At 47.0% G+C, this 288358-nt stretch overlaps 1 protein-coding gene across 4 annotated transcripts; it reads left to right on the top strand.

The window, feature by feature from the left end:
• Positions 1-4634: 4634 nt before the first annotated feature.
• On the top strand, positions 4635-197136 carry TRIM54 (tripartite motif containing 54). 4 transcript variants are annotated; one of them, XM_069233587.1, is made up of 10 exons: positions 4635-5538; positions 80736-80908; positions 83028-83199; positions 87230-87325; positions 89712-89945; positions 92384-92406; positions 110626-110750; positions 161832-161918; positions 169816-169854; positions 195822-197136. In XM_069233587.1, exons 1-10 carry the CDS (start codon positions 5371-5373, stop codon positions 195836-195838), a joined length of 1134 nt encoding a protein of 377 aa, XP_069089688.1. In that variant the 5' UTR covers positions 4635-5370; the 3' UTR covers positions 195839-197136. The 4 variants fall into 4 exon arrangements, with proteins under 4 accessions (XP_069089688.1, XP_069089691.1, XP_069089689.1 ...); XM_069233589.1 differs by lacking the exon at positions 4635-5538 and adding an exon at positions 66264-66380; XM_069233590.1 differs by lacking the exon at positions 89712-89945.
• The last annotated feature ends 91222 nt before the right edge of the window (positions 197137-288358 follow it).

Below are 288358 nucleotides of genomic sequence, written 5' to 3' on the forward strand. Positions count from 1 at the left end.
GGCTAGCCCTCCTCAAGCGCATCGACCAAGTACAGAAAACATGCGAGGCTCGCTGTTTTCTGTCCGGCTCGTGGACTACTTTTTCTCTAATTTACTAGCGCGATTTCGCTTGGCAGAAGTCGAGCGATTTACATAGTTAATTGCACTTTTTTGGGTTACGTGCATAAATGCACTTTTGCCGATAGGTGAAAAGTCGGGTTATGAGTTTACAACACTATCAGCTCTAACATGAGCAAATGCGTGACCCGTTGCATTGCAAATGCTTGTTTGTTTTTTGCTTTCACTCAGCCCTCCTCCACCCCTACACGCAAAATAATTTTAAGTTGGGCCCCCTCTGAAACTTTATGGAAAAGATTGAGGAAGTGGAGGGGTGGGGGGAGTGCATGACTGATCACAGGGTGTGGGGATTCGGCGATTATTTCAGAGAGGAGAAAACCAGGACTGTATTTGTCACGCCAAAGTGCCCTGAGGCACGACACTAGCAACTACTGGCGAGTCCTTTTTTTGTATTCATGCTGTTCATACAGATTTGGTGCAAATTGAAAACTATGCAATACCCACTCCCATTGGTTTTGATCTAAACTGAGGCTTAAAACATCAAATATCATTTTCGTATCAAAAACATAGAAGCAGATTTGACCCACAGTAATGACAAAGAAGTACAATTGCAGTAAAGTTACAATGTCATATTGAATCAGTTTAATCATAAATGGATACTCCTCTGAATACAGCGTACACACGCAGGCAGGTCAAATTCAAATGTAAAGTCAAGTTATTAATGGGAGTCTGCCCATTTTAGCAGATTCTGTTCCTCTAAAAAAACTCCATCATACCTACCTCATACAACTTTGTTGTGGGCAAAATCTGATATGTCATAAGCAGCAGGTATCAGCAGATATGGTATCGCCAATGAGAATTAAACGAAGGATCTGATCAAGAAAGCGAGAAATGTGCTTACTCTAGAACGTAACTCTCAGACCGGAAAGTAAAGGAGCTTTGGGTCTCGACAGAGGGTAAGGGAACGTCGACTTGCAAAAGTGAACAGGAGCAAGTATACACACAATTAAAACATGAAATTACATCTAAGAGGTACATAGTACTGGTTGTCACAGAGTAAGAACCAATCAAATTTAAACATTAACTCCGCCATGGCTGGTCCCAAGCCCAGCTGCGAAAGGAGGAGGGTTTGTGTGGGGCTTTCTGCACACCATGTAAAAAAAAAAAAAACAATAGCTACCGAAACGTCAACCAAAAAACTTCCCAGCCTTGGGTAGAGAGGGATCTCCTACACTGAGTTTTATGACGTCCTGTGGTGGAAGCCAGAGATCCCTAGAAGCCACAAACCCAATCCATCTTCTTTCCACTGAGACCATCACCAGCAGGACATGGAATGTAAGGACCACGTACAAGACAGCCCAAGTGGCAGTGGAGATAAAAAAAAATACAATCTTGCCCTGCTTGACATCTGCAAGACCAGATGCACACAGTCCGGACAGGAAAGAATGGCTCCAGGAGGAATGCTGATGTAATCTGGACATGAGGAGGAAAAGGCCCCCTACTCTAAGGAAGTGTTTTCCTTGTGTTTCAAGATTGCACAGATCTCTGTGCCTTGTACAGTCTGGTAATAGTCGGCAGTGTATTCTCACACAAAAGAATACGCAAGGCAATGTGGGTATCACCAAACCATTCAAAAGAGAATCAGACTGCCCATGTCTGCATTGCCAAGAAGGCCTGGAGGTCCCTGCAGGATATGAGTGATGAGAGTAGCAGATGTGGCGTCAGACCATCACCCTGTCCTGGCCAGGCAGAAGCTAAGGCTGAAGAAAGCTTGAATGGAACTGACGTCAGCGATATAACACCATTCTCCTCAAAGATGTACAGAAATGGAGTAAATACTCAGTCACCCTCAGCAACAAGTTTCCAGTCCTGCAAGAACTAGAGAATGACAGAGAGCCAGCAGAAAGTCAGTGGAAGAAGATAAAAGAAACAGTGGCATCAGCCTGCCAAGGGGTACTGGGTCCCAAGAAGCACTAACATAAAGAACGGAACTCCACAAGTCTCTCTGTATATTCCAAGAGAGAAAGAAAACGAAAGCTGCAGTCAACATCAGCCAAACAAGAGCAAAGAAAGGGAAAGCTCATTGAGAGTACACCGAAACTAACGAGGAAGCAAAGAGACGTTTTAGCGCAGACAACTGTAGATTCATCAAAGGTCTTGCCACAGAAGCCCAGAAAGCAGCAAGCCATGGAAACTTGAAAGAACTCTAACATAATGAGGAAACTCTCTGTCAGAATCAGCAAGCCAGAAAGACCTGTTAAAGGCACGGCTTGGAAGATATTCATGGGTAACGAAGACCAACAGCAAAGATGGGTGAAGCACTTTGAAGAACTTGTGAACCAGCCCGTGCTGCAGTCTCCACCAAACCTACAGCCAGCCAACAAGGACAGCAGCAGGCCAACCAAGGAAGAAATACGGCAAGCCATCAAACATCTGAGAAATGGGAAAGCAGCAGGACCTGACAACATTCTTGCAGAGGCACTGAATGCAGGTGTTGAAGCGTCAGTAGGCTTGCTCTGCCCCATATTTGGAAGAATCTGAGAAGACCAATGGTCTCATCTCCCTGGAAAGAGTGATATCTCATAAAGATCCCCAAGAAAGGGGACCTGAGTAACTGCACAAACTACAGAGGGATAATTCTTATATCAACTCCAGGCAAAGTGTTCAACAGAGTCCCCGTGAACAGAATCAAGGAACAACTAGATGCTCAGTTGCGAGATCAGCAAGGGGGCTTCCCAAAGATAGATCCGCCACAGACCAGATTGCAACACTGTGCATCATCGAGCAGTTGATGGAATGGAGCTCCCCCCTCTTGTCAATTTCATCACTATGAGAAACCATTGGACAGCGTGGACAGAGTGACCATTTGGAAACTCCTTTGCCACCTAAGAATCATCAGGCGCACTTTCAAGGGAGTGACCTGCAAGGTAGTCCATGGAGGAAAACTCACTGAAGCCTTCCGAGTGAGGACTGGAGTCTGCCAGGGTTATTTCCTCTCGCCTGTTCTCTTCCTGCTGACAATAGACTGGATCATGAAGATATCCACAGCAGGGAGAAGAAATGGGATACAGTGGACTTCTTGGATGCTACTCGAAGACCTGCACTTTGCAGGCGATACAATCCTACTGTCCCATACCCATCTGCCGATGCAAGAAAGACAGAACATTGTGGGAGCCACATCACCACAAGTGGGCCTCAGCATCCACAGGGGAGAACCAAGATCCTGAAGGCTCGCACGGCCAGCACAGTTGCAGGCGATGCACTGGAACAGGCTGAGGCCTTCATCCGCCTGGTCAGTGTCACAGATAAAAGGGCAGCACAGATGCTGATATCCAGGCATGAATGGCAAATCAAGGGCTGCCTTCATTCAGCGAAAGAAGATCTGCAGCTCCAAGGACCTGACGCTGAAAACTAATATCAGGCTTTTTAACACCAATTGTAATTGTAATAGTATTTATATAGCGCTTACTACCACTGACGAGGCGTTGAAGCGCTTTTCGACGAGTAGCACGCTACTCCGGAACACAAAAGGATTTAGTGGTGGATTAGTATAGGGAAATATGCGTACAGTTTAGTATTATTATGAGTTAATTTGAGTCGCGGATATGCGAGTTTGTTGGTTGGATTGACTGGAGTAATGGAGGGGTGGAGGAGGGAAGAATCCGGAAGTGTTCATTGGGAGTCCGATGTAAAGCTGGGCGACGGGGGGCTGTGGGGGCAGTGGGTTTGACGGTCGTGCTGATGGTTGATGGGAAGTGGGGGGAGCGTTATCATATGCTGTCATGTGTAGTGCTTGGAAGCCTGTACATAGAAGTGATGTGGGATGGGGTGGTGGGCGCGGGCAGGTGACTGTGATGGACTGGGGGCAGGTGTGGTGCTGCTGCAGCCGGAAACTGCAACAGACATTAGTATAAGCATCAAAAGGCGAGCTCAAGGTTTGTGTTTAGCAAATAAGAATTGAACTTTAACTATAAATCAACATTATACTTTTTGGAAATTTAGTGGGAATAATGACCCCATTACCCGCTAATTTAATTAATAGAACTCAGAGAGGAACACCTCTATTCGCTTCGAGTTCCTAAATACAAAAGCCTTCGCCTCGAGCCCGTGGTCTGCATTTGGGAGGGTGTTGGATGCCCTCCACGTGTGTGCACGTCTTTGTGGATGCAGTGTGTGTCTCGCACCCTCCGAGGACCTCAGATAAGCGCATCCGAACGGCCTATCATGCAGTCTCATCGTTAGTAGCAACAGTGCTGCGAATGCCTGTGTTTCACCTTTCCTTTCTATAATGTGAGACTACATATCCCAGCATGCACAGTTCTGTTGGCTAGAAAGCCAGGCCTGGATGCTCCAGGTGACGTGGGGCCGCTGCCATCGCTACGGAACGCCGTCAGGTCCCCACATCCTGGACCCCAAACGCGCCAGTGACTCAGGGTCACACAATGCGGCCGCTGACAGCTGGTCCTGCTATGTCTGGCTATCGCCTTACCGAGGACAAAAATGGACCCTGGAATGTGCCATCCCCCTCCTCTGTCCCTTCAGCTTCCAAACACTGAGCCATGTGGTTATCAGTCACAGGAGTTGTTGCTAAAATTAAGCTGAGCCCTTGCTGCTGTTGAGCCACAGCCCCAGTAAAGGCGCATCCCTTGGAGTGCGCTGTGGGCCATCGCGCCACTCGACGACTGTAGTGGGACTACAGCGGGCCACAGTTCACTGGGCACAGGGATAGCACCCTCATGCCGGCCACTGGCTGCAGTGGGAGTCCAGTGATCCACCGTCAAGCCATCCTTCCACCACAGTGGTAGCTGCTCACCGCCACCACACCGGACACTGACCGCAGTGGGAGTCCAGAGATCCACTGTCAAGCCTTCCTTCCACCACAGAGGCAGCAGCTCACCACTACCACACAGGACACTGACCGCAGTGGGAGTCGAGTGCTCCACCATCAAGCCATCCTTCCACCACAGTTGTAGCTGCTCACCGATACCACACCGGACACTGACCGCAGTGGGAGTCCAGAGATCCACCGTCAAGCCTTCCTTCCACCACAGTGGCAGCAGCTCACCGCCACCTCACCGGACACTGGCTGTCGTGGGAGCCCAGTGATCCACCGCCAAGCCATCCTTCCACCTCACCGGACACTGGCTGTAGTGGGAGCCCAGTGATCCACCGTCAAGCCATCCTTCCACCACAGTGGTAGCTGCTCACCGCCACCACACTGGACACTGACCGCAGTGGGAGCCCAGTGATCCACCGCCAAGCCTTCCTTCCACCACAGAGGTCGCAGCCTGTGCCATCGTCGTCTTGGCGGATATGAACTTTGCTGTGGGGTTCAAGCCGGCGATGGGGGATACCCAGACCATGGACAACCTGGAGAAGCAGCTGATATGCCCCATCTGCCTGGAGATGTTCACCAAGCCAGTGGTCATCCTGCCCTGCCAGCACAACCTGTGCCGCAAGTGCGCCAATGACATCTTCCAGGTAGGGTGGCATTGGATGAGGGGACGGGCAGATCTGATAGAAGGGGTCGAGCTATAGGAGGCAGAGGGTGGCTGTGGGCCCAAATAAAACCATCTCTTAGAAGATGCTTTCAAGTCCTTCGAAGGGCTTTCATTTTACAACCTAGTGCAGTCTGGGAATTGTAGGCTTTCTGGTATGATTTGTTACATTCACAGCAAACTATGGCAAACAAGGAACTGACTACACTTTAATTCAGTGGTTCCCAACCTTTTGACTTCTGTGGACCCCCACTTTATCATTACTGGAATCCGGGGACCCCCACTGAATCATTATTGGAATCTGGGAACCCCCCAATGAGTCATTACTGAAAGGTGGGGACCTAATCTGGTAATATTATTTAATTTTCTAAGCAGTTGCGGACCCCTTGAAGAGGCTTCGCGGACCCCCAGGGGTCCCCGGACCACAGGTTGGGAACCACTGCTTTAATTGAAGCCAGCGTGGATAAAAAATGCAAATTCTAATACTTTAGAAAACAAACCCGAAGCTAGAAACATGACATCACGAGTGAGAGCGCTAACACCACCCTGTTAGGAATCCTACTGCAGGGTGTAGGTTCAGATTTGTTAGCCCATAGGACGTCACACATCTTAGCAAGTTATCTCAATGGGTTGAGTTCCTGCAGCGGGGTTGGCACCTGGTTGGAATCTCAGCCACAACACCAGCAGTACTGAGATGGCTGTCAGTGATGACACCCATTGCTGAAGCACTAGTGAACATTTAAGGGGGTGCCACGGTTCAGTACTACGCAGTAGATTGTGCCCGTTTTACATTGCCCACCCCCTCGCTGCCACCTGCGCACAGGTGGGTGCCTTCCTGAACTGCTCTTGGCACACGAGTGAGCCATTTGCGGAGCTGTGGCCAATGAGAGAGGCTTTCTTGTGCAGATCGGCTTGGCTCACCACTGGGGGCCTCTCGGGGGGGGGGGGGGAGGCGAACTCTTCCGAGCTTCAGGGTATGAAGGAAGCTGGCAGTCTGCGAGAGCCCACCCTGGCACCCCGAAGTGCACGAGAGAGGGACGGCCATGGTGCCAGTGGTAAGCGGTGGGGCCAGGAGACCTTGGCTGTAAATCTTGTTTCATACTGTGTGATCCTGGGCAAATCGATATATCTTCCTGAAAGAAACACTTGTTCCAAACCGAGGGCTTGTGAACCGCCCAGTGCTATTCTTAAATGCTACGCTTCAAACACTGCATTTTAATAAAGACAGGTGATGCCCTTACAACTTGCAGAGAATTTAAAATGTATGTGAACCCGAAAGGAAAGTGTCACGTTGATTAAATGAACCAGCCTCTTAATCGTATTGAGAGCACCGGTGTGTGTTCTGTTCAGCTCTCTTCTTTCCCTCAGTTTACCCCTGATTTTAAGGTTTCCGTCTCATGCATTTTGACCAAATATTCGGGCGGTAACACATCTGAAAACGGCGGCCTTTTTTTTTTTATTGCATATTGGATTAACAAGATGTCGTGATAGTGATGACGACAGTGAGACTCGTACACGAAAACCTGGAATCTTTGTAAACCCGACTCGGCGGCGGTGTCAGTGCTCATTGACGCCACGGAATGCAGCTTCGGCGCTATGGAATGCGGAGGCGGCAGGGGGTCCGGGTATGACGCATTAATCCTGAGGGGGGGTGGGGGGGGCTGGGGGAGGAGGGAGGAGAGAAGGGGCGCTTTTTTTTTTTTTTTTCTTTCTGGGGGCTGGTTTGGTAGCAGTGCGGCAGTTTCGAAAGCACTGCAGTGTCCCTTGTATATCCAACAGTTTTCAGGCAACAATAAAAGCTCCACGATAACTCTGGTGATTAATGTGGTTGAGAGAGAGAGGAGTTTTGTTAAGTGGCAGTTTTGACTCATCTAAGGTACAGCAGAGGGTTAATGTGCCTGCTGCAAAGAACTTGTGCTATGCAGATCATAGAACAGCATTTTATGTGCATAGCTCAGTGGCATACTGCTTTTGTCACAAAGACCCTTTAGTTACTGTGCAGTTTATAAATTACAATTATATTCTAACACGGTGAGCGATGAGCTGTCATCGAAGAGCTGCATAAAAACTGCATGGTGCAGGCCAGAGAGTAGTTTTTTCCCCAATCTTTGATTAGCCTAATATTGCTAAAAAGGGTCCGTTTGGGTAGAAATAACTTATTAGTAAACTCAACCCTAACTGATTTAGGTTCTGAATCCTGAGTTTATGCTTCCTCAGATGAAGCACTGCCTACCAGTATGGATGACATATGAAGCCTACACCTTGTAGTAACCTTTGCCAACATTTTCTATGCACTGATTTACACATGTATCATTCATTGTGTATGACATAAAGTTGTCCAATATCTTTCGCTGGTAAGAGGGGCACTATCAAACCAGAGGCGTAACAGAACTTGAGAGCCCCCTCCTCCAAAGTCTGTGGAAGGGCCCCCTCTCCGGACTCACTCAGAAACTCCCAGGCCATGGTACTGTGCTGAGAGGGTCCCCTGGAGCTTGGGCCACCCCACGCCACGGGGATCTTTGTTACACCACTGTTACGCTAATGTATAAAACAAATGAAATACATGTGCCAGAGGGGCTATGGGGAGATGAGAGGCACTGTTAGAGGGTGATGGTAAGGGGATCACTTAAGAGCCCCAATAAAGATCGCCATATTCTGGAACTCTGTAAGGTCATACTTTACTGCGCTTTAAAAACCTAGCACAATTGTTCACAGATGGCAAGAGAGGCCCATCCAGCCTGCCCACTCCCGGCGTCCACTTGGCACAACTCCCATGCAGCCCTGAGCTTTACCCCTGCGTGTGCCAGGGCCGTCATCAGAAGGTCACTGCAGCTTGCCCTACCCGTTGTGCTTGCCACCACTGCCAAGGCTAGTACCAGCCAACCACTCACTGTCACACTCCTGCAAGTATTACAACTCAGACTATTCCTGGGCCCCAAAGCTATAAGAATGGCTTGGATGGCAGGTAATAATCGTTAGAGAGAAGCACAACAGCAGTTGTTTATTGATTCTAACTTAGACAAACAGCACCACCATGTGGCAGACTGTTATAGGTGTCGGTGTTGACAATTAGGTACTGGTGTTGAGCACAGAAACCACTGGCTCAAATTAAGCTCTGCCGTCTGTTCTTTTGCAAGACATCTGTCTCGGATCTGTTGTCTGTTAATTTCTCTTTGTGTTGCCACTCTCAGCCCTGCCAAGCTTCCCAGGTCATGCGTGATGTGCTGCGCCGGTCTAGATTTTTCTTTGAATTCTGGGACTTGATTCTTGTTTAATCTATTATAAAACAGGACTACAAGTCCCAGAATTCAAAGAAAAAACCTGGACTGGAGCAGCACATCATGCATAGATCTGGGGAACTTGACAGCTATGCCCCCTGGCTCCACACACCCCCTCTTCACCTGCGAGCTCTTCCCTTCACACTGTCTCATGTAAAATTCACATTCAGATGACAAAAACATGGAGAAAGAGAATACTGCATGTCTGGGGTCCTAAACTGTGGAACGCCTCACACCCCAGTCTGAGAGGAGAGTCCTGTTCAGAAAACTCTCAAAAATGAACTCTTTAGACAGGCATTCATCAGATCTCCGGCACTGACAAGAGTGTTAGAGTAATATTGAATAGGAATATATACCCCCGTGTTTTGTTCGACTCCACGCCTCCTACCTACTGGGCTAAACACAATCTCTTCCCTTCCGGGGTTTGCAGCATCCACAAGAATATGTGCCCAGTGCTCTACAAACTCTCAAATAAATAAGCAGGAATACAAAATTGTGTGCTTAGGTCCCTGCACCTCTACCCACTGCTTAATTTGTGCTTGTTATCTCCGGTGCTGAGCACTGGCACTTATTTTTTAGGGCCGGGGCTTATTCTTCTGCCTCAAGCATTTGCTGCGAGCAAAAGACATATATGGGAATGACGGAGGAAGAGAAAAACAAAAAAGTGTCATAAAGGGAGAAAGTAGAAAGCTGCAATAGTGAGCTGGAGGGGCAGGGAGTGGCTGTAAATGGATTAAAGTGGCCCGAGATTGCTTCAGGATTACGCTGCCTCAGTATTCTGTGTTCACACGTTTAATTGCAGCAGCCACGGTTTAAGAGGAGGGCTTTGGGCACCGGCACCTTTCTCTTTACAAATTAAGCACTGCCTCTACCTGTTTCCATACCCCGGGTTCACAATGTGTCCTGTAGTTCTGAGAGAGCATTGCTGCTTCATGAATATTTGTTTCTTGTGTATTATTGATTTGTACACGCTGGGCATATAGTAACATGCGTGAGCAAAGCTGTCACTATGAGAGGAGGGCAGAGTGGCCATGTGGTGTCTCGAACCGAGACATACTGTATCTACATTGTGGGCTTCAGCCCGCCCACAGGCTTGCCATTGTCCGGCACAATTGTTGCTCTATTTTGCGTTCTCATCATTTGGCAAGGGCATGCATACATTATGCCTCTTCTGGGGTTTAGCCCTCCCCAAGCACACCGCCCAACTGCTGCTAAACATATGCAGTGGGCATCTTCTTCCATTATTTTGGGACTACTCTTTTTGTTTTCAAATGGGTGACAGACCCACCACACTTTAGGAGCGCTGGTTATGTCTTGCTGCCCCTTTTAATCACATTGCTACACGGGGTTAGTCTACACCACACACTGATTTTCAGCTTGGGAACGGAGGTATGCGCTTCTGTTTTCAGCATGTCGGAGCCACAATGTGCCCTGTTAGTTTCAGTGCTTTATATATTTACCAGTTACTTTAAATTACATTTTTTTGGGGGGACAAGTATCCGGAGTTCTGTAATTGTTTTGGATATATTGCTTTTGCTCTCTCACTTTGTGATGCTTTTTTTGTTTTTCTCTTTCCCCATCTTTCTTATATATTTATTTTGATCACAGTAAATGACTGATGCAGAAAACTAAGTGCTGAATACTGAGGCACCGAAACCCTAAAGGCATCTCAGGCCTCTTTAATCCATTTACAGCCACTCCCTGCCTCTTCAGCTCAAGCTTTCTGCTTTCTCAATTTGTGATGCTTTTTTGATTTTCTCTTACCCTGCCTTTCCCATGTGTGTCCTTTGCTCGCAGTAAATGCCTGATGCTGAAAATCAGTGTCGTCCCTCAAAAAAATAGTACCGGTCCCCCCGTGCCTGAATGCCCTCGCTTAAATTAAACACTGCTTACAAGAACACCGGCTTAAATTAAGCACTGCTTACAAGTAAACCAGAAGTGTGCCTTTTCCAGGCCCAGCGGTAAGTCCACGCTGATTTTTAGCTTTGGAGCGAAGGCATGTGCTTCTGTTTTCAGCTTGTCAGAGCCACAGTGAGCCCTGTTAGTTTCAGTGCTTTACATATTTACTAGTTACTTTAAATTAAATATTTTTTGGGGGGACACACGTATACGGAGTTCTATAATTGTTTTGGATATACTGCTTTTGCTTTCTCATTTTGTGACGCTTTTTTGTTTTTCTCTTTCCCCATCTTATATGTTTATTTTGATCACTGTAAATGCCTGATGCAGAAAACTAAGAATTGAATGCTGAGGCACTGTAACCCTAAAGGCATCTCGGGCCTCTTTAATCCATTTACAGCCACTACTTCCTTCTTCAGCTCACTCTTGCAGCTTTCTGCTTTCTCACTTTGTGACGCTTTTTCGTTTTTCTCTGTACCTGGGCCTTTAAACTTTAAAAACAGTGACATTCAGATGGCACTTTGATACTAGCTTCACTTGCAAGGTAGACAATATTCCTTCTTCCTTTTCCCGCCTCCTCCCTGCCTCTTTCTGAGTAACACACCTTTTTCTGATCCCTGACACCCTCACTTGTGCTGTGTGTACTCCCACTGCCACTCCCTCTGGCTCACTTCCACCATTCCTACTGCTAGGTAACTTCCCCACCCTTCCTGCATTCCATCATCAACTTTCACCTTACTTCCAGGGTCTGGTATCACTTCGGTCACTGAAACATGCTGACTGCTTGGTTCTCCCTCACCGGTCACTCACTCCAAAGGTCACACATACAGTGGTTAATTTGTCAATAAAAAGGTGCCGGTGCCGAAGCTCTCCTCTGAAACATGCGGCAGCTGCAATTAAATGTGCAGCACAGAATACTGAGGCAGCCTAATCCTGAAGCCATCTCGGGCCTCTTTAATCCATTTACAGCCACTCCCTGCCCCTTCAGCTCACTCTTGCAGCTTCCTGCTTTCTCCCTTTGAGACGCTTTTCCGTGTTTGTTTGCTTCGTTTTTCCCATATGTGTCTTTTGCTCGCAGTAATTGCCTGATGCAGAAAAATAATATAATCCCATCGGTGGAAAAGTTTGTGTCATCAACTCCAGTGTGGTGATTGCGGAAACCTTTAGGACATGATGTTAAACATTTTATTGAGAGCAGCAGTTACCTAAAAGGGTTTATATATTTTTTTTTTTACATATTGCTTATGTTTGTGAAACATAAATAAAACAAGCATTGGCAAAGCCAATGGGTTTCCGCAGTCCGAGAGCTATAGGCGTAGGCAATGTTAATGCATTTGTGTATATTAGTACATTTACATTGCCAACGCGTATAGCTCTTGGATTGCTGAGACCTTTTGATATTGCCAATGCTTGTTTATACTTAGGAGCAAGGACATCAAATCACCGAAATGCCACGTGTAGCGGAAGTGACATCACACACCCTTTGACATCCATTTTCACGCAGACACACATATTTACACATTCACACACATTCTCACTTACATATACTCCCTCACATACACTCCCTCACATGAACACACTCTCACCCGCAGGAACGTACACAACATGCACTTGAAAGCATTTTTTTTTTTTTTTTTACTAACCCCAGCTGCCATTCATTTTTATTACACTGATAGTGAATAATAAAATATTATCCACTGTTGGTGTAATAAAAGATTAACGGAAAACGAGTGAAGCCCCAGCTTCCGTTGGGATGAGCTGCCCCTGTGTTCCTGGTACTGATGTTGCGAACTCTGAGGCCAGGGGTCGCAAAGGCAGTGCCAGGGTTAGCAAAGGGCAAGCCAGGGGTCTCAGACCCTGACGACCCCTAAATGAGCTCCTGCTTAGGAGGTGTGCGACCCCTCAATGCCCTCCGTGCTTTAATGGTACACTTGCAGGCCCATCCCTCATTGACATGGGCTGGGGCAGGGATGCGTCCTCACCCTGCTTCTTCGAAGTCTTTATTTCTGATCTCTGGAGCAAATTATCTGCAACAAATTCTTTTTTTCCCCAAAAATCTGAGGCCAGCACGTTCCATTCTTAATGTACAACTCCCTTCACACCAAAACTTTCACATGGAAGCCTGCGATGCGTCAGTGCGCTCTGCAAGTCAACTCTGGACAAACAGAACTCGGCTTCTCATATCTTCCAAATGTCAGCAAACTAAGCGCTGCTAAATTAAGAGAAAAAAAAAGCTATTTGTTCATGCAGGAAAAAGCAAACTGCGGAATTTCACACCTTAGTGAAGCAAGATATTAGCAACTGTTGAGAAGAGAGTGGGACCAAAACACCCCCTTGCCCTCAAAGCCTTTGAAGTGCGCGGTTGCCTGTAAATCAGAGACAGCAGTGATGGCGCTCCAAGCTTGTCATGGTGAGAGGCGCTGAGCGCGCGCGCAGAGAGGCAGCGCTAGTTACAGGGATTAAAGAACCGTGCTCCTTTCTGGTCCCGGGCACGATGCATGGAAACACATAGCCGTGTGCATGATTTCTCACTCGGGCACCGAGGCGCTAGGTTCAGAGGGGCACATTGAAAGGACAATTATTTTTATTTCAGCCCACTGGCACCTGTTCGGTCTGTCTAATCCGGTAGTCTTCAAACTTTTTAGTGACGCGCCCCTCCCAGTGAAAAAAATATATATCTGCCCCCCTCTGAATTTTTCACAATTATTCTACAGCGGCGGCCGGGAAGCACGCTCACACTTATTCATTCACACATGCACGCACACACATCCATTCACAACACTCATCAACATTCAAATATACACACACGCACCAAACATTCATTTAAAAAACACACACACACACACACCTACTTTCAGCCTCGAGGTCCCAGGAGGGTTGGGACTGCTGCCTTCTCAGCCAATGAGGGAAGGCAGCAGTCCCAGCCTCGTCACAGAGTGGGATGGGGTCAGTGAGACTGGTGACCCCACCCCACTCTGTGACGAAGTGTCACTGATTGACACTCGCCCTGGGCGCCTCAGGGCTTATACGTGAAGCGCCCAGGGCGAGTATCAATGGGTGACGCTTTCCTCGTCACCCAGGGGAGGGCCTCGAGGCACCCTTGCTGAGCTGAGGTCACGCCCATAAGACCTGTGACCTCCTCAGCCCAGCAAAGTTCAGCTCAGGCGGCCAGGAGTCTGCGCGAATCGCCCATGTCTGCTCTGGCTGACTGAGCTCAACATGAAGAGTGTCAGGTCTGACCTTTGCTCAGCCTGACAGACACTCGTCAAGAGGGGCAAAAGGTTGGGGGGCGTGGCCCCACCGCCCTAAAGAACGGGCCACGGCTGTTATTTTATTAACTTGACAATGCTTAAATGTGTCTAGATTTCTTTAAACATTGCAGTTAAGCTCTGTTACTGTTTTAAAAATACACTCAAATACATGATGCCAAACATACTCTTCTGGCCAGCAAGGCTTTACTAAGGTGTAAAGGTATTCACAGTGTGACTATTGGAAGTGGGCGTTTGAAGAGTATTTGGAGCCCCTTTCCTTTTGACGCACCCCCAGTTTGAATGTAAACCACAAAACATGTTAGTGATGGCTCATTACTGAGCGCTCTTCTGCTGATCATTTTTTAAGCTTAAAACAAAGCCCTGTTATCAGCATAATGGTTCTTTTGGGCAGAGCCGGATGCCCCCCTGGGATTCCTTGAGGCCCCCAGTTTGAAGACCCCTGGTCTAGGCCATGGGTACTCGCAACCATTTTCCCAGGAGTCAAAAAGTTTGGTCTGTGTTGTGACCAATGTCCACATTGATGCCAGCAGGACTGCAGTCAGGGGTTTAGGGGTGGGGTGGGTTTGGGGGGTGTTGGTAAGGTGGGTGTTGGGGGAGCAAAGCATATACATCTAGTGGCTAAACTGCACAATGTGAAACCAGAAAACCTTGGATTCATCTCGGCTTCCCCACTTAAGCAAATTGTTTGATCCTAGGCAATTGCTTTATTTCACTTTTTCTAAACTTTCGTAAACACGAGGACTTCAAAATACATGACTTCAGAATGTGCTCTGTACAAAACCTTCACATGTGTTTGATTTAGTAATTTACAATGCTGTTAATGTATAAGAAGAACCCGGCCTCCGGAAGAGTGCACATATCACCTGACCGGCCTCTTAGTTCACTATTGGCATTGTTGTCAGGGTGGGGGGTAACAGTGAATGTTTATACATTCATGTTTAAAAACTATCACTTTAAAAAAAAGACTTCTTAGTGCATAATCTCATGTAATAAAGTGAAACGGTTCTGCGTGTTAATGAAATACACTTTTTGAATTCTGAAAAGACTTTATCATATTTTTACACTTTTGCTGCAAGATGTCTTTAAAAATGAAGGTGCTTCTAAATTTAGGTGGTTCAGGACACCCTAGTTCCTTCCTTCTTTATCTTCAACTAACTTTAAAATAAATATTTGACTCTTTAACATTTTTTTGATGTTAGTGCTGAGTTGAGTAAACAGCTTCCCGGCGCTGCTGTTGACCAGGGGCCACATGTAAAGGTCAGGAGGGACGCATGCGGCCCCCGGGCCATACTTTGAGTATCACCAATCCAGGCGCTGCATACATGAAATTGTCGTTCCATCCCTTCATTTAATCTTCCTTTCTCTCCGTTCCTGCTTCCTTTTTGCCTCCACTCATGGACCTTCATCTCTAAATTAGCACCTGAATAGGTGATTCAGGTGAGGGGAGGAGGGGGCCTGACCTGTGTACCTCCCCCCCACCACTAAATTCACCCGAGCCGCAGTTTTAGCAAGGGCCATCACTACATGTGCTCTCCCTGCACTCATAGGGCCTCAGCTGTCCTTGTAGGGCAGGAGTCACCTGGAGGCGCGACCCCCAGGGGGGCACAGACACTATGTGATTTCAGTATCTAAAGCCTGACCCCCAAAGGCCTAGAAGCGAGAGTACATGTTGAAGACGTTTTGAATTTAAACTTGGTTGAAGCAACTAAAGAACCTCACTATTTTCACTTTTTCTGAAACGTATCTTGCATCTGTCGGTGGGAACAGATATGAGATCAATTTCAGACAAAAGGAAAAACAATGTGCAAACACTACCATTGTGCTGCTGTTGTAATGTTACAACCCAACACACTTTGTTGCATAGAGAAGCCATAGTTGGTGACACCAGGGGATGAAGTGTAACTGCGGGAAGGGCCGGACTTGACTTATTTTGGTCTTGAGGGTCCAAAAGGATCCCGAGCTGAGGCAGTGCTGGGCACCCGGCTCAAGCTTGCAAAGTCTCACCTACCACTGCATAAAAACCCCAACATTCAGTTTTCCCTCCGTAGCCGGACTGGCCAGGCGGGCAAGCGGGCGATCCCCCAGGAGGGTGGAGCCCTGGGAGGCCGGCCTCCAAGAAGGTGGTGCATGTCAAGCGATCCCGGTGGCAACTTGAAAGCGTTGCTCTATTTCTAGTGCACATGAGTGCGTTTGCACATGGGGGTTGAATTAGCATTTTTGCCAAGGCTGTGTTCAGTTCCCATTCTGGCCCTATTTCCTTCCCAAACTTCTTGCCTCATTGGGATTTATCTGGTAAAACCCCTCTGGTTTGGCGACTATCAAGACCTCTTACGTTGCTCAGCACATGCAATGGTGCTCCCTGCCACACTGCGCAGGACGTCTCACCCTGCAGTGTATCTGTATCGAGTCTAGGTGCCTACCACCCGGAGTGACCCTGGCAAACTACACCCCATTAAACACACAGCGCTTAGTCTATTTCTGTGGTAGGGATGTTGGTGTGGTGCTAGGCCTTAGATTATGTATTGGTGTTAGTCCTTTGTCTATGTCTCAGGGCTTTAGGAGCTGATGTTTGTCCACTTCTCCTGTTTTGCGCTATACAAGCTGTTGTTAGTCTTTTTTCTATGTCTTAGAGCATTAAAAGCTGGTGTTTGTCTAACTTTTATGTGGCCACCTACAAGCGCTGTTGTTTGTCCTGTTTGTCTCTCAGGGCTGGAGCTGCTTGTGTTTACCCAACTTTTATGTCTCTGTCTATAAGAGCTGTTGGTCCGATTTCTTATGTCTCAGGCTTATAAGAGCTGGTGTTGACCTAACTTTTATGTCTCGGGCTGTAAGACCTGTTAGTCTTTCTTCTATGTATCAGGGCTATAGGTTCTTATTTTAGCCCTACATTTATGATGCAGTGCCACGTATATTTCTTCTATCTCTCTCTCCGGGCTATAAGGTCTGTGTTAGCGCTAAATGTTGTGTTATGCTATTGGCATTTGCGTAGCGTGCAGCCTGTCCGTGTGGCGTTACAGAGGCAGTACATGGTTGTGCGTTTCTGAGGTTTCGAGTGCAGATTTGGCCGGTGACGATGTCCCATCAGAACTGTGGAATGGGATGTCCCTCTGGTAGATGCATGTGTCATTCCGGGTGAGATGGATGAATGTTCTTGGTGTCTGACGGGCGAGACCAGAGGGTTGGACTGAATAGTTTGAACATCACGGTGGTAAACATGCCTTTTGTAGATGTGTGTGTGAGGCAGCAGTGAAGGTTGTTGACTGCTGTAACAGCCAAATAATGCATTATTTATATATGTGCTATTTCTAAGCATAAACCAAGCCGAATGGAAGCAGAAATGCAATGACTCAGAGGAGAGGAGAGGTAGCTGGTTTTTGGACTGTTAGAGCATTGTGATGTAGTGTTATTTACTGAGGTGAGCCGTCAACACTTTCATATATTGGGGCAGAGTTGGGGTGGTCCTGATAGATATGGGGCTCTTGCTCCATGCCTTGGTGCGTTGATGGAAAAGGCCTTGTGCACTGTTGTTTTCTTTTCTTTGTTGCACTTCTGGGTTTGCAGTCTGATGGTGCCCTGGCTGCACATGTGCAGAGAACGTTCAGAGAAGGTGAGCTTGTCTGCAAAATAGCCCGTGTGCTGTTCGTGATGGTTTTGCAAATAATTCAATGGGTTTTGAAGATGGTGTGGGCCTGCAAGGGGAGCTAGTGGATGCCCATCAGGACGAAGGTGATGTGATCATATTTCTTCAAGCCCTGGATGAGGCGAGTTGTGGCTTGTAGATGTCTTTAAAGGGCTCCATTGGGTACCTTGGGAGGTACTGAAGAAGAACATTACCAACATCCAGATGTGAGAGTGCAAGGGTTTGAACAGCAGGTCTGAAGTTGCTTTCTGGAAACACTACCTTCACTTTCTTTGGATGAGAAAACTGGTACAAGACTATATTTGTTTCTTGGACAACTGTTCTTCGGGAGTGAGGTTGGTGTCCAGGGTGAATCCAAGTGTCTTGGCATTCAGTGGTAATTGGGGTTCTAAGCCTTTAAGGTTCAAGTAATATAGTCAGGTTTGTACTGGTTCTTGTTGGTTGAGTTGGCAAGTAACAGGAATTCTGTCTTGGCTGGGATGAGCTTCAGGTAGGCTCAGGACATCAGGTCTGATGAGGAGCGGGCAGTGTTTGAGACATTAGATGTCAAAAGCAGAGGGGACATTGAGGGAGGATGTGTATCACTGGCATGCTGGTAAATGTTGATGGCTTTGCTGGATGCATGTTAGGCATTCTGTCATATTGTGTCCTGTTTTATGATAGGATATGGTGTGTTGCGGTGCAGAGTTTTGTTGTGAGCATGGCAATGCCCATCAACATTGTATAACCAAGCTGAGGTCAATGTGTGTGCAATATTATGTTTATAATGTGTTTTTTGTTGGATATTGTGAATGTGGTTAGAGGTATGTACTGTTGTGAGCATCTTGTAATAGGCAGTTTTAGGCTGTAATTGACTTGCCTGTGAAAGACCATGAAGTTGAAAGTGGTGTAGAACTTTAAATTTGAAAATGGTGGCAACCTTATCCTCATCTAAGCCTACACATGGTAATGTTTCACTCTACAGGCTGGCACTCCATTAGTCCTCAGCGCCATGTCTGTGTGCATGAGGCATTCAGTAGGTGCCAGGTCTGTCTCAGGAGTGATCACAACCTGTGCCAGACAAACGCCTGTCCGCGAGCACGAGATCCAAGGAAGGATTGTCAATAGAAGAACTTCTGGCTAAGAACAGAGTCACGGGCTGATGGCACATCACCCCCACCCTGGTGGTGTGAGGCACTGAATGAGAGTCACAGGCTGAGGTGATGAAGCCATGTGGGATACTCAATACACCAGTGGCCGTTGACTAACAAGACACAGAAAACAGGGGTACATGGGGGCAACTACAGCTGTCAAAAAGGAACCATGGACAGCGTGCCTTTAACTTGGGATGGGGTGGTGAGGGGACGTACGGTAGGTCAAAGAGCATTTATTAAAACACCGACAACAGGACTCCAACCTGAAGGTTATGAGACATACTAGTAGACATAAAACAATAAACATGGAAAAGAGACTTAAAACCCAGGGGCAGCGCAACACTTGGCAATATTCAACATGTGGTGCCTACAGCAGACGGTTCATGTTTGACTCTGTACCCACCCCCAGGCCATCTGCCTAAAGCAACAATCCCTGCTGTGAGCCACTGCCCACTTCCAACCCTCTCCCTTCCCACCATGCACCTGCCTCATCTACGCTGGTGGGTGAAGGGCGCCCCGTGCGCCCACGTACCCACCGCTGCCATTGACCCGGTCAAACAGGTGTTGAAAAACAAGTATTGCAGACACCATATGTCTGGCACGTTTTGGCTTTGCCAATGCTTTTTGTCAATGCTGTTCAACATTTGGAAAAAAAATCTTCATGGCAGGGTCACAGCATCATTGTTGAAAGGAAAATAATAAAGTAGTTCCCTGAAAGAGAGCAGTGGATGAATACAAATTATCCAAGCAAAAGGATTGAATGGAAGCTAAGAAGGAACGCCATCAAATGGGAAGCAAGCTAACGAGATTGGCAGGAAAGCCAGCCAATTATGAGCAGCGGTCTCGCCCAAAGACCCCAATGAGTATCGCTGTTGTATACAAGCTGTCTGTAGGCGAGACCTGACAAGGTTTTCTAAGATAGGCGATGCCCAAAACATAGATAACCAGGGTTACCGAGATAATCAGTGTTACCCATGGGCATAACAAAGGCTGGTTATCCCATAAATCCTCCCCCAGGCTCTCACGCAGGCTGAAGTGATTGCTTCCAAGAGGCCATAACACTGAAAAGGTTTTTTTTTTTTCCTCTAACGCCCAATGTAGCTTTTAAATTCTCCTGCCATGTTGTTCCAGGTCGCTCGCATCTTCCTGTGTTTGTGTTTCTTGAGATCACATGGTAAAGGAAGCCTAGAGGGACCTGGAGATGTCTGGGCACAGCCTCCGTGCTCTGAGCATCATGTTCCCAGTGTAAGGTGGCACTGCAGAGAGACTTCAGTTTCAAAAATATAGTTTTTAATTACTTTTTTCATAGAGCGGAAATGTGCCCTCTATCAAATTCTTCATAGCTCCTCGAGCCACTGTAAATACATCACAAGCCACTTGTTAAGCGCACAGCTGCCTCTGAGGAGGTGTCCGGCACTGGCGGTAATTTCATGAAAAGAAAAGTCTAAAAGCTTAAAGATACATAAACCGGTAGCAAGCGAGATGCAGACAGCTATGGTAAACACCGCCTGCCCTAGGTGGCTGTAGGGTTTTAGTCTTTCTTTCCTTTCAAACAAAGGAGAGTTGCGAAATGATCTCGGGCCTTGGTGGCCACCTTTATCCAGACCTGGCTTTTCAGACACCAGCACCTTACGTACTGGAATTTGTAGGCCCTAAATTTACATTAGGAAGCTAGGAACAACTCTTGCCGTGCAAACAGCTCCTGGCTAAGAAGTTTGAACTCAATAAAAGTGGCCCTGATGAAATGGCTGCGGTCGGTAACTTTGGGGCGATACTTTCCGTAGCTTGAGAGCAGCCTTTGTGAAGTGTCACGCATTGTGGGGTAGACTAACGCATTTGAGTTATTTATCTGCATTTTGACTTTGGCCACAGATTGTTACTTGGTGTGTGATACTTGACTGAGGAAACTGAAGGTGAGCATGCGCTGTGCCACCCATCAGAGAGCTGTTCAGCCCTCATGATTACAATTCGTTTTACGGGCTGGGCTGTCACTTCCTCCAGTCCCCTGGCAGGCACTGTGATTGGTCACATTTCGTTACTGGCCCACGTGCGCTTCCCAGTCTGCGCACCCACGACAGAACTTATGATGGGGAAAGAAGAGTTTAGGAGGGGCACAGAGTGCCCCCACCCCGACCTACCACCAACTGTGACCAATTGTGTGTGGGAAGACCTGATCGAAAATAAATCCGGGGATGCAGAGGACCTGCGTCATGCACCCGCTTCAGAGCGAGACCAGCTGCTGTGGCAGGCCGCCGAAATGCCAAACCAGAGGTATGCAGGCAGCTTAAATCTTCTGTGGCTGGCAAGTGCACTCACCACCACCAACTGACCCCCCCCCCCAAGTATGGAGGGAAGAGATGGCACTGCTGTCAATTTATACAGCCCTGACCGCTGAGGGGGGGGGGCTCACATGCGGTTGAGACAGTGAGAAAGTGGCCTCTTTCCTAAGACTCAAGTTCATTCTCTTGGGACATCATAATGCACATTACTGCCTGGGACCATTGAGGCACAGTACTGCCTGGGACCATTGATGCATATTAAAGCCCAGCTTGGAGCCAATGATGCTCTCACTATCTCCTGCCCTAAGTGCTAGTACTAGCTGGGACCACTGATGCCCCTCACTGCCTGGTACCACTGATGCACCTCACTGCCTGGGACCACTGATGCACCTCACTGCCTGGGACCACTGATGCACCTCATGATGCACATCACTGCCTGGGACCACTGATGCACATCACTGCCTGGGACCACTGATGCACATCACTGCCTGGGACCACTGATGCACATCACTGCCTGGGACCACTGATGCACATCACTGCCTGGGACCACTGATGCACATCACTGCTTGGGACCATTGATGCACATTACTGTCTAGGACCATTGATGCATACTAAAAGCCAGCTCAGAGCCACTGATGCTCTTAATGTCTCCTGCAGTAGCAGCCAGTGCTGGCTAGGACCACTGATGCACATCACCGCTTGGGACCATTGATGCATATTAAAACCCAGCTTGGAGCCACTGATGCTCTTACTGTCTCCTGCCCTAGGTGCAGTACTGGCTAGGACCATGAATGCACATTACAGCCTGCATCCGTTGAGGCCTAGACATTTCTGGGGAAAGGAGGCACAGAATATCCAAGGCAAATGATGCATATGCCGTTGGATTCATTGATGCATGCTACTGTCTGAGCTTATAACTCTGGAGGGGCACTGCTACATATTACTCTCTGGGACCACTGAGGGGCCTTGCTCTCAAAGGTGAAGGAAGCATGTAGTGCCTTGGGCCATTGCTGCATATTGCTGTCTGCAGCAGTCAATACTAACTACTGTCTTCGGCCATTGATGCATATACTGCCTGGGTCGACTGAGGCATATAATATACAGAGTCACTCATCAATGTCCTGTCTTAGATGACTGATGCATATAAGGGCTGTGGCCACTAATGTATACATTGTCTGTGCCATTAATGCAAATACTGTTAGAGGCCATTGATGCACATATTCTCTGAAACAGTGATTCCTAACCTGTGGTCTGGAGACCCCTGGGGGGTCTGCGAAGCCTACTCAGGGATTCCCCAACTGTTTAGAAAATGAAATAATAGTAACAGATTAATAAAGTGTATACAAATAGAAAAGCAAAATGTAAAATTAAAAATGTAAAAACATTCTGAAGGCTTACATGGGACAACTCATATCTCTGGTTCTGTGAGAATAGTTAATCTAACCTTTAGTTTTACCTTTTGTAGGACAAACACAGATCTTGAAGTACACAGAACCACAAAACTGTAGATTTCTGCTTTTCACCCTTTTTCCGTGTAGCTTCGACGCGGGGTGTTTAGAGTGTAACACCCCAATAATAAATGAATTTGTTGATAAATAGTTGGCTATGAGTGCTTTCGTTCAGGTATCGTGAAGTGTCTATCAGATTTCACCAGGGTTTTGTACAGGTACACCGGCAAAAACACACACTCTCACTCTGTTATGAAAGTCTTCAAAAATGTTTTTTTTTGTTCACAAATACCCCTACGAATCCACATTTGTCTCCCTTTCCACTGCTCCTTTAGCCCCTCTCATGCACCTGCTTGTCGTATAATGTATTTAAGCATTATATGTCAGCCCGTTTTTTGGAAATTCTGGAGCGCACCCTCCCCCCCCAAATCTTACTGACCAAGCTACACCCTGAGTCTTTGTTTTTCAATTGCTCAGGAGGTGACACTCAGTGTCACAGATTCAGCATATACAAGTCACACATAGCTGACACACTTCAGTGACAGAAATGACTCACATGGGTGTACTTAGGAGCCATGACTGAAGACCCTGTTGGCCTTGGTAAGACAATTCCTGGCATTTGACACTTCTGTCGCCTCTGACGGTCACTCAGGGAGACAACGCCTTTCACTATGAGTCAGAGAGGACCCAGGTCTGAAGCACTTCGTCAATTTAAAGGCACATTGTCACCCCATGAGAAAGAGCCTGAAGGTGGAACGGTATGGGTGAAAGTCCTAGACTAGTCCTGAATAAGCTGATGTCGGTGATGGGGTATGTGCATTCATGTCCTGACAAGGAGCGGTCGGATTCTCCCTACACTAAGGGTCTGATTATGACCTTAGCAGATGGGATACTTCGTCACAAACGTGACAGATATCCCACCTGCCGTTTTACAAGTTCCATAGGATTTAATGGGACTTCTAATATGGCGGACGGGGTATCCGTCAGCTTTGTGACAGAGTGTCCCATCTGCTAAGGTCATAATCAGGTCCTTAGTTTTTTGCCGCTTGTGGACAATTACCATGTCTACTTTACCTACCTACCAGAACAAAAGGTTGATTTTTATTTAACATTTTATACTGCACATCTGTCGTTCTTAAGTGCTGTAAACAAAATGTGTTGATATTACCAAATGTAATGGCACTCAGGGATGAAAGGCTGGTTTGATAGAATGATTCCAACCTTTGACCTGTAGAGCCCAGAGGTGGGTGGGGCATCTTCAGATCACATCTTACTAGCTAGTTTTGTCATGACAATCAGAATATGTATTTTATTTTGTACTGATTTTAGCTAGGATTTTCCATCGTTTTTCTAAGTCTGGTGTTAGCCACTACCTTTAAATTTTACAACAAATATATGTATAATAATACACCTACATATATTAGGCTTTCAGCCAGTCTTTTTGTCCATTGGTCTGTTGTTGTGTCAATCAAAATTATCTTCCACCCCCTGCAAACATGGGTCAATCCACTTCAACTATTGGATTACTTTGCTGTGAATGGTGGCATTTTGTCCTTTCGCACCGAGAAAAAACACACAAAACATAGTCCTCTTGCCAGGGTTACTATTTCAATGTATGCCTTTTGAGACCAAAATATATTTTTGCCTTTAGCCAATAGTTTTTTTAGCGTGATGAGAGACTGACAGCTTTCCTAGTAGTAACATTTTGCAAAAGCCATGGCAAAGCATAGATTGACAAAGCCAGAAGTCAGCGGCAAACGCCAGATCTATTGTGTTTGCCAGTGCTTGTTTTTCAATTGCTCTTTGTAGAAATAGGAGTCAGTAGAAGAGAGCAAGACAGCGTTGATAATCACAGACTGGTCACACTGACTTCCTCTTCCCTCCCCCCACAGCCCCACCCCCAGGTCTCCTGATTCAGGGGAGGGCTGTTTTAGTTTCCCTCTTTTTCTGTTTCTCTTTGCACAGTGCTGGTGTTGGCTGCTTTGGTACGTAGGGACCAGAGGTACAAACAGGCCTCACTCAGTGTTCTCAGAACACTGTTTCTTTTACTTGACATTTCTTTTAAAACATTGTTATCAAGTGTGTTGGGCACATAGGCCCAGTGGAGGCAAGCCAAAATTACATCTCCCAGACTGCATCAGATCATCACAGCAAAGTGCAGGACTGGAAACATTGTTCTCTGATGGCATGGACTCATGTAGAAAAAGTTGTTACAGTCAGAATGAGATCAAATTAATTAGGTAACAGGTCCTACTACATGGAGTAGATAATGCAGTGTGTAGACCTGCCTAAGTGGTTGGAAGAATTGTTGGCTTTGGGGGAGAAAGAAAGAAACAAAAAACACACAGAACACCATGAACCCACTCACCCACCTTTACCACTCTACCCTCCACTCCCCAGGGGTCCAGGGGTGGGCTTCAGTTTCCTGTAGCATCTATGGGCTGTAGCCCCAATCATGGGGTCTAGATTATTTTCCTGCAGTCCAGGAAAGGCTGGGAAGCCTGCTCAATGCACAGCACAATAATCCATGCACAACTGGAACGTTTCGGCTCCAATCCATGGCGACCGGGTGACGCCCTTCTGCAGGACAGAACGCTGGATGGGGGTAGTATTGTCCATGTATAGGGTCTTGATAAGTAACCTTATGATGTAACAGAACAGTGAGAGGGCATCTTTTGGGAGCATCTGTTTGTAGCTGAATGGTGGATGGATATCTCTGTGGCAGGGATGCTTATGAAATAAAACCTGTTTCAACACATTTAGCATCCTGTGCACAGATCAGTGTAAGAGTGGGCTCCACCTCAGTGAACAGCACTCACTTCGTGGCAGGCCCAGGAACTGCCAGCCTTCACCCGGAGCTGTGCACAGAGGGTAAGTACTGACTGCTTTCCACTGCAGGTCCTCAGCCTTGTCTGGGTAGTAATAGGCGGTGATACTGATGACATCACTGTGGCATCACGTGACCTCTGGCCAGTCTTGCCAAGGGAAGTGATATGATATATGCTTTAAAAATACTTGCATTACAGGAGGCGGCGTCACGGGAAGTGGTATTACTGAAACATATTAAAAATGCACAAACTACATATTCAATTATTTAAATAACATTAGCAATGTCAATAAACTAGATACTTTGCTTTAAATCTTAGTACATGACAAACATAAGCCCATCTTTTAACCCATCTTCCATCATTAATTTGATGGGCGGTGTCAATCCCTGGCCCTGCATCAGTGCTCCTCGAGCACAACATTGAAGCACTTCCCACATAAGATCAGAACAACTGCCCCCTTCCAGCCAGACTCGGTACAGCATCCTACCCATCTAGACAAGTGCTAGAGTACCTCATGTAGGGGTAGTACGTGCTATAGAACTGATACAGTTAGGGTGACCAGAATTTTAAAGCCAAAAACCGGGACATTTCACAAAAATAGAAAAAGGACTACAATGTCACTTCAACCACTCGCATGGAATGAGAGCGCTTATCAGCATGGAATTACAGGAGGCACTAAGAACGTAAATAAAATGCAATTTTTAAAGCCAAGATTATGGTTGTTAATTACATTGCTTTCTTATAACAGCTGCTAGCAATCTCTGCCTTGAAAAACAAAAAAACCCACCTCCCACCGTTTTCAGTCCACCCTCTCTAAAAACTGGGATATGAGCGATATTTCCCTAAATCTGCCAGGACAGCTGGTGAAAAAACGGGATTGTCCCAGCAAATCCGGGACACCTGGTCACCCTAATTACAGCTATTATTTTTCTCAAACACCAGCTTAAGCTGCCAGCTCCCAGTCTCTCCATCCCAGCCATCCCTGGCGCCCACAGTCTTCTATGCAGGCGCCCTTCAGCACTTTGTTTACGCCTCATTGTCCTCCATGTCTTCTCCACCTCATCCCCTTTGACACACATACACCCTTCAGCCTCCACCGTCCAACAGCCCTTATCCCTCTTCTTTTCCTCAGCCGTTCCTCTTCATCTCCCGCTGCTCCTTTCCCACCACTGGGCCATATTCCTCCCTGTTGTTTGTAGTCTTTCTTCGCTATCTTTTTCTTCTCCTCACAGTCCTCTCTCTTTGTCTTTCTGTCCTCAGCCGTTCCTGTTCACAGTACCGCCACCTGAGACATTCTTCTCATCCTCCTCCCGTCCCTTCCTCCCAGCCGCGGGTGGTACTCTTTGAAAGTGATGGGACAAGTGAAGTGCATCACCACTTCCCAAAAAAATACTCCCTCCTTCCAAAATCTAAAATAAACGACCCTTCCCTCCAAAGCCCAAACCATAACACTAAGTACAAACCAACACTACACTTACATGCATTACACACACATGCACTACACATTTTAAATTTTTAAATAACTGCACTTACCCATGGGCTGTGCGTCCTCCTTCCAGCCAGAAGAGCTGCCCTAACCAATCCAGGTGCAGCTCTCATGCTGTTAACCAGCATGAGAGAAGCGCCTGGATTGGGTAGAGCGTCCTCAGTGGACGCTCCTTCAGGCCCTAGAAGCCTCTGCTGGGTCTCCACCCAGCTGTCTGAAGACAGCTGAGTGGAGAGCTTCAAAGTGTGCATGTCAATTTGCCCTGTGCAAAACAGCTGTCTAAAGTGACATGCGCACTTTGGAGCATCTTGTCAGCCCTCCTCCTGTTTTCTGCTGCCAATCACCACCAGAAGACACACCCAGCATGTCTCTGGACTTGTGCGTGCTGCACCAGTAAAAATAAAATGGCAATGAAATCTTTTCATTGCCATTTTATTTTTGCTTATGTGACTAATAAGCGGGCAATGCTTCCTCGCTCTCGAGAAGAAACCACTGCTGGTTTTTCTACCTTCCTGCGCTTAATTTCCTGCTCTTCCTGCTCCTCTGAACACATTCCCTCCCATGGTGGTGACACATCATCCATCTCTTTCCATCTTCCACATCAGCCTTATGGAGCTTTCCTCTCCCACTCATCACCATCCCTCATCCCTACTTTTTCCTTCATTGTCTCCCTCAGCTATTTTGGTCCCTTCTCCCCTCACCCTTCAGTCCCTCATTCACCTCTCCCTCTTTCTACTGCAGCTACATTTTCTATGCTCACGGTTTTGCCGGTCAGCCTGTGCTTCTTTCTCCTTCCATCTTTTATAGCTAACTGTCTTCTTTCTTCTCCCATCTACCTCCTCCTTTCCTCAGCCAATCTCTTCATCTCTCTCCTTTTCCTCAGCTCAGCCCTTCATTCTACTGATTGTCCTCTCAGCTCTTCTCAGTTAACTCCTGAAGCTCCCCCACCCCCTTCTCTGTGAGAGCCTGAGGTTCAGCTGCCAGCTTTGGTAGACCACATGCAGATCTTTCCTCATCGTTTTTGCCATGCCATAGCTACACCCGTGGACTCACCTATCACTGCACCTGCTGCACCAATGATAGCCACGCCCCTGGATCCACCTGTCACTGCACCTACTGCACCAATGATAGCCACGCCCCTGGATCCACCTGTCACTGCACCTGTTGCACCAATGATAGACACGCCCCTGGACCCACCTGCTGTCACTGTACCTGCTGCACCAGTGATAACTGCGCCCCTGGACCCTCCTGCTGCCTTTGCACCTGCTGCACTAATGATAGCCACGCCCCTGGGCCCTCCTGCTGCCTCTGAAGCTGCTGTATTAATGATACCCACACCTCTGGACCCTCCTGCTGCCACTGCACCTGCTGCACTAATGATAACCACGCCCCTGGACCCACCTGCTGCACCAGTGATAACTGCGCCCCTGGACCCTCCTGCTGCCACTGCACCTGCTGCACCAGTGATAGCCATGCCTCTGGTTCCTCCTGCTGGTACTGAAGCTGCTGCACTAATGGTACCCTCACCACTGGACCCTCCAGCTGCCACTGCACCTGCTGTTCTATTGATAGCCACGCCCCTGGACCACCTGCTGTCACTGTACCTGCTGCACCAGTGATAGCTGCGCCCCTGGACCCTCCTGCTGCCTTTGCACCTGCTGCACTAATGATAGCCACGCCACTGGGCCGTCCTGCTGCCACTGAAGCTGCTGTATTAATGATACCCACAACTCTGGACCCTCCTGCTGCCACTGCACCTGCTGTTCTATTGATAGCCACGCCCCTGGACCACCTGCTGCCACTGCACCTGCTGCACTACTGATAGCTGCACCCATGGTCTGACGGGAACAGACTATAAGCGGACGCCAAAGTAAAGGTGGCCCTCATTAGTGACATAGCTGCCAAGTTTGCAGAACGCTTATATGACATTTTACTGTCAAATGAATGACACTCTTGAGTTATACTTTCTTGCAGATAAATTAAAGCAGTAATTAACTGTAGGAGGCTGGTCTGGTTTATAGTGAGTACCTGATGGTACTTACACCTTGTGCCAGGTCCAGTTATCCCTTATTAGTAGATTAGAGGTGTTCAAGCAGCTTAGGCTGATAGAGGTAGCTATAGCAGAGCAGCTTAGGCTGAACTAGGAGACATGCAAAGCTCCTACTATCCCACTTATATCATATAGCACTATATCATAAGAATCACAATACTCAGAGTTACAAAAAATAAAGGTACTTTATTTTAGTGATGATGTGTCAGAAATATCTCAGAGGATATACTCCCTTAGGGGGTAAGTAAAATACACAAAATACACACAAACCAAAATCAGGTAAGTAAACAGTTAGAAAAGTAGTGAAAGTGCAAACACTGTAGAATACAATAGGATGCAATATGCCTAAGGGCAACACAAACCATATACTAAGAAAGTGGAATGCGAACCACTTAGGGACCCCAGGCCTAGTGTAGTGTGTAGTGTGTAGAGGGTCGCTGGAAGTGTAAGAAAACACTAAGGGTGTCCAAGAGACCCCACCCCAAGACCCTGAAAAGTAGGAGTCAAGTTACCCTACTTCCCCAGAAACACACTAAAGTCGTGACAACTGACTGCAAAGCACTGAAGATGAATTCCTGGACCTGAGGACCTGTAAAGGAAGGGGACCAAGTCCAAGAGTCACGCAAGTGTCCGGGGGGGGGGGGGAGGCAGGAGCCCACTAAACCCTGGATGAAGGTGCAAAATAGCTGCCTCTGGATGGAAGAAGCTGAAGATTCTGCAACAACAGAAGATGCCAGGAACTTCTCCTTTGCACAGAAGATGTCCCACGGCGTGCTGGAGGATGCAAAGTTATTTCCATGCAGAAAGACAGCAAACAAGCCTTGCTAGCTGCAAAGGTCGCGGTTTGAAGAAAATGGGTGCTGCCCAGGCCCAGGAAGGACCAGGAGGTCGCCCCTTGGAGGAGGAGACAGAGGGGGCGCTCAGCAGCACAGAGAGCCCATGCAGAAGCAGGCAGCACCTGCAGAAGCACTTGAACAGGCATTCAAGAAATCTGGGCATGGCGGTCATCTCAACACTACAAAGGAGGGTCCCACGAAGTCGGTGGTCAACTAAGCAAGTTGAGCAATGCAGGATGGAGTGCTGGGGACCTGGGCTATGCGGTGCACGAAGGATTCCTTGCAAAAGTGCACAGAAGCCCTAGCAGCTGCAGTTCACGCAGTACACAGGATTAGTGTCTGGCGTGGGGAGGCAAGGACTTACCTCCCCCAAATTTGGACAGAAGGACCACTGGATTGTCGGGGTCACTTGGATCCAGCTCCTGTATTCCAGGGACCATGCTCGTCGAGATGAGAGGGGACCCAGAGGACCGGTGAAGCAGAAGTTTGGTGCCTGCGTTAGCAGGGGGAAGATTCCGTCGACCCACGGGAGATTTCTTCTTGGCTTCCAGTGCAGGGTGAAGGCAGACAGCCCTCAAAGCATGCACCACCAGGAAACAGTCGAGAAAGCTGGCAGGATTAGGCGCTACAATGTTGCTGGTAGTTGTCTTGCTACTTCGTTGCGGTTTTGCAGGCGTCCTGGAGCAGTCAGCAGTCGATCCTTGGCAGCAGTCGAAGAGGGAAGTGCAGAAGAACTCTGGTGAGCTCTTGCATTCATTATCTGAAGAGAAACCCACAGCAGAGACCCTAAATAGCCCTCAGAGGAGGATTGGCCACCAAACCAGGTAAGCACCTATCAGGAGAGGTCTCAGACGTCACCTGCTGGCACTGGCCGCTCAGAGGTCTCCATGGTGCCCTCACACCTCTGCATTCAAGATGGCAGAGGTCTGGGACACACTGGAGGAGCTCTGGGCACCATCGCTGGGGTGGTGATGGACAGGGGAGTGGTCACTCCCCTTTCCTTTGTCTAGGTTCGTGCCAGAGCAGGGCCTGGGGGATCCCTGAACCAGTGTAGACTGGCTTATGCAAGGAGGGCACCATCTGTGCCCTTCAAAGCATTTCCAGAGGCTGGGGAAGGCTACTCCTCCCCAGCCCTTAACACCTATTTCCAAAGGTAGAGGGTGTAACACCCTCTCTCAGAGGAAATCCTTTGTTCTGCCTTCCTGGGACTGGTCTGCCCAGGCCCCAGGAGGGCAGAAGCCTGTCTGTCGGTTGGCAGCAGCGGTAGCTGCAGTGAAAACCCCAGAGAGCTAGTTTGGCAGTACCCGGGGTCCATGCTGGAGCCCCGGGGATGCATGGGATTGGCACCCCAATACCAGATTTTGCATGGGTGGGACAATTCCATGATCTTAGACATGTTACATGGCCATATTCGGAGTTACCATTGTGAAGCTACATATAGGTATTGACCTATATGTAGTGCACGCGTGTAATGGTGTCCCTGCACTCACAATCTCCGGGGATATTGCCCTGAACTATGTGGGGTCACCTTGGCTAGTGCCAGGGTGCCCTCACACTTAGTAACTTTGCACCTAACCTTCACTAGGTGAGGGTTAGACATATCGGTGACTTATAAGTTACTTAAGTGCAGTGTAAAATGGCTGTGAAATAATGTGGACGTTATTTCACTCAGGCTGCAGTGGCAGTCCTGTGTAGGAATTGTCTGAGCTCCCTGTGGGTGGCAAAAGAAATGCAGCAGCCCATAGAGATCTCCTGGAGCCCCAATACCCTGGGTACCTAGGTACCATATACTAGGGAATTATAAGGGTGTACCAGTATGCCAATGTGAATTGGTAAAAATGGTCACTAGTCTGCAGTGACAATTTTAAAAGCAGAGAGAGCATAAGCACTGAGGTTCTGGTTAGCAGAGCCTCAGTGACACAGTTAGGCACCACACAGGGAACACATTCTGGCCACAAACTATGAGCACTGGGTTCCTGGCTAGCAGGGTCCCAGTGAGACAGTAAAACCACCCTGACATATACTCACAAACAGGCCAAAAGTGGGGGTAACAAGGCTAGAAAGAGGCTACCTTCCTACATTAACCATTGCTAAGATCTGTGAAAAGGATACTGGTCTTTGGAGTTTCTCTATCTGATCACTCCTGTTCGCTTTCATCTGCAGTCATTCACTGTTGGCCACTTGCTCCCTCTTTTTCTCTGCCTCGCTCTAAAGTCCTTCATCTGCATATCTTATATGACATCTCTTTTCTCATCCTCTCTGGGTTTTCACTGCGTCCTGCATGCACTACTTGTATGGCCCCTTCACCACACACCCACCCACCCTCTCGTCACCTGTAAACACAATTTTCTTTTCATGCAATCAATATTTTGACATCTGTGCATTACTCCTTCACACACTTCCATAAAATAGAAATTACAATTGGCACATATGTGAACATCGTTCTGCAGGGATGCCGGGTAGGATAGTCTGAACACCTTTATTTGACCCACTGACAGGCACTGCAGGAAGCTCTCTATGCCTCCAGACTCAGCCATGTAGCTTTCTAACATGCCCCAGAATAAGCACCCACCCATGAGCTTTAACTAACCCAGGCACTCATAACCAACTAACAAGAGTCATATCTGTGTCATGCAGTCACTACAGAGACGGCATCATATGGAAAATGCAAATACTTTTAGGGAATGCAATATAAAGTCAAATGTCTTTTTAAAGGTTTGGATTTCCTGATAATGCCTTGCTCTAGGGTATGGTACATATAGATCAGACAAAGTTGCCAATTGCAGCGATGCACGTTCACGCCTCTGTCACACCATCCCCAGTACTGTGCGGTGAGAGCAGCCTGGGCCTGTCTCAAACATTGGAGTGGCTCTGTTAGCTCGAGTCAGCCCACGATAACAGCTTTGCATTGCAGCTTCAGCACAGGGTGGCAGAGGCGATCTGTCTGAGTGTCCCAGATAGGCCCGCTACACACATACAGGATCGCGCAGGTGATGTGAGCACCAGCGGCATGCAAAAAAATTACAGAATGTAAACAATGTCTTCTAACAAATGCAAATATGGAGCGCAACATTAAGTAAAATGTAGCATTATTGCTGAAGTAGGTTACCTAGAAGCAGGTTGCTGCAGGTGCATTCAATTTCGCTTGATATTAGTTTATTTTTTACGAAGACCCCTCTGTCGCAATAAACCCACCTGCAGGCGGTTAAAAGATATAGTGGCATACGTGTGTCTCGTGGTGGGGGCACCACAACAAAATTTGTTTTTGTCACACAACGCCGAAACAATGTTTCTGACTGAAGCGTAGGACTTTGCAGGGGTCACCATGGCATAGAGTGAGTGCCTCACGTTGCAGGATATTAAGCTGTAAGTAGTGCAGGAATTGCCCACACAGACTGCTTTTATTCAGCCAGGGAGCACCTCTCATGATCCCCCAATATGTTGGGGAGCTGTGTAAAGGCATGACTAATGTGCTTTAGTGCAGTGATGCAGCCTCCAGAACTAAAATGTGTTAGTCTAACCCCTGATGCGTGGTACGTGGCAGGGATGTAGTGATTTACAAAGCTAAAAAGTGGCCCATGTTTGCAAACTGGGGCAGTTTTGAACTTGAGAGGACGTGCTTTGTAGGTGTTTTGCAAGGGATGGATGACTGCACTGATTTTTTCGGCAGTGTTTGTTTTAATATTGGAGAAATCTACAGTAAAAACCAGCACTGCAGACCATAAATCTGGCCCACAAATAGCCACAAAAAATGCCCACACAAACCTGCGGGCACTGCGTGATTGTCCTACCCGCCGGTCAGACCCTGGCCGCACCACTGCACCCCCTGCTGCCACTGCACCTGCTGCACTGATGGCTGCAACCCTGGACCTTCAGTCTCGCCTGCCTCGTTCACCCTGCTGCATCAGTTACACCTGCAGAAATGACATAGGCCCTGGGTGACACGGTGGCCATAGGTTGGCCGTGTGTAAATCAGCGTATAGGAAATGTTGCATAAGACAAAGGGGACTACAAGGTGTAGGATTCATATGTCATCCATACTACAAGGCATTTTAAGAGAATTTGGTCTGGAGAAGCACAAGTGCAGGATTCAGAACGTAACACCAGTTGGCTCTATTAATAACAATTTATTTCTGCCAAAACAAACGCTTTTAAGCAACATTAGGATACTGAAAAACTCAGAAAAAAGCATGGAGTTCTATGATGGCCATTCATAGCTTTCGTGCTAGAGGATGATTGTGATTGATGAACTGCACAGTAACAAAATGATCTCTGTGACAGAAGCAGTACCCACTGAGCTCTGCACATGAAATGCTGTTCTATGATATGCACGGTACAAGTCCTTTGGCCTATTAACCCTCTGAGCTACCTTAGATGAGTTAAAACTGCCACTAGGATAAAGTCTGTCTGTGGCAGGTACATTTATCACCAGTGATCCTGACACTTTTATTGTTGCCTGAAAAGTACTGGGTATACAAGGGACTCTGCAGCAAGTGCTTTCAAAACTGCTGCAATTTTACAAAACCGGCCCCAGTAACAAAACCGGCCCCTATCCTTCCATCCTCCCGGCGAAATGCCCGCTCCTGGCTGCAGGAGGTGAGGCCAGTGCTTTAAATGGGCAGGTACCGTCTAGTACTGAGTACCTGCGCTGCTTTAATTTAGAGGGGAGAGTACCTGCACTTCTCAGTACTGCTGCAATACATTTAATGGGAGAGGACTGACACTACTCCAGAGGAAACAGGTACTTGGAAGAGTGAGTACCTGCACTTCTCAGTACTGCTGCAATACATTTAATGGGAGAGGACTGACACTACTCCAGAGGAAACAGGTACTTGGAAGAGTGAGTACCTGCACTTCTCAGTACTGCTGCAATACATTTAATGGGAGAGGACTGACACTACTCCAGAGGAAACAGGTACTTGGAAGAGTGAGTACCTGCACTTCTCAAGAGCAAAGCGGTTCTTAGAAGAGTGGGAAATTGCACTTCTACATTTCCCTTTAAAGCACTGGTTGAGGTGCCCAGCTGAGAGGTGGGTTGTGCACACGCCCCCAGATGGGCAGTGCCCAGCCCCCCCTCGGTGAGGGGGGGGGTGTAACTTGTCTGCGCAGCTCCTTCTCTTGCATCAAACCAACGCACATTAAAGGACATTTTCCAGGGGCTGTATTGGGTTTTCTTATTTTCTTTGTATTTTGTTAAGGACATGAGCCCTCCAGGATGGCCTGCCTGCCCTGCTTCACTCGCTTCTCAGACATCCGGGGCCTTCCCGACGCGCTTGAACGTGCGCGCCCACGCGCGCCCACAGCAGACGCGCGCCGGGGACAAGCGCGCGCACGTGGCCTTTGCCGCCTCCCCCAACCCTTCTCTGTGTGACCTTGTGCAACGGAGCGCTCGCGGCCGAGAGAGCCGATTACAACGCTGCAGGCGCCGGGGGGCGGCCTATTTATAGCCCTGGACACCCCTCCTTATCCACAGCTGCTTCTCTGAGGCCTGTCTAGCACGAGGACCTGTAACCCCATCTCTGCCTGGCTTTTTGTTCTCTCACTCTGTCTGTCTCATGCCAGTCAGTCCTTTAAAGCAGTGACTCGAAATGTACCAAGAGCCCTTTGAAAACAAGCATTGGCAAATCGAATAGTTGCGGCTTCTAAATGGTGTAACCCGACCTTTTGGTGTTGCCAATACTCAGAGCACAAGTCCTAAAAAAAAAAAAAAACTAAGTGGAGGGCACTAGCCAAATTAGACAGTAAACAAGTGTCATCATGGTATGTGCTATCACAGCATCTGACATCGTAGTGCGTGACACCACAATTGGCATCACAGGAAGTGGCATTAGGACCCATAACCTCACAGGAAGCGACATCACAAGAAATGGCATCTGATCTTAAGACCTCACACATGTTTAGCAGGTGTACAAGGAGTACATTTAAGCAAATTACTAGATTTAATAAATGAGATTCTGCGTTTGGGTTGTGCCAAAAAAGTGACACAAACCCGACGCAAAATATGGGCCTCAAATTCAACATTTATTTTTTTAATTCTCTGCCACAAAGAAACTTACACAAGGAGAAACTTGGAAAAAAATCAGTTTTGCTTAATAGGTTGCAAAGACTGCATTTTTAAAAAATCTAATGGGGTTAAGGCACCTGCTGCAGAAACCTTCGTACGCCCTGTAAATGTGAGGGGATAATAATTATGGTAATGTAACTCTGGTGGGTAACACATTTGCTGGACAGACGTGTGTCATGTCTAGTCCCAGTTTTGAATCAAAGTACAAAGAGGGATAACGTGTCTCCTGCAAAGCACATCATGACGGATTTGTTTTTTATGTAGATAGGTAAGTGGGCTACTGCTTTTAACACGGAGATGCTATTGTAACTTGCAGTTCATACATTGTAATCCTTCTAATATAGCACAGTGAGCTATGAAGGCCATGTGACTCCTACACCTTGTAACCCTCACTATCCTATGTAACACATAATGTACATAGACGTGCACTTATATGATTTATTGTCACTGTATAACATGTACATGTGATTTAAAGCACTGTGAAGCCCTGCACTGGCACTGAACAAAGGGAAAATCATGCCTCTCTTAAGTACTTTAAAAGTGACAACAAGCTGTGTGCCTTTGTTTCCCCTCCATTGCATTTGCAGGTAGGTGTGACGCTCCAGATAGTCCCAGCGATAACACGCGGAGGCCCGATGGCCACATAACTTTGGCCTTGGTTTTGGCCCCAGCTTAAATTTAAAATAAAAAGCCCCCTCACTGCCGCCTGCACGCTCAGAAGGAAAGCAAACAACTTGTAGTCGCTGCTGAATTTGTGCAGTGTTTAAACATTACACCGGGACAAGTTCAACATAACTGCTTTGCAGGTTGGACGGCGTCCACTTTGTGAAAATAGTGGGTGGACGCTGTGTACCCCCGACTTGGGCCCTGCCAATACTGGTCCTTTCTTTAAATTTAAATAACGCCTGAGTGGGATAGGGTTTGCCAAAAGCAATGTATGAACTGTGAGGGAGCAACAGGGAGAGCTCACGGCAGGGCTGCAAGGACAAAGCTGCACGGGTGGGACAGTAAAAACACACACAGAGACCCCCATGGAATGTGGAAAAAGAAACAAGCAATGGCAAAGCCAGTAGGTCTCACCTATGCAAGAGCTATTGGCTTTGACAATTTGTTTTAGCCATGTTGGTCACCACCGTGACTGCTGTTCACCATGGCTGAAAGTTAGAGGTGTAGAGGAGAGTGGCATTGAGTGTCGTAGAGTGGAGTAGAATGCAGTGCCAGAGAGTGTTGTGTACTGGAGTTAAGTGGAGTGGAGTTGCGTGCAGTGATGCAGAGTAGAGTGGCATAGTGTGCATTGGCATAGCATAGAATAGCATAGAGTTCAGTGGTGGAGGCTGCAGTGTTGCAGAGTAGTGCTGTAGAGTGCAGTGGTGTAGAGTGGAGAAGAGTCCATTGGTGTAGAGCGCAGTGGCATAGAGTATAGCCTTGTAGAAAGCTGTAACGTGTAGAGTGCTGTGGCATAGAGTATAGCCTTGTAGAAACTGTGACGTAGAGTGCAGAGGTGTAGATTGGAGTGGCATAGAGTGAAGTATAGTGGTGTAGAGTGCAGATGCCTAGAGTAAATTGTTTCAGAGTAGAGTGAAATGGAGTAGAGTGGAGAGGTGCAGGGTAGAGTGTAGTTGCATGGAGTATAAATGCATAGAATAAAGTGTAGAGTGCAGTAGCATAGAGTGCAGTGGTGCAGAGTAGATTAGCGTGGCATACAGTGGATTGGGTTAGAGTGCAGGGGCATAGAGTGGAGTGGTACAGAGTAGAGTGCATTGGCACAGCATGTAGTGGCTTAGAGTGCAGTGTTGCAGAGTGGCGTAAAGTGGAGTTGGACAGATTGGAGTGGCGTAGACTGGAGCAGTATAGAGTGCAGTAGCATAGAGCAGAGAGGCATAGAGTAGAGTGGTGTGGCGTTGAGCAGCGTGGAGTAGAGTACAGTGGTGCAGATGGCAGTGGCAGAGAGCAGTGTAAAGTGGAGTGGTGCGAAGTGGAGTGGTACAGAGTGCAGTGGCGTAGAGTGGATTACGCATGGTGTAGGAGCGTACTCTATCTCTATGTGCGCAGACACAGTTTTACTGATAAAACTATACAGCACACAAACAATAATGTATGCAAAGGGCATCGTTCAGTGTGTTGCTTTGTTTATATATTATAGTATTTGTTTCTAACACACTGCAGAATTAACAAAAAAAGTACTTCATGTGAGGTACACAAACCACAAAGTCAGTGGTAAGCAACGGATGCCATGCATTCCCAGGGAAACCTTCTGAATATCCCCAAGATGTCTTTAGTGGAGGCTTCAACCTAAAAAGATTGCGCCCTGGTGTGGGGCTGTGTAAGGATACAAGCCATCCAGTGAAAAGGATGGGAAATAGGTTTTGCTCCGGGGAGGGATAAACACAAGAAGAGGAGTGAAAACCGTGTAATAATGTACAAATGAGACTGACAAAAATACATCCAATGGTAAACAATGTGCTGACCCAAAGCCCACTTCAAGCCCTGGTACTGTCCACAGCAGGTCTTTGACAACAGACACCCAAAAGCTGTCTCTAAGTGAGAGCTAAAAATGAAACTAAATAGTGCATTTTGCACACAGTTTTAAAATAAATTAGCTACAAGTTTTAAAGGGAGATGTGAAGGGGGGCTCTTCAAATATTATTAATTGAGTGAGTGAGAATGTGCTTCTGTGGCTTCTTAAAAAAGCACGCGAAAATACCGTATCCCACTTTAACAGCCTGGAGAGTGGCTCATTGTATGAAATCTTTTACAGTAATTTTAACTAAAGCACTTTAAATTGAAAGCTTTGTATCTGCACGTTATTACTCATTAAAGGTAGACATTTCTCAGCGGTGATAGACACTTTTATGTATGTCTTGATATCAGAGGCTCTTGTGTGGCTTTACCTGTGATTATTTGCCCTTCGACCTTCTTGTAGACTTTATCTTCCTGGTTACTTCTTACTTATTTTTTAAAAATGTAACCATATCAGATTTTTTAAATTTTTTTTGTTGTTTTCAAAGTACCAAATGCGAACAGAATTCTGTTTCAAGCGCTTCAGTAGGATGAGGAAGAGTGCAGAAGACATAAGTTAGGGTGTAATGCGTCAGCCGGTGGAGATCGCTTGGTGGCGCACATTAGCTAAGGTAAGTATAACTCACCCCCGCCATGCACTGCTAATTACCCCACATATTACCGCACCCATGACAACTTCTATAACATCATCATTATTATTATAAATATGAATGAAATCTTAGCAGTCTAATTATTAAAGAAAAAATCTGTGCCTGGCGGGGGCGTGACTTATAGTTACCTTAGGGCGCGGGTTATAATTACTTGAAATAACTCTAACTATAACTGCTGAATTTCTAAGGTTTTGTGCGAATGAATTCAGAACATAACTCTAATGTCCCTGTAACATTTGGGTTTTTTTCAGTGATTTTTTATGCTTTTTAGACAGCATAGACATAAGCCGCCCGCGAAGGGTGTTGGCCGCAGGGCCTGGCCTATGGCAAGGCATGGCATCCAACCCTCCTGCATGCACCAAACCCAGCCTGTACATGGCCAAAGGCTGAGCGCAGCATTAGTTTGGACACAGTGTTTTTTTTTTTTTTTTTTTTTTTTTTTAAATTCTCTGGATTCATGGACCCACCGATTCACGAATCTGGGTTCCATGGATCCGCGGATCCATGGATAGGATGAAAAAAAATAATTGGACAATTTTTTGACCATGTGGGTCAAAGGGACCCATGTGTCCTATGGGGTCAGGATCCCCCCTATCCTGACCCCAAATGTGTTTTTTCACTCATCTTCTCCAATGCCGAGCCAATGCAACAAACAAAATGGTGGCCACAACTTTTGTGTCAGGTTGTGGCCAGCCAATCAGGGCCTTGCTTTCCCCCCAAATCCGTGAATCTGGATCCGCGAATCCGAGGCACTAGATATCTATAATTTTTAAACTCCACTATCTCAGAAACTACTAAACAGATTTACAACAAATCACAAAAAACACAATCTGCAGACTACGATCTAGCTTCCGGCCAAATTTGGTGTAATTCCTTTCAGCGGTTCGGGCTGTAGGCATGTCTAAAGGTCCTATGGAAAAATGAATGGGGAAAATGCATTTTGGGACCCTGTTTTTCTCAGCCCTCACTTGATGGATCACCCCAAAACTTTCATGACAGCAGCTGAACTGACCAAAGTATACATTTTGAAAATTTCGTGAAGATTCATCAAGCGGTGCTAAAGTTATAGGCAAAACAAAAAACACTCTGTCTATGGAAACTAGGTCCTAACTATCACCACCTAGTGGCGACTGCTTCTTGTGATTTGAAATACGACTTGAAACATGGTAATTGAAGTGCCTCAACTGCTGTTAACTGGCGTAAGGCGCTTTTTCTTCTTGCTTTCAGCGGAGAAACTTTGGTGGTGATTTATTGTATAAGCCGGATCCGCCCGTTTTCACTGCAAAGAAATACAAAGGTACGGGGAGACCGACCGTGATAAGAATTCTATTATTGCATTATTTAAGTTGAAATCGGGAAAGGATGTGAATGTGATATGGATTGAATCCCATTCACTGGTTAACAGCGTTTGAGAGGCACTGAAAGGCCACCCACAAACACATTAACAAGGCTTTAAAAGAAGAAATGGCTGTAGTGCACTTTCAAGGAGGAAATACAAAGACACTTTGAAAAAGTATGAAATGCTATTGCTGCGCACACTGAAATAGAATAATGATATTGCGAAGGAAACTGAGCAACACAATTTTGAGAAAGGAAGTGTGGCAATAGCAGGATGAAGATTAAATTTATAGTGTACTTTGATCCAAAAGAAAAAAGTATGACACTACGCAAGTGAAGTTTATTAATAGCACTCAAAGGTTAAATGTGATGTTAAAGAAAAGACTGCAAAGTGATCCTGTGACTTTAAGGACACAGGATATATGGGTGGTCGGTTTATCACATGGTCATTTTTCAAATTGGTGAATGCTGTACCTATGAGTAAGGCTGATGGAGACAGCCGAAACGCGTCAGAAACAACATTTGCTTCTTGTGATTTGAAATACGACTTGAAACTTGGTAATTAAAGTGCCTCAACTGCTGTTAACTGGCGTACAGCGCTTTTTCTTCTTGTGGAGAAATTTGAAGGCAGATTCAGCGTGGGTGCTCCGTCCCCGCAGCGCCGTGGCCGCCCTGTTTGCGATCTGAGCTTTTAGCGGAGAAACTTTGGTGGTGATATTTATATATATATATTCCTTTGACGACACAATCGAAACTACTGCTATAAATTTTACATTATAAACCAGTAAAGCATTTTACTTATGTAAATAAGTACCTAAATGGTGCAAAATCATGTAAAGCATAAATGACATGGACATATATGTATATATAAAATTATTAGAGTGAAGCCCACTCCTTCAAGACACCGTAGACCACTTATGTGAAGAGGTCACTTCCACACAAGGCCTTCGCCCTGGAAACAACTGTTCACAGAACCGGCACTTGCTCCAGACACCCCAGCCTCAGGAGGTGGCCAAGCTGCTAGTACACACAGCCGTTGCGCTGTGCACAACACTTTACGGAGGCCACACTCCTGCATATACCCAAGCACCCTTAGGTGGCCAAGCTCTTACTATGCACAGCCATTGTCATGTGCACAGCTCTTCCAGGGAGCTTACTCCTTCCAGACACACAAGCTCCCTTGGGCAGTCAGTCTCCTACTCCACAGCCATCTGTTACTCTCTCCAGACACCCAACCCTCATTAGGTGCTCAAGCCCCTACTACGCACAGCCTTTGCATTGTGGTGACTTCGCACTGTGCCTTCGCACAGCACTGCACAGAGAGTCCACTCCTTTCAGACATACAAGCCACATTTGGAGGCCAAGCATGTTTGACTTTAGTTCCAAGTAGGACTAATTAGACTAATGACATGGTTACAATGAAGGTAAGACCAGATCTGCAACTGTGGTGCAGCAGAAACTCTCACAAGATAGCAGGGACGACTCCTCCATGAGGGTGGAGGTGTGTTGCCAACCCGCCAGCAGCGGCAGCTGCAAAACGTTTTCCCAAAAACTATAATAAACTATGTTTATTATAGTTTTTGGTGAAAAGTGGCAGGGCCACAGGGGCGACGAGGCCACAGGGGTCTCGGGCCAGCCAAAGACACATGCGCAGAAGGGTCTCTCCAGCCCGAGAGCCTGCACAGGCTCCCAGTCAGCAGCGTCCGGATTGGCCGCAGGGCAGGCTGGGAGCCTGTGCAGAAGCGAGACGTAAGAGGAATGGAACAGTGCAGCGCGTCGAGGGAACGGAGGTACGTTTGATTTTTTCATATTTTTTTTTTATGTTGTGTTTCTCCCCTGCGCCCCACCCTGCCCTGCCCCCTAGGAGACCGCGAGCCGTGACTGCAAGATAGGCGCCTGCAAGCTGGGCCATTGATAGAGTTACTGTATGTCTGTGTTATCTAAACATGGAGGCCCAGATTTATTATACTTTCACGCAATGCAACGCAGCAAAACACCTTGCTACATTGCGTGAAAGAAAGAGGGCAGCAATGCACCATATTTCAAATGATATGGCGCATCCTGCTCTCTTACTGCACTGGGGCACCTTTGGCTGCCTGGCGCCACCGCGGGCACACTGTCGCCGTGGTGTCTGTGCTGTAGGCAGGAATGCTTGTGTGTAGGAAAGGTGCCTTCCTGCACAAAAACAGTCCTCAGAGGCAGTTCCTCGTTCCTCTCTCTGTGCGCTGCAGAAATCAGCAGACATACAGAGAGGGAAAAACAGGAAGAAATAAGCATATTCTTTCTCAGTACGCCTCCCATGGGAAGGCGCAGCGTTTTGACACATTCCCAGGTTTACCTGTCTTGGTAAATCTGCAAATGCGCCAAAAGCCCATGGGTGGATGCGTGGGACCACCCAAGCTCCACCCATGAAACGCCTTCCCAGGGCAGAGTAACACAAAGCCCGACATGCGCTGCCTTGCGTTACTCCAGATCTACCAAGCGCCGCAGGGCCATGCAAGGTGACTTTGCGTTGCTTGGTAAATCTGACTTGGGGATTGCGTCGGCACAGTAATGCAGCTCATACTACCGAGCCATGCAGGGCCGGCTTTAGGGTGCGACAGTCTGTTTTGGCCCCCCCCCCCCCACCACATCATGACCACCTCCTCAGATCCTTCACTACCCTCCAGCAAATGTGCCCCGCATCTCTCCTTAGCCCCCCTTTCACATACTTTCATGTGTTTTAAAGCGCTGGTAAGGGCTGACGTTACTAATCCACTCAGCTAGCCACATAAAGTACAGATCTGTTCTTTGCAGCAGGCACATTAACCCTCTGCGCTACTCTATGGCCAGTTAAAGCTGCCGCTGGACAAAACTCCCTTCTCTCTCCCTAGCAGGGACATTAATCACAAGCGGTATCTTGACATTTTAAATGCTTCCCGGAGGCTGAATGCAAACAGGAACTTTTCAGCAGGTGGTTTCAAAGCACTAGTTATTGCTAAACACAGGGCCCCCCCAATTCAAGTCAGCACCCGGTGCGGCCACACCGCTCGCACCGCCCTAAAGCCGGCCCGGGATCCATGGCAAGTCGTTGATGTGCACATTGTGTATCAGCCCACTGAGTCGCAGGTGATGTGGCGGCTTTTCTGCTCAGCTAGATTTTGCATGATTTGGAGCTATGGCGCCTCCATGTGTCTATCGCATGCATTGCAGGTATTTGCAGTGCGTGTGCTCAGCTGGTCCCTGGTGACCCCTTCAGCCAGCTCAGACAATGTAGGCAACAGTCACAGTCCCTATCATACGCTTAGACCTGCAGGTCCCGTATGCTGTGTAATAGCAGGAGGTGCACAAGGTCACACGTGTGACACGCGGCCGGCTGACAGCGCTGTATGTGAAGGGGAGAGCCTCATGGCACACACGCCTTCACAGCTCACAGTATAGGAAGGCACCTGCTTACATCTGGTATTTGTGGACTGGAGGGGGAGGGGCTTATCCACTGGCTGCAACTACAGGGCTACGTCACAGCAAGTACTCCCTGGAGTAAACCTGCTCTCAACTGGACAGGGTTGGGCGTGGGGCAGGCCGGGTTCTCCACGGCCTGTGATTCAGAAGGTTTGGCAGGGCTGGGGCAGAGTCACTCTCATGCTATATAGATGGCTCAAGGTGCTTGACTTATAATACTGGGCCTGGCTGGGTCTCTGAAAGCTTTAAGGCTTCTGCAGCTGAGTCAAGGTTTGTTAGACTAAGATTTATAAAGTCTAGTAGGACGCAGGTGGAGTCCGCTAGGACAAGGCCTCAGACGCTCAAAGGTTCAAAGGTCCGGCAGTAGGCTGACCAGACTTTCAAAACCAAAAACTTCAAAACTGGGATGGGCACAGACGTAGAAACAGGACTAAATGTTGACACACACACACACACACACACACACACACACATATACACATGTACTCCTGATCGCCAGCTATAGCGCGACACACACACACACACATATACACATAAAAAATATTTATTATTAATTAATGTGCACGTTCACCTCACCCTCTCTCAAAAACCAGGTCATGTATTCCTTTTGGCAGAAAGTGTTGGGACACCATGGCAGTCATTAAAAAACCAGGACTGTCCGGGCAAAACTGGGACGTCCGGCCACCCTTTGTGGCAGGGCAGAGACGGTGTCATCCTCATGTTAGATAGGATCCCACAGACCCATCGGTGGCAGAGCTCTCAAGTTTCCCAGTCCAGTGTCTGAGTAGGTCATCCATGTGGAAGTGCCTACACAGCCCTCTGGTTAAGAAGTCCAGCACTAGGCGCTGTAAGGCGCCATGACACACTGCCTCGGACTGCATAGGCCTTCAAGACCCAGGAACAATTTGGAATGGGGTAAGACGGACAGAAGTTGCCCAAGAAACATATGAGCGGTGGAAAAAGGCCAACCCACGAAGCATGTGGGAGCTGCTGAATCCGCTGGCGGCCTGGGGAACCAAGGTGGCAGATCTAGAAAAATCCCTCGAGCAAACAAGTGGCAACGCCTGCTCTACAAACACTCGGCCAAAGTAGGTGGTATAAACAATGCTTAATTTGTGCATGTTGTTTCCGGTGCGGAGCACCGGCACTTATTTTTGAGGGCTGGGGCTTAATTTTTTTCTCACAAGCATTTATTGCGAGCAAAAGACACATTTGAGAAAGACGGAGGAAAAGAAAAACGAAAAAGTGTCATATAGGAGAGAGCAGAAAGCTGCAAGAGTGAGCTGAAGGGGCAGGGAGTGCCTGTAAATGGATTAAGAGGCCCAGGATGGCTTTAGGATTACACTGCCTCAGTATTCCGTGTTCGCACATTTAATTGAGGCAGCCGCGTCTTTAAGAGGAGGGCTTTGGGCACTGGCACGTTTTTATTTACAAATTAAGCACTGGGTATAACAGGACTCTCAAACATCAGAAACAGGCACTAAAAGCAGTGAAGAGAGAGCAACACTCACAAGCACCAGGATGTCATTTGCCTACATTCACAGAGCTTAAGAAAGAATATAAGAAATCAATTTGGGAGGCAAATGGTGCGAGGAACGAAGAATATTGGATTGAAATTCTACAAGCCTGTAAATCAAAGAACAACAAAACCCTGTGGGCTCTGATCAATCAGTTAGAGCATGGCCCCATCAGCCCTGATGGCAGCAACGCTCTACAACAAGCCTGGCTGGCTCATATTGGCTCTTTATATTACAGTGGCGACCACACACCGCCGCACTCAGCGAATAACAGCGACAATCCAACTCTGTCCATCCCCCAGTCCATTATTGAAGTGCAAATCAAGAAAATTAGGGGAATCTGGGTGCCAGGCCCAAATGGTGTGTTGGCTTAAATTTACAAGCATGACACAGACTTGTGGACTGAACTACTCTGCCAACTATAAAAACTTTTACCTCCAAGAAAATTCCATACCAAAGTGTTGGCGAGGGTCAGTCTTTCACCCAATTTACTAAAAAGGCCTCTACTTGGCCCCAGACAGTTATGGCATGATTGCGCTCCTAGATACTGACTCAAGGATGTTTACTGGCATCCTACCGCTGGAGCTGGAAAACTGGGCAGAAAAAAGGGGCCGGCTTCCAGGCAACCAGGGAGGCTTTCAACTCAAGTAAAGTGTGATGGACAATCTTGTTGCCCTATGCCTGTTAATAGGGAAACACCCAGAAAAGGCAACTTCTCTACACATGCTCTATTGACCAGGTCAACAGAAATTGGCACCATGGAATATCCCGGCTAATTTCCTGCACGCAATATAGCTCTTGTTCTGCGAAAGCTGGGCAACGATCAGCCTGGGTCCATCGAGGGCCTAACACCCCCAGTTTCAATAGCACGAGGCCTGAAACAAGGTTGTGTATTTTTCCCAACGTTGTTCAACCTCTTCATTTCAGATCCTAGTAAAGCATGGAATGAGACACATTCACACCACCCAATAATGGGACAACATCCGCTGACGTCACCCCAATACGCAGAGCAGCAAAACCTACTGAACACACTGTGCAACAAACCGGAGGACAATTAGTCTAGACCATGGGTACTCGCAAACATTTTCCCAGGGGCCACAAAGTTTGGTTTGTGATGTGACCGAGGGCCGCATTGATGCTAGCAGGGTGGCAGGCGGCGGCAGGGAGGGTGGGGGGGGGGGTTTGTGGCGGTGGGGGGGGTGCAGTATGGTGGTGTAGGAGAAGCGAAGCATATATATCTAGTGGCTGAAATGCATAATGTGAAACCAGAACCCCTTGCTATGAATCCTGGCTTCCCCCCTTTACCAAAATGTGTGATCCTAGACAATTCTTTTATTTCACTTTCCCTCCTTTTTCTTCATTAGTGCATATAAGGGAATCTCAAAATACATGACTTCAGGATGTGCGCTGTACAAAACCTTCTCCTGTGTTTGATTTAATAAACTATAATAATGTTCATGTGTAATAGGAACCCAGGCCACCCAAAGAGTAAATATGAAAACCAACTTGCCTCTTAGTTCAGTGTTGGCATTGTTTTCAAGGGGGGGGGTGGGATGAATGTTTCTGGATTTATGTTTGAAAACCAGCACTTAAAAAAAAAATGCTTCTCCATGCACTGATATAATCTGATGTACTATGTTGAAACGACTCTGCATGTTAATGATAAACAGTTTTTGATTCTTGAAGAGCCCTTATTATATTTTTACAATTTTCGTGTAGCATGTCTTTAAAAATGAAGGTGTTCCTACAGTGCTGGACAACGCAGTTACTTACTTTCTTTGCCTCCGATTAACATTTAAATAAAGGCTTGCCTTTTATTTAACACATGTTTTATCAGTGTGCAGAGATGAGTAAACAGCAGCCCAGTCCTGCTGTTGAGCAGGGGGCTGCGTGTGGCCCCCGGGCTGTACTTTGAGTATCACTGGTCTAGACAAAACTAAAATTGACTTTTTTGGAAACGGTAATACAAAGAAGGGAAAATCGTACCTGGGAGGTAATCCAGTAGAAAAGAGTTCCAGCTCCATGAGCGCCGTTCGCGCAGGCTCCACCTAAATACACGAAAGCCTCGCCTTGCTGCACTCATTGCCGCCTTTGAAAAACTGCACAGTAAATTCCCCACAGCAACTTGGAAACCAATCCTGGCAGCAATCAAAGCAAAACTGATCCCAATGTTGTCCTATGGGTCAGTAGACTTCCCGGGAAAGCTAAGTCTATTTCCGAACAACGCTCAGAGCAGACTCTTCGCCTCATATTCCACCTCCCACAGAATAGTCACTTGCACAATTTGGCATAAAATTTGTGCCACAAGGGCAAGAGTTAGTAGAACAAAGTGTCCTTCTCAAGGACCTGTCATCCCTAAGAACGGGCCCTCACTTGGAAAGAGATTCAGGATAATAGTCAATGAACTGTTGGGCCCACGCTAAAAGCGAGGCTTTAAAAGCGCCGGGCTCGCAATATCTTGAGGGAAGCACGCTTACCTCCTAATGCTTTCAAACTTGCAATGAACAAACAAACAAAGCTTTTATCATGAGCACGAGACAGGGGATGCTTTCAAAAGTGCAGTCACTCACGGCTATGCATCAATACATACAAGTTGCCCACTCAGCAGAGCTCTCTATTTAGATCTATCAAAGGTTTCTACAAATCCAGGTTTTAGGCTCTAAGATTCGTCCGAACACCAAGGAAGGATGAGCTGCCGCCCTGGGCCCCAGAACCCAGCTCACAGTTATGCATGGTGTGCCAGGGGTAAAAAGAAATCTTTTTGCATATATTATGCATATGTCACACTTTGCAATATACATGCGGAAAGCTTTTACGTAATATTTTTAATGGTTACGGAGTACGACCATGATCTTAAGCCCTGCGATTCTACTTGCAAGGCTCGCGCGCCCAAGTAATGGCCGGCCTGGTAAAATTTACCATCATTGCTGAGAAGCTGTTTGAAGCTGGTGCACACCCTCGTATCATGTAGACACATACCATATGATTAATAGCTGGGGTAGGTGTACCAGAGGACGTCGTTCCTGAAACAAATTAATATATTTGTTGAACAACACGAGCCCAGTGTTATTCTCATTGGGCCCATCCTTCTGATTCGAGGAGGGTTCCTGCTTAGATTACCGTATCATCTAGTAATCATATGTTAGGTGTCTACATGATAGTGAGCATTAGGTTGTTGATTCATAGGTCCTGACGAATCATGAATAGATCCTTATGACTACTACAGTGAGAAACACGTTCACCAGTTTTAGGTAGGCAGTGTAGAGATTACCAACACTTGACCTCTTGAGTCAGTCACTAGAGTTAGGGGCGCATGACACACAACTAGTCATACTTGGACGGGATTAGGTCATTGTACTTAGCTTCCCCCCCCCCCCCCTTTTTATTTGTTTTCGACCTCAACAGGGGCTCCATCTTCATAATAAAGGTCGGTCCTCTGGATCCCCCTAGTCAATTTCAACAGCTTTCTCGCCGATCCCACATTCTTGCACTCACCATCGCAATAATTTCCAAAAAGATCTCCGGCAAAGAGCCCCCTTGAGGGGTCCGTCAGGCATTGCAGTGCTGGCCTGACGAGGAGCATAGCCCGATGATGAAGCATGTCACCAAAAGGTGATGAGGGCTCTTGTTCCGAGTACATCTTCCTTGTAGGGACCAACTGACTTCTCCCCTAATTGGTAGTGAGGATCCTCACTTCCCGTGGAACTGTGCATTCTTTTTTGTTTTGTGTATGACGGAACCAGATAAATCTCATACGATTCCCCCCCCCCTTTTTTTCCTTGTTGCATATCTGCGCAGGTGGTCATCTGGGCATTGAAGTTGGAGATTATTGTTGTTTCAAGGCCAGTGGTGTAGGAGTTCAGAAGACCAGGATGCCTCGCAGATCTTGTTTCAGTCCCGCTGTGAAGTTTTGGTGGTGGTATTTCTGCAGTGGTGTGGGATGAGTATGCTGAAGTTGACAAGGGCGTGGTTGGACCAGTGATGGGTGTGGGCTTGTCTACTGTGGTGTCGCTGAAGATGGGGTCCACAGGGTATCTGGCGCCACATGGGGGTCCTTCTACTCGCGGGGTGAGTCCGAGTTTGAACAGCTCCTTGAGGATATTGCTCGTGTTTGGATCGGTGAAGTCCTGCTCTTGGGGTTTGCTTCTGGAATATTTAGGATTGGAGTCTGGTACTTAGGACTAGGTGGTATTTTTCACCAGAGGATCTAGGTGGCATGAAACAGACACAGAAGGGAAAGGCAGCTGCTTATACTCTCAGCCGAGCTCCAAGGTGGAAGACACTCCCTTTACTCACAGCTACTCATCTACAATGTTATGTTGTTAATGGTTCCCAACCCATGGACTATTGTGTCTTGTAATTTCCAATTGTGGGTTTTTAAATAGAGATACAGGGGCTAAATGAGGCAGCTCCGTGACTGAGCAGGGGAGACACGCTTTGCAGAAGTTGGAAAAGCCTGTTTAGGATAGAGGACTGGTGTGGGGTCTATATATGTGTTATGTTAAGGAACAGGAAAAGGGCAAGGCACGTCAGACCAAGACCTTAATAGCTGCTAGGGTTGGGGCAGAGTCAGCAATGTTTCTGTAGGGTATTGGGCTGGGGCCTGGCCGGGTTGTGGCAGGGTCACTCACATGTCAGGCCAGGATCTTTAACTCCTGAGGCACGGACTGGGCTCTGTCCCTCAGATGTCAGGCGGGGTTGGGGCTGTGAGTAGGGTGTCGGGCTGATATATCTCAGTCGTGGTAAGTAAGGTCAGAGACATCACTTGGCACGCTTGTCAGCAGCTAGTAGGGCATGGGCAGAGCAGTGCTTAATTTGAGCAGGTGGTTTTCGATGCAAGGCACCAGCACTTATTTTTGGGGGCTGGCACTTATTTTCTGCCTCAAGCAGTTACTGCGAGCAAAAGACACATATGAGAAAGTTGGAGGAAGAGAAAGACGGAGAAGCGTCACAAAGGGAGAAAGCAGAAAGCTGCAAGAGTGAGCTGGAGGGGCAGGAAGTGGCAGTAAATTGATTAAAGAGGCCCGAGATCGCTTCAGGATTATTCTTCCTCAGCACATTTAATTGCATCAGCCGTGTGTTTCAGGAGAGGGCTTTCGGAACCAGCACTTTTTTATTTACAAATTAGGCATTGGGGCAGAGTCAATCACGTGTCAAGCTAGGGCCATGGACTGCCTGGGCCACAGACAGCCAAGCACTAGGCAGGTGTTTAGGCACTCAGCTAGCTATCAGGCCGGGGTGTCTAGCGCCTAGTATAGTCCTTCCAGCTTCAGGCCGCTATCGAGGCTTGGCAGGTCGGGGCAGAGTCAGTGAGCTACGACTCGGGTGAAGGATGGTAGGGCTGGGACAGTCAGTCGACAGGACACACATGCCTGGTGGAGCTTTCTGTATTTTTCAAAGATGCCAGACACATTCCTGACTCTGTGTTTCATTGGGTTGCTTTAAATGCACATACTAAATTAGATTTTAAAGTTTATTTTAGCCTACACAGACCAGCAGTGAAGTCCTCTGATCTGCCCCTACAAGGCCACTGCCAACCATCATTATTAAAACTGAGAACTGGGGGCGGGGTGTTTGATCAGGCTATGTGGGACCATTTTCGGGGGATAGGCCAGGGAGGGAGCCCTAGATGATGATGTAGTGAACCACGTCACTGACATTAATTATTTAAATAAATATTTTCTCTGACATGTTTGGATATGATTCAATTACACTGTACGTGTTCCCCTGCACCATGCTGGGGGTGCCGCCAAGGGAGAGGTGCTTGGTGTTGCTAGGAGAAACCCACTTGTTTTCTGTACACCAACTAGAGAAGATTCGAGTTTAGACATGCTTACAATATCCGGATTACGTCACTTCCACGAGAAAAATAAGTCAATAGGCAAGTGTGAGACCGTGCGCAATCTCCTGACTGGCGTTTTTGAGTCTGTTGGCTCAGCAGCCAATCAGATAAACAAGAGGACCAGTCTGGACCCGAGGAGGGCGGGACTTAGGGAGACCTTACAGCTGCCCACCCACCAGAGTATTGATGCTTACAAGTCTCCAGGAGTGCAGAGCCGGAAGTGAGATTTTAAACACATGTTAGTCTATGGGTTGTTTAGCTTTTTCTCTACTTAAAACGAACTAAAGATACTTAACTGTATCACTGTGTAGAGCGGAGGCCTGACAGAAACATCAGGACAAGGACAAGTAAAGCAGAGCTCTTGCGATTGCCAACACCTGGGTGTTTTCTGTGCATTCAGGGAGTCCTCACCTTTGCGGGCACGTCCTGCCTTATATTTGTTTTGATATTTTATTTATAAGTGGACACGTAAGAGTAGACAACCATTTACCCTCTTGAGGGTGGATGAACCTTTGGACTCCAGATGGGTGGGAGTGTTTTGCTCTGAACATAATAAAGTCAACAATAAACAAAACTAAATAATACCCTCATGAATCAACATTAGAATCAGTAATTTAAACACACCATGACCTATTTGGCCATGAATCACCACACCAGTTTAGTAAAGTCCAAACATTTATTGCCCTTTAGATTAACAATGCTAAGATCACGTAAACCAAGTACAAAACCAAATTACAAAGATACATGAATAACACAGGTTGACCAAACCTTCTAGAGAATCTCAGCTTTGGCAGAAGATGAATCATTAGGCGCCCAAGAATCACCATGCAGAATAACAGTGATATCAGATGCACAGTTCAGATTAAATACATTGAGTTAACACAGATGTACTATTCACAATCAATTATTTTGTGCAGCCAAATTCAGAATGCGACATTCTAACTATTACCCTAATTAGATTAAGCATGTTGGACTTCATGCAAAAAGAAAAAGAAGACACAAAATCATTTGGAAAACATCTATCCATGGCGCTGGCAAAAATAGCGGTTAGGTTTCCAGAAGAGAAAAAAATGTAAACCTGCAAGAAAGACAAATGCGCACCCTATGTTATACCGCTCGTTCATGGGTTCAGCAGGCAGCAGAGGCCTCTTCAGTGGAGCATCTTCATGGTCAGCGTCAGTGGACAGTGACATATGTGGGGACAGTTCACTAATATTTGGCCTTAATGCATCTGAACTGTCAGTGGCACATAGCACATTATTTCAATAGCAGAAATAAAAGCACATCTGAACACAGCAAAGGACAAAGCAGAATCTCCCCCAAGTATGAGCTTACATCATGGTATTAAAGCCCCCCAAAAAATAACTAGATACTCTACCATTGGTTTAGACAATAAGGTGTTTTTGGACAGAACCAATTAAAGCTGAAGCACATTTCTTCATGTTGCAATTCTTGTGTACTTTTCTCCCTCATTGGTTCATCTCCTTTCACTGCCATCACCAGTTTCCGTTTGCAGAAATAAAATGTACATAAAACTACTGAAAGCCATTGTTTTCAGTGGAACACTATCTAGCAGGAACTAATAAAATGTTATAAAAGTTACAACACAAGAACATTTCTCTCAGACATTAGATCATCACACAGGATGTTTCAGAAAGAATAGAAAACTTTCCGCTGCCACCAGCATTTTCTAAACATCACATTATTGCATCTGAATTAGCTGAACATAGGCCTTTTCAAAAATGCAGAAAAATGTGCAGTGTACAACATTTTATAAAACTCAAACTATTTTTTTCTGAACATGTCATTTTTCATTACTTTCAGTTAGTAAAACATTAAATACATTTAATTAGACAATTATTTTTTTTAATTTTCAAAATATCTGTGTCAATTATCAGTGTAGGCCTCATTTTCGTTTCAGCCTTTCACTTTTAAATGCACAGTTTCCTTTCAGTTAATCACACAATTTTATTAGTGATGTTCACACTCTTAACACCTTAAAATGGGGTCATAATAGCTACACATCAAAGAGTGCAATGAAGAAATCTGCCCTGCTTGAGCTTCTAACAGTACATACCACCTGTTAAATTTAGAGAACAGTAACGTCTGCTTTGAGCCCAGGGGCATAGCTATCAATATTGCATCAGGTGCAGTGGCACCGGGGCCCCAGAGCCGCGAAGGGCTTTCTGCACTTAAGTTCTGGCTGTAATTTTATAATTCGGTGAAGGAAGGAGATCCCTTGGTTGCATTAGGGGCCACTGAACCATTGCTGCACCCCACTTTAAGCCTCACACTGATGAACGTCTACTTTCCTTGGCTGCCCCCTTCCGGACCATGCCCCACACATGACCTTTCCAAACTATAGTAACCTGACAGAGGTACCTATAAGGGTTGGTCCCTAAACCTCTTGCAGTAAAGGCCTCCACTCTTTCCAGAAGTCACATTACCAGTACTAATCCCAGCATGGGGTACAGGAGGATGCCCCCGGGCAGTAGTGCCAAACAGCAGCCGGAAGGCACAAGCCTCAGAGATATAACCACACCCTGGCACCTGCAGCTGCTTGTGGCAGGACCAGTTCCTGACACAAGTCAGTGGCTGGGCTGGCACCTGAAGAACAAGAGACCTTAAGAACGAGGAGTACAGGAAAACAAACAATGGCAATGCCAATAGGTTTGGCTTTAATGTTGTTTGGAGGTGTTTGAAGCATTACAAGCAGATGGCATAGGAATGGATGCGTGGTTGTGTTGAATCAAACGACTGCAGAATAATATTGTTGTAGAAGAAAAGGTCAGGTGACGGTTATACTGTCAAGCCAGACCTAAGATCCTTGTAGTTTAATGACTGCCCTTCTGATGTTGTGCTGCTGCCAGAGAAAACACAATACATTATCTAGGATACTTTAATAACATTCCAGTGTCATATGTGTGCCTCTGAAAGTTCAAGCAATAGGTCTGGCTTAGGAATACACTGTCAAGCCAGACCTAAAAATCCATGTATGTTAATGACTGCCCTCCCCCTATCTGTGCTGCTGCCCAATAGAAACACCATAAATTAACTAGTTATTTATGAGACTTTTATAGCATTACAGTGTCATGTGTGTGCCCCTAAAAGTTCAGGCAGCTGGATAAATTAACAAATTGATCACTGTAGTGTGGAGGGCAAGCACTTTTTTTGTGGACGCACACAACGTCTTCCCAATCAAACCATGTACTCCCGACTCCCAACATGTGGGCAGAGCCAAAGTCCCTCTCTAGTAATGTGCTGTCAAGCCAGACCATAAATAACTGATCCAATGTAAACAACTTCCGGTGGATTTGTGAGGGCTGTGCTCCTTCGGCTCACCAGTGAGGGGTGATTGTGCCCCTAATATGTGCAGTCTTACCTTGAAGGGGGCTCTTCCAGCAGGGTTGGCGCTCAAGGTCTTAGGATCATGAAGCCGGCAGGGCCAGAGTCTTTCCTAAGACATCAACCTGAAGAAGAGAATATTTGCTGTCCGTGGTGCTGAACCACAGTAGAACCCAAAAGTGATGTTGAATTATGTCTCATTGGACAGTGCACCAAGAGACCCCTGGGGACGGGGTACTAAGAGACCCCGGGGAAGGAATCGCCAAGAGACCCCTGGGGAGGGGGTACTAAGAGACCCCTGGGAAGGGCTTGCCAAAAGACCCCTGTGAAGGAAGTGCCAAGAGACCCCTGGGATGGGAGCGTCAAGAGACCCCTGAGAAGGGAGCACCAAAAGACTCCAGGGAAAGGAGTACGAAGAGACCGCTGGGAAGGGAGCACCAAGAGACCCCTGGGAGGGGCTCACCAAGAGACTGCCGGGAAGGGATCGCAAAGTGACCCCTGAGAAGGGAGGTGGGAAAGGAGCACCAAGAGACCCCGGGGAAGGAATCGCCAGGAGACCCCTGGGAAGGGAGTACTAAGATACCCCCCGGAAGGGAGCACTAAGAGACCCCCAGGAAGGGAGTGCCAAGAGACCCTTGGAAAAGGATCTCCAAGAGACCCCTGGGAAGAGATCACCAAGAGATCCCTGGGAAGGGAGTATCATGAGACCCTGGGATGGGCGCACCAAGAAACCCCTGGGAAGGGAGCACCAGGAGACCCCTGGGAAGGGAGCACCAGGAGACCCCTGAGAAGGGAGCACCAAGAGACCCCTGGGAAGGGAACACCAAGAGACCCCGGTAAGGGAGCACCAGGAGACCCCTGAGAAGGGAGCACCAAGAGACCCCTGGGAAGGGAGCACCAAGAGATCCCTGGGAAGGGAGCACCAGGAGATGCCTGAGAAGGGAGCAACAAGAGACCCCTGGGATGGGCGCACCAAGAGACCCCTGGGAAGGGAGCACCAGGAGACCCCTGAGAAGGGAGCACCAAGAGACCCCTGGGAAGGGAACACCAAGAGACCCCTGGGAAGGGAGCCCCAAGAGACCCCTGGGAAGGGAACACCAAGAGACCCTGGTATGGGAGCACCAAGAGACCCCTGGGAAGGGAGCCCCAAGAGACCCCTGGGAAGGGAGCCCCAAGAGACCCCTGGGAAGGGAGCACCAAGAGACCCCGGTAAGGGAGCACCAAGAGACTCCGGTAAGGGAGCACCAAGAGACTCCTGGGAAGGGAGCACCAAGAGACCCCGGTAAGGGAGCACCAAGAGACTCCTGGGAAGGGAGCACCAAGAGACCCCGGTAAGGGAGCACCAAGAGACCCTGGTAAGGGAGCACCAAGAGACCCCTGAAAGAGAGTGCCAAGAGATCCGTGTGAAGTAACCACCTAGACATCCATGTGAAGTGAGCACCTAGACATCTGCTTGAAGTGTGTGCCAAGAGACCCCAGGGAACAGAGCGCCTAGATATCCCTTGGAAGTGAGCATGTTACATGTGAAATGACCAGTCAAGCTGGAGTGTGAAACATCAGCAATTTCGTTTCCTGTGGAGAAGATCAGACTTTCCATGAGTTAAGGGGAGAACCTTCTGGTGTTCTTCTAAGTGTCTAATTTCGACTGCAGTTTTCTGTGTGTTAGGAGTGATATTTCCATTTTAAAGTAACTCTGGCTAGACAATAACACCTATTAACCTTAACACAATCTGTCACGTTGTGTCTGGTACCAACCTTCAAACCATGTACTGTAAAGCCTGGGCCTTGAGCACTATGTAGAGCTACCAGATCGCACCATGCCTTGAGAAGGCCATGTTTCCACCCTCTGCTTTCATTCAACGGCCTTCTGGGAGATGTAGTCTTGGTTCGCTTCTATTGAACCAAAAGGACCAGTGCATCTAATAGCAATGCCGGCTCAGGACACACAGCAGGCTTGAACCAAGGTGATGACCCACACGAGCTGCTGTCCATCAGCCAAGGGAGACAAGGGCCTGATTTAGAGTTTGGTGGATGGGTACCCGTCCCAAACGTGATTAATATCCCGTCTGCTGCGCTATGATTCAGTTCTGTCCTATGGGGATTGTAATACAGCGGACAGAATATCCGTCACTTTTGTGAGGACGTAACCCATCCGCCAGACCCTGACAACACCCTCGGCTGGCTATCTATCTGTCTGTCTTTCTATCTATCTATCTATCTATCTATCTATCTATCTATCTATCTATCTGTCTGTCTGTCTGTCTGTCTGTCTGTCTGTCTGTCTGTCTGTCTGTCTGTCTGTCTGTCTGTCTATCTATCTATCTATCTATCTATCTATCTATCTATGTGTCTGTTTGTCTATCTATCTATCTATCTATCTATCTATCTATCTATCTATCTATCTATCTATCTATCTATCTATCTATCTATCTATCTATCTATCTATCTATCTATCTATCTTTCTATCTTTCTATCTTTCTATCCATCTATCTGCCTATCTATCTATCTATCTATCTAGCTATCTATCTATCTATCTATCTATCTATCTATCTATCTATCTATCTATCTGTCTGTCTGTCTGTCTGTCTGTCTGTCTGTCTGTCTGTCTGTCTGTCTATCTATCTATCTGTCTGTCTGTCTGTCTGTCTGTCTGTCTGTCTGTCTGTCTGTCTGTCTGTCTATCTATCTATCTAGCTATCTATCTGGCTATCTATCTATCTAGCTATCTATCTGGCTATCTGTCTGTCTGTCTGTCTGTCTGTCTGTCTGTCTGTCTGTCTGTCTATCTATCTATCTATCTATCTATCTATCTATCTATCTATCTATCTATCTATCTATCTGTCTGTCTATCTGTCTGTTTATCTATCTATCTATCTATCTATCTATCTATCTATCTATCTATCTATCTATCTGTCTGTCTGTCTGTCTGTCTATCTATCTATCTGGCTATATCTATCTATCTATCTATCTATCTATCTATCTATCTATCTATCTATCTATCTATCTATCTATCTATCTATCAAGCGGAGTGACTGTGCATCTGTCGATCTGTCTGTCTATGAAGTACATTAAAGGGTATGGGACCTGTGCTGTCAGTTGCAATGCGAGAGCACCAGGGATGTGCTCTATGGTGAGGGAGTCAGAGAAGCAGCTAACTGCAAACTATCCTGTAAACATCTCGTTGACCTTATACCTTTAGGGAGCTGAACATTAAATATTTGGGAACAGATACATACTTTACTAATAAACATAGTTTCATTGACTTCTGAACCTGCGATTGTTGATATTTTAAGCTCATATTGGAAATGTGGGAAGCCTGAAACTTGTATTCAGTGGTCACAAGTTTTTCTGCAGTCAGTAGCTAGCAGGGACACAGTTACTCAGTAGGATTTAAAACTGCAACATGCAAGTTACATGCAGTAGGTGCATAAACCCACTGATCTGTCACTATTATTAGAACATGTGAACACGATCTTAATTAGAAATCTCTCCAATCAACGCATTTACCTACTGAACATTCTCCACTGGAATTAGAGTCTCTGGTTTGCAGCCCCTGTAGTAGGTAGGTACAGGGTCCAGTATGTGTTCTGACCAGGTTTAGGCTCTGACCCAGAGGCTACACATAATTGTCTGATGTCCATCCAACCATCACTGAATTATCGCAAAATGATTGTTACCTCTGATTGCTTGAATCAAGACTGCCTTTAAAAAGAGCCTTCCTGTGTGGGGCACACTGGGGGGAGAGGTGGTAATGCAAGAGCGTTTGCAATCACTAGTAAAATATGTGCACCAGCCCTAAGCAGGTCTCCTAACACAAGACACATGTGGCTCAGAAATACACGGAAAGCCAAGTGAGGATCCCTGCACGAGGGCAGAGAGAGAGACATGTAAATGTGCTGTCACCAGGACAGGTTGGTGCCTTGTCCTCAGTGACATAGCTTCAGGGGAGGGGGGATTGGTAGTTGTGTCTGGGGCACTGAGTCGCGTCTGCTACATCTGTCAGTTTTTCTCCCCGTCCGCATTTCACTAAGAGGTTTTAACGTGTTCATCTTTTTGGAACAGGAACTTAAATATATATAGGGAGAGTGGCTGTCTCTTAAATATATATAGGGACAATGCTACCTCTAAAAAGGTTGTAAATCTGCACCCATGGAAGTGTTCATTGAATGGATGCACATTAATTAGTTTTTAGAATTTGAAACATTGGCAGTAGAGGGCTTGGAAAGCTGTGCCAGTTTCAAGGTTCTGTTGGCATCAAACAGCCAAAGGGTGAATGGGCAAATACTTGCGAATACTCTGCCCCTTGCCTGTCCTCAGGGTGGCATTCTGAACCAGTGTTTTTTCCCCACTGTTCCACTCTGAACAGAGGGCTTGATTTAGGATTTGGGAGATGGAGTAAAGGCAGACAGGGTGGCAGAGGTCTTTTCGGCTGCCACCCGACCTTTACTCCACCTGCCAGACTTAGAGATGTACCCTGGCCCACGGACATCTCTGTACTTTGGCAACAACCACCGTCTTCGGGGTTCCTGGCAACATAGGAAAACTTTAACAAACCGCTCTGTCAAACACAACAGCTAGTCAACAAACTTTCCCCAAGCAGGAGTTTAGTGTTGGGGTTAATTTCCTTTTTTAGGTCGAGTGTAAGCGTACGAGCTCTTGTATACTTTTAAGTATACTTCTTCTGTGGGCTTCCAGCTATTTCATTTGTTATTTTCAGTGTCATTTAAAAATCCTTGCTTGCTAGTGGTCAGTCATGCCTCTTTGGCCCTCCTTCTTTTGTATGGGAACAGAGACAAACTACTGTATAAATACGCTTTGTCCTGTTTATCTGATCTGTAGGGGACTTTTGTTTTACTTTGTTTCCTGTTCCTGTTCAGGGAAGCTTCCATTTTCATTTGCAGAACATGCTTGCTCTGAGCTTAGCTGTAAACAAGGGTATAAATCAGGCTGTTATCTTGGTCACCTTTGGTCTTTGTGGGCTCTCTGCGCCCTCTCTTCTGTCTGGCTCCCTCCCTTGCTTTGCTTGGATTTTCTTTACCAATTGTACCTGCCTGTGTGCTGAGAGCATGGGCAGATGGTCGGTTGTAATTGCTTATAGCCCAGGTACCCAGCTCTACCAGGGCTCAGCAATCCTTAGAGACAGTGCCCACTTCTTCTCCATACTGAGAACCCACTCACAGCTCCATCAGTGCACCTCAGTTCACACACTGCAAACCCTCACCCGTGCCAGTGCCAGGAACACCACACACGCTGTCTGCCAGAGCACCTCAGTTCTTGCAGTCAGTACACTCTGCTGCTCCAGTACTGGGACCTCGGGTGCAGCTCCATCAGTGCACCTCAGTTCACACACTCCAAGCCCTCAGCTCTACCAGTGCCAGGAACCCCAAACACGCTGTCTGCCAGAGCACCTCTGTCCTCCCAGTCAGTACACTCTGCTGATCCAGTACTGGGACCTTGGGCGCAGCTCCATCAGTGCACCTCAGTTCACACACTCCAAGCCCCTCAGCCATGCCCATGTGGGAACCCCACACACGCTGTCTGCCAGAGCACCTCAGTTCTTGCAGTCAGTACACTCAGCCTTCCCCAGTACTGGGACCTTGGGCGCAGCTCCCTCAGTGCACCTCCGTTCACGCACTCCAAGCCCTCACCCGTGCCAGTGCCAGGAACACCACACACGCTGTCTGCCAGAGCACCTCTGTCCTCCCAGTCAGTACACTCTGCTGCTCCATTACTGGGACCTCGGGCGCAGCTCCATCAGTGCACCTCAGTTCACACACTCAAAGCCATCAGCCATGCCCATGTGGGAACCCCACACACGCTGTCTGCCAGAGCACCTCAGTTCTTGCAGTCAGTACACTCTGCTGCTCCAGTACTGGGAACTTGGGCGCAGCTCCATCAGGTAGGAGGCTGGCCTGGCTTATAGTGGGTACCTGATGGTACTTATACCCTGTGCCAGGTCCAGTTATCCCTTATTAGTAGATTAGTAGTGTTTTAGCAGCTGAGGCTGATAGAGGTAGCTATAGCAGAGCAGCTTAGGCTGAACTAGGCGACATGCAAAGCTCCTACTATACCACTTATATCATATAGCACTATATCATAAGAAACACAATACTCAGAGTTACTAAAAATAAAGGTACTTTATTTTAGTGACAATGTGCCAAAAGTATCTCAGAGGATATACTCCTTTAGGAGGTAAGTAATATACACAAAATATACACACAAACAAAATCAGGTAAGTAAACAGTTAGAAAAGTAGTGCAAACACTGGAGAATACAATAGGATGCAATAGGAGACAATAGGCCTAGGGGCAACACATACCATGTACTCCAAAAGTGGAATGCGAACCACGAATGGACCCCAGGCCTAGTGTAGTGTGTAGAGGGTCGCTGGGAGTGTAAAAAAACACTAAGGGTGTCCAAGATACCCCACCCCAAGACCCTGAAAAGTAGGAGTAAAGTTACCCTACTACCCCAGAAAGACAGTAAAGTCGAGATAGGGGATTTTGCAAAGACAACAACTGACTGCAAAGCACTAAAGACAGATTCCTGGACTTGAGGACCTGCAAAGGAAGGGGACCAAGTCCAAGAGTCACACAAGTGTCCAGGGGGGGCAGGAGCGTCACTAAACCCCGGATGAAAGTGCAAAATGGCTGTCTCTGGGTGGAAGAAGCTGAAGATTCTGCAACAACGGAAGGTGCCGGGAACTTCTCCTTTGGTCAGAAGATGTCCCACAGCGTGCTGGAGGATGCAGAGTTGTTTCCATGCAGAAAGACTGCAAACAAGCCTTGCTAGCTGCAAGAGTTGCGGTTGAAGGTTTTGGGTGCTGCCAGGGCCCAGGAAGGACCAGGAGGTCGCCCCTTGGAGGAGGAGATAGAGGGGGCACTCAGCAACAGAGAGCCCACACAGAAGCAGGCAGCACCCGCAGAAACACCTGAACAGGCGTTCAGAAGATCTGAGCATGACGGTCGTCTCAACACAACAAAAGAGGGTTCCACGTAGTCGGAGTCCAACTCAGCGAGTTGGGCAATGCAGGACCGAGTGCTGGGGACCTGGGCTGTGCTGTGCACAAAGGAAGTCTTGCAAAAGTGCACAGAAGCCCTAGCAGCTGCAGTTCAAGCAGTACACAGAATTACTGTCTGGCGTGGAGAGGCAAGGACTTACCTCCACCAAATTTAGACAGAAGGGCCACTGGACTGTCGGGTACACTTTGATCCAGCTCCTGTATTCCAGGGACCATGCTCGTCAAGATGAGAGGGGACCCAGTGGACCGGTGATGCAGAAGTTTGGTGCCTGCCTTAGCAGGGGGAAGATTCCGTCGACCCACAGGAGATTCCTTCTTGGCTTCCAGTGCAGGATGAAGGCAGACAGCCCTCAGAGCATGCACCACCAGGAAACAGTCGAGAAAGCCGGCAGGATGAGGCGCTACAATGTTGCTGGTAGTCTTCTTGCTACTTTGTTGCAGTTTTGCAGGCGTCCTGGAGCAGTCAGCAGTCGATCCTTGGCAGAGGTCGAAGAGAGAAGTGCAGAGGAACTCTGGTGAGCTCTTGCATTTGTTATCTGACAAGAAACCCACAGGAGAGACCCTAAATAGCCCTCAGAGGAGGATTGGCTACCTAACCAGATAAGAGGGGTCTCTGACGTCACCTGCTGGCACTGGCCACTCACAGCTCCATCAGTGCACCTCAGTTCACACACTCCAAGCCCTCACCCGTGCCAGTGCCAGGAACTCCACACACGCTGTCTGCCAGAGCACCTTAGTTCTTGCAGTCAGTACACACTGCTGCTCCAGTACTGGGACCTCGGGCACAGCTCCATCAGTGCACCGCAGTTCACACACTCCAAGCCCCTCAGCCGTGCCAGGAACCCCACACACGCTGTCTGCCAGAGCACCTCAGTTCTTACAGTCAGTACACTGCTGTTCCAGTACTGGGACCTCGGGCGCAGCTCCATCAGTGAACCTCAGTTCTACCCCAGCTAGGTCACTTCCTTTCCTGTACTGTGACCCGCTCACATACAGTTCCATTATAGCACCTCAATTCTAATATTTAGTCCCACTGCCAAGACAATACTGGACCCAGAAGAGCAAAACACAGCTCAGCCAGTGCACCTCAAGTCTTACATCTAATGCCACTGTTTATGGGAACCACCACAGCTCTGCCAGAATCGATCAATTCTTACATTCAGTGCACATTTCTTCAGAGGCAATGCCACTCCCATGCTGGATCCCACTCGCAACTTCACCAGGATACCTCCAGGTTAACACTCGGCAACACTGTCACGCCCATAATAGGGTCCACACATAGCTCCATTAACATACCTCACTTCTGACCTTGTGTGCCCGTTACTGTTCCAATACTGCACCCCACATACAGCTCTGTCAGTGCACCTCAACCCTAACATGCAGCGCCCCATTATTCCAGAAGCAGGAATTACAAGGTGCTCCGTTTCTCATTCATCACCGGCTTCCTTTCTGTTACCAACACTGTCTTTCTGTTATTCCAGCACGGAGCCGGGTCACAGCTCTGTCTATACCCCCAATCTTGATCTGAAGCGCCCCAATGTTGCTGTATTGGGATTCACATGCCTCTCTGCTAATGCTCCTCCTGCTGTTCTGCAGTGCCCCCTGCTGTTCCACACTCTGACTTCTGTTTGAGGACGTGGGGGAGCCAATTAAATCTATTCTTAGCTGCCATCTTTATATGGGAGGGACTGTTTCACGATCTCACTCCGTTCTTTCCTTTACTCTGTTTACTCTCAATGTTTTCTTTCTCCTCCACTTTTCTCTTTCCAGCTCTTAAAATCCAATCGTTAACAGTTTCGCTCTTTCAACTGTTTATTTCTACTTCTCTCCCTTTTTTAAATTACCCCCTTCCTCTTGCTACCTCCTCTTTCAAACTTGCAAAAACTTGATTATTTCTTTCCTTGTTTCGTTCCTCTCCTTTTTCTTCATGAGGTGTTCATTCTTTCACTATTTTTTTCTCTTCCCTTCATTCTTTCTTAATCTTTTTTATTTGCTCTTTCACTTTTTTTTTTTTTTTAGATCTTTCTTCCTTCCTTTCTCTGGTGTTTTTCTTATCTTTATCTGTCAATTCACGTTTTACTACAAATCCTTCTTTTTCCCGTCTGCATGTGGAAGCCCGAAGTTACTTGTCAGGACCCGAAGTGTCAAAGTGGTTTTCTGATTTTGTGTCTGTGGGAAATGTGTCAGTACATACAAGCCCTGGCTCTTTCGCTCCTTGTTTCTCTCACCATCTTTTTTCTCTAATGTTCATTTTTCTCTTTCTTTTCACACTTCTTTCATTGTTTTTTCCTCTTTATCTTTTGTTCGCTATCTTCTTTCCCTTTTTTCTTTTGTCTCACACATCTGCTCTATTTCTTCTTAGTTGTGTTTTCATTTTCACGTTCTTTCTTTCCCTTCTTTCTATTATTTCTTTGCAACCCCTTCTCTTTCTTCCTTTTGTATTCCTTTCACTTCTCTTTTTCTGCCCTATCCGCTTTCTCTCCAATAGCCTAGCTATCAATGGAGCAGCAGGTGCAGTGGCACCAGGGCCCAGAGACCTATGAACTTCACTCAACTCTAATTGCTGCTGTATTTTTCTACTGAAATTTAGGTCAACCATTTTCCTTTCTTACTCAAGGGCCCATGACACCGTTACTACGCCACGTGTCCTCTCCATCTTTACTCCCCACTCCCTCTTTCCTTTCCCCCTCCAATCCGTCCCAAATGATATTTTTGCTATGGCGTTTTGAGCATTACACTCTAATGCCAAAAGTTTATTTCTGATAAAGGTTTATATGATAATTGTATATGTTTTAAGATAGAGGAAGAAGGTAAATGGAAGCGCTTTAGTAAAACGCTGGGCCACTAGAATTATATGGCAGGAAAAGATGAAATTATGAGGCAGGGTTGACCAATTTATGTGGCAAGAAAAGTCCAGTTATGAATTTACAATGCCAATGGCTCTAACTCAAGAAAATGCGAGACCTATTGCATTGCAAATGCTTGTGTTTTTTTTACTGTTCCTCACTGCCAGAATATACCTCTCGGTGACGAACAGTAGAAAAGGTCCATACCACCTTCCACTATAAATAGGGCAGATGATCGGGTGGCTTACCTCCAACACCACGTACTCTGGGAGTAGGAAATAGTTTTGCACCAATGGAATAAAACATTTTACGTTCGCAGCATAAAACTTGCAGTGCCTCTGACTCTGTATTGGATGGATCGACATTGACTTTGGCGGACAGGGTACTCCGTCACCGCCACAACAGAGTGAGTGTCCACCCAACTCGAAATCAGCGCCAGAGGCCCCCCTAACGCGAATCAGCACTGATCTTGCTCCTCATGGGAACAGCCCATCCCGACCCTTGGTCATCTCAGCCCTTCACCCTGTGGCCCACAGCTTTAGGTGAGAAATTGGGGATTCACACCCCTCCCCGAATCCCACTCACTAAGCTATGCCCCTGGATACAGGTGATAGCAGTTCACAGTGTGACGTGCACGTCTGGTCCTCTGATTCTCGTGCACAGTATGCTGTGGGTGTCTGGTCTGTGATAGTTCACAGTGTGACGTGCACGGCTGGTCCTCTGATTCTCGTGCACAGTATGCTGTGGGTGTCTGGTCTGTGATAGCAGTTCACAGTTTCACGTGCACCTCTGGTCCTCTCATTCTCGTGCACAGTATGCTGTGGGTCACAAACAGTTAGGAGCGCACCTGCCTAACATCCCAGCAAATAATCTGCCCCGTTGCATCATGATAAATGTAGTTTCCTCAAAAAACGAACTCAGTTACTTTTAAATATTTCACCTCTAAGTAGGTGCAGCCTTTGCTGTGCATCTCTGGACACATGTGTTTCTGGGTTAATCCCTTCTTCAGCAGAGAACAAATTTGCGGGGTGCTGGAAATGCTGCCATTAATCATCCGGTTTCAATACCTCTTCACTGGCATGCAGTGCCTGCTCCAGAGCTCGTCAGCCCAGTGGCTCAAGGGAGCCTTTTTAAAGTCACAAACAGTTAGGAGCGCACCTGCCTAACATCCCAGCAAATAATCTGCCCCGTTGCATCATGATAAATGATAAATGATGCAACGGGGCAGATTATTTGCTGGGATGTTAGGCAGGTGCGCTCCTAACTGTTTGTGACTTTAAAAAGGCTCCCTTGAGCCACTGGGCTGACGAGCTCTGGAGCAGGCACTGCATGCCAGTGAAGAGGTATTGAAACCGGATGATTAATGGCAGCATTTCCAGCACCCAGCAAATTTGTTCTCTGCTGAAGAAGGGATTAACCCAGAAACACATGTGTCCAGAGATGCACAGCAAAGGCTGCACCTACTTAGAGGTGAAATATTTAAAAGTAACTGAGTTCGTTTTTTGAGGAAACTACATTTATCATGATGCAACGGGGCAGATTATTTGCTGGGATGTTAGGCAGGTGCGCTCCTAACTGTTTGTGACTTTAAAAAGGCTCCCTTGAGCCACTGGGCTGACGAGCTCTGGAGCAGGCACTGCATGCCAGTGAAGAGGTATTGAAACCGGATGATTAATGGCAGCATTTCCAGCACCCCGCAAATTTGTTCTCTGCTGAAGAAGGGATTAACCCAGAAACACATGTGTCCAGAGATGCACAGCAAAGGCTGCACCTACTTAGAGGTGAAATATTTAAAAGTAACTGAGTTCGTTTTTTGAGGAAACTACATTTATCATGATGCAACGGGGCAGATTATTTGCTGGGATGTTAGGCAGGTGCGCTCCTAACTGTTTGTGACTTTAAAAAGGCTCCCTTGAGCCACTGGGCTGACGAGCTCTGGAGCAGGCACTGCATGCCAGTGAAGAGGTATTGAAACCGGATGATTAATGGCAGCATTTCCAGCACCCCGCAAATTTGTTCTCTGCTGAAGAAGGGATTAACCCAGAAACACATGTGTCCAGAGATGCACAGCAAAGGCTGCACCTACTTAGAGGTGAAATATTTAAAAGTAACTGAGTTCGTTTTTTGAGGAAACTACATTTATCATGATGCAACGGGGCAGATTATTTGCTGGGATGTTAGGCAGGTGCGCTCCTAACTGTTTGTGACAGTATGCTGTGAATGTCTGGTCTGTGATAGTTCAGTGTGGCGTGCACCTCTGGTCCTCTGATTCTCGTGCACAGTATGCTGTGGGAGTCTGATCTGTGATAGCAGTTCACAGTATGACACGCCCCTCTGGTCCTCTGATTCTCGTGCACAGTATGCTGTGGGTGTCTGGTCTGTGATAGTTCACAGTATGACACGCCCCTCTGGTCCTCTGATTCTCGTGCACAGTATGCTGTGGGTGTCTGGTCTGTGATAGTTCAGTGTGGCGTGTACCTCTGGTCCTCTGATTCTCGTGCACAGTATGCTGTGGGTGTCTGGTCTGTGATAGTTCACAGTGTGACGTGCACGTCTGGTCCTCTGATTCTCGTGCACAGTATGCTGTGGGTGTCTGGTCTGTGATAGTTCACAGTGTGACGTGCACCTTTGGCCCTCTGATTCTCGTGCACAGTATGCTGTGGGTGTCTGGTCTGTGATAGTTCACAGTGTGACGTGCACGTCTGGTCCTCTGATTCTCGTGCACAGTATGCTGTGGGTGTCTGGTCTGTGATAGTTCACAGTGTGACGTGCACCTCTGGCCCTCTGATTCTCGTGCACAGTATGCTGTGGGTGTCTGGTCTGTGATAGTTCACAGTGTGACGTGCACGTCTGGTCCTCTGATTCTCGTGCACAGTATGCTGTGGGTGTCTGGTCTGTGATAGTTCACAGTGTGACGTGCACCTCTGGTCCTGGGATTCTCGTGCACAGTATGAGGAGACTGCAGGTCTGTGGCACTGCCAGCTCGCCCCCTCCCCCTGTTTCTCCGCTTCTATTCCTGGACGGATGGAAGTGATAGCGCCGCACTGTACATGCCGTTCCATCAGAGACAAACAGCGCTCGCCGGCCGTCGTAGCGCTTGAATGTCTCCTCAGCCAGTTACTGGCATGCCCTCCCGGGGTGACCACCAGCAGTCCCAGCACATTAGCCCCCCTGCGCCCTGTCACATAATGTTCAGCACGGGGTCTTCTTGAGACGCCACCCCCGGCCGCTGCGGGGCATCCTTCACGCTGCATTATAGGCGCTAATCTCCCTGGCGCGTGCATTAGCTGGCTGTCAGTGCAGTACATCGTCCGCACCGGAGAGCCTCGATAGGCCGTAACCCCCTGACACCATCTATTTGTTGTCCGATGCACTGATATATGGCTTACCCCCCTGTGCATCACCATAGCGCTACCTCTCACAAAGCGCCTAGAAGCAATTACTTTCAGAAGTGAACACCACACAAGATAAACACACACGGCCTAGCCTGGCGGCGATGTAAGGGGTGTGCATTTCTTATTAAATGGACCCAAAGAGGGAGGCTTTGTGTACCCCAGAATGTTCTGTCAGCATAGTGAGTCACAGCCGAAGGTGTTTAATGCAAAACAGCCGCAGCAGCAAAGGAATTATGGACAATTGCCATTTCAACATCCAGAAAAAGGTGCATTGGAGCAGAATGCTAAAATTCTTCGATTTTAGACCTCATTACTTTCTGCAAAAACGTATCTAATGAGCAGGTGGCAGGACTTTGTCCCCTCGGAGGTGCAAGGTGTTCTTGAGGAGGAGATCTCGTTTATAAATACAGTATTGGGCCAATTATGCCTCTAAAATCTCATTTCCACTTGCCAGGTTTGGAAGAAAGGTTATGCTTCTTGGAAATGTGCAAATTTAAAACCATGAATAGCATTGATTCCTGGACTACGTGGACCATGAAAATTAGCAAGTCTACTCAGAGCTACCGAATGTTTCAAACCGATGCAAAATGACACCCATGTTTAATTACTAAATTCCAAAACATTCATGGTCATACATGTACACATAACAAACCTCTAATGCATAGGAATATGAGAGTGACACAATTAGAAATGTATAATTGGGTTTCCACATCCTGAATCCTTCCTGAAGATTTCCTCTATTAAATGTTCTGAGCAGGACACTGAACCCACAATCCTTCCATAACTTGGTCTCAGTTTTCTCATGATGCAAAGGTTTGGAATCCATCGTTCCCAAGTTACAAAGCATGGGTTCAGATCATAGGCGCCACCACAGAGACTACCCCGCCACCTTTTGCACAACTGGGCAGAGCTGTCCACAGAGAGGGCAGATCAATTCTTCTGTGGAAGGCAGCGAACCAGAAATCTGGTTTTCTGGAGCAAACAAACTGCTATTGGGAGCACCAGATGGGTCTTCCAACTTCAGCCTCAACCACTGACATCCCTTCTTGGGATCCCAGAAGGCTGAGAGTTTCCAAGGCTCCTGTCTGAGATGAGAATCCGGAGTATCCTTATATCTAGCAGTGTGCTCAGGATCACAGGGCTGCGCCGAGAGAAGGAGGTTGGCAGCATGGCCGATGTGGCACAGCTGAGGGGTGAGGAACATTATAAGAGCACATGAGACATGGGATGTTGGATGGCACCGGCTTGTCTCACCCAGCTAGCGTAGAGGCCCATATGTCATCTTAGAATACTTCTGTAAAGCGCCCTTACACCTGTAGCCGGTTTCGTGGCACAAACAGGATGCTAGTCCATAAGAGAACCTCAGACACCAGCCAGTCGACCTGCTCTCTGGAGGTACACAGTCAGGGCCGGCTTTTGGGCGGTGCGACTGGTGCGACTGCACCGGGTGCTGACCTCAGGGGTGCTGTATTTAGCAATAACTTAGAAGCTTGCAGTTTAAAAGCACCTCCTGAAAAGTTTCTTGTGCGTCCAGCCTTCAGGAAGTACCTCTTGTGACTAATTTTCCTGCTAGGCAGACAGATGGGAGTTTTGTCTGTTGGAAGGTTTGACTCGCCATAAAGTAGCGCAGAGGGTTAATGTGCCTGCTGCAAAGAACAGATCTGTATTTTATGTGATAGCTGATGGGTTAGTAAAGCCAGCCTTTACACAAGCGCTTTTAAAACAAATGAATGTATGTGAAAGGGGGGCTATGTAGAGATGAGGGGCACATTTGCAGGGTGGGAGTGAGGGAATCCGAGGAGATGGTCATTGGGTGGGGCACCAAAAAAGGCTGTCGCACCGTGTGCCATCAGTGCTAAAGCCGGCCCTGTACACAGTTGATGGTAGGCGCATGAGTGAAGAAGTCTAAGCAGTAGGCACAGTACAGACACATTCCTCGGATTCATCGCACCCTAAAATGGGAACCATCATAAGATGCTGGTCAGAAGAGCCAAGGGTTGGCAATGAACATCTAATTAAACCATCTCTAAGAAACTGTGGTGGTCTTCTAAGAAGTGATTTGGGTTCCATGCACACTTGTTAGGGTTGGTCCCGGCGCCTTGAGACCCTCACGGGTGAGTAGCGTGCTCTATAAATTTTTTTGATTGATTGATTGATTGATTGGTACTGGTTCGCTGACTGCTGAGATTCCCGTGGGTCCGTGTGCGGGAATGCCTGGGTGCCTGGTTGGACAGCTCAATCCTCGGAGATCTGCCTCCTGGACTTAGGGCAGCCGGTATTGGCATCCTGCCATGATTCAGTGGTGTTGGATTCCTTGGAGCCTCAGGCCTCGGAAGTGTGCGGACTCCTAATCCTGAGAAATTGTCCGCTCCACACTGGGCTCCAGAGTTTTCTTTGGAGAAACATCTTTGTCTTTCAGATTCCACAATGGAGGTTTCCCGAGTCAAGATGGCGGAATCGTTTCCGGGTCACTCTGCTAGCCTTTGCTTTTGCAATGAGCGAGAGGTGGTATTTGATATCTTGTGTCTTTGATTTCTTGTTGTTCCTCGCTCGGATCCATGGTTTGGCACATTTTTTTACTGCTCACTCTGTTCCAGTTTGCCTGCCTGTCACCTGCTCGGAGATTTTTTTAGGGTTCAGCCTGCGAGTGCATGCACTTGCGCATGCGTCTCGGATGCGAGACACTGTTGCGTCCAGTAGAGGGCTTGGAAGCCCGCCGATCGCTCACCATTTGTTTGCGTGGGACTCTTCTTTACAGCCTCGTAATTCATCAAGGGACGCCTGGCATCATTTACATTCCTCTGTGTGGAGCAGGGATCAAGTACTAATTGATTCAACTTAATTGGTGCCCGTCCGCTGCTCCGATGTGACTGAGGTACTATTTGTTCTTTTTAACTTCTAGCGCCCGCAAACAGAAGGTTTGTGACTGGCTAAAACATGCCCAGCAGGACAAACAAAAATTTATATTTTTAAATTTTTTAAAGCTAACTTTTTTATTTAGCCAAGTCATCTTTTCTCAGTTTCCATGCATGTTTTCTTTTGTTTTTGCTCAGGGTGCTGTCGTCAAAAGATGGGAACTTGTTCTAAATATGCGAGACCTATTGCATTGCAAATGCTTGTTTTCAATGCAAACCAGTTTTTTGCTTTTGAGCACTAAGGGCCTCATTCCGAGTGACGTGACGGATATACCGCCCGCCGTATTACATGTTTATGCTATGGAACTTGTAAAACGGCGGACGGGATATCTGTCATGTTTCGGATGGATAATCCTCTCTGCCAAACTTGTAATGAGGCCCTAAGTTTCTAGCAATCTGTTTGTGACTACCCTTTGACTCCAGTTTCCCCAGTTTGACACCCTGGATCCCAGTGAGGCAAGAGTCAGCTAGAGAAAGGCCATACCTGTTAAGGTAGACGAGCTACATCCTCTATGGCACGTCCATGGTCCAGGGCGCAACAGAAGGAGACATCAACTCTGTCCAGGTCCTGTTGTCCAATGGATCGAGTCCAAGATCTGCTAAACAACTTGAGTTCCCAGGTACAAGCTATAACTACAGAAAATTCTACACTGCCTGCTTCTTTAACCCTAGTTCAACAAGGCACTTTGGAACCTGTCTAGCCAAGGTTATAGTGGCAGGAATGTGCTCTCAAGAAGACTACTTCTCACTATCATTGCACTGTTACTGGAGGCGTCCAAGGGAACCACAGCTCCTGGCTCCAAAGTGTTTCTTGTCCTCCTTTCCAGGACTTCACCCCAGGGTTGGATTGGTAAGGTGGGCAGTCGGGCATTGCACGATGGGCCGGTGCCTAAGGGTGACCTGTGGCAGTTTTTTTAGGACCTCTATCACTCTGCCCACAGCATGCCATTTTCACTCTTCAGGATATGATGGGCGAGGGAGGGGTTGAGTCTGAGATGCGGCCTCCCTGTGGGCTAGGTGTTCTCACCTTGGCCCCCTGCGGGACCGGCCATGCCCAGAAGCTGTCTCTTTTCTCTGACTCCCCGCCGCCATTACATTCAGGAGTCATTTTCACCTCAGCCCCGTAGAGAAGCAGCAATGTGTTTTTCTTAACCCTTCCCCTCCCAGGCGATCGCCCTGAGGCTACGGTGAGCTGGAAGAAGGTGACTCAGGGCCAGGTGATTTTGTGGCCTTTGGCCCCACCTTCCTGTTGCTGGAGCAATAGCAGCCGTGTGCTTCACCTGACCCCCTCCCCATCACAATTCCCTAAAAATTAGTCCAATGAGACGAAGCAAATAGTATTTAATTAAAGGGTGCTGTCCAAGAATCTGGTCCACTTTTTTGTGACTGGCCACGCCTTATTATGACCCCACTCTGACCCTGCTTCACCCCTCTCCTAAAAGTGTGTGCCGCCCCCTGCGGCTGGCAGAGTGAATGACCTGTTACAATAATACCCTTCAAGCTGGCACAGGTAGATGCCACCCCTTATTTACGCTGCGGTACCCCAGGCCCAGGCATTGCTTCGTTACTTCTTGTCTCAATGGAGAAAACAGACAGCGCCACGGAAGGGAGTAAGTCAGACCTCTAGGAGCCCTGCTTTCTTTCTGCGATTCCCAAAACTTAAAAGGCGTCAGAGCCGTGGGCTGGGGAGGCGCAGCCGGACCAGTGAGGTGCCCATGTTGTACGCCTCCTGAGGGCAGGAACCCTGGAGGTGGGTAGGCCATCAAGCCTGCCAAAGGCGAATGCTGAGATTGGCTGGCGTTGTTCAAATGGCCCAATCTCAAGGAGGGCCTTTGTGTGAATGTAAGTTAAAGGGGTGAGAGGTCCTGGAATGTGCCGTGTGCCCTCAGAACTGGCCCACCCACCCACACCAGATGCGCGGGAGACGCATCCGCGGTTCAGGGGGGGCACAGGTGGAGGCTGCACAGAAGAACAGCTAGGGGATGAGCGCAGTAGTCTAAAAAGAGGAGCCGCTCAAGATTGTGCCCTTGGGATGCCTCACGGCGGGGCAGTGGGGAGCAGGTGAATGGTCAGTACAGGGGATCAGCACAGGGCGGACACAGCACTTGCAGCCCGGCCAGGCACAAGGGCCGCCCACAGAAGTCTCAGCAGCCAGGTGGAGCCCAGGGGCCGCATAGGTGCTAGATGCCCAAAAGAAGGGGAGGCTATCGCTCAGGTGCTGCCAGAGGGTGTTGTCATGGCAAAGAACTAGAAGAAAACCTAGTGTTAAACAATGTCAGCTATGCATGAGGTTTGTGGTGATCTTGGATTTGTTGTTGATGATACTTGATTTGAGAAAGCCAGGAAGCATGTTGGGAGCCGCCTGAGGTCAGAAAACCACAGGCAGCGAGGCAGGGACAGCACAGAAGAACCGCTAGGATGAGCGCAATAGCCTAGAGGAGCCGCTCAAGTTTGTGTCCTTGGGATGCCTCACGGCGGGGCAGTGGGGAGCAGGCGAATGGTCAGTAAAGAAGGGGAGCACTGGGCGGACCCAGCACCTGCAGCCTTGGCCAGCCACCAGGGCCGCCCGCACAAATCTCAGCAGCAAGGTGGAGCACAGGGGCCGCTTAGGTGCTAGATGCCTACAAGAAAGGGAGGGTATCTCTCAAGGCGCTGCCAGGGGGTGCAGTCATGGCAAAATGGTCTAAACCAGAGCCTAGTGTTACCAATATCGGATAAATCTGAACTATGCATGAAGTTTGTGTTTACCAAGGATTGTTGTTTATGACACTTGGTATATATGAATAAACTGCGGCCGTTATGCACCAAGTGTCTCTTGTGTATAAAGAAAAAGGTAAAGATGGAACTGTCAATGGCCTGGGAGCCCCCAGGGGTACTCGCTAGTCTGGGAGGGGTTATGCTATGATGTCATCAGGGTGAACGGGTGCTCGCTGTCACTTCCGGTAAAATACTCATAGGGTGAAAGGATGATCGCTGTCACTTCCTGGACAACATGTATAGGGAGAAAGGGTGCTTAATGTCACTTCCGGTACAACTGACATCAGGTGAAAGGGTGCTTGATGTCACTTCCGGTACAACAGGCACAGGTTGAAAGGGTGCTTGTTGTCATTTCCTCTACAACTGACATCAGGTGAAAGGGTGCTTGATGTCACTTCCGGTACAACAGGCACAGGTTGAAAGGGTGCTTGATGTCACTTCCTCTACAACTGACATCAGGTGAAAGGGTGCTTGATGTCACTTCCGGTACAACAGGCACAGGTTGAAAGGGTGCTTGATGTCACTTCCTCTACAACTGGCATCGGGTGAAAGGGTGCTTGATGTCACTTCCGGTACAACAGGCACAGGTTGAAAGGGTGCTTGATATCACTTCCTCTACAACAGGCATTGGGTGAGAAGGTGCTTGATATCACTTCTTCTACAACTGGCATCGGGTGAAAAGGTGATTGATGTCACTTCCGGTACAACAGGCATAGGGTGAAAGGGTGCTTGATGTCACTTCCACTGCAGCTGGCACTTTGCAGCATCAACGTCGTTGCAAAATGTGGGGGTAGTGGTGCGGGGGTGGGCTCCTCAAGCGTTGGGGTTCAAGCCTCACAAGTTGCTGCAGCTGTCACGCGCCCCTTCCTCCCCTGCCAGAGCCAGTGTCTGCCCCTGGAGTGGGGACCCTCACTGCTATTACAACGTCTATCATCTTATGAAGGCACTCTGCGCCCCCTCAGGCTGTGCCCTCCTGTGCCAGGACACTTCCTGGAGGTTGCACAAGATAGCCGCCCCCAGAGGGAGCGGCAGGGTGGGGGCCAGACAGGGGGGGCAGGTGGATATGGAAGTGGGAGCATCATAGGGAACATAAGGTAATGCCTACACTTGGGGGTAAACTGAGGTTACAAATATGCTCCATGTGAAAGAACCACAGACAGAAACAAGCATTGGCAAAGTCAACAGGTCTGGCGTATCCTGTGTTGGCATATCAAAGTCAGAGGTATTGGCTGTGTCAAAGCTGGCATATCAGTATATACTGAGTGCTCCAGCGTGCCCTGGTTAAAACTTTAAAAAAGCATGCTGCGGTGAAAAATTCAAAGCGAAACAGTTTGTTTTCTGCAAACAAATGTATGCCATGAAGGTGGTTACTTACAAGGGTAAGGATACACATGTATGCGTACTCACATGTATATTTACTATTGCACCTAGGTGTAACTCTACACTTTTGTGCTGGTTGCCATATCCAAGTCTACACTTACACTTAATTGTAGATGTAAATGTTTGGACCCCCTGTGGAGCATCCAACATCAGGATTTATCAGACTAAGGACCTGATTTAAGCCAAAATGGTGCAGTACGGAGCTGCACCTAAAAATGCTCCACTTTTGAAATGCAGGGATGCACCGTATTTACAGAATACGACACAGCCCTGCATTTCTCACTGCTCCGGTGCTAAATTAAGCTGCCTTCGCCAACACAGGCATCCTTGCACCGTAGTGCAAGGGTGTCTGCATTGAGGGGATAGATTGTTTCTGTGCAGGAAGTTGTCCTGCACATTAACAATCTTAAACCTTTATTTCATATTATCTTACATATAAACAGACCCCACGGGGTCAGTGAGCCACTACCCTGACCCCTTTCTTTTATTTCCAGCCCCCATTTCAGCCCTGTGGACCGTTTTCCAATGAAACAAAATGGTGGCCGCAACTTTCCTGACACATTGCGCCCAGCCAATCAGGATCTTTCTTTAGCTCATGAGTCTGCAGATCGATATGCGGAGGATCCACAGATTATCCACGTGCCCAGATATCTATATTATTTTCCCTTCAAATTCTCTAAAACCACAAAATGGATTTACACCAAATCACACAAAGTGTGCTTTCTGGACCAACATTTCTTTCTGGCAAATTTGGTGTAAATTCGTTCACTAGTTCGGGCTGTAGTCATGTTCAAAATCCCTATGCAAAAATGAATGAGAAAAACACATTTTGGGACACTCCCCCTTTTTTCGCAGCCACCTCTTGACAGATTACCTCTACATTTTCCAGCAAGCAGCTGACTGACCAAAGTATAATTTTTGAAAATTTCGTGAAGATTCACTTTGGCTCTTTCATGGAAAGTTTTGTGCTGATCTGTCAAGCAGGGGCCAAGAAAAAAGAAGGAATCCCATAACATCAGTTTCCTAATTTAAATTCCTACTGCAAACGTTGCATTACACAAAAAAGGTTGAATGGAATTATACCAAATTTGGCAGAAAGTTAAAACTTTAATCAGAAAGCATGCTGTGCATTATTCATTATTTGGTGTAAATATATTAATTCGTTTTTGAGAAAGGAAGCTTTCACAGTGACATTGTACCATGGTGGTGAAGCTTGTGGTGTGGATACTGCAGGAGTACCGGGGTACCTGGAAAAAAAAGAGAAAAAAGAAAAGAAAATGTGTGTTGGGGGCCGTTGGGATTTAGGTGCCTGTGCCCAACCTCCCTTTGAGCATGACCATAGGCTGTGCACAGCAGGTGGTTTGGTGACTGTGGCGGGTTAAACAATAGTTTTTATCACAATGCAACACCAAACTTTACTGTCTCTTTAACCTTTCTTTTTTCAGTGCATTTGTGAGGTTTTTAATGTCAGGTAAGGTTGTATTACCATAGCGAACCGTAGGATCGTTTTAATCTTTGTATTTTCCTCTGAATTGCAATTGATTATCAATGTACAGTAAGATTTTATTACCACAGCATTCTATAGCAACACTTTAACCTCTGGTTTTCAAGTGCAATTCTTAGTTAAAAAAAATATATATATAATAATCTATTTTCCCTGGTTGAGGGAATTGTCTATGTGTGAGGGAAGCTAGCACTGCTTCTACTTAAGCTGTGCCCATTGGCTATGTGTGAGGGAAGCTTGGACTGCTTCTACGTAAGCTGTGCCTGTTCTCTGTATGTACAGGATGCTTGCATAGCTCCTGCCTATCCTGTGCCTATTGGCTATGTGTGAGGGAAGCTTGCACTGCTTCTACTTAAGCTGTGCCAGTTGCCTTGTGTGAGGGAAGCTTGCCCTGCTTCTACTTAAGCTGTGCCTGTTGCTTTGTGAGGGGCAAGCTTGCACTGCTTCTACGTAAGCTGTGCCTGTTGGTTCTGTGTGAGGGAAGCTTGCACTGCTTCTACTTATGCTGTGACTGTTGCCTTGTGTGAGGAAAGCTTGCCCTGCTTCTGCTGTGCCTGTTGGTTCTGTGTGAGGGAAGCTTGCACTGCTTCTCTTATGCTGTGCCTATTGCCTTCTGTGAGAAAAGCTTGCCCTGCTTCTACTTAAGCTGTCCCTGTTGCCTTGTGAGAGGGAAGCTTGCACTGCTTCTACTTAAGCTGTTCCTGTTGCATGGTGTGAGGCAAGCTTGCACTGCTTCTACTTATGATGTCCCTGTTGCCTTGTGAGAGGGAAGCTTGCACTGCTTCTACTTAAGCTGTTCCTGTTGCATGGTGTGAGGCAAGCTTGCACTGCTTCTACTTATGATGTGCCTGTTGCCTTGTGAGAGGGAAGCGTGTACTGCTTCTGCTGTGCCTGTTGCCTTGTGAGAGGGGAGCTTGCCCTGCTTCTACTTATGCTGTGCCTGTTGCCTTGTGAGAGGGGAGCTTGCACTGCTTCTACTTAAGCTGTACCTGTTGCCTGTGTGTGAAGAAAGCTTGCCCTGCTTCTACTTATATTGTGCCTGTTGTCTTGTGAGAGGGAAGCCTGCACTGCTTTTGCGCATGCTGTGCCTGTTGGCTGTGTGTGAGGAAAGCTTGCACTGCTTCTACTTATGTTGTGCCTGTTGCCTTGTGAGAGGGAAGCTTGCACTGCTTCTGCGTAAGCTGTGCATGTTCTCTGTGTGTGAGGGAAGCCTGCTTCTACTCATGCTGTGCTTGTTCTCTGTGTGTGAGGGAAGCTTGCATTGCTTCTGCGTATGCTGTGCGTGTTGCCTTGTGAGAGAGAGACTTGCACTGCTTCTGTGTGTGCTGTGCCTCTTCTCTGTGTGCGAGGGAAGCTTGCACGGCTTCTGCTTATACTATGTCTCTTCTCTGTGTGAAGGAAGCATGCACTGCTTCTGCTGTGTCTGTTCTCTTTGTGTGAGGAAAGTGGGCACTGCTTCTACTTATGCTGTGCCTGTTGCCTTGTGAGAGGGAAGCCTGCACTGCTTCTGCGTATGCTGTCCCTCTTAGTGCGTGAGGGAAGCTTGCACTGTTTCTGCTATGCCAGTTTTCTGTGTGTGAGGGAAGCTTGCACTGTTTCTACTCATGTTGTGCTTGTTTTCTGTGTGTGAAGGAAATACACACTGCTTCTGCTATGCCAGTTTTCTGTGTGTGAGGGAAGCTTGCACTGTTTCTACTCATGTTGTGCTTGTTCTCTGTGTGTGAAGGAAATACACACTGCTTCTGCTCTGCCAGTTTTCTGTGTGTGAGGGAAGCTTGCACAGCTTCTGCTGTACCTGTTTTCTGTGTGTGAAAGAAGTACAGACTGCTTCCGCTGTGCCTCTTCTCTGTGTGTGAGGGAAGCTTGCAGTGTGTCTGCATATGCTATACATCCTCTCTGTGTGTGAGGGAAGCTTGCACTGCTTATACTCATGCTGTACTTGTTCTCTGTGTGTGAAGGAAGTATGCACTGCTTCTACTCTGCCAGTGTTTTGATTGTGAGGGAAGCTTGCACAGCTCCTGCTGTGCCTGTTGTCTTCTGAGAGGGAAGCTTGCACTCCTTCTGCATATGCTGTGCCTGTTCTCTGTGGGTGAGAGAAGTATCCACTCCTTCTGCCTATGCTGGGTGCTTGTTGTCTGTCTGTGAAGGAAATTCACACTGCTTCTGCTGTGTTTGTTGTTTGTGTGAAGAAAGCTTGCACTGCTTCTGCTGTGCCAGTTCTACGCGTGTAAGGGATGGTTGCACTGCTTCTACTTGTGCTGTGCCCGTTCTGTGTGTGAAGGAAGTACGCACTGCTTCTGCTCTGCCAGTTCTCTGTGTGTAAGGGAAGCTTGCACAGCTCCTGCTTATGTTGTGCCTGTTGTCTATGTGAGTGGGATGCTTGCACATCTCCTGCTTATGCTGTGCCTGTTGTCTGTGTGTGTAGAAGGTTTGCACTGCTTCTACGTATGCTGTGCCTCTGCTCTGTGCGTGAGGGAAGCTTGCATTGCTCCTGCGTATGCTTTGCCTCTTCTCTGTATGTGAAGGAACATTGCAATGTTTATGTGTATGCTTTGCCTCTTCTCTGTGTGTGAAGGAAGCTTGCATTGCCTCAGCTGTGCCTGTTCTCTGTGTGTGAACGAAGCTTGCACTGCCTTTGTTGTGCCTCTTCTCTGTGTGTGAAGGAATCTTGCACTGCTTCTCCTGCGCCTGCTCTGTGTGTGTGAGCTCCTGCTTATGTTGTGCTTGTTGTCTGTTTGTGAGTAAAAATAATACTGCTTGTACGTCTGCTGTGCCAGTTCTGTGTATATGAAGGAAGTATGCACTGCTTCTGCTGTGACAGTTCTCTGTGTGTGAGTGAAGCTTGCACTGCTTCTACTTGTGCTGTGCCTGTTCTCCCGGTGTGAAGGACGTATGCACTACTGTATATGCTGTGCCCCTTCTTTGTGTCTGAAGGAAGCTTGCACTGCTTCTGGTTATGTTGTGCTTGTTGATTTTTAGTGAGGGAAGCTTGCTCTGCTTCTGCTGTGACAGTTCTGTGTGTGTGAAGGAAGTATGCACTGCTTCTGCTGTGACAGTTCTTTCTGTGTGAGGGAAGCTTGCACTGCTTCTACTTGTGCTGTGTCTCTGTGTGTGAAGTAAGTACGCAATGCTTCAGTGTATGCTGTGCCTCTTCTCTGTGTCTGAAGGAAGCTTGCACTGCTTCTGGTTATGTTGTGCTTGTTGATTTTTAGTGAGGGAAGCTTGCTCTGCTTCTGCTGTGACAGTTCTGTGTGTGTGAAGGAAGTATGCACTGCTTCTGCTGTGACAGTTCTTTCTGTGTGAGGGAAGCTTGCACTGCTTATGCTGTGACAGTTCTTTCTGTGTGAGGGAAGCTTGCACTGCTTCTACTTGTGCTGTGTCTCTGTGTGTGAAGTAAGTACGCAATGCTTCAGTGTATGCTGTGCCTCTTCTTTGTGTCTGAAGGAAGCTTGCACAGATTCTGGTTATGTTGTGATTGTTGATTTTTAGTGAGGGAAGCTTGCACTGCTTCTGCTGTGACAGTTCTGTGTGTGTGAAGGAAGTATGCACTGCTTCTGCTGTGACAGTTCTTTCGGTGTGAGGGAAGCTTGCACTGCTTCTGCTGTGACAGTTCTTTCTGTGTGAGGGAAGCGTGCACCGCTTCTACTTGTGCTGTGTCTCTGTGTGTGAAGTAAGTACGCAATGCTTCAGTGTATGCTGTGCCTCTTCTCTGTGTCTGAAGGAAGCTTGCACTGCTTCTGGTTATGTTGTGCTTGTTGATTTTTAGTGAGGGAAGCTTGCACTGCTTTTGCTGTGACAGTTGTGTGTGTGTGAAGGAAGTATGCACTGCTTCTGCTGTGAAAGTTCTTTCTGTGTGAGGGAAGCTTGCACTGCTTCTACTTGTGCTGTGTCTCTGTGTGTGAAGTAAGTACGCAATGCTTCTGTGTATGCTGTGCCTCTTGTCTGTGTCCGAGGGAAGCTTGAACTGCTTCTGGTTATGTTGTGCTTGTTGTTTGTTGGTGAGTGAAGCTTGCACTGCTTCTACTTGTGCTGTGCCTGTATACTGTGTGTGAAGGAAGTATGCACTGCTTCTGCTGTGCTAGTTCTCTGTGTGTGAGGGATGCTTGCACTGCGTCTACTTGTGCGGTGCCTGTTTATTGTGTGTGAAGGAAGTACGCACTGCTTCTGCTGTGCCAGTTCTCTGTGTGTGAGGGAAGCTTGCACCTGTATTGAACATCTAGGAGTAAAGGACGTTTGCATTGCTGCTGCCTGAGCCGTACAATATGTGTGTGAATAGACATACACCACGCGTGGCCTTGCTGTATCTTATGCGTGTATTGGAAACTTACATTTATGTTGTGACATGTACAATTTTTGTGGGCATGTAGAAAACTCAGGTTATATTGATGGGAATTCATGAATGTTTAAGGTTGCTCCATTGTGTGCGCTTGTGGTTCTTGGAAGGGCCATGTTGTTCACAGAGGTGACATTCATGCCTGATCTCTTCACCCTTACAGGCCTCCAACCCACTGTGGCAGTCACGAGGTTCGACTACGGTGTCCTCAGGGGGCCGCTTCCGGTGCCCATCCTGTCGCCACGAGGTGGTCCTGGACCGGCATGGGGTCTACGGGCTGCAGCGGAACCTCCTGGTGGAGAACATCATCGATATCTACAAGCAGGAATCCTCCAGGTGAGATCCACCACCTGCGCGGAGCCTGTGGCCATGTCTGTGTCAATCAGTCTATAAGACTGCCTGTTTATTATTATATATTTTTTGTAATTCTTTTTTATTGTTTTATGAGAACAAAACCATGGTACCGGTACAGTACACATTTGCATTACACTTTGCTGGATGGTGAATTTAGGGCGTGATTTAGAATTCGGTAGACGGGTTACTCCGTCATATCCCGTCCGCCGAAATCGAAATCCGATTATATCCTATGGGATTTAGATTTCGGGGGAAGGGATATCCGTCCCTGTTGTGACAGAGTAACCCATCCGCAGAGTTCTAAATTAGGCCCCTAGTCTGTTTCCGGGAGATGTCAGGTGACCATTTTTTAAACCCTCTGCCTGTCGATTCTTGAAATTAATCAAACTGTGTCAGGGACCCAAGTCTCCAGAGCTAGAGTCGCAAATAATATACAACAGATACGAGGTGGTCCTCACCCTCTGCTCCCGTTCAGCACTGTGGAACGTACCATCCTTCAGATCCACTTCAATGACCCAAGATTAAGTTCCCTGTGCCACAGATTCCTGCTGATTCCTAGCTTTTATTGATAAAAGCTCTTGCATCCATACACATAGCACATATGTACGTCCTCTAACATCCACAATAAAAAGAAAAGCACATTTAAAATTTTGACATTAACTCTGGTGCGTCCTGTGGCAGTCTGCTGGGATCCATCTGAAGATGTTCCTAAGTTTGCGGAGTGTGTGCCAGCAGGAGGAGGTGACTGAGTTTACCTGGCGGGTCATGGATAGGGAGGAGTCCAGGATGATGCCTAGGTTGCAGGCGTACTCAGTCAGTGCAGGGGGGCACTGAGGGATGTGGGCCACCAGGAGTCGTCCCAAGCTGAGGTGGCACTTCCGAAGGCGATGAGCTCAGTCTTGTTGGAGTTAAGCTTCAGGCAACTTTCTCTCATCCAGGTGGCGATGGCTTCCATTCATGAGTGGAAGTTCCTTTTGGCCGTGTCTGGGCCTTTAGTGAGGGAAATGATGAGTTGTGTGTCATCAGCATATGACGTGATGTTCATTCTGTGGCATCTCACGATGGCTGCGAGAGGGGCCATGTATATGTTGAACAGTGTGGGACTCAGTGACGATCCTTGGAGGACTCCGCAGTTGACTCCTGTGGATCTAGATGTGTAGGGTGGGAGTCTGACACTGTGAGTCCTCCTGGAGAGGAGCAGTTCATCGTGTTTCAGAGCTCAGGCAATGGATGTGCTGACACTGATGTATATGTGATGTGGGCAGGGGTCTGTGGGGGCTCTGGAGAGGATGCTGACTGTTTTCTCCGTGGTGAGCGTGGACCAGCTGTGGATGGTCTGGGTGGATTCTGGGGAGGGGGGGGGTCGGTCACAGGTCCTGGTGCCAGGTTTTTCCAGGAGGAAGCTGTCGGCTTGAAAGCATGAAGTAAATTGGTGCTTGTGAGCTCAAACCTTGTTTGTTTCCCAGCAGCAGTGTGTAAAATAAATTAATGCCTGGTATGATGCTCATAGACAGTGCCTAGGGTTCTGATTTCCAACTCCCCTCACTTCTAGCTGGCGGGGGCGATGCTCGTCCACCATAGCAGAGGAGCTGCTGCTGTTGCGCCTGGTGTACCCGAATACAGCGCGCTACAGCACAGCTAGTGACAGTGCCTTGAGTTTGTAATATGGCTCCATAAGGTACAATTCTGGCTTTCCTACTTACTCACATCGTGTACTTACTGGCAAATCTCTTTGAGCCCCATACACAAAGATTATCCTGTGAGTAGGCATCACTTACAAAAACATTGTTGGACTTCCGTGAGTCACATCTATTCATGGTAGAAAGCTTTAAGAAATGGACCCTTAACTTCTGTACTTTTCTAATAGCCTTAAATAAACTAGGAGTGTTTCGGAGCCAGCAAGCCACAGTGGAAGCACTATATGGACCTGTACAGGAATATCTCCCAACAATTCAAATGTACCCTTCATCCCCAAGAGTGTTGATGCATTATTCTCTGTAGCACTGCAGACGTTTTGCTCGTCTGCCACCTTGACTAGTTGGGTGTGGTCAACTTTTCTGACATTTTTCACTGTATTGACCTCTGACCTCTTTCCCTATAGGCCAATCCATACCAAGGCGGAGCAACAAATCATGTGTGAGGAGCACGAAGACGAGAAGATTAACATTTACTGCCTGAGCTGCGAGACTCCTACCTGCTCCATGTGCAAGGTCTTCGGAGCGCACAAGAACTGTGAGGTGGCACCTCTCGCCAATGTCTACAAGCGCCAGAAGGTACTGTCCCCCTCCCGCCAGATGTCTGAAATGGAGTCTGAAATTCCTGGCACAGGGCCTCAGATATGACTCTCCCAGCAAGCAGCTGACATGGGGGTAACAAAAGAACCATCATCTTCACTATGTAGGCCTGCCAAAGTCAGCAGGGCCCCTCCCTCCATGTCTCCACTCATGAGTTTCTTGTTAAGTTAGGTAAAGAGATTCTAAAATCAAAGTTTCACAATACATTTAGTTGTCAAATAAAAGTCCTTGGCTGGTTTTCAGCTAAAACTGATGTTAAATGAGAAAACACAGCCAAAAAGAACAACTGCATTTTAGTAAAACAAATAAATATTTCATATTAATTTAAAATCATTGAACCCAACGAAACCTCATTTTGTGACCAGGTTTTCCTATGCAATCATGTGACTAAAGTATGAAGAACAGCTTTTTGTGTATCAGTAGCATATATGTGTATTTATGTTGCAGTTCCATGTAATCCTGAATATTGTTAACTCCCCTGGGCCCATTTTACCCAGTAACTCTCACTTTTCATCTTATCCTCCTCTTCTATATGTAATGTCAAATTCAGTTCAGTGCCTCAGATTTACACCGAGGAGCTTTAAAATCTAGGGCGAAAGGAGAGGCGGGTTACAGCATTTTAATTCTTTATCAGAAAATCATCCCCAAACAAGAACACTTTGTTCCTTTAGATCTCAAACTTTACCCACTGTCTATTCTCTGGGTAAGAGGTCTCATATGCCATTGAAAATAGTAACCGCTAAATCTATATTATTATAATAATAGCTAAATTTGTCACTTCCTGCCAGAAGTCTCAATACCACTTGGTCAGTTGCCTTTTCGCCTTACAGTGCCTCTTGGTTTGAGGAGTTTTCTCTCTTTCGCATCATAATTGCACGCTAGAATATCAAATGCCGAAAAATCATATTGCAGAAGTTGATATCTTGAATTTGATGTTCTCGCAGGTCACTATTTAAAAGGTGATATTGTGGTATATCACACCCTCACCACGTCGGTGCTCTGCAAAGAGTTGCGTACATCACCAGGTCGTGACTGCTCATAAGGAATCAGGCTTGGTATCCATCATAACTAAGGCTTCCAGTTTTCAGTTCTTACTGATTTTTACAGATAAATACAGAAAACAATCTATTTCCTGTCTGTATTTATTTTTAAAAGGAGAGAAATACAGAAAATTGCGCTACTTGTGGGTCCCTCTCCTTGTTCTCATGAGTTCCAGACAACTGCTAAGCAGATAGACAGCAGGGGGATTTAAAAAACCAGATGTAATTCCCTTAAATACAAGCATAAGTTAACATATGTTTCTATATAATGCTAATATTTAGCTGTCGGTGTAGTGTTTTGTTATATTTGGCTGCTTAATTTGGTCAAAATGTGAAAGGCATCCAAGTAAGAGTGCATGTTTATCAGTTAAATAAATGTGGAAATATATCATTTTAAGAATCCATTTATTCTCAAAACATAAAATAAATATGGATAAACACCAATAAGATGGCCACAAAAATAAATATGGATAAATAATAATAGGATATCCAAAAAATAAATATGGATAAATACCAATAAAATGCCCAAAAATAAATATGGATAAATACAGACGGAAATGTTAAAAAACCAAATGCCACAAAACGCGGAGCCCGAATCATAAATGATTGGCTGATATCTTAAAGTTGATCTTTACATCCTTGTTGCTAGGTTATGAAGGGACCACTTTTATTTTAATTTATTTGTTTAAGGTTTTTATATTGCTACATGTCACCTAGTCCACTTCACGGCATTTGAGCTAGATAAATTCAATTCTCAATCCAGGGGAGTTATTCACCCATAAGTTGTGTAGGGTGGGTTTAGATCTTGCATTCTTTGGATGCTCCATCCTGGAAGTGAATTAGATAAAGGTGTGTTTGAAAAGTTTGGTTCTCAGGTGTTTCCTGAAATATGAGTAAACAGCTTTTGTTCAGAGTCAACGGCTGAGACTGTTCCATAGTTTCTGTCCCTGGGCTCCAAGGATCTTTCACCATCCATTCTTTTGTCTGTTGAAGTTATTGAAGGTAACCATAACCTTTGCCCCAGCTGTCAAGGGTCATAGGCAGTGATGCAATATCCATGCACTGGGTACAAATACAAAAGCTGGTCCCTTTTCAGAAGTTCTGTGTTGGGGAGAAATACTTATAATTCTCCCAGATACTGAATATCAAGCTGATCATTCCTAATTAAAGGCAGATGAAAGAAAATGCCCTCTACCCACAAATACACTCAGCGAGCAGAGAGTATTAACAAAAATCAATCTGTTAGAGGCATCAGTCAAACCCAGGGGGTGTTCCACAATAGGAGACCCTGATGATTACGGCTCATATCCTCATCCTGGACAGCTGTTTCAGCAAGAAGGCTAAGTCGGTCATTTAGAGTTTGGCGAGTGGGAGCGCTGCTGCAAGGCGGTGGGGCCCCCACCCCACTAACTCACACACTCCGCACTCTACCTAGAGTCGAGGAAGATGTTGGCTTACACCGGCAGAACCACAGCTGGTTCCACATGTACAAACCTTTGACCTGATGGCCACCCACCACTGGGCCAACAGATCAAAGGTGGGGGTGTCAGTTGTCACTGATTTTCACTGCCCACGTAGAGGAAATGACAATGATACTAATGTGCAAGGAGAAAACTCTCTACACCCTACAACAATTGTTCTTTTTTGTTTTTTAAGCAACAAACTCGTGCTTTAGGATTTTTTTCTTGAAAACAAACTTTGAGAGGATGTGGCATAAGAGCTTGAACTGCCGACTTTGGAGCTGGGGTAACCAGGTTCGAGCCTCAGCATCCTGTTATTCTGGGCAAATCAGTTAATTTTCCAGGGCCTACAATTCAGCACCTTAAAACCCTCACTGGTGATTTGCTGTGCTTTACAAATCCTGGGTTTATTTGGCTAGCAGATCCATCTAACATGATGGGCCCTCTGCAAAGTTCATTGCTTCTTGGCTCTGCTCAAGGCGCGGCGATCTATGCCTACCTGGTGGGCATCTATAACTACCAGGGGTGGTTCTCTGCCAGGTCCGAGCCGAGGACAAACTCTCCCACTGCGTGGTGCCCTCCCAACTCTACCTGAGCCTGAAAAGTTTGACCAATGCTCATTACCACAATATACTTTTCCTCATTGGGGACACAGAGAATTAATTGTTGAGAGTAATTCCATATGGATCATCTCTTCTATCACATGTACAGAGTTGCTTCTGGTGCTGTCCTAGGGGCTTTAAAACTCCAATCTTCATATTAGGGAGTTTAACATGGAATTCAAGGCCATGTGTTTAATCTTTCCAAATTTTAAGTAGCATATTGACCTATCAGTTGAGTTTTACTCTCTTTTATAGCACATGTTTGCCTTTCTGTAGAGTTGGTCTCCTCCGCCAAGATCTTTGCTTGTCCTTATCCCTTGCACTGTCCTATAACACAAACCATACAAAGATAATATCTTATGTTTAATTATATTAAAGTTCATTGAATAAAATGTAAACCAGAAACATTGGAGCAAATGGACAATGCACACAACTTTCAACGTGGAATGCACCCAATACCGAGGAGTCCCAGTGATGAGAGTGGAATACCTGCAGCTTGGCAGCCAATGGTGACCTTCCCTGGTGAACGGTCCTGGCTCCTTTGTTTGTCCTGGATCTTACCTCTCCTTCTCGAACACAAGCAACTCCAGATGTTTGGATGTTGTCAGCCTCACCGAGTCCCATGCGGGTGGTGCAGTTAGAGAACTATGGCAATGTATGCTTCAGGTCCTACATCTGGGCACATCCGTCACACCTGAGGTTACTCCGGGTTTAAATTACACACATACAAATCTCAAAGGCTCATTTCCCTGAGATAATGTTTTTTTTTTAGATAATTCATCTCCATGCTTGAATTGAGTTGTTTTCCTGTTGACCCTGGGGCTCATTCTTAGTTCTGGGTGATGTTCTGGTGTGGACTTGGTCTCGTTTCCTGCTGAACTGACCCATTTTGTCCCCCCTCCCGCAGAGCGAGCTGAGCGATGGCATCGCCATGATGGTGGCCGGCAACGACAGGATCCAGGCGATCGTCTCACAGATGGAGGAGATCTGCAAGACCATCGAGGTAAGCCAAGCTGACGGGCGTGTGGGCAGCCAGAGAAGGGGCCTAGACTGTGGCAGGAGTTACATTCATAGACCACAAGAGCCCACACATGTGCTGCCCTTTGGAAAAGATGTATAGTCTCTCACAGGGTCAACCGCACACGACAACTCTGACTGCCTGGTGTGAAAAATTGCAAGGATTTCTTCCTAGGGAATTTTTGGGAAGTTTGTTTTAAACTTTGCAGTCTTTATGAATCTGATAAAGTGTTTGAAGTTCTAAAAAAAATCAATAGAGCGAGAAACCTTCAGTTAAAATCGGGTTTGCGGGAAATGCACTGCAAACCCTCAGTTTTTACCAGAATTATCTTGTTAAAAAACATTTTGTGTAAAGATTCTCCCACAATATTGTCTTCTTCCTATTGTGTGATCCATAAACTGCACAAAGTAGAAAGTTTTTCAGTGATGCCTCCAACAAAGACCGCATTTAAACCATATCACCTTTAAAAGATACATTACAAAGCGAACCTAAGGGCCCATCTGCTCATCCTTTCCCCGGGTAACCGGACCTCCTTTCAACAACTACCATTTCTTCATCAGAAGACTTTTAAAACCGAGGTTGTTTTGAACTGAAACACTCTGATCATTCCTCCTTCCAAAAAGACAACGCCTTTATGGTGATTCTGAGGTGTGACTTATTGACTGATCCAAGGATGGGGTTTCCCTTGCTGAATTTCTGACATCCCCCAAACATTGTAGTACCCTGCATATGTGGGCCTTGAGGGCGATAGCAGCCAACTTTGTCTATGATGAATGGGGTCGATTTAGGGGTAATTCACAAAACTTTCCAAAAACGTTCTAATCCCAGAAACCCTTGGGCCACTGTCAGGGAAGTGATGTGTCAGCAGATCATAGACAATCCCTCCCCATTTTCTTCTGCCACGTCATTCTCTCATTAGGACAGAAAATAATATCCGATGGAAGGAGATCACGAAAAGTTTTAGCTGTTCAACCTGTCCCTAAGAGAGATCTAGCCTCGTCAAGGCGGTTCATTGGGTTATGATGACTTTTTAATTGACATTTTTTATTGACATTTTGGATCGTTACTTACAGGATCCTGGACAGCACAAAGCATACACTCTCGAACACTGACATCCATGAAAAATTAAACTCCACATATCTGAATTATACGACAGTCAGTATGTCCAGCCAACAGGTCCAGCAACACAGAAGGATGATGGACCCACTGCTGAAACTTTTCAAACACCCCCCGTCACAGATCTGGTTTAATCCATGGTCCAGCCAAGGGGTCTGGCATAACTCGGTCCTGTTACCACCCAGTCCCACCCCATTAGCTTCCATGGAAATGACAATACACAACATGTGGGTGGTCTTTTTCACACCCAGTTATGATGACTTAAGTCAATACTCCGGGGCTCTGTTTTGGGACATTGTGAGCCTAATTTTAAACCTGATTCTATCCCAAAGACAAAGTAATTGAATTAAGGACATGACCATCAGAGCCTCCAAGGTAGGAGAGACAACTTATTGTTTAAAGGACGGAGATTTCTAACATGCTCGTTCTGTTGAGGCCATGAAAACAAGAAAGTGAGCGGTTTTGTGTGCCCTGATCTATCGGCGGTACTTTCACAATATGTTTAGTGGAAACACCCAGACAAGGAGAGGCACAAAAGTCACACAAACATTCAAGGGTCTGGAGAAAACCGCAATAATACAACAAAAAAATCGTAGAAATAGGAGATAAAACTTCAGGATCTTTTTATTTTCCCTCAAGGGTCTCCCTGGCACATCCCTGGGTTATGGGATTTACATTCTGTGTCTTCCAAGTATTTCCTCTCTGATGAGAAGGGGCCCCGGGCCCTGGCCCAAGTGACAGAATCTACCACCGAGGTACAGTGTCGCCCGGTCTCAGCGCTGATCCACAGTGGGGTTACCTATGGTTACTGCTGATGAAAACTAATCATGAATCAGGCTTCAATGTTAGTTTTGTCTCAATTTTATACATCTGCAGTATTTAAAAGGAGTGACTCTGTTAACCCAATACACGAGGGATGAGTGTTCATGCATCTCAGCCGTACCCCAAACATGCATAACCCCCCTATATTCCATGCAGAATTTATTATAACCAAACCCTAGAACTTCCTAAAACATGGCCCCTTACCCAGCTTAGCAGTGTGAAGTACATTCAGGGGGTAGGTGAGGGGGGGGTTAAATGCATTTATGGGTTGGTATTCGGGTCTAGGGGTTCGGGTCTGCTACTCCTGTGTTGCCCCCCCCGCCCCCCCACTTCTTTTAGTTGGGAAATGTCAGACCCCCCCTGAATCTCCCAGACTAGGCCACGCCCCGGAGTGCATCCTTTTAATCTGTGCCCCCTCTGGATCCACCCGCAGGAGAACAGCCGGCGCCAGAAGCAGCACCTGAGCCAGCGCTTCGACTCCCTCTACGCCATCCTCGAGGAGCGCAAGAAGGAGCTGCTGCAGCTGATCGCGCGCGAGCAGGAGGAGAAGCTGCTGCGCGTGCGCGCCCTGATCCGCCAGCATGGCGACCACCTGGAGGTCACCTCCAAGCTGGTGGAGACCGCCATCCAGTCCATGGAGGAGCCGCAGATGGCCACCTTCCTGCAGGTGCGCCTTGGGACCCAGGCGGGGTGAAAGGGGGTGAGGAGGTCACAGCACTGATGGTGCTTCACTGACCCTGGCCTGAGACCAGTGGGGAAGGCAGGAATCTCATTCAGTGCACGTGTCAGGGGTGGTCCAGGGGCGCAGCTGTCCCAGTGTACAAAGATCCACTGCACCCCAATGAAGGATGCTTTTACCACCAATCCAGAGCGCGGGGGTATTTGCTCTATCGCTACACCCCAAAGGGGTCAGTGTTCCGCAGCCTCCCTGAGGCAGCTTTGCCTCAACCACCTCAGAACCAGCTCTGCTGTGGCACCAAACGCCACAGCAGCAGAGGGAATGGGTGTGAAAGAACCACAGTGTGATCGGGGGCCTGGCTTGCTGGGTGAGATTGGGGGGGTTGGGGTGAGCTTCAGACTTTCCAACAATCAGGCGGGCACATAATGTTAAAATAGACCGTAGGACAAGCAGGGTGCATGGGAGGGGCCTGGGGGCAGTGGGGAGGGAGGTGCCTGCGGGTCGGTGGGGCAGTGGGTGACAGACGTGTAAAATAGCCAACATTTTCGAAAGCTTTCAAACCCAGAAGGGAGAGAGTGTGTGGACGTTTTTGTCCGTGTGTGTGTAAAAAACACAATCCTAGTGAAATCCGGCAGGCCCCTCCCCATTCCCGAATGGACGCATCCGTGCCCAACTATTTATCAGAAAGTCTAACACCCCAAACACCCCTGAATCTACGCCCCTGGGGGGCTCCCCTGCGTAGCGTGGGGGCATGCTCACCTACTGGCATGGCTGGCAACTGCCCCCCCCCCCCGGCTATCGTGGGCACTCGCAAGTGTCTGTTCTAAAATTATTTGCATTTCTTTTTAAGAGTCACATCAGATTTACACAGACCTCTTCAACGTGGGGGGCGAGGTGTCGTCTTCCCACATATTCCACAATATGAACAGAATGGTCCTGTCAGGAAAGATAAAATCTCCCATCTGGAAGCTTCCCTACCCCCCTCATTTACCCACGCTCGCCTGTTACCCCAAACCATGCAGCCACCTGTAGCCAAGAATCACAGGGAGGGAATAAAATACCCCAATCAGTCTTCTCCGCAGAGTAAGGATTACATCCGCGCTCTGGGCCCTGGTGTTGGCGGCAGGTTATCGGGTTATTTGTGCCTTAGTCTCAGCGCCACATGTGAACACCTGGAGCATGTGTGGTCCTCACGGTCCGTGATCGCTAATGTCACAACCACCGGCAGCCGCAGCACCGGTTCCCGCCTTTGAGAGTGTATGCTTCCGCATCCGTAGTGTCAAGCCCAAGTAGTCCATGCCTGGATGTTCAGAAACTGTTTTTATGGAGCAAGAATCTCTTTATCCCGCCTTCCTCCTTTTTCTGCTGGACCAAGAGGTCAAAGGTTAAGGTGCACACACGGCACACCTGATTGGATTTCACACAGAATTCACAGCAGCTAAGGTTAACTTGAAAAGTGGCAATAATGGCGTCTCTTGGTTTAAACCGCAAAGGAAAACCTCCACCTGAATGTGTTTTATTAGTTTTTTAAGGAATTTAAACTGAAATCCCAGTTTTTTTTTTATGGATTCAAACTGAAATCCCAGTTTTTATGGATTTCAACTGAAATCCCGTAACACAGCTGGCTGAAAACATTTCCCAGCAGCACTTGGTAGGCTGGCGGTGAGAGCCGGGGTAACACGAGGGTCCCGGGGGACCGTGGGTTCCGTGGAATCGGCTGCCGAGGGGATGGTTTGGATCACAGGAGATATCCCTTCTAGTCCTGGCCCGTTGATGTACAGTCCGCGAGACAGGGAGGGTTGTGGGGTCCTAGGAGGCAAAGCCCCCATCTGCTTACATCCCAGGAGCATTTCTAAAGCACTTCTCAGTTAGCATGGCTCGATGCTGCAGCAAGGAGTGCTGGATTCATGTTATGGGGTTATTAATACAATTACACCTGGAAAACGTCAGCTTAGTGGCTAGACTGTTGACTTGGGAAAGAGAACACTTGAATTTTAATACTGGATTTTCCATTTGGCGAAATGACTGTGATCCTGGCCAAATCACTTTTCCAGTCAGCCGCGGTATCGCCATCTGCTCAAGATGAAACTATGTGTAAAAAAACTACCCCCAGATTTAAATGCTATTTATAAAAAACTGGAACAGTTGACGTTGTGTGTCTTGATTGGGGGGGGGGGGGGGAGTTGGAAGGCCAGTGAATGAATGAATGAATGAACGAATGATGAGATTTGCAATGCGCACGGCTGCTACCAGAGTGTCCCGGCGCTAGGCGTGAAGCTAAAGGGATGGGACGGCCGGCTTAGTCTTTGAACAGGTGGGTTTTCAGTAGTTTGCGCAAAACCTTTTTGTCTGATACTGACAAAAATATTGAATTCAGAATAATAAACTGTGATTGCTTAATGGATGTTTTTCTTGTCTCGTTGCAGCACGCCAAAGAGCTCAACAAGAAGTAAGTGCCCCCTTCCGTGTTTTACTTACATGATCAATGTATGACCCCCCCCCCCCCCAAAAGCTATTAATCCTCTTGTGTAAGAAAAAAAAACGCGCAGTCTTAGCTTGTTCAACTATTTTAATATTCTAACGCGTAAATGCAGGACCTCTGACCCCTGTGGCAGCTGTTGACCCCGCCGGCACGCATTGCAACCTTTAATGGCTAAACCTGATCTTTGATGTCTGTTGCCGCGTTGTGCGGCTGCTGGCGGTGCTCCGTTTGCAGCACTTGGACTGTTGCAGGCGCTCCTTTCCGTCCGCATGCTGTCACCAGCCCTCTCCCGCCGCCGTGTTCCCTGTTTTGAAGTAATGACTCTTTGGTGACACTAGAGGGAGCCCGTTGCCTTGGAATTGCAGCAGAATACCTTCAGCATGGGAACATAGGATGCTTTAAATGTTCCTCAGGCGTCACTTGCAGAGTGTGCGCGTAAAAGCCGGGTGAACTTTACGAGCTGATGGGGCCTCAGTCTGAGTGGCTGCTTTACCGCCCCGTTGTAACGCGCTGCTCGAAGAGGTGGGCATTAAAGACGTTTTATTATTCCACATTAGGACTCAACTTCCAAACCCACCTGCCAGTCAGCTTCACGGTTCTTCGCAATCTTACTGAGTAGACAGAGCATTAGACCAGCAGCGTTGTAAACCACGGATATTCTAAGTAAGAACCAGCAGCATTGTAAACCAGGGATATTCTAAGTAAGAACCAACAGCATGAGAACCAGCAGCATTGTAAACCAGGGATATTCTAAGTGAGAACCAGCAGCATTGCAAACCAGGGATATTCTAAGTGAGAACCAGCAGATTGTAAATCAGGGATATTCTAAGCGAGGACCAGCAGCATTGCAAACCAGGGATATTCTAAGTGAGAACCAGCAGATTGTAAATAAGGGATATTCTAAGTGAGGACCAGCAGCATTGTAAACCAGGGATAGTCTAAGTGAGAACCAGCAGCGCTGTTAACCAGGGATACTCTAAATGAGAACCAGCAGCATTGTAAACCAGGGTATTCTAAGTGAGAACCAGCAGCATGAGAACCAGCAGCATTGTAAACCAGGGATATTCTAAGTGAGAACCAGCACCATGATAACCAGCAGCGTTGTAAACCAGGGATACTCTAAATGACAACCAGCAGCATTGTAAACCAGGGTATTCTAAGTGAGAACCAGCAGCATGAGAACCAGCAGCATTGTAAACCATGGATATTCTAAGTGAGAACCAGCAGCATTGCAAACCAGGGATATTCTAAGTGAGAACCAGCAGATTGTAAATCAGGGATATTCTAAGTGAGGACCAGCAGCATTGTAAACCAGGGATAGTCTAAGTGAGAACCAGCAGCGTTGTTAACCAGGGATACTCTAAATGAGAACCAGCAGCATTGTAAACCAGGGTATTCTAAGTGAGAACCAGCAGCATGAGAACCAGCAGCATTGTAAACCAGGGTATTCTAAGTGAGAACCAGCAGCATGAGAACCAGCAGCATTGTAAACCAGGGATATTCTAAGTGAGAACCAGCAGCATGAGAACCAGCAGCATTGTAAACCAGGAATATTCTAAGTGAGAACCAGAAGCGTTGTAAACCAGGACATTCTAAGTGAGAACAGGGGGCAGGGGCTGTGAGGGTAGTGTAAGTGAGGGAAAACCCATATACTATATGTAAACAATTATAACACATCTCCCTCAGGAGGGGCTGAAGCTAATATATGTATATGTTAAAACTTGCAAATTACAAAATATATGCAGAGGCAGGGGCGGTTCCTTCTTAGAGTCAAAAGGGCATCGACCTGATGCTGTGAGCCACCTCTTCCTACAATTCGAAGGTAAACTGCATTTAATGAACTGCCTTTTGCCTGCTAGCAGTATCCCCTCACTTGTGTTGCAGGTGGGCTGCTGTACTGCCTGGGGGCGGAGTGGGGCTTGATTGGCAGTCGGAAGCAGAATGTCCTTCGAGGGCTTGAAATGAAGTGCGCATGTCAGGTTGGACATTTGTCCTACTGTGTCCACCCCGACATGTGCACTTGAGGTTTCTTATATCTTTTCAATGTCAGGAATCCAGGGGAATACAGGCACCTGGACTCCTGAGGAATGCTTGGTTTGCCTGCTCCATCCAGTCCTTGCGCTGGTCTCATGCTGTTTACTAAGCTAAACACAATGAGAGAAGCATTTGGATTGGTTCAGGTGACGGGGGCAGCAAGCCTAGTCACATGCACACGGAGCAGCGCAGGAGTGGCGGTTCACAGAACATGGCCAATCACTTTGTGACTTTACTTGATTGGCCATGTTCTGTTCCCTTGCACTTGATGTAATGCTCTTTCCTTCATGCCGAGCCTCAATGACGGCATTCTGCGTGGGGGACTTGGAGAGAGCTGCTTTTTTCCTTTGGGTGATGCAGGCCCTGCTTCCATAGTGATGGACTCCATCCATAGCAGGAGTCATGTAAGGCCTGAATTCTGCCATTGTGAACTCTTGAGGCAATCTCCGGAAGGAGAGGAAAAATGCTGAAATGTGAGTGCACTGAATTGTAATTTTGGATGAATTATAATGAAACACTATATAAAACGCAGCGTGCGCCGTAGAAATGAGGCTTTAACGCTGTGCATCGAGCTCATCAGTGAGAGTGCTGATTTTTTTGTTTACTGATTTCTGATGTTTCCAGTGATTGAAAATGCACACTGTTGGGGCACAAAAATATTGGCTTAAAAAAAATCTAAGGAAAAAAGTTTACAGAAAAAGTAATTTTGAACACTATTGCCACTGAAATGAAGCTACAAGGGGGATGAGCAATTGCACACTTGCTATTTACATTCTTAGGGCCAGATGTAGCAAGCATTTTGCATGGGGCAAACTGCGAAAATCGCAGTTTGCGCCATGCAAAATGCCGTTTGCGATGCTCATTCACAATTTGCGAGTCGGTACAGACTTGCAAATTGTGAATGTGACTCGCAAATAGGGAGGGGTGTCCCCTTCCTCTTTGCGACTCGCATCGCTATGCTAAATTGCTTTGTGATCGCAAATGCGGTCGCAAAGCAATTCGCAGTTACCACCAGTGTCCCATGGGACCCCTTCCCCTTTGTGAATGTTGCCAAAAAGGTTTTTTCATAGCAGGCAGTGGTCCAATGGACCACTGCCTGCTCTGAAAAACCGAAACCAAATGGTTTCGTTATTTTTTTTTATTTTGCAACTCGTTTTCCTTTAAGGAAAACAGGCTGCAAAATAAAAAAAAAACTGCTTTATTTAAAAAGCAGTCACAGACATGGTCTGCTGTCTTCAGCAGGCCACCATCCCTGTGAGTGCAGGGACTCGCTATGGGGTCGAAAAATGCGACCCACCTCATTAATATTAATGAGGTGGGTCTTTGCGACCCCATAGCGACTCGCAGATGGTGTCTGAGATACCGTTCTGCATCCGATTTTGCGAATCGGAAAATGCTACATCTGACCCTTATTTCCTAAATATGTCTTGTGCGCAAACATTTGACAGGAAAATAAAAGCGGCGCTGTCAGCACCCTTCGATTAATTTGCCAATTTTCCCCAAAAAATACCTTGGCAGATGAAATGTTCCAATACCTCCCAAGAGGTTAGAGTTTGCACACTTGGGCAGTTTGGTGTGGCGATTTACGCCCCACTGCTGTGCAAGTCCAGTAACGGCCACTGTGCAGAGCAACTACATAAACTATAATTTTAACAAAATGTTTGCATAGCAGGTGGCTAATTGGCTCTCGTAGATTTCTTGGCCAAAATAGATGTATCTTCAGTAATTTTTGGATTAGTGATATTACTGGTCTGTGCAGTATGTGAAGTGGCTTTAATCAATCTATCCATACTCCACAGCAGTTCTTTTTTCCAATTTGACAACTTTATATCTGACTTCCACGATCTCTATGAGATAGGAAAGAGACATTTGTTTTTTCTTAAACCCTGGTTGTTTCACCTCACAAATTCTCCCACTGTTCAATTATGGTGTTTTGCGCAATACATTGTCATATCTGTTCCTGTATTTCCTTTGCCAACTCTTTATATTTTCCATGACCCCTTCTCGTTCGATATGAACACTCATTGCCACACTCTCGTATAACCACGAAGGAACCATTTCAGTACAAGGCAGTCTACTCTTTAAGAACACAATAGGACTTAACCCTATTAGGTGTGATGCACCAAGACCACACAATATCCTTTATAGCTGCATCTATATATTTACCCAAAATACAGGCCAATTGAATACATTCTTTGATCATTTTATTGACTCTTTCAACTAACCCACTAGGTCTTGGACGATATAGAGCTCTTCTGAGATGTTCTGCCAACGATTATTGGAGGAAATTTTGCTAAAGGCCTTAAGTAAATTGTACTGCATTGCAAGTTATCAATCTTTTAGGTGCCCCTTCCCTCTGGAAAATAGTTCTAAGGAAATTTATGAGGGCATCCATGGTGATGTGAAAAACAGGTAAGGCTTCTATCTGTTTGGAATGGTTGTCTACCAGTAGTAATATTGTGTCTACCCCTAAACTTGGGTTGTTGAATGGGGCCAATGATATCTGCAGCTAATTTGATACAAGGCTTCTTGGATACCTCCACTGGTGACAAGAGAGTATTTCTGGTACATTTAGATTTGTTGCTAACGGTACATTGTATGCACTCTCTAACCTTCTGTTCTATCATGTCATCCATGAGTGGCAACTACAATTGTGAATTTACTTTGTTTTTGGATTCATTTCTAGCCTAATGTTCCTCATGAGCTGAGTTAACTATTTTATTTCACACAGAACTAGGGGGACTGTTTTCTTGCCTCGCAGTACCTTTTCTCCCACTAGGCATAGCTCACTTCTGACTTCCTAAAATCATTTACCTGGTCAGACACTTCCTTATGACTTATTGGTGACCCTTCTTATGTATGTTTCTAACATATTAAGTTCCTCAAAGTCTTCCGAGCTTCCATTCCAATCTTCTTTGTTGAGCTCTTCCATTGTTATTGACACATAGTTGTTAAACTGCTCATCAACACTATCCCAACCTTCAATAAGTAGCCGGGATAGACAGTCAACCACGTTATTATGTGAACCAGGAAGATAGTCCATCTTAAAATTGTAATCTTCTAATTATAATAACCATTATTAAATTCTGAGCGTTTGTGTTCTACACCCTTCAGAGAAAAGACAAAAATTGAAGGTTTGCGATCTGTTCTTAAAATGAAAGGAAACCCCATAAAAAACTTGACATGTTAAATTGCTGAAGAACACACCAGAGCATCCTTTTCCACTGTAAAGTAATTTGTCTCGGATCCCTTAAGTGTGCGGGAAGCAAAAGTTATGACCTTTTCCTTACCTTGGTCATACTGAGCTAACATGGCACCTAAACCTTTGGTGCCGACATCTGTGGTTATAACAGGACAGAGACGTGTATCAAAATAAGCTAAAGACGAGGCTTCTCAGTGGCTTATCTTGTGGTTAAAAAAGCCTCATTGGTTTCTGTTGTCCATCTAATAAGAGCTCCTTTATACAGTAAGATCCTTGTCTGCAAAACCTTCCACAAATTTACAGTAGTATTCAGCTAGGCCCAGTGAAGACCTTGCATCATCTTTGGTTTGGTGGCATAGGTGCTGTGCCAACATCTTCTACCAGGTCTATCTTGGGCCTTATACTGTCTTTAGGCAATGTGTTACCTAAATATGAAACCAGTTCTACCTATTTCACATTTTCTTTTTATGTGCAGATCTGCTTTTATAATACTCACATTAAAACCTTATAGTGACTTGTTTCATCCTTGCCTTATACTAATATGCTATCTTGACCTTTCAGGATAGCCTACAGTACCTTACGCATTATGCATTGCAAGGCGATAGCAGCAGAGGCAAACCCAAAGGGCATATAACAAACCGTAAAGCCCCAGAAGATGTTGTGAAGGAAGTGGGGGCACAGGAATCTGGGTGTAACACCACTTGATAGTATTCTTCTGATAAATCCAACACTGAAAAGCGGCATTCATCTCCTACAACACTCAGCATTTAATTTATGCAGGGAAGGCAATGGAAACCCATTCATATATTGGCATTTATATCCCTTACATCAGCATAGATGCATATCTTTCCCGCTCTCCTTGGCAGTGACAAATCCAGGAGCCAACCAAAACAAACTTTCTGTGGATTTGATAACTTCAAATTTCAGGAGACTGCAAAGCTCTTTTTTCAAAGGCTTTTTAATCATGTGCCGGATGGATTGAACCCTACTCAATACAGGTCTGGCAGAAGTTTTAAGTTTACATTTTATATTGTAAGTTAGTTAGAAGTCCGAATTCATCTGTAAATACTTCAGGGAATTCCCTGCATACCTCTCCTACTGCAAAAGAGCGATTTACCTTAAGAACAGGTTCCTCTGTATTGGGATTTAAAATAATTCCAAGTTCTTTCTTGTCTCTCCATCTCAGGAGGTTGAATCTAATTTTTTGCAATATATCTTTCCTATTGTCCCTTTGCCTTTAAATGTAATTTGCACTTGAACTACCCATTCCAGTTGAATAGGGACCTTATTTTGTCCACCCAGTTTGATAGCTGTTTTTTCAGTGATATATTTATGTTTGCCAAATGTGGTGCAGAACACTTCCCTATCAACCAGAGTGAAAGTGGAAGAGGAATCTGCAAAGACGTCTACTGCCTCAGCATCTAATAAGATCTCACGAGGTGGTGGCTGTCTCATGGATTGTACCGCATTCATTCAAACACGGTACTTTTGTTATCGTCTTCCACAGGGTCAACCTCACCCACACACACCTTCTTAACTTTTGAGTCTTTGCATACTCTTATGAAATGTCAGCAGCTTTAAGAGACTCCTTAGGGTGAACCTCTGGCACACAAAGCAGAGAGCGCGGGCAGTGTTTCTGCAGCAATGCACATAGTTAGGTCCCCGTTCCAAAACAGCAAAGGTTGGCTGGTGAGACCACCAAGGCACCAAAATTGAGGGTCAGTCAATACTGGGATAGAGGAGCTCAGGGTACAGGGCAGTTAAATTGAAAAAAAGGCAGCCTGAGGTGTGCATTTGCTCCTTGGAAACACACTGGCAGTTTGACAGTCTCAATCACTATCATTCCTCTTATGAATGAATGAATCTTTATTGCCTGATTAATTAAAATCGTTACAACATAATAAAATAATAAAAGTGAAAAATGTAAAATGTAAAATAAACAGCAAGAAATACCCTTTAGATGCCAAAACTGATGTCTAATCATAGCACCTTCTATCTATGTACAGTAAATTGCTATAAGGCCCAGAAAATCGCCACACCCTGGGGTCCCCAGAGGCTAAACGTAAGCTGTTACACAAGTAAGTACCCGTAATACAACCTTCTGCGAGCACCAACTAATTGTTCGCCTGTTGACCCAGACGCGTTTCCAACATTCCCCAGGACCTGCGTAAGGAAATACACACTAGCCAGGGAACTGGTGTGTATAAGGAGCCTCTCTCAGCTCATCATCCAGGGCCGTTAGGTGACAGGGAGGGATGACTTGGGTGGCAGGAGCCGTCTCGTCAAAGCCGTTTCTTTAAGGGCCCCCCTCCATCCACAGATACCAATGCGCCATTCCTCTTATCTTCTAATGCACTGTCCTTCCTCCATCCCCCTGCTCTCAGTCACTGGTTCTCACTCAACCCTCTGCTCACTTCCTCAGATAAATCCAGTATTTGTTAAGTGCAGCAAATCACTCGCTAGGGTCTCAAGGCGCTGAATTGTAGGCACGGGGAAATTAGGTGATTTGCCCAGAATCACAGGATGTTGAGCCCACACCGAGACTCGAACCTGGTTCCTCCAGCTCCAAAGTCAGCCGCTCAGGCCATTAGGCCACATCCGCTCCCACTCATAACTCTTGGTGACGTCTCTCAGCCTTGATATTAGGACGTAGCGTTTTGCCGTCAGTATGGCTCATTCAGTTATACACGAGGCGGATGCAGGTCACATGTTTTCCATCAGCTCTCACTGTGTCCTTCCTCCATCTGCTCTCACTCTGTCCTTTCTTCACCCATCAGCTCTAACTCTCTTCCACACGACATTCCTCAAAGTATCCCCTCCAGAGAACCCGTGATTAACAATACATGTCTTCCTTCCATGCCATGTGGATGGCCTTCACTCAGCTTTGCCCCCTTATTATAAATATGCTTTTTGGGATTTTAGGGGTGCTACAAACATCCCTTTTAACAAGTGTTGCACTGGGGAGCATCCACTGCTCACTCCTCACGCTGTATTATTCAAGGCTGGACCAAGTTGTTTTCTCATCAGGCATTTCTTTGGGCTGCTGCAGCCATTAGAGGCTGGAAAGGACCACGTCTCCATCGGCCACTTTCTTACTTACTCTCTCCGGCTCCAGAGGAGTTACTGTAGCAGGCACACTAGGGGCATACGCAGAGATAGATGGGAGGGAAGCAGGGATAGAGGTGAGGGAAAAAAACACAAGCATTGGCAAAGCCAAGGTCTCAACTATGCATCAGCTATTGGCTTTGCCAATATGAGTTAGCCATTTGGTACACCAGTTTGGCAGCTGTTCAGCATGGCTAAAAGTGGCATAAATGAGAGTGCTGTGGATTGGAGTGTCTTAAAATGGAGTGTCATGGAATAGAGTGGGGTGTTATGGAGCAGCGTAGAGAGTCGTGGAGTGTGAGAAAGTAGCCTCTTTCTAGCCTTGTTACCCCCACTTTTGGCCTGTTAGTGAGTGTATGTCAGGGTGTTTGTCACTGTTTTCACTGTCTCACTGGGATCCTGATGGCTAGGCCTCAGTGCTCATAGTGAAAACCCTATGTTTTCAGTATGTTTGTTATGTGTCACTGGGACCCTGCTGGTCAGGACCCCAGTGCTCATAAGTTTGTGGCCTATATGTATGTGTCACTGGGACCCTGTCACACAGGGCCCCAGTGCTCATAGGTGTGCATGTATATGTTCCCTGTGTGGTGCCTAACTGTCTCACTGAGGCTCTGCTAATCAGAACCTCAGTGGTTATGCTCTCTCATTACTTTCAAATTGTCACTAACAGGCTAGTGACCAATTGTACCAATTCACATTGGCTTACTGGAACACCCTTATAATTCCCTAGTATATGGTACTAAGGTACCCAGGGTATTGGGGTTCCAGGAGATCCCTATGGGCTGCAGCATTTCTTTTGCCACCCATAGGGAGCTCTGACAATTCTTACACAGGCCTGCCACTGCAGCCTGAGTGAAATAATGCCCACATTATTTCACAGCCATTTTCACTGCACTTAAGTAACTTATGAGTCACCTATATGTCTAACCTTTACCTGGTAAAGGTTAGGTGCAAAGTTACTTAGTGTGTGGGCACCCTGGCACTAGCCAAGGTGCCCCCACATTGTTCAGGGCAAATTCCCCGACTTTGTGAGTGCTGGAGACACCATTATATGCGTGCACTACACATAGGTCACTACCTATGTGTAGCTTCACAATGGTAACTCCGAATATGGCCATGTAACATGTCTAAGATCATGGAATTGCCCCCTCTATACCATCCTGGCATAGTTGGCACAATTCCATGCTCCCAGTGGTCTGTAGCACAGACCCTGGTACTGCCAAACTGCCTTTTCTGAGGTTACACTGCAGCTGCTGCTGCTGCCAACCCCACAGACAGGCTTCTGCCCTCCTGGGGTCCAGCCAGGCCTGGCCCAGGATGGCAGAACAAAGGACTTCCTCAGAGAGGGGGTGTTACACCCTCTCCCTTTGGAAAATGGTGTGAAGGCAGGGGAGGAGTAGCCTCCCCCCAGCCTCTGGAAATGCTTTGTTGGGCACAGAGGTGCCCAATTCTGCATAAGCCAGTTTACACCGGTTCAGGGACCCCTCAGCCCTTGCCTGGGCGTGAAACTGGACAAAGGAAAGGGGGGTGACCACTCCCCTGACCTGCACCTCCCCTGGGAGGTGCCCAGAGCTCCTCCAGTGTGCTCCAGCCCTCTGCCATCTTGGAAACAGAGGTGCTGCTGGCACACTGGACTGCTCTGAGTGGCCAGTGCCCTCTGCTGACGTCAGAGACTCCTTCTGATAGGCTCCTTCATGTGTTAGTAGCCTATCCTCTCTCCTAAGTAGCCAAACCCTCTTTTCTGGCTATTTAGGGTCTCTTTCTGTGGGGATTCCTCAGATAACGAATGCAAGAGCTCATCCGAGTTCCTCTGCATCTCCCTCTTCACCTTCTGATAAGGAATCGACTGCTGACCGCGCTGGAAGCCTGCAAACCTGCAACATAGTAGCAAAGACGACTACTGCAACTCTGTAACGCTGATCCTGCCGCCTTCTCGACTGTTTTCCTGCTTGTGCATGCTGTGGGGGTAGCCTGCCTCCTCTCTGCACCAGAAGCTCCGAAGAAATCTCCGGTGGGTCGACGGAATCTTCCCCCTGCAACCGCAGGCACCAAAAAGCTGCATCACCGGTCCCTTGCGTTTCCTCTCAGCACGACGAGCGAGGTCCCTCGAATCCAGCGACTCTGTCCAAGTGACCCCCACAGTCCAGTGACTCTTCAGCCCAAGTTTGGTGGAGGTAAGTCCTTGCCTCACCTCGCTGGGCTGCATTGCTGGGAACCGCGACTTTGCAAGCTACTCCGGCCCCTGTGCACTTCCGGCGGAAATCCTTTGTGCACAGCCAAGCCTGGGTCCACGGCACTCTAACCTGCATTGCACGACTTTCTAAGTTGGTCTCCGGCGACGTGGGACTCCTTTGTGCAACTTCGGCGAGCACCGTTTCACGCATCCTCGTAGTGCCTATTTCTGGCACTTCTCTGGGTGCTACCTGCTTCAGCGAGGGCTCTTTGTCTTGCTCGACGTCCCCTCTCTCTTCAGGTCCAATTTGCGACCTCCTGGTCCCTCCTGGGCCCCAGCAGTGTCCAAAAACGCCAAACGCACGATTTGCATCTAGCAAGGCTTGTTGGCGTTCTTTCGGCGGGAAAACACTTCTGCACGACTCTCCAAGGCGAGAGGGATCCGTCCACCAAAGGGGAAGTCTCTAGCCCTTTTCGTTCCTGCAGAAACCTCAGCTTCTTCTGTCCAGTCGAAGCTTCTTTGCACCCGCAGCTGGCATTTCCTGGGCATCTGCCCATCTCCGACTTGCTTGTGACTTTTGGACTTGGTCCCCTTGTTCCACAGGTACCCTAGATTGGAAATCCACAGTTGTTGCATTGCTGGTTTGTGTCTTTCCTGCATTATTCCTCTAACACGACTACTTTGTCCTTAGGGGAACTTTAGTGCACTTTGCACTCACTTTTCAGGGTCTTGGGGAGGGTTATTTTTCTAACTCTCACTATTTTCTAATAGTCCCAGCGACCCTCTACAAGGTCACATAGGTTTGGGGTCCATTCGTGGTTCGCATTCCACTTTTGGAGTATATGGTTTGTGTTGCCCCTATCCCTATGTTTCCCCATTGCATCCTATTGTAACTATACATTGTTTGCACTGTTTTCTAAGACCATACTGCATATTTTTGCTATTGTGTATATATATCTTGTGTATATTTCCTATCCTCTCACTGAGGGTACACTCTAAGATACTTTGGCATATTGTCATAAAAATAAAGTACCTTTATTTTTAGTATAACTGTGTATTGTGTTTTCTTATGATATGACACTAAGTGGCACTGTAGTAGCTTCACACGTCTCCTAGTTCAGCCTAAGCTGCTCTGCTAAGTTACCATTATCTATCAGCCTAAGCTGCTAGACACCCTATACACTAATAAGGGATAACTGGGCCTGGTGCAAGGTGCAAGTACCCCTTGGTACTCACTACAAGCCAGTCCAGCCTCCTACATGGAGTGGTGTAGAGTTCAGTTGAGTAGCTTGCAGTAGAGTGGCAGGAGTGGAGTGGCATAGTTTTATGGAGTGTTGTGGAAGACATAGAGTGTTGTAGAGTGGACGGGCATAGAGTGTTATACAGTTGAGTGGTGTAGAGTGTCATAGAGTGGAGTGGCATAGAGTGGAGTATAGTGTCGAGTGGGATAGAGTGGAGTACAGTGTTGTAGAATGGAGTGGTATAGAGTGGAGTACAGTGTTTTAGAATGGAGTGGCATAGAGTGGAGTACAGTGTTGTGGAGTGGTATAGAGTGGAGTACAGTGTTTTAGAATGGAGTGGCATAGAGTGGAGTACAGTGTTGTGGAGTGGCATATAGTGGAGTACAGTGTTGTAGAATGGAGTGGCATAGAGTGGAGTACAGTGTCATGGAGTGGCATAGTGGCATGAAGTTGAGTGGCGTAGAGCGGAGTGCTGGATTGGCATGGAGTAGTGGAGTAGAGTAGACTGCAGTAGTGTGTCGTAGAATTGATTGGAATAAAGTAGCATAGAGAGAGTTGCGTAGAACATTGTAGAGTGGAGTAGTGTTATAGCGTGTCATAGAGTGAAGTAGAGTTTAATGGAGTAGAGTGGAGTAGTGGTGTTGGGTGGATTAGAGCAGAGTAGAGTGGCATAGAGTGGAGTAGAGTAGAGTGGCATAGAGTGGAGTAGAGTGGTGTTGGGTCGATTAGAGCTGAGTAGAGTGGAGTAGTGTCGTAGAGTGCCATAGAGTGGAGTAGAGTAGAGTGAAGTAGAGTGGAGTAGAGTGAAGTAGAGTGGAGTAGAGTGGTGTCAGGTAGATTAGAGTGGAGTAGTGCCGTAGAGTGCCATAGAGTGAAGTAGAGTAGAGTGGCACAGAGTGGAGTGGAGTGGTGTCGGGTGGATTGGAGCAGAGTAGAGTGAAGTGGAGTAGAGTGGAGTAGTGTCGTAGAGTAGAGTGCCATAGAGTGGAGTAGAGTGGAGTAGAGTGGTGTTGGGTGGATTAGAGCGGAGTAGAGTGGAGTAGTGCCGTAGAGTGCCATAGAGTGAAGTAGAGTAGAGTGCCATAGAGTGAAGTAGAGTGGAGTAGAGTGGTGTCGGGTGGATTAGAGCGGAGTAGAGTGGAGTAGTGTCGTAGAGTGCCATAGAGTGAAGTAGAGTAGAGTGGCATAGAGTGGAGTAGAGTAGAGTGGAGTAGTGTCGTAGAGTGGCACAGAGTGGAGTAGAGTGGCACAGAGTGGAGTAGAGTGGTGTCGGGTGGATTAGAGCGGAGTAGAGTGGATTAGAGTGGAGTAGTGTCATAGAGTGGCATAGAGTGGAGTAGAGTGGCACAGAATGGAGTAGAGTGGTGTCAGTGGATTACAGTGGAGTAGAGTGGAGTAGTGTTGAAGAGTGGCACAGAGTGGAGTAGAGTGGTGTTAGCTGGATTAGAGCGGAGTAGAGTGAAGTAGTGTGGAGTAGAGTGGAGTAGTGTCGTAGAGTGCCATAGAGTGGAGTAGAGTGGCCCAGAGTGGTGTGGGGTGGATTAGAGAAGAGTAGAGTGGAGTAGATTGGAGTAGAGTGGTGTCAGGTGGTTTAGAGTGGAGTAGTGCTGTAGAGTGCCATAGAGTGAAGTAGAGTAGAGTGGCATAGAGTGGTGTGGGGTGGATTAGAGTAGAGTGGAGTAGTGTTGTAGAATGCCATAGAGTGAAGTAGAGTAGAGTGGAGTAGAGTGTTGTCGGGTGGATTAGAGCGGAGTAGAGTGGGGTGGAGTAGAGTGGAGTAGAGTGGAGTAGTGTCGTAGCGTGCCATAGAGTGAAGTAGAGTAGAGTGGCACAGAGTGGAGTAGAGTCGTAGAGTGCCATAGAGTGAAGTAGAGTAGAGTGGCACAGAGTGGAGTAGAGTGGTGTCGGGCGGAGTAGAGCGGAGTAGAGTGGAGTAGAGTGGAGTAGTGTCGTAGCGTGCCATAGAGTGAAGTAGAGTAGAGTAGCACAGAGTGGAGTAGAGTGGTGTCGGTGGATTAGAGCAGAGTAGAGTGAAGTAGAGTGAAGTAGTGTCGTAGAGTGCCATAGAGTGAAGTAGAGTAGAGTGGCACAGAGTGGAGTAGAGTGGTGTTGGGCGGAGTAGAGCGGAGTAGAGTGGAATAGTGTCGGAGAGTGCCATAGAGTGAAGTAGAGTGGTGTCGGGTGGATTAGAGCGGAGTACAGTGAAGTTGAGGGGAGTAGTGTCGTAGAGTGGCACAGAGTGGAGTAGAGTGGTGTGGGGTGGATTAGAGTGGAGTAGTGCCGTAGAGTGCCATAGGGTGAAGTAGGGTAGAGTGGCACAGAGTGGAGTAGAGTGGTGTCGGGTGGATTAGAGTGGAGTAGTGCCGTAGAGTGAAGTAGAGTAGAGTGGCAGAGTGGAGTAGAGTGGTGTCGGGTGGATTATAGCGGAGTACAGTGAAGTTGAGGGGAGTAGTGTCGTAGAGTGGCACAGAGTGGAGTAGAGTGTCATAGTGTGAAGTAGGGTTTAGTGGAGTAGTGTGTCATAGAGTGGAGTGCTGCAGAGTGACCTACAGTGAAGTGGAGTAAAGTACGGTGGTTCAGAGTAGATTGGCATGGAGGGCAGTGGCTTAGAAGGCATTGCTTTTGAGTAAAGTGGTGTAGAGTGCAATGGCGTGGTGTAGAGTGGAGTGGTGCAGGTGAAATGGCGCAGGGTGAAGTATCGCAGGGCGGAGTAGAGTGGAGTGGCAGAGAGTAGGTTGTTTCAGAGTAGAGTGAAGTTGCTGGGTTAAGTGGAGTGGTGCAGGACAGAGTGCAGAGGTGTAGCATAGAGTTGTGTAGAGTGCAGTGGTGCAGAGTAAATTTCAGTGCTGTAGATTGTAGTGGCGTAGATTGCATTGGTATAGAAATGAGTGGTGCAGAGTAGAGTCAATGGCATAGAGTGCAGAGCTGCGGAGTAGCAAAGAGTTCCGTGCCAGAGAGTGCAGTCTTGAAGAGTAGAGTGTCTTATAGTGCAGTGGTGCAGAGTGCATTGACGTTGACTGCAGTGGCATAGATTGTTGCAGGGTAGAGTGCTGTAGAGAGCAGTGGCATTCAGTGCAGCGATGTAGAGTGCAGTGACGTACAGCGCACTAGTGTAGAGTGGCATAGCATGGAGTGTTGTAGAGTGCAGTGGCATAAATTGTTGCAGAGTATAGTGGCTTTGAGTGCAGTGGTACAGAGTAGTTGGCATAGAGTGCAGTGGCGTAGAGTGCATTGGTTTTGAGTAAAGTGGTGTAGAGTACATTGAAAGAGTGCAGTGGTATAGAGAAGATTGGTGTAGAGTGCAGCAGCATAGAGTGGAGTGGTGTAGAGTGGTGCAGCATAGAGTGGCAGAGAGTGCAGTGGTGTAGAGTAGATTGTTTCAGAGTAGAGTGAAGTGGCTTAGAGTGAATTGTTGCAGGGTAGAGTGGAGTGGCATAGAGTAGTGGTGTAGAGTGGAGGGACCTAGACTGGAGTGGTGTAGAGTGCAGTGGTGCGTGGTAAAGTAAGTGCATCGGCTTAGAGTACAGTGGTACAGAGTAGAGTACAGAAGTGTAGAGTAAAGTGGCATATAAATACAGCGGCGTAGAGTGCAGCGGTGCACAGTAGATTAGAGCGGTGTAGAGTGCAGTGGAATAGAGTGTTGTAGAGTGGTGCAGTGGCATAGAGTGCAGTGTTGCAGAGTAGAGTGTTGTAGTGACATAGTGTAAAGTGGCACAGAGATCAGTGGCATAGAGTACAGTAGCATAGAGATAGAGGAACCCATTTCCTTGTGTCCTGTAAAAAGAATTGAAACGGAAGCAGTATTTTGCTTTCTGTATGTCCTTGATGCCAGATTGTCCATGTGTGACTGCACCTGTTGCACAAATAGAAAGAGGGACATATAAGTGTGTGTCCATAAGGTAGGGATGGGAGAAGGAGACACCTGGTAAAGTGTTATGAAATATTACTGATGAGGAATTGTTGTTTTGAAAGAACACACTGGTGTAGGTTAGAGGTGATAACACAAGTAGGTCAGATCTAATTTAATGAAGAAGTGCTCCGTGGCAGAGTTAGTGTGTCCTGAGTTGTAGCGGTATTAATTAAATATGCAGCTGTATTTTATTGCAGAACAACAAAGTATTATTGTGTATTGATCTTACTTTTGGCAAAAGGTATTACTGCACGTAGCACATGTATTTAAGGCGCACTAAGTAACGCCTGGAAAAGTAATAAAAGTGAGAGGCCTGTTTTTGTTGCTTATGTGATTTAATCAGTGAAAGATGGGGCGTGAAAGCGCATATATTTGTACTGTTGTCCTTGGTGAAAGGGCCTGAAGGATGCAGTGTAGCTGTTGGTAGAGTGTGAGGTGTAAGTAGACACAGTGTCGGGCAAAGTGTTAAAAGAACCTAAAGGCAGATTGTGAAGCTTTAAGGCTGGAAAGGCAGAGAAGCTTGGCGGTGCTTAGACCTGTGGATAGGCGGAGGAGGGATCGTCAGAGTGGCTGTAAGATTGTGGTGTGAGTTTGTTTACGGGTAGTAGGAATGTTAATGTTACAACTTACACATTTGTGCATAAAAGCACAAAGGAGTGAAATTACCATCCTGAAGCCAGTAGGCTTGCTGCCTGAATCAATCAATCAATCAATCAATCAGGGAATGGAAGTCAGGAGTTTGTAAAAGCATGGGGGAGTGTGGCGGGGTGAGGTGAGTCTAGGGACAGAAGAGGAATATGTAGGTGGGCGAAATGAAGTTGTGCTGCTCCAATGTAATGTCCGGTCTGGTAAGTGTTTGTCAGAATGACCGATAGAGAGGTGTGTTGTTGGTGTGTGTGCCCCGAAGCAGGGTGGTAAGTTGTGGTGTTAGTAAACAATAGCTGCACTTTGTATTTTACCAGGAAGCTAGGGCCAAATGTATATTCTGGTGTAGGCAGTGCATGGTATCTCCTAGTGCAAGTAAACAAATTGTGTTCTTTTTGTCTGTTTAGAAATGTAAACTGAAGCATAAGCATATGTTTAATGTTTCCATGAGTTCTTATTGTCCTGGTGTCACTGCACTTGCGGTTTGAACACACACTTCCAGGAGCTTGCTTCATTTTCAAAGGATAGGGAAGGAAGAGGGGTTTGAGGTGCTTAGAAGAACAGTGAGGGGGGTATTGTCTGTGAAGAACGGCTTTGCCTACGCTGAACTTGTCCCGATGTAATTTTCAAACACTGGGAAACATTTAGCAGCAACTGCACTGTTGTCTGCTTTCACTCTAAGAAGCAACATTGAGGTGGAGAGGGGGCTTTAACATTTATATTCACCTCTAGCTGGTCCAAAGATAAAGGGCGAAGTTAAGGGGCCGTCAGGCCTCCTCTTGTTCCAATCTGATCCTGGCTGGGTGCGGTCTGGAGGCTCACACTTTGGTGCAGATGGAAGGGAGGGGGAACAAAGGCTCACAGCTTGCTGCAAGTGCAGGTGCTTAAGAAAGGCTGCTTTTGACTTTGTTCAGTCCCTGTTTATAGGAGAAATGCATGCACTGTAAGAAAGTCAGATGTCTTGGTCTGTCCCAGTACCTGCACTAATAACAATGTAAAAATCACATTATTTTATTTCTTTTATACCGCTACCTATCCCAGTGCAGGGTGTCAGGGCGCTTTAAATAACATACATATTACACATTGACAGTACTTCATGTGAGTACGTAAATCAATGTACAAGATGTTTGTTGCCTAAAACAGTGAGGGTTACAAGAAGGTGCAGGAGTCACATGGCCTTCATAGCTCACTGCGCTATATTAGAAGGATCACGTTTTATTATCTGCAAGTAACAAAAGGATCTCTCTGTTAAAAGAAGTAACCTGCTTACTTATTTAGCTAAAATAAAAATCTGTCATCTGCATGTTACGTGATGTGCATGAGCGGGCTCCATGGGGAGAGTAATCTGCATGCCTCCTTCCTGTAAACACTCCCACTTTGAAGTCACCAGAAAGCTAAGCAAACACCAAGCTTCCTGGAAGACACAGCTTGACATTTGACCTCTGTCTTTGAATGCACAGCAAATGTGGCAAGATAAGAACAATATTTAAAGGCCTGTGTGCAGAAAGCAAGCAAGAAAATGTGAGTTACAAATCAAAAACCCAATGGTAATCAACAGGTGGAATGGATTCATAGGTCATCTTTCTGAATGTCACCAAGATATCTTTAGCAAACCAGACAGTTCTGCTGTCTGGTACCCTGTGACCTAAAAAGGAGAGGAAGGGGAGAGTGATAGTGGAGAGAAAGAGAGAAAGAGAGAGAGAAGGCCTCTAGGGCTGCCTGTGTTTCTCAGTCCAACCCTGGTCTTATTCACAATTTTCCTGTGTTCTGACTGAATTTGGACGATGTGTTTGACATACCGTCACTGTAAACTGATTGTTAATTGGGTGAAAGTTTGAGAAGCAGCCCACTTACTGACACCCCTTCATCTTTGTAGGATCACGGATACATCCAAGGAGCCCCCCATCGAGCGCCCGGAGCCCGGCTATGAGACCATGGACCACTTCAGCGTGAATGTGGATTACGTGTCTGAGATGCTGAGAACCATTGAGTTCCATTCAGGTACGTGGAGGTGAAGCGTGCACACCACCAAGAGGTAAGAAGGGTTACGTGGCACCTGTAGGTGTATTAAGCACCCACGTCTGACATCCATGCGTTACCTTCAGGCCATAGGTTTGAATCCAGTCAGAGATAACTCAGCCATTTATCCTTCTGAGGTTGATAAACTGAGTGTTTGTCTATTTTCATTCAGCTGAAAGCCTTTACAACGTAAAAGGTAAAATAGTGAAATAGATATTCACACTGTAAAATCTAGGCAGGAAAAACGAGATAGATAGATAGATAGATAGATAGATAGATAGATAGATAGATAGACAGAAAGGTCGATCTCAAGGGTACATCTGGATTACGAAACCCAATGTCCCCCTGACTGGCGCCCTTCTACTACCGGGCCCTGCCATAGGTCTCATCACCCATGGTAAGTGGCACTCAGAGCGTAAACCATGATATCCTTATATGACCTGACCCCTGAGCTTCCCTACCTAGGTTTCTATAGCTATTACCTTCATAAATATCTTTGGTCTCAACCATGAACAAGTGTGGCAGGTCGCCCGCCGCTCTGAGACCACACTCACAAATCAATGATTACCTTTTTCCTTTTGGCCAGATTATCCGGAGTCCCCAGACAGTTCATTTGGGCCACAAAAGTGTAATTCCATGACCTCTATTGCTGGAATCAGGACAAATACACTCCTAATGCTGATCTTCACAAGGGGAGATTTCTTTCCAGGGAACTTCAGCAAGTTCTGGATTGCCAGAGGCTTTAATCCAAGTCCCTCCTCTCCCTCACAGACCCAAACAGGTGGCACTTTTACCTGTCTGTCCCAGCAGGAGACATCCTTGTTTCCGTCTGCCCAGTGCTGGAGATGCCTGGTAGAAGGGCACCATGGGGAGTTGACTGAAATAGGGCAGAAGGGCAAGACATGTCTGTAGTGTTTTAGGGAATGCAATGAGGTCACTTCCTCTTGAGGTGGATAGGTGCAAATGAGCTCCACTGGGTTGGCTTCCTTTTTTGAAAGATAGTATTGGTGGTAACCCAGTGATGCCACTTCCTGTAGAGATGGAAGTTGGGGTATGTGGTGATGTCACTTCTTGTTCAGATGGCTGCTGGGAAATGTGGTACGCTTGTCTGATTTGTTATTTTTTTAAAGGTGAATTTAGCAAGAAGCCACTTCTGATAGAGGTGATGCTGACAAATGGGTCCACCAATCAGTGGTCAATTGCTTTCTAGATAAATTTGCACTATGCAAATACTTTTTGATGCATGCATACATATGGGGGGCTGCTGGAAGGTCTTTCCATTTTCCAGTAGCTAAAAACAGACATCCTGGGGGTGTTGAGTGCCTGTGTCTGATGCAGGAACACACACTACTAAATGCTAGACACACAAAATGACCCAAACAAAACGCTCAACTATGATTCATGCAATCACGCAAGCATAGTGCGTTTCAGGAAACATGACACAAGACTTACATAGGCCAACAAAAGATGGGCAACCCACAATCCTAAACCAGTGTAAGGCGTCTCACGAAATGAACTCTTAGGAGCGTAGCTTCAGGGGGGTGTTTGCGGTGTTAAGCCCCCCCAATACATGTGTTTTCTTACAAATAGGTGGGCACAGGTGCTTTCAGTCTGGTATCGGAGGTTCTGTCGGGTTTCACTAGGATGTTTTACATACACACAGACACAAGGGCATGCACACTTTCTTCCTCTGTTTTCAAAGTCGTCCAAAATATTATTTATTTTACAAAGTCATTGTGTTTTCCCTCGTTTAGGGCCTGATTTAGAGTTTGGCGGGCGGGTTACCACCATCACAGCCACTGTTTTATGATTCCCATAGAATATAATAGGATTGTGATTAACCCCCATCCGCCATGCTCTAAATCAGGCCCTTCGTATCAGGCCCTTAGTGCCCTACCAACCTGCATTCCTCTCCCTTTCCACTGCCCCTTCGGCCCCTCATGAGCCCGGCTTGTGTATAGTGTATTTTAACGTTATTAGCCAGGATGAATGTTGGAAAATCGGAGGCCTCCCCTCCAACTTACTGACCAAGTTACATGGTGAACTCTTCCCTCCTGGGCCTCTATAAACACTCCGGAAATCATTTACCAGGGCCTAGCGGCACACTGTGCCCCCGGAGCATCATTTTATTTTACGCTCCGGTGTCGCAGTGTGCCAGCCCGTATTTCCAAGGCCACACAAAGCCACCTGGCGTGGCTTTTCATGGACTTGTAAATATGGGCCCCTTTCACGCATAACACTGTGTGAAAAGGGCGTTCCATGGCTGCTGCTTGGGTAGTTCCTACGCAACACCCAAGGAACCCGGGATAATCTGACGCATTCCCAGATTTATAAGTCTGGGAATTCGTCAGATTCCTACGCTACCGCAGGGTGGCGTAAAAGTGATGCAACAGGGAGAAATATCTTTATTTCTCCCTGTTTTTTCCTCTTTCTTTGTATGCTGCATTCTGCAGCACACATAGAAAGAGGAAAAACTTCTTGTGATTGTTTTTGTGCAGGAAGGTGTCCCTTTCTGCACAAAAACAATCATCACCACAACGAAGGCACCCTTGCACCAAGGTGCAAGGGTGCCTGCATTGGTGCATGGCAGATATTTGTGCACCAGGGCAGGGGGAGAGGAGAGAAATGTGCTGTATCTTGTAGATAAGGTGCATTTATGCCCTTTCCTGGTGGCGCAAGGCCCATTCTGTGCCGCCCTGCTTCACAGGCCTTGTAAATGAGGCCCTGTGCATGCAAACCCCGCCAGGAGCTGGTGGTAATGCAAGCTCAGCCGCTGCCCTGATTACTAGGTTCCCCAACTAACTCCCTCTGCTTCCCATCTGCCCCATCTGGCTTCTCGTTCAGAGCTAGGGGCTTATGCATCAGAACCATGCATTAGTGGTGGAGACCACCTTCAGTGCAAGGCTTGAACCCATGTTACTTTGGGGTCACCAAGACAGTGTTAAGGATAAATGTAGATCGCTCCAAATGCCGGGATCTGGTTATGAAAAAAGATGAACGGAATGCTGAACAATGCAAACATTCACCCCCAGTCACAAAAATCTGGGTTTAATCCATTTAATCCATCGTTCTTTTGCTCACCAAGCCACCCCAGTTTGGACCCAGCCATACGCAAATCAGTCTTGACCCTGTGCCTCATGGGAACAGTCCAGCCCGAACTGCCAAGCCAGGTACTCCCTGGACCGGAAATAGGCATCCTAGGACCAGTTTCAGGGCACCCTTCATCAGCTAGGCTAGCTTGAATCCAGTGGCGCAGTGAGTATGGGACCCACGTCTGGGCATACCCTTCCCACTTGGGGTGACAAATGCAAAAAGAACAGATGATGGACGGAATGCTGAACAATGCAAACATTCACCCCCAGTCACAAAGATCTGGGTTTAATCCATCATTTTTTTGCTCACCACGCCACCCCAGTTTGGACCCAGCCTTATGCAAATCTGTCTTGACCCTGTGCCTCATGGGAACAGTCCAGCCCAAACTGCCAAGCCAGGTCTTCTGTGGACTGCCGGGTCAGAGATGCTCATCTCTGGTCCAGCAGGTCCAACCGCCCTGGCGGTATGAGTAGGGATGTGGCGGGTTGGCAGAGGCCAACCCACCACACTCATAATATGGTGGTCTTCACCCCCAGCCTGTTGGCTGTGAAACCGCCACCGTGGCCACCAGGGTCATAATGAGGGCCATTGTGCTTGCTGCACAAAGATGAAAATATTGATTTGTCCCTGCTCTTCTGCTCAAAAAGTGGTTTTGACAAGGTAATGTCATCCACAATACACCCCCCCCCCCCCACCAATCTCTCAATCTTGTTCCCCTGTTTTAGTTGCTTCAGTTTTCTGCCTCTGCTGTTCCGGTTACCTCCCCATCTTATTCTGGGCCAGAAAGTGTCAGTTCACAGGGTACACACAGTGCTGTGCAGCAGGTGCATTAACGGTACCAGATGTTTTGTGACACCACAACACCGGACCACACAGCCACAAATCAGACCCACACACAGCCCATTCTAGCACTGCCGGAGTGCCCCGTGGACCAGTCACTCCCTGTCATCAATGCCCAGTCTCTAGAAACGAGTGCAGCACTTTCGGCCTCACAGAAGTTTGGTTTATAGACAATTCACTTCCTACAATTCACAAGAGGACCCAATCAGGTTTCAAATTCATTTTAGCTGATAGGGGTGGTTGAGTGACAACTGTGCACCTGGAAGAGCCGGCACAACAAGAAACCACAGTGTCAGTGTCAGTTGCTGCTGCTGCCGATTGTGTGTGCCTGAAAGAGCCTGCGGCTCTGTGTTCAAGACCTGCCTTCACCCGCAGGGACCCACCTGCGCCTCATCCCTGGTGGCCTAGAGACCGTATGCGTCTGTCTGTTTTGCTGTCTTTCCTCTTTTTTCCTGTTTTTACACCTTTTTACTGTATATCTCTCTTTGTGCACTTTTTCACTTGTTTCTGCTTTTGGTGCTCTGCCCCTTTGGCGCTCCTGTGCTTCCCTTCCTGCCGCTGCTGCCCCTGTGGCCCCACCCTCGATGCACTTTCCCGCCCTCCCACCTTCCAGCTGACCAATCCCTCCCCTTCTTAAGGGGGGGCGCTGAGTGGCCGCCGGCAGTTGGCGCACTGCTGGTGCGCCAAAGGCAAGCCTGTCTGCACCCGTCCACGCCTGGACCGTGCCCAGTGCCAGAGACTCTGGTTCTCGCACAATCCACTGATATGACGCTGAAACCCTTCGCGCACTAAACCCAGGACTCTCGACCTACTACCACCTCACTTCCCCAAGAGGTACCCATGGACCTTTTGCCTGCCTTGACTTCATAGCCCCCACGCACTCACCTCCAATAACTACATACTCCTTGAAGGCCTCAGCTTCCACATTGATGATCACAACAACCACAACACCTCCTTGCTACACCAGAACCTTGATGTAATTGGTCTCAAGCAATTGGTCACCTCACCAATGTATATCGCAGGAAGAGTGCTGGGTGAACCAGCTGGCTTTCTTGGTGGTGTGCTTTCATGTGTTCGTTCGGAGTGGAGCTACGGTGTTGGTGCAATCGGCAATCCATTGGAAGATGTTGCATGCTGAGGTGTTGGCATCTGCTGTGTCAGGGTGGCGAGTTGCTGAGGGTGTTGATGATTTGCTCCTCTGTAGTCTGGTACCATTTCTTGTAGGGGGGGGATGGGCTGTGTTATATGAGCTGCACGTGTGGTGATGCAGAAATGGATGCAGTGGTGGTCAGACCAGTGTAGTGTTGTTGAGTCGTCGATGGTGAAGTTGCTGCTGGCGGAAAAGACGGGGGCAAGTGTTTGTCCTGCAGGAAACTGGGGAAAAGATGGAGGAGCAGCAAATCCCAGGAGGACCTTGCAGCCTTTAAATCTGCCACAAGATCCCACCATGGCCTCATCATAGTCACCAAAAAAAATGCCCTGCAGGGCCATATCAAATCCACCACTCACAACACAGAATAACTTTTTGCCGTCATCAAGGAATTTGTCAAACCACACGCTAAGGCCACTAACATCCCTCCTTCCCAGGGCCTCTGCGACAGACTAGCCACCTTCTTCCATCAGAAAGGCAATGATGTGTATGACCGCTTCGGGCCCCAAGACTCTCCGAACTCACCAACAATGCCCCAGCTCGGATCCACTGAACCTCCACAGTTCCTGCACACCTGGACCCCCTTCACAACAGACAAGACTCGCTCCATCATGAGCAGCATCCACTCCCGAACACCCACTGATTTTTGCCCCCACTACATCTTCAACAAAGCCAGTGCCTCGATCGCACCTGAGCTCCGCAAGACCATCAACTGCTCTCTAGAGTCAGCCACCTTCCTCGAGGAACGTGCCTAGATCCACCCGCTCCTGAAGAAACCCACAGCCGACCCCAGGGATCTCAAGAATTACCACCGCATCGCGCTGCTGCCTTTCCCAGCCAAGGTCGCCGAAAAAGCATTCAACGCTCAGCTCTGCCAACACATCAAGGACAAAAACATCCTGGACATATCCCAATCAACATTCAGAACTAATCAGATCATTGAGATCGCCCTGCTCGCCACCACAGATGACATCCACTCTCTCCTCGACCACGGCCAAACAGCTGCCCTCATCCAAATGGACCTTCCACACAGTGTCCCACCGCACCTTATGCACCCGACTCCCCACAGCAGGCATACACAGCTAGGCCCTTTGGTGGATACACTCCTTTCTTACAGGCAGAACGTAGAAAGTCAGACTCCCGCCACACCTGTCATAACCTATAGAAATCAGCTGTGGAGTACCCCAAGGATCCTCGTTGAGTCCCACACTGTTCAACATCTACATGGCCCGCTCTCCCTAGTCATCAGAAACTACAGATTGAATATCATCTCCTACGTCGATGACACCCAGCTGATCATCTCCCTGACCAAAAACCCCACAACTACCAAGAAGAACTTCCAAGACGGGATGGAAGCAGTCGTTGTCTGAATGAAGGAGCGCTGCCTTAAGCTAAACTCCGACAAGATCGAGATCCTCATCCTCGGACCCTCCTCCTCAGCCTGGGATGACTCCTGGTGGTTCTCCACATTTGGTAGTCCCCAACCCCTACAAACCACGCACGCAACCTCATAGTTGTCCTCGACTCAGCCCTCACCATGACAAGACAGGTCAACTCCATCATCTCCACCTGTTTCCGCTCCCTCCAACTCCTGCGGAAGATCTTAAGATGGATCCCAAGTGACTACTGCAAAACGGTCCCACACGCCTTGATCACGAGCAGACTTGGCTACAGCAATGCCCTCTATGCGGAACCACCAAGAAGAACCTAAGCAAGCTACAACATATCCAGAACGCCACCGCCAGACTAGGCCTGACCATCCCTGCCGAGAACACATCACAAGACCCCTGGGAGACCTCTACTGGCTCCTTGTCGAGAATAGGATCAACTTCAAGCTCCTAGTACATGCTTACAAGGCCCTCCACAACCTTGGACTCAGCTACCGCATCACCTTTTACTCCCCTGCCAGACCTCTCCGCTACTCCCAGTAGTCACTCACCACCGTACCCTGCATAAGGAAGTCCTCTGTTGGAGGGAGATCTTTCACCTACCCAGCGGAAAAATGCTGGAACACCCTGCCTCTCCACCTCATACAGTCACCATCGCTACCTCAATTCAGGAAGGACCTTAAGTCCTGGCTTTTCGGGCTGAACCTTGAGGACCCAATCCACAGCGCTTTGAGACCCTATGGGTGAGTAGTGCACTTTAAAAATGCAAATCGATTGAATTGATTGAGTGCGCATGTTTGTGGCATGCACAGCCCAGGATGTGTACACTCAACCTATACACAAACGTGCACTGTGGGAGTGATCCACGGAAGGTGAAAAGAGCATCAGTGCTTAATTTGTAAATGAAAGAGTGCCGGTCCCGGAAGTTGTACTCAGAGGTCTGCGGCCAGGGCAATTAAGCTTCGGAGTTCTGAATTCCCAGGCTGTGCAGCTCGACTCTTTAATTCACTACCAGACACCCCCGTCCCCTTTATCTCACTCCTGCAGGTTCCTGCTTTCTCCCCTGGGACGGTTTTTCCATCTTTTTTATTTAGTGTTTCAGTCTCTTCTTCTCTATAAATGTTTAATGCAGAAAAATAAGTGCCGGTCCCCAAAAATAAGTGCCGGAGCCCCCCAATGGCAACCACCGGCTCAAATTAAACACTGCTGAGCATGGTTGTCATGTAGTGCCAGTGCAAGCTTCTGTGGTACGCAATATCTTTGTATGGTGTCTAATGGCATGAAATGCCATGTTACGTTGGTGTGGTTATGTCATTGTTTGGTCTGTTAATGTACGGGCGCTGCATCATTATTGGCACCTCTAAAGGTACAAGCAGCATCGCATTAAATACAACGATCAACCAATCACATATGTCCAGTGGCGGCCGGGAATGTGAGCGGGTCCACATATGCACACACATACCTACACTCACCCATTTACATGCACACACACACCCACGCACTCACAAACCTGCACACATCGATACACCCACCATTCACAAGTGCATACACTCTCACACACCCATGCACTGCACACATGCATACATACATGCACATTCAAACAAACAACACAAAACGTTAAAACAAAAACTTACTGGGCTGCAGTAGTGATTTCAGGTGGTGGGGGAGAAGTCAGGGTCAGACTGCTACAAACAGTAGGCCCAGGCACCAAAATTAAAGTGACCCCTATTAGCTAACCAGAATGCTAAAATATATGCCCATATCTGCAAATCAGGGTAGTTTTGAACTTGTAAAGACATGGGTGGTCATTCTAACCCTGGCAGTAAAAACCGCCAGGGCGAATGACCGCGGTAGCACCGCCAACAGGCTGGCGGTGCACCGCTGGGCATTCTGACCGCGGCGGTTCAGCCGCGGCCAGAAACGGAAAGTCGGCGGTGTACCGCCGACTTTCCGCTGCCCTTGAGAATCCTCCATGGCGGCGGAGCGCGCTCCGCCACCATGGGGATTCTGACACCCCCTACCGCCATCCTGTTCCTGGCGGGTCTCCCGCCAGGAACCGGATGGCGGTAGGGGGTGCCGCGGGGCCCCTGGGGGCCCCTGCAGTGCCCATGCCAATTGCATGGGCACTGCAGGGGCCCCCGTAAGAGGGCCCCAAAAAGAATTTCAGTGTCTGCCTAGCAGACACTGAAATTCGCGACGGGTGCTACTGCACCCGTCGCACTCCAGCAACTTCGCCGGCTCCATTCGGAGCCGGCTTCATCGTTGCTGGGTCTTTCCCGCTGTGCTGGCGGGCGGCCTTTTGGCGGTCGCCCGCCAGCACAGCGGGAAAGCCAGAATGGCCGCCGCGGTCATTTGGCGGTAACCGCATGGCGGGCGGCGACCGCCGCCCGCCGCGGTTAGAATCACCGCCATGGTGTATGGGCATTTGGCAAGATATGGGAGTCTGCATGAATTTGTGTTTGTTGCAGGTAATGTTTGTGGGAATATCAGTGAAATCAACAGTAAAAACCCGCCCCTCATGCTACAAAACAGGCCCACAAACTGCTTAAAAATGGTCCACACACTGATCTGTCAGACCAGCCCATCGGGCACTAGCTAATTGCTCAATAGCCTAATCCGACCATGAAAGAAGCCTCAGTGGTTGCTGGATGATTGGGACTGCTGCCTTTTCTCACTGGCTGATCTTGTTATGGGTCAGCCAATGAGAGGGGTGGCTGAACCTCACTCATCACAGAGTGGGTGGGGCCAATTAGACTGCTGACCCCAGCCCACTCTGTGATGAGCGTCACTGATGTACATGTAGCCTTGGGCACTTCAGGGATTAAAACTGTAGAGGCCAAGTATGAGTCTACCTGTGACACACCCCTTTGTCATGAGGGTGAGGACCTCAAAGCACTATGCCGGGCTGAGGAGGCCACACCCACAGGGCTGTGAAATCTTCAGCCCAGCAAAGTTCAGCTCAGGCAGCCAAGTACCTGCACATTTAGTGCATGTACAGCGTCTGGCTACCTGACCTGAACATGAAGAGTGTCTGTCAGGCTGATGTTTGCTCAGCCTGACAGACGCTCCTCATGTTTGTAAAAGGTGGGGGCAGGGGGTGGGGCATCTGCCCTAAAGGATGGGCCACACCACATATATCTTTCAAAGATATTCAACAAGCACAATCGTTTTTTGTCCTGTGTGCGGCTCATCCGAGTGATATGGCTGGCATGTTTTGAGTGTCATGAAGCTGAAGCAAAAGCAAGCAGTCTCAATAGTGTGATGAGTACAAACATTTTGAAAACAAGCCTTGGCAAAATCAATAGTTCTGGTCTTGGGTAGCCTGCAAGTCTTTAATTTTATGGACATATGCAATATACATTAAAAGTCTAAAAGCAATAAAGTGTATAATGACACCATATAAAGGTGGTGTGTATATGTTTGCAAAAAAAACTAAAAACTGTCCATTGGAAAAATTAAAAGTAATGACAGTACAAATGAAAGGAGATATTGCCTATTAGCTCTGGCACTGAAGTGGTCTACTTTTAAGTGGCGGTGTCAATATGCAAGAGCAAAATTCTATCACTCATAGTGAAGCCAGCCAAAAGCTGGCAAGGTAAGGCGGTGCCCTATAACCGCATACTGTATAGGGTGGTTGGTGGAAACAAAACATGAATGACACTGAAGTAGACCAATGGGTGAAAAAAACTGACCCAAACCCCTCTATGGTCATATATTTGCATATATTTTATCATGCATTTTTAACATTAAAAATATCCACGGTACTGTGCAGAAATGAACAGTCACAGCGAAGACCCGTCAGATCACGACGGGCAGCCCCTGTCCATGCATGATGAAGAGCTGAGCAGGGGTGAATTAATATCCGGCTGTGCATTTGCTGTCACGTGCTGGTAAATGGTACATCATTATCGCACTAGATGAAAAGTCAGTGGTACCCGCCCCCCTGTGGGAAGCGTTCAGCAGCGGCGGGAATCGTTGAAGGTGTCGGCTCTGTACAAAATGTCATCAATCTGCCGCTTCCGGACGGCAGCCTTCATCAGTCACTGGGAGTGATTATCAATATTGGGCGACCTTCTCACGCAACCCCCCTCTCCTCCACCCGGCTGCTAGTTACCCACCAAATACATGCCAACATTTTATAAGTGAAAAGTGGGAGATTTTAAAAAAAGTAAGCAGGAGAATGGATTTCTCCCATTGACTTCTATTGAGGCCTGAATCGGGTAATTGCCATGAATGGGACTTTCAAGCAGGTTGCAACAGGATTGGATATTAGAAATGCAAATATCGTTTTTTTCCCTACGGAGCACAGAGAAAGCACTATGGCAGGCAGACCGTGATGCCAGTGCTGTGTGCTGGCCTGCAGGAGCAGGTTACTGGCAGTACATACTCCAAGTTACACAAGACCAGGCCCTGTCAGCTGACCCCTGCAGAGGAATCAGGTTTTTACATGCAGGAATCGGGAGGCGGGAGACTAGCCTTGAAATCGGTGTTCTCCCGCCTGAATCGGGAGGGTTGGCATGTATGCCACCAGCAACTGAGCACCTTCAAGAGTGACGCATACGTAGGCCGCAGTGCTGCTGACGGCGCGTGAGGCTGGACGGTGGTACATGGGTGCCTTGCTTGCTGGACGGCACAGGGGGTCTCTGGTGTTTCTGGGCTCAGTAACGCCTGCAGCGACAGGGATCACCTGTCAGGTGTACACCCTAGAGCCCTACCAGGGGCTGTCACACTGCCAGGAGCTCAGCCCAGGGCTCTCCGGTGTGTCTGGGCTCAGTAACGCCCGCAGTGACAGGGATCACCTGTCAGGTGTACACCCTAGAGCCCTACCAGGGGCTGTCACACTGCAAGGAGCTCAGTCCAGGGCTCTCTGGTGTGTCTGGGCTCAGTAACGCCCGCAGTGACAGGGATCACCTGTCAGGTGTACACCATAGAGCCCTACCAGGGGCTGTCACACTGCCAGGGGCTCAGCCCAGGGCTCTCCGGTGTGTCTGGGCTCAGTAACGCCCGCAGCAACAGGGATCACCTGTCAGGTGTACACCCTAGAGCCCTACCAGGGGCTGTCACACTGCAAGGAGCTCAGTCCAGGGCTCTCTGGTGTGTCTGGGCTCAGTAACGCCCGCGGTGACAGGGATCACCTGTCAGGTGTAACTAGAGCCCTACCAGGGGCTGTCACACTGCCAGGAGCTCTTCCCAGGGCTCTCCGGTGTGTCTGTGCTCAGTAACGCCCGCAGCGACAGGGATCACCTGTCAGGTGTACACCGTAAAGCCCTACCAGGGACTGTCACACTGCCAGGGGCTCAGTTCAGGGCTCTCCGGTGTGTCTGGGCTCAGTAACGCCCGCAGTGACAGGGATCACCTGTCAGGTGTAACTAGAGTCCTACCAGGGACTGTCACACTGCCAGGAGCTCAGCCAAGAGCTCTCCGGTGTGTCTGGGCTCAGTAACGCCCGCAGCAACAGGGATCACCTGTCAGGTGTACTCCCTAGAGTCCTACCAGGGGCTGTCACACTGCCAGGAGCTCAGCCAAGAGCTCTCCGGTGTGTCTGGGCTCAGTAACGCCCGCGGTGACAGGGATCATCTGTCAGGTGTACACCCTAGAGCCCTACCAGGGGCTGTCACACTGCCAGGGGCTCAGCCCAGGGCTCTCCGGTGTGTCTGGGCTCAGTAACGCCCGCAGCAACAGGGATCACCTGTCAGGTGTAACTAGAGCCCTACCGGGGGCTGTCACGCTGCCAGGGGCTCAGCCCAGGGCTCTCCGGTGTGTCTGGGCTCAGTAACACCCACGGTGACAGTGATCACCTGTCAGGTGTACACCCTAGAGCCCTACCGGGGGCTGTCACACTGCCAGGAGCTCAGCCAAGAGCTCTCCGGTGTGTCTGGGCTCAGTAACGCCCGCGGCGAGAGGGATCACCTGTCAGGTGTACGCACCCAGAGCCCTGCCAGGGGCTGTCACACTGCCAGGAGCTCAGCCCAGGGCTCCCTGGACCTGGCACAGGGCTAGTACTCGGTGACATCACCGGACGGAATAGCCAGGGAGGAGAAGAAGGCGCAGGTGTGGGACCGTGACGTGCTACACACCTTTTGTGAAGGAGCATAGAAGAGAAGGCTGGAAGGCATCTCAGACAGCGAGCCACAGCACTGCGCCCTAACCCGGGGGTCAGAGGGCATGTGACATGTGACACAGCAGAACACCAGACTCCTCCAGTCCTACATGTGACACAAGACATTGCAACAAACATGACACGCTGCAGTCCAAACACTCCTCCCCAACTGCAAGACACCACAACACATTGCTGCACAACACAGCAGCCACACATGACGTGCCACACAGCAGAATACCACACTCAAGAACACAAGACAACGCAGGAAGACACAACTGCAAGATCTGACATGACACCACCACAATAAGTCAATTCTCCATTCCTGTAACAGGCGCACAACATGTTTCCATTGATACAAGCGAAGATAAGATAATGTAACAAGACACAAAGCAGGATGCAACAATATTCTTTCCCTAAATGAGATCACCAGCCAGCAAGGTATGACGTGACAAGCCTTAGAGAGAACTCAGCAAAGACACAAAGCACCGAAGGACCAGCATCAACCGCAAGCACTGGAAAGGTACCAGACAGGGACCAGCATCCAAGAGCAAACCAACAAACGCCCCCACACATAAGCCATGCATACCACACTGGATCCTGCACACCAGCAGGTAAGGCCACAGGGGTCTGACCTTCCTGCAGCTGCCCACGAGGAATGCCCCCGGAAGCTGCAATGTGACCAAAGCAGAACCACTCATAAAGGCACCAGGGCACCGGGGCACATGCCATCCCAGATGTATGCCCTGCAGTGCTGGACTGCTGACTCCTGCTTGTCGGTGAGTCTTGGGGTGGGGGGGGGGGGTGCTATTCACACACATGGAGCTGCTGTACATGCATGTGGGGTGCTGTGCAGGTCCCTGGAGGGTGAGCAGTGCTGTAGGACCAAGCAAGGAGCTTTGCAGGTGGAAAGAGCTACCTGGCAGATTCATGTGTAAACAGCATTTCCTGCCCCACGTTCGATGCAGAAGTGTGGGGTGCTTTCTGAAGCCTGCTCTTGCACGAGGGGTGAAAGCACTTGGCAGCTAAAACATGAAAGATGCAGGGGTAAGCTTTGGGAAGCAGGCAGAGGACAGACAGGGCGAGGCCCACACCGCTGACGCCCAGACACAGATCTCCCAAGGCTTGCACCAGTCTTAACACGGTGCAGTGTTGCATGATCTGTACTATCCGCCGCAAAATGTGTTTGTCGTTGGAAAGATGCACTTTTCAAGCGCCCTTTCCACAGTACGAAAAGCGCTTTGTGCTGCTTTGCATCAAATGGGCATTGCCATGGCACATCAGTGCGAACACCCAGAGGCCTTGCGCTAATCCCGATCTACTCAAATAGCCAGACTTTTGGTCAATAACGAACTCCTATATAGATATTTCCTTGTTCTTGGCCTGGGATTCCTCTTCCAGGACCCAGGTGAATACCAGCCCCCCACACTCCCCCCAAACGATCCCTCTACCCGGATCACGAGTGACCCTTCTATAGTATTCCCCTGTCGCCGAGTTATGTTGCAAAAATCTATCTGCGTTCAGCAAACCTCGAATCCTACCATTGGCAAGATAATTCAGGTACAAAGACATGCGTTTGATTTTCGGCCACAGGCCTGAAAGTAAAAAAAAAAACACATAGCCTGGAAGGTTAAATTACTTCTTGCATTTGTTCCATTCTCTGCAAGAGCAAAGCTCATAGGGGCTGAAAGAGTTCACAGCAAAGGTCTCCTGCAGCATGGAGCCCAGAAGCTCCAAGCCCTCCTCAGGGTGAAAGGTCAGCTCCCGCTCCCCACTAGTCCTCTCTGGTCAGTTCTGTGATGCTGTCTCTCGGTTGAGGGGTAAGAGAGAGGTCACAGGAGGTCCTGCCTGTCTCCTGTTATCCTTTGATGACCAGAGGCTAGCTGCACCTGAATGGATGTGCTAGAGGAGGTGAAAGAAACGAGAACAAGGGCTGGAATGTCTCCTAAAGCAGAGCTACAGACCAGATGGCACAACTCAGCGGCCATCTTTGCTGCACAGGCCAGCCTGAGAAGGTAAGAAGGGAGAAGGCGATTGGCAAACAAAAACGCAGCCTCTGATTTGAGGTCAGGCCTGAAGGATCCCACAGAGGTCAGGATGAGGTGGAAAGATGTTCTCACGACTGAGGAGACTATGGAGAACACCAGAGGTGGCAAACCTCCCGAGACCATGTCCAAAGGACGAGGAAGGATATTATGAGGCTACCACCCACAGCTCAGAGACCCAGCCATGAGGGCCGCGATGAAGCATGGGTGTGCTTAAAAGATGCACGAAAGAGCAGGCAAAAAACAGCAAGGAGTTTAGGGAGGATCAACAGTTTTAGGCACTGACAACATATGGCCAGTTTTGACGTGCCTCAGAAGTTACAAGCACATGTAGATTCACCGAAAAAAAAGTACAGCTAAGCCACCCGTTTACCTGTTTACTTGTAACTTAAGAGACTTAGGCCCTCATTATGACCCTGGTGGTCGGCGGTAATATGGTGGAAAGTACTGCCAACAGGCTGGCAGTACTTTCCACCATATTATGACATTGACAGTTTGGCTGAAGCCAAACCGCCAATGTACCACACCGACCGCCACAGCGGTAATGGCTGCCGGGCTGGAGAGCCCGGCTGGAGATATCAATCTCCAGCCCGGCGGCTGCACTGTACTGCCTGCGGGATTTTGACCCCGCCTACCGCCATGGCTTTCGTGGCTCCCTTACCGCCACAAAAACCATGGAGGTAGGCACTATCAGTGAAAGGGAATCCCTTCCCTGTCACTGATAGAGGTCTTTCCCACCCCCACCCCCTCCCTAGAGTCCCCCTCACCCACCTTCCTCTCCAAACCCCCTACATGCACTCCCGTCATTCATACACGCACACACGCATACACACACCCATTCCCACATTCATCCACGCATGCATACATCCATTCACACACACATCCACACACACTTTCATACATACACGCAGACACGCATTCACAGAACACAACATACATGCACTCACACCTCCATACATGCACACACATTCAACACGCAACACAAACCTACATCCATGCATGCACAAACATTAACACCCCACCACACACACAAACCCCCCGTCAGAGCACCCACTTACCTGTGTTTAGGGGGTCCTCCGGCAGGAGACGGGATGGGGCGCTGCTACCAGCAGCAGCGTCCGCCAGCAGAACACCGCCAGGCCATATCATGGGTCATAATACGGCTGGCAGCGGTCTGCTGGCGTGACACTGCTGGTGGCAGCAGCGCCACCTTACCGTCATACGCCGGCATAGCCACAGCCGGATTTCCACCATCCTTCTGGCGCAAATCCGGCTGTGGTCATAATACATCAGAAGGCTGGTAGCCGCGGCTACAGTCTTTTGGCGTCCGTCGCCACAGCGGTAGGCCGTTTTAACCGCCAATGACATAATGAGGGCCTTAATCTTAATAAATCTACATCATTTGGCTACGTGGCTGGCTACCTGATGTCCTGCCTACGAGCTAGGTATCTTCACTTACAACACTGGTGGTATAAATGAAGATACTTCCCTCATAGGCAGGAAGTCAGGTAGCCAGTCACATAGTTAAAGGATTTATATTTAGTAAGCTAAAGTCGCTTAAGTTACAAGTAAATGCCCCACGAGGAGCACCATCCTACTGCTCAGCCCACTCCCACCAACTGACCTCTCCCCACTCAAGCACTCCTCAGCATTCCATTACACATAAACACTCAATGAGCAGCAGGGACTCGGTAACCATGGAGAGGATGCATCACAACAACTTCGGGTTACAACACATCTCCTCCCCTTAGAAAAAAAAAATACTATAGAACTAAAGATGGATATCAACGAAGAAAATACGATTACACTCTCAGATTAACATGACAGATAAATGCATGACAGGATAGGGGACAAGCGCGCTTTAGTGCATCTACTGATCATTAACCCATAAGGAAACACTAATATTACATCAGGGTGCAAACCACAACACCCACATTACACTGCTAAGACATGCAGGATCAATGCAACAATAGGGTGCAACACGCAACCCCCTTTTGCTAATGGGAAATAACCACTACACACTTTGCTGCACACTCATACCAACACACAGGGCATCTTGTGAGAATTAAACAATGGGTGTCTTTCACCCCTCACACCTCGCCACACACAGGGCATCTGTGCAAACGGTATCTTCCAACCGTCACACATCTCCACACAATGCATCTTTGCAATGCGTATCTTCCAACCCTCACACATCCCCTCACAAAGAGCATCTTCACAATGGGTGTCTTCCAACCGTCACACATCCCCACACACAGGGCATCTTCACAATGGGTATCTTCCAACCCTTACACATCCCCACACACAAGGAATCTTCGCAAAGGGTATCTTTCAACTCACACATTGCCACACACAGGGCATATTGGCAGTGGGTATCCTCCAACCCTCACACATCCCCACACGCAAGGAATCTTTCACAAACAGTATTTTTCAACCCTCACACATTGCCACACACAGGGAATATTTGAAATATGTATCTTCCAGCCTACACTCATCCAAACTTCTACACACATACTGAGGTACTGGGTTTTTCAGAACCGGTACTGATCCGGTAACCCAGTGGTGCCAGGGTACACCCAAAGACCTCGGGTACTTTCCTGATTCAGACCACAGAAACTCAGAGTCTTCTAGGTGAAGTCAAAGATCGAATTTATTGGCTGCAACCAAGTGACAAGCGTCCTAGAAGTACAACAGCACGGTTTGTATGTTCTCAGGAGACTGTGTTTCAATGCAAAGTCAGGTTTCCTTATATACAGTTTTTTAAGCTTCAGGCAAACATTCTTGACATTTTGGTTGGTCATTCACATGTTTTCACTACAAAGGAAAAAACAGTGTCATGATGAAACCTCATATTTCATGTCATCCAACCCATAATAAATTACCCGGCAAGGCCTAGTATTTTACATCAGATAAGTGTGGACCCCCAATAAAAACGGGCACCTCCCCCTCGTAAAGTAAGAAGAAGAAAAGAGCAGGTGCAGGTGTGAGCAAGATTAGGCAGGGTGTGTGAGCGATAATAAGGGTTTTATGGCATGGTGTGCCTTGATGCTATCTGATTCGGCCACTGGGAGAGGGACTGACCAAACAGGTTTGGCCTGAGGCAATGGTTCCAGCTTGCCCAGGTCAGAGAAAAGTCAATCAAGGTGTACGTGTCCTTGGAATCAAATCTGACTGTATTATAAGCCTATGTGAGGGCAACTTTTAAAAATGGCTACCGTGTATAAAATGGGAGCCACGAGTGCAGGACGAAAATGGCGATTTCGAGGTGAAAACGCTGCTGGAATTGAGCGAAAATGCTCATGCTTAGTGTACTAGTCATTATCGGTCTTTTGATACTAAAATCGTACTGCTGTGGCAAAGTAAATTACATGGGTCCAGAATCTTTAGAACCATAAACCCTCCTTTTGCCCTTACATAGGCAATAAACCTATTCTCATGCTAATCTGAGTCCAGGTCTATGTTTCTAAAGTCGTTGAGATGTTGCTGTAACATCATCCTAGTATTTAGCTCGTCTCTTGGTGCATGATTCCTTATGCATGATGTAACACAGAGGCCACATATGGCAGGACAAAGTAAGGAATACCTCTATCTGCAGTAGGTGGCATAAGATCACACACCAAACAATTACACTACTAACTAGTGTTGATGCAGAAGCTGTACAAAAGAATTGCTTACAAATTCTGATCTTCTAACCTGCTCATGTTCAGGAAAAGGGTGAAAAGAGTGCAAAGAAACAATAGTAGGAAAAGACATAGGTTGGGAAGTGGGTGCAGAAGTCAATTGAGTAGAGAAAAACAATCCCACCCATAAATGACAACGTCATGTTTAAAATACACTAGAAAACACGTTATTAAGAACATATAGACAACGGGAGAAAGTAGTGACCACTATTACAAATGAAATAATAATTTTTCACAACCCTAACCAAAAAGCAAATCCTAAAATTATCTAGTAACATTTTTAGGGCTCCTCTGCATTTCAATAATTTTGGTATGTTCAGGTGGAACAGTGGTGACTCATCAATGCTCTAAGGTGAAAAGGGGGTACTCTTTCCACAGAAAATGGACTTTATTCTGCTTTTACTAAACAGAATAGTACTTTAAAACAATGCCAGCAAAACAATCAGTCTCCTAACACCTAGTCTATACAATCACACGGAAACCTCTTGTGAAACCAACTATGCCCAGAGTCCGTTCAAAAAGCCTCTCTGGCAGGCTTCTATTGTCCATCAAATTTTCTTTTGTTGTTTTCTTTCACATGGGCCTCTCAATTCAGGCCTCTTCGTGAGAAAAGTACTGCTTAGTTGGAGTGCCCTCCTGGCAAACACCCACAGCTCACTCGAAAGTCTCAATGTCTTAAAGCAATGCACCAGTGTCTCTCCTCTGTGGCAGACACTACAAACAATGTGCTCTTCATTGATCAAGGGCACAAATCATCTCGTGCAGACCCAAGCACCATTAATTGGGAAATAGCTCAAGCTCAGCAGCACTTTCAGACTCCAACACTCATTATTTAGTGTCAGAGGACGCTCAAGCTGCTCTTTCATGGGCAACACAATATAGTGCCTTTTTCCAAACTTGAAATCTCCGGTGCACTGCCCTTCTTCCGTTGGAGCAAAGAAAAGGGGGTGTGTGGCCAAAACTCAGGCCAAGGGGCTCAAGGGATTGCACACTGTCAGAGGTTACCAGCACATGACAGGTAGAGAAATGAAACCTCAAAACAGCTCTGCCATCAACAACAGGAATCCTTCTCTTTAGACTGAAACTTTGGTTTTGTGATGTCCAACGCCGTCTGATGGAGCAAGTACGATACCATGCGCTGGCGATCGCTGTCCAGCTTTGCTACTTTCTGGGTGCTGAGACTGTAGGGCCAAAACGTCCGTCTTTCATCTGTAGCTGTCACTGATGGGAATTAGGCTTGAATCAATGTCCTGCAGGTTATTATGACTTGATACCCGCAGAATCTAGTGACGTAGGAAATGTGCCACAGTTGTTAGTTCCATTCAATTTAGTACAAAAACAGTTCATGGTTTTTAACAAGGGGACTGCAAGCAGGTGGTCTGCAATCTTCAAAGGAGTAGCCATACACCATGGGCATAAAATACAAAGACAAAGGCAGAAGGGCAAAACAGGGTCTCTAGCATCTTTAATTGGGTTCTCTCCATTATTCTCTGCCATCTATAGCTACATGAGAATTCTATCTGAATGGATTTCCTCACACAGTGGCATTGTCTAATGGGGTAAACACATATTTTCCTCAATGATTAAGTCTAGGTGTTCCTCCTTATCTTAGAACATCTCAATAGAGAAATCACATGATACCGATTATCAGGGACATGTAGAAACCTTCCTTTAAAAACTGTGCATCAGGTGCACTATGCAATACACAGGCTAATAGTCAAATGTGCAAACAAAAAGACAAGAACTAGAGGGTCCTGATATTTGCATGATTAGGACACATCTGATCCCACCAAAAATTAAAGTAGCAGGAACAGAAGGGAACCGAAAACCAAATTAAAATAGACATTGAAAATTCGTCATGTTCAAAAAGGTAAACATAAGATATCTCCTATTGAGATGGAAAACTTGTCTTACTATAATATTGAGTCAGTTAACCAGTCTATCGCTACCCTGACAGTCAGGCTGGAAAACATTGAAGCAGGCCTAAGGCAAATTCTTGAAAACCAGTCTGGTCATACCAAAGGGAATTATACATAACATGGGGGTCCTGGTACATCACTGCAGTCTGGAAATGTGAACCTGAACAATACATCAATAATAATAAAAGGTCTGACTGGTGAAAGGAATTTGAAAAAGAGAAATGGGACTAGGACATAGCTAAGATCTCAATAACTAAGCATGATGCGACATTGGTCAGGGGAAGTAACAAAAGAAAAAATCTATAGGAAGAACAAAAAAATGATTTGGGTGATAGTCAGGCATGTGACACAACACCGAGAGTACGGGTGATACACAAAGGCCAAAGTTACACAAATTTTAACTCTACAGTTGGTGACTACACCATATACGGTACTCCTAGTTAATGTTTCAGTTCCTTCTTCAGGAAAAAATGAAAACCTGTTTTTCTTTTAAGGAACAAAAGCCATATGCTACTTAGGAAAACAGAACATCATTAACTAATGTAATATAGAAATTAGGCCACCTTGAGTCACAGATCTATAATTTCATTCTTAGGTCCAATCAAGGCTACATAAATGTAGGGCTGCCTGTTCCTTTAAGGGAAGGGGCAGTAACGTGACTAACTGCAGGTGACACACTTTGATCCTGTATATCTCTTTTTATTTTCCTTCAATACCATTATAGCCAAATAGACATGCACTGGTGAAGTGTTGTCTCTTATGTTCACAGCATGAAATATCATTATCTGTGGAATTTAGTAACCAGATCAAGTTCAACCAACTGTTGCGTAGCGATGGGCATCGTCATGACCATCCCCTCACAACACAGGGGAGCTTGTAATAGTATCAAAAGCAGCAACAAACATGCAAAAAAAACAAATAAAAAATAATAAAAACGCACAAAACGTCAAGCTATCAGATATACTTGCTGTGTATCAAGCACAAAAAGCATAGACAAAACAATAGCATGTGTGAATAAGCGGTGACACACAACACCATGTCATGTACTTTATGCACTGTAAACCTGCAGCCCAAAACCCAATATTTGGGCCTGTTTAATTTGTCAGTTTTAAAATCCTTACCCTCCTTTTGACAGTAGATCACCAGGCAATGGAAATCTGCTGTCAAATATAACTTTACTGTTTCTCTTCTAACATACAGGACCAGCAAGAACAATTCATGATAGGACCAAATACACGAAAATAAATTTCCATTACTTAACTGTTACCCTCTTGTCAGTTACTTCGCAACATCAAGCCACCTTAGTTTTACCTTTCTAAAAGTAAAAATTGTTACACTGACACTCCATATTAATTTGGCACCTACAATTTCCACTGTGAAAAATAAGTCTTAATTGGCAAATCGTTCTCATTAAGGCATGTAGCCTTCAAAATTTTAGAAAAGGGCTGCATCTTATTTTCTGTCTAAGACTTAATGCAACACTTCGTTTTCTGTCAAATAAAAGCAACTAGCAGGCATCATTTTATTTTTTTAGAGCGGAGACACAAATGTATCAGTTCTGCAGAGCATTTAACATGATGTTGGGACTTTCGAAGAAACCCCTTTTTTTTATATTTTCCCTTTGGAATTAAGTTCTTTAATTGTATTGATGTTCTTCTGGAGAAACCAGAAATCCCACTTTTAGAGGCCCGTAGGGTCATTCTGCATTTCACAGAGACAAGGCCCTAATTTAAAAGGTCACAAGTGTCAACATGACAGCCTCCTCCATTGTTTATGGGAAAACTAAAGATAGCATCTCAGCAGCGTGACTTGAGCCAGCCTCTGTAGCTCTCCTAGCTTCTGCCACTCTGAATCTGTCAAAGACAGTAGGCCTTCCTGTTTTCCTTCTAACCTGCAATAATTCACTCTATTTAAAAAAAAAAAAAAAATTCCTTTTTAGGCGCTAAAAAAAATTCTCTATTTCCAGATTATTAAACTACATTTACTGTGAATAATTCACAAACCTTAATAACACACATACCAGTTGTTAGAATAAATGCTTGTTGCAATCCCATGGAATGGTACATATTTCATCAACCTCGAATGAATGAACGTCTCAGTAGGCCCAGCTGAAGTTAGAACCTTCAACCTCGATATTAAAACAAGCCTTTGTACTGGCACATTGACTCATTGAATCATAAGAAGGCACAACCTGCAAATATATATCAAACCTAAATGTATGCATTTACTGAAGCCTGAGACACTTTAAAAAGTACTCTGAATGAAAGAAAATGCAGTTTAAACAGTGCGTTTGCCCAAAATCGACTTTGATATTTTAGGCATTAAAAATCAATATCCTACAATTTTCTTGCATAATATGCATTACCAGAATGTCTATTACACAATCCATGAGTCAGCCATTGAAAATATTAACTTATACTTTATAGAAATGAGCTTGTTTGCTCCTGCGCCAAGGGAAAATTGCACATACAAATGTCATTTTAGCGGTGCAACATAACTTAAATTAAATTTTAATGCTAGGAGGTCATAGTATAGGTATTAAGCTTTATAAATATTAAAAAACGATTTTGAAAGGCACTTATTTTTTAAATAATTTTTCCATAATTAATAATTTTCTTTAAAAAAAAAAAAAAACAATTATTCTTTTTTTTGTGATAATTCCACATATAAAAGCAAGCTGCATCCCTTGCCTATTATTTGGGATACATTAACTCACAAGCCTAAGCGCATAAGCCTAACTTGAAATGCGTCACATTTTTGCACCACTTTCATTTAAAAGGAAGGTTATGCAAAATTCCACCCGTGTTTAACTGGGAAAGTGCTGGCTGAATTGAAAATAGATAATTTCGTTTTTTTTGGGGGGGGCCCTATTTATATCTATTGAATGTGTTTTCTAATTTATTAAGCATTTAACGGCAGTTTTGTATATGTGCACAATTGCTCATTCTATAAATTAAAGAGCAACATATAGCTATGTTAGCACATCACATGGTTCATTTCTGGATTTTTTCTAAGTTTCTACTTAATATTAATTAACCAACATTTTACTTAACAAACTGAAAACATCAAGAAGACCCACAAACACACATTGAGCTCATTTCAGATATAAACAGAAAACACTCAGGACACACAATACAGCGCGCTTTAGCCATTTTTCATAAATAGCGCCGTCGCAATTTACTTACAGAACCGTTTGCAGATCCTAGTTGTAAGTCATATTTACAAGAGAAAAGAAAACTTTTCTCAATAGTGTTCCAAAAAACTGCAAAAACAGCCTCACAGACATTTATTTCCAAGAATAGCGGACCCATACTTTATTAAACGTGATGGGGCCCACTCCGTGCTTCACATATAGTTCATAGGTTGGAGTTCCAATCGGCGGAACCGGACATGAGTCCTCCAACCGGGAGTCCCTTTTACAACCAAGACAAAACAAATTTCCAAGTCTGCTAAGACCAGGCATCTTCGCTCACTAGTCTAGCTTCAAACTTCAAAGGATTATCGTTTACGATAGTCTCGTGAATACACGAGTCCTTCGGCTTTGGTACTTGCAAGTTCCAAATCAAAGTGATCCCGAAGGGATACCAAACCAAATGTCCAACTAAGGACCAAACCAAGTGTCCAACTAAGGACTGGGAGACGCTCCACTTATACTTAACTGAAAATATCGATGACGTCACCAGAAGACTCGTCTTATCGTTTCGCTCTACCAAACATCAAGGGTCCAAATCAGGGCGATAGCCAGGGCAGCAGTCCTTCGTAGCCGTCGGGAAGCGGGGAACCTCGCAGCAAAGACTTTCGGACCACGTCGACATGCAGGGGTCGATGAAGTGGCGGCCTTCCTCCAGAATTTTCACACGAAGCTCCCCACGGACCTCAGGCTTGGACCGGTACCGCTGGTATCGCCCCACGTTGGGCGCCAACTGAGGTACTGGGTTTTTCAGAACCGGTACTGATCCGGTAACCCAGTGGTGCCAGGGTACACCCAAAGACCTCGGGTACTTTCCTGATTCAGACCACAGAAACTCAGAGTCTTCTAGGTGAAGTCAAAGATCGAATTTATTGGCTGGAACCAAGTGACAAGCGTCCTAGAAGTACAACAGCACGGTTTGTATGTTCTCAGGAGACTGTGTTTCAATGCAAAGTCAGGTTTCCTTATATACAGTTTTTTAAGCTTCAGGCAAACATTCTTGACATTTTGGTTGGTCATTCACATGTTTTCACTACAAAGGAAAAAACAGTGTCATGATGAAACCTCATATTTCATGTCATCCAACCCATAATAAATTACCCTGTAAGGCCTAGTATTTTACATCAGATAGGTGTGGACCCCCAATAAAAACGGGCACCTCCCCCTCGTAAAGTAAGAAGAAGAAAAGAGCAGGTGCAGGTGTGAGCAAGATTAGGCAGGGTGTGTGAGCGATAATAAGGGTTTTATGGCATGGTGTGCCTTGATGCTATCTGATTCGGCTACTGGGAGAGAGGGACTGACCAAACAGGTTTGGCCTGAGGCAATGGTTCCAGCTTGCCCAGGTCAGAGAAAAGTCAATCAAGGTGTACGTGTCCTTGGAATCAAATCTGACTGCATTATAAGCCTATGTGAGGGCAACTTTTAAAAATGGCTGCCGTGTATAAAATGGGAGCCACGAGTGCAGGACGAAAATGGCGATTTCGAGGTGAAAACGCTGCTGGAATTGAGCGAAAATGCTCATGCTTAGTGTACTAGTCATTATCGGTCTTTTGATACTAAAATCGTACTGCTGTGGCAAAGTAAATTACATGGGTCCAGAATTTTTAGAACCACAATACAAAAGTGCACACGCAAGCTACACATAATGCTCTTGCATGCCCTACAAGAGCAATTACAGTAAACATTCAAGATAGAAAGAATTAAAATACATTTGACAGTATATATAAAGAAAACAGCATAAAGAGTTATTCACTGGACGAAGAAGACTTCCACCCCGGTGAGGGACTTCTCACCCGAACACACAACCCAGGACACAGACTGTAGATCCAATTAACACAACGCGAGGCTAGGCTGTTGCAAAAATCAAGAAATAGTTTTCTAGAACGCTGGCAAAGCCCAAACACTGTGCGCGCGAATTTCAATTCGTTTAGTTGGAGACACAAGCTGCATTACATCCAAAAACAGCTCCAAGAAGCGCCGCTCTTGCATGTGTATATAGTCTTGGTTGAAATTGTCCCCTCTTTTCCTTTGAATATGTTACACCATGCTCTACCACCTTGAGTGCTTGCTGGTTAAACCCTACTTTAGTGTTTACAGCTAAAGTGTAATATTATTGCACTGTAGTCCTACCTCACCCCAGTAACTTCCTGCACAGTGCGACTGTCCTCAAGCAGAACAACCGTTCTCAGGGAACCTTCCCCACTAAAGTCAGGCCTGCCGACACGTGGGTTTCCCAGGTGAGCACACGTCAACACGTGCTGCCTTATCTGATTAAACGTACTGCTACACGCGGCTATAATCCTTGATGCCGCTCCCGCTACCTTATCTAATGAGACTTGCTGCTAAGTGTGGCTATATTCCTTGAAGCCGCTCGTGTTCTAGTTCTTTTTGCCTTTTTTTATGATGTCGGATGATACGCGGAGATGGGGTCACCTCAAGCACAACGCTCGGCATCTGAATGCGGGTTATCAGAATGCACGCGCCTCCGACCATTTAGCATGGCCTGCTCTGCGCGCACTGAACCTCTCCTTTTCCTCACGCACACCATTAATAATGGCAAGGCTTTTGCAGCACAGTTGCTGCTTGGATTGCCATCTGCGAGCCGTCACGTTTACTTAAAAAAAAACAGTAGGCACCTTAGACATCAAAGCGCCCTCCCGGGTTACAGTTGTTTCCACACTACAGTCATCATAGTTGTAGCACGTCGTGTGGGCCACCCATGGCCCGAGGGAAATAAAACACACACACTCTCTGTTGCTGGTCTAAGGGGGAACTGCGTCAGCGCAGCCCCAGATTTATTACATGAACTTGGTTCTGAACTAGATACAAAGAAAAGGAGAGTCTGGGGGGCTCTCTACATCCCTCCCATGTTTTACTTCACACAGAAGAGAGGAGAAACAGACCAGAAAACAAAGAATGCAAAGATAAGATATACGCACACAAAATACCAGAATAGGATAAAAGGATACAACGTCCCAGGGATGAAACCCCGCTAGATGACCCAATGTTGTTTCTTAGGGACCCATGGTACAGACAAAGTCTCTGAGCTGACTGTTCGGCACCGGGTTGGGTCGTAGATGATAACGTCCACCCCTAGGAAGGGATCCTTCTTGGCCGGCGTTTTCAACCAGCGGGGGCCGGGCACTTGGCGTCGCTACCGGAGCATCCCCTCTCCATACCTCTTCAGCAGTGGGCTCAAACATCGAGTGGTCGACCTCTCCGTCCTCCCTAGACCTGATCGGAACTCCTGCGCTCTTGAAGTGTGATGCGTTCCTGGTGACCCTCTGACTGCCTCGTGCGGCTGTCACCATAGCACCCCTCACACTAACGACCTGCCAGGGTTCGGGCTCAAATGGAGTTTGGAATTTCCCTCCTGGCCGACGATTCTTCACTACCACCTCGTCTCCTTCCTGAAAGCCCCTGTATAGACCTCGACGTCGCTCAGTGGCTTTTCGATTAGTATGTTCTCTGCGCTGCTGAGTGGCTTCAACATCCAGCTCTGGCGATGTCCACTGAGGACCCGGCGGGATGCAATCCAGAAGCGGAACTTTAAACATCAGTGCGGCTGGGGCACACCCTGTAGTACTGTGAGGGGTCTGGCGATAAGCACTCAGAAATTCTTGTAGACATTTTTCACTGTCTTCTCTTTGTTCAACACCTATTCTGAGGGCTCAGTTTAGAGTTCGCATAAACCTTTCGACATCCCCATTAGCCTGCGGCCAATAGGGCATAACCTTACGATGATGTATAGCTAACCCTTCGAGGTAAGACCGAAACTCCTGTCCATGGAACGGTGGGCCATTGTCTGTTCTGACTTCGTCAGGGAGGCCAAACATTGCAAAAGTTTTTTGAAGTACCGGCCTCACATTCTCGAACGCTGTGGAAGACACAACATCAACAACGGGGAACTTTGTGCAAGAGTCAACGAGAACGACAGTCAGCCGCCCATCCGGGAAGCTCCCGAAGTCCATACTCACTTTTGTCCATGGCTTCAAACTAGCTGGCTCAGTGACCACTGGACAGCAGGGTGGTTCTCCTGATGTGATTACACAGGAATGGCATTTTCCCACCAACTCGTCCACCTGACTGTCCATGCCAGGGAACCACACCTTTGCCCTCAATCTTGCCTTGGTCTTTGCAGCGCCTTGATGGCCTTGATGTGCTAGCTCCACTACTTTGGTCCACAAACTCTGAGGCAGCACAATTCTCCTTCCTCGCAGGACCAGTCCTTGCCCATCTGTGGACAACTCATCTTGCATCCTCCACATCCCTTGCATTGCTGCTTTACATTCATGATTGGCCACTTTAGTCTTTTCCAGGAAAAGCTTCCATTTCCTGTGATCCAGTGCTTCTTTGACCTGATTGAGTGCCGTATCCACCTTGGTGGCGTCCACAATGTCTCTTACACTCAGGGCATTGGGACATGCCGACTGCACCACCATATTGACAAATACCTCGGTGCTCTCCTCATCTTTCTCTTGAGAGTCATCGGTCGTGATCGGTGATGGGTGGCGAGACAAGTAATCGGCCGGGTTGTTCACTCCCGGTCGATAGATGACGGTAAACTGGTAAGGTTGCAACAGAACAGTCCACCGCTCTATTCGCGGGGGTGCCAAACGAGGGCATCCGGCAAACAGCGTGACTAGAGGCTTGTGATCAGTCACCACCTGGAATTCTTGGCCATACAGATACAGGTGAAAGTGTTTGCACGCCCACCGAATCGCCAAAGCCTCTCGTTCTATCTGGGCATATCGTGTTTCAACCGAAGACAATGCTCTGCTGGCGTATGCAACCGGAACCCACTCCTGTGGGTTTTGTTCCTGGAGAAGAACAACACCCAGCCCTACTGGACTTGCATCGACTACCACCTCAGTACGTCGGTTAGGGTTAAAATAAGACATCGTTGACTTATCTAGCAGCGCTGTCTTGATGTCAGCAAACGCCTTGTCCGCCATTGGGCTCCATTCCCACCGATGCCCAGTTTTTGTGAGCTGTCTGAGGGGTTCCGCCATGGTCGCAAGTTGCGGACTAAACCTTCCACAATAGGTTGCCATTCCCAGGAAGCTTCTAACTTCTGTAGTGTTTTTCGGAATCGGCGCTTGACGGATGGCATCCGCTTTACGAGGATCCACTTGCAGCCCATCTTTTGAAAAAACATAGCCAAAAAACTCCACTGACGTCTGATAGAACGCACATTTCTTCTTGTGAAGTGTTAACCCTGCCTCTGATAACCTCTGCAGTGTAGCCCTGAGGTGTCGATGATATTCTTCTCGGGTCTTGGAGTAGATGAGGATGTCGTCACTCAAGTTGATCACCCCTTGCAGTCCTGAGAGCGTCTCCCTAATTGGAATACTTCATGGGCGGACGATACCCCAAAGCTCAGTCTCTTGTATCGCCGAAGTCCCACGTGCGTAGAAAAAGTAATGATATTCCTACTGTCAGGTTCCAGCTCCAGCTGATGATACCCAGCATTGAGGTCCAATTTTGAGAACCACTGTGCACCATTCAGATCCGCTACGATATCATCCATCGTAGGCGTTATGTGCCGCTCTCTTTTGATGGCCTTATCGGGAAGGCACATATCGACACAGACGGATGGCGCCAGGTTGCTTGGGTTTTGGCGCTATTACCAATGGCGACACACATGGTGTGGGCCCTTCTACCTTCTCGATCACTCCTTGGTCCTCAGGCAGCTGTAGTTCCTTTTGCACGGCTGGTCGCAGATGAAATGGAACGCGTCGGTGTCTGAGGGCAACGCGTGTAACTCTGTAATCTATGTGGAACTTGACACTTTTACCTTTGAGTCGCCCCAGTCCTTCAAAGAGCTGCGGAAATTCGTTAACCAAGCGTTCAGCCTGGGAGTCATACACTTGTCGCGCAAAAAATACTAGTTCTAGCTCTTCCGCGGTGTGGCACCCCAACAGAGTGCCTCGGTCACCAGCCACCATGTAGAACCTTGCCAGTGTTGACACCTGCCCGCTGGACACTGCCACCTCCACTGTGCCCTTTAGAGGAAGCGGCTCTCTGCCTCCATAGTTGTAAATTTTAGTGGTAGTTGTGGCAAGCAATGGTGCTAGGGTCAACTGCCTGAACAGGGTCTCATCCATCACATTCACGGATGCTCCTGTATCTATGAGCACCGTTGCCGTTAATCTGGACGTTGCTCATGGGCGGCGGTCGACTTTTCTGTTGCCTCCCACTGGTGAACGAGATCACAAAAATATCTTCGTCTTCATCCTCTTCGAAGACTGGAGTTCTTTGAGCCGTGGTCTCCCCAGACTCATCAGTCTCCTTGGTCACGCTTCTAACCTTGGTGTCCCTTCCTTTCTGGTTTCCTTGCCAGACTTTTCCTGACCTGCACACTCTCGCAAAGTGGTTATCTTTGCCGCTCTTGTCACATGTTTTTTCTTTCGCTGGGCACAGCGTTGGTGGTTTGTGATCATACCCGCAGCTTCGGCAGGTGCATGTGCTCTGTCTGACAAAGTTCGCCTTTCGTCCTGAGGGTTGTCGGGTTTGTATGGCATCTACCTTCTCTTCTTTCACCTGGACTGGATGTGCGGTTGACGCAGCTGCCAGTGATTGTCCCCTTACTGCCGCCATGGCATCCGCCCTCACCGCTGATAGCTCGTGTGAACGCGCCAACACCAAGGTGTCATCGAGGGGCATACCTTGCTGGCGTAGGATGAGTTTCCTTAGAGCATTTGATCGGCATCCTTGAATAATCTGTGCTCTGATCTCCTCTTGTTGATTAAGGCCTACACACGAGCTTGCTAGTTTCCTTAGTCGTGCATAGAACATGTCCATTGACTCGACATCAGTTTGCTGAGCCTGCCGTAGTTTGAAACGTTCAAAGTCTGAATTTAGCTGTGGGTCAAAATGCTTGTTCAAGGCCTCCACTGCCGCATTGAAGTCCGACTTATCACCAGTGTTTGGGAGTGCGTCAAACAATTCTTGCAGCTCATCTCCTCCCATTAGCAGCATGAGAGATCTGTGCACGGCTCCATCTGTCTCTCTTGTGGCGCAGAAGTAATTTTCTAATGGGTTTAACCATAGGCGCCACCTTGGCGAGGCTGTGGCCTGGTCAATCAGTTGGCTAAATGGTGGCAGCGCCGTTACTGAGGACTGAGCAGTGGTGCCTGCTTGCACGGGCAACTGGGGGTTTTCCTGCGGTGGGGCCCTCATGATGTTTTTATTCTTAATATGGTGATACCTCCTTTTTTTCTTTCCCAAATGCTCTTTCCTCTCTGGAGTGTTCTGTGTCTTTTATGTGTTGTACCACCTCCTCTATCCTTTTGTTAATATGTATGTGTTTTTGTTTTTTTTTCTCTCTGGGCTGCACTTGATTATCAATGTTTTTTTTTTTTTTGGTTGTTGCCCTTTTTTATATTTATATATTTATTGATTTTTTTTCTTCTTCTTTTCTCTCTCTCTTTTTTTTTTCTTCAGGGCTTTCTGCCCTCCTTTCTGTCTTGACTGGGGCTCCTGCCCCTCTGGCTCTTGTGCTGCGTTCCCCTCCTTGGGGAGCACAGCCTGAGCGGCGCGCTGCCTGGAGGTGGGGTGTGCGCGTGTGCTGAGCCGCGCACAGCCCCCACGTGGTGCAGCAGGGCCTCCGGGTGCGAGCGCTGTCTTCGTGCAAAGGCGAGGCCGCTTGCAATTTTTTTTTTTTTCTTAGCCGCGCGCCTTCCAGGCCGCGGCAACCTTCACAGGGCTCCGGGGCTCAGTCAGAGATTCTTCGCACAAGGAGGCGGGGTGCTCCTCATAACCCGGTCACGGCGCGCTTCTTTGTGTGTTCGCCGAGCGCCCGCCTGACCACACACTTCCGCAACACCTCTATCAGTGGGGCGCAAAGCCGTTGCCCCAGTCTTTTTTTATTTATTTACCGCTCTCCTGGACGTCCATCGGCCGCTAGGGATCTGGGTGCGACGCGGGGTAATCAGTATCCCGCTCGTCACCACTGTAGCACGTCGTGTGGGCCACCTATGGCCCGAGGGAAATAAAACATACCCACTCTCTATTGCTGGTCTAAGGAGGAACTGCGTCAGCGCAGCCCCAGATTTATTACATGAACTCGGTTCTGCGTTCCATCCGGACACGCGGAAGTAGATGCAAAGAAAAGGAGAGTCTGGGTGACTCTCTACATCAGTCTCTCACTGTTTGCTGTCAATTTCTCCAAAATTGAAATCTTTACTGCCACGGCCTCTCGTCTACACCGGGTTCTAGCCACACTTCCAAAGGAACCCGTAGCTGTCAAGCATTTTTGTCAGCGATCCTTTCAGTGCCCATTGAATCATTTCTAGGCTTACTGTCATGATAGAATTGTCTCTAATACACACTGGTGGGGCACAAACACCTCTTTTGTTTCTGTTTGCTGATCTGTATTTCTTTTTGTTTCATCAGTTTAAAAGTGCTTAATCTCCAATCTACCTTCTCTTTACATTCCTCCTCGCACGTAGGTTTATTTTCTAGGGTTGTAATTGAAGATTATTCTCGTAGACAGAAAGTCAGGTAGCCAATCACATAGATTAAAGATGTAGATTTATTTAGATAAAGTCTCCTAAATTACAAGTGTTGAGATTAAATCCACAAACGGTGTATATTTTGACAAGCTTTATTCTGGGGAAAAAACAGCCCCGACAGCAATACACAATTACACCGCTACATGTGTTCCCCGTACTGACCAACTGCCACCCTCGAACCCCTCACCGCATTCCTTTACAAACATCCCGTAGCTCGCGTGCATTATGCAGAGTGTGTCAGCTGTTTACAATCCAACCCGATATAACACATCTTCCCCTTTACATTTATGCAACTTCTATATATACCAATTTACTACAAAATAAACTTTACCTCACATTTATGCAACTTCTATATACATACATATTTACTACAAAATAAACTTTACCCCATAGCACTATAGCTCTAAAAAAACACTATATATTGTTATTAGTTTTAATGTAATTTTTTTTCCTCTAACAGTTGATGAAATCAAATCAATTTACACATTTTCACACATAATCACTAAGCTTTGCGGGTCTTGTGATTCTTCTGCCGCATCTACTAAACGTATCTATTTCCCTGGTTGTGCCACCCTCTTGTACCAGAACCCCGTTGTCTTTATCTGCCTGTGCAACATTAGCATTTTGTGTTGAAACATTGACTTCACTCTGCAAACACGTGTTATTCCCAGTTACCCCATCCATTAACCAATTGGTCTTAGTCTCATCATTATTTTCTCTCCCCTTGTATGGTGAGACTCTGCTTAAATGCCACACTTTCAAACTTCAAGTAGTACAGCACTACACAAAACTTTCACAACTTTTAAGGGAGGATAGAATTTTCCTTTTCCGTACTTTTTGAAACCAGGAATGTTCACTGTAGGAAGATGGCTCTGTATGTGCTATTTCAAAGTAAGGAATAGCATGCACAGAGTCCAAGGGTTCCCCTTAAAGGTAAGATAGTGGCAAAAAGAGATAATACTAATGCTCTATTTTGTGGTAGTGTGGTCGAGCAGTAGGCTTATCAAAGGAGTAGTGTTAAGCATTTGTTGTACATACACATAGACAATAAATGAGGTACACACACTCAGAGACAAATCCAGCCAATAGGTTTTGTATAGAAAAATATCTTTTCTTAGTTTATTTTAAGAACCACAGGTTCAAATTTAACATGTAATATCTCATTCGAAAGGTATTGCAGGTAAGTACTTTAGGAACTTTGAATCATTTCAATTGCATGTATACTTTTCAAGTTATTCACAAATAGCTATTTCAAAAGTGGACACAGTGCAATTTTCACAGTTCCTGGGGGAGGTAAGTTTTTGTTAGTTTTACCAGGTAAGTAAGACACTTACAGGGTTCAGTTCTTGGTCCAAGGTAGCCCACCGTTGGGGGTTCAGAGCAACCCCAAAGTCACCACACCAGCAGCTCAGGGCCGGTCAGGTGCAGAGTTCAAAGTGGTGCCCAAAACGCATAGGCTATAATGGAGAGAAGGGGGTGCCCCGGTTCCGGTCGGCTTGCAGGTAAGTACCCGCGTCTTCGGAGGGCAGACCAGGGGGGTTTTGTAGGGCACCGGGGGGGACACAAGCCCACACAGAAATTTCACCCTCAGCGGCGCGGGGGCGGCCGGGTGCAGTGTTAGAACAAGCGTCGGGTTCGCAATGTTAGTCAATGAGAGATCAAGGGATCTCTTCAGCGCTGCAGGCAGGCAAGGGGGGGCTTCCTCGGGGAAACCTCCACTTGGGCAAGGGAGAGGGACTCCTGGGGGTCACTTCTGCAGTGAAAGTCCGGTCCTTCAGGTCCTGGGGGCTGCGGGTGCAGGGTCTTTTCCAGGCGTCGGGACTTAGGTTTCAGAGAGTCGCGGTCAGGGGAAGCCTCGGGATTCCCTCTGCAGGCGGCGCTGTGGGGGCTCCGGGGGGACAGGTTTTGGTACTCACAGTCGTAGAGTAGTCCGGGGGTCCTCCCTGAGGTGTTGGTTCTCCACCAGCCGAGTCGGGGTCGCCGGGTGCAGTGTTGCAAGTCTCACGCTTCTTGCGGGGAGTTGCAGGGTTCTTTAAAGCTGCTTCTTGAAACAAAGTTGCAGTCTTTTTGGAGCAGGTCCGCTGTCCTCGGGAGTTTCTTGTCGTCGTCGAAGCAGGGCAGTCCTCAGAGGATTCAGAGGTCGCTGGTCCCTTTGGAAGGCGTCGCTGGAGCAGAGTTCTTGGGAAGGCAGGAGACAGGCCGGTGAGTTTCTGGAGCCAAGGCAGTTGTTGTCTTCTGGTCTTCCTCTGCAGGGGTTTTCAGCTGGGCAGTCCTTCTTCTTGTTGTTTGCAGGAATCTCATTTTCTAGGGTTCAGGGTAGCCCTTAAATACTAAATTTAAGGGCGTGTTTAGGTCTGGGGGGTTAGTAGCCAATGGCTACTAGCCCTGAGGGTGGGTACACCCTCTTTGTGCCTCCTCCCAAGGGGAGGGGGTCACAATCCTAACCCTATTGGGGGAATCCTCCATCTGCAAGATGGAGGATTTCTAAAAGTTAGAGTCACCTCAGCTCAGGACACCTTAGGGGCTGTCCTGACTGGCCAGTGACTCCTCCTTGTTATTCTCATTATTTTCTCCGGCCTTGCCGCCAAAAGTGGGGGCCGGGGCCGGAGGGGGCGGGCAACTCCACTAGCTGGAGTGTCCTGCGGTGCTGTGACAAAGGGGTGAGCCTTTGAGGCTCACCGCCAGGTGTTACAGCTCCTGCCTGGGGGAGGTGTTAGCATCTCCACCCAGTGCAGGCTTTGTTACTGGCCTCAGAGTGATAAAGGCACTCTCCCCATGGGGCCAGCAACATGTCTCTAGTGTGGCAGGCTGCTGGAACTAGTCAGCCTACACAGACAGTCGGTTAAGTTTCAGGGGGCACCTCTAAGGTGCCCTCTGTGGTGTATTTTACAATAAAATGTACACTGGCATCAGGGTGCATTTATTGTGCTGAGAAGTTTGATACCAAACTTCCCAGTTTTCAGTGTAGCCATTATGGTGCTGTGGAGTTCGTGTAAGACAGGCTCCCAGACCATATACTCTTATGGCTACCCTGCACTTACAATGTCTAAGGTTTTGCTTAGACACTGTAGGGGTACCATGCTCATGCACTGGTACCCTCACCTATGGTATAGTGCACCCTGCCTTAGGGCTGTAAGGCCTGCTAGAGGGGTGTCTTACCTATACTGCATAGGCAGTGAGAGGCTGGCATGGCACCCTGAGGGGAGTGCCATGTCGACTTACTCGTTTTGTCCTCACTAGCACACACAAGCTGGCAAGCAGTGTGTCTGTGCTGAGTGAGAGGTCTCCAGGGTGGCATAAGACATGCTGCAGCCCTTAGAGACCTTCCTTGGCATCAGGGCCCTTGGTACTAGAAGTACCAGTTACAAGGGACTTATCTGGATGCCAGGGTGTGCCAATTGTGGAAACAATGGTACATTTTAGGTGAAAGAACACTGGTGCTGGGGCCTGGTTAGCAGGGTCCCAGCACACTTCTCAGTCAAGTCAGCATCAGTATCAGGCAAAAAGTGGGGGGTAACTGCAACAGGGAGCCATTTCTTTACACAAGCCCCCCCCAGCCCACAGGCCAGGAGACTCAGCCAAAGCTGGGAGAGTCTTCCTAGTCTGTCAGGCGAGGAAGAGTAGAGGAAATAGGCTGGTTTGTTGCAGGGCCTACTCTGCCTTACATCCTCCTGTTCAGGTCATTCCCTCTGGGGAACTGACCTACTTCCACAGTGATAGGACCTAGTCTGAACTGCCTCTTGTCTGTGCTTTTTATGTCTTCACCCATTCTCTCTATTTTGGGTTTAGAGGTATCCACCTCTGCTAATCTTATCTTAGCCAGGGTCACCCCTAGCTTACCCAAAGAGGTTACCCAGAGCTGGAGTAACCCCACCATGACCAACAGGGTCAGGGGGCCTAACTTGCTATTTGGCATGGGGTCTGACCACCATGCCAAGGATAGTGCAGCCATAAAGGCTAACACCCAGCAGAGGCCACTGACAGCTGTCAGTGCCCAGAACCACACCTTTAGCTCTTCACCTACAAGGGAAGGGGCTAAGTTACAGGCTTCTTTGGGTTCAGGGTGCCTGTCTGCTGTATTAGAGTGGGGGGTTACCACATCTTGTTGTAAACACCCTTCTTCCACTCTTCCTTCTGTTAGCTGAGGAGCCACCCACTCAGACTTAACAGTTGCCTGACTAGCCAGGACTTCTTGTGGGTCAGGTTGGACTTTATCAGAGCCACTTTTGGAGTTCTCCTCTACTGGAGCAGAATCTCCTTGGCTTGCTGGAACCTTGGCTAAAGGTTGTCCACCTTTCCTACTCTGTTTCCTTTTCTTTTTCTTCTGGGGCCTACTGGCATTTACTGCAGAGGCAGGCACTCCAGAATCCTTGGGAGAGGACTGGCCCTGGACCAGTTCTTCTCTTAGGCTCTGACTAACCTCTGGGTAGTCATTTCCAAGGAGACAATCGAGGGGGAGGTCTGTACTGACTACCACCCTTCTCCAGCTAAACGTTCCACCCACTTCTATGGGCACAAGAGCCACAGGCCGATTAGTGACCCTGTCTGGGCTAACTCTTACTCTGGCCATCTCACCTGGGATGTACTGGTTTGAGAGCACCAGCCTGTCATGCACAATAGTGTGACTGGCACAAGTGTCTCTCAGGGCAGTGGCTGGGATTCCATTCACCTGTAGGTGGTGGAAGTGTCTACTTCCCTCTGGAATCTCCAACTCACCTGTTGGGCCCTTTTTCCAGTTGAAGGCTATGAAGACCTCCTCATCTGAGGAGTCATCCCCAATGGCTACACTGGTCACCCCTGGGATTTTGCTAGGGGGTTTGTTTTTGGGACAAGAAGTGTCCTTGGTGTGGTGCCCTGTCTGTTTACAGTTATGGCACCATGCCTTAGTGGCATCCCAGCTCTTACCCTGGTACCCACCTTTGTTTTGGGTTGTGTCTCTGGGCCCACCCACCTGGTCTGGTTTTTGGGGGCCTACAGGGGACTCTTTTTCTTTGTTTCTAGTGTCACCCACTTTCTCCTGGGGAGGCTTTGTAACCCCTTTCTTTTGGTCACCCCCAGTGGAAGTTTTGGTTACCCTAGTCTTGACCCAGTGGTCTGCCTTCTTTCCCAATTCTTGGGGAGAAATTGGACCTAGGTCTACCAGATACTGATGCAACTTTTCATTGAAGCAGTTACTTAACATGTGTTCTTTCATAAACAAATTATAAAGCCCAACATAGTCATACACTTCATTTCCAGTTACCCAACCATCCAGTGTTTTTACTGAGTAGTCAACATAATCAACCCAGGTCTGGCTCGAGGATTTTTGAGCCCCCCTGAATCTAATTCTATACTCCTCAGTGGAGAATCCAAAGCCCTCAATCAGGGTACCCTTCATGAGGTCATAAGATTCTGCATCTTTTTTAGAGAGTGTGAGGAGTCTATCCCTACACTTTCCTGTGAACATTTCCCAAAGGAGAGCACCCCAGTGAGATTTGTTCACTTTTCTGGTTACACAAGCCCTCTCAAAAGCTGTGAACCATTTGGTGATGTCATCACCATTTTCATATTTTGTTACAATCCCTTTGGGGATTTTCAACATGTCAGGAGAATCTCTGACCCTATTTATGTTGCTGCCACCATTGATGGGTCCTAGGCCCATCTCTTGTCTTTCCCTTTCTATGGCTAGGATCTGTCTTTCCAAAGCCAATCTTTTGGCCATCCTGGCTAACTGGATGTCCTCTTCACTGGAGTTATCCTCAGTGATTTCAGAGATGTTGGTCCCTCCTGTGAGGGGAACAGCATCTCTGACTATTATGTTTGGAGACAGGGCTTGAGAGGCCCTGCTCTCCCTAAATAGGACTGGTAGGGGGGAATTTTCCTCCAAGTCACTATCTTCATCCTCTGTGTTGCCATCCTCAGAGGGGTTGGCCTTAGCAAACTCTGCCAACAGCTCCTGGAGCTGTAGTTTGGAAGGTCTGGGGCCCATTGTTATTTTCTTTATTTTACAGAGTGACCTTAGCTCCCTCATCTTAAGATGGAGGTAAGGTGTGGTGTCGAGTTCCACCACATTCACATCTGTACTAGGCATTATGCTTCTAAAAGTTGGAATACTTTTTAAGAAACTAAAACTTGTTCTAGAATCTAATTCAAACTTTTAACAAACTTTTAAACTCTAAAAGAAATGCTAACGGGGACTAACACAAGGCCCTAGCAGGACTTTTAAGAATTTAGAAAACTTTTCAAATTGCAAAAATCAATTTCTAATGACAATTTTGGAATTTGTCGTGTGATCAGGTATTGGCTGAGTAGTCCAGCAAATGCAAAGTCTTGTACCCCACCGCTGATCCACCAATGTAGGAAGTTGGCTCTGTATGGGCTATTTCAAAGTAAGGAATAGCATGCACAGAGTCCAAGGGTTCCCCTTAGAGGTAAAATAGTGGTAAAAAGAGATAATACTAATGCTCTATTTTGTGGTAGTGTGGTCGAGCAGTAGGCTTATCCAAGGAGTAGTGTTAAGCATTTGTTGTACATACACATAGACAATAAATGAGGTACACACACTCAGAGACAAATCCAGCCAATAGGTTTTGTATAGAAAAATATCTTTTCTTAGTTTATTTTAAGAACCACAGGTTCAAATTTAACATGTAATATCTTGTTTTAAAGGTATTGCAGGTAAGTACATTAGGAACTTTGAATCATTTCAATTGCATGTATACTTTTCAAGTTATTCACAAATAGCTATTTCAAAAGTGGACACAGTGCAATTTTCACAGTTCCTGGGGGAGGTAAGTTTTTGTTAGTTTTACCAGGTAAGTAAGACACTTACAGGGTTCAGTTCTTGGTCCAAGGTAGCCCACCGTTGGGGGTTCAGAGCAACCCCAAAGTCACCACACCAGCAGCTCAGGGCCGGTCAGGTGCAGAGTTCAAAGTGGTGCCCAAAACGCATAGGCTATAATGGAGAGAAGGGGGTGCCCCGGTTCCGGTCGGCTTGCAGGTAAGTACCCGCGTCTTCGGAGGGCAGACCAGGGGGGTTTTGTAGGGCACCGGGGGGGACACAAGCCCACACAGAAATTTCACCCTCAGCGGCGCGGGGCGGCCGGGTGCAGTGTTAGAACAAGCGTCGGGTTCGCAATGTTAGTCAATGAGAGATCAAGGGATCTCTTCAGCGCTGCAGGCAGGCAAGGGGGGGCTTCCTCGGGGAAACCTCCACTTGGGCAAGGGAGAGGGACTCCTGGGGGTCACTTCTGCAGTGAAAGTCCGGTCCTTCAGGTCCTGGTGGCTGCGGGTGCAGGGTCTTTTCCAGGCGTCGGGACTTAGGTTTCAGAGAGTCGCGGTCAGGGGAAGCCTCGGGATTCCCTCTGCAGGCGGCGCTGTGGGGGCTCAGGGGGGACAGGTTTTGGTACTCACAGTCGTAGAGTAGTCCGGGGGTCCTCCCTGAGGTGTTGGTTCTCCACCAGCCGAGTCGGGGTCGCCGGGTGCAGTGTTGCAAGTCTCACGCTTCTTGCGGGGAGTTGCAGGGTTCTTTAAAGCTGCTTCTTGAAACAAAGTTGCAGTCTTTTTGGAGCAGGTCCGCTGTCCTCTGGAGTTTCTTGTCGTCGTCGAAGCAGGGCAGTCCTCAGAGGATTCAGAGGTCGCTGGTCCCTTTGGAAGGCGTCGCTGGAGCAGAGTTCTTGGGAAGGCAGGAGACAGGCCGGTGAGTTTCTGGAGCCAAGGCAGTTGTTGTCTTCTGGTCTTCCTCTGCAGGGGTTTTCAGCTGGGCAGTCCTTCTTCTTGTTGTTTGCAGGAATCTCATTTTCTAGGGTTCAGGGTAGCCCTTAAATACTAAATTTAAGGGCGTGTTTAGGTCTGGGGGGTTAGTAGCCAATGGCTACTATCCCTGAGGGTGGGTACACCCTCTTTGTGCCTCCTCCCAAGGGGAGGGGGTCACAATCCTAACCCTATTGGGGGAATCCTCCATCTGCAAGATGGAGGATTTCTAAAAGTTAGAGTCACCTCAGCTCAGGACACCTTAGGGGCTGTCCTGACTGGCCAGTGACTCCTCCTTGTTATTCTCATTATTTTCTCCGGCCTTGCCGCCAAAAGTGGGGGCCGGGGCTGGAGGGGGCGGGCAACTCTACTAGCTGGAGTGTCCTGCGGTGCTGTGACAAAGGGGTGAGCCTTTGAGGCTCACCGCCAGGTGTTACAGCTCCTGCCTGGGGGAGGTGTTAGCATCTCCACCCAGTGCAGGCTTTGTTACTGGCCTCAGAGTGACAAAGGCACTCTCCCCATGGGGCCAGCAACATGTCTCTAGTGTGGCAGGCTGCTGGAACTAGTCAGCCTACACAGACAGTCGGTTAAGTTTCAGGGGGCACCTCTAAGGTGCCCTCTGTGGTGTATTTTACAATAAAATGTACACTGGCATCAGGGTGCATTTATTGTGCTGAGAAGTTTGATACCAAACTTCCCAGTTTTCAGTGTAGCCATTATGGTGCTGTGGAGTTCGTGTAAGACAGGCTCCCAGACCATATACTCTTATGGCTACCCTGCACTTACAATGTCTAAGGTTTTGCTTAGACACTGTAGGGGCACAGTGCTCATGCACTGGCACCCTCACCTATGGTATAGTGCACCCTGCCTTAGGGCTGTAAGGCCTACTAGAGGGGTGACTTACCTATGCCACAGGCAGTGTGAGGTTGGCATGGCACCCTGAGGGGAGTGCCATGTCGACTTAGTCATTTTCTCCCCACCAGCACACACAGGCTGGCAAGCAGTGTGTCTGTGCTGAGTGAGGGGTCCCTAGGGTGGCATAAGACATGCTGCAGCCCTTAGAGACCTTCCTTGGTATCAGGGCCCTTGGTACTAGAAGTACCAGTTACAAGGGACTTATCTGGATGCCAGGGTGTGCCAATTGTGGAAACAATGGTACATTTTAGGTGAAAGAACACTGGTGCTGGGGCCTGGTTAGCAGGGTCCCAGCACACTTCTCAGTCAAGTCAGCATCAGTATCAGGCAAAAAGTGGGGGGTAACTGCAACAGGGAGCCATTTCTTTACATTCACCTTTACCAAATCACCCACTTGTACATTTACAGACTTGCATTTGTGTTTGGTGTCAAAATATTTATTTGACTGAGTTTGTGCAATTTTAATATTCCCTTTAACATCTTCAATTGTCCGTTTGCTCTTCCTTCCACCCATCATCCATCCTATATTGTCTTTTCCTAACGGAATCCTTACTCTCATTATTTCAAAAGGACTATGGGCCGTTGAACTGCAAGGGGTTGTTCTATACGACTAAACGGTGTTCCACACCTCCTTCTCCCAACACAATTTTGCACTGTCTGTCAACTGTATACTATTCTTCACTACCCTGTTAAAGCGCTCGACAGCTCCATTACCTGCAGGATGATAGTTGGAGGTAGTCATCTGTTTTATATCACATCTCAACAAACATGCCTTAAATTTATCAGACATGTTTTGCGGTCCATTATCCGTAACTATAATCTTAGGAAAACTTTCTCTCAAGAAAACTTTATCCAAAAATTCAACAATTGACAAGGAATCTGTTTTACTCGTAATTTTAATTTCCGACCATTTAGAGAAATTATCAAATATCACAACAATGTATCTGGACTCTGCATCTGCATGTATTGGTCCCATGATATCTAGACCTATCTTCTCCCAAGGCATGTCCGGACATTTGATAGGAACCAAAGGTGGTTTAAATGTAGATAAAGTCTTCTCCGATTCATTGCACAGAACACATTCTCTCACTTTTCTTTCTACGGCCACATCTATCACTGGCCACCAATATAACTGCTTAATTTTGTTTTTGGTCTTTGAAATACCTAAATGACCATCGTGGCAGATATCCAATACTTTATTCCTAAGCACCTCCGGTGCAATAAGCCTACCATTACGTATTAATCTTCCACACTCTACAGACAATTCCTCTTTCACTTACCAAAACACCTTTACATTATCTTCAAGATTTTTTTTATGTGGCCACCCATCACATAACAACATTTGAACTTTACTCAAAACCGCATCTTCATCCAAAGCTTTGTTCCAGTCCTCTTCAGTGATCCCCTGAATGTCTTCTACAATGTCAGCCACACAACAATCCTCCAATTCATTCACTTCTTCCTCGGTTCTAGCTAAAGGCATTCTACTAAAAAAATCTGTAATTTTATTTTTGACTCCTGGTACGTAACGTACCACATACTTATAATCTAAAAGTCTTATGGCTAAATGGGCAATATGTGGAGAAGCTTTAAATAAGCCTTTCGTTGTCAACACTTTAACGAATGGTTTATGTTTGCTTCGCAGGATGACATTCATACCCCATACGAATGACTGGAAATGCTCCAAACCCCATACGCATGCAAGGGCTTCTCGCTCAAGAACAGAATATTTTGCTTCAGTATCTGTTATTGAACGGAAAGCAAACGCAATAACACATTCTTTACCACAATCGTCAGCTTGTGTAAGAACCACACCCAACCCTCTACTACTGACATCCGTAGTAATAATGCATTGCAAATTTGAATCAAAGCCTTGTAGAGCAGGTGCTCTAATAATGTCATCTTTAATCATTTTGAACGCTGCCTCACACTCCTCAGACCACTCAAACACACATTTCATTTTCAATAACTGTCTGATGGGAAATGTCTTATGTGAAAAATTATGCACCTATTTAGCATAGTATTCAGCCAGATCTAAAAATGCCCTGACTTCAACTTTATTAGCAGGCGCAGGCCAATCTTTTATCGCAGCTACTAAGCTAGCTTTAGGTTCAATACCCTTACTGCTAATCTCATGTCCTAAATAGGTGACACTCCTTTTAGCTATTTTACACTTGCTGTATTCAGCCGTGAGCCCGTTGTCTCTCAACACCTGAAGAACCCTCTCAACATTAGCATCATGGTTTGTTCTCGTATACCCATAATTAAAAATTAAAAAGTCATCTTGGAAAAAAATTACATCATTAAACTTGCTAAATAATGTAAACATTAATCTTTGAAACATAGCTGCCGCCGATGCTAATCCAAAAGGAACCCTAACAAATTGATAACAGCCGAATGGTGTAATAAAAGCGGTTAATCTACGGCTATCTGGATGTAACGAAATTTGGTGATACGCTGAAGTAAGGTAGATTGTGGTAAGCCATTCTTTACCTTTAGTTAGAGCCACAATTTAATTTATTCTTGGTAAAGGGAATTGGTCTACCAAAATGTTCTTATTAAGGTCTCGAAGGTCCACGCTTAATCTCAATTTTCCATTAGAGCGTCTAGGCACTACTAATGGAGAAATCCAATCAGATGCTTCAACATGCTCGATAATGCCAGCCTGTAATAACTTATCTAACTTGCAGGAAACTTCACTTCTAATACTTAAAGGTATGCTCCTAGCTTTATGGACAACAGGTACCGCCTCCTCCTTCAACAAAATCCTGTGCTGAAGCCTTTTTAAATTACCAATGGTACCAGAAAACACTTGAGGAAATAGATATTTTATGGCTAACTCATTTACTACTTCCTCCTGAATCACAGATACCGGTTCTGCGCTATTTGGGTCAAGGATCATACCCAGCGCACCTTGGTCCCACCAACCTAAAACTGAAGGTCCAGACTTAGATACATACATTTTGCATTCAGCCTCACGATCTTTAAATACAAATAACAATTTCTTGTAGCCTATTAAATGTATTGGTACCCCAGTAAAACTTTTTGGTGAAATATCCGGTGTAACCAGATCTCCACCAACAACATTCCTAAATTTTTTTAACCAAACCATTTCATTCACAATTGTGTACGGTGACCTGGAGTTTGCAGTAACCGTGATAGTAACTCCTCCCACTGATATATCGCATTTCCGTTTTTTCCATTGTCCATCAGATACAGAGGACTCAGCATCTTTTATATTAAGAACTCACATGTTCCTGTCAACTCTGTCCGAGGTTGAAGCTGAATCAGTGGCACTTTCTAATAATTTAATCGCAGACTCCTTTTTCCTTCTGCAGACTTTGGCAAAATGGCCCATAATACCACAACCAGAACATTTTTGATTCCGGGCTGGATAGTTCTTATCATTTGAGTAATATCCCAACAATCCACACCTGAAAAACATAACCTTAGTCTTATGATCCTCTTTCATCTTCTTCTTGAATTTACTGGAATTACATTTTTTTGATTTACTGTCTGTCATACTCGAATTCTTATTTAGTCCACAAACAATCCTGAATACTCTGGTTTGCAGCAAGCATAACTATTTGATCTCTAATGAACTCATCATGTAATGTACCAAATCTACACGTTAATGCCAAATTCTTCAAAGCAGAAACATACTCATCAATTATTTCATCTTTCTCTTGCTTTCTATGAAAAAACTTGTAACGATCAATGCCAACGCAAACAGTGTGAGCATAGTATCTGTCCAAATCCTCTAGAGCATGTATGAAAACATCTCCATGCTCTCTTTGTTTTTTTTCAATCCTATTGTACGTTTTAAGACCTTGTGGTCCCAAACAATGTAACAATGTAACAAAATCTTCTTTTTCTCCCCTGAGAAGTCATTATCCTCATCACATGCAGAAATATAGTTAAAAAAATATTCTCGCCATTCTTGCTATTTTTTAGATGCATTGCCACTGCCAGGGTGGTGGTAAATTTAAATTATTTGATGCCATTGTATGTATTGTCCTGTGAATAGCTTATTAAATACAGTGAATATCTTCTCAACTTTCTTAATAATTATTTTCAATCTAATTTAGTTTCAGTGTTGTCCCAGTTTAAAATTGTTTCTAAAGTACTATTTTATTAAATTAGTAGTCTAGCTGTAAAATCCACCATACAGGTCAAATGTGCAGGAGGGTTGGCAGTCTAGTTGTCAGAATTATTAATCTAACAACACACTATGTGACGCTCCACAATACAGTTTAATCAAGCTTCGTACAGCAAGGTTGGCGGTCTAGTTGTCAGAATTACTAATCTGACATCACACGTTGTGACACTGAGGTACGGAAGTGCAGTGCGAGGAACAGGACAAACAGTTAAGGCGATGCGCCCGTGCATAAATCCAACGATGTCCAAAGCGTTAAAAATTGCATATACTTATAAAATTAGAAAGTCACTCAATCGCGTCACACAATTAATAATTATATCCATGTAGACCGCCACCTACTTGTGTCACTATGTACGGTGAACCGCTATCTCCATGTAAACCGTCTGAAGATTGTAGCTTGCATGGTTGTCAAGGCTGTGAGTCGCTCGTCACCAAATTTGTTGAGATTAAATCCACAAACGGTGTATAGTTTGACAAGCTTTATTCCGGGAAAAAACAGCCCCAACAGCAATACACAATTACACTGCTACATCTGTTCCCCGTCGTGACCAACTGCCAACATCGAATCCCTAACCGCATTCCATTACAAACATTCCGTAGCTCGCGTGTGTTACACAGAGCGTGCCAGCTGTTTACAACTCATCCCCGATATAACAACAAGTTACAAGTAAATGGGTAAATGCCCCACCAGGAGCAGCATCCTACTGCTCAGCCCACTCTCACCAACTGAGCTCTCCCCACTCAAGCACTCATCAACATTCTGAAACACACACACTCTGGCTGAGCAGCAGGGATTCCGTAACCATGGAGAGGATGCACCACAGCAACATCAGATTACAAACATCCTGCGTGTGATGTATAGATTCCTGCTGACGACACGTAAATAGTGGCATGTCCACCTATGTACCCACAAATGTCATGTATCATGATCCGTGGAATGGTCTCAAACAGATACGAGGATCTAACATTTCTTTTGTGTAATACCATAAATTGTGTGACAGTAAGTTCTGGTATTTTTACAGTGCTCATTGTAAATCCACGTTATTATTACATAACCTATTTTTGATATTGCCCCACAAGTAATGATTGGACTTACATAAGGAAGCAAAGAAAGATGAACTGCTGCTAGGATATGTGTTCTAATTGCACATCCATTTAAATTTACTTGGGAAGGCAAGATTACTTTCTAAAACTCTTTCCTCCTCGTCACTGTCTCTCTTACGCCCCCTGCTGAAGCGAGTTTGCAGTGCTCTTTTCTTGTATTGGGAGTATCAGGGTGTGCCCCTGCTGCTCATTCGTTCCTGATATCAGCAGCTTCCATCCCTGCTGATTCCACACCTGCTTCAGGCACTTAAAGTAGACAAAATAATTGCTGGTGATCACAAAATGTAACTGATTAGCTAGAGAGTGGAGCGGCTATTCCCACTTGAGGCATTATGTAAAAGGATCAAAGCCTGGCTGTAAATTTGTGAATGGGCCTTGGTTAGGCCAGGGGGCACCTTTTGGGTGGAGGGATAGCTTTCCTGGCCATCCTAACCAGCTCTGCATAACCAGGCCTGGGACAGCATATCCCTACACTTAGACCTAACTAGTCCCTACCCAAGGATCCTCCTCCATTAAATCTCTATTCAACACCTCCTGATGAGAAACATGAACCTTCACTGCTCTCCTCAAAGGATGGCCTATGGTATACCAATGGGCTGAAGAAGCCCCCTGCACTGACTCCAGCCCCCCTCGCTCAGTAAACCTTAGCCAGAATCAATAAACAACTATCAACTGAGGTCCTGAGACAACGCCCACCAATGTGGTGTCATTTTGTTTGCTCTGGCCAAAGCCGCCAAACATACCAGCAAAAGGAATTGCATTCTGGCCGGACAACATGCAGGGTTTCATGCAATAAATTTGCAGTCTCCAAACTCCCCTGTGCAATGCCAATTGGTCTAGCTTACCTTTACATGCAAGTAAAACCGATGGAAATTTCCAATGCATGGTTCTTATGTCTAGATCAATGTTCTATCTTCTACACTTTTGCTGAAGTTTCTCTAGTCCCACCCTGCAAGAAAGTTCCTGTGGACAGGTCAAACACAAAAAAAGTGTGAGAATGTGTGATGAGTGTAATTGCCTTTGTTTGAATATGTGCACAAATACCCTTAGGCCCATGAATGCACAACTACTGAGGTCTAGATGTCTATAAAGCAAGTACAGATAGCCATAGAGGTGAAAACAAAAAATACTTAAATTTACTAGTTTACAATGTGTGAAGTCTGTGAGAGGTGAAATTAATTTTGACTGTGGGAGGTAGAATCAATACTAGCCTTCAGTGCTGGAAGAGGATTCCACAGGGATGTTTACATTCTTGGTTAGCTGGCCAGGCCGTGTTGATTGGAGGTAGTAAGTTCCATGCCAGGGAATCAAGTAGGCAAAAAGTTGAATTTGTAAAATTCTGGTTAGCAAACTGTAGGCTGCAGTCCGGGTTACAGCTGTCTGGGCAAGTAGAAACGTAGTCCAGTGCTGAGCTAGGAGCTTTGAATGCAAGTCTTAGTAACTTCTAAAGGGTCCTGTATTTTGGCAGAGAGCCAGCCAATCTGATGGGGATAGGCAGAGGAAGGAGGGGTACCTGGGAAGATTGTAAAGTGTTCTTGTAGTGAGGTTTCCAGCTCTATTCTAATGAGAGCTGTTACAACTCTCAGCATTAGGGTGGTCTTCCCCTAACCCTTTTGCTTCACTTCTTTTATTGTTGCTGAATTATTTTTTGTTGGCCTTTACCACTGCTAACAACTGCTAAAGTACTTGTGTACTCTACTTCAGACATGGTGAAATTGGCTTACAACCAATAGCCACATTTAATTTACTTGTAAGCCCCTAGTAAATTGGTACTACATGTACTAAGGGCCTCTAAATCAAATGCTATTAGTGGGCTTGCAGCACTGATTGTGCCACCCACTTCAGAAGCCCTTTAAGCCTGCCTAAGACTTGCCATTGCAGGCTGTGTGTGCAGTTTTAAACTTCCACTTTGACCTGGCAAAATACACTTTTTGCCAGGCCTAACCCTCTACTTTTAATACATATAAGTCACCCCTAAGGTAGGTCCTAAACAACTCCTATGGTGGGGTGCAGTGTATGTAAAAAGTTGTGCATGTACGTTTACGTTTTCTATCTCCTGCAAGGTCTACCTCTCCTATGGGATAACATTGGGTTACCTTATTATATTTAATAAGTGATAATACTTGATTAGGAGCAGGTAGGAAAGTCTTGTTTGGTATCTGAGGAATTGTAATTTGAAACACTCTTCAATGGTAAAATTGGATTCTAAGTCATAATTCTGAAAATACCACTCTTATAATGTAGGTATTTTCTTGTCCTGATCATTCGGTACCTACAGCCTGTTCCTTGGTAACATGACTAGGTGTAGTTGGCAGTTGGCCTTTGTGTATTCCTCCCAGACAGCATCACAATAGAGGGTCTGGGTGTTGCCAGGTTGGGCTGTCCTGACTTGATGAGAGGGCGGAGCTGTCACTCATCACACTTCCACTTCAAAGACACTGCTACAGCTCACACACAAAGGTTGTCTTGCTAGCCTATTGTGACAGCAGAAAGAGCGGGACCAGGGCAGGGAGGCAAGATATTTGAGACACTTTGTGATAGGAAACTCCAGAAGCTTGTCCCACTTCAAAGCTGGGAAGATGAGGGGCAGGGCTGTTACCTACCACACTTACATTTCAAAGCCACTGCTCTGGCACACTCACAAAGGACTTAAAACTAGTCTATTATGCCCCCAGACAGACAGGGAACAAGGCAGGGAGGCAGGAAATTCCAGATACCTCTGTAGGGTAAACCTCCAAAAGTGTCTCCCCCTTCAAGGTGGTCACCAGGGCCCTTATTGCTCATAGGGTGCAGTTTCTTTGTCTGCACTATGGTGCTCCTTTTAATAGAAGCGATATGCGCAAAAAGGGAAAGTGCACCCTTTTACAGCAAATGGGTTGCCTCCAGGGCAGCTGTGAACCCACGCATGAGGGCAGTGCATTCAAGTGAAATACAGAGTGACTGCTTCAAAGCTTGCTGTGCAGTCGGCAACCCGCCAGGACTTTAAAGAGTTATTAGAGCTCACTTTGACTCTAGGTACAGTGAGTGACTGCATCCGCATGCAAGGAGATATCTTGGGTTTCCAGGAGCCCCCCTTCCAGAAGATGCCATCAGTGGGCGCACTGCCACCTTTTTGTGGAGCACTTTCAGTGCACCTCCTGACAGCTTCTTTGTCTTTGAGCCTACGTCCATAATACAGTGCGGGCGTAGCAGCAAAGAGATTCCCTCATGCAAATGAGGGAACGCCCTCGTGAGATAGCACTGGACCTACATGTGCACCATGTGCACGATTGCTATCTGTATTAGAGAAGGGGACACTCAAGCATCTTCTGTAATACCAAAGTGCCCCAGGGGAGCATAAAGTGGGCACACATACCGGTTGCACCCCTGGGGCATGTTCTGTAATAGGGCTCCTGGTATAAATATTGGACCCTCAGACCCACATCGTCTGATCACTTCTGGACCTGTTGAAAACCCAGGAGAAGGACTGCCCTGCTGCTCCACTGCAAGAAGGACTACCCAGGTGCTCTGCTGCCTGAGGAAGAAGGACTGGACTTGCACCTTGAACCCAGGACCACCACAGTGACTCCAAGGGCTAGTTGGCTGGCCACCTGTTCTGAGCTACAGGGACACAAGTTTCAACACCCTTGATCCCTGCACCTGGGTTCTGCCTGCTGTGAGTCCTAATCTCCCAAGTGGTGCCTCCCCAGTCCTGGACCGCTGGTAATGGGGATAATGGTGCTCTGGTGGCCCAGCTGTGGTCCCCATCAGAACTGATGTAGCGTGGTACAACCTGATGCAGTCCTCGCAGCTCCTCACCAGAACCACACAGCGTGACACAATTCTATGCAAAGATCACATTGCAGCCCTTGCAGCTCCTCAACGGAAACTCTTGCAACTTGGCCCGGACCTCACAACACAACCTTTGCAGCACCTTATCGGAACCGACACAGTGCAACGCAACTCAATACTGACATTGCCTTGCAGCTTCTCATCAGAACTGATGCAGCACACTGCAACTCGACCCTGGTTCGCTTATCGAAACAAATGCTGTATTACACATCTCAACACACAACACTGCATCGCTCCTCAGAACTGCAGCTGTGAGATGCAGTGCCCTGCATTAAGAATATAAGGTACAATTCTCAGTGGGTCTAACCTGGTCCCTGTATTCAGCCCGAGCTCTGTCACAGTCGGGCTGAACGTGTGACTTTGTCACGGTCCAGCGTGACCAGATATCCATAGCTTTGTGCTTTAAAGCACTATTTTTACCTAAACCTTTAAAATTACATATCTCTGGTTCTACTAATGGGATTTCTGTTGTTGTGGTGTCAATTTAATAAACTTTACTCTATTCTTTTTAGATGTGTTTGGGATTTTCACTTTATTACTGCGTAAATACTTGACACAGTGACTGCTTTTGTGCCAAGCTACCAGAGGGTTAAGCACAGGTTAATTTAGTGACTTTTTTGTGGTCCACCCTGACAAGGATTGTACTATTCACTACCCCCTCCCCACCCCCTATGCTCAACCCCTCAAACAACAACCCAGTTTCTCACAGAGGCCCTTGAAGGGAGTGTTACACTAACCAGTTTACTGAGAACTGTGGAATCCACCACTGCTTTGGCTGCGTGGAATGGAGTGAGGGGGCTGGTCTTTTGTTTATTTAATGCTTTGTACTGGACTGCAGTAGCATTGCTGCTGATTAAAGACTCCACTATCATTCTAGACTAAAGAGTGCATCAGGAATTCTGACAAAGGGGGCAAACATCGTGATGTCATGAGGGAAGCTGATAGGACGTGGTAAGGAGACGAGATTAGTAAAGGAAGGAAAGTGCAGGACCTCTGTATGACGTGAATACCCTACTATACCTGGCGCTTATAACATGCAGGATTCTGGTGAGCTCCTCTCTCCTGGAGCTGATAGCAGAACAGCGCATGATGCACCACCATTGCTTTCTGCTGGATTATAACCCAGCAGTGTTTGGTAAAGTCTTGCCTCCTCATTCTTATTACAGAGAAGCACTAGGTAAATTACTCTCTGGGCATTTTTACACAGCAGAACCCAGTAAATCCTGTCCCCTGGTTCTTTTAAAGGGCAATGCCCAGTAAATGCCTATCTCCTCATCCTTATAACCAGGGCAAGACCTGATAAATACCCCTGGCACTCCTGGTGCCAGCTAGCTGGCGCTGGTCTCCCAGACGTCTACTCTGAGAAAAGGCCCAGTTCCCCAATCCTGTGGTCTTTCTCTTTCAGGTGTGGTCAGCGAGGATGAAGAAGATGCCTTTGACGTCGATGAGCGGGAGGCTGTGGTGGACGAAGAGAGGCCGGATGCTCCAGAGGGTGAGTGAGACTGTCTCTCATAGCAATGCTTGTCACCTGTGTTCACATCTACAGTTTTATACCTTCAGCCAGCATGACTGGTGCACTTTTCCTGCTTGTTTGACAAAAAATAGTTTTGACTTTGCAACCTTCATGGAAGAAAAACAACTCCTGTACTTTGCAATTTAAGTAGAATATAACCATGTGCATCTATTTGTGATCACAAAGTGAGGAGCACCGTGGGCAGGGGGGTTCCCATGACAGTTCCCAAAAATGGAGCTTGCTGAATTCTCAAACATCCACACTTTATACACTGTATAGTGGGTTTACCTAGGAAATAAAATGTTCAGTTAGAGGCACAGATGGTAGAAACTACTTTTCTACCAGAGGCTGTGTTACTATTATTAATAGCCTTCAAAATCTTTTCTGTTGCCTTCTCACAGCCTTCCATGCACCAGCTCAGCACTTTGCCTGTCTGCCCGCTTACACGTGCCAAGTTTAGTCCTTTCTCTCTTTTGCCACCGACGCCTTTATCCACCATCCTGATGGGTCTGTTGTTTCCTCTGACACCTTCAAACCTCAGAGCTATGGCACTGCCAGATCATTTGTTTCTCTGTTTCAGCCAGATTATAGAAATACCACTCCAAGAGGAAGTCCCAACTAAACACTTACAAATTGCTTCTGCTAGAGCCAGTTGTCACATTTGGGTTTGGACAGTGTACTGTATATACACAGCAGAAATAACATAAGAATCATGAGAAATTCTGCTGGTTAAGTAACAATACTAACTCAAACCAACTGACATAATTGGGCACCAATAACCAGCCCTAGTAATCAACTGGAATTTTCTAAAAGCCAGTTTATCAGGTGCCAAAAAACATAAATCTCAGCAAGCAGATCGGGTAGAGACCATGTATAACTGATCTGCTAGAAATTCCTGCAACACAAAGGCGATGGGTGGAATGCTTGCAAAACTCTCAGCCTCTGGCATTCACTGGGACACATTCCAGTCCATTATTTTCTTGTCTACTGTGCCATTCTGCAAAGGACCCATCCATTTGCCAATCAGACTTGGTTTTGCTCCAATAAGAACAATCCAGACCATATTGTCAGGCTAGATTACCAGTATGGAACAGAAGCAGCCCCAGATGAGGTGGTACCTCCCTGGGCCTCATTAGTGGTGCAGCTTGCCTCCTGTAGTAAAGCGAGAAAAGGACACGCGTCTAATAATTGTCACACTTAGGGCATCACACTGAAAAGTAAAGGTGATGTGTGGAATTCTTCCAAAGTTCCAGTGACTCATAATAGGTTGAGGCTAAAACCAAGCAAAGGTTTAGAGACAGTAAAATCTGCTGCCTCCATGTGCCCTTCCTAGTCCTCTGTACTGCTTCTTTTCCACTTCCCTCTCCCGGAATAAATTATTGTAATTCCAAGTGTGGCCAGTTTTTAAATAAAGCCCATTTATATGGAGCAGGAAGGTTCTTGTTTGTTCACATTCTGTACATCAAGCCACTTGCAGCAGGTTTGCCTGTGACCTGAGAGCAACAGTGAAACAAAAACTTTGGTCAGGAGCACAGACAAAGCCTCACACCTTGGGCAAAAAGGTGGGTTACCTGCCCACCCCCCTCTTCCTGCATCTAGCCGGACAGGTCAGGATCCAGCAGCAGCATCTGGCTGAACACTGGTCATCTGGTTCCCAGTCGATGTCGGGTGAATGACGGATCCTTTGGACATCGACTGCCATAAAGCGCTGGTACTCCTAAGGACACTCACATTATATTCATTGACTCTTTCTGAGGGTTCTCGGCCAACTTCAGATCTGAGTGGCCAGTTGGTCTAGGTCCAGTTTCCACCATGCTGGACATCATCTGACCTCTTTGGCTTGTCCAGCGTTCACCTTTTAGTTGGAAGAGCTCTACACCTCTGCGGAGGATGAGTGCAGCCAGGAGACGGGAACTTTGACTGTCGCGCCTGGAAGGGAAAGGAATAAATTGAAGGACAGAGGAAAGACTGCTGCTGCAAGCTGAAGATGGGAACTGGGATAGACTGCCCAGAACAGAGAATTAGAGAATATCTGGCTTAATCTGGGACCGAGTCTGAGGCAAGCACTCCTGAGTGCGGCCACGAGGAGCTCTGAAGCACTGAGACTGCTGAGACCAGAGGCCGTGTCCGCTTCCCAGGCCAACACCAGATCTCTGCAAGGGACTGCAACACCTGCTCACGACTGTTGCCCCCCACACCTGTTGCTCTACCTGAGATCTCCTCAATCCACCACAGTGCCTGTGTGTAGACCTGTGTGATTTCATATCTGTCGCTGGCCCGAACATCTCCATAGGCAACACCAACCTCTTTATCAGGCTGTGTGTCTCCACACGGAGCTGTACTTCATTGTACAAGGTGGTGTCTCTGAATGAGGGCCCATGCACCTATTCACCTGTTAGTACCCCTGAAAGTTCTGCAGTTGTCCAACCAGTTTGCCTCCACATGTGTCGCTGCTTCCCAAGAGCTCTCTTAACTACCCCAGTGCAACATGAAAGCCCAATGGCAATTTGCCCCACCTGTGAGTGGCACTGCCCTGGGTAACCGAGCCTGTGTGCCTCTGTCACTGCAGTTACGCCCTTTTCTCCAGTCATCATCACTCCAACTGCAGGTCAGTCAAACTACTGGCGAAGAGCGAAGATACAGGTTACATAGCAAAGTACCCCAAAAACAACACCCCCGTTGCAATGCTTTGCCCGAGTCAGCTGCTGTTCTAGGAGGACCACGGTGACCACTTGTCCGATCCTTATACCGCTAGCACGTCACACTGCTGTTTAAATGCTGACTCAAGTTGCACACCCGACTTGGGGTCTGATTTAGAGTTTGGCAGAGGGGTTACTCCATCACAACGTGAGAGATCCAGTCCAGTCCGGGTGACGGATATCCTGTCCATCTAAATCTAAATTCCATAGGACATAATCGGATTTAGATTTCGGTGGACGGGATATCCATCACCGTTGTGATGGAAAAAGCCCTTCGTCAATCTCTAAATCAGGCTCTTGATTTTATTTGGGATGGTCCAGTGGCCGATTGTTGATTTCTGTGCGTTTTCTAACTTTGTACATATGGAGTTCAACAGGCCACTTCTTCGGTTTTTGTAGTCCGTTTAATATAAACCAATTAAATCTGCATCTGACGCGGTTCCTACCAGGCACATCAAGTCTGACTCAAAAGAGTGAGTTCCTGACAGCGTCTTTGTCCATCTGTGTACAGTTAAGTAGACCACCTCTCAGTCTGCAGGCTGTTTGATGGGTTAAGACACTGGTGGGGTTCAGGGCATCTACCTTTCCTCTTCTTGCATTTATTTTCTTCTCCTGCATCTTCCGTGTTCTTCACTACTTTGTTTCATGAGTTTCCTCGTGTCTAGGTTTGTTTCCAGATCGTCACCAGTGTTGTATTTTGAGATTAATCAACGCCCTTGAGTCACACAGACCCTGCTGAATACAACAGTTTTATTCATGTGTTTTTTAACCTGCTGCCAGAGAAGTCAGGGGAGATATGGTGGTTTTCAATGTATGAAGAAACCAAATACAAAACAAATTGCACAACATATAACGAGGACCGAAAGCAGGAGGCTTTATTAACTGAGAGTTGAGGGAATGTACATTGGATTTAGACATACAACTACCTGGCCATAAACCAGGGTACTGGTTAATATTTTTGCACTTCACTGTGCTGCATTCTACAGTAATTGATAATGTTTCTGTGCACAGTCATATGAAATATGTTCTGTTCTTGGACCACAGATCACATGAGAGGAGGCCTCTAGGTGTCTATGTCCAATCTAAGAAGCCTCTCTTCTGTCTATTTCATTATCTATTGGTGACTTCTTGTGTTTTATAACTTTGATCAGACCCGTTACCTGACATTTCTACATAACCTAAGTCCAAAGTATAGGAGCGACCAGGCACTCTAAACTCATGTTTGGACACTGGGGTCTCAGTGCAGCGTAAAGTAGAAACCATCCGGGAGGTGATGGAGAAGCCATCTCCTGAGGAAGTGACCACCAGTTGCCATTTCGAGAGCCCACAGCTTGGCACCTTTTCTGCCCCCTGCCACCTCCACCCGTCTTACCAAGATTATCTCAGATAGATCCTTTCACTGTCAAAGGCACAGAGGGACCACTTGTCTCTTGCCTAGAAGTATGGCAGTAGTTTTATAAATTGTAGACAAAATGGTGATGAAGTCATAATTGCGATGCCCTATTTTGTGCCAACTGAATATCTTCTGGCTTGCAAATTTTCTTAGCTTAGGTGGACACTCGTACACATGTCTCATGATTATTGTTAGATATTTTGTGTGGTTGACAAACATCGCGTTAACTGGCTGGCAAACCATCTTGAGGCCTAAGAGCTACTACATTGGTTAGAGATAGGTTTCTGCCCAAGGCACAGCACTGAGTTGGTAACTCTACTTGTCTTGCGTGTGCTCCTCACCATCAGAACCAAAGGCCTGCTGATGGCAAACCTCTCAGCCGCTTTTGGTATAGCTGACCACAGCATCATGGTCGACTTACTGGATGTGTGGATTTAATGGCACCAGCCCTTCAGTAGATTCACTTTGTCTTGTTGGGTAGATCCCACTGGGTTCTTCACGCCTCAATTTAGGTGTGCAACATTCAAGATGAATTCAACACTCTTCAAGTGCACACCCCAATTTTAATTAATCCATAGGTCTTGCATCTTGGCTAGTTAGTGCCATTGTTGCAGGGATGGTCCTAGGATTTCGGGGGCCCTGGGCAGAAAGGGAATGTGCGGGGGGTATTTTCATGCAACATGACACATTCAGAGCTGTTAGCATCTCAGTAGATGGCCCTTCTCCTGAAGCTGCTTTTTGCTGACCCTTCCTGAGCCTCAGCCCCTCCCTCTCAGTCATCTACAAGCAGCTCCTACAGCTCATAAAGGGATGGAGGTGTGAGAGTTGATTATGTGTTAATACTGGGGGGAGGTAAACTGTAGGACAGCAGGCATCCCACGGTTCCTCTGTGTGGGCAGCAGGGCAGGAGGCCTAAATGCAGGACAACACTGCAAAATGTGTCTCCTTGCACTTAGGACCATAGGAGGGGGAGCCCCATGGGCCTCCCCTCTCTTCATCTTATCAGCGAGGCCCACCAAAGGGGGGGCCCTCTAATGGGCCCAGTTGCAACAAGATACCTTTCTTTCAATTGGAAAGGCATGGGGCACAAAGGGACAGGTGTGCTGCCGTTGCTTGGCTGTGGTGTCCTGGTGTGGGGCCTCATGGTGGTGAGCTGAGTGTGAGGCCCCGGGCAGCAGCCCACACTGCCCACGTCCAGTGCTGACCCTGAGTTGTTGGGTCTAAAAGCTTTTTTTATGCTGAGAACACATAGCTAGTCCCGAAGTTTGATCATGGCTCCTCTCACTCGATTGGTTGCCCTTTGTGTCATTCAGGAGCGAATAGTGGCCAATCATTGACAATTTAATGGAGACAAAACAGTTTTTTGTGTGGTAGGGAATGACACCCTCCGCTTGTCTCCCACATCTTGGTCTGAACTCCTGAGGCCGCTGCCTGAGCCTTTTCCTTCACTCAAAAATCTGGGAATTGTTTTTGACCAAGATCTTGATTTTATAAACACGCACGTGCCAGAGGTCTAGGCTCCACATTTTCGACAATTTAAGCAGCTGCAAAAGATGTTCCTTTTTGCTAGGGTGACCAGGCGTCCCAGATTTGCCGGGACAGTCATGACTGTTCACCAGCTGTCCCGGTAGATTTTGGGAAATTTAGCTCATGTCCCGGTTTTCAGAGAGGGTCGCCTGATACTGGTGGGACCTGATTTTGTTTGTTTTCCAAAGCAGAGATAGTTAGCAGGTGTTATCAGAAAGCAATTTAATTAACAGGCATTACACTGCTGGCTTTAAAAATCACATTTTATTTATGTACTTAGTGCCCCTTCTGTAATTTTCTGCGCTCGGTTAAAGTACAATTTTAGTCCTTCTTCTATTTTTGTGAAATGTCCCAATTTTTGGTTTTAAAATTCTGGTCACCCTACTTTTTGCTCTTGGCTTTGCACGTGCCCCCGGTAGTGGGAGGCTTGAGTACTTTCACAGATAGATTACTGTAACTCCGGTTATCGGTGGCTTTCAGCCTAGGGGGTGAATACTTCTTCAGTGACTCAAAAGTCTGTCGGGTTGGCGGGCGGCTCCAGAGCCTCCATTGGCCGCCGCACGAGAACAGTGCGGTAGTGAGGTCTCTCTGATTAGTGCATCGGGCGAGCGCAGCCCCGCCCCCTAGTTTTCTGAGGTGTGCCCACGTGCCCTAAGAGGCCTCTCTTAGATACCATGGGGCAGATCTAAGGGAAGTGGCGTTGCACGCAGTGCACCGCCACCATGTGTGTGCCATATTTAAAATACAGTGCACCATGGCACACTGTAGAGACAATAGCGTTATTTTTTGTGACGCTATTGATGTACTCTGCAGGAGTAGCGCCAAAATATTGGCGCTACTCCTGCAGAGTACATAGGGGGCCTATTCTAAAGAATGGAAGCACCCCTTTAACGCCTGCTCTGAGCAGGCGTTAAAAGAGCCGAAAGAAATGATGCAAGGAAATATCTTATATTTTCTTGCGTCATTTTTTTTCGGCACCCCTGGCGGGGGAACACCCCCTTGCATACATTATGTCTGGCGCAGGTATAATGTGGCGCAAGAGTTTACCAAGTGGCGCAACGCATGCATTCCACCACTTTGTAATTATGGCGCGGGGAAAAAGCCACTTTAGTGCCGCCTTAGCGTAAAAAAAATGACGCTATGACGGCGCTATGGTGGCGCTAGGGGCTCTTAAATTTGCCCCCATGTTTTAACTTTTTTAATTATGGTTCCTAGCTCTGCAATACATCCCCGTGTTTCCGACCTCTCTCAAACTTTGAACAATTTTTGAAGAAATTTACATTTTTCCTCTCCTATTAACTTTATGTCTGTTTTTTGTTGCTTTTGATGCTTCTGGCGCCAAAGTATGACTACTGCACATGCGCTGTAAATGTAAATACATTGCTGTCTGTTGTTTTTTAGCTCATCTGTGCCAGTAGAGACCAAAATGAACTATTATAGAAATAAGCACTGACACTGCCCCAAAAGTGACAGTGCAGACAGAAATGTCCACTGTGTCCCTTCGGACCCTTAACTCAACCACAAAGAAGAGCTAAAGAGCGATGGAATGGAATGCGTCCCAGAGTGGCACTGGGAACCCTCACAGCTCTGGCCTCAGCCCTCTTAGACCTCAAGGGACCCCTCCCAGTGTGAGCCGCCACTCCATCTCTGAATTTAAATTCTCATGCTGTTGTTTGTGGTTCTGCATTTGTAACGAGAAGATGGAAACAATATGCAGAATGCAAGACAAAAGTTAGCATAGGGGGGTGAGCTAAGTTACAGCTGGGAACAGGCCCCTTGAGGTTTTTGCACAATGTAATGATGGTGTTTATCCCTCACGCAGGGGAGCAGTGACCCTCAGCCCTGCCTTCTAGTCAATCATTGAGACACATGTCTCAACCTGGTTGATAAAAAATTCAACATCCCAAATCCCAAAATCCTTCTGGCAGTAGAGTCAGCACAAAGGCCTGGAAGCTGACTTCCAGTCCAGCCATTGCCATAGCACAGTCTTTACCAGAATATAGATACAGGTATATAGATATTAATACAGAAATTTAACCAGTATAAAAATTGCAGCTAAAAAAAAAAAAGTAATAAAGGGAAATTATGGAAGGGTTTATTCACCAGTTGGTCTTTGAAAAAAAATGTTTTTGCTGAACATTTCATTTAAATCACATACAACCTTTTCAGCATTCATCTGCACCAATTCACATGACCAGGCGGAACACGCAGCAAAGTTTATGTTTTTTTTTTTTTTTTTAATATGTCTCAATTGCAGATCCGGGATCACGGCAGAAAGCTGCCAGTTCACAACCTGGTAAGAACCCATCGTTTGCAGACGCTTGTTGTGTTTTGCTATATTAAGTACTAATGATGTTGTGATAAGAAAAATTGTTAGTATGTTGTACCTGCTGTTCCCCCGCGAGAGTTCTCAGACTCATGTAAAATTACTCCGCGTTGTAGCTAGGTGTGCTGCCACATCAAGAGGTCCTTTGTCATGATTACTTAAACCACAGGTCTCTAAACTACGGCCCGCAGGCCACATCCGGCCCGCTACAAGATTTTATCCGCCCGCAGCAACTTGAATTTTTTTTTCCCAATCTCATGGTGGGACAGTTAACCCATGCAGTTCTGTCTGCCACACTCCTTTCCGTATGACCAGAGTGGTGTCAGCCTGGCAAACCCTCATTTTCAGTCACCTGGGCCATATGCTTTAGGTCTTAAGACCTGCAGACCATAATTATTCAGTGGTAACCTCACCCCTGCTGATAAAACCTATGAGGTTTCCGCATGTTGAGTTTTCAACAATGCCGTAAAATGATTGCGGTGAGGAAGTAGCTTCATTTTTGCACATGCGTAAACAAATCATAACAAACTGGGTTTCGGGCAGCAAACTGGGCAGAGACAGTATGCCGAGCGTCGCTCGCCTCCACCCCATATAAGCGGTTCACGTCGAGCCCTGCTTGTTGAATCATCTCTGTGAGAAACTATCATTTTTGCACAAATCCTAATCATTTTCTTTTGTTGTACAAATTATTTTCAGCTGTGCTTTACTTATTCCAATTATTGTGCACATCTTTTCATTGTTCAGCTATCTCCTTTAGTTATGGAAGGAAAAAAGAAAAGAAAAGTGTCAACGAGTGCCGCCTGTTTAATGAAGAATGAGGCGTAAAGTACTTCTTTGTAGGGGTGGGTGCTGAACTGTTCTCTGCTCGTGGAGTTTGCAGAGTTTTCACCACTACACGCTCCGCTTAGAGCACAGAGTTTTTTCCTTGCTCGCCAACACTGAGTTGGCAAGCGCAAGCAAGGAAAATTTTACTCAAAGGCCACCTCCCGGCGAGATTACTCAACATGTGGAGTCGCAGATGGTTGCGACTGCTCATGTTGATAAACCTTTCATTCTCATTGAGGAAGCTGCCGCTCGAGTAGAAAATCTACTCGAGCGGCAGAAGAGAAGCAGCGGCCTTTTGCACTATGCAGGGAGCTGTTTGCGCTGATTTTTCAGTGCGGGACAAACACCTGGTTCTAAAAATCAGTGTGAACGGCACGACCTAAAGCCCTCCTCCGCTTGCAGAACTCTGCGTAGCACGACAGAGTTTGTTGGGCACTTTGCGGAGCTCCGCGTAGCGGAACTCTGTCCAGGCCTACTTCTTTGTACAAGCAAGTGATAAAGCCTTGTGTCTCGTATGCAACCAAACTGTTGTGATTTTGAAGGAGTAGAGTGTGCATCAGCACTATGAGACCAAACATGAACAAAGTTATTCCCAATTTACAGGAACACAGCATTCAGAATAAATGGGACCGATGCAACGCAGTTTACTTTCCCAAAAAGCTTTTTTTTTATGCGGAAGAGAATTGAAAATGGAGCATTAGCCAGGGGTAGGAACAAAGTAGCTTATGCGTTGGCTGAAAGAGGGAAGCCGTTCACCAATGGAGATGTCATCAAAGGATGTATGATGGTAGCAGTGGAAGAGTTATGTCCAGAAAAAGCAAATCTGTTCAAAATATCCTTTAATTTTCTTTATTTAGCAAATAATGCCATAAAAGCACACATAAGAACAATCCACATGACACGTTAAAACAATAAAATCAGTAAAATCCTTAAAACCATGTAAAAAATCATTGGTAAACATTTCTAATATAACAGACTAGTCAGTGGGAAGGCGTTAATAGTCATAAAATTCCCAGTGCAACTGGAGCCATCGGCTTGTGGTGCTCGGTTCCAGAAGCACATCATTAGGGGACCAAATACATTGGAGGATAGTGTTAAAAGAGTTTACGCAGATCACAATAATAGCAATGATAGGTAATGTGGTGCAGATCTCAGTGCCCAACGCTGCCCTGTCTGGTTCTCCATACACCCATTAAAAAACAAGACGGCGAACACGATCAAGGGTGTCGTGTTAGATCTCAGGATTCCGAAAGCAACCCTAAACTCCCTGATCCCCGTACTCCGACATAGCGGAAGTAATCACCTCTTTCTATGGTTTGAGAGGTGCTGACAGAAAACATGTTATTTCATTCTTTTGCTTGAGGGCAAAAGGGGCAGACCAGGTTTGGATCACTGCCATGAAGCCCTTAGTTGGCAGTGAAAGTGCGCACTAGTAGGACCCTGAGGCGAAACTTGATGTGCAAGGTTTTTTCCAATAGGGGTTCAACGGAGTCCATATTTTCTTCCATTTAGAAGTTGACTTTGAATTCCAAGAAGGCTAGGGTTAAAGTGCCGAAACTCCTATTCCTACTCAGCTCTACATCTATATACCCCCAGGACGTCCTTTTAAGTGCAGCCTTTGACATACCAGTCATAGCTCCCGGATTAGTCCATAGGTGTTCACAACTCATCTTTATCAGGAGGGTCTTAATATGCCCTATCCAGGGATCCTGGAGGCCCCAGGCTGCCAAAGAAGCTCCTCCAACCCTGCCCGATACATTACTAAGTCCACTGAAATTCATAGCCGTCTCCAATCTAACAAGGGTCTGAGAGCTGCTTTATCGGCAATGGACCTTTGGCCTAGGTCCAGCTCTAATGGCAGGAGTGGGGTGCTGGTAGGGAGGTTCGTTAAGGATCGCATTAATTGGTTCTCACCCACCTCTAATGCTGCGACCTTCTCATGTCCCCACAGCCCTGCCCAACACAGAGCCCCGCCTAATGCTTGCAAGTTAAAAATGTGGATGGCCAGGGATTCTGTCAAAGGCTAGAACCCTTAAAACCTCTCAAAGCACCCCCTGCTTAATGTTCAAGCTTTAACTTGCTCTTGTGGATCCGAGCGGTCCAGCCAAAATTCCAGATATTCAAAGGTACGGACACCCTCAAGAGGAGTGCCATACAGCGATACAGGGCTGGATTTGGGCGGGTGGTATGGCTTGGATTAAAAACAATATACTTGTTTTTTTGTAGGTTAACCTCAATCCCTCTCTCCTCAGAGAAGACACCAAATTGATCCAAAAGATTTTGAATACCCATGGGATATTTGGATATCAGTAAGGTGTCATCGGCAAACAGGAGGGCAGGAATCACCATACCTGCTAGGCTTGAGGCTTCATGAATGCACTTCTCTAGCTGGGCCGCCAGATCATTTATATAAAATGAGAACAGGGTTGGGGCAGAACACAGCCCTGTCTTCCCCTCTTGTGACTGCCATCGGTGTTGTCAGCTCCCCATATTTACCATATCTGGCCTGCGCATAATTCTTTTGGTGCAACCTCCTGATAATATCAAATAGATAACTTGGGGGGCCCTGTTCAATTAAGACCTTCTGCAGAGCCTCCCTTGGCACAAGGTCGAAGGCAGTGCAGAGGTCAACAAAGACTACATAAAGCCGACCACCTCCCAGAGCGACTTACTTCCAGTAAATAGGTTGTAGTCGAAAGTTGGTCGAAAGTACTAGTCCATGGTCTAAACCCTGCTTGTATGGGGTTTATAAGACTTGTGCCCTCAACCCACTCACATGACCTAATGAACATTATGCAACTTAAAAGCTTTTGGGAACTGTCAGTTATGCTGATTGGCCGATAATTAGATGGCAGGGATCGCAAGCCTTTCTTGTAAAATAGCTTACCCATTCCCCCTGCCCAGGTGGGAGTAATGGGTAAGCCTTCCAGAATGCTATTAAAATACTTTGCAAATTGCCTTGTTTGCCTTAAACAGGTCCTAGGGCAATCAAAGTATCTGTCAAATACTATTACTTGCAGAATTAAGATATAGGAAGCAATATAGTTCATCAAATTGCAGACAAAGTAAGACATTTCCAGCTGTATTCCTTTGTACCTGATTAATCGACTGATGTGTTTGAAACATCATAACTCATAGTATTCATCCCTGGCGTCGACAGTGACAGTGAATTCAATGCCACACAAGACTTAGCATCAGTTCATAGCATGCACAGTACAGTAACTGGAGAAGACATCTTCAAAGAATTGCAAAAAAAAAAATGTCAACAAATAGATCTGCCTGTTTTTGGAATCTAATGTCCTCCTTCATGATACGCAGTCCGACGTTTGGCCAGGTTACAGCACTGAGTCTGCTTTACTGGATGTATCAGAATTTATCAAGCTCAGCCTTGACTTGGTTGCTTCAGAAATGGTCATTCTTTTAGACTTGTCATCTGAATTTGACACGGTTGCGCACCCCATCCTGTTCAACGGACTGGGGAAGATTGGAATTCAAGGGAACACCCTGCCCTGGCTCAAATTGCATTTGGAAGATAGATCTCAGGGGGTGTTTCATGCTCTCTTTACTTCAGACCACAAGCCTCTTAAGTGCGGGATACCTCAGGGCTCTGCCCTAATCCCCACACTTTTCAATATCTACCTGGGACCCCTGGCTAATCTGTTTGAATCATGCGATCTGTAGGTGATTTCGTATGCTGACGACACACAGCTTCTGCTCACTTTCAAGGAAGAGGCATCTGATGCCTTCAAAACAGTGGGCGACGGATGGGCGGCGCTGCCTAAAACTTAAATCCGATAAAATGGAAGTCCTCTCTCAGCTGGTGGCTGTCTGAGTCAGGGGCTCCTCCCTCCACCTCTTCCTGTGTAAGAAATCTGGGCGTCAAATTCGACTCAGCTCTGTCTTTTGAACCACAGGTCAAAGCGGTTTCTGCAAGCTGCTTTGCTACTCTGAAGTCCCTTAGAAGGATGTTACATTTGGTTCCTGTGGCATCTCTCAGGACCATTGTCCATGCCCCAGCTACCTCGAAATTGGACAACAGTCTTCATTCGAGTTTGCCAGCCTGTCTACTGCAGCAGCTGCAGACTGTCCAGAATGCTGCTGCACGCCTCATTCTTAAGGTCCTGATACGTCAATGGGTGTCAGCTCATCTCCGCCAGCTGCACTGGCCTCCTGTGATCAGTTGTATCAAATTATAGGCACTTATCTTCGCCTACAGAGCTTTAGAGCACAAGAGACCTCATTATTTGAGATGCAGACTCACGACCTATTGTCTAGGTCGACCCCTGAGGTCTACCTCCCGAAGGTTCCTGTACACCCGAGGGTCATTAGGGCTAGGCGTGGTGGGAGAGCCTTCAATTCTTACAGCAAAACTTTGGAATTTGCTTCCGTCCATCCTTCGTTTTGCTTCTTCGGACAGGATCTTTAGGAAAAGCTTGAAGACCCGCCTGTTCAATGCTTAGGTCGGTGGTCTAGGAAGCTGGCCTGTCTCTAGGGTGGTCCTGCTGCTAGTGCCAGGACACTTCTTTGGGTGTCGCTGAGCGCCTTATAAATGCCATTCTATTTTCTTGTATTGTATTGTCTACAACCTGGAGTGGAATAAACTGCAATGCGTGACAACTGATGGAAGAAAGAACATGACTGGGGTGAGGAAAGGCTTGTTTAGACCAATCACGAAAGCCTGTAAGGTGGGTGGATTCTCAAAGCCCATTTTCTGCATTGCATTATCCATCAACAAGCAGTGTGCAGAAAATGTGTAGATGAGTCTTGTGTCCTGAAACCTGTTGTTTCAACAGTAAATTTCATTCAGTCTCTTCGGCTTAATGTTCACCAGTTTCATGATTTTCTGCAAGAAACTAATTCTGAGTTCATTGACTTGTCTTGTTACACAGCAGTTCGATGGATTAGTTGTGGTAAAATTCTATCCCAGTTCTTTCAGCTCAGTGAGTAAATCGATTCATTTCTCATAGAGAAGATTCCACCAGAACCACTTTTATCAAACACTGACTGGCTTTGGAAATTGGCATTTTTTGCAGACTTGACAGGCCATATGAATCAATTGAATTTGAAGTTGCAAGGTGAATCCAATTTAATTTGTGATCTATTTGCGCATGTCAAAGAATTCAGGACAAAACTGATGCTATTTGAAGGACAGGTGAAAGTTCATAACTTGGTTCATTACCCATGTTGTGAAACATCTCCTGAAGAATGTGAAGCAGAATTTCCTTCGTCATTTGGAAAAGAAGTCGTTAAGGACTTTCAAAAACAAGTTCAGAAACGATTTTCTGATCTTGATGGAAAAATAGATGAAATAAAGCTAAATCCATTTGACTCCAATGTTGAAACACTCAGTCAGTTTCAGTTGGAAATGATTTATCTTTAATCAGATGACATGCTGAAAGACAACTATAAAGAAGGAAATTTGGTCCAATTTTATAAATCTTTGTAACTTGAGCAGTTTCCAAATTTGAAGTGATTTGCTTGTGGGTTGTATCAGTTTTTGGTACAACGTACCTGTGTGAATAAATGTTTTCAAAAATGAAGTATGTCAAGTCCAAATATTGAGCAAATTTATCTGATGAGCATTTGAAGTCTATTCTAATAATTGGCTCTTCGGGCTTGAAACCTCAGTTCAGTGATATTTTGAAATTAAAAAATCAGTTCCTTCATTTCCATTGATCTTGTTTTCATGTGTTGTTGTTTAAGATTGGAAACTCCAATTGCCAGAATTGTGTAGAAAAGTGCAGACTGAATTTATTTTTGTTCAACCTTTATTAATGGCTCAAGTTTATTTGTAATTTTTTGCTTTGTTTTACTGAAGTTCTTTCTTGGAGTGCGTTTATTTTTCTTACTGAGTGCCACAAAATTGGACAGATTCTCATTTCATGTAAATTTGTACATTTTCAGAATTTTAAAATTAATTCAAAAAATGGATAGCCTGCTTTTCTTATCTACAGTTAAGTAATCGATTATTTTGTCAGGGTATTTGCTAATGTTTGACATTTGTACTCATTACATATCATTTCTCAGTTTAGACGCTGCATTGTTTTTTTTTTTATTGTCACATTTCTCTTTTGTTCTTAAACATATTGGGGGTCATTACGACCTGCCGCCCGCCAAGATCTGACCGCCAATGTGGCCGCACCCCCGCTGCGGCCATTTGAAGATCCCCGTGAGGCCGGCGGGCGGAAACCTGGTTTCCGCCCGCCGGCCCAGCAGGGATCACAGCCGCAACATAGGAGCCGGCTCCAAATAGAGCCGGCGGTGTTGCGGCCGTGCGACGGGGCTTTTCACTGTCTGCATAGCAGACAGTGAAAAGCTGCGTGGGGCCCTGTCAGGGGGCCCCTGCACTGCCCATGCCAGTGGCATGGGCAGTGCAGGGGCCCCCAGGTGCCCCACGACTCCCCGTTCTGCCAGCCTTTTCCTGGCGGTGCAAACCGACAGAAAAAGGCTGGCGGGCGGGGACTCGTAATCCCCTGGGCAGCGCTGCAAGCAGCGCTGCCCAGGCGGATTATCACCACTGGGGCAAAAGTGGCGGAATACCGCCGGCCCCAGCGGTGCGACCGCGGCACTTCAGCCGCGGTCGTAATACGCCTGGAAGCACCGCCAGCCTGTTGGCGGTGCTTCAGTCGTTTTCAAAATGACCCCCATAATGCTGATTACACAAAAGATTAAAGTAAAACGTATTCACTCATTCGGCAGCTGCAAACCTTTTCCCAAAAAACGATAATAAACTTTGTTTATTATGGTTTTTTGGGAAAAGGGGCGGGGCCACTGGGTGGCGCGCAGTGACGGGGAATGCACAGCATTCCCCCTCAGAGCGCATGTGTGTTTGGCCGGCCATCTCAGGCCAGCCAATCACATATGCACACAGGGCTCTCTCCAGACCAGCAACACAGTTGTCGGGCTGGAGAGAGCCTGCACGGGCGCTCCCAGCCAATCCTAGCGCTGCTCTGAGCAGCTTCAGGATTGGCTGCAGGGCAGGCTGGGAGCCTGTGTCTGCAGCCAGAAGAGGAGCAGATGGAGAGGTGCGGCGGCGGAGGTAAGTTTTAAAATCCCCTGCGCCGCCCGCCCCTTCTGCTTCGTGTGAGTCGCGACTGCATAAACGCACATAAAAAAACTTCATAAACATAGGACTAAAAACTATTCCATTGGTGAAAATACCATAACTAAAAACAGATATGCTGAACATCATGATAAGTAAGAAACTTAAAAATCAAATTGCTGAATAATTAACATGGTCCTATATTTGTTTCTGATCACCAGGGCACAACGTACAAAATTTACCACAGCAACACACTGTTCCATACTACTTACTGCAAAAAGACTAGAGCCTCCTTATGTGATCTAATTTTAGATGAACACAGAATTTGGAATTAGGACCAAGTAAGAACTCTGTGCAAAAGAATATAACTCACAGAAAAGAGTAAAGTGCAGTGTTGTTTTGAGAAGAGACATTAAGACACGGGCACTTTGGTAAAGTTGAACTTCAATCAACCTTCCTAGTTAATGCCACTAAAAACTTTAACATGTTAAAATGGAATCCTGTGAGATAAGAACCTAGAATTGCCATTAAAAACTGAGGTCAAATAAAACTCGCAGCCCGGAGACAATTTGATTAGATTATAATGGGTGATGGAACACAATTTGTCGAAGTCCTCCTGATGAAGATTTCCTTGGCTTTCCAAGAACAACTCTCTTACCTGTGGCTTTAGTCTGTTCTCTACATTTCCTGGATTATGCAAAAGCTCCAGCAGGCCTAGACCTATAAAACCATTCATAACATAATTAATCCAGAGAACAGCCATGGCATTGACCAAGAAAGACAATCTGCCAGCAATTCCCTCGAAAGGTGCGCTTCCGGGTTACCCCAACTTCTAAGCCAGGGAAGTAGAGACAGCTTAATTCTATCCAACATGGGGACCAGGCCTATCTCAGAGTAGCACCTAAAGGCTGGTGGTGAATGAGGGACTGCCTGGAGTCTATGCAGAAATTTGTTTTGCACCTGCTGTAGATAACCCACACACTAGTACCCCCCACACACCAACTCCATAAACCGCCAGAGAAATAATCTTACTTCTATAGATATTAACCAGCTCTTGTATAGGCGTATGCCCATGCCAATGTGCAATGCTAAATACCGACTCTACAGCTCTTTGGCATTGGGTAGCCCTAGCATTAAATAAACTGTTCTTATTTAAATTAGAATCTAGGGAAAAGCCTATATAAAAAGGTGAAAACTTTTACTTTAAGTATTTCTGCCCCCCTCCACCCTTAAAATAGTGTTGATTTGGCATTTTTGGGACATGTACTCATTGCAAACAATTTACTAAGATTGGTTCTAAGGTCCAACTCCCTCATAAAACTATCAAATGCATCTAAAAAGAGTTGTAGACTATTTTCAGTTTTTGAGATGAAAACTGCATCTTTCAAGTAGAGTGAAACTAGTAATGTACAGGATTTCATTTTGGGTAGGACTTTCACTTAATTGGACAAATAATGTTCAAGGCCATTACTGTAAATAAGGAACAGTAAAGGGGCCATCATACAACCTTGCCGGACCCCTAATGAGGATTTAATTATGGGGGAGAGTTCACCATCTGCTCCATATCTAGTGTTAGCTATGGTATCCCAGTGCATCTGTTGAAGTAAACCTATAAATGGCTGATCAAATCCCATCCTTGTCATAATGTCCCAGAGCTTCACCCTGTTCACCAAGTCAAAGGCACAGGAGAAGTCCATAAACTCAAGATGAATGCATCTCCTCCTGGCCTTGACATAAATACCTATAATCAACTTGAGGTTCAAGCACTGTTTCACCGTACCTACCCATGGGTGGAACCCATACCGCACTCTCAACAAGGCCTGGATTTCCTCCATCCAGGCCCCGAGTTTGGCTGCCAAGACCCTGCCTAGAATTTAAAAAAGCTATCCAGAAGGGAGATTGGGGGACAACAGGATGGAGAGTGTCCATCCCCTTTTTTAAATAAGGGGACAGTTACTGCTTCGCCACAGAATGGAACAAGATTCCCCTGACAGCGGCCTCAAAAACATTTGTTAAAATAGGGGCCCAAAAGGGGATATTATCTTTGTGAACATCCAGTGGCACACCAAGGGGTCCGGCGGACTTACCCGAGGGCCTCTTATTAATAGCAACAATTACATCCCTAACTGCTAACGTCTTGTTAAGATTAAAAAGCATCTCAAATGTACAACCTTCTACTTCTCTGTTTTTTATGGTAAAATCCCTATTTACTGGGTTGAAAATATTATTGAAATGGTCTACCCATATTTCAGCTAAAATAACAGTGACCTCTGAGGGCTTCTCATACCAAGACAAAAAATGCTGGTTAACAACCTTTGAAAAGGCAGTGCTATCCCTCACTTTAGCTGCCTTTTCTAACTCCCCATGCTGCTTTTCTAAGCTCTATTATCCTGGCCTCGAGGGTATCCTTGTCAAACCTTCCTGCACACCAGACATCTTCCTTGGAGCGCGGAGATTTGGACAATGCTGATTTTAATTTCTTATGAGCAGATGTACAGGCATAATTGAACCATCCTAGTGGTGGTGGCTTTTTAGAAGCTTTATTAAGAGTCAGGCCCTTAGCCATCCAGGTACAATCGCCACCGAAGGATGCTGCTATATTCTCTGGGGATTCCTCAAAGGAGGTAAATATTGGGATTGCTTGGCTAAGCTTATACATAAAAAAAACTCATTTATTCTGTCACATTATATCCTAATACTCTTGTTACGTGAATGGGTTAGTGGCAAATTCTCCTTCTCCCTATAACCCGGAAGGCATTAATCAAGGACCAAGACAAGTGGATCATGGTCACTTGCACAAGAGGCAAAAACATTATGGTGGTCATTACAACCCTGGCGGACGGTGTTAAAGCTGCGGAAATACCGCAAACAGGCCGGCGGACCAAAAAAGGGAATCATGACCCTGGCGGAAACCGCCAACAAAGACAGCCACTTTAACACACCGCTCGCCACGGCGGTGCAAATAAGCAGCGCAGCGGTCACCGCCAACAGACAGGCGGGAGACAATGTACCGCCCACAGTATTACAACCCGCCAATCCACCACCTTTTCCGGGGCGGATTCTCCGTGGATAAAAACACGGCGGAAACAGCTTTTGCTATGGGAAAACGCTCACCTGAACACATCCCACGAGGACTCCATGGAGCCGGACCTCCAAATACTACCTGCCCTTGTGTTTCTGCTCCTCTACGACCAACAGCTACGTAGGCGCCGAAGACAACGGTGAGTACTGCACCTACGACATAGGGGAGGGGGGAGGCAAAAGTTAGGGGGACACCCAACAAACACCCCCACCCCCACCCTCGCATATTACAACATACACACCAATGCATTCACAAAAATCACAGTAACAACCCACAATTCCCCCGGAAGAATGAAAAGACAATGCGAAATTCGGTCAAACATTGTAATGTGGCAATATACATGTCATACAAAAATATACAGATATCTATTTGAAAATCAGTCAGAATTATATACAATACGAGAAGTAGTGCAGATATGTACACAACAATGTCCGTGCACCAACAGTCCAAAAAAGCATGGGCGAGGCCCACAAAGGATACCTGACCACAATCGGAGAGAACACTGCCGGGGCATCAGATAGAAATACTACAGGCACCTCAGGGGGAAGGGAAGGGGGGGCACCTCACCCGGATGATTGCAAAGCCAGATCCACAACGGGGCTCCATGCCCATTGATGTATCCTGGGGAGTGCAAAGCCACAGTCTCTGAAGTCTCTACAGTGGGTGGGGTGCCCACTGTGCCATCCTGGTGAGTGCAAAGCCACAGTATCTCAAGTCTCACAAGTGGGTGGGATGCCCACTGTGCCATCCTGGGGAGTGCAAAGCCACAGTCCCTCAAATCTCACAAGTGGGTGGGGTGCCCACTGTGCCATCCTGGGAAGTGCAAAGCCACAGTCTCTCAAGTCTCTACAGTGGGTGGGTTGCCCACTGTTCCATCCTGGGGAGTGCAAAGCCACAGTCACTCAAGTAAATGCAGGTCTCTCGTGGTACTGGGGGGGACTGGTGCCCAGACTGGATGAGTCTCCCCGTGAAAGTTCCTGACCTGTCACTGTCCCAGCTGCACATGGGATAAGGATGCCTGATGTGGCGGGCCATTCATTCCTACCCGGTGCTTGCCCTGTTCAACGGTGCTTTGCCATGGCGGTCTTTGCCCTGTTCAGCGGTGCTTTGCCATGGCGGTCTTTGCCCTGTTCAGCGGTGCTTTGACATGGCGGTCTTTGCCCTGATCAGCGGTGCTTTGCCATGGCGGTCTTTGCCCTGTTCAGCGGTGCTTTGCCATGGCGGTCTTTGCCCTGTTCAACGGTGCTTTGCCATGGCGGTCTTTGCCCTGTTCAGCGGTGCTTTGCCATGGCGGTCTTTGCCCTGTTCAGCGGTGCTTTGCCATGGCGGTCTTTGCCCTGTTCAACGGTGCTTTGCCATGGCGGTCTTAGCCCTATTCAACGGTGCTTTGCCATGGCGGTCTTTGCCCTGTTCAACTGTGCTTTGCCATGGCGGTCTTTGCCCTGTTCAACGGTGCTTTGCCATGGCGGTCTTTGCCCTGTTCAACAGTGCTTTGACATGGCGGTTCTGCTACGGACATTGGTGTGTGGCATGATGTTCTCTACGCTTGGCATTGCTGTGTGGCATGACGTTCCATCATTGCCCAGTGGGGCTGTGGCAGCCGGGGCCCTCCAGGGCACTGACTCTGGCAGTGGTCTCCTAACCAGTGACGATACTTGGGCCCTTCTGGGCTGTGACTCTGGCGGTGGTCTCCTGACTAGTGACGATACTTGGGCCCTCCTGGGCTGTGACTCTGGCGGTGGTCTCCGGACCAGTGACGATACTTGGGGCCTCCTGGGCTGTGACTCTAGCGGTGGTCTCCTGACCAGTGACGATACTTGGGCCCTCCTGGGCTGTGACTCTGGCGGTGGTCTCCTGACCAGTAACGATACTTGGGCCCTCCTGTGCTGTGACTCTGGTGGTGGTCTCCTGACCAGTGACGATACTTGGGCCCTCCTGGGCACTGACTCTGGCAGTGGTCTCCTGACCAGTGACGATACTTGGGCCCTCCAGGGCACTGACTCTGGCGGTGGTCTCCTGACCAGTGACGATACTTGAGCCCTCCTGGGCTGTGACTCTGGCGGTGGTCTCTGGACCAGTGACGATACTTGTGCCCTCCTGGGCTGTGACTCTGGCGGTGGTCTCCTGACCAGTGACGATACTTGGGCCCTACTGGGCTGTGACTCTGGTGGTGGTCTCCTGACCAGTGATGATACTTGGGCCCTCCTGGGCTGTGACTCTGGCGGTGGTCTCCTGACCAGTGACGATACTTGGGCCCTCCTGGGTTGTGACTCTGGCGGTGGTCTCCTGACCAGTGACGATACTTGGGCCCTCCTGGGCTGTGACTCTGGCGGTGGTCTCCTGACCAGTGACGACGGTGCTGGCGGTTGTGTGTCGACCGCCGGAAATGATGGCGCACTTCTCCGCCGTGACACTCACAACAGGCTGGGCAGACTTCCTCTGGCCCTTCCCCACCTTTGGTGGAGTCACAGCTGACTCTCCAATCCCCTTGGAACCCATGTCAGTTGTTTTCCCACCAGGAGTCTTAACACGGTCCCGTCGTCCACTCTCCAATTTTAGAGCCTTTACAGGGGGTGGGCTGCCAGTGCCTTGGCTCCGGGTCCTACTGCCTGCCCTGGTGGCCGGTGCACTCCACAAACCTTGAACAGGCACCACTGGAATGGGTGGGGGCAAAAAGGTCAACTTTACAGAGGGACAGTTTCTGACAAACACTGGGATGGGTAGTTGGAGGGGGTCTGGGAGTGGAGGAAGAGGAGGTGGGTGTCGGAGGTGTCACTTTAGGTGTTTTGGGTGCAGGTGCAGGTACTGGAGGCTGTCGTGAGGTGGATCCATGTTGGGTGAGTGATTGCCGGCGTTTGTGTACTTTGGGAGGGGGTGTCACAGACACACTGGGAGAGGACACAGGGGACGTGTAAATGGCAGTGGAGGTGGTGAGTGCAGGTGAGCGGCTTGTGGTGCTGGGTGTCCTTGTGCGATTCATGGTGCCTGTAGATGTGGTGCATGCAGGTGTGTGTGTAGACTAGACTGGGAGGGAGGAGGGAGAATAGGGGGAGGGGGACACAGTGGAGGCAGTGGATGTTGCTGTGTCTGTACGTGGGTGAGGCTTGCGTGAGTGCCTGTGGTGTGTGTGGTGCCTATGTTTGCTTGAGCTACTTGGGTGTGTTGACTTGTGTGCATGCTGGTCTGTAGGTGTGCTTGGGATGGGCTGGGGTACAGGAGATTGGGTCTGGGTGGAGGAAGTTGGAGGGGGAGGCTAGACACAGGGACAATGGCTGCCATCAGTGCTGAGGCCAGAGATTGCAGGGTTCGCTGAAGGACAGCCTGACCAGAATGAATGCCCTCCAGGAATGCATTACCGTGTTGCAACTCTCGTTCTACACCCTGGATGGCATTCACAATGGTAGACTGCCCAACAGTGAGTGACCTGAGGAGGTCAATGGCCTCCTCACTGAGGGCAGCAGGGGTGACTGGGGCAGGGCCTGAGGTGCCTGGGGCGAAGGTGATGCCCACCCTCCTGGGTGAGCGGGCACGGGGCGAACGCTGAGGGGCTGCTAGGAGGGCGGGGCTGGTAGGGGAGGTGGCGGCTGTACCTGTAGAGGTGGGGGGCACAGATGGTGCCGCCACCACAAGGGAGCCCCCATCGGCGGACGAGTCCGTGTCGCTGCTTGGTTATCCGGTGGCCTACTTGAAGCTCCCCTCGCCCTCCGTCCCACTGATGCATTCAGAGTCTGTGGTGTGGCCCTCCATGGCCATGTGGGATGCAGCTCCCTCGTGCTCCGGTGCCACTGTACCTCCGCCTGTTGATGCTGATGTACAAAAGGACAGGGAGAGCAGAAAAAGGGGGGGAGACAGAAGAAAGAGAGTTTTAGTGCATGGATTACCGCTACCGTTGGCGGACAAGACAGACGCAGCAGCCCCCTGCATTACGCCGTGCTCCTGCCCTCTGCACATGCAATTTCTGGGATATGGCCTACATGGCAATGGTGGACATCTGCGCACATGTATGCCACAGGGACAACTGTACCTCGTCCTGGCACTCTGCTGAGGTGGGGTATAGTGCCACATGGCCTACATTACGGAGGGGCCTTGCCTACCTAACTCGCCCTGGCCTAGGGACACCCACAGCCCACCTCCCCCACCCAGACCCCTCCACTACGCGCAAAGTCAGCAGAATGAGAGTGTAATCATCCCCTTGTATCTTCTGTGATGCCCTCAAGCGCCCATCCAACTCCAGGTAGGCCACCGCCAGGATCCTGAACATCAGGGGGGTCATGGTGGGACGGGCACCCCTCCCACGTTGGGAGACCATCCCCAGCTGAGCCTCCGCCGTCTTATTGCTGCAGCGGCGAATGTCCTCCCATCTCTTACGGCAGTGGGTGCCCCGTCTCTGGTGGGCCCCCAGGGTCCGGACCTCCTTGGCGATGGCACGCCAAATGTCCCTCTTCTGGTGGGCGCTGACCTACATGACATGCACAAGGGAAGAAGAGAAGCCATTACCAACTGCACCGTAGATGTCAGTGTCTCCCCTCCCTACCCTTGCCATTTGGCACATGCATTAATGTTCCCTGAACTCTGCCCCCTTCCCTCTTCCAACCAGCCCTCTCCACCCAGGCCTAGGCCATACAACGTGCTCCCTGTGTACTAACCTGTTGGTCTGGAGGACCGTAGAGTAGCGTGTACTGGGGGAGGACCCCGTCTACCAGTTTCTCCAACTCCTGTGCAGTGAAGGCAAGGGCCCTTTCCCCAGACGCAGCAGCCATCGTCGCTTCCAGACCGAGGTCACAGCAGCACTTGCAGTGTAGGTCCTCTCCTGTCGAAGGTCAGGTATCTAGTGATTGAACAGATAGAAAATGGCGGTGACGTCCACGGCGGGGTGCATCATCACCGCCGGCGCACCTGTTCATTGACTCCTGGGACCCATAGGGCCCAATGTTAACCAATGCAGCATTGCGCCGCGGTCTACGACCGCCTACCGCGACGGTGTGCAACGCCAGCGCTGTTACCCCACAATCCAATTGTCCCAGCTTAGAGGTCAGGCAGCCACCATTTCAGGGGCCCACGTGGCTTCATTTACTACTGCGTCACACATAGCTAGGCCTACACTCAACACACATACAGGAAGGGTTTTGTGAGTGGTGTAGTCTTGTGTGTAACTGTGGGTACATACCTGGAGGAATACTGACTGGTTCTTCGCTGTTGTCCTTCGTAGGCACCGTCAGCTGGGAAATATGAGAAGATGGCGGAATCCTCCGGTGTACCGACCGCTGGTGGACCTGTTACAATGGAAGAGAGACATGTCATCGTCACCTACCGGTTTGACCGTGCCACAATCCAGGAACTATGGGGCCAGATGTAGCAAAGAAACATTTTGCGACTTGCAAATAGCGAGTCATAGCGACTCGCTATTTGCAACTCGCAAAATGTTATGCAGTACGGTGTCTCAGACACCGTCTGCGAGTCGGTATGGGGTCGCAATGACCCACCTCATTAATATTAATGAGGTGGGTCGCAAATTGCGGCCCCATACCGACTATGGGCACTCGCAAACATGGAGGCCTGCTGTAGTCAGCAGACCTCCATGTTCGTGACTGCTTTTAAATAAATCAGTTTTTTTTTTTTAAGTGTAGCCCGTTTTCCTTAAAGGAAAACGAGCTGCACTTAAAAAAATATCCGAAACTTTTAGTTTCGGTATTTTTTCAGGGTAGGTAGTGGTCCCTTGGACCACTACCTGCCCTGAAAAAATAATTTGGGGTCCATTCACAAAGAGGAAGGGGTCCCATGGGGACCCCTTCCAATTTGCGAGTGGGTTACCATCCACTTCAACTGGATGGTAACTGCGACACCATTTGCGACCGCATATGCGGTCGCAAATGGTATTGCATACCACTAGGAATCGCAAATAGGAAGGGAACACCCCTTCCTATTTGCGATTCTGAAATGCATTTTGCGAGTCGGTCCCGACTCGCAGAATGCATTTCTGCATTGGAAACACGCATTTGCGAGTCGTAAACGGCAGATTTTGCCGTTTGCGAGTCGCAAAGTGTTTCCTGCATCTGGCCCTATGTGCCCAGTTGGAGCCAGACCTGATGTCACCAATCCGCCATCCGACTGGAATCCCCCCTGACGTGCAGGTGCTGTCAGTGCTCCATTTCCTTGCAAGTGGGTCTTTTCAGATAACAGTGGCCATGGCATCAGGGATGTCCCAGCCTATGTTTTCCAACGTGCTGTCCAGAGTGTTGGCTGTCCTGCTGAAACACGTAAGGAGATACATAATTTTCCCTCAGGTGGAGGATTTGCCTACAGTGAAAGGTAACTTCTATGCCCTGGGACATATCCCCAACATCATAGGTGCTATTGATGGGACCCATGTAGCTCTGGTCCCCCCCCACAGGAGTGAACAGGTGTACAGGAACCATAGGAGTTATCATTCGATTAATGTACAGATGGTCTGTTTGGCAGACCAGTACATCTCCCAGGTTAATGCTATGTTCCCTGGCTCAGTGCATGACGCCTACATCCTGCGGAATAGCAGCATCCCTGATATGATGGGTCAACTCCAGAGGCACCGTGTGTGGCTATTAGGGGACTCTGGTTACCCCAACCTTTCCTGGCTATTGACCCCAGTGAGGAATCCCAGGACCAGGGCAGAGGAACGCTACAATGAGGCCCATGGGCGGACTAGGAGGGTGATCGAGCGGACCTTCGGCCTCCTGAAGGCCAGGTTCAGGTGCCTCCATATGACAGGTGGTTCCCTATTCTACTCACCAAAGAAGGTGTGCCAGATCATCATCGCCTGCTCAATGCTTCACAATCTTGCTTTGCGACGCCAGGTGCCTTTTCTGCAGGAGGATGGTCCAGATGACGGTGTTGTGGCAGCTGTGGAGCCTGTGGACAGTGATGAGGAGGAAGCTGAGGAAGAAGACAACGACAACAGGGAGTCAGTCATACAGCAATATTTCCAGTGACACACAGGTGAGAACATTTTCTTTTTTTACATTACATTCACTGTCACACGTCTTACTCTATCCTGTGTGTAATTTACTGGGATTTTTTGGTAACTGAGTTGTTCCTTTCCATTACGGTTTCACAGGTGTGGTTACCAATGTGTGTCATCTGCATGCATCCTTCAAGGACTTGTGATGTGTGACATTGGTATGTTGGCTTAACAACTATAAAAGCTTTTTGACAATGTCATTGATAATACATTTTACTATATCATAGACTGACTCCAGAATGTTTTGTGGTTCAAGGGTGTTTATTTAAGTGCTCAAAAATGGAGGGGGGTTGTAAAATGGTGATGGGTGATGGTGGAGGAGTGTCCATGGCAGAGTCCAGTCTATTAGTCTCACAGGTGCACTGCCCATCTGGGCATAGGAAGTGGAGCTGGGGCAGTTTAAGTATGGACAGGGTAACAAAGTGAGACAGTGGGGGGACAATCAGGGTGGTGTCATTTCCTGGCGGGGGTCTTGCCATCTTGCTCTGTCCTGTTCCTGGATCTCAGGGACCATTTGCGTGGTGGTTGTCCGTCTGCAGGGGGTGGGGTGCTGTTGCGGTGGTCCTGTGGCGGGGCGTCCTGTCCACTAGCGCCGGTGGAGGTGGTGGGCAGTTCATCGTCCTGGCTAGTGTCAGGGGCCCCTTGGAGTGCCACGGTGTCCCTCAAGGTCTGCTGTATGTCCTTCAGCACCCCTACGATGGTGCCCAGGGTGGAGCTGATGGTCCTGAGCTCCTCCCTGAACCCCAAATACAGTTTGTCCTGCATGCGCTGGGTCTCCTGAAACTTGTCCAGGACCGTCGCCATCGTCTCCTGGGAGTGGTGGTATGCTCCCATGATGGAGGAGAGGGCCTCGTGGAGAGTGGGTTCCCTTGGCCTGTCCGCCCCCTGTCGCACAGCAGCCCTCCCAGTTCCCCTGTGTTCCTGTGACTCCGTCCCCTGGACCGTGTGCCCACTACCACTGCCCCCAGGTCCCTGTTGTTGTTGGGGTGGTGGGTTATCCTGGGTTCCCTGTAGTGGTGGACACACAGCTGATTGACCTGTCCTGGGTACGGAGGTTTGGGCCCGCTGGGTGGGTGCTGTGCTGGTGTTACCAGAGGGTGGAGGGTCAGTGTTGGGCGGTGCCTGTGCGAGGGGAACCGACTGTCCCGAGGCCCACGATGGTCCGGGCTGGTCATCAGGCTCCAGTAGGGCAGAGCTGCTATCGTCACTGTGGGCCTCTTCTGTGGGTGGAGTGGAGATGTCTGGACCCTCCGGTGTGGTGACGGTCCTTCGTGATCCTGCAGGGGCATAAGAGCATGATTATTGCATGTGTGTGTGTGTGATGGTGTGCAATAGGTGGGTGTTTGTGTACCCCAGTTCTAGCATTCCTGTGTGGGGGCTTGTGTGATGATGGTTAGGGGGTTGTTCTGGCTATGTGCAGTGAGCATGCTTTGGTGAGGGGTGACCATGCTTAGTTGTGTCATGCAGGGCTTGGTGTTGGGATGAGTGGGTTGTGTTATTAGTACATTATTGAGGATTTGGGGTGATAGGGGAGGGTGTGAGGGTGGGGGTGTATGATAGCATGCAGGTAGGGTGGGGGATATGATAGTTAAGATTTGTCTTACCAGTGTCCATTCCTCCACCGACTCCTCCGAGGCCCTCTGGATGCATGATGGTCAAGACTTGCTCCTCCCATGTTGTTAGTTGTGGGGGAGGAGGTGGGGGTCCGCCGCCAGTCCGATGTTGTGCCTGGAGACCGCTGAACGCACCTTCCCCCGTAGGTCATTCCACCTCTTCCTGATGTCCTCCCGATTTCTTGGGTGCTGTCCCACAACGTTGACCCTGTCAACTATTCTGCGCCATAGCTCCATCTTCCTGGCTATGGATGTGTGCTGCACCTGTGAGCCAAATAGCTGTGGCTCTACCCATAGGATTTCCTCCACCATGACCCTGAGCTCCTCCTCGGAAAAGCGGGGGTGTCTTTGGCGTGCCATGGGGTGGTGTGTGTGATGTGTGGGGCGGTGTGAGTGTTGATGTGTGTGGTGATGTGTAGTGGTGTGTGGTGTTTTGTGCGTGGATGTTGTGTGGGTGATGGTGTTGTGTGCCTCTGTGTGGTGGGATTGTCTATTCTGTGCTGTCTCTCTGGCCTTCGTAACTATTTTTTGGTTGTAGGGGTTTGTGGGTGATGTGGGTGTGTGTTTTATATTGTGTTGGGTGTGTGGGGGTGGTGTGTGTATGTGTATCAGGTGTGTGTATTTGGAATTGTCCAATGTGGCGGTGTTTTGGAGATGTGTGTGTATTTTGAGCGCGGCGGTGTGTACCGCCAATGGAATACCGCAGTTGAAAGGCCGCCGCTTGGATTCGTGGGTTGTAATAGCATGGGCGTGTTTCTGTTGGCGTGGAGGTGGAGGTTTTGTTTTCGACAGTTTAACACTGACCTTTGGTGTGGCAGACTTGTGTGGGTGACTGAATTTCGGCGGATTCCGAGATGTGTGTCATAATAGCTGTGGCGGAATTCCATGGCCGCGGCGGTGTATTGGCGGTCTTCTGCACGGCAATAAGTGCCTTTTACCGCCAATGTTGTAATGACCCCCTATATTCCAAAAATAATACAGTTAGATCCAAGGACAGTAAAATAAAGTCAATCTCACTTCCAATATTGGACCCGTTATAAATAGAGGGAAGAGATGCCGCATCCACCCTAGATACTATAACCCTGTTCGAGGCCACCCCAAAAAGGTGTGCTGGGAGTGTAAATCACCTGTCCCCTCCCGCACTCTTATTCCATAGACAGAAGATTCACTATTTACACACAATCTCATATTAAAATACCCTGCCCAGACTGTTAGTGTCTCCTTTTCATGGCTGTCTTGAAAATTCGTCAGATTCTTGTCAAGATCATAATTTACAGTTGTGACCCCTGTCTCGAAGATATTATTATAAAAATTAACCAAAGTAATATCAAACGAGTAGAGAATCTGCAATAACACCAGCTGAAAATTGGATGTAAAATGAATTATTCTAGTTGAGAAACCATTTAGTTTTAAAGAGAGCAGGATGGCTAAGAAAAATGATTATCGCAAAAATCCTCAAAAGACCAAGGGGGTTATTCCAACTTTGGAGGAGGTGGTAATCCGTCCCAAATGTGACGGATTTACCACCAGCCGTATTACGAGTTCCATAGGATATAATGGACTCGTAATACGGCTGGTGGTATATCTGTCACTTTACCGTCACTTTTGGGACGGATTACCACTTCCTCCAAAGTTGGAATAACCCCCAAGTTCCTTGCAAAAAAAAAAAAAATAACGGCGTTAATTGCATCGAGCCAGTCAGGATTTAGTAACTTAAGGTGGATACCGGTAATGATTCAAGACAAAACCCTAAGGCCTTGTTGTTTGATTACGGTCCACCTTAGTATATCCCTAGGGTCAGTTAGGTCCACCACAGAACCACTCTGAGGGATCACCTCTTCCCCCAGCCTCTATGGACCCCACTTTCGTTTTGCATCAATAATGGGACCATTTTGGAATTCTAGTCCCAATTTTGGACAAAGTCAGTCCAGATCTTCCAGCGAGGCCAAAGCTTCAAAAGAATTTCGAACTTCCACACTGTAAATTGGCTTATCAATCACAGGGTGGGTGGTGTTTGCTTTAGCATTGTTAAGTGGGAGGACCCTGAGCCTATAGAAGTATCCCAGAGGCAGCACCTGAATAGGTCCTGGAATTGGAGTCCAGTTAAACAGCTGATTACGGAGTGTTTTAACCATATTTGGTTGTCTTATTGTTCAGAGCTTAATAGTCTTTCTTTATGGATGTTGGTAAAGTCGGCACATCCTTTAGAATTATTATATACAGAGTACACTCAGGTGGATGCCGAGGGGTGTTTATCAAAGTTTCAGAAGTTCTGTTGACTTCACCAATATCTTTTCCCCCTCACTTCCCCTTGACCCACTCATTGATGTAGTGTCCAGTCCCATATGCTCATTCATGGCCACCCTAGATTGATTTACCCACTGTTTACGGGGTTGCTTCCTACCAACACTGCAGCGGTGGACTCGGATGAACTAGTCGAGGAACTTGGAATCATGGCCCGTGTACATGAGGCAGCTGGAGGCACAACAGGCTGCACAACCACCGGCGGCCGGGCAACAAAAAATGAGTTCATCTTATGAAGCTCTGAGTCTGTTGCCCCAAACAATTGGAGATTGGTTCAGACTTGGCCCTCAAGGACTCGGTAAATTCCTCCAAGATGCCTGTTAGTTTTGTCCTTATCTTCTAGCCCGGTGTCCCTGCAAGAAGAGGAAGTGGAAGGTCGCAGCCTCTTTGATTTAGTTCCTACTTCAGCTCTCTTCCTTTTACCCACTTGACCCCAGGTTATGGCTCCACGAGGATGAGATTGAGGTTGTGCCCTCCTCTAGCTCCACAATGGGGACACTAACAGACGTGTCAGTGACTCTTGTGTCAGTAATTGATACAGCTGCTGAGGCCAGAAGAGCACGGGGGGCTAGTGGGGGGGAGGGGAGGTGGTGAAGGACGGAGAAGAGAGCGACAAGTCCCAGGGGCAGTTTTAGGGGGATCCGAGGATGTATGCTTCCTCATTTCAGAAAGACACAATTAGTTGCAAGCCTTTAAAAAGAATAGCCAACAATACCTGGTGCAAAATGAAGGAGGGGGGCCCAGCTTAGCCTCCTCCACAAGGACACAGGCCCAGTCTTGGCCTGGTCACATGCCGGAGTGCATCCTGCGTGCATCCCATGAAGGAGTCCCATGGCGCTTAAAAGCACTTTTCCAAGACTCTGCCCCTCCTCCTGGGCTCAGTGCACACTGGAGAATGAAGTCCCACCCCAGCTCCAGTCACCAGTACAAATGCGGGCAGGTACCGCATGCCTGAGATCAGTCATTAGTCATGCAGTATATCCAGCACCCATTGAGTCTTAGGAGGATGTTCTTTTGCATGTTTCTTGGCCAAGACTTTTTCTTGGTGGCTATCGCATCAGCGTGGTAGGGAAGCGGGTTGGGAGTACTGTTAAAACATGAACCATTTCTCAGGATCTTCCCTGATAGGGTTAGGCTATGTCTTTGCCCATCCTTTATGTCAAAGGTCTGCTCCACATTTCCTTCGAACCAAGACAAGGTTCTGCCACAATGCATGAATTTTTGCAAAGCGCAGTACCTCAAAGGAAGGAGGGACCCCACTTAGTGAATATGAAGTCAGTACTATCTGCTCTTGTCATCAGGTTTCTCTCTTTTGTACATGTCCTTCTTTCTTCCCTGTGGCACCCTGGCCTAGGGTCATGAGACAAAAACAGCTGTATTAAACTGCTGGATATGTTTTGCAACATCAGTGACATATAACCAGGCCTAAGATGGATTAAGACCGCTCTGCAAGAAGAATGGGAACTTTCTGGACCAAATGTAGAGGAGTATCCTCAGGATACCTCCTTAATGCAGCCATCTGGTCCACCCCTCATTCTTTTCTTGGCTTTATCACCTGTCTCTTGTGAAATGTGCTTTAGAGCGCTCCATCAAGGCGGCATCGATTTCGGGTTATTTCTATTAACCATTTGTCTTGCCATTTCTAGTTTCTGGTTTGGTCCTACTTGGCCTTCATTCTTTTATGACTGACTATGAAGAGACTTTAATGGCCCAGTTACTTACTGGTAATCTTCATTACATTGAACACTGCTCTTCCTCATCATAGTTTGTCTTTCCCTGATCCCCTGCTGGGAGTTCTGGCAGACTACTGCTGTGTCAGACAGTGTATGCTAAAGAAGAAGGCTAGGACGCCCTCTATGGGCAGGGAGTGGTGAGACAGGAGGAGTTTGATTCTTTTTTTGTTTGTATCAAGGGGTAAGCATCACTGCCATGCTTCCATGGAGGAGTTTTACCTTGTTCTGTTAGGACTGTGATACAAAAGAGCTGGGCTCAGTGCATTGAATATTAAAAATAAGTAATTGAGTCATTATTTTGGCCCACTTCCCTGCCTCTGATTTCAGAGGGGGTGGATGTGGAAAGGTGGGATCCTGCCTCCAATAGAGCCAGCCCTCATACACAAACCTTTGTCACAAAGGGTAAACCAGCCAACAGAATCAGTCAAATGTATGCCTGGACTGTAGAATACCATCTCTGGGAAAAATGGGGTAGTACACCTGAGAAAGCTCATGGGCACATTGAATTTCACAGCATTCTGTTAAAGAATTTACTGCAATTAGAAAAAGGTTAGAACGTGCTTTTCAGGTAAATGTTTGCTCTTTAACAATCCTAGGCATGTGTACCCCTTTCAATTGTTCTCTTTGTTATTTTCAAAACTGCTTGTCTCACCCACAAAGCTCTACACACTGGTAAACCAGTCTACCTCGCTTCTAAACTCACAAAGCAGGTCAAATGAGAAATCTAAGCTCCAACACACTTCTTCTCATCCTCCCCAAAAAACATAAACAAAAACCCCTCTCTGGCTCTTTCTTGGGCAGCGCACCCAAAATCCGGAACTCTCTTCCAGTACATATCAGAACTAACCCCTCCTTTGTGAGCTTCAAGAGACAATTAAAGGAATTCCTCCTAAACTCCGGGAAATACCGCCTAACTCACCCTGGAAACTCTACCTCATTATATGCATATCTCTTTGAAGGCCTCTGCAATCACTCCACACTTGACACTACAATTACACTGTATTGTGTAATGACTGTTAGTGCCTTACCATGTTGTAAAGCTCTAGGATACCCTCGGGTCTTGCCAGCACTATATAAAACTCAATAAATAAATACATAAATAAATGAATGAATGAATAAATGGATTGCCTTTTCACATTTTTTGGGCAGTTTTCCCCCCATAAGATGACACCTTTCCCTTGCCTTAACTATATGAGCTGGTGTTAGAGCTGTGGACTTGACGGTGAAGTGTCACGTGACCCAGATCCACAGTACTCAGTTTTGAAGCACTTTCGCCAAAATGCTTCATATAATTTATGACGTTGGAGAATTGATATGTCGAAGTACAAGCAGAATTGAAAGCAGCGAGGAGAAAAAGAGCTGGACGCCCAAGACAACTTGGAAAGAAAAGAACATAGGGCCAGATTGAGAGTTTAGCGGATGGGTACTCGGTCACAAACATGATGGATAGCGCCGCCACATGGCTACAAGTGCATTCCAAGGCACTAGCATCCTAACACATTTGTAGTAAAGCGAACTGGATATCCGCTAAACTCTGAATTCGGCCAATAGTTTATACAACAGTAAACATTTTAGTCGTATGAATTTGGTTGCTTAAAGCATAAAAAGATTACCTAAGGGCTATTAGAACATTGGAATGTTGGTAGCTCCATTGAAAACAATGGAGTGCTGCGGCTTTTACAGGCCGGTAAAAGCCCGCAGCGCCAACATTCCAATGTTTGCTTTGTTCACAGCAACAGCTGTGAACAAAGCCTCACGGAGCCTGAGGGGATTTTAATCCCCTCGGGCTCCGTGAACATTTTTTTTTTTTAATAGAACATTCTGTCCTGAGTGGCAGAATGTTCTAATAGCCTTAGAACCCGCCGTAGCGTGCTCTACTGGCTTTTAAAGTCCCTCTCCCTTGTTAAATGCCCTCGCCGAAATCGGGGAGCGGGCCTTTAATAGCCGGTAGAGCCCGCTACGGCGGGTTCTAAGGCTATATTATTGAGTTACTTTTTTTCCATTTAAAATCATGATTTGAGCAGGGCTGAGAAATCCTCATCCTTAGGGGAGATGCCATGCCTCCACCAGCAGGGGTAGCAAAGAGCGAGTTCTTGTCGCCGGCAGCTACATATGCGCCCATTTTAAAGTGAGGTGGTCTTCAAGCGCCACCAGCAAAAATAAATTTTTGATGGACCTTATGATAATCTGGGCACCTTTTCTTGAATTCAACATGTTCCAGCCCCAATGCTTAAAATTATGGTGGACTCGAAATTCATATTAACTAAGGTCCACTTGCGCAAATATTTGACTTCCAACTTTAAAAGTGAGATGCCTGGCCTGACACTTCTTTTCTTTTTCTCAGGAACAGGTCAACATTAGTGACAAGAATCAGGCGTGGACTTTCCGGTGACCACTGATGACCGCACCGATGAGAGAGACAGCACCTCAAATCTGCAAAGCCGAGCAACCCCCACCCCCATATTCCAAATTACAAAAATGTGCTTGTCTCTGCCTTTTTTCTTATTCTGCCGAAAAACATAGTTTTTTAATATTTTTTTAACAGTTTCCAAGTCTACATTTTGTTTCTTGTTTGGGGGTTTGGGGCATGTTAAAACACAAAAGGGAAGTCTTCATTGTTCTAGGTTTTTTGTTGCAGCTACAAACAACTTAGAAATTCGAAGCAGAGGCTGGAACAAGTTTTAGAAAAAGGCGATACAATGGTGTTTTTTTACTCTCAGTTATAAGCACATATTTGTTTAAGTTCTGACCATTTTAAGGCACACTGACCAGTGATATTAAGCGCACCATCAAAAGAGATAGCTCTTATGATTTAAGTAGCAAATGCAAAACTTCTGCCACTCCTTCGCCTTGTGGTTTGGTTTCCAGGACCCCCAGAATGTGTGTGTTTTTGGGGCAGATGTTGTATTCAGCTCATTTTTATTGGGTCGCACGGCGTAAGGAGTGGCCACACCTCAGCTCCTAAATAAAATAATATAAGGGAAGATGACCTTGTCCATGGGGTGGAGGGATGAAGATGTTTTTTTAAACTCATCTCAACCATTGAAAAAAAATGAAAGAGATTTTTTTTTAGAACGTGATAGATAAAGGGCCAGATGTAGCAAAGGTTTTTACCCATTCTGTGTCTATGGGAAAAAGTGTTCGTACATATGGCCCAAAGTGTCCAGAAGTAAGTGTTTGGAAAGAGGGAGGGCTGCATGTTGTCAGAGAGTGCTGGCTCCTCACCCCCCTCGTTGCCACCAGCATCGTTGGTACATTGCCTTTAGAAAGAGCACAGGGGGCACTGCCAGGGGAGAGTAGCACAGAGTCCTTTCTCACAGAACAGCCACAGTCCTCGCTCTGGGCCTAGCTAGAGCCTAGGGGTTTGTTTTCTGATGCCCACTGCTCTTGGGTAGGCCTCTGGTGTGAGATCCTGCACACTGGCTGCAGTCAGGCGAGGGGGTGCCCGCATGGGGCGTGGGAATGCCCTGGCAGATTGCTGGCAGTGGTTGGGGCAGTATCTGCCTTTTTTTTCTACGCTCTTTGGTCACACATGTGCAGTGTCAGTGACAAAATAAACAACACTTTAAGGGATGGCTGAAAAGGTTGAGTGTTTCTTTGTATTCTGTTTGATGTTCAACTTTTTTCGACAATTATCAATTAAAGTGCATATGAATGAATGTCTTAGTGGTTGTTTTTGTTTGTGCAAAATAGCACTGATAAATGCATAATATCAAAACTGTTTCTTGGTCCTCCGCTCCTTTCCAATTTGTGATACTTTCATCCTCCATGAGTGACCCGATTAGAGAAGGTTCCATGGACCCAAAAGACACGCTGATGCGCAGCCACCGGAGGTCCCAGGCTCCGCCCAAACTCACGTGCAGTCTATGACATCTGTCAACATTCATACTGATGAGCACCGGTGTTTGCTGTCTATAGTATACAGCCCTGCCAAGTATCACGCATCAGGGGTTAGACCCACGCATTTTAATGCAGGTGTGCGCATCACCGCTCTAAAATGCATTAGTCACGCATAATTAGAGTTCCACCCAATTAGTGCAATCACGAAGCGCTGCATTTGTTTAAATAAAACGAATCCAGCAGGTTCAGTACTACAGGTGCTGTCAGACATTTTTTTATGCAGCCGCCCTTGCCTAGGACTCACTTGTGTTGCTATGCCGACAGCCAATTAGTTGATACTTATTTACTATTTTCCCCGCGCGACCACCAATGTGGATGCCATGTTCCTTTCAAAAAGAAAACATTGTGAGCTGAGATCAAGCCGGCCTCACCCTACCACATGGATCCAGCGGCTAGTGGTGTCTCCAATAAACATACAGAAGGCGCGTTCGACCCAGCGTCTTGTGGATCTGGCGCCTTCAGTTGTTTTTTGGGGCCGAGCAGCACATGCATGCCTGGCTGGGCTGTCTCACATCTTGGGCCATTGACTTACAGTGCAAACACTGCCTGCGTGTCAGAGTGGGGCCGACCAAGAGACACTGTATGCTGAGAGGAACTAAGGCACTGACACCGTGGAAGATAGAGATTTTATTTTTGCAGTTTTATATAGCACCTTAAGTTCAGCCTTAAGGCAGTGCTTAATTTGAGCCTGTGGTTGCCAGTGGGGGCCACCGTCACTCATTTTCGGAGAACAACATTTATTTTTCCTCTTCAGACACTTCCTGTGAGCAAGTAAGGGAAAAACACACAAAGGAGAAAGACAGAAGAAGAGAAAGACGGAAAAAACATCACCAAGGGACAAGCAGGATCCGAAAGGAGTGAGATAAAGGGGCATGGAGTGCCTGCCAATGGATTAAAGAGGCCTGGGGCGGATTCAAGACTATGCAACCTTGGTATTCGGCACCCTGACATTTGATAGCGCTGGCAGCGGGCTTCTGAGCAGAGCTGTGGGCACTGGCACTCCTTCTTTTACAAACAAAGCACTGCTTAAAGATCCTGGAGCGCTTGTCACATTTGTTTTTTAAGCCTATCTTTCACACCGCGTTCTGTCTCTCCAAGTTTTAGGGTCGTTGTGTCTTTCTGCCCCGTGTTTGTAATTTTCAGTGCCAAGTTGCCCTTGTCTTTCTGCCCCATTTCCGTGGCTGTACTTTGTGTCTTTCTGCCCCGTGCCTGCATTAAGTTCTAGTGGCAGTCTGCCCATGTCTTTATACCCCCGCGCCTGTGTAGTGGCAGTCTGCCCAGGTCTTTATGCCCTCACGTCTGTGTAGTGGCAGTCTGCCCATGTCTTTATGCCCTCGCGTCTGTGTAGTGGCAGTCTGCCCATGTCTTTATGCCCTCGCGTCTGTGTAGTGGCAGTCTGCCCATGTCTTTATGCCCTTGCATTATGCCCTCGCATCTGTGTAGTGGCAGTCTGTCCATGTCTTCATGTCCCCACGTCTGTGTAGTAGCAGTCTGCCCAGGTCTTTATGCCCCCACGTCTGTGTACTGGCAGTCTGCCCAGGTCTTTATGCCCTCACGTCTGTGTAGTGGCAGTCTGCCCATGTCTTTATGCCCTCGCGTCTGTGTAGTGGCAGTCTGCCCATGTCTTTATGCCCTCGCGTCTGTGTAGTGGCAGTCAGCCCATGCCTTTATGCCCTCACATTATGCCCTCGCATCTGTGTAGTGGCAGTCTGCCCATGTCGTCATGTCCCCACGTCTGTGTAGTAGCAGTCTGCCCAGGTCTTTATGCCCCCACGTCTGTGTACTGGCAGTCTGCCCATGTCTTTATGCCCCGCGTCTGTGTAGTGGCAGTCTGCCCATGTCTTTACGCCCTCGCATCTGTGTAGTGGCAGTCTGCCCATGTCTTTACGCCCCACGTCTGTGTAGTGGCAGTCTGCCCATGTCTCTATGCCCCCACGTCTGTGTAGTGGCAGTCTGCCCATGTCTTTATGCCCTCACATCTGTGTACTGACAGTCTGCCCGTGTCTTTATGCCCCCACATCTGTGTAGTGGCAGTCTGCCCATGTCTTTATGCCCTCGCATCTGTGTAGTGGCACTCTGCTCATGTCTTTATGCCCCCACATCTGTGTAGTGGCAGTCTGCCCATGTCTTTATCCCCCCACGTCTGTGTAGTGGCAGTCTGCCCAGGTCTTTATGCCCTTACGTCTGTGTAGTGGCAGTCTGCCCATGTCTTTATGCCCTAGCATCTGTGTAGTAGCAGTCTGCCCATGTCTTTATGCCCTTGTGTCTGTGTAATGGCAGTCTGTCCATGTCTTTATGCCCCCACGTCTGTGTAGTGGCAGTCTGCCCATGTCTTTATGCCCCCACGTCTGTGTAGTGGCAGTCTGCCCATGTCTTTATGCCCCTGCATCTGTGTCTCTAAATGCCAGTGTCCATACACTGTCACTTTATCCTGTGTGTCTAAGTCCCAGTGCCAGCCCATCCGTGCCTTTCTGCCCCCTTGTCTCTCAGTGGAGTGTGCCCGTGCCTCTCACAGGAGCACAGTACTGGGGCCTTACACAGCCTTCAGAAGCTCCCAGTCACACTTCACTGGTGACCACCTCACAGTGTGCTGCATGGACGTCAATTCACCAAAACACCAGGGGGAGCGCAAGTGACATCACAAGCCCTTTGACCTTTACTTTGACTCACACACACATGCTTACACACGGGGCGGCTTTAGCGCTGGTGGCGCCCGGTGTGACATCATTTTAGCGCCCCCTCCAACCATGACCTCCTCCTCGAATTTCCTCACCGGGCGAAAGTGCCCTTCATCTCTACACAGCGCCTCTCTCACATACATTTCACTTGTTTTAAAGGCTGGCTTTACTAATAAGAATGTATATCTACCCTAATACATCCTTTTTAGCAACATTGGGAATAGATAATGAAATAATAGGAAAAAAACATAACATCCTAACGTATTTTATGCAGTTTGCTTGTAGCTCTTTGATGACAGTTCGTAATAGCCACTGTTCTGTATTACTGTTGTATCTTATGAACTGCGGTAACAAAGAATCTCTGTGACAAAGCAGTAATCCACTCAGCTGTCCACATAAAATAGAGATCTGTGATCTACATGGCAAGTGTACTTTGCAGCAGGTATATTAACCGTCTGCGCTACTGATATAGCAAGTCAACACTGCCACTAGACAAAACTCCATCTCTCTCTCTCTCTAGCAGGACCATTAGTCGTAATAGTTAGCTTGATACCTGAGGCTGAAGTAGGAGTGGTTTGTCTCTAGTGCCCAAAGTTATGTATTTTTTTATATTGCATTTTTATTTGGGGAAGTTACTTTGTAAATGTGTTACTTTTATTTAGAATAGTGGAATGTTTATTCAAAACTGTAAGTGAAATACTGGAGTATACTGTTTGGTTGTCTGTAGGAAAATAAACAAAATACTTATTTATGTAGTTAACTAGTTAACTGCTAGGGCTTTCCTCCCTGGTGCTAAACCCCCTGTTTGGGTGTTTTTGGGTAGTTTGCATGTTACATCGGAGACACAATCGTAGGTAAAGTAAACATGAGTTTATTTAAGAACTGCAGTTAAGAGGCAACCACCAACACAACTCCTCATCCGGCTGCACAACCTCCTCCCTCACGTCTCCTTCTCATCGTCCTTTCTAGAATACCAATCCTAACACCTTAGCAGCTGACGAATTAAACAAATTGGCATTTTTTATGACCAAGATGGGGTGCAGTCTTTCGACCAATTGAAAGAGGGCTACAGTGTACCAAAGATAGAACGCATTTACTGTCCGCAAATACTACGCTGGGTGGCACATCCAACAATCAGACTACATGCGTGTGCCACCCCTTGCCATCCTTTAAAAAAGTTGCCTAAGTAATAAATCTAATGGACATTGGAGGTGTGGGCTGGCGGGTACACTCACGCACCTTTTGTGCTACTGCCCCTAGAAAAACAATTTACGCGGCCTCAATGAGATATTTGCCAGAGCCTACCCTCTCCCAGGTCTCTCCAGGGCACCCACATACTCCTTGCACTCTCAGCAGAGGAAGGCCATCACGCACATTCAAACACTAACAGCTCTGGCAGGGAAAGACGTAGGGCCTGACTTAGATTCTGATAGAAAGGAATACTCCATCACAAACGTGGCTGATATCCCGACAGCTATATGATGATCACATTATAGCCTATGGGGATCGAAATACGGTGGACGGGATATCCGTCACATTTGTGACAGAGTAACCTCTCCACCGAGATCTAACTCAGGCCCATAGACCCAGAGTATGGTGCTTGGCTTCATAGACCGTGGAAGGAGAGAATCTCTGCATAACTTGGAGGCGAGGGAGGCATCATTTGAAAGGACATGGAGGCCGTGTATCACTTTTCTGTCACACAAATTCGAAAATTCACCTGCCCAAGTACCTACGTGTGCTACAACTCACACAGTTACCCACTACAGTCCACATAGCCGCGCACACAACATAGCCTCGCTGCAATGAGTCGACAACAGAGTTGCATTGTACACTCCTTTACAGAATGCTCACTCAACCGTCTTGGAGTGACTTCATTGTTTTGTATGCTGGAGTGGGGGTGGAAGAGAGTGGATGGTGGCGGTGGGGTTGTTCTTTGGACTTTATTCTGGTTTGGGGTTTTGGTTTATGTCCTTTACAAGATTACTGAAGCACTGTCCACCGGCCTTTGGATATAGGTGGAGTAACTGTATGTAAAATCAATAAAACAGATTTGAACCATACCTTTTTTCCACAAATGGTGTCCATGCCAATTGTGAGTCCTTTTCCAATATACTGGGGAGTCTAGGGGTACCCAGGGCTTGTTGATTACCCTGGAGCGAGCCTAGAATATAGCCAAAGTATATCTACATTTGTTTTTTATGGGGAAAGCGTGCTCTGCAAGAAACCATATGCTTGTTTTTTTCCCTATAAAATGGCATCAAAGAAAGGTTTGCTGTGCTAGGATCACCATCTTTCCAGCTTTCAGGAACAAGCAGAGATGTATCAAAACCAGTTTGTTTTGTTTTTTACCACAGATTCTGCATTTTTCCAAGTAATAGTTCCTTTTTCCATTTTTTGTGGCTTCAACTTACTGGCAGTTTCTGGTGGGAATATTTATTTATTTAATTTTTGCAGTTTTATGTAGATCGAACTTGGCCCAGGGCATTAGTGTACTGTATGTAAGCACCAGATTACATTGCACAAAATGAGATTATTTTTTTTCCAGGAAGGTGAGATTAAGCGACCTCCCCAGATTCACATGATGTGGAACCAATGCCGGGACTCAAACCTAGATCCCAAAGTAGCAGCTCTGGCCCAGGGGTGGCTCCTTCGCTATGGTGAAGGAGGGTCGCCCCCGGCCTGCGACAGCAGCAGAAAAATAAAACAATAGTTACTATTGTTTTCTTTGTCTGCTGCTGGCACAGCCAGCAGTGCAGGAAGGGGTGGGGCAGGGCCACGGGAGGTGGGAGGGGGGAGGAGGATAGAATGTGCACCTAAGTGTGCATGTGTGTTTGCCCCGCCGTCTTAGACTGGCTAAACACACATGCGCCCTTAGGTTTCTCCAACCCGGCTGTGTTATTTCACAGCTATGCTGGAGAAACTGCAGAGTCCCAAGGGCTGTGCCTGAGCTGCTGGCCAAGCCACTCAGACCAATCCTCATGCTGCTTTCATGCTAGTTGTAGCATGAAAGCAGCACCAGGATTGCTGGTGAGCCTGTGCCGGTGTCCCAGTGAATGCTGGGACACCATGTCCAGGCAAGAGGAGTGCGGAGCAGCAGAAGATGGGTGCATCATGGCGGAGGTAAGTTTACTTATTTTATTATTTTCACACAACCCCCACTCTCTGTCCGTTCTCCCCCCTCTAGAGATTTGTGGCGGCCCCTGCTGCACTGGCCATTAGGTCATATCTCCTAGAAACAGGTGTGAAGTTCCTGAGTGATCCCGGAAAGAGATATATTTCTGGAAAGTAAACAAAATTCTCAATTCAGCATTTGACATTGTGGGGCATATTTATACTCTCTTTGCGCCGAATGTGCGTCAAAATTTTTGACGCACAATCGGCGCAAACACTGCCCCATATTTAGACTTTGACGTCCGACCCCGCGGGCGTCAAAGTTCCACCATGTGCGTCATTTTTTAGAAGGGGGAACCAGCCTTGCGTTAATTATATGCAAGGTAGGCGTTCCCTTCCAAAAAATGACTTTAAGGCCTGTGCGCCTTATTTATACTGTGACGTCATTTTGACGCACAGGAGGGGGCGGGCATTAAAAAATGGCACCCAGCCTCATGGGTGCTGTTTTTTAACGCCTGGGTCAGGGCAGGCGTTAAGGGACCTGTGGGCTCATAAGGAGCCCAGAGGTGCCCTCCCATGCCCCCAGGGACACCCCCTGCCACCCTTGCCCACCCCAGGAGGACACCCAAGGATGGAGGGACCCATCCCAGGGAAGGAAAGGTAAGTTCAGGTAAGTATTTTTTTCGTAATTTATTTGTGGCATAGGGGGCCCTCATTTGGGCCCCCCTACATGCCACTATGCCCAATGACCATGCCCAGGGGACATAAGTCCCCTGGGCATGGCCATTGGGCAAGGGGGCATGACTCCTGTCTTTGCTAAGACAGGAGTCATTTCAATGGGGGTTGGACGTAAAAAAAAATGGCGCAAATCGGGTTGAGGCCAAAATTTTGCCTCAGACCTGACTTGCCCCATTTTTTGACGCCCAAGCTCCATTTTCCCCTACGCCGGCGCTGCCTGGTGTGAGTCATTTTTTTTTATGCACACCAGTCAGCTGCGCCGGCTAACGTCATTCAATAAATAAGGCGCCTGCATGGCGCTTCGGAATGGCGTTAGCCGGCGTTAAAATTTTTGACGCACAACTGCATTGGCACAGTTGTGCGTCAAAAAGTATAAATATGGGCCTGTGTATCATGATCCCTCAAGATCTTCCCAAAGAAACTAATCAATGAAATAAAAAAATAACAATAATGAGTAGGAAAAAATAGCCATTGGGGACCACGTTTTCATCTGTAATTTTTTCTCACAATGGCCCATTTACAAAAGCAATACACTATTATGTCCCACAGATCCTTCTGATCACAGGGATACATGTAGGGTTTCCAGGTTCCCTAAACACACTTGGTACCCAGAGCCAACAACTCAGATGTGTTTACCGACCATAGAGAAATTCATATAGTAAAATGTAATGAATGAAAAACAGGAATGAAGGAAACCTTTGTATTTCTGAATTATGCTCAAGATACTGAGTTTAGGAACAGTGGTTCTTTGGACACCTCTGAATTTGGGGTTACCCATACTATCATTTGATTGAAAAGGCGTTTTGCAAAATGTCCTCTTTCTTGCACAATGACTTGCATTTGGAAGCCAAAGTGCCACAAAAGCCAAATGGTAATAACAAATGTTCTACTATAATGTGTTTCTACTCATCTCCCAATAGAATGTTACCACACTTGGTTGGCTGGGTCTAGCACCGGTGACCTAAAACGCCCAAAAAACTCGACTTCTAGACATCACATTTCAACCAGAAAAATCAACGCTTTTTTGTACAATGTTGTGACTGTGGAATTTGGCCCTAGCTCACCACCACCGAGGGTAACCTACCAAACCCCGATACTTATGAATGCTAGACACTTGGGGCCTGATTTATGGAGCCCTTCCGCCGTTCCAGCGCCACATTAGCGTCATTTTTTTATGCAAATGTGGCACTGGGAGGGGAAAAACACCACGCCACATTTACAAAGTGGTGCAATGCATGCATTGCGCCACTTTGTAACCCCTTGCACCACATTATGCCTGCGACAGGCATCGTGTATGAAATGGGGGCGTTCCGGCGCTACGGGGGGGTGAAAAAATGGCACAAAGGAATCTCTGAGATTCCTTTAAACCATTTTTATCTGCATTTTTGTAACGCCTGCTAAGTGCAGATGTTAAAAAGAGGCTCCCATTGATTACGATGGCCCTCTGGGTGCTTTGCAGGATTAGCGTCATAATTTTTGACGCTAGTCCTGCAAAGCGCTGGACTAGCGTAAAAAATGATGACGCTAGTCACCCTAGCTTCCGCCATGGTGCGTCCCATTATAAATACGGCGCTACCATGGTGGCGGTAGGGGGGTGCTAAGGGCTGCAAGAAAAGTGGTGCTGCACTAGGCCCATCGCCACTTTTCATAAATATGCCCCTTGGTGATTCCAAGGTGGGGTGACCTGTGTGTATCCCACAAAGTTTTTTCATGCAGGTGGCTGTGCACACCTCAACCTGTGACTTAAAACAGAAATTTTCCTCCCATCTCTGTGAGAGAAAGATCCAGAAACTGTGGGGAGCCAAGAATTCCTACCAGCTATCATTTCCACACTTCGCCTGATAAAAATGGTACCCCGTTTAACTGGCTAGGCCTAAAGCCCGCAACACAAAACACTTCAAAACACCACATGGGGAGATCAAAAACCTGAGAGAAAAATACCTCAGTCTGGCGATGTGGGTAAATGGGAATTTTGTGCCGTGGCTCGCCCGCCACTCAGAGAATCCTACCAAACCCAGATATTTCTAAAAGAATAGACACTCAGGGGAGTTTAGGCTGGTTTGATTTGAATGGATCTTACATTTCTTTTGCCCCCAGCCAAAGAGGCCCCAAAACAGATCTGAGGGGTGGGTGCCTTTAGGGTGAGGGCATGGCCCTATGCCTTGGTGGACCACCTCCAACCCTTTGTTTTCTTTCTCTTTCATTCCCTGGTGTCTAGTGAGCACCACCATTGTCCCCCTCCCCCCCCCCCTCCAGCCCGGAGCAAGAAAGACTGATTGTGCCCATAGGGGTGACAAAGACCTATGGTCTAATGGGCCTCTGCCTCCCAACAAAAATGATCCCTGGTGTCTAGGGGTGTGGATCCCTGATTGGTAATCGCCCTTTGAGGGTGATCGACAAGCAGGGATCCACTAAGGAGAGAGAGTTTTAGAAAGTGGAGGTTCTTCTCTTTCCAACGGTACCTCTCCCAATGAAATGGGTACTGCGGGGTGGAGATGTCTTTGAGCACCAATGCAAGTGAAAGTAAGATGATCCAATTTGCTCATTTTTTTCACTTTTACATTAATGACGTCAGCGCTCCATGTGCACTGACTTTCATTATTTTTAAAAAAATGGCGTTGTGCTGCTGGTGAAGCTCCTCCCCAGCAACCCGACCTGAAAAATAAAAAAGGGAATATCTCTGGCACCAGAGGGACTCCCTGTCTTTGGCTGCTTGATGTGACCTCCACATTAACGTGGCCTGGATTGGAGCACTCTAGACATGGATGTCACGTCAATGGAGCATCCAAGAGATAAAGGATGTAAAATTTTAGAACATAAATGGTTTTATTAAAATATGCATTCTGCCTGTAGAATGGAGAGACTGTGAACTTCTCACTGAGAAACTGTTCACTGCAAGGTGCAGCTAACAGTGCTTAGTGACTGGAATTGTAATTTTTAGTTTATTAAACAATTGTCCTTGGTATACCTGGACAAATGGCTTTCGTTATGATGAGTAAATCCTTTCCAGAGGGACCAGTGAAATACTTTCCAAACTTCACTGTTCAATAAGAAATATGAATTTTGACAGCGCTGGACTTTGTTCGACTAAGACACCAGACATAACATATAGAGGATAAATAACGGGTAAGCAGGCTGTCTCCTCTTAAATTTCCATTTGGGGTTCTAGTGACATCATAACCCGCATGGCCAAAGACTGAGGTGCAGAATCTCTAAGGTTTAGCGCTGGTTTAGCATTGTTTTTTTTTTACCACTAAACTGCCGCTAAACTCTGTTTGGCGTTGGTTTGTGTGTCAAAGTAGCACAAAAGCAGTGCAAACGCACTGTACAGCACACATGCAAAGAGGGAAAAGCATTTGCACTTGTCTAGGCATAGTATTTTGTACAGGAAGGACATCCATCCTGTAGCAAACCTATGCTAGACTCACGCACACACCCTGGCACTGTGGCGCTAAGGTGTGTGCGTGGCGCACGGCAGCTAAAATCAGTGTCGGCGCTAGAAAGAGGGGAGGAGAGCGCCATTTCTATGTGAATGTGGCGCGCGCCTGCTCGCTCCTTGTCACGCAGCGCTGGTTCTTTGGATGCTGCGGTGCGCGACACCTACCAGAATCTGGGCCTGAGTATTTTTTAAATGTCACCTGCACCCGGGGTTGGTCACATAGCAATATATCACAGAAGTTAACCGTTATGTATTGTTTATATTCGTTTTGGTGCAATTAGTAAAAAATGACTGACCTTTTTCAAACCGGGAAGGTTTTTTGATAAAACTGGACTGAACTGTGTGTAGTAAAGTGAAGATAAAGGCCCTGATTCTAAGCTTGGCGGGCGGCGGTAGCCGCCCGCCAAGCGGGAACCGCCAGAAGACCGTACCGCGGTCAAAAGACCGCGGCAGTCATTCTGGGTTTCCCACTGGGCTGGCGGGCGACCGCCGAAAGTCCGCCCGCCAGCCCAGCGGGAAACACCCTTCCCACGAGGACTCAGAATGGAGCCGGCGGAGTGGGAAGGTGCGACGGGTGCAGTTGCACCCGTCGCGAATTTCAGTGTCTGCAAAGCAGACACGGAAATTCTTCGTGGGGCCCTCTTACGGGGGCCCCTGCAGTGCCCATGCCATTGGCATTGGCATGGGCACTGCAGGGGCCCCCAGCGGCCCTGCGGCACCCCCTACCGCCATCCTGCTCCTGGCGGGAGACCCGCCAGGAACAGGATGGCGGTAGGGGGTGTCAGAATCCCCATGGCGGCGGAGCGTGCTCCGCCGCCATGGAGGATTCTCAAGGGCAGCGGGAAGTCGGCGGTACACCGCCGACTTTCCGTTTCTGGCCGCGGCTGAACTGCCGCGGTCAGAATGCCCAGCGGTGCACCGCCAGCCTGTTGGCGGTGCTACCGCCGACCTCTGCCATGGCGGTAATTACCGCCAGGGTCAGAATGACCCCCAAAGTATTTAATTAGGTAGGTAATAAATTTAGAGTTCCATATATGGCACGGTAGGGGGTAACAGTGGGCACTGATTGCAATTAGAATGTTCGGATTTCATGACCAGGCTGTTATTTAAAAATAGAAAGCGGTCGTGTTCAGAGATAGCTGAAGCTACTCCCAGCCAATCAGAGCTCATAACTGAGGTTGAAGTGCCCATGTGTACATCCGCTTTGAGAAACAGATTACTAATCAAACAATATGCAAAAACTAATCTTGAGGTGTTTAAAGATTGTACACCACTGGACTTGGTGCAATAGATCCACAAAAAACATAATATATATGCAGATGCACCAACTGTATTAAACTGTTTATTACTATTATTAAGGAGTAAGAAACGGCCTTCAGTAAACTCGGGTAATTATACACCAGAAATACTCATCTATAACAGTCATTGACAAATACAATAGGTCTGACTTATGTTTTGAGTCCTAATCAAAATAGAGCTTGCTGCCGAGAAGAAAGCAAAGCAACTACTGATTGCTTTTCGTATTAAATGCTTCTACGGGTTAAATAATATAATATGTGATGCTGAGGCAAGCTACGGTGAGTGGACCAGCAGCGAGGCCTGTCTGGGGAGATCAGGCAGCTGTGGACACTTCCGGTGCCTCGTTTCCTGTTTAAATAGGCCTCGGCTGGGAGCCTGAAATGAGCCCTCAGGCAAACACGCGCCCTCGGCTCCTTTTAATTGCTCTTGGGTCTGGGCCGAGGAAGCTGGGGTGGTGAGACCTCAGAGGTGCTGCCAGCCACATCCTGGCCGTGTCCAATTTGCGCCCCCTGCCCTCTGTCCGGTGCCAGCCGCCTGCTGCTGACCTCACTCCGAACAGGACATGGGCAGGTTGTGCACCGGCTATTTCCGGCTCCCGTGGGCCTGGAGCACAAGATGTAATTTGCTGGTGGTGGAGGGGGGGGGTGCCCTGTCTTTCAGCCGGTGGCACACTGATGGAAGGGGGGCCTTCCTGTTAATGCAGTCCGGCTGGAAAAGAGCAAACATTTGCTCCGCGGCCCTGCCATGGGCGTCAATTCACCAAAATGCCTGGGGTAGCGGAAGTGACATCACACGCCCTTGCACCTCTACTTTCCTTCACAGACACATACACTCCAATTCACACTGACACACACTCACATAAACACACTCTCCCGCAAGCACGCACACAACATACATTTAAAACCATTTTTACTTACCTCAGCTGCCATGGAAGGGCATATTCACATTTTTATTACCCTAATAGTGAATAATAATTTATTTTTACTGTCTGTGTAATACAAAATTGACAGAAAACAACGAGAGCAGAGTCCCACCTGAAGTCCATAACCAGTGCTTAATTTGTAAATAAAAACGTGCCTGTGCCCAAAGCTCTCCTTAAAAGCACGGGGCTGCTGGCTTTAAAGGTGCGAGCACGGGGGCGCCAGACAGCCCGGCACAAGGTGGCCGCACCGTGCTGAGGTTCTGGCGGCCGGAGGCAGTATTATTGTGGGGCCATGCAGCTCCCTGGGCTCCATATGCGCTTGCTGCTGTAGGCTGCAGCGGACCCATCCTGTTTTTGCCGGCTGATGTGACAGCGCTGGCATACGACTCACTGCGTGGGGTGGCCTGGCTTGAGACGCCGCTGCCATCCCGCCCGCAAGCATTTTCAGGGACTTCTTGTGCTGGAGCCGTGGCCCCCCCTACATTACATCTGTGCATTGTGAGGCCTGCAATGCCTGTGTGGGCCCCCTGACTGGATCGAGGGTAACCACCGGGAGGCCCTGCTGGGCACCCCTGTGCTGGTGGAGGGCGCGGCCGGTGCCACTATGATTGGTGGCGGCCCATCGGTGCCGGAGTTGAAGGCCCGCTCTCGCCGCATCTGGCCCCGCTGGCCGCTCCCCCTGCTGCATTCGGAGGTGGTGGAGGGTCAGCGGCGGCACATGGCTGCGTGGGGCTCCGGCCTGGAACGCTGCTGGGTGCCACCGTGTTGAGGACTGGCAGGCCTGGCAGGGCGCTGCACGAACCGGCCAACCAGAACCCTCAGGGGCCAGGCTGCGTCCCCCCGTTATCAGTGCTGATGGCCAATGAGCAGGACACCCTAAAATTGCCCACTGTGAGTGCCTGCTCGGCGACTGCCCTTGCGCCATAGATGCTGAAAGCCGGCGTGTATCTGAGTGTGGCCAGACTAGACAGTAAATGACGGAGCTCTCTGGACCTGTATTGGTCATAGCTGCTTGCGGGCTGTGTCTGCATCACAACTGTTCTACGGTGGATATGTGGTGATACCCTAGGCTGTGGCTCCCTCTTAGCTCCCCCTTGTGCTCTACATACCACTCTACTGCCTGGTGGATCATCTTGTTCATCCCTGGGGCCCAGTGGGACCTGCTCGTGCCCCCGGTGACTGGAATGTGGTGGGGTTCAGCCTGCTTTGGGGTGGGGGGGGGGGGCTGTGCTGATGGCGACCTTCCTGCAGTACGCTTGAATCTCCGCTTGGCTGCTCTCTGTGCCTGCATTGCATGATTCTCCTGTGCCTCGCTGGAATTCACTGCTAGAGCTTCCCTGGCCTACTTGTTCCCTCTGCGATTGTGCAGGGCATGGCGGCGTCAGTGGATGATCCGGAATAGCAAACGCGCTTGATCGTAGGGGATGTTCGGGCCCCTTTCTTCCTGGTGAGGAGGCCACTTGCTGCACCTGACAGTACCCTGGGAGTGCTGTTGCACTTACATTGTGGGACACTCTCCCCCATCTGTTCAACCTGAGCTAGGAACTGATTATCTGGAGCCAGGCTAGCTCAGCGGTGCAGTGCATCCTTTGCCATGAAGATGGGGAAGAGCGACACAAGACAAGCTAAACTCTCCTTTGATAACCAATCACAAATGCGCTATGGAGTTGCCACACCTATATGCACGGGAGGCGCAGCATGAGGCTATGGTTGCACCCCGCCCCGACATCCACCTCATATTCTTAGAATGAAAGCAGAGCTTGACAGCCATTGATAATAAAATAGACCTCCTTGCTGACTGCTTTGATAGGCTGAAAAGTTTGACAAGCACTATGACCGTCTGGACCAACTGGAGCGCTGTTCATCCAAAGTGGAAGATGTCCACTCAGCAGAGAGGGAAAAACTTCCTCACATGGAGAAGGTACTAGAAGTAATACGGAATAAGAATGAAGATTTTAGAAGCCCTCTCCCGCCGGAACAATTTGCAAATTGTGGGAGTACTGGAGTCGACAGCGATGGGCAGAATGGAGGACTTTGTGGAGGATATGCTACACGCTGTTTGGTGTGGTTTTCTCCTCCATATTTTCGGTGGAGAGGGGCCACAGGTCCCTTGGCCCCAGACCACCCCCTGGGGCGCCACCCTGCCCCATCATTGCTTGAGTCTTTAATTATTGGGACCATGAAACAGACCTGAACCTTGCGAAAGAGAAGAGGCCACTCCAATACGAGGGATCTGAGATCTAGATCTTTCCGGACTTTAGCTTGTTGGTGCAATCGGTGCACAGAGACTTCCTGCCAGTTAAAAGAGCCCTCCAGATCACGGATGCCAAGTACTCACTCCTATACCTTACGAAGCTGCGTGTTACTTACGCTGGCAAAACACTTATTTTCACAGACCCTAAAAGAACCACCAAATTCACCAAGAATATTTCGCTGAAGTCTGATAACACATCAGTGGTGGATGTGAAACGTGATGAAACATGTCTCAGCAACACAGACTGATTGTACTGTATCCACCTAGCAGTCAAGGGAGATCTGACTGGCCAGTTCGTGACGCTATAAATAGCTGTCCTCCCCTTGATATGTTTGCCTACAAACGACTCTGCTTGGGATAGGGAGGGCGGGTGGAGGGAATGGGAGAGCTGCAGATGCCCCTTCAGAGCTGGTGCCTGGCTGCTATACAGTATCTCCTTGTCTTGCTGTTGGATCCTAAATGTTTGATGCTGTTCCACCCAGATGAGCCTGGATGTCCCCAACGACGACCTCTCTGGCAACCCAGCTCTTCTGCTGGGAAGTGTCGGTCACCCTGGTCGCCCCCCATGGGATGAGTCCTACTCTTGACTATATCTTACTGTTGTCTTTAAAAGGGTGGGAATACACAGTTGGCCTAATTGGGGGGCCAAAGTGGGTGGTGGGGGGGGTTACTGCTTGCTTTTGCCAGATGGCTGCTAAATGTATTAATTGTTTTTACCTCTGATGTCAGTTAACACGTGTCCTACTCTCCTTATATATGGCATGAATTCAATACACCTTCTACCTTTACAACTGCTGTGTATGCATCGTATTAAGGTCTTAACGGGGGATATTTGCGGTCTTAATAACCACCGCAAAGAACGCCATGTTTTCGACTATCTTCAAAGGCATGCTACAGATATCTGTTTCCTTCAAGAACTGCACCTAACCAAGGAAACACATGGCAATTATGCTCGGGCGGGGTGGAGAACGACATGTAGGCTACTACTCCAATTATGGATGGGGGGTAGCGATCCTTATCTGAAAGGGCTTGCCATGGCGCACACACTGAGCTATCTGCGATACACAGGGCAGATTTGTCATAGGAGTCTTGCTAGATCACCCTGTTACCCTCAATTCTGTCTTTGGCCCTAACTCTGATGATCCTCAATTTTTTATTGATGTCTGGCAACTAGCAGGGACTATGGGCCCCGGGGCGACTCTGTGGGGGTGAAGGGGACTTCAATATAGAACTGCACCCTGACTTGGACAGATCCAGTGATACTAGACGTCCACACCCCAGGGCAGCAACACAAATTAGCACCATCATGGATGACTTTGCCCTGACACACCTGGCACACCGAACAGAGGGAGGGTACATACATCACTATGGCACATTCTGCGTGGTCCCGTATAGACCTTTGGCTGGCATCAAAAGATGCGCTGGCCCGGACAGTCCCGGTCTCTCAATTACCGAGGGCACTCTCGGGCCATGCTCCTGTTTTATTGGAGCTTGGGCTTCCATCCGGGTCACCCCACGCCTTCTCATGGAGGCTCCCGTGGGTGCCTGTTATGCCATTAATTGTGTTTGACCCATGACTTTGTGTTTCACCACTGCGCATATTAGTTGCTCAATGTTCACCAGTAGCACATTACATGTTGTATTCAGTTTAGCTGCCTATTGGCTTTAAGGTGGCATTAGACATTACATTTTGTATTTAGGTTAGCTGCCTATTGGCTTTAACATGGCATTAGACATTACATTTTGTATTTAGGTTAGCTGCCTATTGGCTTTAACATGGCATTAGCCATTACATTCTGTATTCAGTTTAGCTGCCTATCGGCTTTAACATGGCATTAGCCATTACATTCTGTATTCAGTTTAGCTGCCTATCGGCTTTAACATGGCATTAGACATTACATTTGGTGTTTAGGTTAGCTGCCTATTGGCTTTAACGTGGAGTTAGACATTGCAGTTGAGACATTGCAGATGAGCTGTGTTTTTCCACATAGTTGACCAAGCTGTGTTTTTTGTATTGAATTCACACCAAACCCTAGCTGATAAGTGAGCGTAAATTTTGTGTTTACCTCTCAATCCAGCCTGGGAACGAGTGAAGTTTGGAGACTTGGGCCCATATTTATACTTTTTGACGCTAAACTGCGCTAACGCAGTTTAGCGTCAAAAAATTTAGCGCCGTCTAACGCCATTCTGAAGCGCCATGCGGGCGCCGTATTTATGGAATGGCGTTAGCCGGCGCAAGCAGACCGGCGCTGCCTGGTTTGCGTGGAAAAAAACCACGTACACCAGACAGCGCCGGCGTAGGGGGAAAATGGCGTATGGGCGTCTTAAAATGGGGCAAGTCAGGTTACGTCGAAAAAATCGTCGTAACCCGACTTGCGCCATTTTTTTTCGACGCCCATCCCCCATCAACATGACTCCTATCATTGTAAAGATAGGAGTCATGCCCCCTTGCCCAATGGCCATGCCCAGGGGACTTATGTCCCCTGGGCATGGTCATTGGGCATAGTGGCATGTAGGGGGGCACAAATCAGGCCCCCCTATGCCACAAAAAATAAAAAATAAAATACTTACCTGAACTTACCTTAATGTCCATGGGATGGGTCCCTCCGTCCTTGGGTGTCCTCCTGGGGTGGGCAAGGGTGGCAGGGGGGGTCCCTGGGGGCAGGGGAGGGCACTCTGGGCTCATTTTGAGCCCACTTGTCCCTTAACGCCATGCCTGACCCAGACGTTAAAAAGCGGCGCAAATGCGCCGTTTTTGGCCACGCCCACTCCCGGGCGTCATTTTTGCCCGGGAGTATAAATACCACGTAAAGGCCTGGGAGTCATTTTTTAAGACGGGAACGCCTCCCTTGCATATCATTAACGCAAGGAAGGGGTTCACGCTAAAAAATGACGCACACTCCGGGCACTTTGGCGCCCGAAGCGTCTAACGCCATAGTATAAATATGGCGTTAGTTGGCGTTAGTTTAGCGTCGAATTTGCGTCGAAAAAAACGACGCAAATTCGGCGCAACCAGAGTATAAATACGGCCCTTGGCCACTCTCCAAACGTATTCGGTTCCCCCACTGAGCCAGCATTTTTACTTTTAATGGTGGCCCTGGGCAGCAGCGAGGAGAGATCTTCCAGGACTTCAGTCAGGAGCGGACGTCAGCTGCCTGGCTCCCGTTTGGGTGGAAAGTCTCTTTCTTGCAGTTGAACCGGAGTCATCAACTTGAAGATAGGAGAAAGATGACAAGCAGTGATAGGCCCTACGATGATGCAATTTTGACTTTTATTCTTTGCTTTGAAGTTATGCTATAATATAATCACATGTATTTGCTGTGTACATTGCAATTGAGAAGTACTTTGACATATTTTGCTTTCATTGCTGTGACTACTTTTAAACGTGTGCTTCCAACCTACTAATCTCGTCTTTCAGGAACCTCGTGGTGAAGTAATAATAATAAATGTCTTCTTTAAATTAAGAAGTGCATTCCAGAGAAGTTTTGTAAGCTCAGTCATAAGATAAGAGAAGGAAAGCAAAACATTTTGGTGCTAGTCGACAGTCTGGGAGTCGAGTTGGAGATTGGAAGTGCACTATTTAAAAGTGTAATTGTTTTTGATATTTTAGAGAATTAAAGAAGCACGGCAGACCATGTTTGAAAATGCATGTGAAGTTAAACTGCATTATGGTGCTGTGAGAAACATGTTTTCTTGTTTATCAGGACTTTGTGAGTCTTGGGATGAGTGCTTTGATAAAGCAAAAGTGTTTTCATATTTAGAAAATGTGCCTTTTGAAAGAAATGATGTCCCTTTTGTTCTGGACAGAAGGGTTTGGATACTTTTGTCTGCTTACAGAAAAATGCATGAGAGATGCAGGCAGTTAGAACATGAAAATAAGAATTTACGTGAGCAAATTAGCCAGAACACATTATTGCAAGATAATGAAGCTGTTTTAGAAGAATCTGGCTTTTCCCATTCCAGTGATGAGGAGGTTAAAAAAGGTGGGGGTCAGTGTGAGCCTCTTGAACAGAACGTTGATCACTGTGTGCAGAGAAGCCCAAGGTTGTTGGCAGTTAAAGTGCATTCCTTAACAGATTACACTGAGAACAAAGTTGAGAATGTTATATTCAGACCGCTTTTGCAAAGTACGATGTTTAAAATTAATTCAGACAAGGCAGCAGTACGGTCACAAAATGTGCAGTTTCTGGGAATTCAGTGGAATCCAGAAAATAGACAGATGTTGTCACAGGTAAAACAAAAGATTTTAGAGTTTCTTACTATTTGCACTAATAAGAGACACCGAGTTTCACAAGCTTGTTTGATTTTTGGAAACAGTATAGCCCTCATCTGAGTCAACAGACTTTAGATTTGAGTGCAGTGCAAGAGGGAAACACTGATTTACATGTAAACCAGGAACAATTTACCACCTTGAGTATGTGGCACAGACAGGGGAGGACAAGAGTGCCCCTGGAACTTTGGATTAGAAAACTATCTGGCTTTGTGGAGCGCTGTACTCCTTTTGTAAAACAGCTTTTGACTTGTTATTGGGCTCTAGTGAATACTAAGCAAATGACATTAAATGATAATGTAATTCTGAAACCTGAAATATCAAGCATGCAGTGGGTGATGAATTCACCTAAATCGCACAGTATAGGACAGGCACAGGAGGCTAGTATCATACACTGGATCTGGTACATGCAAGACTGGGCTAGAGTCACTGCAGCCCTACATGAACAGGTGTCACAAGCCCCTGTACAGGATGAGGAGAGGGTGCATAAGGTACCACAGGTAAAAGAGTCACCAGTGAAATTGAGTGCACCATTTGAATTCTTGTCCCCTGAGGATAAAAAGCATGTTTGTTTGACTAATGATTCATCGAAATGCATGAGTACTAAAAGACAATGGAAAGCAGTGTCATACAATTCAGTTATTGAAAAGTTGTTGTCTACCACAGGAGAAGGAAAAAGTAATCAATATGCAGAGTTGTACGATGTGTGTCAGACTTTGAAGCAAGAGCTGCTTGAGACGTGTCATTTTTACACTGATTCTTGGTTCTCTGCCAATGGATTAGCCGTTTGGTTTTCCACATGGCTTGTACATAGCTGGTTCAATTCCCTTGCAAATGTTAAAGCCAAAATTTCAGAGACAGAAGTGTCCCCCAGAATTCTGACTTGGTGGGGATGGCTAAGTGGGTGCACCAGAAATGTGGACATCTGGGAGAAAAAGCCACTTACAGGTGAGCAGAGATTAGAGAGATGCACATTCCCCTAGATTTGATAAAAACTGTGATTTTGTAATGTCCTATTTGTCAGCACGCACAACAGAGATCTGTCCCTCAAACAGTCAAAGATCAGTTGTGGAGAGGAAAGTTACCAGGACAGATATGGCAAATTGATCAGGTTTTAGGGGGAGTGTGATGCAGATTACCAAGGAGAAATCAAAATGATGCTGATAACTAGAAGAGAATCTGATTTATTCATACAGATTGGAGACAGAATGGCCCAACTTGTCATAAGTGCAGTGAATGGAGGCTTGGTAAAGAAGGAGTCTGCCCCAGCCCTTCTGACAGTGCAAGGAAAGGGAAGCTGTGGTGCAGCAGATAAAAACCTCAGTGCTGAGGTGTGGGTTGAATCCCCAAATGACCCTCCAGAACCTGCAGAAATTATAAAAAAAAAAGGGCCCAAGATTATAAAACAACGAAAAGAGAAAGGAGGGCACATTTCAGATGACAAATGTTATTTGCAAGAAAAGTCATACTTTTTTCTTTTGCAGATCCTACCACGACTCGCCACTGACCATGAGTGTGCTGTGTGGTCTCCCTTCGGGTGTGTGCGTGTGGGGTTTGGGGATGGACCGCCCGCCAACCTGAACCTGATTGATTAAAGTACAAACCCCATGGATCCATTTTGCGCAACTGGCGCCTGCAGGTCAAGTTCTACATGGGATCAATATAAAGTTTGTCAACTTGTTTGATTACATTCTTCCACTGGAACTAAGCAACCTTGCCAGTTAACTGTCTGTGTTTTTTCGTGTGGAACCCTGACTTTCGCTTACATTCCAGCAAACTTTGAGGTGGACCGTGCACCTTTACATGAGTAGAACTCATGCTACATCACCTTGCTGTTTTAGAGACACTATTATCCCAATCAGAGTATATAAGCTTCAGTCTTTTCATTGTAGATGTATCTGATTTGAAAGTTTATGAGATCAATATGTTAATCCACTTCCATTGCTTTACAGTGATTTCTTTTATCATTCAAATCTGATTTGCTTATAATTTTTTGTTGTTGTTGTTTTTGTTTTTGTTTGAAATAAGAGGTATGTAAACAAAATTCATTGGTCATAGGGTGGAGATGTTATGCCATTAATTGTGTTTGACCAATGACTTTGTGTTTCACCACTGCGCATATTAGTTGCTCAATGTTCACCAGTAGCACATTACATGTTGTATTCAGTTTAGCTGCCTATTGGCTTTAAGGTGGCATTAGACATTACATTTGGTATTTTGGTTAGCTGCCTATTGGCTTTAACATGGCATTAGACATTACGTTTTGTATTTAGGTTAGCTGCCTATTGGCTTTAACATGGCATTAGCCATTACATTCTGTATTCAGTTTAGCTGCCTATCGGCTTTAACATGGCATTAGACATTACATTTGGTGTTTAGGTTAGCTGCCTATTGGCTTTAACGTGGAGTTAGACATTGCAGTTGAGACATTGCAGATGAGCTGTGTTTTTCCACATGGTTGACCAAGCTGTGTTTTTCGTATTTAATTCACACCAAACCCTAGCTGATAAGAGAGCGTAAATTTTGTGTTTACCTCTCAATCCAGCCTGGGAACGAGTGAAGTTTGGAGACTTGGCCACTCTCCAAAACGTATTCGGTTCCCACACTGAGCCAGCATTTTTGCTTTTAATGGTGGCCCTGGGCAGCAGCGAGGAGAGATCTTCCAGGACTTCAGTCAGGAGCTGACGTCAGCTGCCTGTCTCCCGTTTGGGTGGAAAGTATCTTTCTCACAGTAGAACCGGAGTCATCAACTTGAAGATAGGAGAAAGATGACAAGCAGTGATAGGCCCTACGGTGATGCAATTTTGACTTTTATTCTTTGCTCTGAAGTTATGCTATAATATAATCACATGTATTTGCTGTGTACATTGCAATTGAGAAGTACTTTGACAGATTTTGCTTTCATTGCTGTCACTACTTTTAAACGTGTGCTTCCAACCTACTAATCTCGTCTTTCAGGAACCTCGTGGTGAAGTAATAATAATAAATGTCTTCTTAAAACTAAGAAGTGCATTCCAGAGAAGTTTTGTAAGCTCGGTCATAAGATAAGAGAAGGAAAGCAAAACAGTGCCTTGGGGGACCAGGTCTTTAGGGAGGACATGAGGAAAGCTATAGTGGAATTCTTTTAGCATAATGACAATGTGGAGACCTCAAGATTGACACTTTGGGGAAGCCTTTAAAGCTGTGATCAGAGGAGCATGCATAGCGAAGCAGTCAGGCGTGCTCTTCTCCCTGTGAGACGACCTTGAGCATTTGGAGAAAGTAATTAGAGAATTTGAACTTATGTTATTTGAAGATCATAATATTGCTACACTCGCAGCCATTCGTAGTAAAATATCAGACTATGAAGAGGTGACACAGCGGGAGACGAATTATCTTGGCAGAGAGGCTTGTGCTAGGCGTTTTGGAGAACGGAATAGGCCGAGCATCGTTGGCCCAACTGCCCTGCAAGCCTTGGGCAAGCAAATATGTTACGGAGCTTCATGACGATCAGGTTAATGCGCATACAGGCATGGAAGCTGTGCAGAAAATTATGACTGTTTTTTTCTCAAATTTATACTGCACCCGTCATGGGTCAGAGCCCCCGGACTTCTCAGACTCTTATGTTGATTTACCATTCAACTCTTATGGCTTGATGAGGGACATTGGAGATATGTGGATGAACCTTTCACAGCAGAAGAAGTGGTCAGGGTCATTAACGCCATGCCTGCGGGAACATTTTATTAGAAGTATTCCCCTCTGATTGTCTCACATTTATTGGCCATGTACGAGGAATTGTTATCTACCTGTATTCTGTCGGCGTCCCTGCATGAAGCCCTCCTTGTGACCAATCTTAAATCGGGCAAAGATCCTCAAAGTTTTGACTCCTATCGCCCATTATCTATGATAATATAAACAAGATACTTGCCAAGCTTCTTGACTAACGTCTCCTGCCACTATTACCAACTATAGTGCGACCTGATCAGGCTGACTTTGTGCCGGAAAGGTCCACAACACACAATCTATGCACATTCTTTGCTGTGTTATACACCATTGATCCCAGTCTCTCTGCAGCCGTGGTTTTCCTGGACACCACTAAAGCGTTTGACTCCTTCAATGGTCATATCTTTTCGCTTTGCTTGCTTGCATAGGTCTGAGCCCAACTTTCATTAAGTTAATTTGTTTGCTCTATACCAGCCCAGTGGCTCAGTTGCATGCAAAACGGCAACATCACAGCACCTTTTGAGGTGTTGCGGGGCACCTGACCTGGATGCCCCTTATCTCCCATTCTTTTTGCGATAGCCATAGATCCGCTTGCTGCTCAGCTTCGTCACTACCATGCTCACTGCGGTCTTGCCTTTACCTAACGCAGGATCCTAGTCTCGCTCTATGCAGACTATGTTACGCTATATGTTAGAGATCCTCAAGTGCATCTAGAGTCTCTTATTAGAGCATTTATTGGCTTTGGTGGGCTGTCAGGGATGGAGATCAACTTGATTATCTTCCCACTGACTGATGCGGTGCTCCTATTCACCTCAGATTTCCCACTTACCTGGGCAGACTGTCCTGCTAAGTATCCTGGGGTGTGGCTCAGTAGAGACACGGACCAGCTGTGGAAAAGCAACTATGGGAAACTACTCCCATGGCTGGAGGACAGACTTGAGAGATGGAAGCGGCTACCATTGTCGCTGACTGGCCACTTAGCCATTGCAAAAATGGTGATACTCCCCAATTTTTTTATAACTCTTCCTTAACTTACCGCTCCTGCTGCCTCTGCACTTTCGGCGCCAGCTTAAATCACATCTTATCTCGCTGTGCCCACACTCATTTTGTACATTGCTGGCTCTTTCCTATACAGTTCCTCTCCCCCACAGCCCCTAAGACGGACCTGGCTGCGCCTTGTCCCCTCCGGACGGTGATGTTCTTGACCCCAGGTGCTCACACTCACTGATTGATACAGTGGCATGTACAGTATGGGCGACCTGGCATCCTTGGCGTGGTCTCACCTAACTTTTTGCCTCTGCTTCTCAGGTTGTTGCTGTGTGCCAGGACTGTTGACCAGTGCTTAAGTGCAAGTGCTCCCAATGTGAAATTGTATGTGTAATTGGCTTTTCCAAGAGTGGCATATTTGACTTACTAGTAAGACCCTAGTAAAGTGCACTAGAGGGGCTCAGGGCTTGTAAATCAAATAGTACTAGTGGGCCTGCAGCACTGATTGTGCCACCCACACGAGTAGCCCTTTAAACATGGCTCAGACCTGCCACTGCAGTGTTTGTGTGTGCATTTTTAACCTGCCAATTCGACCTGGCAAGTGTACCCACTTGCTAGGCCCAAACTTTCCCTTTTCATGCATGTAAGGCACCCCTAGGGTAAGCCCTAGGTAGCCCCATGGGCAGGGCGCAATGTATATTAAAGGTGGGACATGTACTGATGTGTTTTACATGTCCTAACAGTGAAATGCTGCCAAAAAAGGCCTATCTCTCTCATGGATTAACATGGGGGCTGCCTTTAAATATTCTTAGAGTACAGTTTCCCTTTGAGAGCAGATAGAAAAATGGAGTTTGGGGTCTCTGAATTCACAATTTAAAAATACATCTTTTAGTGAAGTTGGTTTTTAGATTGTTAGTTTAAAAATGCCACTTTTAGAAAGTAGGCATTTTCTTGTTTGAATTATTCTGTGACTCAGCCTGTTTGTGGATTCACTGTCTGGGTCAGACTAACAGTTGGCTGTTTGTATATCTCCTCTAGACAGTGACACAAAGGGAGCTGGGGTGTAGCCTGCATATCCTGACGAGCCACCTGGGCTAGAGTGGAGGGAGGAGTGGTCACTTACATCTGAAAGGGCTGTGCCTGCCCTCAAACAATGCAGTCTCCCACACCCTGGTGTCTGTCTGGGGCCTGGGCAAGACAGGATCTTGTGAACAACAGAGACTTTCCTTTGAAGTTTGCCTACTTCAAAGGCAGAAAGGGTAGTAGGACCCAAAACCTCAGACTTTTAGATCACTTCTGGATTCAAGAGGAACCTCTGCCAAGGAGAAGTGCTGCCCCTGTCTGTGACTGTGCTTTGTTGGGCTGTCCTGCAGTTGCTTCTTCTGCCTGTGAAAGGGGACAAAGACTGGACTTTGTTGTGTATTCCTGCTTGAGAAGAATCTCTAAGGGCTTGAACTGAGCTTGCCTCCTATTTTGAAGTCTCCGGGTCATCAAAGACTTCCTCTGCCAGCACCTAGAGTCTCTGCTGAGACTCCTGCCCTGCCAAGTGGTGCCCCATCCAGGACCTGAGCCCTTGAAAGGTGAAGTTGGCAGAACAAGGATCGAAATCAACGCACAGAACGCAGCTCAAAAAATGACGCACCACCCACTTCGCGGCTGAAACCAACGCTCCAGCTGCATCGCGGCTGGGAGATTGATGCATTGCAGCTGGATAAATGATGCAAAACCCGCTTGCAGCTGCTGATAACAATGCAAACCCCACGCAGCGCGGTTTTCTAACACTGTGCGACTGGATTTCTTACGCATCATCGCTGGGCGTCAAAGTCATTGTGAACCTGCGTGGATCCGAGGTGCCCCGTCCGGAAATCGACACATCGCTCTCTTGCGAGGAAGAAAAATTACGCATCGCCTACCCGAGCGGAGAAGAAACGATGCACGGCCTCATTTGCAGGTAAGGAATCAACGCATCGCTGACTTTTCCGACGCTGTGCCGCTTATTGACCAGCACTGCTGATTTGGGAACGCGCACCTGATTGCATAAACTGAACCTAACATCTATGGGTAACATATACCCTGACTTTACCTTTCTTTCATCTCAGCAGGCCCTTCTGGAACATGATATCAACCTTCTTGACCTGTTCACATACTTTCAACTGTGTGCAGCACATTGTGCGCTTTATGTTTTGTTCCCTGATGCCCCGCCTACGTTTCAGGTACTCGATACAACTCTGACTAATCCTTCCTTCGTAAGTTGATAATGCAGCTTTATGGAGGAATGTAGACCACAGCACCAATATGCACTCCGAAGAGCAAGATGGCGTGGGACTTAGATATAGCGCCACATCTCACGGATGAACAATGACTCTCAGGCATGCGCACTCTCTCCCAACTATAGGTTCCTGCCTTCTCCATTTCAAATACATACACCAGCTGTACTACACCCTTGTGCGCTTGCTTCGCATGGGCCTGGTTGCTGATGCGCATTGCTTACGATGCTCCTACCACATTGCAGATTTCCTACATCTTGCTTGGAATTGCCCGAAAATCTTTGCTTACTGGTCTGAAATTCAGAATATCACGGGGCACCAACTCGAGTGCTCACCTGTGGTGGCATTGTTAGGTTTTATTAAGAATGTCCATACTGAATTTCGCCAACTAACAGCGATTCTTTTACTACTTGCTAAGCATAGAGTGGCGATGCGATGGGGTGCACGCGCGATGCCACTTTTAGCAGATTGGCTCACTGATGCTGCATACTGTCAGGAATAGCTTGCTGCCTTCTGGGATCCTATGCTCCTAAAATCCTGCCCCAAAGATATTTGACTTCCCCTTGAGCAATACCTGCATGCTCCACTAGACACAGCAGATGTCAAGTGAGACGGAGTACATACTATGCCCTTGGCTGCATTAACAGTAGTCTAGGCGTGCTTTGCCACTCACGTCTTCATGATTACTGAGCTTTGCAAACTTTGACATGATAGACCTTCCTATCCCTGTCGATATAACCATATCCATGGGCCCACGTGTATACTGAGGGCCTGTTCTATGTTCTCTCCCTTTTTTTCTTTCCGTTTCTTTTATATTTACCAATGTTCTTCTAGAACAATTGTCAACCTGTAGCATGTATAATATACGTTTACTTGACTGACTACTGTAATTTGGGATGGGATATGTCTACATGCTATACTCTGTTGTACTTGCGTTAACAAGGAAATTTCAAAAATAAAAATAGAAAAAAAATTTGCGAGCACTGAATACTGAGCAGCGGATTCCTAAAGCCATCTCGGGCCTCTTTAATCTATTTACAGCCACTCCCTGCCTTTTCAGCTCATTCTTGCAGCTTTCTGATTTCTCCCTTTGTGGCGCTTTTTCATTTTTCTCTTCCTCCATCTTTCCCACGTTTTTTGCTCACAGTAAATGCCTGATGCAGAAAACTAAGTGCCGACCCTCAAAAATAGGGCCAGTGCCCCCCACCGGAAACCGCCCGCTCAAATTAAGCACTGGTACGGACGAGCTGCCACTGTGTTCCTGGCACTGAATTTGCCACCTTTGAAGCCAGGGGTTGCAAAGGCAGTGCAAGGGGTCGCAAAGGGCAAGCCAGAAGTCGCAGCTGCGACCCCTGGGGACTCCTAAATGACGTCCATGAGTCTTGCCAAATGTCCCCCATCCACGCATGGCTAGCTGCTCCAATCCGGGTTTTTTTCTTTGCATTCTGGGATTTGTGGTCGTGTATATCCTATTATCATCCAAAACTGAAAAAGAACGGGGGAATTTATTTCCCCATTGACTAAAATTAAAACAGAGTCAATTTTAGTTGGGCCGCAGCTAAAGTAAAGCCAAAAAATTGGGAGTCTCCCACCTAAATTGGGTCTGTTGGAATGTATGCATTATATAACCAGGGCTACAAGTCCAAGGACGCGAAGGAAAAACCTTGACTGGGGCAGCTCATCACGGATGGACCTTTAGAAACATTAAAGCTATGGTTACAGCATCTATCGGGCTCTTCAAATAGTCCCCGATGGCGTTATGTGCAGTGCTGGGCCAACATGCAAGTAAAATACCTAGCCAGTGGGCGACCGGAAGTAAGCTCACAATCACACTCTGGGACGTGCCTTTTTATTGGCTCAGGTCTCTTTCCTTAGCTCCTGAGGTGCATGGTGCACATGGTGGGCAGAGTATCACACCAAACGCCTGGATTGGCAGCAGAATCCGTGAGTGTGCCTTCATGTTTTACCGCTCAGATCGTGGAAAAAAGCAAACTAGGGTAAAAATGCGATGCACGTGACCAAAGTAGTATGTGAATTTGCACCAAGTCATGGTTTTGTGGTACTCTGTGTGTGCTTTTTGTACTGCCTGGCTCTAATTACAAGTATCAGGTACTGGTAGAGTAAGGCCCGCAAAAATGGCGCAATGAAATCTACAAGATTTAATTGTGCCATTTTTGGTGTCATTTTTAGCGCCTACTGAAAGCAGGCATTAAAAGGATGCACCCATTAAATCAATGGGCCTCCTTGCGCTTTGCTCCCCTGGGGTCAAAATTTGTGATGCTAGTGGAGCAAAGCGCCACAATAGTTTAAAAAATGTCAACGCTATTGTTCCTAATACCACCATGGTGCACAGTATCTTAAATATGGCGCACACATGGTGGCGTTAGGGGGGCGCAAGGAAAGTAGTGCTTCACAATGTGACGCGCCACTTTTCTTAAATCTGGGCCTCAGTTTTGTGGCGTTTAAGTCTCTTATTTACCACCTGCTCTCAGCAGGTGGTAAGCCTGAGCTGAGGGGGTGGTACTACAGGAAGGCAGAGAGAGTGGGGCTGAAAGGCTAGGGGGAAAGGGGAGAGAATGGTACCCTGGCAGTGGGGGTCATTACAAGCTCCTCAGCCCAACGCAAACAAACTTGGCGGAGAAGGGGACTGAGGCCGGGTTCCTCTTGCAGCCAACACCTACAGTGATTTTATTATCTGTTTTTTTCTGGTCCAATACTCAAGTGCGATAGCAGTACTGGTCCACGTGTGCTTGGCCGAGCGGAATTCCACATGGTAATTCTTTCCACCTATTTTGTAATCCAGGCCACAGTAGAAACACTTATTTTGAGCTACCAGAAGTCTTTTCTTGATCTTGTGGCATCAGTCCACTGGTCGCACCCCCTAAAGCTGGCCCTGCCCCTACGCCCGGTCCCAGTCAGGAGCTCTCAGGCCAAGGGCCGGTGCACAGTGCCTGGTCGGTCCCCTGGACCTCGCGGCCTCCCCGCACCGCAGGGGTTGCGGGGGCTATTGTTACACCACTGTTTAAGGTGCCTTCTTCTAACATTTACTGTCCAAAGCAGTGGTTCCCAACCTGTGGTCCGGGGACGCCTGGGGGTCCGCAAAGCCTTCTCAGGGGGTCCGCGACTGCTTATAAAATGAAAAAATATTAGCAAATAATGACAAATTAGGTCCCAGGCTTTCAGTAATGACTCAGTGGGGGTCCCCGGATTCCAATGATGATTCAGTGGGGGTCCCTGGGTTCCATTAATGATAAAGTGGGGGTCCACAGAAGTCAAAAATTTGGGAACCACTGGTCTAAAGTATGTACTGATAACGAGATATATACCAGCTTTAGGTGATTTTTCAATTTTTTTTTACCAGCAAGAACATTAAAATACTGTTCATGCCATCATAAAACAGGCCATGGAGCAACCCAACCTTCAGAACTCTCAGCTCGCAAACAAGGAGTAACAGCTGTGCTGCCTGCAGTCAGGACCCATGTACTAACTCACAAAGTGGTGGAGTTAGTTCACTGCAGACACCACACTTTTGTTGAGAAGAAGTGAATGCCTATGTTCAGCTGCATCATAATGTTTTTAGCTCGTGCCCTAACAAAGTAGCACCCTGACTTCACTCACAAATTACAGACAGACCAGCTCAGAACAACAGCCACGTCACCATGCTTCCAAGTTGTGCCATCTGTAACTCATGCATTAAGTATCAATTGCCACATTAGGCCATCATTACGAGTGCCTGACCCCAGATGCAATAATTAACGCATCTGCTAAAATATGATACCCCTGGATCGGAATTTTACAGATGTGATAATTGTCAACGGTTCTGAACTCAATCCTGCATAATCTGCATGTCACAGTATTTTCCAGGCATTTTTGACTCAGAATATTTTGGAAGGATTAACCTGCCAAAATGTACCTGAGGAAAAGTCTGTGGGTGTAGCCTTTGCCATAAAACCCAGAATTCCAGTATGTGTGGTATAGTAATTTACACATACTTTAAATATACTGCCGTCCTATTGTCTCATGTTGTACCTTGAATACTTAGGCTGACTGTTCAAGTAAGCGTACCCTCGTTCTTAAATTGGCACATCGAAGCAAGAACTGTTTGTTTAGCGGGTTCAGCCTTTTACCATAGCTTGTTGCATCTTTATTACAAGGCCTTCTCATGTGATGACACTTGCCAACATTTGGGAAGAGGAAAGAGGGAGCATTTGAAGAAAAAACATGGGGGACCTTATTTTTCCATTGACTTGCATTGAACTGAATGTATTTTCAGGCTAGAGGTAGCAAAAATAAATCCTTCTTTGGCTTTAAAAATTATGGCCCATATTTATGAAAAATGGTGCACAACTGCGCTAACGCAGTTGTGCGGAATTTTTTTTTAACGCCGCCTAATGCCATTCCCTAACACCATTCCCTAATGCCATCTGTGCGCCCTATTTATAAAATGACGCACGATGGTGCTAAGGAATGGGTAGCGTCTAAAAAAAAAGACGCTAGCCCGTGAGGAATGCCGTTAGGGGAAATGGCACTATGGGTCAGAAATGACGTTAGGGTGTTAGCTGCAAAATATCTGCAGCTAGTCAGCCTAACGTCATGTTTTGAAGCACAAGACGCAAAAAAAAGTATAGTAGACAGGAGTCATTACCCCTAGCCCAATGCCCACCACAGAGGACCAATGTCCCTTGGGCAAGCCCTACATACCCAGTGTAAGGTGTCCTCAGTGACACACCACACACATACACTTACCTGCAACTTATCTGGGATGGACTTCCTCCTCCTGTAGTGTCCCCGTGGTGTGGGTGGTGGTGTTGCTGGGGATTGGGGTGGACATCTGTGTGCCCATTCCATGGTGTGTTTCATGGAAATGGGCCTACCTGCACTTTACCGCCTGGTCTGACCAGGCATTAAGTAATGGTGCTAAATGGGCTTAGCGCCATTATTTAGGCCCGCCTCCTCATTGCGCGTCGCTTCTGCGTCGGAAGTTAAATATGGCGCTGTGGGGCTAGCGTCATTTTTAGGAAGGGAACTCCCACCTTGCATCTCATTGATGCAAGGTGTGTTGGCGCTTCCTGAAAATGGCGCTAACTCCAATATTTTGACGCTAGACAGGTCTATGGCGCTAAGGCGATACCAACCTTCCATAAATATGGGTATGTTTGTGTCACGCCTGAGTTGGGTGTGCTGGCATGTATGCATTCTTCCCACACAAAGGCCCTGTCACCTGCTGATTAGTGTCTGTCTGAAATTCCTTCTATCAGGGTCCTGTACTCTGCTTACTGCTTTGAGGAAAAACTGTGTAATATTAGTGCAAACATGTATGGAAATTAGCATTACATGCTCCAACTGATCAGACAGTGGAGTGCTAGTCCCTTGAAATGGTAAATTGCACATAGGATTGATGCTTGTCCGCTAATTTTTGATTTAAACTTGTTAGACGTCCATGAGTTTTCCTGCATGTCTGTTTTCTCTTACACTTCCTGTCAGACCTGACAGCCATAGGGTGGTCACCCCTAACTTTTTTCCTGCCTGCCTCCCTCCACTTTTTGGATACTGTTTTTGCTGGTTTTAAGACTCTGCGCACTTTACCACTGCTAACCAGTGCTAAAGTGCATATGCTCTCTCCCTTTAAACATGGTAACATTGGATCATACCCAATTGGGCTATTTAATTTACTTATAAGTCCCTAGTAGAGTGCACTATATGTGCCTAGGGCCTGTAGATTAAATGCTGCTAGTGGGCCTGCAGCACTGGTTGTGCCACCCACTTCAGTAGCCCCTTAACCTTGTCTCAGGCCTGCCATTGCGTTTCACTGCCAATTCGACTTGGCATTTAAAAGTACTTACAAGTACTTGCCAAGCCTAAAACTCCCCTTTTTCCACATATAAGATACCCCTAAGGTAGGCACTAGGTAACCCACAGGGCAGGGTGCTGTGTAGGCAAAAGGCAGGACATGTACCTGTGTAGTTTACATGTCCTGGTACTGTAAAACTCCTACATTCGTTTTTACACTGCTTAGAGGCCTGCTTCCTTCATAGGCTAACATTGTGGCTGCCCTCATACACTGTTTGAGTGGTAGCTGCTGATCTGAAAGGAGTAGGAAGGTCATATTTAGTATGGCCAGAATGGTGATATAAAATCCTGCTGACTGGTGAAGTTAGATTTAATATTACTATTTTAGAAATGCCACTTTTAGAAAGCGAGCATTTCTCTGCACTTAAATCGTTCTGTGCCTTACAATCCATGTCTGGCTGGGTTTAGTTGACAGCTCTCCTTGTGCATTCACTCAGACACCCCAAACACAGGATACTCAGCCTCACTTGCATACATCTGCATTTTGAATGGGTCTTCCTGGGCTGGGAGGGTGGAGGGCCTGCTCTCACACAAAGGACTGCCACACCCCCTACTGGGACTCTGGCAGACAGGATTGAACTGAAAGAGGACCTGGTGCACTTCTTAGCCACTCTTTGAAGTCCCCCCCACCTCAAAGGCACATTTGGGTATATAAACAGGGCCTCTGCCCCTACCACCTCAGACACTTCCTGGAGAAGAAACCTGAACCAGAACCTGCATCCTGCCAAGAAGAACTGCCTGGCTGCCCAAAGGACTCACCTGACTGCTTTCTGTGAAGGACTGCTGCCTTGCTGTTGCCCTGCTGTCTTGCTGCTCCCTGGCTGTGGTGAAGAAGTGCTCTCCAAGGGCTTGGATAGTGCTTGCCTCCTGTTCTCTGAAGTCTCAAGACCAAAAAGACTTCATCTCTACAAGAAGCACTCCTTGTGCGGCGGAATTCGACGCACAGCCTGCCAGAAACGACGCACAGCCTGCACCGTGGTGAAAATTTCATTGCACGCCGAACCGGAACGACGCAGCCTGCATCACCTCTAGGAGCCACTGCTGTCATCCACCTTCATACTATTGTGTTTTAGCTTTGAAGGTACGTATCAATAACATTATAAAGAAAATTGAGTTGTATGAACATTGCTTGTGGGCAGGATTTTTTCTGAAAGTAATCCTGCACAAATTTACGGCAGGTGTTGCAAGTTCAGGAGGGAGTTTTCATACAGATTTGCAGTAACTGAGATAATCTGGAATGTTATTTTCCCCTGTAAAAAAAGAGAAAAACTACAGCATAATCTTCCATGCAGAATGACATGATAAGTGAAATGCATACAGTATATGCATTTCACTGAGTGAAGAAGCGCCCTATGCACATTCTTTTTTGAGGACTACTTGGTGTTAATCCTCAAGTATAGTTGCCATCATTTTCCTCTATCTGGGATGCAGATACATTGCCCAGACCAGCGCTTCTTAACCTTTTCACTTCTATGGACCCCCAATGAATAATTGCTGGAAGCTAGGGACCCCCACGTAAGCAATTTTATGATTTGAACATAAAGTACTCGAAAATCTAAATTTTAACTTTAATGGGAAGTTTGGAGCTTTTCAAAATGTAAAGCCTGATCTAGACTTTGGCAGACAGAGCACAGTCCATCAGTGTGGTGGAGGACATAATGTCCACTACCCTGAGGGACTACCATCTACCAAATTTAGAGCTCACTGCCAGCCCGTTGGTGATCTCTGTACCTTGACAGGAACCTCCATCATGGTGACTCTTGTCAAGGTAAAAAAGAGTTTGGTGGATAGCCACTATCAGTTTTGACGGCCGCTAACCAAACTTTACCAGAATTTTTGTTTTTCAATAAAAAACTCTTTTAAAGTGAGAGCAGAAATTAAATAACTGAGGACCCTCACACCCAGGGAGATTTTTCCCTAGGTGTTGGCAACCAGTATTTGTTTTTTTCCTCTCACTAATTGTCAGGTCTTTGCCTGGCTGTGATGGACAGAAATACAAGACATCACCGCCCACCCTAAATAGAGCAGGCGGTATATGGCCCTTGCTCCAACGGCCACCCTCCTTTGGGCCATTGGAGGAAGCTTTCTGCTAGCGCGGAGCACCATTGACATAAAGCTGATGGTTCACCCGCATCTTAGTAGTGTAGGCAGACCAAGGACGTAGCAGGCAGGGTACTCTCACTTTTTTTTGCCAAAGTGCTACTATGCACACCGAACTCTAAATCGGACTTTAGTTTTATTTCTAAAAGATGAAGAATGTGTTACCTACTAGCATATCACTTTGTCTTTTTTGCTCCTAAAGCGTGCTCTCTTTTCGTCAGTTCATACCAGTGATTCAATTGAGGCCACTAATCGCATGTACTAGATCCTGTTTCCTGGGCTTGCGTTTCTTCCACGAATCAAGATAAGGATACCAACTTCATTTTTAGCTTCCAATTTCAAATTCCTTCAAATTTAGAGAACAGTTTTGCTTTGTTTCTGTATCTGTACTTTATTGATCTGCTTAAGTTATTTAATTTTTTTAATGGTCATGGAACCTCTCAGTAAGTGTTGCAGACCCTCAGGGCGTCCGCGGACCACAGGTTGAGAACCACTGGCCTAAATGTTTGACACCATAGATCACAAACTCTCAGACAAAACGAATCAAAGCAGCAGAGCCCTTGTATGGCTTTGAATAGCATGAAACCTGCTAAGTGCACGTGGGGAGCATCACTGACCACTGATTGGTATTTTGAAACATAACAGTTAATTCAAGTGATAGCGTCCTTTCCTAGCTCCGCCATGTCTTGCTTCTCAAGCGCTGCTGCCTCTGAGCTGCCCGGTCTTTGGGTCTGCAAGTCTCTGGCTAGTGCTTTGAAGAGGGCAGCAGTGGAGCGCATTGTACTGCTTTGCTGCAGCCTCACCGCTTGCGCGCAGAAGGATTGACTCACTCTTCGCTGTGAAAACGAGTTGTGCACTGTGAGGAGCCCACCTCATTAATAATTAATGGTGCAGGGATGGCCTACTTGCCTCATTACACACTTTAGTGATGCAGGACGGTGGCCTGCAAGGGACAGCAGACCTCTGTCTCAACATTCCAACTCACAGTGGGGGGGGGGGGGCATTGCAATTTCTGTTCCTTAGAGTGACAGGGATCGTAGTGGCACATTGTGAAAGAGACATGGACCCATGGAACCACAAGGTGTGCTTTGTATTGTTGTGTTTGTTTAGCCCTTCATATCCCTGTAAAGGTTTTGAAAAATGTTCAGGTGGCCGTGTAAGAGGATGCCCTGTTAGCTAGGCATAGTTGGCAGAGAGGGGTACTATAGTGTCACCTCTTTGAGCACTGTCGGGGATCATGCATGAGGTTCAGAGGGTTGGTGCAGTCATGAACGTGTAGCTGTGAACAGTGAAGAAGCGAAGGAGGCGGGTATGAGGGACATTCTCATGCATGTAGACACGCACTTTGGTCTTCAGACTGCCAGAATAACAGACTGTCCCATGTAACTGTTGCTCAGTAGTTACTGCCACGTAGCCTGCCCATGCCAGCCCTGGTAACTGGGAGTGCCCATTGCTGACATGAGAAGCACCTCTGCCCAAGGGAGTAACCTGAAAATTAAAATAGCCCCCACTTTGAACTAAAGCACTGATGCCACTAAGCAAGCGAAGCAACTCAGCCGAACACTCCCTAGTACATCTTCCTTGTCTCTTCCATCCATACATTCATTTATTCTTTCACCCTTGCATCCACCTGCTATCCGCTATTTCATCTTAACATTCTGTCATCCATTCATTCTTTCACCTGTGAGTCAATCCTTTCTCATTCCAACCATCCGTCCACCTGTCCATCCACCCAATCTGCCATCCAGCCATCATCCTTCCATCCACTCCACCATCTATCCACTCTCCCATCCATCACTCTCCCATCCATCCATCTATCCACTCTACCACACATCGATCAATCCAGTCTGCCATCCATCCACTTTTCTATCCACCCATCCTCTACCCAGCCCTCCATCCATCCATCCATCCATCCACTCTGCCATCCATCCATCCACTCTGCCACCCATAGATCAATCCACTCTCCCATCCATCCACTTCTCCATCCATCCACCCATTCATCCATCCATCCATCCATCCATCCATCTACTCGACCATCCATCCATCCACTCTGCCATCCACTCTGTCACCCATAGATCAATCTACTCTTCCATCCATCCACTTTTCCATCCATCCAGCCATCCATCCATCTATCTATCTGTGTACTCTGCCTACCATTCACCCATCCACTCTACCATCCCTATACTCCACCATTCATCCATCAATGCAACCACTCTGCCATCCATTCATTCACTCTGCTATCCATCGTCCAATCCATCCCTCATTCATCCTTCACTCTTCCATCCATTCACTCATCTTTTCACCCACTCATCCATCCCTTTATTCTGCATCCTTTCAACTTAATATATATCCCTTTACACTGCCATCCTTTCGCCTTTTCCATCCATCTATCCATTCACTCCCATCCATCCATTCATCCATCCATCTCTCCCTTTACTCTGCCATTTATTCACCTGTCCATATAATTCCATTCACTCATCCATCAATCCCTTTACTCTGCCACCCTTTCATCTGCCCGTCCACCTATACATTAATTCACCCAGCGATCCACCCATCTCTTTACTTTACCATCCTTTCACCTGTCCATCAACCTATCATTCCCTCAGCCGTTCACCCACTCATTCATCCACATGCTCATTCAGTCACCCACTCATTCATCCACACTTCCTTCTTTTCACTCTTCCCTCCAATCGTCCTCCTTTCTTTCTTTTTCTGTTCTATTTTCCCAGCTGCCGCCTCCCCCTGCTGGCTCCACTGACGCGGTACCCCTCTTAAGGATGAGCTTTTGTCTGCTGAGTCGCAGAGAGAAGAGGCTCGTTAAGAACCCCACCCCTGCTATAGCTGCTGAAGCTGGGGTTCAAGACGCCCCTGCTCCTGGAACCCGAGGCAAGGATTCTTGGAAATGTGCTTTTTAGTATGAAGTGTGTTTTCTGAAAGCTGTCTGTGTTATGTTTTGTTTTCTGTTACCAGAATTTAGAATAGCGCAAAATGACTCACTCCAGAGGAGCATCTCGGCGCTCTATGAGGGATCAGGCAGGAGAGACTTTCAGAATAGCCAGGTCTTTAAAGGTTCTTTGAAGCTGCTGAAGTCTGGGCAGAACCGGATGTGCAGGGGAGTCTGTTCCAGTGATGAGGAGCTGGGTAGGAAAAGCACCTTCTGCCCTATTTCGCAGTGAGGATACACCGGGGGCGTAGAACAGTTGATCCTTTGACCTACGATTCCGTGCAGTATAGGCCTAGTGTGCAGAAGACATTGTGACGCAAAAGGGTTAATTAGCTTAGACAGTGTTGATGAATGAAAATGCATGATTGAAACCTGCTGTGTGCTGCTGTGAGTTTGTGATGCTTGGTTTTGCCATTCCATAGACGCACCTATCCGCCAAGGAGGTTTGTTTTCGGTGCCAGGCTGAGGTATTTGAACCATGGGAGGTATACAGTTGAGGTTGTACCAGTAAGAGCAAGTCGTAAACACTGATAACACCAAGAGAACCTGCGAGAAGGGAACATAATGTGGCGTAAGCCAATATTTAGTATATAAAAGGCAGGGTGCAGCTGCCTTGGGGAAGGCCACAGACAGAGTTGTGCAGATCTGCCATCGCCCACCGCCACTGCCCCTGCTGCACCGTTTCTGAGAGCACGAGGGAGCGAGAGCATTCAGAGTGAGTGTGCTTCTCGGTGTTTTCTACTAGGTCAGGTACCAGAAGCAAATGGACCGGATTCATCTGTTTTTCTCGTGCTTTGATTTGCTTCATTGTGAATGATTCAAAGAATGAGCTCGCTACTACTGAGCTAGCAATATACACGTAACCATTCTCTTACTGTATAACCATCACTGCTGCAACTTATTCTTGTGCTTGCGTTTTATTAAAGGAATTTGCATTTGCTACCTGAGTGTTGCTCCTTACTGAGTGTCCTTATTGATTTGTACCTGGTTGACATTGCCTGGGTTGGTTGCCAACAGTCTGCCTAGTACAGATTACTACTAGGTAAGTAAAGGGAACGTTTCTCTCGTAGGTAGGACGGACCCTTGCCAGCCAAAGAGTTGTAAGAAAGACAGAGGTTCCTAAATAGGGGCTGTTAGACCTGGCAGCTCTTGGCGTGGTTTCCCTGTACTTTTTGCTTCTGACCCCATGTTTTGGACCCTGTGCTGTAATTCGTTTTTGCTGGCTTTGATACTCTGCTAACCAGTGCTAAAGTGCAAGTGTTCTATGTCTAAAAGATACTGGTAATTGGTTTCCTATGATTGGCTCATTTGATTTACTGGTAAGTCCCTAGTAACGTGCACTATGGGTACCAAGGGCCTGTAAATCAAATGCTACCAGTGGGCCTGCAGCACTGATTGTGCCACCCACATGAGTAGCCATATAAACATGTCTCAGACCTGCCACTGCAGTGTCTGTGTGTTCAGGTTTGCACTGCCAGTTCGACCTGGCAAATGTATCCACTTGCCACACCCAAACCTTCCCTTTTACTACATGTAAGTCACCCCTAAGGTAGGCCCTTGGTAGCCCCATGTGCAGGGTGCACTGTATTTAAAAGGTAGGACATGTACTGCTGTGTTTTACATGTCATGACAGTGAAATACTGCCAAATTTGTTTTTCACTATTGCAAGGCCTATCTCTCCCATAGATTAACACAGGGCAGCTTCCCATTGGGAGCAGGTAGAGATGTGGAGTTTCGGGTCTCTGACCTCACAATTCAAAAATATATCTTTTGGTAGAGTTGTTTTTTAGATTGTCTGTTTGAAAATGCTACTTTTAGAAAGTGGTCATTTTCTTGCTTAACCATTCTGAGGGAGCTGAGGAGTGTCCTGCGTATCCTGATGATTCTCCTGGGCTAGGGTGGGAAGGGAGGAGCTGACAATTAAACCTGGAAGGGCTGTGCCTGTCCTCACACAATGCAGTCTCCAACCCCATGGTGTATGCCTGGGGCCAAGCCTGGGCAAGACAGGATCTTGTGAACAACAGAGACTTTCCTTTCAAGTTTGCCTATTTCAAAGGCAGAAATGAGTATAAATACTGGACTCAAAACCCCAGCTTTTCAGATTACTTCGGGATCAAGAGGAACCTCTGCTAAGGAGAAGAGCTTAATGCTTGAGGAGGGCCTGCCAATCTGCCTGTTGCTTCGCTGTGCTGGCCTGCCACTGCTGCTTCTGCCTTAAGAAGAAAAGGACTGGACTTTGCTTTTTGAAAACCTGCTTGTGAAGTTTCTCAAAGGGCTTGGGCTGAACTTGACCCTGTTCTGAAGTCTCAGGAACATCAAAGACTTCATCTGCCAGTGCTTGGGCTCTTCTGCTGAGAGTCCTGACTTGCTAAGTGGTGCCAAATCCAGAGTCCCTGGGCCCTTAGAAGTGAAAGCTGGTAACCTGAGGCGAAAAACCACGCACCGTTGTGTGCGCGTCAGAAAAATCAATGCACCACCCGTTCCACAGCTGAAAATTCAACGCAGCACCTGCCTCACTGCTGGAGAAATAATGCAGCACCTGTTCTCAACACGGACTCTTTGCACAGCGCGTCGAAAATTTCCACGCACGGATCCTGGGCGTCAAAATCTTCAACATCACTGCATGGATGTGAGGATGCACACCTGAAATCAACGCACGGCCTCCCTTGCGAGTAAAGAATCGACGCACGGCCTCCGGTGCGAGTAAAGAATCGACGCACAGCCTCACTTGCGAGTAAGGAATCAACACATTGCTTGCTTTTCTGATGCACACTCACCCATGTGGCTTTATTTATGATGCATACCAGATACTTTGTGCTAAAACAACGTCCATTGATTTCTATAGATTAAGACTCTTTTTACTTTAACAATTTGTATCTTTGCTTGTGTATGTTGGATTTTGGTTGTTTTGGTCTTGTTTAATTTAGATAAATATTGGTTATTTTTCTAAACTGTTGTGGAGTCCTTTTGTGGTGTTTTCACTGTATGTTGGTACAAACATCTTACACATTGCCTCTGAGATAAGCCTGACTGCTTGTGCCAAGCTACCAAGGGGGTGAGCAGGGGTTATCTGAGCTGTGTATCTTTCTTACCCTGAGTAGAGTGAGAGTCCCTACTTGGACAGGGTGTGAACTGACTGCCAACTAGAGACCCCATTTCTAACAGGGACAATTTTCCCACTGGAAGCCAGAGAAGAGTTTTCAATGTGGGCACCGAAGGAGAACCAGAAGGAAACTTACAAACCAAACGTGTAGCAGTATTTTGAACAACTTGCAATTTAGAGAGAAGTGACTCATTAGCAGCTATTAACCAGGCATTCACGTAGTCACGGTAACTCACTATAAGAGTTTGAATGAGAGTTCTTCTTGATTGTAATGGGAACCACTGGAACACTTTTTGAGGATACCATAATACCAAAACAGGCACCACATATTGACATAGTCTGTTCTCTCATAGAGAGATTCTCATCAACCAGGATGCCAAGAATTTTAACTGCCCTCCTGGGATGAGGGCAAATCCCAGTTGTCTGACCAATATGTCTGGGACCTGCCAAACAGCAAACTCTCAGTCTTGGCTGCATTGAGCTGTAGACAGTTTGAGGTCATTGAGGTGGCAACTTTCCTCATGCAGCCAGTAAACCTACTTTTGGATTTTTCTGGATTGTGTCCAAATGAAATGACTAATTGCGTATCGTCTGCATTGGGAATTATGTCAAAGCCACAAAATGTTACTAATGGGACCAAGGGAGCAACATAGATGTTAAAAAAGGGATTAATGAGGAGGCCAGAGGGACCCCCTTGTCCAGAGTCATAGTCCGACATTTGAACGAGTCAAGACAAACCATCACGGTTCTATTATCCAAGAAGTCTTTCAGCCAATACAGAGCTTTCCCATTAATACCTATCTCATAGTCTATGGCCCAAGATGGAATAAGAGACGGTGTCAAAAGCAGCTCATAGGTCGAGCCACACTAGCATCGTTGGCAAGTCAGCATCTAGAGATAGCCTGCCATCTCGAGATGCCACAAGAGCCATTTCTGTGCTGAAAAATGCCCTAAAGCCTGATTGTGTGGGATCCAATAAAACATGGCAAGAGGAGAGTTGTTTATTCACAAGAGCCTCCAAAATCTTACCTAGGAAGGGAAGAAGCAAGATAGGCAGATAGTTGGCAAGCTCATTAGGATCAGCATTGGGCTTTTTTTAGCATAGGAGTAACTTGCGCCACTTCCCATTCCAAAGGCAGGTTGAACAGAGATGCAATAAAGGGCAGAAGTAAGATTGCTAGGTTCACCATGACATACGGGGAGCAAAGGTCATAAAGGGACCCTGATTTAACTTTACTCAGCACTCCAGACACTTGCTCTTGAGTAGTAGGCTCAAACTCCCCAAGCAAAGCCCTGGGAGTTTGTGATGGCAAGTTATGATTGGGAAGAAGAATCAATAGTGATGAAAAGTTGAAAAGGTTTTGATCAATTTTGATAATTTTCCTCTCAAAGTGACCTGCAAGAGCATCACATAGAGAGTGAGAAGCAGGAATAATGGATGTGCAGGCATAAGACTTTGTAAATTCAATTAATTTAATACTTTACACAATTCTTTAACAGAATTGCCAGCATCATCGATCCTGTTAATTGTATATAATCTTGTCGCATCTCTAATCTTCGTATATTTCCCTAATGCAAGGTTGCATGTTTTTTATTAGTAGTAGATTTTGTGACACGCCATACTCTCTCCAGTTTTCTACAGATCTATTTTTCAGTTTTCAATTCCTCAGAATACCAAGAACTGTGGTGTCTCGCAGAGTAAGGGAAGACATGTTTAAGGGGGGCAACTATGTCTAACACCAGAGAAAAGGAGTTCTGAAAGTCAGCAAGGGCAATATTAATATATTGAGCGTTTCCAGCAACTTTCTGATGTAGCCCTAACATCTCAAGGTCAATAAGCAAACCTGAGATCTCCATATCAGAGACCAATTCAGATTGATAGTTAAAATCACCCACAAGAAGGAAATTATCCATAGCAAGTACATGTGGCACCAAGCCTTCAACCAGCCTTTGGCTCAAGTCTTTCTTCGGTCCAGAAGGGCAACAGATTAAAGCGCCCTTCATGGAGTCGCCAAGGAAGGGTGGGGTCTCCAGTCTAAAAACACTTAGCTCCACCAAATCAGCAAGAAGAGAGTCAAGAATCTAAACTTTAAAAAAATCACGAACAGCAATGACCCCTCACCTTCCGATTTAGATTCTCTGTCCAGCCTAACCGGTCTGTAATCTTCAGGAAAAGCTGTAGGGACACAGGGGAAGGCTAATGGATGAAGCCATTTTATTTTTTTAAATAAATCACTTGTCTGGCTAATGGGAGGAAATCAGATCCCACAATTCAATTGCATATTTAGGAACGGACATTGCACTACGATAGAGGCCTTTAAACATTGTTCATTTGCTGGTAAACTCTGATAGGGGCACTGCCAAACGAGGAAACACAAACATTTCCTCATGTGACAGCACCAAGATTGTGTTAGAGGCACCCTGTAGACTAGGTGCCACCAATGGAGGCCTGATAAAGCTAGAAAAACCACAATTAACACAATGTTCCAAGTCCAAGAGGAATTGGGAAGTACAGAGCAGATTGGCGTTGTGAGAAATTGGGTTGTGGGTTGAGATGCGAGCCCTGGTCAAGCAACAGCCACAATCCCTTGCAGGGTGAACCACAAAAAGTCACTAAATTAACCTGTGATTAATCCTGGGTAGCTTGGCTCAAAAAGAAGTCAGGCTTAACCTAGAAGCAATGTGTAAAGTATTTGTGCAGCACACAAACAGTAATAAAGAGAAAACAAACAAACCAATTTAGAGAAATAGAGTACATTTTAACAAATTTTTTGACACCAAAACTGCAAAATCCAATCAGTAGAACTGGAGCTATGAATTCAATTCTGAGGTTCAAAATAGCGCCTAAAAGATAAAGGTGCCATCTGCAGACATCTGGTCATCTTCTGCACCACAACCAGGGGCCGGGGAGTGTAGGAAGACCTCTTGTGCGTTCAGGACTCACTCAGGCTGGGTTCAGGTATGGGTTCAAGATGATGAGAGCCGCCATGTCCCTTTGGCTCTGAACAGGATGCCAGCATACTAGCATACACAAACAAACAGATGATGGACGGAATGCTGAGCAATGCAAACATTCACCCCAAGTCACAGAGGTCTCAGTTTAGTCCATCATTTGTTTGCCCACCACGCCACCCCAGTTTGGACCCAGCCATATGCAGATCAGTCTTGACTCTGCTCCCCATGGGAACAGTCCAGCCCGAGCTACCAAGCCACGGCCTCCCCGGACAGGAAACAAGCATCCTGGGACCGGTTTTGGGGTATCACCCCTCATCAACCAGGCTAGCTTGAATCCAGTGGTGCAGTGAGCATGGGACCCACTTCGGGGCATACCCTTTCCACTGGCCCCTAAGCCCCTCTCTGAACAAAGGGTTTAGGGGAGCATCAGATTGCTCTTTCGTGGCACGGGAGGTAGGTTTGAGTTGAAGGAGGAGTTGTCCAGTGGCATGGATGGCCTGCTGCGCAATGCAGACAGTCTTCAATAACATCCCATCCCTCTTGCCACAGAGAGCCAGTATAGAGCTTCAGAGGAGGGAGGGAAGAGGTGGACCGCACACTAAAAGCTGACTTACCTCCTTGGTCTTGAATATGCTACTACATCTATATCATGTGTTGTACTATTCTCATCTGAAAAGAGCCTCTGTATTTTTAAGCATGAGTCTGGCAATCTATGTTGTTACTGAAAAGAGCAGCACCATTACAGTGGTTACCAGCTGGGTTGAAGATATGGATGCAAAATATTGAGTGTGGTCAGTTTAAAGGTCTGCCAGGAACTGTGACTATAGGAGAAGTGAAAAAGGAATATCAGAAACTGCATCCAAAAGCCCATCTATTTCCTGTCGTAGGCCCAGTGAGCAGGAGAGCAAAGGTGGCCACCTGGAGTCCTATTATATATAGGCACACTGTGCCAGCTGGCACCAAGGCGCACCTCTCAAAAGGTGCATCTGGCACAGGCCGGAACAGTGCACCTTATTATCATGGATGCTCTGCCCCTGTGGCAACCGCCAACTCAAGACTACCCTGGGGAAAGCGCATTCAGTGAGATATGCAGCAGATGCTTATACAAGTCACTCCACTTGCACTTTAATGCGGTGACAGAGATATCCTGCAGGCAGGTACGGGGGGTGACTGCATCCGCCTGCAGGGGGATGTCTGGGGAGTCCACGGCACACTGTCACAGCATCTCCTAAACGCCTCTTTGTCTCCGCCCACATCCGTAATGAGGTAGGAGCGTTGAGGCAAAGTGATTCCTTTATTTGGATAGGGCACTTGCTTTGCCCCATGCAGGTGAGGGGATGCCCTCTCAAGATAGCACTGATGTTACAAGTTCACCAGCACTATCAGTATTACAGATTGGGCCATGCAAATGTCAGTGCCCTCTTCTGTAATACTGGAGTGCCCAAGGGCACAAAAAACAAGCACAGACGTGTGTTGCACCCCAGGAACACTGTATGCAATACATCCCTAGGTCTATGAAGACATGTTAGGGGGTGCCAATGAAAAAGCCTTAGCATCCTCCAAGGACTATCTCCTGAGGTTAATACACACTTTCAAGAGCCAAGGACTTCATGGAACTAATCGAAGGCGACCTAAGACACTGCTTGCCTTTGATTTCGTTCTTCAAGGCACATAGGGCCACATTTATGGGCTGCCTTGCCTTACTCCATATTTATGAGGCCATTCAAAGCCACGCAAAGTGGCAATGCGTGGCTCATAGATATGAGTTTTCAGTCTGCCCCGCCAGAGTGTCAAAAAAACTGATGCTGTCGTGGCACACCGGGCTCATGAATATGCCCTGTAGAGTTCTACATAATGGAAAGTAGTGTACTTGGGGAGGAGACTCATGTCACTCACCATGACCAAGCAAGTCAACGCCGTGTCCTCCGCCTGCTTCCTCACCCTCCGCATGCTCCGCAAGATCTTCCGCTGGATCCCCGCCGACACCAGAAAAACCGTGACCCACGCCCTCGTCACGAGCCGCCTGGACTACGGCAACACCCTCTATGCCGGGACCACAGCCAAACTCCAAAATCGCCTGCAACGCATTCAAAACGCCTCGGCCCGCCTCATCCTCGACATACCCCGCAGCAGCCACATCTCCGCACACCTGAGACACCTGCATTTGCTCCCAGTCAGCAAAAGGATCACCTTCCGACTTCTCACCCACGCACACAAAGCCTTCCACGACAAGGGACCGGAATACCTCAACAGACGCCTCAGCTTCTACGTCCCCACCCGCCTCCTCTGCTCCTCTGGCCTCGCACTCGCTGCTGTCCCTCGCATCCGCCGCTCCACGGCGGGTGGGAGATCTTTCTCCCTCCTGGCGGCCAAGACCTGGAACTCCCTCCCCACCAGCCTCAGGACCACCCAGGACCACTCCGCTTTCCGGAGACTCCTAAAGACCTGGCTGTTCGAGCAGCGATAACCCCCCCCTTTTTCCCCTAGCGCCTTGAGACCCGCACGGGTGAGTATCGCGCTTTATAAATGTTAATGATTTGATTTAATTTGATTTGATGTCAGTTGCATGGTTTTCCTCCTAAGCCTTGCAATGGCAAGGACAACCTGGCTACTACTAACCAGGACACGGCAACAGAAAACCGGCCTTTTTCTTTTTACATGGTAGATTGGTCAAGCAGCCAAGGCCCAGCTCAAAAGACAAGGTATGAATGATGAAACTAGATACAATGCAATAGAATTATACACAATATGTACTGTTCACAAATTCCAAATGATCAAAAAGGTTTGCTGAACATAGAACAAATAGGAACATGGAGAACTGAGATCCACCCACTGAAAACCATATGTCCCTAAACACTTTTGTAAATACCACCTTTGCCTTTTGGTTTGGGGTTAGGGTTCTCTTGTGACCTCAGGAACCTAATGACACTGGCATAACAGTTTCACATTTGGGAAGTGGAAAGTGACTGGAGGGACAGATCTCGGTACTCTAAGGCTAGATAGTTGCCTGACTATCAGGGTTAATCGATGAGTCCACATGCGCAATGACGGATTCTAGGACTAGGAAGACCTTGTAGAGAAGCTGGGTGCTGGCACCATGCACAGGATGGCATGGCCAGGCTACCCAAGTGTGGCTCATGGACATTAACGCTGGCACTGAGCCCACTGAAGCTATGCCAGGGCCGGAAGGTTCTGGGAAAAGTCAAGGATGGGGCTTCGTAAAGGTCAAAAAGGCAATAAGCAAATATTGGCAAAGGGAGGGAGTGCATTTAGCAGGCAGAGACCATAGGGCATCCAAGGGTTACTCGACCCCAATCACGATGACTGACGCCATTTTTTGATAAGTAAAGGTTCTTGAATTTTGAATACTGATTACTAGTATCATCCAGTTCAACATATTCAGCAATGACAAAATGACTTTGGAGCAGTACATAGAATAATTATTTCAAGCCACAAAAGCATCACAATGGTATTCCATAGGAGGCCCACCATTTTCCCCATGTTGTGTTGTGTTTCTGGGAAACAACTGATGCCATTTACCACTGGTGTCCTCATACTATGGACAGCAGTGAGTACTGCTGGTCAACTGTTGGGGGCGAGAAAGTCATTTTGAGGTGCGCTGGTCCTATTATTTTAAAGAATGAAAGTCCTCACCCAGCCTGAGGTGGCATGCTTCATCACTGGGCACCTCCTGACACCGACTACACAAGAGGTATCCAAGTGGGTTACCACCCTTATAGGAGGGGAGCTCTTGAGGTGTTGGAAAATCAGGAGGGAATTCTCTGTAGGGATATCTGTGGGCGTATGAATAAATGAGACTACAGAGGGAAAACCACCCGATATAGGAGGTCAACATGTTTCTGCCTGAGTGACAACCTAAAAATAGAGGTGTGAAGGTGTTCTACTCCTCTTTGCTAATTCAAAATGCAAAACAGAATTAAATGGAAATTTAACACCAGTGGTAGACGAGTATTTGTTGAAATCCACTGGTGGCGCAATCCAATTCCAGTTGGGGTCACACCTCAACTCTGCCTCCTGACAGGCCATGAGCAAACCTGCATCAGAGAGACTGGAATCAGATGCTGGTAGAGATGAGCATAGCTCTGCAGACTCTTACTTGAATGGTCAAAAACTCTTATTTTTAGTTATGTCCAAGGGGCCTTGAGACCCTCACATTTAATTGGCCTTTACTGAAATTCTTCAAATCTGAAGGACCTACAGCTAGACCCCTCTGAGATCACCTTGACTAATACACTCAAATCTGAGACTTCAACCAAGACCCTAATATCTGAGGGATCAACTGAGATCCCTACATCTGAGGGACCTCAACTAAGATTCAATGAATTCCAAGACAGAAGGGCCATTACCAAGACACTCACGTTCAAGGGTCCTAACCCCAGGCTCTTCCCTGAGGATCTGAACCTCACCTCAAATTGAGGAATTCTGACGAAAGCCCTCACTTTTGGATCCCTGGTCTAGGCCATCACGTCTGAAAAAATCTAAACCCGGCCCTTCTATCTAAGGGACCCTGAGCATGACTTTAGCATCTGAGGACCAAACCTTGAATGGCCTGACGAACCTCAATTAAGGCTTTCTAAAGAACTTTTCTGAGGCCACCACAAATAAGATGCCGTACAATAGACTTTCATGTATGTGGTACCATCAATGAGACCCTCGTATCTGAGACACATGGTCCTCACATTCTTACTTAGGGCCCCTCACTCTGTGGATCTCAGGCAGGATCAGCATGATTGCTTAGCATGTTGCATAGAGAGTATTGTTTACTTGGGAGCAGATCCCTGATAACATTAGATTAGTCTGGCATTTTCTGCAGTGAATTTCTCACACCATTGTAGTGAATTGTAGTTCGTTTTAATGGGATAGCAGGAGTTAGCTTAGCCTCTGGCTTGTAGACTCGTGCCCCCGTCACCTAGTGACTTTTAACCTACTTAGCTTGCTCTGTCTTAGCCCATTTAATTATTTATTTCTTCTAAGATGGCTGCCTTGTTTATAGTTAGGCCACTTGTTATCAGTGTCACCGCGCTAAGGCGTCAAGATCAAGCACCAAAGACAAACAAACAGTAGGTGTTCACACTTAGGGATTTTCCCTCTCTATATTTCGAGGGATTGTTGATATTAATTGCCGTCCCAAGCATGCCTGTTATCTATTGTTTAGGAATACACTTATGTCAGGGGACCTTGCAGATCTGTATAAATACATCACACTTCAGACAGATAATCAGAGGGATTCCGACCAGAGGGCATCGCCACCATCGCTGATACCGATGCTGCAGTCATCTTGACGCTGACCCAGTCTTCGTGTCCCTGCGGAGTCTGAGATCGAGACCTCATTCCAAGGTAACGAGGGTTGGGGGCTCCTCTCATGGACACGGCTTTGGCAGATTAGGTTTAACGAACCCAGCTCTCCTTTAGGTAGGAGGTTAGGCCTTTTTCTTAGGATAGTAGGGTATCTTACATCTCATATATCTTTTCTATGTATTGCAAAATGGTGCGGGTCTTCGTAACAATGACTCTCTTCTTCACAATACTGTTACTTGCTATATTCATTATCCTAATCATTGCAGTCCATGCAACTTATCGCAAATTGCAGTTATGTTAAATAAAAAAGTATTATAACTTTACTGCATCTGTGTCATTGCCTGTGTTTGTATGAGACATAATATATCTGTGAGAAAAGGGTAATCTCCGTTTAACCACGACACTCCCTGAGATGTCTTATTTTCGAGTCCATGCGTAAACGGCTGCCAGAACTCACCTTTTACTATTGCGTTTCTGGTGAGGTGCTGCTAGTGAGCCGGTAAGGTTGGGATAACAGTTGCGACTTGTTGTAGGAAAGACGCAGTCACCTACAAACAAAAGTACTGTCATCCTTAGGCCAGCAGTCTTGCCCAGAGCAAGAGTCCAAACTACGACACCATGGAGAATGCAACACTCCCCAGGTTGAAATACTCACACCATGGGGCATGTCCACAGTAATTGGATGACTTTCTCATACCGTTGGGGGAGGTCCTATAAATCACAATATATTTCTCTTTCCAAGCCAAGAAGGAGCCCTGAACTAATCAGCATCCAACTTTCATTCCATTACTAAATCTACTAATTATCAAAGAAAATTGCATGAGGAAGTCTGAGGAAAATCTCATGTTAATATGAGAAAATGTCCAATTTTGTGGTGAAATCCCTCATTAATCAAAGTTAAATTCTCATTACATTGAAGATTCAGGAAAATCTTTAGCAAAACTCAAATAAATAAATAATAAACAACCTGATTTTTTATTTCAGTGATGTAATCTGTCAATAGCAGGGTGACCTCCGTGCTTCATTGACAAGTACCTCAATAAACAGGGTGAATTTCTCATTTTATTTGGGAATAAAGCATTAATCAGGGTGAACTTCCCATAACATTGGGAAATACTTCCTTCTTCAGGGCGAATTTCACAGTCTATTATGAACTCTCTCATTAAGTGAGACTCATTTCTCACACCCTAGAGGAATCCCCTATTAAACAAGGTGAATATATCTCACCATGGATTAACCCCTCATTCGTTGGAGTGAATCTTCACGCACACATGATGACTTCAAGATTCAGAGGGAATGTCTCACTTGATAAGGAAATCCTTCATTCATCACAGTGAATTTCTGATTGTATAAAGAACCTGATCATTTAATTTTTAAGGCGAATTTCTTATTCTCCGCCGGTGGCCATATAATGTTAATCGGAGTAATGTCTCACTTTTATTTCTCATCTAATGTATCCATTCATAAAAATTCCGGGTGTATTTCTCATCCTATGCCTGATTACTCCTGGTTGAGGGTTTCTTTTCATGGAGTGACATTCTTGTGTAAACCTCCTTGTTAAAGGGGATTCTTTCCTGACAGGGAAAATTATTTGAATCACTCCTTTCCCTCCATGTTCTGAAAAACAAATTGAGTTTGTGGCACTTAATAAATTGTTTCAAAATAACAGCAAATTAAGGCCCATATTTATACTTTTTTAGCGTTGCATTTGCGTCATTTTTTCAAGTAAAAGTGGCGCAAACTTGCAGAATACAATAGTATTTTGTAAGTTTGCGCTGTTTTTGCGTCACACAGCGGCGCAAATGCGCGGGCCTAAGTACCATTTCTGTAGCATGTTCTGAGTCTTTCATACCATGTTTTAAGGGGCGTGTTCCCCCATTATTGAGGCCCCATCACCGCAGGAGAGTGCAGCCTTCAGTACTGTGCCTCTTTCATACACCAGCCACTTGGGGCCAGATTTATCAAATTGTCACCCACCACAGCACCCAAAAATGCTGCTCTGCATTGGGTGTCATGGAGGGAGAGGGGGAGCACCATATCTACAGAGGTTTGACACTCTCCTCCCCACTCCCTAGCCCCAGTGCAGAAGTTTTCTCCCATGAACCACGCACACACCTTTGCGCCATAGTGCGGGGCTGTGTGTCCGAGTTTAGCATAGGTTTTGTACTGGGAGGTTTCCCTTCCAGTACAAAATACTATACCAAGATAAGTTTTAAAACTTGTCCTATCTTGTATGTGTGCTGGATAGTGCATTACACATGCAAAGTCGGAAAAGAAAGGAGAAATTAAACATTTCCAGCACAAAAAGACGTTTTGCGCTGGAAAGTAAATAATAAAACACAGCTTGAAATGTTGGTAAATCTGCCCCTTTATCTTATTTACAGGTTTGGGGTGTATCTCAGAGCCACTGTTTAAAGATCCCACAGTGGAGTGTAAACTTGCCAATAGTTACTGCTGGATCCTGGTCGACGCATGTGAGATTTTAATCATTGAACTATATAGGTTCAGCAGAAAAAAAGAAGTTAAAGGCTGTTTGATAAATACAAATGCCAGCTGTAACCAATATTCATAATATTGACAAGTTATTTTTAGAGTGTGGAGCCTCAACAGACTCTTGGCCCCTCTGAAAAGTTCAAAACAATGAAACACTGGTGTGAAGGGTCTTACAGCAGATACTTAAGCAGCCACAACAAAATATGTGAGGTATAGATACCTTGAACTGCATTTACCAGAATGCACTGGGAAGTAGTGGGACAGACGTGCCTCCACCGTGCGCCTCCACCCCCTAATAATGTATGGACAAATTCCTACCTCGAGGGAGAAGGTTAAATGGTTTTTGGAGTCGTAGGTCTGCCTTTGGAAGCTGTTCGGCTGACTTTCCTTCTTTAAGGGCTGATTTAGATGCTGGCAGAGTGGGAACGCCATCGCCACCGTGGCAAAGTCCTCTCCTCGCCAATACAATGGTCACACCGACCCCTGATTTGTGGAGAAGTGTGGCACAATGGTTAGAGTGGCAGACCCTGAAGCAGAGATCTGGCTCAAGACCAGGGTTCAAGTCCTGCTTCGGCAGATCTTGGGCTCAATTCCCTCGGACCAGATAATTCTCGCCTCAGTGCCTAATCTAATTACTGGGTCCCACTCTGCAACTCTGGGCAATAGCTTGCTTAATCTCCACAACGGCCCCACCAGCGCTTGGATGCCTGGCTTCACCCTGGGGTGCCCAGGAGTGGGCACCTCACAGGGAAAAGCCAGGAGGGGTTCCATAGTGGTATGAGTACAGCACCTTGAGACCCTAACGGGTGAGTAGTGCGCTATACAAGTGCAAAGTTTTTTAAATGTGGGTAGACCATAGCTTTGCTACAGTGGTGACAATCCCATCACTGTCGTAGCCAAACCTCTGTGATGACCCGACAGAGTAAGGGCTGATGGTATTGGCAAAATGTCCGTCCGCCCAATTAGGATGGGTGGACAGGTAGCCATTATTTTACTCTCCGTCACCGCCAGGCAAACGAAAAATGCCCCCCTCGCATGACTCTCATGGCGAAGGGGCATTATGTTTTTTATTTTCACAAAGAAAATCTTGCTTTGGGAATTTAATCTTGAAAGTAAAAAAGAAAATGGTTTGGTGGAAGGCTGCGTCATGTTGGAGGAACCCTGCACCAAACTGCGAAAAGCACTGACAGGAACCACCAGACAGCAGTTCTTGCCAATGCTTTAGAGATCACCTGCAGCTTGGACCCACATGACATGTACTCCATAATACACTTTGTTGCCCTCATGGAGAAAAGGCCCTCCTGCGGATATCTAAATCGCTCCAGTAATCCCACAGTATGAGATGGCTGAAATTTGGTAGTGGGATACCAGAAGGCCAAAACCAACAGTTTCGGCTAGTATCCCCTCATCAAACTTCAGGTCTTCTGTTTTTTCTTCAGAACAGAGTAAACCAGTACCTTCACTCTATGGGGCATATTTATACTCTGCTTGCGCCGAATGTGCGTCAAAACTTTTGACGCACATTCAGCGCAAACCTAACCATATTTATACTATGATTCCCGACCCTGTGAACGTCAAAATCCCTCTGTGTGCGTCATTTTGTGGATGCGGGAAACCACCTTGCGTTAATGACATGCAAGGTAGGCGTTACCGTCCCAAAAATGACTTTAAGGCCTGTACGCCTTCTTTACACTCCCGCATCATTTTGACGGACAGGAGGGGGCGGGCCTTAAACCTTAAAAAACAGCGCACAGCCTGGTGGACACCTATGGATGGGGGACCCATCCCAGGTAAGTACAGGTAAGTTGAGGTAAGTATAATTTTTTTATTTTTTTAAAGTGGCATGGGGTGCCTAACTTGGGGCCCCCTACATGCCACTGTGCCCAATGGCTGTGTCTAGGGGACAGTGTTCCCTGGGCATGGCCATTGGGCAAGGGGGCATGACTCCTGTCTTTGCTAAGACAGGAGTCATTTCGATTGGGGTTGTGCGTCAAAAAATGACGCAAGTTCGGTTTGAGCCATGATTTTTTACTCTAACCTGACTTGCACCATTTTTTGAAGCACAACCCCCATTTTTCCCTACGCCCGCTAATGTCAATCCTTAAATAAAGCGCCCGCCTGGTGCGTAGGAATGGCGTTAGCCGGCGGTACATTTTTTGATGCAAACCACCGCCGGCGCTGGTTTGCGTCAAAAAGTATAAATATGAGCCTGTTTCCATGCAGTTCTGGGAAGAAAACTGCTGTCATTATCTGTCTGCTCTGATAGCAGAGCGTCACCCCACCAATTAAAATGCCCCCAAAAGCCACAGAGAGATGAAAAATAAAATGGTAATAAAGTTAATTTATTACCGTTTTATTTTTCATCCATCCGCACTGAGATGAGTGTCAGGGCAGGTGGGGTGGGGCCTGCTGAGTGGCAGCAGCGGGGAGGAGGGTGGGCTGCCTGGGCACTTCAGTTCAAAGTGCGCATGTCCCTTTGGCCGGCTGACTTAAGACGGCCAGCCAGGCATGCCCACTTTGAAACCTCTCTAACTCCGCTGTCTTAAGACAACTGGGTTACAGAAAGCACAGACCTATAGTACCCTCTGGAGCGCCGAGAAAGGCCGCTTCATCCAATCCTGCTGCTTCTCTCATACTGGTTAACCGCATGAGAGCAGCACCAGGATTGGTTAAGGGAGTTGGCTGGGTCCTGCGCTGAACACCAAACTGAAAAGGAAGAGGACGATGTTTTGTGCGCGTCAAGTAAGTGTATTTGCATTATTTTGCTTGTGTCGCGATTGTGCATGCCACTAGTATTACCCACCACTCGTTTGCCCACCCACCACTCTCCTTAGATGCCAGCCGCCACTGTCAGCAGGATTGTAAGTGTGGGATTGGAGGGTGGTTTGGCTGGGGTATGGAGGCAGGGGAGCAAAACAGACTTGGGCCAGTTTGGGGAGCAATGGCTGCTCCCTCCAGACTGCTGAAGGGGGTGACATCTGGCACGCCTCATCCCAAGCCTCCAAATGGAAGATCTGGGTAGAGAGACTCAAAACATTCTTTGCTACAACTGCGGTTCCTGATGAACGAAGAAGTAATTTGTTGCTTCACTGGGCAGGAGACAGGATCTGCAAACTCTCTCACACTGTTGGAGTACCCGGTCCACCTTCCACACACGCCACGCTAGACACTGCCTTCAATTAATATTGTCTCCTACTTTCTAATCCAGATTATGAGCAGTTCTTATGGTTTGTGTGGTTGTGTGGTACTTCCTGAAGCTGTCTATTAATAAATGGTCCTTTTCACCCTCCTCCAGGCACTGAAGTTCCACCTGCATCACTGTAACCTGCTGCCAATGTCCCTGGAGGCTCGAGCATCTCTGCTTTCCATCCCTGGTAGTGCCTGGAAGCAGCCTGCCTGCAGACACCGGTTACACAGGCAGCAAACACTCATTATCAAGTGAATGACAATAATACTAATTTAAAGGAAAGTACTAGAGAGTGAGTAAAAGTGCTGTAAAAACACTGGAGGCATAAAGAGCATCTTGGCTTCTGCAAGGAATTTGTCATGAAGATAAAAAACATTGCATTTCCGATAAACACCACTTAGAGTAACTTAATCTTTATAATTACCATGTAAAGTAAACAGGCCCTTTCAGCAAGTGCTGTGATTTACACCCCAGTAGTACAGCTCCAGCTAGAATGAAATCATTTCTAAAACAAGGAGCGAACCTTGGTATGTTTGCATCAGCACATTCCCCCACAGACGTAGAATGGGTAAACTCTTTCATTATCCGGAGGCCAGCATGTGGCAGAGGCAAGGGAAGAAAAGAGGACATTTGACACACTGTTCTAGCACATGATTCAGCTCAGAAGGATGAAAGGTTGAGTTGGCCCCACCAGGAATCAAACCACTTTCTGCAGCAGGAACTAGTCTCTACCCACTAAGTAATGCTACCATGCATGGCAACATTTGGGAGCACCTATGAAAAAATCAGGTGAATTTAGGAGCAGATGTGCAATGCATTTTACGGCCACAAACTGACTTTGCAACTGCAAAAATGTGTGTTATAGCTGTACCAATCACATTTCAGGAGTTGTTAAACTTTTAACGACCGCTTATATGGGACTGCAATACCATACAGATTCAGGCCCATATTTATACTTTTGTTAGCGCCGCATTTGCGTCATTTTTTTACGCAAAAGCGGCACAAACTTGCAAAATACAATTGTATTTTGTAAATTTGCGCTGTTTTGCGTCAAAAAACGGCGCAAATGCGGCGCTAAAGTAGTATAAATGTGGGCCTCAGTATTTGGAAGGGGCGTGTTGTGGGTGTCCTTTTAAGCTGCCAATTAGTATGTGATGTATCAATGTTTTGCAATCGTAATCCAACGGCAATACATTGAAAAGTTACAGACTTCAGATTTGGGGTGGTAACCCATTCTCATAAGGAAAGGGGTCCCGTTAAGAACCCTTTCCTTTTGTGAATGTAAAAAAAAGTTTGAGGGAGTGTAGGCAGTGCTCAAGGGGTCACTGCCAACTCTCAAACTTTAAAAAAAGTTAACTTTTTTTAATGGCACAATTTCCTTTAACCTCTGAGCTGCTGAGGCTTCTTCCCCCCAATTTGCAGAACCTATTTTTTAGATGTTAGAGGTACTTCATGCTCAAGCCTTCATAACTTTTTTCCATAAAGGTACCAAGTCCAAATTTGCATCCTATATTCCCCACATGCTGGATTTGAAAGGTTCTCAGGGTTTATGGGTTCCTCTGGAGAGAACTGAGAAATATGGGGAAAAAATTGGATCTTTTTATGAAAAAGTGAAAAACAATAGCTGTGCAAGAAAACATTTTTAACTAAAATGGCATCAACAAAAATTCTATTGTATGTGTAAGAATAATTGTTTATGGCAGCTTTTGCATTTTTCTAAGTAGTAGATAATGTTTCCTTTTCTGTGGTTTTAACCTATTTGCAGGTTGTGGTGAAAACAGGTAAATGCGGAAAGCTATCCATTTCTGAAAACTTGACAAAACTGCAAATTCACCAAGGCGTCATTTGTGTGGATCACTCATGGTTTATCCGAAGAAACTAATCGTTTAAATAAAAAATAATGTAAAAATAAAAATATGAGAACATTGAAAAAGAGGGAAACATATTCATCTGTAATTGTTTGCCAATGGAAGATTCACTAAAGTAAAATAACGTAAAATTTGTCAGACCTTCTGGTTGCAGGGATTTCCAGTGTTTGTTGGTTGTCAAAAAACATGTGATACTCACAGCCAACAACTGCAGCGTACTATGATCTTTCATTGTGTACTCACATCGCTTCAATTCATAAGCTAAAATCTAATGAATGAAATTTGGTTATGAAGGCAACCTATGCATTTTTAAATGTGCCCAAGATACTGAATGTAGGAATGGTGATGATTTATGCAACCTTGAATATCGGATTACAAAAACTATATTGTGGGTCAGAGGGCATTTTGAAAAATGTGGGCCCGTATTTATACTTTTTTTGCGCAGCATTTGCGTCGTTTTTTGACGCAAAAACGGCGCAAACTTGCAAAATGCCATTGTATTTTGTAGGTTTGCGCCGTTTTGCGTCAAAAAGCGGCGCAAATGCGGCGCTAAAAAAAGTATAAATACGGGCCGTGGTCTTTTTTGCACACTGGCTTACATGTGGAATGCCAACAATGTGGAGAAATTCAATTCAAAATAACAAATGTTTTCTATTCTCTGTTCCCGTACTTTTCCCAGTAAAAACAGTACCCAACGTGTGGGCAGTGGACTTATCACCACAACAGGAAAGCCCCGAAATGCAACTTGGAGACACCAAGGCCTGTATTTATACTTTTTTAGCGCCGCATTTGCGCCGCTTTTTGACGCAAAAGCGGCGCAAACTCACAAAATACAATTGTATTTAGTGAGTTTGCACCGCTTTTGCGTTAAAACATGACGCAAATGTGGCACTAAAAAAGTATAAATACGGGCCCAAATGTTTATCATCAAACGTTAATCATTTTTAAGGCGCGGGTACAAGAAGTATTTAGATCTGGGCTGGGCTGTTACTGAGGAAAAATCCCTAAACCCAGACATTTCGGAAAACTAGACACCATGGGAGTCCACAGTAGTAAGTCTTGCGTGGATCACACTATATTTTCTTACCCACAATGCCCTGCAAACCCCAAACTCTGACTGAAATTACACATTTTCCTCATGTTTCTATGAGTGAAAGTTTTGCAATCTGCAAGGATCCACAAAATTCCTACCACCATTCTTTCACCTCTCCTGATAAAAATGGTGTGCCACTTGTGTGAGACACCCATGTCACTCCCCCACCCCAAAAAATATCTTTCCCTGGCGCTTAGTGGGAGAATCGTGCTCGAGGATTGCAGTCACCGGGCATTTCCCCAAGCAGAGATCCATTTAGGAGAGGTACCACTGGAAATGGGACATTGCCTCCTTTCCATCTGTATGTCTCCCACACAGATCTGTGCTCATGGGGACAAGTTAGGAGCCCCAGCATTTATCAAAGTGTTTACCGTGACAACCTGGGATGAGATGGAAGTGCTTCTCTTGTATCCTGACTTTCAGATTTTTTTAAAGAATATGCTTTTGGTTCTTCACCAGAAGCATTTTCTCTCACTGTTCCTTGGATGAGACGTCCAAGTCCTGTGCCCTGTGGAAGTAGTGCTGTGGATGTGAATGCCTTGTTTGCTGTACATCAGCTTTTAAGGAAAATGGGCTGTATTTTTTATAAAAAGCTGACTGTATTAAAGGTGATCTCAGACATGGTTGTCTGCTGATCCTAAAAGGATACCATCCCTGTGATGGACACCAATCAGAGTAAGTCCCAATTTCGGACTTACCGCGTTGATATTCTCAAGCTACGTTGGTTTACAACCCACTGTCAATCAGAATTATACAAACCAAATTGTATAACAGTTTTAGTGTTTTTAAAGCTAAAAATGAAGTTACTTAAGTTCCTCGTGCCTTGATGCTCTTCTGCTCCAATGCAAGTCAATGGGGGGGGGGGGGAGGGGCAGATGTACTAAACACTGGTCGCAAAAAACTGGTACCATTTTGCAACCAGATGAATGAAATGCCGTTTGTGCAGCAGTCGTCGCTCTTTACAAACAGCATTTCATTCATCGGTGATGGTCGGCCCACCCTAAACCGAGCAGAGCAACCACCATTCTGGCCTGGCAGTCCTGAGGAGGCTGGGCTGCAGAGTCAAGGGTTTGCAATGACTGAGCTACCTGAGGCTTTACTCTCAGCAACTCAGTGACTTCCCATTATAGGAGGCAGCAGGGTCAGTGCCACTTGGGGGGCAGAGACTCCAAATAGCCCCTGTAGGTTTTAGCCAATTTCCTGTGAAACATTTGCTTTACAATGGGCTGCTTGGGAGGAACCTGTTGTAAGTCCTCCTAAGAGGGGCGGGGGGAATTCAGATGGATTACATACCTCACCGCAGTGGTGACTGGGTATTTTCCACCTGTTTGAAAGTTCACCAGATTGCAGAGGAGTGACAGGAGAGATAGAAAACTCTAACTTTAACTTTGAGGAATTCACAACAGTATTGAGGTTTTGACCACCACCTCTCACTTTCTCTTCATGAAAGTGATCTTCTTTCTGAGAGTGAAATAATTAAATATTCAATCTAGGTATTGTGGAATTAAATTCATGAAATTAGAAATTGGCCACAAGGACAGGGTATTCACATTAGGGAGTGATGGTTTTATTTCAAGGATATTGGAACCCACTACATGGACAGGGGACGTGTGTCTGAGAATAATATGTTGGTTCCAAGGATATTAGAATTCATCTCAGGGATAAGGGATGCATATCTGGGAATGTTGGGATGATTTCAAGGAAATTGGAATACATCACAAGTATACTGGAAGCACATCTGGGAACAATGAGCTGACTCAATGGACAAGGAATGCACATTCAGGAATGAGCATTGATTCCAAAAGCTATCGTTGTTCCCTACGGGGATGAGAACACACACCCAGGAACGTTAGGATGGCCGTAAGAAGAAGATCAGAATTCAACACAAGGACTGGGGAGCCCCAGCAGGGACACGAACATTCCCACCTGGGAATGATAGATATATCCATAAGAAAGGGGAACCCACCACTGGAATAAGAGACCTGCTTGTATGGGATAGTGGGATCACCCTCTAGATAGGGGAATTCAGCCTGTAGGTAGAGATCAACCCCACAAATAACGAGGTTGCCAAAAGGGTAGGGTGAATTCTCCCTACCATAAGGGACTCGCCCCAGTGAATGATTGGGCCACCCTGTGAATAGAGTATTTCATCCTAGAGAAATGGCTCAAACTCTAGGAATTAAGGGTGATCCTAAAGATGGGGGCCACCATTCCAGTGATGGGGACACACACTCACAAATCATACAGTTGCTCTGAGCTTAAAGGAACTTGCCCTAGAGATCAGACACATGACTCTACAAATGATTAAATTGTCTTATGTATAGGACAATTCACCACAAAGATAGAGTACTTATGCTAGGAATAACGGGGTCACCCTAAGGATGAGCAAATTAACCCCAGAGACAGGAGAGCCACACCTCAGGTGTGATGGGATCATCTAATGGAAAGGGGCATTCTTCAAGAGATAAGGAACCGACACCCAGGAATAATGGAGAGAGCATGTGGAAAGGAGAACTTGCCCTAGAGATTAGGATCTTTTCATATGGGAAAGGGGAATGCCCGAAAAGATAGGGAATGTCACTAGGATTGATGGTGTCACCCGCAAAGACAGGGGTGCTCACTGTATGCTACTAGAGGTGTTTTTTCTCCGCTGGCGATATTTGTGAACTTCCCATTTTTCACTACTTTGTCCAATTTCCCCACTCATCTTCTCCTTCGCCCCCAGTATACATGTTTTTCTGCACTGTGAAATAATTGTCTCTAAGTCTAACTTTGCCAAAGATTTACTATGTTCAGTGACAAATGTTTGCAGTGTTTTTGTCTGCAAATTACTCTTTACTCACATCACATTTTGTAGACAATCTATGACACAAAGTCTATCATGAAACCATGCTAAATATTACATTTTTGGGGTGACTCCCTGAGATTTCTTGAAGGTGGGGAGGGGGTGATGTGGATAGCCATTCTTATAGCTGCCCACTGGTCCCAGTTCATCTGAGGCACTTCCAGAAGTTATTGGACTTGAACCCTCATTTTAACATTGCAAGTATGGACTTCAATTATCGAAAATGAATTTGGCTAAAAAGCCAGCAACTGCCAAGGGTTTTATACATGGCATGGGGTCACTTAGCATCTATGTATTTTAAAGAGTGGATCCCTCATTTCTGGATCCAGCCTAGAGACAGTTTAGCTGCCTCTCCAGCCAATTGTAAGTAAAAAACCTGAATACATAAAAATACACACAGATATATACTTACACAGCGGAGCGTTGTTTCGGGTCTTTTTTATCCATTGGTCAGTTCAAGTGTCATCCAAATTTTACGTCCACCCACCAAATATACATCACATGGCATTGGGTTCGCCCACTTTGGCTATTGGTTCTGTTGCATTATGAGTGACAGCATTTTTTTGATGACGTGCACTTTTGCTTAAAGGGCTGCCACGCCAATGCTTTAAATTTCAAATGCTGTTTTCTTTCTTTTCTTCACCCTTTTCTATTTTTTAATTATGCTTGTGTGTTTAAACTATGTCTTTATGTTACAGTAATTCAACGTCAACAAGTGCTTTTTCGTTGCTCTAGAAAACATAATTTTCTATAATGTGTATTAAAGCTGAGAAGTATCTCTGAACCTGTTTTATGTCCACTGGCCATCTTGGAATTACCTATATTATCCAATTAAAGGTATATATGATGGTTAATGTTGTTAAAATGCAAACAATTTACTGCAAGCAAATGGCTAACATGATTAGATGGTAGCAGGTTTCTTCTTCTTCACTTTATTTTTGTGGCTTGTGATTGCAATAAAAATAATAAACATTTAGCCACTGCCCCAACTTGCCAAAGCCACACCTACTGGCTTTGCCAGTGTTTGTTTAGGAAGAAGCCCCTACTTTTGATGCATCCAGATTTTTTAGTGAATCTTTGGCTCTTAAGACTGAGTTCTGCATTCCTGGAGCCTCACTCGTGTGAAGTATTGTGAAGCCATCATTCCTACGGCAGAGCCGGGGGTGCCATGTACCCCTGTCTATATGATGACCCTATTGTTCCAGGGGGCAGATCCACCATCCCTGGGGTGAATTTTGGTTTTGCATCAGAAGTTGTTCTCACACTCCATCCCTCCACTGGGTTGGATTCATTACAGCGGTTGCATTTGCAGCACGCCCAGGCTGCTATGACTGATGGCCCCGTCCCCTCCCAGTATTGACTTCCTTGGGACGGGCCCTGATTACCCGTCACCTCTTCTGCTGATCTCACATTAAACCAAGGGCGCGAGGATCCACGCTGCCAACAGAGGTGGAATGACTTTGTGTCCACTTCCTCTAAAGGTCAGACAACGGTTTTGATGGCTCTTGTCATCAGGGACTCCATGTTCCAGTCCTAGGCATTAATTTAACAGCCCATTGCATTGTGGGAACTGAAATTATAACCCCCAGGCCCTGCTCTGAGGATGCTGAACACAAGATCTTTAGGCAAACAGTAACTCACTCTTGGTACAAAACAATGGGGACCCCAGACAAGGTTACCAGTGGCCCCATGTCAAGGATGCTTTAGTCCAAAGGGTTCATTTGAGGTTTAACATAGGATGCTTTGTTGAAGGGTGTCTGGCGGTGTCTGTCAGGCGGCCGCTGCTCCCCTCCACCTCCAGGACAGCCTGCTGCTGAAATGCTCCAGATGGATCCACTCTCGAGGAGGATTCCCTGGGTACCGGAGACCTTTAACTCCGAGGGCCTTGATTCTGTTGGGCCCTTAAAGTATGGCACCAATGTGACGCCTCCGTGTGCTCACCACAAACCTCACTTCGTCAGCCTCTCGGAAGTGCGGAATGTCACCAGGCTGCTTGGAGTGGGCTGGCAGCCATTTCGGGAAGTCAGATACGTAATCCAGCCCCTGGAGCAAAGTGGGTCCTGCCTGACCTGTTCGTTGATACGAGGGCTGTCTTGTAGAACAAGCATTGGCTTTGCCAATAGGTCTCGCCTCTGCCAGAGCTATTGGCTTTGCCAATGTTTTTTAGCCATTCTGTACACCAGCGTGTCTGCTGTTCAGCATGGCTAAAAGTTAGTGGGGTAAAGGAGGCTGGAGTGTCGTAAAGTGGAGTAGAGTGGAGGGTTATGGAGAGACCTAGACAGACATAGAGCAGCGGCGGCAGCCGCATAATTCAAGGGTAGGGGCGGGGGTGGACGGAGACAAGGTAAAAAGAATTTTAAAAAAGCACTTACCTTGCCTCCGTCCCTGCCACCTCCTGCCGCCTCGAGCTCCTCTTCTTTCTGTGTCCCAGCAGTGAATTCTGGGACACCAGCACCACCTTGCATGAAAGCAGCGCCAGGATTGGTCTGAGCGGCAGCCCTGGGGGTCTGTGCAGTTTCACCTGCCTGGCTGTTAAACACAGCCGGGCTGGAGAAACCTAAGTGCGCATGTGTGTTTTACCGGCCTCAGACGGTCGGCCAAAACTTAGGTGCACTCTCCCCTCTCCACCCTCCCACCTCCCATGGCCCAGACCCGCCCCTCCCTGCACTGCTGGCTGTGCCAGAAGCAGAAAAATAAAACAAGAGTAAGCTATCATTTTATTTTTCTGCCTCTGGAACAGCCAGTAGTGCGACGATCCTTTGCCATAGCGAAGAAGCCGGCCCTGTCATAGAGTGGCCTAGAGTGGTGCACATAAGTTGAGTGTCACGGAATGGTGTAGTGTCTTAGAGTGGAAGGGCGTGGAGTGTCGTAGAGCTGATTAGCATAGAGTGGAAAAGAGTGTGGTAGAAAAGATTATCATGGAGTGGTGTAGAGCAGAGTGGAGTGGCATGAAGGGTATTGCGTAAAGTGTTGCAGAGCAGGGGTGAGTGGCATGAAGGGTGTTGCGTAAAGTGTTGTAGAGCAGAGTGGAGTGGCATGAAGGGTGTTGCGTGAAGTGTTGTAGAGCAGGGTGGAGTGGCATGAAGGGTGTTGCGTAAAGTGTTGTAGAGCAGAGTGGAGTGGCATGAAGGGTGTTGCGTAAAGTGGTGTAGAGCAGAGTGGAGTGGCATGAAGAGTGTTGCGTAACGTGTTGTAGAGCAGAGTGGAGTGGCATGAAGGGCGTTGCATAAAGTGTTGTAGAGCAGAGTGGAGTGGCATGAAGAGTGTTGCGTAACGTGTTGTAGAGCAGAGTGGAGTGGCATGAAGGGTGTTGCGTGAAGTGTTGTAGAGCAGGGTGGAGTGGCATGAAGGGTGTTGCGTAAAGTGTTGTAGAGCAGAGTGGAGTGGCATGAAGGGTGTTGCGTAAAGTGGTGTAGAGCAGAGTGGAGTGGCATGAAGAGTGTTGCGTAACGTGTTGTAGAGCAGAGTGGAGTGGCATGAAGAGTGTTGCGTAAAGTGGTGTAGAGCAGAGTGGAGTGGCATGAAGGGTGTTGCGTAAAGTGTTATAGAGCAGAGTGATGTAGAGCTGAGCAGATTGTTAAAGTGTGAAATGTAGGAGAGTGAAATGGCATTCAGTGGAGAGATTAGGCGAGACGAAATGGCATAGAGTCGAGTAGCATAGGAGAGTGAAGTAGCGTGTTGTAGAGTGGAGTGGCTTAAAGTGGAGTGGGGTAGAGTGGAGCAGTGCAGTGGAGTAGGATATAGTAATGTGTTATGGGATAGAGTGGGGATACGTGGCATAAAGGGAGTTGCATAGAGTGTCGTAGAGTGGAGTAGAGTTGTAGAATGCCATGAAATGGAGCAGATGGTTGTACAGTCAGCAGAGTTTACTGTAGTGGAGCGGAGCAGAGTGTTGTGGAGTAGTGTGTTGTAGAGTGGTGTAGAGTGCACTGGCATAGAATAGAGTAGTGCAGGGTGCACTGACATAGAGTAGAGTGGTGCAGAGCTCAGTGGTGCAGAGATCAGTGGCACAGAGCTCAGTTGCACAGATTAAAGTGCATTGGCATAGAGTTCAGTGACACATAGTAGAGAAGTGTTAGATAGAGCGCATTAGCGCAGCGTGATGTATAGTAGAGTTCAGTGACGCAGTGTGGAGTGGTGCATAGTAGAGTGCAGTGACGCAGTGTGGAGTGGTGCACACTAGAGTGCAGTGACGCAGTGTGGAGTGGTGCACACTAGAGTGCAGTGACGCAGTGTGGAGCGGTGCACACTAGAGTTCAGTGACGCAGTGTGGAGTGGAGTGGAGTGACGCAGTGTGGAGTGGTGCACAGTAGAGTGCAGTGACAGTGTGGAGCGGTGCACACTAGAGTGCAGTGACGCAGTGTGGAGTGGTGCACACTAGAGGTCAGTGACGCAGTGTGGAGTGGTGCACACTAGAGTGCAGTGACGCAGTGTGGAGTGGTGCACACTAGAGTGCAGTGACGCAGTGTGGAGTGGTGCATACTAGAGTGCAGTGACGCAGTGTGGAGTGGAGTGGAGTGACGCAGTGTGGAGTGGTGCACAGTAGAGTGCAGTGACAGTGTGGAGCGGTGCACACTAGAGTGCAGTGACACAGTGTGGAGTGGAGTGGAGCGGCGCAGAATAGAGTGCAGTGGTGTAGAGTGGTGCAGAGTATAGTAGAGCGGGGTAAAGTGGAATATCCATGGTGTGGAAGCCCACTGCATTACACACAACACATCTTTCATTGACATGACCATCACAGTTGCGCAGACTTACACTTTTACTGATAAAGGTATACAGAGCATAAACAATAATGTGTAGAAATGTCATTACCTAGTGTATTGATTTGTTTTGATCGTACTAAAATATTTGTTTCCACCACACTTCAGAATTACCAAAAACTGTGCTTCGTTTGTGCTTTCCATATTCTCAAATAGCTACACAGTTTGTTTAAAGACGTTTAAATGTTGTTTTGTGCTAGGAAAGAAAACAACATCGTACAGAACACCCCGAACAGCCAGTATGACTTTCACATACATTTGCTCACTTTGAAGTCAGAGAAGGAAATGTAAACACCACGCTCCCTGGAAGACAGAGCCTGACATTTGATCTCTGTTTCTGAATCCACAGCAAATGTGACAAGATAAGAACGAGATTTAAAGACCTGTTTTCTGTAAGCGAGTTTTGGAAGAATACAGTAAACCAGGGGGTACAAACCCATGCTAGACAGCCTAAAACAAATAAAGCCAGCAACTAGAAAGCAAACAAATGAGGATTACAAAACACAAAGCGAATGGTAAGCAATGAGCGGAATAAATTCCCTGGGAAGCTTTCTGAACGTCCCCATGATATTGTAAGCAAACAGACCGCTGCGTTGTCTGGTAGGCTTTGGCCTAATGGTGACAGGCACACCTTTTTTGCAGCTCATCTGAGAGGGGTCATCATGTATAAACATTTTGGTGACAGGAACACCTCCTTCTTGACTCTATTGGAGCATTACTACCTGTCACATTATGAATGACGGACACATCCTTCTTATATTACTGTGGTATGTTTCACGTTTTGACCGCTGCAGTCCAGCACATTATCGGTGGCAGGCACACCTATTTTACATTACTGTGGTATGCTTCTGTGCCTTTATATTCTGTGGCTGCCACTCCTTGGTTCTTCATATCATGCGTCAGGAGTGCAATGAAACTCAGATCAATGATATGTGTTTAGTGACTTTGAGGAAATTATATTTATTTTTTCTTAAAAGTGCTATGTATTAGAATTTAGAAAATATGCAGATAAAGTAAAACAAAACAGGATTTTCTCTAAACGTCAGGAAGGACAAGTCATTTGCTACACATGCAGTACATCAACATTTTACAGTGGACACTGACAAAATATGGGACCAAAAATATTGTGTCAAAAATATCTAGGATCAAAATATCGAGAAGGTAAGTGCAAACAGATATGTGTAGATTTACTATTGTTAATTCCACATCTATGTACTGTGAAGATATATGTATCTTCAAGGTACATATATGAAGGAGTTACAAACTTTGCCTACTTATAGAAACTTACCTCCACAATATTTTTGTTCTGATATTCTTGACACAATGTTTTGTCCCACTATATTTTTGTTTCCGATATTCTGTCTAAATACCAATCATGGTGCAGGCAGCACAATATGAAAATGATCTCACTGCATTCCCCATCTTTTTATGCTTTTAGGAAAGCCCCTCGCCTTATAAATTGTTTCTTCTGCTTGGGCACAATCATCCATTTCTTTTAGCTATTGGTTAAAAGGAGGAACTCTGGTAGATTGTCAGTGATGGGAGATGTCTCTTATAGCCACACTGAAACCCATATCACCAACAAGCTGACAACTTTATGCCCTTCCCAGTCAGGATGTATGCCCACTATAGCCACTATGGGATTTCTAGCCATCAGTATGCCAATTATTGCATTTTATGTTTACAGGACCAGTATGCTTGACTGATGGGGCAGTCCAACAAAATCTGTAACAAAATATCTCTGATATCTCTTGGGTGTATAGTTACATCCTGTGAAAATATTGAAACTGGATAAGAAGCAGTCTGGCTGAAATCACAGATTGTCTTGCAGCAATCTTGGCCTGTGTCCACTCTACCTCTTTGTGTCACCCAGGGCCTGTTGCCATGTCTCTCTGATGATTTTAAGAGGGTTGGGTGAATTTACTGCTGTTAGAAATGGGATCTTTGGTTGGCAGTCAGATTACCCCCTGTCCAAGCAAGAACCCTCACTCTAGTCAGAGCAAAGGAGAAACACACCTGATTAACCGCCACTCACCCTTTTGATAGCTTGGCACGAGCAGAAAGGCTCAACTCAGAAACAATGTGTAAAGTATTTGTACGAACACACAGTAATACAATGAAACACCACAAAATGGACACCACACAGGTTTAGAAAAATAGTAAATATTTATCTAAGTAGAACCAGACCAAATACGATAAAAATCCCCAATACCCAATTAAAAATATGACTTTAGCAATTAAAAACACAAAAATAGTGCCTAGAAACACCAATGCTGCAATTTGATGTTAAGCGGCTTTGTGACAGAGTTGTTTCCCAAAATGTGAAGCCACTGGCGCTGTTTATGGAGTCACACGGACCCCCAGGTACAATACCTTAGCAAAATGTGTGGAAAACTGGCCGGTGCATGGAGTTGGGAAGCGAGGCATCGCTGGATCTGATGAGCATCAGTTCCGGTGCTGCGAGGCGAAGGAGCGGAGATGTCTCGAAGAGGCATTGGGTCCGTGCTGCGGAGTGGTGGAGGTGAGGCAGCATCAGTTGCAAGGAGTCAGTCCTTGACACTTTCGGCAAGCTGAAGTCAGGTGAAATCACTATGCTGCAGGGTCGCAGTCACATCGCAGGATCACAGGCGCAGCAACAGAATTGGGTGTCATAAACATCAGGCTTACGCCACTCCGATCTTGCAAGTTCTTGGGACGTCAGCGGCGTCGGTGACGCTGGGCCTGCGATGTCAGTGGGGTTGTTACGCTTCTGTGAGGTCCATGGCTTCAGGTGCAGACGTCATCGCAGGTTCTATGCAGCTGTGTCCTTACGAAGACACACAGGGGGTGATTCTAATTCTGGCGGGCGGCAGAGGCCGCCCGCCAGAATTCCGCCCCCATAATACCGCTCCGCGGTCAGAAGACCGCGGAGGGTATTATGAGTTTTTCCCTGGGCTGGCAGGCGGTCTCCAAAAGACCGCCCGCCAGCCCAGGGAAAAACTCCCTTCCCACGAGGATGCCGGCTCGTAATCGAGCCGGCGGAGTGGGAAGGTGCGACGGGTGCAGTAGCACCCGTCGCGTATTTCAGTGTCTGCAAGGCAGACACTGAAATACCTTGCGGGGCCCTCTTACGGGGGCCCCTGCCGTGCCCATGCCATTGGCATGGGTACGGCAGGGGCCCCCAGGGGCCCCGCGACCCCCCCTACCGCCATCCTGTTCATGGCGGCTTTCCCGCCATGAACAGGATGGCGGTAGGGGGGGTCAGAATCCCCCATGGCGGCGCAGCAAGCTGCGCCGCCATGGGGGATTCTGAGGGCAGCGGTAAACCGGCGGGAGACCGCCGGTTTACCCTTTCTAACCGCGGCCAAAGCGCCGCGGTCAGAATGCCCTGCGGGGCACCGCCGGCCTGTCGGCGGTGCTCCCGCCGACCCTCGCCCCGGCGGTCAAAGACCGCCGGGGTTAGAATCAGCCCCACAGTGTCGTCCGATGTTGTTTCACTGGAGATTTCACTCTCAGGGGACCAGGAACTGAAACCGCATCCTGTGACAAGTTAGAGTCCACAGCATGCAGACTCAGAGACTGGTTGGTGAAGCCTTTGCTCTCCCTGATGCTTCAAAACCAGGAGGCAAGCTCAGTCCAAGCCCTTGGAGATACCTCTTAAGCAGGGATGGACAACAAAGTCTAGCCTTTGTCCCCTTTCACAGGCAGAAGCAGCAACTGCAGGATAGCCCAACAAAGCACTGTCACAGACAGGGGAAGCACTTCTCCTCAGCTCTTCAGCTCTTCTCCTGGCAGGGGTTCCTCTTGAGTCCTTGAAGTAATCTAAAGTCTTGGGTTTTGGGTCCAATACGTATCCCCTTTTCTACCTTTGAAGTTGCCCAACTTCAAAGAAAAGTCTCTGTTGTTCACAAGATCCTGCCTTGCCCAGGCCAGGCCCCAGACCCACACCAGAGGGTTAGAGACTGCATTGTGTGAGGGCAGGCACAGCCCATTCAGGTGTAAGTAACCACTCCTCCCTCTACTCTAGCTCAGATGGCTCATCAGGATATGCATGCTACACCCCAGCTCCCTTTTTTTGTCACTGTCTAGAGGAGATATACAAACAGCCCAACTGTCAGTCTGACCCGGACAGTGAATCCACAAACAGGCAGAATCACAAAAAAGTTAAAGCAAGAAAATGCCTACTTTCTAAAAGTGGCATTTTCAAACTAACAATCTAAAACCAACTTCACTAAAAGATGTATTTTTAAATTGTGAGTTCAGAGACCCCAAACTCAAATTTTCTATCTGCTCTCAAAGGGAAACTGCACTTTAAGAATATTTAAAGGCAGCCCCCATGTTAACCTATGAGAGGGATAGGCCTGGCAATAGTGAAAACCAAATTTGGCAGTATTTCACTGTTAGGACATGTAAAACATATCTTTACATGTCCCACCTTTAACATGCACTGCACCCTGCCCATGGGGCTACCTAGGGCCTACCTTAGGGGTGCCTTACATGTAGTAAAAGGGAAGATTTGGGCTTGGCAACTGGCTACACTTGCCAAGTTGAATTGTCAGTGCAAGACTGCACACAAAGGCACTGCAGTGGCAGGTCTGAGACTGTTTACAGGGCCAGTCATGTGGGTGGCACAACCAGTGCTGCAGGCACACTAGTAGCATTTGATGTACAGGCCCTGGGCACCTCTAGTGCACTTTACTATAGACTTAATAGTATAGCAAATATGCCAATCATGGAAAAGCAAATTACACATCCAATTTCACATAGGGAGCACTTGCACTTTAGCACTTGTCAGCAGTGGTAAAGTGCCTAGCGTAACAAAAATAGCAAAAACATAGTCCAAAGCAGAGGCAAAACGTTAGGGGAGACCACGCCAAGGTTGCAGGAGTGGCTCGCGTGGTTGGGGCTGGGCCCCATATATATATATATATATATTCTTTTTAAGTACTTCCTTTGTTCCCGCGCCGCACGCTCCTCTCCCATCGCTGCTGCAGGCACTGGCTCCAAGCCTGCCTTGCGCCAATCCTGACGCTGCTCAGAACAGCATCAGGATTGGCTGGGAGCGCCCAGCCAGGGCGCTCCTTGCAGACTGGGAGCCTGTCCATGTTGCTGGGCTGGAGAGAGCCCTGTGCGCGTTTGTGTTTGGAAGGCCTGAGACGGCCGGCCAAACACACATGCACTCTGAAGGGAGTGCACAGTGCACTCCCCTCAGCTCGTCACCCCCAATGCCCCGCCCCTTTTACATGGAAAGGATAATAAACATAGTTTATTATCCTTTCCATGTAAAAGGATTTGCAGCGGTTGCTGCTGGCGGGGGGGGACGCTCCTCCGCCCATACGGAGGAGCCGCGCCTGCAAGGATGCCAGGTCTAACAACCACCAAAGCTCTATAGTATCTTGGTAAACTTTTCCTTTAATTCTGTCTAAGACAATGTGAATATTTAGACAGCAGGTTGCATTCAGGGATGGGAGTCATACTATATTGATATCCCTCAAGTGCATGCCTTAGTTGTAGATAACAAGAAAATTGTGGTTATGGAGATTATATTTGGATGCCAGTTGTATTTTACAGTTCCCACTAAAATAATAGGACTGTGTATTAGGACAAGAGAACTTCAGAATGTGGGAAACAAAGGGCTCGATTTAGATCATGGCGGAGGAAATACTCTGTCACAAACGTGACAGACATCCCATCTGCCTTATTGCAATTTCCATAGAATATCCTAGGATTGTAATAAGGTGGACGAGATATCCATCGCATTTGTGATGGAGTATTCCCCTCCTCTAGGATCTAAATCTGTCCCTTACTCCTAATATTTTAGTAGGAACCATAGAACCTGGCGACTGTCCTGGGATGAATGCTGTAGTTGACACTCACCTCTGATAATCTTGTAACAGTTTCTCAAAGGATTTAATGCAGCTTGACAAGACTTGAGACCCCTGTGCTTTCCCATGCTAGAAACTGATCCACCTTGGGCCACAGCTGCAATCGAAGCATTTTCAATGTCAACCTCTCCCTTCAACCAGTCCTTTGAGGTGCCTGATTCCAGCAGAAGTTTAGTGATTGTGGCAGTATCTGGCTTAGTTTTTTTCCAATTTATCTGGACAAGAGGCCATATTCTTTGAGAGTATCAATTTCTAATCACCTGATGGCGTCCACCCTGTCTTCAAAAAGCCAATCATTCACGGGGAGCTGCTGGACCACCCTATAGTAAAGTTTAATATCCACTATACCCACTTCGCTCTCATGTGGCGATTGCACACAATTATTTATGAGACCCTCATGGGCCCACCCATAACCACCCACCCACAAGTAATTAGTCAGAGAGAAATGCAATGTGGTGAAAAGAATAGAGGGAAGTGTGTGAGAGTAATTTTTTAGTGAATACAGCAGCTGGGGCAGCACATTCAATTTTGCATAATTCTTTTTTTATTGATTTTGATCAAAAACTATTTACAACCACGTCCACTGAGCAGTCGTATCATAGTCAGTATGACAAAACTGCCCACATCATTGCACAGCATGACTGCTGGGGCACTGATAGAAGAGAGAGAAAAACTTATGAAACTCAATCCTCCTCCTTCCCACCACAAAAGCCACATTCCCACCCACCACCCACCCTATCCCAAAGGGACAGAAGTAATCTCTCCAGCCTGCAGTGAACCGTGTTGTTAATATTGCACTCATCAGTCCGTTGCCTGCTTGGGCACCAGGATATCCACCCCTCCTGTAAAAAACAAGCAGAACCTTTTAATCAAAGAGACCCAAGGCCTCCAGGAGTGCCAGACATGAGTTACATTCTGATGTCCACCTAACCTCAAAGCGCAGATGAACCCTATACATATTGGTAGCTAATTGTTGTAAGGCAAGACTAGAGGAAATGTCTGTAAAACCACTGAGTAAAGGGTGTTTAGTCCAGTTATAAGCTGTGGTCAGTTTGGCAGCTCACAAACAATGGATTACCATATCCCAATGATTTTTTGACATTTTTTTTAATTCTGTGGGTTTCAAGCCTCTGGGGCAGGGGGGCATCCCAGTACATCTTCCATTGTGCCTGCCATCCCATGCAGTACCACCACATGTGCAAGGCATTCGCCTTGGCCCACAGCCTCTCCAGCACTGAGGGCTTGCGCTGGGGAACACCTGGTGTAAAGAAAGGAGGGTGCAGTGCCATCATTTGTAATGACTATCTCTGCCTAGTACTGACATAGACAAACAGTGCCCAACCTCTCCCATTGCTTTTGTGAGATCTGCTTACCTAAAGCACGCTCCCGTCCTTGTAGTGTTCCCATGTCTGGGGGGGGGATGCTCCTGTGCAAGCAGCACCCGGTGTAAATTAGAAATGGGACCTCTAGTGACCACTGATACAGAAAAAAGTGTCTTGAGTGTAGTTTTATTTAGATCGCCAGCAGAAGGAACAGTAGGGTTGGTGACCGAAGGGCATATTTATCAATAGTTGACGCAGTGCAATGCAGCAAGGCAACTTGCTGCGATGCGTCAAATGGAGAGGCAGCAGTGCGCCATATCTACTAAGATATGACGCATCCCTTCTCTCTCCTAGCCGCCAAGTGCCAATGCAGGCACCCTTGCACCATGGAGAAAGGGTGCCTTTGTTGCAAGCAGGATTGTTTTTGTGCAGGACTGGACACCTCTGAAGCCTTTTCCTCTTTCTAAGTGTGCTGGATGCAGCAGACTTAGAAAGAGGAAACAATGAGGAGAAGTAAACATATTTCTCCTCGTGATGCCTCGCCTAGGAAGGTGTAGCATTTGGCATATTCCCAGGTTTACTACTGTTAGTAAATCTGGAAATGTGCCAAATTCTGTGGGTGGATATATGGGCGCACCCCTTCCCAGGGCAGAGTAGCGCAAGCCAGCAACTTGTGCTGCCTCACTTTACTCCAGATTTACTTTGCGTGGCTTAGTTAATCTCACTTAAGGGCTTGCATTGCCCTTGCGTCACCTTGCGCGACACAAGCAAAAAAAAGACGCAATTCCGGCGCAAACAGAGTATAAATATGCCAGTGTCTAAGTTGTGCATAGCGTAGGCGTTCCTTTCAGAGAGATGGAACCCAGCTGTGCATTGTATGAACCTTTTAGGTGAGGAGGAGCTGAACATGTCTGAGATCATTCTTTCACGCACCCCAGCCCTCCAACTCTAGAATGCGTGGCCCTCCAAGGCGGGGGTGAATTCTCCTTTATAATAAATTGGAGTGTAGGGTGAGGGGTATGTCACTAAACCACAGAAATCTACAAAAGTGTCCTAGAGCCTCAATGCGGTACTGACCTCAGTGCTGAGGTGGGTATTTGGTCGCCTGTGGTTTTTATTAATCCAAACTAAGGGCCTGATTTAGAGTTTGGCCGATGGGATTACTCGGACACAAACGTGACGGATATCCAGTCCGCCGAATTACGATTCCCATAGTATATACTGGGATCCTAATACGGCGGACGGGATATCTGTCACCGTTGTAATGGGGTAACGCCATCCGCCAAACTCTAAATCAGGCCCTAAGCCCCACAACAGTCTGTGAGTTACGGCCTGGTCCCCGTGTGTATCCAGTTCTTACAGACTCTGCAACAGGTCACTCCATCACCACTGCCCTTAACTGGGCTGCAGCGTAGTAGATTGGGGTACGAGGTAGGGTCTTTGTGAGATTGTTTTATTGTAAATAGTATTTTCTTTTATCCCTTTTGTTGTTGTACCCCTTTTCCCTTCCCCTCTCTTCCCATCTATCTTATGTGTTGTGGTATCTTCCAGCTGCCCCTGCTCCAGCAATTGTACTAGCTGGAGTGTTTAGAGGATTCTAGGCGGTTGTGGAGGCAGCTGGAAGCAGGAGTGGCTGGAGTTTTTATGTTCCCTCTTACTTGAAGAAATAAAAGAAGACTTTGCTGCAGTATTTACCGGTATCCGCTTTATTTACTTCAGTCTTCTCCTCGCCTCTTTGCTCTGCACCAGTAGCCTTTGAGGGGTCCAAGGTGTTTTGCCCCAAAACACAAATCACAGCAATTGGTGTTGGATCTGTTTCAGAAAAGTTCTATCCACCTAAACCAAGAGGCCCTACATAGGAGCGGCAGGAGCATATTCATTCTAATAGTGCTCATTCTACCGATCCATGAAATAACAGATCCCCCCAATGACTCCAGGTTTTGTTTGATGGCTGCTGTTAGTGGAGAGTACAAAGTATGGAATAAATCTCTGGGGTCCCTGGTGATCCTCACACCAAGATATTTGATGGACTTCTTAGCCCAACAGAAGGGAAGTGTGTGGTTTAATGGTCCCACTTCTGCATCAAGAAGAGTTAGGTTCAGTGCCTCAGACATCTTATAATTAATTTTATAGCATGAGCCAGATTCGAAGGAGGGCCATAAGCGTGGACAGAGAAACATGCAGGGATCCTAAAGTAAGCAGAACATCATCTGCACAAAAGGCAATTTTGTATTCCTGAGAGATGAATGTAATTCCGACCACCCTAGAAGAAAGCAATAAATGCTGCCAAAGTGTCCCGTCCCCATTATTGAGAGTAGCAATTTACTCCAGGCATCTGTGCTCGCCCTAACGTTTTGTAGCGGAGAGCTATATTCATACTCCAGCACTCTTGTAGGTCGCTAATGATCAGGTATCTGGGTATCTGAAATGGCCCTGAGTCTCTACTGCATTCCATCAGTAAGTGGGGCAAAAGTGGATTTTACCCTATTGACTTTGAGTCCAGAGGCTTCACCATACACTCTAGCTGGTGCATTAACTGTGGGAGGGAAATCTTAGACCTCTGAACATATAGTTGCAAACAAAACAAGTGATGGACAGAATGCTAAACAATGTCTAACATTTACCCCCAGTACGGAGATCTGGTCCTAAATCTATCCATCCATGTCATTCCAGTTTGGATCCAGCCATATGCAAATCAGTCTTGACCCTGTTCCCCATGGGAAACGTCCAGCCCAAACTGCCAGGTCAGGTCTTCCCTGGACTGGAAACAAGCATCCTAGGACCGGTTTCAGAGTATCACCCTGCATCAGCCAGGCTAGCTTGACTTCAGTGGCTTGGGGAGCACAGGACCCACATCTGGGCATACCCGGTGCCCTTAGGGCAACAAAAGCAAACAAACAGAAATGATGGCTGGATCCAAACAGGTGTGGCGGGGTGAGCGTTGATGGATTAAACCCAGATCTGTGACTGGGAGTGAATGATTGGTTGCGCTTTCCGTCCATCATTTGTGTTTGTTTTCTTTTGTCGCCCTAAGTGTGCCGGGTAAGCCCTGTGGGACTCCACACTTCAACTGGTGGACTGCGGAGTAGCAGGATCCCTCACAGACTTAAAAGCTCCTCCCACTAAGGAAAGAAGGTAACCAGCTTAGGGCCATGCCTGCGATCCCCGTACACTCCATACTCTGCAAAGGTACCTCATGCGAATCCGTGCCAAAGGCTGCACTCAAATCGAGAAGAATGAGAGCTGCCGAGCCTCCTACATCCAGAGTTAGTTTCAAATCCTCTGTTGCCCTCAGGAGTGTGGTTTCGGTAGTGTGATTTGAGCAAAAACCTGTCTGGGTCAAGTGAAAACACTGATTGGATTCCAAAACGTCTGTCAGTTTATTGTTAATAATCTCTTCTAAGATCCTCTTGGACTTGGGAAGAGGGATATTGGTCTGTAGCTCTCAACCGCTAGAGGGTCTAACAAAGATTTCTTTAATAAGGGGCGGATAATGGCATGTTTTCAGTCATTCGGAACACAGCCACTTGCCAACGATACATTAAATACATCTGTGAGGGCTGTCACCGTGACATCACCACCCTTGATTAAAATATCTATGGGAGCTGGGACTAAAGGAGATCCTGATTTTACAGATTTAGCTATATGGCTAGCTTCAGTAATCACTGACTGATGAATGAAACCATTAAAGGGCTATCTGGTGTAATGACTTTCCAGAACAAGACCTGTGTCTTTGGAAGTAATCAAGCAGAGCATAATGTCAATGTCTTAAGCATCCTAGAAGTACTGGATTACCTAGGTTTAACATTAAAAATTTCAAAGCGTAAATTCAGCAAAGGATTAATTGAATATTTTGGCTAACACACCAGCAACGACGGTATCAAATACGTGAAGATTAACTGAGTTCTAGTCTAGGTTTGTTGATCACTGTGCTACAAAGATCAATCCTCGGAGGTGTATGAATTTTGTATAGCAGGATTGGCAAGATCCAGCTTTTGAAAGTCAGAGAGTAGTCAGGGTTGTGAAGGGTTTGAAGTGGTGAGAGAGGTTTGGGGGTTGGAGGCCAAGGAACCATCCATCCATAACAAAAGACTAATGGAACAACAGTATGGGACAAGACTCTGTAAAGAGTGCTGCGGTCAAGCATATTACTCCTGGATGGTCTGATGAGCGCAATGTTTGTGGAGAGTTAGGGCCTTTAGGAAAGTTCATAATCAGCTGTACCTTGAGAATGATGTGCTGGTGAGCAGGATAAGGTTATTCCACCCTTGGGTCTGAACGACAAGGTGTTACACAGAGGACATTTGGGGATGTCGGCTGCTAAGAAGCATGCCTATGTGCGCTACGGGTGGCTTGCAAAGGATTCTGTTGTGGACAAGTGGTGTGTGGTTGTGTGGTCCATGGAGCATGGAATGTTGTAATTGGTATTATTCTTGGAAGTGAATGTTTGTGTCATGGAATGTATTGTCATAACAGAATCACTCTATATATTAATATTCTGTGTTTTTTAATCATTTCATGTTATTTGCTGTTTCTAAATAATTCTGGCACACTTTCTATACCCACCTCTTGTGTCCTCAATGAAGATCATTGCATCTTTATGCTCTAGCTAAATCCAGGGGTATCTGTCCCGATGTGCTTCATGAAAGTACACATTTTTAGGTCTGTTTTTTAGCCAAGACATTTTGATGTTGATAACATTATACATATAATATACTTATTCAGGCCTTCAGACAGTCCTCTTCATCCATTGGTCGATTGGTAATTTTGATTCCACCCAGTACACCATACAGCATGGGGCAATGGTCAACACACATCAGCCATTGGCTAACTTCCCAGAGGGTGATGAGATCTTCCACAAGAAGCGCAAAGTAGTTCCCTTCAGGGTCAAGGATTTGTACAGCAATGTGTGCTTTTTGAGACCCAAAAATATTCTGGTTTTAGCCATTTTTTATATTGGTGAGGTTCAGATTGTCACACAAAATAATTCCTTCAGTGCCGGGAACTAATGTAACAATGTGAGGTTTTCAAGTCCCCCAAAATATTTTACTTTAATCCCATTTTTTTAATACTGGCGTGGGCCTGGCAGCATTTCCAACATTAACATTGTATAAACCACCAAAAAAACAACCATTGATAGATCTAAAAGGCTGGCAGCCAGTGCCAGACCCATTGGCTTTTCCAGCGCATATTTTCTGACACCACCCGGCCAGCACCCCCAAGATCTGTGCATTGCTGCCTGGTTCACTTCCGGGTCACCTGTGGCTGTCTTCCATCTGCTGGAGTGTGATAGGCTAGTTTATGTTCCCCTCCCCCGCACCATCTCTCCTGTCCCTTGCAAGGTTTTGCCTGATACCTCCACCCCTTTATGGGCCTGTTAGGCGGCTGGCCTGGTTTGTAGTGGGTACCTAAGGTACTTACACCTTATACCAGGTCCAGTTATCCCTTATTAGTGAAATGTATGCAGTGTTCTAGCAGCTTAGGCTGACTAGAGGTAGCTGTAGCAGAGCAGTTTAGGCTGAACTAGGAGACATGCAAAGCTCCTGCAATACCACTATAGTTACACCGTACTTATACACAATAAAAGACAATACTCAGTGTTACCAGAAATAAAGGTACTTTATTTTAGTGACACAAGGCCAAAAATATCTTAGAGGCAATACTCCTTTTAGAGGTAAGTATTATACACAATATATACACTAGTAACTAAAATCAGGTAAGTAAACAGTCATAGAATAGTGCAAACAGTAGAAAAATACAATAGCTTGCAATGGGCCTAAGGGCAACACAAACCATATACTAAAATAGTAGAATGCAAATGTCGAATTCCCCCCTAGGCAAGGCTAGTGTGTAGAGGGGTGCTGGGAGTGTGGGAAAACACCAAAGGTAAGTAAAGTACCCCACCCCAAAGCCCAGGAAAGCAGGAGTAAAGTACAACAAGTTTCCTCAGGACACACTACAAGTCGTGATAAAGGATTTTGCAAGAACCAAGCAAGACTGCAAGCAACAAACAATGGATTCCTGGACCTGAAGATCTGCGGAGAGAGGAGACCAAGTCCAGAAGTCAAAGAAGAGTCCAGGAACGACAGGAGCCCCTGCCAACCTAGAAGAGGGTGCAAAAGTGGATTCTCCGGTCGGAAGAAGAGTACAGAAGTGCACCAAATAAGAGGGCTGCGGGTTCCTGCATGGTGCAGGAGATGTCCCACTTCGAGTTGTTGGATGCAGGCTGTTTGCGTCACTGGATTCTGCCAACAAGCCTTGATTCAAGCAAGTATGTGGTTTGCGTCCAAAAGGAGCTGCCTGGACCCAGGAGGGACCTGGGGGTCTCAACTTGGACTGAGGAGACAGAGGGGTCTCTCAGCACTTCAGAGAGCCCTTGAAAGACCAGGCAGCACCCACGGGAGTCCCAGAACACGATGCAAAGTGCGGTTGTCGCAGCACTACACTGGAAGGTCCCACGCCACCGGACAACAACTCAGGGAGCTGTGTGTCGCAGGATAGAGTGCTGGGGACCTGAGCTTCGCTGTGCATGAAGAACTTTTGGAAGAAATGCACAGAAGCCTAAGGAGCTGCAGAAGACGTGGTGCACAGGGGTACTGTCGCAGCATGGGGAGGCAAGCTCTTACCTCCACCAAATTTGGACAGCTGGACCTTTGGACAGTCTGGGTCACTTCGGTCCACCACCTGTGTTCCAGGGAGCATGCTCGTTATCATGAGAGGAATACCAGAGTTCCGGTTGTCATCACAGAAGGGTGCCTGCAGAAGCAAGGAAGTGACTCCGTCACTCCACTGGAGATTCCTTCGGTTCTTCTGGTGCAGGGTGAAGACAGGTAGTCCTCAAAGCATGCACACCTTGGAAACTGATGCAAAGGCTGGCTGGAGCTGAAGTTGCAGGTCACAGAAGTCATCCTGGATACTTTGTTGCAGTTACAGCAGTTCCTGGAGCAGTCTGCGGTTGATCCGACAGTCAGAAGCTGAAGCAGAGGATGTCAAGGAGTCCTGGAGGACTCTTGCAAACCGAATCTGAGGAAACACCCAGAGAAGATACCCTAAATAGCCCTGAGAGGGGGATTGACTCTCTACCCAGGTATGCACCTTTCAGGAGGGGTCTCTGATGGCACCTGTTGGCACTGGGCACTCAGAGGGCACCAGAGGATCCCCACACCCTGAAATCCAAGATGGCTAATGCCAGGGACATTCTGGAGGAGCTCTAGGCACCACCCCTGGGGTGGTGATGGACAGGGGAGTGGTCACTCCCCTTTCCTTTGTCCAGTTTTGTCCCAGAGCAGGGACTGGGGGTCCCTGAACTGGTGTAGACTGGATTATGCAAGGAGGGCACCGTTTGTGTCCTTCAAAACATTTCCAGAGGCTCTGGGAGGCTACCCCTCCCATGCCTGTAACACCTATTTCCAATGGGAGAGGGTGTAACACCCCTCTCCTAAAGGAAATGCATTGTTCTACCTTCCTGGGATTGAGCCGCTCAATCCCCAGGAGGGCAGAAACCTGTCTGTGGGGTGGCAGCAGCTGGGGCTGCAGTGGAAACCTCAGAGAGCTGGTAGTAGTGGGGGTCCATGGGTGAAGCCCCAGGGTGCATGGGATTGGCCCCCCAATATCAGATTTGGATTTGGGGGTCAATTCCATGATCTTAGACACCTCACATGGCCATGTTCGGAGTTATCATTGTGAAGCTACATATATGTATTGACATATGTGTAGTGCACGCTTATAATGGTGTCCCCGCACTCACGAAATCTGGGGAATTGGCCCTGGACAACGTGGGGGAACCTTTGCTAGTGCAAGGGTGCCTTCATACACAGTAACTTTGCACCTAGCCTTCAGTAAATGAAGGTTAGACAATATAGGTGACTTATAAGTTACTTAGTGCAGTGTAAAATGGCTGTGAAATAGTGTGTGCACTATTTCACTCAGGCTGCAATGGCAGTCCTGATGAAAGGTTTGTATGAGCTCCTTATGGGTGGCAAAAGCATTGCTGCAGCCCATAAGTATCTCCTGGAACCCCAATGCTCTGGGTACCTAGGTACCATATACTAGGGACTTATAAGGGGGGTCCAGTGTGCCAATTAGAATTGGAATATGGAGTCACTAAAGTGTAGTGACATATTTGGTAAGTATAGAGAGCATAAGCACTGGCGTACTGGTTAGCAGAACTTCAGTGACAGTTAAGCATACTGACAACACATATAGGGCACAAACTATGAACACTGGGGTCCTGGCTAGCAGGATCCCAGTGAGACAGTCAAAAACACACTGAAAAACGGCAGAAAGTGGGGTTAACATGCCAAGAAAGATGTCACTTTCCTACACAACCCCCCCCCCCCCAAACGAGGGACAATAAGGCTAACCTTGTCCAGATGAGTCTTCATTGTCTAAGTGGAAATATCTGGAGAGTCCATCTGCATTGGAGTGCGTACTCCCAGGTCTATGTTCCACTGTAAAGTCAATCCCCTGTAGGGAAATGGACCACCTCAACAATTTAGGGTTTTCTCCTTTCATCTGTCTTAACCATAAGAGAGGTTATTTGTCTGTCTGAACAATGAAGTGAGTCCCAAATAAGTGTGGTCTCAACTTCTTCAGGGCCCAGACCACAGCAAATGCCTCCCTCTCTATGGCTGCCAACACTTTTCTCTAGGGGTCAACCTCCTACTGATAAAAGCAACAGGTTGATCCTGGCCCTCTGAGTTCAGTTGTGATAGCACTGCCCCAACCCCCAGTTCAGATGCATCTGTCTGGACAATTAATTTTTTAGATTAATTTGGGCTTTTTAGGACAGGTGCAGTACACATAAGCACTAGAGTTCAGGTTAGCAGAACTTCAATGACACAGGTAAGCATACTGACATATATGGCCACAAACTATGAGCACTGGGGGCCTGGCTAGCAGGATCCCAGTGAGACAGGCAAAAACACACTGACAAACAGGCATAAATTGGGGGTAACATGCCAAGAAAGATGGTACTTTCCTACAGGGCCCCCTCTGCTGCTCCCCACAGTGACTTCTATTTGTATGGCTGCCATGCAGTGCGCAAGGAAGAAGATGGGGCCCACATGTGAAACGTGAAGAGGAGCCCCTGAGACCCCCCAGTGACACAGATATTCATTTATCTGGGGCTGGATGGTGGGCCCTCTAAAGGGTTGGGGGCCCCCTTGTTCCACAGGGGCTGTGGGGGCATGTGTTACACCCCTGCTGCCATGGCGACCAGATATTGGAGGCCATAATAGAAGAAAGGGAACCTCACAATAATACTCTCTCGTAGCAGCAGCATTTCCAAGCAGTGGACAATAGATGCGGATTATAGACAGTAAAATGATGTGGACAGTGATTCCTACGCCTTTGTTTTGGTCCTTTCTAGGGTCTCAGATCTTGTAGTGCTGTCAGGGCCAGGAATGGCCACTGGGGCAGAGGGAGGTGAGATGTGTGTGCACGGGGGTACGGAAAAGAGTGCTGCAGGAGTACTACCTCGCGTACTCCAACATGCTCCGACATGGTTTTAGATGGGAAGATTCCTCCAAAAACCCTGCCTGAAGTGCAGGGTGTGTTGTCATCGAGGGACCACGGGACAATTAATGGGGCGAACTGGGGGGGACTGCTGCTTTGTTACTCCTCAGATAAGCTTAGAAGATAGCTACCCCCTCCAGGCGGCGTTGGGGGGTGGGGGGCTAAGAAGGCTAATGAAATCTTAATGACTTTTTAACTGTCTTTTTATTGGGTCTTCTCTTTAGCACCAACAGGCCTGCCTTGCTACAAGGCACTGGCAAAGCAAGGTCCTTGTGTTAGTGTCAATGACAGGTATCTGTATGGTGGGGGGTGGGGGGCTGGCTAGAGGTGCACATGTGGTAGTAACAATGGCCCAGATTTACAAGAAAGTGGCACATCAGTGCTGATGCGCCAGATTTCTTACGCCGCCACCTGTCTCCATGGGTGCGCCGTATTAGCAATACAATGCACCATGTCGCAGATTAGTCCAACAGCGTCAGCATTTTTTAGACTATTGTGGTGCTTTGCTCCACTAGCGTCACAAATGTTGATGCTAGTGGAGCAAAGTGGAAGGAGGCCCATTGATTTTAATGGGTGCGTCCTTTTAACACCTGCTTTGAGCAAGCGTTAAAAATGACACCACAAATGGTGCAATTAAATCTTGTAGATTTTGTTGCGCCATGTTTGCCGGCCTCCTAACGCTGGAACTCCCCCCTTGCATACATTATGCATGGCTCAGGCATAATGTGATGCAATGGGTCGCAAAGTGACGCAATGCATGCACTGTGACACTTTGTAAATATGGCGCGGTGATTTTTGCTCTGATCAGGCGTTAAAAGTGCAGAAAAAAATGACGCAACGAAATCTCTTAGATATCTTTGCAACATTGTTTCGCCCCCCCTAACAGGTGAACTCCCCCTTTGCATACATTATTCCTGGTGCAGGCATAATGTAGTGCAAAGGGTTACAAAGTGGCGCAATGCATATGGTGCGGGAAGACGCCACCTTAGCCGCGCGTTAGCGTAAAAAAATGATGCCAAGGCGGCGCTAAAGTGGCTCTAGGCCCTCTTAAATATGAGCCTGAAAGTTGCATGAGGAGACTTGCATATTGGAGCAGGAAGCCACATACGGGGGGAGTGGGACACACTGGTAAGTGCCAGAGCCCTGGTTAGGGGGCCACTGCTGCTAGCCCGACCAATGGCCTCTGCTATCACTGCCAATGACAGTACCAACACAACTATTAACCATTACAGTCCTAAAGGTGTGACTAGTCAAGCTATACCAGGCCCACACATCTATAAGAATGGCTTGGGCAGCTGATATGAGTCATTTTTAATGTATATTGAATTAATAAATATCTGCTGTGCTCATCTCTAAACTATATAGGCAGCGCCAGCATGTGGCTGACTGTTATAAGTGCCAGTGTTGGTGTAGCAAGGTGGCAGTATTATGTGGTATTCCTGGGGGGTCTTATCATGTAAAACATTACCCAGTAGTGGACCTCGGGTTCACACCAGTAAACCTTAGCTCATTCCTGATAGTGTGGCAAAGAGCAGTCAGGCTACTTAGAGGAACATGTGTAAAGCATTTCACAATACCAAAATGGATGATAAGTAAATGACATGACTCTAAAGAAATCCGACACAGATTTTGAAAAATAACACAACCAGACTTATAAATTTTAGAAGCTTTGGAAAATAGAGTTTTTACACTGTTTAAATGGCTTCCGTTGAAGTCAATGGAGAAAATCAAAGTGTGCACTCGAGCATTTGCAGGGTGAGTTCCAAGGAACCCACCTGGACTTAAGGTTCTGCGGGGCCCTAGACCAAGACTCAACAGTGAGTTTCTTATTACCTTGCCAGGGAGTCCGGGTGCAGAGGTGCTTTGGCTGTCCTTGGTGCCGACAGGTCCTCAGCTATTGGTGGGTTTGCACCACTTGGCAAACGGGTTCTTGGGGGTGGATACACTCTCTACCCTTTGGATGTAGTGGTCTTTGGGAGGCCAGGACCAGGAATCAACAGTCGGAACTTCGCCACCATGTCTGGTGGCTCTGGGTGAAGAGATGGCTTCTAGCTGTCAATCACAGGAGTTGGTCGTGCCAAAGCTGCTTTGCTGCTCCTCTCGAGGTCTCTTTCTTCAGGATGCAGAACCACAGGAGAGGGGTCATGGCCGATGTCTCTCTATGCTGGGGTTCTGCTCTGGAGTAAGTGGTGTTCGAGTCTCTGTCTGTTTCTGAATTGGTGACAAACAAGCCTTGGTAGCTGCAAAGGTGGTCTGCTGGTACTTCGATGGCTGGAGGTTGTCTAGCAGGGAGTAAAAGCTTGAAATTGGCAGAGACCTCATTCCTACTCTTTGGATGCTGGTCACTGAGTTTGCTGAGACTCACTCACACGGAGCCTGTCAGGTCACAGTTCTTCGATTTCAGCACAGTGTTACTTCTGCAGGTTATAGGGGACTGGTACCACCAGTCAGGGAAGTCTTTTTTGGCTTCTCAGCATCCACTGGGGTTCCCCTGGCTGGGACCAATAAGATTTAATGTCGGGCACACGTTGGTCACTCAGTTCCAGTATTGGTGTCCTTAGGTCACTTCTGTGTCCTCTCCTCATGCTGCGGCTGGAGTCCAGGCCCTGTTGTCAGTGATGGCGTCTTCTTTGTGCCTCTTCTTCTTTGCAAGTAAGAACTAAAGTTCTGGTGCCAGGGGAGCCCCTTAAATCCTGGTTTAGGGGGCGTTAAGGGTAAGTGGGACAGGAGACAATGGGCTACATGTCCCCATGGCTAGCCGGCCCCTGTAGTTACCATTTCCTCTGGGAGTGGGTCACTTTCCTACCCAGAATCCACTAAACCTAAGGGGTGCCAAGATGGCAGACCTCCTAGCCCACCCTAAAGGTGTTGCTAGCCTTTTGAAGGTGTACACCTCCTGCATAGCTAATTTCCCACCTGTCGGACTGGACGGGGGAGGGCTTTGTCCTCAAGTCGGAGGTCAACTAAATACACTTCAAGGGCGGGTGAAGCCTTTGAAGCTCACCACCTTGATTACCTTTCACACTAGCCAGCCTGGGAGGGAGGAGGTGTGACCTCCTGCCTGCCCAGGCCCTTTGTATCTGTCCTGTGGAAGTGCTATCACAACCAGCAGGAGGACAGACTTTTGTCTGTGGTGGCAGATGCTTGAGACAGCCGGCCAAAACAGCAGAGAGCTTGGTAACTTGGTGGGCATCCTCTAAGGGTGCCACCAGGGCACATGCTAGTTAATCCCTAGCATGGACATCATGCTCAGGGTTAAAAAGCATGGTGTTTGATACCAAACACAGGGGGAATCGGTCAGGCCATCATGGAGCTGGGCATCTGGGAACTGCCCAGATGCCAGTCCGTGTTATCCTGTGGGTTGCCGGTTACTCGTGGTAGCATTACATTTTAAATGCTATCACTGGGTCATATATGCTCATGCATATATGTCCTCACTCATAGTACAGTGCACCCTGCCTCCTGGGCTATAGGAGGACTTAAGGGTGACTGACCTGTACTATGGGCAGTGAAGTGACTCTGCCTGCACCTGGTGTGGGCAGAGTCTCACTCGAGCAGTAGGCTGCTCATGCAGTTTGCAATGGCAGCTCTGCAGTCCCACTTTTACTTGGGTCACAAAGGGTAGAACAATCACTAAAAGTTCTAGCCAATTGGCCTATGCAATTCAACATACAGTTTAAGGGAAAGAGCATAGGTACTGAGGTCTGGTCAGCAGGCCTCAGTACTCCTACATGTCAAGAGCAACAGCATCAGCAGTCTAAGTGGGCCAAAAAGGTGAGGAGGCATCTGCAAAGAGCCCAGTTTCTTCCAGTTGGCAATTAAGTGACGGTGCTGAGCACCAGAAACCACCAGTTCAAATTAAGCACTGGATACTGTGTAGGGGAATAAACAGAGGCTAGGAATCCTGTGGGACAGGAAATGTGGTGAAGTGGGTATTACACTGAGCCTCGGACAGCGAGACACTTACATTTAGACCTGGAATACTCTTACACTGAACCTGAGAGGACCCTGGCACGAGGACAGAGGACAAATTGGTAATGAGACAGAAAATACAGTAACAGTGGGGCAGAAGAGACTCTGATACTGCAAAAGCGAAGCACCGGGCACACTATCTAGCACAGGAAAATAGTGACAGAGGCAAGAAATAAAGGAACGCTGGAGCAGGGAGGGAGAGACACTGTGGCAAGAGGTCTCAGGCTGTGGAGCGCGTGTGACCAGTAGATTAAAACAGGGGCAGTGAGGCTGTGTCCCTCGGACAGGAACACATGAACAATATTACTGTGAGTTATGGTAGTGGATACTGACCCAAGGCTAAATAGACACAGACACTATGACAAAGAAACAGGGATGAGAGACTGACACAGGCATTGGAACAAGAGACACTGAACTCACTAAAAGAAAGCCCCTTGGTTCAGTCCACAGCACTTCCTGGTCTCTGTGTGACCACGCTCCTGGGAAATTCATGGTAGCACAGTCTTCTCTCTCTCTCCCTCTCTCTTTCTCACACACTCTTTGTGTGTTTAAGGAAGAGAACTGCTCTTTTTTTATCTGTGAATCTTTAAGCATCCTGAACTGGACCTCAGAATAAACGTGGGATCAACACATGACTCCTTGTGGCTTCCAACAGTGGACCGACTTCCTGCTGCAGTTACCATCCCCAGCTCTTCCCTCTTTCAAGATAATCAATTATTAAGTGACACTGATGTGCCAACAGACTATTTTTGAACTTAGTAAGAAAGCATGTTATACATTATTTTTATAAATCAGTGTTTTATTGCACAATGTAGCTATGGTGTAGGCAACAGACTGCCCGAAAATATTCTAGTGAAGAGCACCTTCATCACTGTGGGCACTAGAACCTATAGATCTGTGTTTTTACCCATCATAATTTTTCAGAAAATCACAACTCCTTGTCAAGAGGCACATAGCATGCTTCTACCGGTTAACCCAACAAAAAAGCTTACTCTGGAGCAATCTCCAAAATATACACATTTTAGGTGTACAATTTTTGGTTTATTGTCACTCTGTTGTGGAAGCCAGGAGGTAAAAAGTTTGAGAAGGTACTTGCTACCAAATCACACAGGTTCTCCATGTGCAAATGGGACATGAAAAACTTGAGTAAGTGGTGCACTATACAATCAACACCTGTTTTATAAGGAGTGCTCCGCAACTCTGGATCCACCTGTAACCATCTGGAGGACATCAAACATGTTCAGATCGTGATAGAGCCATGAAGATCTCCTTCATAGTAGTGGCTCACAAGAAGTATATGGATGTGAGGCTGTGTGTAGACTGTAGGATGCTTAACATGTATACAGTACTTGGCAAGTACCCCATTCTGAATGAAGAGAATGTCCTTGACTGCTTAGAAAGGATTTGCTTGTTCTTAATACTCAATATGTAAAGAACAGTTTACGAGACACAATAAGAACTAAAACTTAAGATTTAAAAAAATGCATTCAGTGGCACACCTGTATTCGATGAGTTTTGACAGATGTCACAGAGTCTCTCTAATCTCCTTCCACAAGCACTTGGAATGCCCTGTTGAATACATGAACTGGTTGAGGTTTCACCACACTTACATGACATCAAGTCCAAGAGACTTTTTGTTGTTGGTTTTAGGTAGTGGGCTAATCATTTCAGCTCATTTCATCAAAAATGCAGAAGTGGACTCAGTAAATGGCTAGAAATTAATAATTGCCTCTTAAATCCTTTAGCTCAAATACTTCCTGCATTCATTCGACCAGAAAAGAGACTTACAGACCATTCTCACAAGGAAATTGTTGACTTTGTTGTGAGGAAATGAAACAAGAGTCACTCCAGCCCTTCCTCTGGACAACAGAGTGTACTAATCAAAGTTTGTTAGGCATGCGTGTGGCACTCAAGCCACAGCAGACATCTAAGTGGAGTGAACATCTGAAAATGTAAAGGCCTGATTTAAGGTTAAGTGTGAACTGAAAATCTTGTAACTTCTAGACGATGTGCTATTCTTTGAGAAGAAGGTACTTCTGAAATTTGCTCTGCCATTCTGTTCCTGTGTGGAAGAAATTTCCCCAGTAGATTTTCCTCTGCATTTAGCACACCCTGCTGAAGTTTGAGGATTTTGTAGTTCAACCCAACTCTAAACAAAGCTCTAAGACATGTATGTATTCACATAGACGAGTACATCACAGTCGAGTCTACACTGTTCAGCCGCAGTGAGTAAAGTACAGATACTAGTTGCCTCATGTACATCACATGGTGATAGGTTTCTTAATTAGTCACTAGTCTGTGGTGAGTTTTCTGAAACCCAGGTCCCATCCACAGCACATATGGAGATAACTGAAGCAATTTCATTATACAAAATGATCGACAACAGAAAACCCTACCACAAGGCCTCACTTTCCTATGATATAGAGTGTAATGATGGTGCTCAGTACATTCTGAACATGCCTGTTGTCAAACATGTATTGTGGGGCAAGAAAACTTGCACCAACAGACTATAGCAAACATAAGAATGGGGAACACTGAAAAATAGTTAATCACATGTAATAGCTAAGTCCATGGATCCTTTGATACTACTAAAGCTTCTAAGAATGGATGTAGTATGATCCAAATAAATGTCAATAGTGTGTAATGGCTTTAATATTACATTACTGAAATCACGAGTTTAATACAAAACCAAAAGTGACAGTATAACATGAATATATACATAAGGTGACTACAAACAAAACAACATGTATATCACAATACTAATACATTACATATATAAATAACATAAATCCAACACAAATCATCAAATCAAATGACAAACAATTGATTTCCAGAGACTCAAAGTCCATGCACACAGGTCCAATTGATCCATGGAACGAGTGTGCACCCTCCAATGTGTTTAACTCGAGGCAATGAAGGTTCTGTCATCCAATACAAAAACTTAATTGCAAACTCCGAATCAGATTCAGCCTGCGTGTCAAATTCCTATAACTATGGACATTGTGAACAAAAAACCATTACATCAAAGTCTCGTAATCATACAATTTAGTCTATGTAGCTTGAAAATGTATAAGAACCAGTCCAGTTTATCTTGGCCAGTTATATCACTAATGTTATAATTTAGAAAAGTAATGTGCCGTTTTAGTTCCCCTACAGTTCAGCATCAGGTATTATTCCTTTTCACTTCATATGATCAGTACTAACCAGCATGGAAACAACTTCCATGCTGGTTAGTACTGATCATATGAAGTGAAAAGGAATAATCCTTAAGTGACTAATATCGTCTATGATATTATCATAGTTAACACCTCAGTGCCACAGTTCTGTACCTTATCCTCATATGTTTGATATGTGCTGCTCAGGCTACATACGTCCACTAGGGTGCAGGGGCATTGTCCATCTGTAAAATAAAAAGGCAGTGTCCCATATCCAAAACACCCACAGTAATAGAATAGAAGTGTCTGCCAGGGGTTCAACCAACCTGTACTAGTTTAACTCCACAGGAGAAATCCCGAACGTAATGAGCTTAATAAGCATGATCAAAGCGTCCTAAAGTTCTCAGAGATTGCCCCCAAACTCAGACACTGTATAGTCTGAAACAAATACAGAAATACAGAGGTGTGAAGTCATTATCGGCAGTGTTGTAAAAACATTGCCATACAACAGAATTAAGTAAATTATGAAGCAACCCACTGATATCAAAGGTCTCCATCTGGCTGAATCTGATTCGGAGTTTGCAATTAAGTTTTTGCATTGGATGACAGAACCTTCATTGCCTCGAGTTAAACACATTGGAGGGTGCACACTCGTTCCATGGATCAATTGGACCTGTGTGCATGGACTTTGAGTCTCTGGAAATCAATTGTTTGTCATTTGATTTGATGATTTGTGTTGGATTTATGTTATTTATATATGTAATGTATTAGTATTGTGATATACATGTTGTTTTGTTTGTAGTCACCTTATGTATATATTCATGGTATACTGTCACTTTTGGTTTTGTATTAAACTCGTGATTTCAGTAATGTAATATTAAAGCCATTACACACTATTGGCATTTATTTGGATCATACTACATCCATTCTTAGAAGCTTTAGTAGTATCAAAGGATCCATGGACTTAGCTATTACATGTGATTAACAATGTTTCAGTGTGCTCCATTCTCATGTTTGCTACAACTGAAGCAATAACTGCTAAATGTATGATTGAGGGGTTCCTGAGTCAAGCCAGAGACAAATTGGAGTGATGCACAGAGACTGCAACTTATGGTTTCACTGATTGTGTATAAGATCTCAACCCAGAACGTATGCAGCCTGAGACAATCCCATGCAAGGTGGGTAAAATCTATTGTGCCGCACTCTTCCTCAGGCTGGCACAGAAGCTTTTCTGGTGTGCTGAAACCTGCCAACTCCCTCCCATATATCTCTTTAAAAGGTATTTAGGGGCATATTTATACTCTCTTTGCGCCGAATGTGCGTCAAAATTTTTGACGCACAATCGGCGCAAACCCTGCCCCATATTTATACTTTGACGTCCGACCCCGCGGGCGTCAAAGTTCCACCATGTGCGTCATTTTTTGGAAGGGGGAACCAGCCTTGCGTTAATTATATGCAAGGTAGGCGTTCCCTTCCAAAAAATGACTTTAAGGCCTGTGCGCCTTATTTATACTGTGACGTCATTTTGACGCACAGGAGGGGGCAGGCCTTAAAAAACGGCACCCAGCCTGATGGGCGCCGTTTTTTAACGCCTGGTCAGGGCAGGCGTTAAGGGACCTGTGGGCTCAGAGGGAGCCCAGAGGTGCCCTCCCCTGCCCCCAGGGACACCCCCTGTCACCCTTGCCCACCCCAGGAGGACACCAAAGGATGGAGGGACCCATCCCAGGGAAGTTAAGGTAAGTTCAGGTAAGTTTTTTTTTTCATATTTTTTTTGTGGCATAGGGGGGCCTGATTTGTGCCCCCCTACATGCCACTATGTCCAATGACCATGCCCAGGGGACATAAGTCCCCTGGGCATGGCCATTGGGCAAGGGGGCATGACTCCTGTCTTTGCTAAGACAGGAGTCATTTCAATGGGGGTTGGGCGTCAAAAAAAATGGCGCAAATCGGGTTGAGGCCTGAATTTTGCCTCAGACCTGACTTGCCCCATTTTTTGACGTGCAAGCTCCATTTTCCCCTACGCCGGCGCAGCCTGGTGTGAGTCATTTTTTTTTACGCACACCAATCCGCAGCGCCGGCTAACGTCATTCAATAAATAAGGCGCCCGCATGGTGCTTTGGAATGGCGTTAGCCGGCGGTAAAATTTTTGACGCACAACTCCGTTGGCGCAGTTGTGCGTCAAAAAGTATAAATATGGGCCTTATTATTTTTACAACTATTGCTTTTTTGCGTCTACTTACTGTTGTACTCTTGGGGTCATAATTCTGTGATGCCATATTTTGTGATGCCATTGTGCTCAAAGATCACGTGATGTAATGTATTGTTAGGTGACTGGGTTACAAATAAGAAAGATTATTTACTTCCTGTGATGTCATCAGGAGGTCATGGGCGTATGTAACTCCCAATTCCTCTTTGAGGAAATGACAACAAAGAATTTTGTTTTTGCAACAAAGGGGCACAACTAAATGATGAGTCCAAAAGTGCGCCAAAGAAAGTTTTCCCAACAAACCCTCAGTTCACACTCAAGAAGTTTTGCAAAAAAAAGTAAAAACTGGAGCTAAGCAGGCTCGTGCACAGTGCCCTCGGGGTCTTCGGTGTCAGCTTGGAGAGTCACGTGTCCACCGTCACCGCCTGCAGAAGCACTGAGGTACCACAATGAGCCTGTCTTAAGTCCACAACGTGACTTTGTGTCTGATAACGACGTGGGAGTTGTGATGTATCAGACCCACTTTCAGTGTCTCATCTCAGCCCCCAAACGCAGAGGACTTTCCCCTCATAAACTCAACCATAATTATGTTTTTTATATAAGATATTTTTATTAGAAAATATAAATGGCAAACACATTTCTCTTGCTGCCAAACAACTATTTATGGTTCTTTTTTCAATGTTTTATTTCTTAATGAATCCATAAATTATTTCACAAACTGTACACGCACACACAGACATGCTGTTTGTTCCTTTTTTT

This window comes from Pleurodeles waltl, chromosome 5 (assembly GCF_031143425.1).
Source record: "Pleurodeles waltl isolate 20211129_DDA chromosome 5, aPleWal1.hap1.20221129, whole genome shotgun sequence".
In the NCBI taxonomy this organism is placed as follows: domain Eukaryota; kingdom Metazoa; phylum Chordata; class Amphibia; order Caudata; family Salamandridae; genus Pleurodeles; species Pleurodeles waltl.

What these genes read in the sequence shown, in the direction of transcription:
- TRIM54 (XM_069233587.1), top strand. Translation starts at nt 5,371, where the DNA reads ATGAACTTTGCTGTGGGGTTCAAGCCGGCGATGGGGGATACCCAGACC. An exon ending in GCGCCAATGACATCTTCCAG is followed by an intron (nt 5,539 to 80,735) that starts GTAGGGTGGCAT and finishes TCACCCTTACAG; the next exon opens with GCCTCCAACCCACTGTGGCA. An exon ending in GAGGCCGGATGCTCCAGAGG is followed by an intron (nt 161,919 to 169,815) that starts GTGAGTGAGACT and finishes TCTCAATTGCAG; the next exon opens with ATCCGGGATCACGGCAGAAA.